This window comes from Neopsephotus bourkii, unplaced genomic scaffold (assembly GCF_033783945.1).
Source record: "Neopsephotus bourkii isolate Nb327-2 ecotype Australia unplaced genomic scaffold, CSIRO-AGI_Nbou_v1 NB_860, whole genome shotgun sequence".
NCBI classification, from domain to species: Eukaryota; Metazoa; Chordata; class Aves; order Psittaciformes; family Psittacidae; genus Neopsephotus; species Neopsephotus bourkii.
In genome coordinates this window covers 782286-1070643 of record NW_026901356.1, presented here as the reverse complement: position 1 = coordinate 1070643, position 288358 = coordinate 782286, and the positions used below count along the sequence as shown (strand labels likewise).

The 288358-nt window shown below is 37.7% G+C and overlaps 2 protein-coding genes and 1 long non-coding RNA gene across 6 annotated transcripts; 1 reads left to right on the top strand and 2 right to left on the bottom strand.

The window, feature by feature from the left end:
- Window positions 1-27288: 27288 nt before the first annotated feature.
- LOC133214003 (uncharacterized) lies at window positions 27289-34402 on the bottom strand. Of its 2 annotated transcripts, none has more exons than XR_009725954.1 (3): window positions 34314-34402; window positions 33306-33461; window positions 27289-27545 (listed from the first exon to the last, which is right to left on the bottom strand). It is a non-coding gene; the product is annotated as an uncharacterized LOC133214003 (long non-coding RNA). The 2 variants fall into 2 exon arrangements; XR_009725953.1 differs by lacking the exon at window positions 34314-34402 and adding an exon at window positions 34046-34137.
- A 71043-nt stretch (window positions 34403-105445) lies between these two features.
- Window positions 105446-197563, bottom strand: METTL15 (methyltransferase 15, mitochondrial 12S rRNA N4-cytidine). Of its 3 annotated transcripts, none has more exons than XM_061356572.1 (6): window positions 197526-197563; window positions 195176-195455; window positions 155373-155512; window positions 115985-116176; window positions 113757-113935; window positions 105446-106488 (listed from the first exon to the last, which is right to left on the bottom strand). In XM_061356572.1, the coding sequence occupies exons 2-6, from the start codon at window positions 195437-195439 to the stop codon at window positions 106046-106048; spliced, it is 1218 nt and encodes a 405-aa protein (XP_061212556.1). In that variant the 5' UTR covers window positions 195440-195455; window positions 197526-197563; the 3' UTR covers window positions 105446-106045. The 3 variants fall into 3 exon arrangements, with proteins under 3 accessions (XP_061212556.1, XP_061212557.1, XP_061212558.1); XM_061356573.1 differs by having other exon boundaries at window positions 155373-155509; XM_061356574.1 differs by lacking the exon at window positions 115985-116176.
- Window positions 197564-198645: 1082 nt separating this feature from the next.
- Window positions 198646-229582, top strand: KIF18A (kinesin family member 18A). The gene is made up of 14 exons (XM_061356571.1): window positions 198646-199039; window positions 199701-199858; window positions 200924-201028; window positions 202011-202121; window positions 207152-207349; window positions 208367-208543; window positions 209226-209300; window positions 209581-209690; window positions 214025-214187; window positions 215022-215186; window positions 216242-216363; window positions 217621-217859; window positions 228222-228702; window positions 229204-229582. Exons 1-14 carry the CDS (start codon window positions 198712-198714, stop codon window positions 229310-229312), a joined length of 2541 nt encoding a protein of 846 aa, XP_061212555.1. The 5' UTR covers window positions 198646-198711; the 3' UTR covers window positions 229313-229582.
- Window positions 229583-288358: the final 58776 nt, after the last annotated feature.

Here is a 288358-nt window from a genome sequence, read left to right as displayed (position 1 = left end):
AGACAGAAGTGAGGATATCTAAGAATTTAAGAGCATCCCAGGTGCTCATTCACAATGCTATCAATAAAACAAAGTTAGATTTATAGTTTTTTTCTTAAAGGGGAACACATTCTCTTTATTTACATATTAAAAGGCCTAAGAGATCTGAACAAATTATATCAAAAAGGCAACCTGTTGCTCACTGTCCATCTTTCCTCTCTATTCCTCTAAGCTATTAACATTAAACATTTCCAAGGTTGAGTAGAGTCCAGTTTCACGAGATTATTAAATTTTTACCTTAAAGAAATAACTGTACTACCTGCCAATCTTAATCTTCCTCATCAATGAGGGTTTGTATCTTTATCAAGAACAGTCCATCATACTCCTGATCCCCCACACAAATAAACACTGATAGTGTGTGGGGAAAAGACTTGCCTCTAAAAGTCTGCAACAGTGACTACTAGACAATCTGTGGATAGTTTTTACCAATAGGTACTAGATGCTAAACAAAAGTCTGAGCAAATTATGAGTGGCCTATCTCCCTATGCCTGTGTGTGCAGCAGCAGGAATCACATCCTCATCTACCCCATAGGTATACATTCACAGCAGCTCAAAACATAGCTTAAAAATGCTACCTTCAAAAGGGCAGAAAGTCTTCAAGGTCTTCAAAATTAATTTCTCATCCCAATATTGCAGCTAAAAGAGTGTTTGCTTAAAAGGATCTCAAAGCCACTGCATCATACTGCCTAAGGCTCTCCTCAACCCCTGCAACGTTGATACATTCCAGAAAAATCTACTATTAAAAAAGTTGCCATGATGAAAGGAGGTAAAATTTAACATAGACTCTCCAGGATAATGCATTTACCTAAAAAAAAGTTAATAATAAATAAATAAATAGATAAATAAAGTATCACTAGCCGAACGTATCTATCTGTGGTCCTAGAATGAACAGCTCATTCTTCAGGGAGAATTAATACAGAGCTCTTATGTAAGAAAGTACATTAGAACAATTCCTCTGGATTATGTGCATATCTAGAGGCTAAACTATCTCTGTATTTTTAGCCCTTCAACAGAACACCACAAACAGCAACCTGAACCTGAAAAAAATAACACAGCCGCTGCAACATCAGGCTGCGACCACAGCTTCAAAAATACTGCCGGAGGTAAAATCTCAGTTCCTTCAACTTTATGCCATCTTCAGACAAATCAGTTTTCATTCTGACCTCAGCATTTTTGTGCGTCAGCTCTTCCAGTCCTATTTTTGCTTCACTTCTCTCGTCTAACAATATCAATGTCCTAGAGAGTTCTGCCTGTTACATTTAAGTATGTTCCCATTAGTGCCTCAGCTTTTTGCAGTCAAGAATCCTCTACACTATATACAGATCCAGGGTGCAACCATGGGTGTCAAAGACAAGTTTTTAATTAAATGTCGGGCTTTAATATTGTTATTCACACCAATTAAAAATAAAATCACTATGGGATAAAAGGTTTATTGTCTCTATGTAGAGCGAAACAGACCATTGACCTGAAAGCCAGACCAGACATTAAGTACTTTTGAGAGCTTCAACCAGCTAGTTAAAACTAGCTAGTTTAAACCAAAGTAGACATTTGAAATTACAGCCCAATACAGGACAAGAGCACAAAAACTGGCAAGTGTTTAACTAAGTTAAAACAAGATACTAGTGGAAACTCATGCCCAGACTTAGAGTTATTGCCAAAATCTAAACAGTACTGCCCAAAAGGCCAGCCAGCTTTTACCCCAAAAAAGAAACAGGAGTAGGCTGCCTGCTGTCAAGCAATAAAATCTCCCTAGATCCCTAATTCATTAATACAGAAATCTTACTAGTGACTACAAGAACCCCTGTCCCTTATGTTTCCAGTGACTGTCAAGCCTCCTACACCCTCAGATCAGTGCTTGCACTAGGCAACAGAGCTTCCCAAAGGTCCCCTTCACAAGTTCACCCAGTTTCTCTACTAGAGACAGTAATTCTTCTACTGGTGAATACATACCCTCATTCCCTTCATAAGTCTTCTACTGCCAAAAAAAATATTTCTGCTATTTAAATAGAAATATGTTGGACAACAAAGTCTTAAGCAGAATGAGGACAGCAATATACTTTCTCTTAGCCACCATATTCATAGACCATTCCTACCTTTCAGGCTAGAGATTACTGCAGACTATTAGTGCCCTAAAAGGCCTCTACCTGCTTGCAAAATGCTACAGATCCAACTGAACCCTTTCCAATGAGGGAACAGGGGCAACTAGGTTTTACAAGATCCTAAGACGACACCTCATCATTCAGCTTCTGTATGACTGCAGATGGTACTCAAACTGAAGTCCGGCCACACAGACTTGGAGGCAAATGTTTTCCAGTCTGTTACCAGGCCAAATAGGTGAGGAGGCAGCTTGGAAATACTCTCCCATCACACATACAGGAAGAGCTCTTTCCAGCCCCCAAAAGGGACAGCTTTTCCTGCCCTAGAGTGAACATGTTGTTGCTGCAGCTGTGCTTTTAAGTACATTTCAGGGAAGAACATTGCCCTTTAAAGCTAAGCCTTTCTCACTTTTAATTTAGATTCCCTTTGGAAAAAAAGATAATGCAGACATTTTGTTTAAAATCAGAGAATATACAGGAATCTTAACTGGTCCTTTCAGCTTTTCAATGAAAGCTATATTCCTCAATAAAATAATACATACAAACATGAGGCACTATTTTCAACACTTTTCAACACTGTCATTAAGCTTTATGAATATCAGTATTTCACAACATCAGCTACCAATAGATTGTGTTGAAGAACAAAGTGAAATTTGCTAGTAATACTTTGCTGTAATTCTTTTGCTCTCTTCAACACATACAATAAACAATCAATACACACATGCAAGCAACCAAAATCATTCATAACAAATATTTCACTCAACAAAGAATTGAGCGATTTAACATAATTCAGCCCAGCAGTCACTGAGTTATCTTCAATTCTTGTCAAATGAATCACAGAATGTTTGGGTTGGAAGGGACCTTCAAGCTCATCCAGTTCCAACTCCCTGCCATGTGCAGCGAAACCTTCCACTAGACCAGGTTGTTTCAAGCCCCATCCAACCTGTCCTTGAGAACTACCAGGGATGTGGCAGCCGCAGCTTCTCTGGGCAACCTGTGCCAGGGTGTCACAACCCTTACAGGGAGGAACTTCTTTCTAGGATCTCATCTCAATCTCTCCTGTAGCAGGTTAAAGCCATTCCCAATTTTCCTGTCCCAACAGGCCCTTGTCAAGCATGCCCTTGGAGCATCTCTGTGTCCCTCCTCTGTACTGGCTATAACATGTCCATGAGAAATCCATTACAGAACAGTTAATGAAATATGGAGGAAGTTAACTTTTCCCACAGCATTAGGATCATGAACAAATGGCACTTACTGAACCTTGGAGTAATGAGCACATTTCTTCTGTGAGTAGCCCTGACTGAGCAGTCCAAGCCCAGCATAAGTGAGAACGGCCTTAAAACAACTAACACTGAATGCACGTTCCTGAAGCTCTGAAATAAAGCAGAACTAAATTCTGTAACATAATTTTCAGTACCCTTCAACAGAGCTGCTCCTTTTCTAAGGTAGTTCTATTCCTATTTAGCCATAAGCCAACTTTGTTCTTAAGAAACTTTTGTGTAGAAAAGTAAATCAGGCGATTTTCCACACATCAGTGTGGAATTAAACCTGCTTGGCAACACTGCATATAAATAACAGAATGCAAAACATTACGTAAAAATCTCAGACTAAATTAATCAAGTCTCTCCTTCCAACTGGAGTACACTCACAGGTCACAAAACATTTTAATCACCTACTATATGACATATATCAGGGTAAACATAAGCTCAGTTGCAAGTCAATTTTGGCTATATCAAGTCACAAATTCTCCAGAAACTCTCAACTTTCTAAGCTAGTAACTTCTGAAACCTGAAGTTTTACATCCTACTGAACTTCCATATGAAGCCCTAAGACAGTTTTCAAAAACTGCTGATTTTTCAGGAAATTATTTGAAAAGTATTATTATGGTATTATTAAAGTAGTACCAGAGTGATTATTCATGGTGACACCCATCCATGACTTTCATTATTAGCACATTAGGTGGAAATTTTTAACCACTACAAATAGCCCATTTGTCACAGTCCAATATTGTCTGACCAGGTCCTTTTAAATATTTCACACATGAAGGGTATAACTAGTCTAAAATTTAGTTTTTTGAAGATAGATGATATTACATGGGATTTCTGTTTTAGCAGTGATGCAGCATATACTGAAACAACAATACAAATGTAACTTACACTTAGCAAAATATAGCAATTGCAATATATGATTCAACCAGAATACCAGCCCGATTCCATCACCAGTCTCTATATTGTGCTTGCCATTGCAACACTGGACATCCCCAGTCACAAAGAAGGGGAAGGTATGCTGAAACCAGCTTAAGCCCATTTTTCCCTCCAAAATATTTCTGCTACTTGTTTAGATTTTGCACCCTAGTTGGGCTGAGCCACTTATTAACTCCCCTCACTTTGGCCTGGCTAACTAAGGGAGATGTTTAAACTTTTTTTAATGAATTTTAATAGGAGAAACACACCACCAGTTGACCCACTCAACTGTTGATAGCTGTTTGTCTAAACAAATGCCCACTCTCCAGTCCCCTTTGTGGTGAGCTAAAACCAACTTCCTTGCAACAACTATGTTCAGTCACACCCCTCATTAGGTCTGAGTTTCTGAGCCATCTTCCATTTTAGATGTTTATTTGGTCAGTTACACCACTTTGCAAGATACTGATAACAATCATTAAAACTACTTCAGTAATTCCTGAGCTACCAAGGACAACCCAAAGTGATACTGTTGTTTTAATACAAATACGATAAAGCTACAGAATTGGTATAACAAATGCAACAAAACATCTAAAATGGAAGATAAATAGTAAATTAAAATTTGACAAAGTGAAGCTTGCCATTTCAAACTGAAGATGTCTCCATTTATAATTAGAACATATGTATATATGACCTGTCCCAAATAAAAGCAACTGGGAAAGATTTTAGTGGCTCTATGCTAGCTCAACCCAACTGTCTTACCAAAGCGGAGTATCACTGTAAGATACTAAAATAGAATTTAACATATTTATGACCTTAGGACATAATAGCCTCGTCCCAGAAAGAACAGAAATCCTAATTTATCCATAACTATGCTTGGTTTAGGCAACACACAAAATGCTAGAATTATTCCTCACTAGGTAAACTCCATATTTGCACAATACAAAATTCATAATGCCACTTTGATAACTATAAGACTGTCAAAAGTAATAAAGAACAGGATAAATTCAGTATTTTTTCATCATTCCCAGTTTAACACCATTTCATAATTATTGTGAATTTCTGCTAAAATTATAACACACTGCAACACCTTTTTTTTTTCCTCATAAAAGTAGGGTGTTCTCAACAGCTTTTAGCAACATTAAAATAGCTCAAGTACGTCTATTTTTGTTTCATTTTTGTCTTCCATTCTCAACCCCATCAGTTTATTTTCCTTTTATTTCATTACATTTCATCTTTAATGGGATACATGAAAATTCTGATAGAACACTTTGATATATATGTGCCTGGAAATATAAAGGCTTGAAAAGTTGATCTTCCATCACACTTTCAGAATTTCCTTACACTGAGGAAATTACGAGGTAGACACTACAAACAATGCTGCCACTATTACAAACATGCATGAAGCAGGTAGGGAAATTGAATTTGAAAGCACACACGTACCAATCTCAAAGGTTGAGCACCATTTCAGCCGCCTATAAAATATTTTGATACACACAAGTTTATCTTAAGACAAAATTAATTTGCTAATAACAATAGCATCTCAGACTTTCCTCTTAAGGCAACACTTGGAAAAAGCGAAAGCGATAATGTCTTTGCCTGCAGGTGCACACAGGCTAGTGTGCTGAATCCAGCTCTTAATCCCTCTTTCAGCGCAGACAGATCACAAACACTGTGCCACGTCTGTTGTACACTGCTTGCTTCTCTGATTGATGACATCTATTGAGCTATCTGCAGCAACTCTATTGCCTCTCCGCACTTATTCAATTGTTCCTGCTCTGGCAGATCACATATTTAGCTCTTTCAGGACATCAACTATTTTGCTTTTATCTACATCTACTGCCAGACAACAAAAAATGGATTTCTCACTTAAATTCATCATTAAAACCATCATGCAAGGAAAGGCAGCACTTAAAATGATGCAAGCTTCCAGTGACTAGGATAGTTAAATTTCCTGCTTTTAAACAATGGTGTGCCTTTAGAAACACAGACCCTAAGAACACAGACTCTCCACTTGCAGTTGTTCCTACATAAATTTAAGTAAGAATGCCCCAGGAAGCTGAACCAGAATGAAAAGCAGTGACTTGATTGATACACAGAAATAAATCCTCTCCCTACCCTTAGCTCTTCAACTGCAGGTTGCGGCTTAGTCATTGCTAACAGACTAGAAGTTTCTTATTTTATACATTAAATACTTTAGCCACTTGCCTTTATTTTCCCAGGTACTCTACTCAGCATTGCAGCTCACATCTCCTTGCATTATGCTGACTAACTAGAGGAATTGTATGAATTGCTGCAAAGAGGTGACAAAACCTCTTGAAGTGCTAAGGCTTGGAACATTAAGATCACTTGATTTGATTATGGTAACCTTCATAACACAGTGCAAAAGAAAAGGTATTCTGAAAGATTTCCAAAGCTCAGACATAACTAATATTATGAGATATGGAACTTTCTGAAACAGAACTGAAGTAGAAAATCTTAAATTGGGAATTAAAATTCTCAATTTTCTAAATACTACTGGCAAGCAACTCTCCCTTTTCACAAAGGACTAAAGAAGCTCCAATAGCACACGGTGTTTCCTCCCTTGTAATTGCACAGGTAGCCATATACTTTTATTTAGTAATTAGACTGTGATGATTTTCATTACTTCAGAGCTACTCAAATGAAGATAACCATGCTTTTGTTATGCATAAATACTGCAGATGATTTTGTCCAAAGTAGTATATTTTGAAGAACGCTTTCTATATACAGAAATATACAGTAAAATGTATAGAACTAATTAGAACTTTAGCGATTTAATGGCCAAGAATTTTAAAAGGAACAATGATTGCTGATTATGCCTATCTATTTGATACTTGTTTTCTTACATGACTAGTTGCAAGTGCTAGAAATGCTAGGGGAAGGTAAGAACCCAGTGCTGGGTACATAGGAGATCCTTCTTTCTTCATTAACTAATTCTCATTGCTACCATAATTAATGCTTTTCTCCACAACTAACAGTTACCCAACCCCATTTTTAAGCTTACTTAGCATTTCAGTGCAGCACCCGTGACCACACTTCATATGTATAAATACAAGCACACACTGTTAAACTTCCTATTTTTCAGATGGTTTGAATGATAAGGCATTGGCACTTCCTGGGTAAAGGATAAACTGTACATTTAAGCAGTGTAGCTATGTGCTAGTTAAACCATGACAAGCTAGCCTCCCCCAAGTACTGACTGCAAGCTGGGTACTTGAACAACTAAAATCTTTTTTGTATCTTCACATCTTATAAGCAGTCTAATTTTCTGCCAGCATGTACTTAACACCAGTCCTGAAGCTATAGGTTCAAGCTCCAGTCACTGAAAATGAATCGAGTAGAGAATATACCAATTAAATTTCTACAGAAATGAGGGGTTACACATCAAGTATTGTCAGTCTTGTGGTGACCTTAAAGAGCACACTGTAAGCTCTACTATAATGACCTCTCGTACCTTAACGGTTAGCTGTTCTGGTCTTGGAGTTCACAAGCAGCTACTCTACACAGAATTTCAAGTAATAATTCTGTATTTTAGGAGCTTTTGTGAACTTCAGTATTATTGACTGCTACCGAGATCACTAAAGTCGGTTAAAAATAAATTATCTATATATACACATACGTTTCAACATTTCTTCTAAATTAAAAACTAAATTTAAGGAATATGTTTTGCTTCTTTTATTATTTTCCATCTTTAGTTTGCAAAAAAAGTATCCATTTCAGAAGCATTCACTTTGGAATTCTAACCTTCCAAAACAAAAAGGAGATCGTTCTTTTTAGAAAAGAAACACTATCAGCCAACATCCAAAAACTAGCCTTAGCCTTTTAAGCTTTAAGAACAATGAAATATCAACTGAACAAAGAGCGTTTAAACGTTTAAAAAGTAAAATGCCAAGAGAAAGTATACCAAAATTTCAAAGTTTCATAAATACATTTTTATACACCCACAAAAAAAAAAGATCAAGTCTGTTGAGTCATGCATCAATTTCACTCAGTGGCTGCACAGTTGTGCTTAATCTTGCTCTTATATTTTCGGGCACCTTAAATATTGAATTGTTTCCTAGAGGGTGTCATGGCTTGTAGATAAAACATACAACATGCTACTTGCTTGCAATATACATCCTGGACTCATCTTTCTTTGGTCCTTGTAGCAACAAAAAAGGGGAAGCTCTTTACATAGCATACAGCACCAAGCTAACAGCTGTTTTCTGCCTTTCATATACTACAGTGAAAAGCAGCTCAGTGCCCATGCACCTTCATCTTTGTTTCAGTTTGGAAACACACTGTTGCTGAAGGCCAACATTTAAAAGGACACTTCAACACTGGCCCTTACTATAACCAAAAAGCAAAGTCAGTCCCAGAAATCTGCTCAGTAAAGTAGAACCTCAACTAAGAAACCCTTCCTTTCACAAGGCACAATATCTTACCCTCTGATGTAGTGCAATGATTGTCATGACAGAGATTTCATTTTAACTGCTCTTTTTAAGAAGTCTCAGGGGGTTCTCTAGGTGAACCACTACTAAACTAAACTGCAGCTTTGCTAGAAAATCACTTTTCCAGCAGCTCATCATTACTTAACAAAAATCTACACCTTGCCTTATATTAAAACAGAGTTCTGATACACACAAAATATACCCTATTCACCAAAAAAAAAAAAGAAGAAAGAAGAAAAAAGAAAAAAGAAAAAAGAAAAAAGAAAAAAAAGAAAAAGGCTTACTGACTTATCTCCATTTTGCTGTTGTTCTTTTGCAGTAAACCACCATTGTGTGCAGACAGTGTGATTTTCCAGTGTCTGTTGTCTTCCACTGGCTATTCCAACCAGGTGCCAGGAATCAACAATGCTTCATGAAAAACATGTGTGCACTGGAGATCAGCAATTGGATTTGCAGCTGAATCTGTTGCAACACAGTAACAAGGTGAATCACGGGTGAAATTATTATATCTTAATTAATATAAGCTCTCTGCTTTAGAACAAAATTTTACTATCAAGATGAAATTGGTTTCAAAGTACTGCTCACAATCCATAGAGCTACCATTAAAACACTAGTAATTTTTAAGAGAAAATATTTCTTATGAAGTTGTCTAAATATACATATATACACATACAGAGTTCTAAAAGCATACATAAAAAAAAAAACCTAAAACAAAAAATGTGTTTGGAAAAAGGGATTTATAGTTTTTGATAGACATTTAACAGAGTTTGAAGCAAAGCTATTATTAACATTATCTGATTCTGCAAATAAAGGTTCTTTTGTGTTAGCATATTTTGCTAAACTTTAACATTTCAATGCAGACTAATTTGTGAATTAAGTTCTTGAAACGGATACTTTTCATGTCTAGGAATAGAACAAAATGAAGAACTGAAGTACTCAACTGCAAAAGATCTGTCAACAATCCTTTTATACGCCCCATTCTCAAGAGGTTACAGTTGTTTTTTTTTCAGGAAAATAACTTTGACCTAGATGATTTTCTGACTTATAGTTTTTTTGTTTTTTGGGTTTTTTTGTTTTTTTGTTTGTTTGTTTGTTTGTTTTTGTTTGTTTGTTTGGTTGGTTGGTTGGTTTTTTTTTATCTCTTTCTTTTAATGAATAACGACAATTCCCATAAGTGTAAGAGGAAAATTATACATTAACTTACCACTTGCACTTCTGTCAACAACCTGAAAATAGAGGACTTTAGACGAGGTCTAGATTTCACTCATTTCAGCTTCTCTGATATTTGAACTGAAATGCTTCACATTAACACACTATCATAAAATCTAATAATAAAATTTAGACTGATATCATTCTTTGCTGTGAAGATTTGTTTGCGGTTCAGATCACAAAAAAAAAAAAACAAACAACTAACCAAACCAAACAACAAAAAATGGCTTTAGAGTAACTCTTTCAAGCTAATTAAAAGAACCTTTTTCTTCCATGCATGCATATACTCCCTCAAAATATAAATGCCAATAATGCAAAACATACACTGTTTGGGAAAGGAAATAAATGCTGGTTCATCCTCTATTTCATGGTTTGAATCAAAATTCCCTCAAGACAAAGATAAGCCCTTTGCACATTAGCATTCTAACTCACCAGGGAAAGCATGGCAAGGCTTTCCTGTTGCATGTTGTGAAAACTAGTTTCATAGAATTCTGCAAAGGGCAGAAATAATAATAATTGATTTTATGTTGCTTGCTGTTCCTGGAAACTTGAAATGAACTGACATATTAATGGGGATATGCAACACTTTCCATTTTTCTGTAAGTTCTTATTTTGTACTATTACTTTATCCTGTTATACCTCAGAGTTTTGTCACATATTCTTTAGAAAAAGTAGAGTTTTGCAAGAGTGGCACCTAGCAAATCCTGGAAATGCTCTTATTTAGCTATGTTCTTCTTCACATCAGAAAGAAAAAAAGGATTCTGAATACTGTTTACACAGCTGAACTGTTGCACTTCTTTGCAAACACAACTCTTCAGACAATTTGGGGCTAGAGCACACAACAGATTTAAAGAACTGCCATTTCAAGTAACTTCCTTTACTCAGATCTTTTCTCACACTGCAGACAACCTAATTCTTCTCATACAAAATTCTCAAGGTCTTTTTTAATATGCAACAGCCATGAAGCCATTTTTTCTTGCTATTTTCTCCTGAATCATAAGTGCACTTGGCAAGGAGTCAAACCATACATGGATGCTGACGCTTCATGCTCTAGCAGAGAAGGTGAAGGTTGAATCACTCTAACACTTAGGAATTGATTTGGAATAGCTCTTACAGGTTTGGAAAAAGCTACTCACTCTCCCAGCTACAGAAATGTTACACTCCACTGTTATGGACTGAAAGAGATACAGATATACAATTTATGAAGAAAGCCATTGTACTCCAATGGCACACTCTATTCCCTGAGCCCTGGCAACAAAGCAGGGATTGAACTTCCTTTGTGGGAGAATGATTATTGAATTGTGCACCTGGTATGCACAAGGCCTTTCTGTCCTTCATTGATTGTTGTAGACACCAGAAATGAATGAAGTCAGGGAAGACATTGTGGTAATACTCTCTTTCCCAGCAGATAAGCACCAAGCTGGGGCATTCCTTTCTGGCTTCAGATAGACCTTCAGGTATTTTTGGAATCCTGGAGGCAGTTTATTTATGCTCAAAACCTTTAAAATAAATACTACCTCACTTTCAACTGCCTCAGAGTAACTACACCTCTTTCTGTAACAAAGCAGTAAACTCATTGTCTTGCCAAGGGCCATAAAGTCCCTCTAGCTCAGGGGTTTTACAGAGCTCCTGCTCTAAGTATTCTCTTGGATGACTGACTTCCTCCTCCCCTCTTCTCAGAGTTGCTGCAGTACCATCTACAATTCTCTGCTGAGCCCCCACCTTCCTCCCTCCTTTCACTGCTCCTACCTCTCCTCTTTTCCCAGGGGCCAAACACATGGGGCTTAGCCAACTGGAAGATCTCTGTGAGCCCCCTCCTTGGCCCTTCCAGTCACAGGCCTGGAAGAAACAAGAATGTTTCCCATTACCTGTGGCAATATTCATCAGCTGTATTTAAAGATTAAGCAGCTCAGAAACAAAAAAGCTCTGGGGAATCACAAGCACTCAGAATACTAAAAAAAAAGGACTACAGGCCCAGAGAAAAGAAGCTCAGAGAAAGCAAACAGAGACTTATAAATGACAGCAAAAATACTATTTAGCTCATAGTACCTATTGCAGGGAACTGGTTGGTAGATATTGAGTTTTTGGTTTATTACTGATTTTAAGATGGCCTTCATTCAGAAAAGAAGCTGTTGGCAAAATGTTATTGTAACTTTGAGGGTTTTCTCCTTTTTATACAAAATACATTTAAACATAGTTTCAAACAATGGTTTTCAGATTTCTTTTCACCAGGTAACCCATTTTTAATTTGATTTCTTTTACCTAGTTGTAGATCAGTAATTTTGTCCCTGAATATAATGTGAAAAAGAAGCACTTCTCAGGTGTTGCATCTTTCTCTTCTATAGATTTGGATATCAAATCCTGGGGAAAATTCCCCCCCCCCCCAAACCATATTGACTGTTCCACGTCAGCTTTACTAACTTATATCTAGCAACATGTATCTGACCCAAGCACCAAAAAAGACTCTTATCCAAAGCATCAAGTTCCACCACAAGATTCATTCAAGAGACAAATCCTCATTTGCCATTATTCTGTAATTTCAAAAGGGGGAGGTATAAACCCTCATTCCACACTTCCTAAGCTAAACTCAGTATTTTAACTGATTTGATTACTTCAGCTTTTTGCAGCTAGTGATGTTTTCCATAATAGAAAATGGAGATACAGGAAGGATATTAATTCACTTTCTTAATTAGATATGGACCATTTCATTGAAACTTTGCACTTTGCTCTTCATAGTTTAGAACTGGTCAGCTAAATGACAAAGTATTTAATCTGGCAGTTAACAGTAAACTCTAAGACAAAAATCTGAAGATACTCTTATCTTCACATGGCTCTTTTTATTCATATGGCTAACTAGCTATTGTCTGAAGCAAATCTATTCCTCATACTGTCCTGGGTTCAGCTGTAGCAGTCATTTTTCTCCTTAGAATCATAGAATAGTTAGGGTTGGAAAGGACCTTAAGATCACCAAGTTCCGACCCCCCTGCCATGGACAGGGACACCTCGCTCTAAACCATATTACCCAAGGCCTCATCCAACCTAGCCTTGAACACTGCCAGGGATGAAGCATTCACAACCTCCCTGGACAACCTATTCCAGTGCCTCACCGCCCTAACAGGAAAGAATTTCCTCCTTATATCCAATCTAAACTTTCCCTGTTTAAGTTTTAACCCATTACCCCTTGTCCTATCACTACAGTCCCTAATGAAGAGTCCCTCCCCCCCATCCCTATAGGCTTCCTTCAGATACTGGAAGGCTGCTATGAGTTCTCCACGCAGCCTTCTCTTCTCCAGGCTGAACAACCCCAACTTTCTCAGCCGATCTTCATATGGGAGGTGCTCCAGTCCCCTGATCATTCTCGTGGCTCTCCTCTGGACTTGTTCCAACAGATCCATGACCTTTTTATGTTGAGGACACCAAAACTGTACACAGTACTCCAAGTGAGGTCTCACGAGAGCAGAACAAAGGGGCAGGATCACCTCCTTCGACCTGCTGGTCACGCTCCTTTTGATGCAGCCTAGGATATGGTTGGCTTTCTGGGATGCAAGCGCACACTGCTGGCTCATGTTCATCTTCTCATCGACCACCACCCCCAAGTCCTTCTCCACAGGGCTGCTCTGAATCTCTTCTCTGCCCAACCTGTAGCTGTGCCTGGGATTGCTCCAACCCAGATGTAGGACCTTGCACTTGTCATGGTTAAACTTCATGAGGTTGGCATCAGCCCACCTCACAAGAAAGTCAAGGTCCCTCTGGATGGCATTCCTTCCCTCCAGCGCATCAACCGAACCACACAGCTGGGTGTCATCAGCAAACTCGCTAAGGGTGCACTCAATCCCACTGTCCATGTCAGTGACGAAGATGTTAAACAAGACCGGTCCCAACACTGATCCCTGAGGGACACCTCTCGTAACAGGTCTCCAGCCGGACATTGAGCCATTGACCACAACTCTTTGTGTGCGGCCATCCAGCCAGTTCTTTATCCACCAAGTGGTCCATTGATCAAATTGATGTCTCTCCAATTCAGAGACAAGAATGTCGTGTGGGACAGTGTCGAATGCTTTACACAAGTCCAGGTAGATGACATCAACTGCTTTACCGCTGTCCATCAGTTCTGTAGCCCCATCATAGAAGGCCACCAGATTGGTCAGGCAGGATTTCCCCTTGGTGAAGCCATCCTTAGTAGCTGGTCCAGTGCTGTATTTTCAGCTTTAGCTTGAGAACAATGCTGATAACACACTGATATTTTGAGTTGTTGCTAAGTAATGTTTACTCCAATCAAGGACTTTTCACTCTCACACTCTGCCAGTGAGGAGGGCACAAGAAGTCAGGAAGAAGCAGAGACAGGACACCTGAGCCAAACTAGCCAAAGGGGTATTCCATACCACAGCACATCATACTGAGTATACAAACTGGGGGGTGTTACCTGGAAGGCCCAGATCGCTGTTTGGGTGAGGATGGGTATCGGTCTGTGCGTGGTGAGCAATTGTATTATCTTCCTTTATGATTTCCTTTATTATTATTATTATTATTATTAGTGGTTTTGTATTATACCTTAGTTACTGGACTGTTCTTATCTCAACCTGTGGGATTTGCATTCTTTTGATTCTCCTCCCCATTCCTCCAGGAACTGGGGGAGGAAGAAGAGAAGGGTGAGCAAGCGGCTGGTTCTGAGTTACATGACACATACTTCAGTCCAAAAAAGCATTATTCAGATTGTGGGGAGAGATACATGCTATTAGTACATTGAGAATACCTCAACCATTCATGCACTGTCATTGTATTAACACCTCCATGAAAGGGCTGCCACAAGTCTACTTTATAACTAGAACCACAGTAATTTTGTTGTGGAGGGTGGTGATACTCAGCTACAATACAGGTTGACTCACTAACCAGAATTTGCTTCAATATTTCTCATTTTCTTTAAATATTATCTACCTTGGCTGTGAAAACCATGTCAAACCAGGCTTTTCACAAATTAGTTTTAAGCACACGGCTGCTAAGTTTTACTACCACTGTGGCTATGATGGCGGTAAAGAATACTTTCTAGGAAAAAATGTTCTGTAATGACTTACACTGAATTGCTAACAATATCAAGTCAAAATGAGGCCAAGCATCCTGTCACAATCAAGGTTATAATCCCTTTAAATTTCTTTTTATTTTTTCAATTACTTGCTTTAAAGGCATTTAACTTTCTTTCTGGTTTGGGGTGGTTTGTTTTAAATAAAAATGCAACTAGGATGCCATTTTATCAGGACATAATTTTGAACAACTTACACACTGGTCCTGGTACAATATTCCCTTCTGCCTCCCAGAAGGTAGGACAAATCTAGCACAACAAACAGAAGAATTTCATTTATACTGTTCTATTACATGCTTTTTCAAGTGCTCAGAGGATGGAACACAGCAAAAACAGATCTGTTCAGATCAAGGATATGAGTAACAGTAATATCTTTACCTGCTTTGTTGATTATGTCTCAATCATCCAGTGGCTATTATTTTTGTTTTGATTAGCTCTACAATGTCTGTAAGCTCTACAGAATCTTTTAAATAAAAATAAGAACAAGCCCATTTTGCAGGTGTGCTTTCTTCTCTAAGCTAGATCTTAGATGATGGCTGCATTGTTAAATAAAATCTCATTACCTGTCAAATATTTTCTCTATATCCACAAAAAAAACGGAGTGAAAAAAAAGAAAAGTAGTCTTTGTATCTAGCAGGTCCTGTACAGCATAATAGAACCAGAGAATTGATTAACTGCTTTGAGCTTAGCCACAAAAAAAGAGGTTGAATGTCTGGGCTACTGTCTGTGAGTCATGGTTCAATTCCTGCCCCTTTTATTTGGCCTACACTCTTAAGCCCTTTATGCTGACTCAGCAGCTTTGACCAAAGTATTCAAGAAATGGAAAGTACCTGTGTCAGGCTGACTTCCCATTCAACTACCACCTGCAATACAGACCAACAATGGGACTCTTTAGACTTAAATAATCTTCTAGGGATCAGGTATCTGGATGTGAAGTGCTGGCCCAGTAGGCACTAAGAATCGTCACTGTGTGACAGACTGCTCAGACCTCCAATGACTTCTATCCATACATGTGACAGACATAGAGTAACTTGTACTGGTGGGAAAGGACCTATGGACTGTGGTCACTAGCAGGGCTCTCTAAAGCTCCCCAAGTGACATGCCTTGATGCTGGAGGTGGCAGAACGCTGTCTCTACTGGGGCACAACGATGAGCATGGGATTAGAGACCAAAATAATTGAGAGAACCTTACTCTGAAAAAGTACATCATGGTATGTCATGCAAAGTGACCTATTCCTTGAAGTCCTTCCTTTTCCTTCTGGAAATCAAAGACATTCTCTTGCATGTCACTAAATTATCTGTGGCTTGCTGTTCATAAATGATATTTTGTCATAATTATAATAACATATTTTATCTTGAGATCTAATTAGTTTTCATTATTATAATATGCAAACATACCTGTTTATGCAGTATATATATTTTATTCAATTATACAAATTAAAAGATCTTAATAACTTCCTATTAATTGTGATTAATCATAATTTTACCATCTTACATAAAAATTATTCTGCATCAGAAAACGTGGAAAACAACCACTACATTTAGACAGCATAAGGAAAGTATACTGTGAAGGTCTTGAAACTATAATTTGTTAAAGAGAAAAAATATAGCTTTAACAAGTATACTGAGTGCTCCCTCCTCCCTGTACTCAAAGTGGGAGCCTTATCCAAACCTTTCAAAAACTTAACCTGTGATAATTTCCATCATTTTAGCTGATTTTTCTACAACAGCATATAAAATGAACCAGGCTAACAACAGGAGTGGAAAGAGTCTTCTAAGTATTCTTACAAGATTTCACTAATAATCTTCCCATATGGAAAGTGTCTCTGTACTTATTTGAAGATAAACATGGTCAGATAAACAGTACTTGAGAAAGGAATCCTGACATCTTCCACAGTACCCCACAGAAAAGTCCTGAAAAGCTCGTTCCTGAAAACTATTTCAACAGAGCACAAATGTGATACTGACGCCAGTTTAGCAAAGACAGCACAAAGAACAAAACCCTGGGCTACTGAAAGGGCTTTGTGAACCTGCATAACACTGCAAATTTAACAGAATTGTCTTGAAAAGGTGATGAATACCGAGTCTGCCACCATGCAAAATCTATGACATATGGCCAATAGATTGCTGGTAAATATTTAATACAATGAAACACTAAGTCTCTGGCATAAAACCTCTACTATTACAAAGAGGCAAAGTTACAGCAACAAAGCACGTGTTCTTTTTTAACAATGGTGCTGTGTTTCAGGTTGCCCATATCTACAGACCAAAATTATAACTCAGTCTGTTACCGCAGTGTAATACAACTCAGCAGAAGAGGCCTCTGTGGATTTTCTTTTTAGTTAAACCTGGCTTCTATGGTTCAACAGCTTGACAGCAGTATACAAGCGTATCAGTTTTGCTGGAACATGTGTCCTTCAAGTCATTACTATTCCTACTTTCAAATGTGTACTGTAAAAGCCAGTAGAATTTGGGTGTTGGGTTTCTTTGTTTTTTCCCCTTTGTTAATACCTTACACTTTGTGTCAGGTATAAGACGCACACACAGCACACGATTGCTGCTTCTAAATTAATAGAAAATTATAAACCACATTTCAATTTGCTTGTCACAACTGTTTGTGTGTGGCAGAAGACTGGATTTTATAGAACTAGCTTTTTTCCCTTGGAACTGCTTTTTAAAATCAGTAAAAATAGTCTGGTACCTTCAATTTCAGTGGAACTCCAAAAAATAACGTGTTTGGCAGCTCCATTTATGACTGGTATGAATTACTAGAATGCAAAATGTCTGCATTCAGATGTGCTATGCCAGAGTTATGTACAATATTGTCAATCCAACTCCTAAAATAACGGATGGTTTTAAATTACCTTTACTTTAAAGAATAATGACAATTGAGGTAGTTTCTTTTTCTCACATTTTCCTATTTTTGTACTCTCAGGGTAATCCTTATTTCAATGTAGTCTAATTTTGGACCAAAAGACTATAAATGTAATTTCTTCAGTGAAAACAAACCCACAAATGTCATTTCCTGATTTCTGCAGCTGAGTTTTTAAGGTATCAAGTTGCCTGACAAAAAGCAGTGCAAGATAAAAAGATCCACAATACAAGATCCATCATGAAGACTGACAATTGGCAACCTTGTACATGGGAAGTCTAAGCAGCACTTGACAAATTTCTGTGATGGAATTAACCAGCCATCAGAAATGTTTGTCTCAGCCCATTTGCTGCAACTACTTCACTTTCCTCTAGAAGCAGTAACTTGCTGCTATACCGAGCTACTACAGACAATCCAGCACTTGAATGGATAAAGATGTGAATGGATATGCTCGATAAATTGCAGGGGCACTATGTCTGTCTCAAAAGCTGTTATCCAGAAACATTTTATTTTTTTTTGACACATTAATCAAAGAACCTCGCATTTAGCTATCAACATTACAGCTTCAACATTCCTGAAATGTTGGAATTCTCCTTGTCCAGCACAGAAGAGGCAGAATTTTTTTTTCATTCACTTAAAAAAGCAACTGTATTTTAAAACATAAATTCATGCTGCAGGGCAACAGCACTTCTTCAAATCCCCAAACTGCAATTATCCCTCTTTGTATAACAGTATAACCCTTAAACACCCGCCACTGTGCTATCTTGCCATGAGTTATTTTTTGGCCAGCTCCCTTATTTCAGCACCTCATTATTCATAGTCAAAATTTCAGCCAAACTAAGAACAAACACATATGTGATACTGAAAAAAAACCCCAACATTCTGGCATCAGTTCAAATTAGTAATAACATTTTGAACATTTGTTATTGAAGTTTGTTTAATTCCTTCCATCTTAAAGTGTGTAACAGGGGAACTTGTCCTATGCAGCATCAGGAGATCTTCCCCTATCCAATCATATACCAAGAAAACATGACAAAGTCCTATTAGAGTAATATCTGTTTATGTGTTTAAAGTTCTGCAGTTACTAATGCTGATACTGAATGCAGAGTCCACTAGATGGCATAAAGCAATAAATATCATAATGACATGTAATCATATAAATATCATAATGCTATTTAAAGCAATAAAAACATAATGAAGCCCCTGGTTCCTGTCATGGTATTTACTGATTTCTTTTATGATAAAAATCGTGCAGTGAAAGAAGAAATTTCTGTTTCCTGAAATATTAGCAAGTACTAATACTTCTTTTCTTATACACACAAAGTATGATAGAGGAGAATGCTGAGGACACAAGCATATGTAAAGAAGTCAGGTATATTAATATGAGGGTTATAAATACAACCCTAACTATCCTTTAAGATTACATATCCTAGTACAACATTACTATATAATCACACACTACTTCAAAAATAATTCAAAACGCTAATTTAGTTTTTTTTTATATACCTTTTTCACAGAAAAGAAAGTAGCAATTTCCCAATTTTTTTTTTATTTTATTTTTTATATTCAAAGTGACCACGCTTCATTTTTGCTAACAACACTTAACAAGGTATCTTTAAGATCAAGACCTGGCCTGGAAGATTTCTCCAGCCCTCAAGAGCTGCTCCCAGTCACCACAACCTTTCAAAGATATCTAAGAATGGCCTTATAACACTCATGTGTGCATTGCATCAGGCTCCTTGGACTTGTGTAGGACCACTGTGCTTACATGTCCCTTGATTTGGTCCTTCTCTACCAAAGGCAAGTCTTCCCTGCTCAAGACTTTCTTGCTGGACTTTCGGGGCCTGGGATTTCTGAGGGCAAAACCCTAGCAGTAAAGACCAAGAAGAAGGCAGCACTGAATGCCTCAGCCATGTGTTTTGTCACCAGGTGTTCTGCCCCATTCCACAGAGGGCCCACATTTTCCCTAGTCTTCCTTTCACTGATAACATATCTAAAGAAGCCCCTCACATCCCTTACCAGTTTTAATTCCAAGTGAGGTTAGCTTTCCTAATTTTGTTACTGTACTCAAGGGAAATTAAGAAAATAAAAACATTTTTTATGTAAGTAAATGCTGGATAGTGTGTTGGATATTTTTCATATTATGTTTTCTTATAAACTTGTAACTTTGTTTATTCTGAATGTTATGAACAATGTTTTTGTTTGCATTTAACCTTACTCAGGCTAAGTCTAATGTGACTTAAGATGACCTTGTAACAGCATCCCTCACCTCAAGTCAGGATTTAGTCTATAAAGCCAGACCCTGGGGCGCTTCACCAGTACCCCCACTCCTCAGCTATTTCAAAAAGGAAGGTTTACAGCTGTGCTGTTCAGGCCAAGGAGAGAATAGTCGCTGCAGGGGTCAGGAGAAGCAAAATGTTTTAAAGCTGTTACACTAAAGTCTCTCTGGAACACAGGAAGATCACCTGACATCTGTGACCACAAGAGTCACACTCCTTGACTTCACTGAAATGTCTTTTTTCAATATTTATGGGCAGTTTTGGTTCAGTGCTTTTATGCCTACATACTGTTCTTTTGATTGATGCTGACTGTAACAGTGTTAAAGCCAACACAGAGTCTGCTCCAGAAAGAGGGACCACGATGCTCATGAAAATGTTTGTTAGCCAAACTGGTGCTAAGTGAAAACTTCATACATCAGACAATGCTTTTGCAAAGCATGCAGCTTCACTTCTACTTTTAAATGGTTTCTATGGCTGACCCTGACAGTTCTAAAGCCATGGACTTCCAAAGATGAATTTATTTACAGGAAGCTGGGACAGCTTTTTGACCAAAACTAGATTATCCTTTCCCCTGTACGTATATATATATATATGTGGGCCCAAATTGCTACATGACTTCAGACAGAAAGCAGAACAGTCTAACAAAATACCTTCTATGGCTTTTTCTTTTGCTGTCATGTTTCTAGCTGCGTAGATACACTGAGCTTTTAGATACTGTCTTTCACTGTTGTTTAATTGGATGGTCCATGCACCCCGTAAAGCCATTCTCTACATGGTTTCTCTGCATGCTTCCATGTATGCATTCCCTTCCCTGTATGCTTTCTCTGCATACCTTATGTTGTTGAAGTGTTCTTTTACACACTGCTTAAAACTTTTCAGCAGACACTGAACATGTGGCAACAGTATGACTTTCCTTGTGAAGACTGAGTCAGAGTTGGTACCTTTGTCTCAGTCATTCAGGTGCAGTTTTTAAAAATGCCCCAATCACCATGACAGATTTATTTCTTTTCATACTTTCTTGATCTCTAATTCCACAACTCCAAAATTCATAAAAGCTTCTGAGAAGTGTTGATCTCTTTAATTAATTAAATTAAATTGTATTTGAAATGGAATAGTTTAGGGTCATAAACTATTACAACAAAGACATGGTTGAACGGTCATCTTTCTGCCTCCAATGTGCTGACCTCAAAGGCGGTGCCAACATAAACAGAATATTATATAATGAAACATGGCTTTTCATGTGTATCCATACGCCTGTGCAGTTATAAGCAGCTGTGGGACATCCATTTATGAGACATAAAAATGTTAGTGTGTGAATAATTTTTTCCTTCTAATATAATTGTAAAACTAAAGCTGCCTCACAGCTAATTGAATGTAAAGAAAAAAGCAGATGTTACTTTATTTAATTACCTGGTTTAATCTTTACAGAGAAATATGTTATCTTATTACAATCTTATTGGAATACTAGATGATTCCCACCCTGCCTGTACTGATATCCCACAGTAGCTTCAAGTTGTTTCCCAGGTTTGTTTTAATTGGATTTTTATGTTTTAATGCTTAAGCAGTGGGTTCATTTGTTAGTACCAAAAACGTTTGGTACTTCATGCTTAAAATTGAAATTCGCTCTCATACAACTTGAATGCTGAGTTTGCAGCACAAAAAATGCTGAAAATAATTTTTAAGTGTTCCCATAAAACACAGAGTATGCAGGGAAACCAAAACTATACTCAGTTTAATCATTTGTATGCTACGCTAACTGGGAACATGTGCAATACAAAGACAAGAGAGTGCAAGAGAAAAACAGTCTTTCTGTATCTCTTCCTAAAAATAAGAATCAACACAACTAAATATCACCCTAGAAAAGTCATCTGTCCATTATGTACACATGGCTACCATTAAAGTGTTTTCTCTCTGCCAGAATGGAATAGTTGTAAACATGCTCCTGGGCTTTCAGAAATAAAACTGTAAAGTAGATAATAAAATAGAATTCCAATTCTATCGGGCATTCTGAGATCTTTCTAAAACCTCTTTAAAAGAATTGAAGTATTTTTAAAATTTCAATCTGAAAAGACTTTTAATAAATGTTCCTAAAGCTCGTGGAAGGAACAGGCGAGCTGTCACAGCACTCACGTATGTGGAAGCCTGAAGATCCTGGAAGTCTATAGGCTTCCTTGCTTCCTTGAAGTCTCATGATTACATGGCAGTTTTTGTGAGGTGTTTCATTTTAAGATCACCAGTGGGGTCAGAACGTACAGAGGCTACTAAAATACTTCAATTTTTTTAAAGTAAGCAGTACATCACCTACCCCTTTAAAGTACTCTAACAAATCCAACTAAAAGTAGCTCTAAATTCATTTAGATAATACAGAAAGAAGAGCAAGAGTTAACATTTCATTCAGAAAACATCCTCCCATACCTTCACTAATAAACCTGTATCTCTAGGCACCAATCAATATATTTTCACTTTATAGAGGTCTGCTCCTTCCCTGCCATAACAACTTTCACACAGAATTACCAGTGTCATCCACAGCTGTAGGACTGGCAATAGACACTGAGACCTTGCTTCTGTGAGGTTATGTTTGGAAAATGAAAGATAAAACTACCAAGTATATGAGATCTCCTCATTCTCCCTCTGTTCTGTCTGCTTCCTCTTTATTCTGTCTTTGCTGTACAGAGCTTGACAGCTCTGTGTGCTGTGGTTCATGTGTGGTCTCATGACACAAAAGGGTGAATGAGAAGCAAGTAGAAACATCTAGCAGCCCCTGGGGCTCCTCCTGAGATAGGTATTAAAGTCACTGAGAAAAAAAATGAAATTATTATAAATATGAAAAATCATAAGTTGACAGTACACAACTATCCTGAACTCTAACTTACCCATTTGCCTTCTGTAACACTTACATGTACAATTTATCTTTTTCTCTAATAAACTAACACTGCTTCACCAAATCCATCCAAGCCAAAACTTCTGATTTCCTTCAGTTGTGGGCCTGGGATTAATAATTAATATTGAAGAAAGGTAAAAAAAATTAAAAATTCTCAATAACAATTCCAACAAGAACAGCTTGGTGGGCAGCATATAGACCAGTACTATGGACTTGTATTCACTTTTCTGGTGCTTGAAGCACATTGATCATAATACAGTTTCTTAAAACTAAAATCAAACTCAAGACATGAAAATATACATGTTCTCTTTAGCTTTATTAGATTCACTTTTATCAGTAAAACTATAAATCCTGTAACAGCTTTGGGCAAAAGCTTTCTTTTCAGGATATTGATATTGGGTTTATAAAAGCTCAGATGCTCAGCCCTAGTTCTGTCTTTCAGGTACCTATCCCTTACAAGCATTGCTGGGGTCAAATACGCCATGTCTGCTCCTATAAATTAATCACATTAGTTTTAGATCTTGGCAAATTTCCTAAGCTGAAAACAGAAAGAATAGTGGGGAAGTACTCTATTTTTCGTATTTAAAATTTTGTAAACCTCTCTTCCTGCACAAAACCCAGAGCATCTTCATATGGCATATTAACACAACCTTATGCTGCTCATTAAAGTATTTTGAATATTGAAAAAGCAATAGTTAGAAAGACAAGCAGAATGTAACACAGACAAAATGTTATGAATATTTAACTCTATGGTGTTTAAAAAACTTTAAAACACATATCGTAGCTATTAGTATCATTGCTTCACATTTGTGTATTTACAAGGGCTGAAACTTTGACTTGTGTTCAAGTCACGAGATTCACCTGAAATAAATGGGCTCTTTGCCATCGCTTGCTTTCAACAGCAGAACATACTTGACATGTGTCAGAATGACATAATGGATGCTCTATGGTAATACACTGTAGGCACTGATCAATTAAGAAAGCCTGATTTACATCGCAAGGCACTTCTGTTCTGACACCACAACAAACATGGTGATTTCCTCGTACTAAACTGCTTTTTTTTTTGTAGAGCTCTTGGACAGCCCAGATGTAAGAGTGTAAAAATTATTCTTACAAAATAGGTAAGTTACTTGACCTTCCCTGTTACACTGTCCAAAGATAAAGCATTAAAAACAACTGATGGGAAGAAGATACATTACAGCTTTGCTATGCCCATTCATCTATATCCCCCAGAAGAACCACCTCCAATCACGGATTAAGTTAAACATTAAGTTGCTACGGAAGTTGAAGGTTCTAATGAAGTGCCAGGTCATCACAGTATCAAAACCCAGGGAATTCATTCATGTCTATGGCAAAAAATTCCTCTGTTCCAAATAACAATACACCATAGATTTCATTTTCAAGGGTGTCCCTATTGAAATCTCCCATCTTTTCAGTACCCATTAGGACTGTCTGAAATATCTCACTATGTAATTATTTACTAAATTCTTAGGATAGACAACTGCTACGAAAATGGGGAATTGTGCTGCGGAAACAGAGGCTAGCAGTATTTGTTTACACTTGCTACAAACCATTTTGTTAATCTTGAGCAAACATTGTTCCTAATGTGATCACAGGCTGCCAAATGAAGCACTACATCCAGCCTCATTAGGTAAAATCCAGTTTCTTCTTCAGGCAGTACAATGAGCAACCTCATTTGTTGCCAGGTTACTCCATCTCTAATTTCTTTTGCCAAAGGAAGTTGGAATTGGCATATATCTGAAGATGCCACAATGAAAATGGGTTGGCACAATTTTGTTGAGAAATTACTCCTTCTTTACGATGAATTTACAAGTCAATACAATGAGTAGTGGCTTGTAAGGGACATGTTTTTGATATGTTTCTGCCTGTAACTAATATGCGTCTTCTCAGGATACTCCAAGAAACATCCCAGCCCCATCAAAGTGCATCTTTTAAGAATGGAGGGCAATACAGACAATCTTCTGAGATTTTAATTAAATTCCTCCTACTGAATTGATAAGATTAATTAAGAGCACTATATCTGAATGGCCACAGTTCCCATCAGAACAGTATTTGGTAAAGTCATAAAAGTTCCAGTGGTACTAGTGGTACCAGAAAGCCACCTTTGAAAAGTGTTACTTTCAAAAACTCTTGTAACTCCAGAAAAGCATGTAAAACTTTGGATCAAGAGGCAATCTTCAGCAAAATTACATTTTATTCTGACTCTACTTTTCTATGGGCACTATTTTTGGTACAAAGAGTTCTTTCCCTTGCAGAAGATGTATCTCAGACCTTTTGACCTTGCCAGGCAGTAGGAGAGAAAGCAGCCCCCCACCTTTTTTTAAAAAACATACAGCAGGGATATGAGTAAGCATGTAACAAAGGTATGTTTTCAATCTCCTAAAGATACAGCAACTAAATCTACTTCATTAAAAGCGAGCTGTTCCCTTATATTCTTCCTCCCTATCCTGGCCAGTGGCAAAGTTGCATTATTATCCTATGAGTCATTCTTTCTTCAAAATATCTCTCTGGGTAGTACTTGTTAATTAAATTTTCTCATCCTCTCTTTCTTTCTCTCTCTTTCTCCCTTACAGTTGTTGGCAACAGTCTTGTATCCTCTCTTTTGAATAGACATCTATATGTAGTCTCCCATTATTAGAGTAGTAGGAAGGAACTGACTATCTTTTACCATGTGTGCCTGTCGAGCACACAATTACTAATTATATCAAGTATGCCTTGTGAGTGCTACTGGTGATTTAAATAGTACATTTTCTTCATCTCTTTAGGACAATGTCATCTATTGTACAATGTTTCTGTCTGATTCTTTGGTGGCATTTTAGCTACTGAACTTGAAAAGTTCTTCAGTTTCGTAAAGAAAAATGTGGAACATCTGTCCCTTTTCTGTGGATGTGACTCTGCAGCAGCTAAAACAGCCTGCTGTTCAGAAATGCAGAGTAGGGAATAAAATGTCATTTGAATATGTGGGGTAGTAATAGCCTGGTGGCAGTACCATAGCCAAAATCAATACTCATCAGAGTTGCATCTAGTAAAACCGTACATACTGATTTCTTAATTTCATTTTTTATGAAATGATAGGAAATTTTTTTAAAGAACACAGGTTTGACTCCTGACCATACAAACACAGATATATATTTCATGTTGAGTCTGTCCTACAAAATATATAGAGAAGTAACGGAGCATGAATGAATCACCTGAGTACAAATGAAAGGATAATAGAGCTGCTACTCATGCTTAGTGAAGCAAATTCACAGGGTGGCTCTGTAGATGGACAAGAAGTTACAGCTCATGTCTTTATCCTTAGTCATTTAGTCATAGCTCGGTACAGAGTAACAGCTCTAGCTTCAAGCATGTGGCAGGATAGGGAAGGTAAAATAGGAATGAAGAGTAGCTGATGTACTGGAAGACCAAGGTAAGCAGAGAGAAAGTCTGAGCAGAGTAACACCTAAAGCTGAAGCCAGACTTTCACTGTGGAGGCTGCTGTAGGAATTAATAATTAGAAAGAACAACAAGTCTACAATTAGGATTGAATGGGAAGGTGAGAATTCAGCAACTGATTTAATGTAGGCCAAGGAAATTCTGAAGCAAAACCAGTAAAATAGTCTATCCCTTGGAAAATCAACCCAGACATTATCCAGAAAACCCTTCTTTTTGTAAGAAGAGACAAAACAACACAGATTGCTGCACCATGGGTAGCCATGACTCTCTCAGAGCTGATCTGGTAAATCTCCCAAAGTCCCTTCAAGACCTGTATTTCTATGGATTCAACAGTAAGCTAAAGATAAGGAGAATGGGCCATTATGTGTGTGATGTTTGATCTTTTTATTTTCGTCACGTATGAACATCAAAAGCATTTGTTGGGACTGCAGTTGTCAAATTGTAAGCCAGCATGTGAAAACAGCTGTCTATCCTCAGCACCAACAAACACGAATAGATCTGTCATCGTAATTACAGCTCAGAGCTGGATTGTCTTCAAACATCAACAACAGTCTGCACTGTGAGCAATGTCAAATATGCCTGACTCAACTGGTTTAGGATCCATTTTTCTGGAGAGCATAATGACAGCCTTTCTCTTCTGTGAAAGGTTGCAAAAGTTTCTGTCTAATGAAGTCTGTTATCTCTCATGTTAAATATTTTATGACCTGCTAAAAGAAATCATTCTAGAAATAAAAAAATGATTTACACATTTAATAAAATGATTATGCCGTTTATTTATGTGCATGTAATTTTAACTTGATTACACTCCAACATTCTTGTTTCCTTATTACAGCAGTAACTGTTTTCTCATATTGCTTCATGGATCTCTCACAAATGTTTACTTAGATAAATACAGTAACTCAAGGGGGTTATATTGGAATATTGAGATTTTCATCCCAAAAGAGCTGTACATTGGTAAGAAGTGACTGAGAGATGTCTGGAAGTATCTCCTGATTTAGCAGTGGCCTAGACAAAACAGATTTGGGAATTTTATTTAAAATTAAATCCTCTAATGTACATATCACACTGTCAGTATAGCTGGTCAGCAAATTTAACATGAATATTACACTCCTTTGCATATCATTGACAATATGAAAAGGATACAGGTTTTTTTGAGGAAGAGAGCTAGAGACAGTAATTTCTCTTGGAGCACAGAAGCAACAGGAACCAAAAATATGATTTGGAATCAAGTCCCAGTCTCTCTTCTAAAGCAGACTTGTGGAAGTGACCTGTCTATTAACTTTCACCAGGAAAGCAGATTACAGTCTTCAGAAGCGTAGATGATAACCTGCCATTTTGAACTTATAACTTCTAATATTTGTTCCCTAAGCATATAGTTTCACTTGAGTCTGGCTATTTCTACATAGTCAAGGCTCAACAACAGGCAAACCAAGAATATTCTGCTTTTCCATCATGCATTGCTTCCACATTCCGTAATTATTTTAATTATCAGAACTGTCTAGCATACAATCAAAGTACAAAAACATTCCAGTAAAGTAAAACCATTAAGCAACTGGAATTGCAGGTCATCAATTTTGTTATCCGTAGAAATCAAACTGACTGGCTGGAGGCAAAGACTTCTGCTTCTCAAAATCTTCTAGTCCAAGGATGTGGCATGAGGCTTTGTTAAATGTGCACTTTCACGGCAAACGGTGGTATTTTCAATGGAGAAAGTATACTACTTCTGAATTACTATATGGAGTCATAACCTAAAAGAAGTAGCCATACCCATACTTCTAAAAGAAGCAAGCATAAGAGATGGATAAGAAAGCAAGAAAGGGAGAGGGAGGGAGGCTACATTTGGCTGGTAATTCAATAAAAGAATAAATAAAAAGAGGAATTTCAAGTCCATCATCCCAGGACCTACATACTAAATGCCTTGCTAGAGTTAAGTTTCTACTTGCAGTTAGTGACATAAAAAATGTGCAGTCACAGAAGAATCTTAGAATCATTCCAGTTAGAAGGGACCTCAGCAGCACTTCTGCCCTATCTTCCTACTGAAAGTCCAATGCGTATGCTCAGTTTGATTCTGTTTTTATGCACGTGCATGCTCCTGAAAACATAAAGTATGTTCTGTTTAAATTTTTAATTAGAAAATACATTATTGTGATATTCTGAATATTTTTCCACTTGAAACCATCTGAAGCAGCTTACCAAGAGAATTTGTAAAGGTCTTAAAAGTTGGACATTGTGCAGTAACACACTTAAAAGTACTGGTAACAGAGAATTACCAATGGAGTAAGTGAGGGACACTGAAATAAAATATGGTGATGATTCCTCTCTTAGCTTCAGGTTGCAGGGTATGAGTTCAAGCCTAAAGTTCAATATTATTGTAATTTTACTTTTCATCCCTCTGTCCCTGGTGAACTCAGCTGCACATGCACACTTAGTGCCTGGATATGGGAACCAAAGACAGACAGGAAAGCTGTCTGTTAAACATGAACCACAATATAATCTCAGCATGGGCTACACCCTTTCTTTTTCGAGGTTTCTCCATAATTTATAGGTTAGAAAGAGAGAATCAAGTTGTACCAATCCAGGATCTACTTCCAACTTATGATGCAAGTTGTGGGAAGAATGAAATATTAAGTACCTTGTGCACATTCAGGGTACTCCAGAACCACACTGATCAAGGGAAAGTGATTCTTTTTTAGGTTTGTTTTCCAGAACAAAGAACTTGCATTTCAAAGAGGCTTTCTGGTATAATACAGCATTGTTCCCCATGACTAAGGTTTGCAGAATCTCTTTCAAATTTCACACACGTATATGAGAGGACTGTGCAAAGAACAGAGGATGAAATACACTATCACAGATCGACCAGTGATTATTTTAAAATCAAAAAGAATCATGTTATTTCTAGGCCTAAAGCTGAGCTAAGGGAAGGCCTGTGAGAATCAAAATAGCTATTGTTTGAGATATAATACGCTACGATCTTCACTTATGCTTATGCAACCCAGCAAGAATAGACAGATATCCTCAAGAAAGAACTTCCAAAACTCACTCTTCTTTTGTGCCAGCTGTAGAAAGGAAGAGAGGAGACGTGTTTCGATTCCAACCTGACTAGATGGCGAACAGCAACTGTAAGAGCCACTAACATTTCTTATTCTCTTTAATCATATTTGCAATAATGTTGCAAAAGGTGCAAACCACCAAAAAATTAAAGGCTTGTCTAAAGAAGTTGTGATTCACAAAGAAATGAATACACAAAACCTGGTTTGAGTCTGAGTCATGTGGAGCTCAGTGTACTACTGAATTTTGCCAAAAGCAATTGTAATAACGTTGAAAAAGATTAAATTTTTAAATATGATTAAACTCATTAAGAACCTGTTTTGAAGCCTAAGTGATGTGGCAGTCAGGAAGAGGTTTGGATGCAACTGTGTGTCATACCAATTTCACTTGAAAAACTGCTCTCCAAACACTTGAGTTGCACTCTGTGGTTAGGAAAATGAGCTAAACTGGTTTCCCAGTGCAGTATGCCTCTAAAAGTGAGAAAGTTCACTGACCCGTAAATGCTTGCTGTAGCGCCTTTGCAAGTCCTATCTCCTGCCAACCAGACTATATTTGAGACTGATAGGGAATGAAACTGAGAAGGAGGATTAAACATGAAGCTTTCCAGTTTAAAAGTTGTCAGAAGCTTGTCAATAGGAAGTTAAATATGTGGGATGAGCCACATTCTGGAAACATCATTTTCTCATCACTTTCTATACAGCTTATTTAGATTATACAACAACTTCTATGGTTTATACATAGATGTGAGGATTCCCACTTCGAGAAAACAGAAGATAATTAGAAAACGAGAGAAACTCATCACTTCTTATTTGTAAGAAACACCACTGTGACTCTATTAGAGTTTCTACTTCCCCCAGTAGAGCTCATGAGCTCTGGTCTTCAACTAAACAATTCCGGTTTTCCTGCTTTTTGGTACAAAGCTTGTGAATTATTCAGAATTATTCTTTTCCCCACTGCTGCTGAAGAAGCAGACCCTACAAGTTATCCTTAACTAAAAGAGTCTGTACTTGCCTGTAATATTTACATCTGCATTTGAGGCTTTGGCTAATAAAGCTGGTCATTGTTGTTTATTTCCAACAAGATTTAAAGTAAGATATGGATTTCCTCTCACAGTTGACAAAGAAAACCTTTTTTAAACCAAGGTTAGAAATAACCAGTTACCTTCCTAAGCCATACGCGGTAAGAGAGGTATCACCGTAAAACAAGTCGACCATTTTTCCCCCATGCAAAGTAACATGCCTGTTAACTCGGAATTTGTTTTTTGAAAGGGTTTGGTTTTCAGTTTTTGGTTTTTGTTTTTTTTTTTTTTTCTAAGGGAACTAAAATGTCAATGTTTTCAACAGTTTCCCTGGAATGCTCATTATTTTTCATTCCCTAAAAATGAAGGAAAACTATACGGATCAGCAAGTTTGTTGCTTTAACAACATTCATCTAATTTCTTCTAGAAGCAAAATTGGGAGATGTGCAGTGGTCCTCAGGTTTCATACTTGGAATCCTCAATGTACCTGTCAAATTGTTAATCTGACCTTTGGAGTCTGACCTTAACATTCTGACCATAATTGTTATTTGGGGGTTACCTTTATTTTCCCTGAGTGTATTAGTGAATCTCTCAGGAGGTGAAATACCCCTTTGCAGAAGCCCAGCCCCAGTTATATTTAAATGTAAAATACTATACACATTCACAAGGTTGTTATTTGTTTAATGGACCCAAAATTAATAGAGCAACAGTTGACAACTTATTTATAGAGTCAAAAATCTGGGCTAGCGTCAAACTGACAGCCACCAAGTTCATACCACCCTTTCTTCAAGACAAAATTGATGTAAATTTCTAGCCTTGAGATTTTTCAAACTCTGAAGACTTTATACCTATACCTTCTTACTTTAGGGACTGCTATATCATTTCTAAAAACTTGTGACCTAACAAAGTGTGGTGAAAAAAGTGTGGTTAATATTTAACTGTTTCCTGTAACACTAGGGAAACTTTTGGGAAGTTCTGATCTAATCAATGGCTACCCTTCCATGGTTTTCATTGGAAATCAGATAAACACAAAGGCAGAAGAGCATATCCAGCAATCTTATATCCATATTTTAGTATTTTTTCTAGCTCAGTTCAGCTCTACTTGTAGTTACAGTATCCCATGAGTTTCAGTATGTTACAATGCACTTTCAGCGCACTGAAGGAATGAAATGTGATTAAGTGTGCATTGCTGAACTAGGGCCTAAAAATACAAATACAAATAAAAAATCAGTAGTTCTGTCCAGTTTTCTCTGGGACAGTACTTTCAAGGAAAATGTTCAAGCTAATGCACTCTAATTATTTAACCTCTAATAAACAAAAATTTGTTATATAGAATAGGCCTCCAAACAGAAGATCATACTGATGCCAAAAAATTGGACACACCTGTAAAGGAAATTTTCTACTTTCATACACAGTTCCATATAGTGTTAACATCTTAATGCTAACCTTGTGCAAATAACCATCTTTTACAGTGCTTAATTTAGCTCTACAATCAGCCCCAGGTTTCCTAAATATGTTAAGGACAAAATCCCACCATTTTACCAATTCAAAAGACATGTTTCTTTCTACTTAGAGTGAAATTATTCCTTAGCAGTTACATATAATTGCATAACAAATCCTGAACTGTGTCTGTGCACCTCCTGCCAAAATCTGATGTGTATTCAGAACAAGACATTTCTGTACCCCAGGCCTCTGAATAGCCAGAGACTGCTTGCTGGGGGTAGTTCTTCACTTTTGCTTTGTGTAACATCAAAACAGTAATAATCAAAGCCTACTGATTTAAGAGACACCATGATGTAACATATAGTGTGCATACACAGGTTTTCTATTTGTTGCTCCCAGGACTGGTTTTGTATTTTACACAAATTCTCTATTTCATGCCAGTAGAGGTTTCATCCAGAAAGCAGCTAAGGCACCCAGCCTCTTTTCTCAAAGTGAATGTTCCTAGCACTGCACTAAGCAGACAGTCTCCTTTTCGAATACTTACTCTCTCTCACTTTTGCTTATAACAAAAGAGATTTCCAGTTATAGTTATTAGCATGAGTGGGAGAGTGCTGTTGTTCAAAGCAGATAGCAGCCAGGTTGTGGCTGCCTGCTTTGCAGAAGCTGGATACCTACGCCTGATGTAAAAATTACACCTGCACAACTTTCTACCTGAATGAGTATACTAAACAGCAGACTTATAAATTGAGGACCATCAGGTAAAAAAAGGAAAGGCTGTGAAAAGAGCCCAGTTCTTTGAAAGAAAATAGCATTTTACCATTTGTGCAGTTTTACCCTGTATAATCCTCCTTGTAACCCTGACAGAAATGCCACTAAAATGAACGAAATTTCAGAGGCTACACTGTCCTTCACATTTCCTTTAGTAGCTGGAGCAGGTCCCACACTGTGATTCTGCCTAATCTCCTTCACTGTGCTATGATGCAAAACATAGCATTCTGCATTCCATGTATGGCTAAGGGTTGGGGCCTGCAGTCTTTAAATGTTTAAATACTTCTCGATATTGATTGCACTTCTGTAAATCACTTTCTTTTATTCTTTATCTTTTCAGATATAACAAATAATGAACAGATGTCAGTGAATGAATGATGTTCTTTAATGGTGCCAAAGCCTACCTGATCAGGCAAAAAGCCTGAATCATCTTCATATTAAACCTGACATTCTCTTGCACATTGTAGTGAAGGAAGCATTTTTCTTACCTGCCCTCCAGTTCAACAGAGAGCTTAGGAAGGGTATGCAGCACACAGTGCTGTGACAAAAGTAAGGTAGAATATATCAATGGAACGAGAAGCAAAAGCAACTCACGGTGCTGATTCCATCATAGATGCCAACTGAAAAGGCTGCAGTTCAGGAGACTGGAAAAAAAAGTTGTCTATTCCACAAGCTGTTTTGTCCCCTACCTCATGGCTGCATGACAGTAATTTAGGAATTCTTGATGTGAAAGTTTGTCAGATGCATATTCCAGGCAATACCTCCTCCCCCTCGTTGAATCATACAGGCTGTGTCCTAATCAAATTATATTTTTGAAGTGTTTCCTCACTGAATCCCACAAGATTGTTTCTCATATTTTCCCCCACACCTGCTTTTTAAACTAACTGTCCCAAGGCTGCCAGCAGAGCCTTCTTTCTTCTCTCTCTCCTTTTACCCCCACTTTCCTTTTTTGGAGGAGGGAGGCAGGGAGGAAGAGAGTCATTGAGTTACGTTCATCATTGTTCAGTCTTTCATAATCTGCCCTATAAGATTATAATACCTGAAAATATCAGAAGACCAATACCCGCCATTTCAGGCTTATGCCCACTTTGTTGTTTTGGTTTTTGGTGGTTTGTTTTTTGGTGTTTTTTTTTTTCCTTATATGGCTGAGAAGGAGAAGGTGTCATCTATTAATGGCAAGAAAACACTTGTGTTCAGATCTATTGTGTCCTGTTGGACTGGAGCTGACCTTCCCTGATATTTCTGAGGAGGCTCATTGACCTCTTCCAGCAAATACAATTGGATGCTCCCCCCTACAGCCCAGGGAGAGGCAGCTTGCTGGGGATCAGCACGGTAGTGACATGGAAACATTCACCTAAGCTGCTGCCGTTTGCTTCCTCATCATTACTCAGCGATTACACACAAGAACAAAACATTATGTCCGTGGCCCCCTGGCTACCCCTGCTTATCACAAGACAGTTACATCATACCCTGTTTTTTATTTACAAAGGACTCACTGTTGTCTTTTGAATTATTTCCAGTTGTATTCCAAGAGTTGTTCTCTATGCCATATAATAATGTACCACCTGTTTCCTCACAAACTGACTTGCAAGGGGACATTTATTTCACTTGTGCCCAACCATTTTCTAACTCAGGCCTCACTGCTGGGCCACAGCCTAGTGCTTTTTAGAACTTCTTCTTATGCTCTAACAGTATAAAGCAGCTGATAACAGTTGGTTGCCCAGATCTGCATCCTCAGTTCTCCCATAGTTCTGGCCTATAAGTTAAAGGGGAGGACATGATCATGGGAAGAGAGGATTAGGGAAGACTGAAATGCAGCTGTAGAGGCAACAGCCTAGTAGGATTCAGTACGCAAACAGCGTCATGTGTAATTTCAGCAGGACACATTCACCACATTGAACACAGCAGGGAGAAGGCATTACTTGGCCTCTGGGACCATGCAGCAGAGGGAACAGGTGACGTACAAGTTAAGGCAAAGTTAGGATTGCTTTTATTAATATGTGGGCTTGAACTACTATCTAGCAAGTTTCACTCCCTGGGAAAATCAGACTGAAGGAGGGGAAATTTACATTAGATATTAATCAAAAATTCAATATGAGAGTGGTGAGACACTGACAGGGAGGTTGGAATGAGATGATCTTTAAGGTCCCTTCCAACCCTACCCATTCTATGGATCTATGATTCCCTAGCAGAGCACTGATCACAGCCAGTCTTTCAGTAAACATGCTTAAACCCACCTATTACTACTGAGAGCTGGTTTGCAGCTGCCACTTCAGCTTCGGCTGGTGCCACCTCCTCCTCTTTCTCAGCACAAATCAGTATTATGTACCATACAGATGATAGATCATATTGTGCCAATGAATCATGAGGTCTTAGCTCTTGCACTTATACTCTTAGCAGCTACAGGATGTCAGAGATGAGCTGAAAAACATTTCTTTCCTAAGCACAAATACCAACAAGTTATCTGAAAACCTTAATTGTCACAGAACACGTGACAACAATCCCAGTATCTCTGTGTGACAAAACCAATGCAAATAAAGGAAGAAAGATACATATTGCACAGAGCACACTTAAGAGGAACTGGCAGCTTCATTGAAAACTTCTCATATTCTTTACCAGTTACTTAAAAACAAGCTGTGCACAAACTGAAGCAGCCTGGGGATTTAATTGCCGCATTTATTTTTAAAAGAATTTCCATCTAAGATGGCATATGAGACACAACAAAATGTCAATCATTATTTCAAGCCAAAGGAACTACATTTTAACAGCAATTGATCAGGCGAAGGTGGAAAGGGGTTTTGAACACATTCTGAAGTGGTTTTGTAATATATACATGGCAAAAGGCACATGATAAATCTGAAATAAGTAGGTATATACATTCCTAATGTGAATATTGGCTAGGAGTCAAAATCTGCAGTGACCTTCATTGGATGCCCTCTGTATCTCCACTGCACCTCCCTCACATTCTCCAGGTGCAGAGTCTGGGTGTAGGCCTCAGAAATGCAATTATACAGGGACTATACAACCTGTTTCACCATTGGGATGGGAAACATTTGGGTCATAGCCTGATATTAAACAGCTAGTTTCTTTGCTTAAGAAGTCTTTAGTAAGACAGATTCCTGGTAAGGATAATGCAAAAATGTGAAAGAAGCAAAATGTGTATGTTTCATATAAGGTTTTTTAGCCTTTGCACCTTCAGAGTTAGGCACGTTGCTAGAGCTCATTTGGTAGTTACACTGTGAAGACAACTTCTGTGCTTCCTGAGCATTGAAGCTGTGCTGTCAGAACTTGTAGAGACTCTTGTTGTCTGATCTAGTGGTCAGCACAGACCTTAGCAGGTATGCTGTCCTCACCACTGGTAAGAAACAAATTAAATAGGTCAGTGGAAATTTTCCCAAACAAACCTTTGTCTGGACATAATGGATGGTACTTGGGAAAGCTCAGCTAGATTTGTGGGCTTCTGCATAGCCTTGACAAGAAATTCAGTGTATCCAGAGCACCACCCGAATCTATCTGTATGAGAGTATAATGGCATTTTTCTCCTTCTCTGGAGCTTTTTAGAGATAAAATCCAGGAGTGGTACCAAGGTGTTTCTACAGCAAGGCAACAAAATACTATGCACATGACAGCAAAATATATGTATCAGCTGGACTTCTACCATAGTTCAGCAGCCTGAACTGAGCTTAAATGATTAATCATTTTTCCATTTAATTTACCTTATGCTCAGAATCTACCACGTATCTCAATTTAGTAAGCATTAAGAATCACAGTGCACAGCTTCCCAGCCTTCTACAGCCTGTTGCAGACATACATAGTTTATCCTCATCCCAGTAATGGTTCTGTGTCTCTTGATCTAGTTTAGTTTTGCCACACCTCCCTCCCAGTACATGTTTACATCATGCTTAAATCCTACCTGTACCCAGAGCAAGATGAGTCCTCCCAAAAATTCCAGACAAATTCTTAATTACCATTACTAATATCAGTAAAAGTGCAGATACACATACATTCATCCTGGTCTTTGGTTACCAAACTGAAAGTGAATAGAAGGGAAAGCTAGTGAGACTGGTCAGTTCACCAGCTGGATTATATTACAACTGTTTCTAAAGAGCTGAAATAGGGACAGGCAAGAAAGCAGTGTCAGGGATATTAAGTAGATGCTAAAGAACCAGTTAGGCATATCCAGGCTAGATATACAGAGACTGTGAGAAGAGGGGAATAGGAAGACTAGACAGAGATGGGAAACTAGCTGTTTAAATTACTGCTCATTGCCAGTAAGAGGAGACATGTCATCTGGCCTATTGAAACTGCACCTCAGTTAACAGCCAGCTAGATAACTTGAAGAGATATTGACTGTTCCTGGGCAGGTGGGCTTGGAGAAAAATCTGTGCATATCTTAAATGAAAATTAATAAAACTTATGATGAAAAGATTCACTGGTCTAGTTTCATTAATAAACAGTGAGAAAAAAAACAGAGTTATTTCGTGTGAGTGTACTGAATAACAGAACTAAGTGGAACAACAACTTGAACAAGAGAATATGAAAAAACCTAAGTAAAGACAAATGGCATAAAATCCTTATAGAGAGGGTTATTTCCTCCACTGCTACTGCCCACCTCCCTACATCACTAACCACTACAAATGCCATCATCAAGTTACATGTGCAATATACTACCTACCCCCAGTATGAGCATGTGTGTCCAGCCAAAGCTATTCTAGAACACATGAGGAGGGCAAATACTGAGGACTACTGTGTAGAAACCAGGATTAAAAACTGTGTGTTCCTGCCTCAGTTGCCATGCTCGGTCCACTCTACTATGCTGCCTCGCTCTGAGTTATTACATCACTCTATGCACCCTTGAGGCAAGCTATATCATAGAATTAACATTTGTATATTTATACCTCCTCTAAAAATACCTGTAAACATATGTGTATAAATACTGTATCCCACCTGCCCATCAGCCCAAGTCACCTCCCACCTCCTGCTCACTAATAGCACAGTCCTGCATCACCTCCCACTCAGCTAAGCAATCCTGTCCTAGCTGTTTTCGACATACCCACAGCTATATATATTTATGAGCACGATAAAACCCCTGTTCAAAGTAAAGATATCATCTTTTTTTGCAAGAGTTACAATGCATTTTAGAGTCACTGTGATGCTCTGGGTTTTTTACACTGTTTTGCCCTACATTTACATATACATGTAGGTCTTTGCAATTCATCTAGTTTGAAAAAGTATATACAACTCAGATTTAAAAAACCCCACAACCAGCCATGTTTATGTAGGCAAAAGTATTTTTTCTAGCATAATAATTAAATCTTGAGAGTGCTGAATTATCAACAGATATTAAAAAAAAAAGCAAACACAAGTATGTTTTATTGTATAAAGAGAGACTTTACAGACCAACTCTATTCTTCTGTAAAAGACAGTTTTTTTGATTACTTGTATTCTATGCATTCTGTATCAGTGGCTAAATGCTACCCTGGTTAGGAATTCCTAGTGTTACTATGCCATCTATCCATTCTTGGTACAGTGCAGATGATACATTCCAAAATCTATCATAGCATGTTTTCCACATGATGGAAATTTTTAGTTTTCTTGTGCTTTTCTTGTAAGGCTTTTCAGTTGTGCAGTATTTGATCTCACTGCAAAGAGTATTGCATAATTCAAGGTGATTTTCATTGCTCAATTTCATCCAACCATTCTAAAATAAAAATTTCCCTATCTTGGTATTTGCCCTTTTCAAATATGTTAACAAATATCATAACCTTTTTGCTCCATTCTTTCTATTTGGCCAAGTTATACATAGCAATTTCTTTTCATGGTCAGTCAATTGCCTTAATCTCTAACTTGTCTCTAGTGGGTTGAATTCAGGCTTAATATGGGGTCTGGGGTATTCCTTCAATTCAGGGATTTAAGCGCTCCTATTCTTGTGGATTTAAAAGCTGTTCATGGGGTATATCTGCAAATATGAGTTTATAACTCTCAATGTGGGTTAGACTTGAGATCCTCTTAGAAAAGTTTGCAAGTGTATGTGGGCTACAACATTTATTACATGGATTTACTTGTGCAAAATTGTGCTGTTTATAAGCAGTTTAATGAACTCCCTACGACTGACAGACTGGCAATTGCTGTTAGCCTGACTGTGACATGAACGCTCTGATCAAGAGGTCTTACTCCTGCTCAGTCTATAACACCTTTTTAGTGTCCTCACAGTACATGAGAAGTACCCAGAATATTTCTGAAGGGTCAAATTTCAAGCTGAGGGCTGAAACTTTCAGAGAATGAGACACTGATGTATACCTGCTAAGTGGTACTTTCTGGATTTTGACAGGGGCAGGGGAGAACTTCACCCTAAAGTTCCATGGCCTGAAGTGGCCATTCCCCTTTAGCAGTCTTACTGGCAGCGTATGGTGTGACATGCAGTATATTCTAGGCAATTACAAGAGCAACTTCTCTTGGCATGCAAACGAAAAGTATACCTCAACTTTTAACACTCTATACCTAATAACTTTAAAACATCAAAATGTTTCCTGAGAACAAGACTGGGGTTATACCAGTATCTCTCCACCCCAGAAAAGTCAGCAGTAGTGTTCAGCTGAAGTTTAGACAGCTAGATATTAAAACCAGCAACCAAATGTGTTATCACATTACTCACCAAAAACTTGTTTCCAAATCAGGAGTTACCAATAAATTTCCTGTTTCACTGTGATTTTTAGGTGTCAAGCTTCCAGGTGTCAGAAATTGACGAGAAAGCAAATGAAAATATTATCTGACTCAACCCCAACCATAACTATCTCCAGTAAAAGCAGGAAAAAAATATCCATTCAGGTCCTTATTTTAATCTTCTTCCCTGCTTCTCCTTATAGCTCAACTAATTAACTTCGGTAAGTAGGGGTCCAAGTGCAGACCTACAGGATACCACACCTGATAAAACCAACGTATTTTTGGAAGATCTGAGCCTGAATTTTAACACAGACTCTTATGAAGTGGCATGAAAACAAAGTACACATTCCAACGTAGGAGGCAAAAAAGTCTAGGAAAGCATTTTAATTATGTTTACGCTTTCAGTGAGCATAATAATAAGTACAGACAAGCAAGTAGGCAGCAACAAAACTCATGGGGATTATTTGTAAACTGCTGTAAAGTTAAACTAATTAATTAAGTGCAATTGATATTCGGTTGCATTATCCTCAGTAGGGTAGAAGCAAGTTTTATTTAACATGGACATTTTATGGAACTGTATTTCTGCATCACAGGAAGACCTGTCTGAAAAATTAAAAGAAGTAGTTTGTCCAAACAAAGGAATTATTGCAATGTGAAGAGTAAATAATGACCCTTTGGTAATTTTTAGGGAAGAAAAAAAAACAAACAAATTTATTCAGTTTTAGGCAGTATTCCTTCTGATTTAAACAGATTTCTGTATCTGGTTCTAACTGTCAAAGGCAGAAATGGTGGGTTTCACAAATTAGAGGTGAAGACAAAGCCAAGGAAGTCATTCTGTTACAGGGGAGACTTCTTTTTGCCACACTGAAAACCAGGCAATTTTCTGTTTACAGCCTTTTGCATTTTCTCTTGGCACTACAAAGTTCTCATATGCCCCAGAACATCTTCACTGCTTAGAAACAATCCCAGGAAATGACCAGAAATGCTGATTGCATTGCACAGCAGCCTGTCCCCTAAAACTATTACAGAACACTGCAGAACACAGTGTACCAGCCTACTATAAGAACATACATAACCTTTGTCCATGTTAACATTAACTAATTCCCCTAGCTCAGGAAGAGAACCATAATAACCACCTCACTTTGCAAGAGACAAAAGTGCCATACTTGTACTCAGAAGTCAGTCACTGGAAATTAATGGAAGCCTATGGGTACCAACTGACAAAAAATTTGTAGTCATCCTCATTTCTTTGTTATACCTGCTGCCTGAACGCCACACTATGCCCACTTTTGCATTTCTTGGTTGTCATCTTTTAAAAGATGCACTAAATGCCAAGCTTAAGCTTAGACATATCAAGAAGTTCTGTCCATAAAGGATAGTGGGAGTTCCATCTGTAAGCCTTCGCAAACTATTGCGGTAATCATTGCTAATCACCCATGTTTCCAATGTAGTCAATATAAATAATTCCACAAACAACATTTGCGAAGTTCTGACATGTGGCAAATGCTCAGTAGCTATGTTTAGCACATGCTGGATAATCCAAGCTCTTCGTACACACTAAATTAGCAAGTTTGACTCATGATAAAAGGGAAATTAAAAAAAAAAAAAAAAAGTAGAAGACTTTTACAATCTATTTCAACCATAAGAGGAAAAACGTGTGTCTTGCAAGAGTGATAAAAACTTACAGGAAGAGGTGCTTCCTTAATTTTGTACGACCAGTGGTATTACTAAAGGTTTTCTGTTGTTGAGCACAGATGAATCCTTGGGTAGAGTATCACTGCTACAGTTGTTCTTACATCATCCTCTCCTCAGCCAATATTCTGAGTACTGAAGCTGTTGATATCCAACTGTGAGAATAGTCCCTTGAGGAAAGAGCAGACCTGCTTAATTTTATTCTTTATGAAGACTTCCATACTTTCTCCAAACTTCTGCAGCCTTTATTAGAGAAATTCTGGTATTTACTCCCTTTGGGAGGAAATGCTTAGCTGTTTCTCTTAGAGAAAGTATCAAGGTCATATTTACCTTCTTTGGAGAAAGTAGAGTGACTAAAAAATGGAGTATCTTCCTACTAAAACCTTAGAGGTTTTGTTGCATAAGTTTGACTATTTAATTTGCTAATGCTACTACAGTGCCTTATGCTTCCCAGCTCAGATGTGCTCTCCTCTTACACAGTACAGACACTCCTAAACATTAGATGATCAGTGTATGAGGAGACTGTTCACCTGCCAAGGATCATGGGAACTGTAGTCCAAGGCAAACTCAGCCACAGGCAGCAGACTAATCTCCTTGGAGGCACTACAGCAGAAGACTCAAAAGAAATGTAGAAATAGAAGTATAGAAATCGCCACAACTAAAGTATTTGGCTGAAATGCTGAAGGTATTCAGTCATGATTTTCTTTTGCAAAAGAAATCTAAAAATCACAGATGAAAGTATGGAACTTTCTGTGAAAAACTAAGAGATGAAAACAGCTTTAGGATTTTAAGATCCAGGTGAATAATAGTTATGTTATTTGACAAAGGAAGAAACAGAGTCATTATGGAGAGGGTCAGGGTCAGGGTCAGCCACTAAAATGGTGGCTAAAAGGAAAGCTGAACCAAGAACTCAGAAGTGTTAGTGAGGGACAGAAGGTTGGGGAGAGGAAAGGACTGTATGAGCTGCAATTCTCATCAACCTTAACAGCTATGGAACCACATCATAAACTTTGTCTCTTGAAACAGCCACCTTAACTCTGCTCACCACGGCAACTTCTGTTGCTGTGTTGCCACTTCCTCACCCCTTCCCTAAATACTCTACTTCTACTCAATGAGGAAGAAGCACTACGCCAAAACGGTCTTTGCCTTTCTTCACCTGACAAACTTTTGGCTTGATCTTTCGTTTGCTGAGCTTCTAGGCAGCTATTTAGATGAACACAAATGCTCAGGAGAAATGCATACCACATGAGATTAGCATTCCTCATCAGTATACGCAGACATATTATCACTAGATTCTTACCAGATGGCAACAAGCAAGCAGAATCATGGCTAGATAACACTGTATCAAGGTAACTTTTTGTTCTGCAGTATGGAAACTTAATGTTCTATAAAAGATCTGCTTTCATTTGCATGTTTATTTGGACACCCTTTTAGCTCCTTCTGTCTACAAGAAAATGCAGATTCATTCCAGGGGTATTCAGCCATGGCAGAAATTCCACAGATTCCCCTCTCTTGCAGGATCTCAGAGTGTTAGTAAACATAACAGGCAACCAATCAGTCAGGCTACAGGAACACACACATCTCCAGAAGGCAGTGAGAAAGCCTTAAATAAAACATAGTACCAGCCTTCAGTAGAGTGCATTGAGACAAATGCCAGGGCTGTGAAAGGTGTCACTGGGATTACCAATGACGTGCTAATGGCTGTTCAAGCAATCTCTGTGCCTCCTTCTCTCTGACTCACTGCCTCCCTTTGGAGGCTCCTCTCACGTCATTGAGGGACAGAGGGTTATTCACAGATCACTGACTAAACGCAAGCTTTAACTTACCGCCTGCATTCCCCTGGTCTTATGAACAGGACTGAGGTCACTGCCAAGCAGCCTTTGAGCTTTTTATCAACAGACCAATGAAAAAACAAACAAAACAAACAACAAAAGCTTGAGCACCTTCTGCTCTCCTACTTCTATCTCCCATCACCCAGCACTTCCCCAAAATCAGGACTTGCCTTTTCGGTTTGTGCTGTTTTCTCCGAAGGGTTAAATATTCCCCTGATCACAGTAGAAGTTGCTTTATGGTTTCTGATTCTTTGCAGAGGCTTCTGACTAATAATGCAAGATGAAACATATACATATATATAAAGCTCCCAAGTTTCAGATGAGAATCCAGCTTCAGCACAATTACTAGAGAAACCTTTTGTTACTACTAGAAACAAAAGAGCCACAAGTCAACTTATACACCTGTTTCTAATTAGGTTTTACAGTGTGCTGTGATGGTCTCTCTCATGCTTTTTATACCAGCACTTTAGTAGGAAGCGCTGCAGGCACTACCAGTGCAGTCTTTGATTCAAGCGCCTTCCAAGTCGCTATTATCACTCACCCAAATGCTACACTGTTGTTGATCTTTTAAATTGTATTCCATGAGTTAGTCATTGTTTTTACTGTAACTGTTAGGTTAAGGCATTACATCCCCAAATAATACAGGCACACAAAACTACAGCCCCAGTGCAGATAATATTGTATTGCTTTCATGGTGCCTTTGACCAATCACAATGGGTTTTTTCCCCTTTCCATGTGGAAATAACCTGTACTGCAAAAAGTGTATTTGTACTAAGATAGCTGCAACAATACTATGGGAATATGAGAACAGTTAGGATCTACACAGCAAAGTAGTAGAATATTTTTCTGCAGAAAAAAAACAAACCCCAAATAACCTCAATAAGAGAAGGTTAGTTAATAAAGGATGACAAAAATAAAGGGCTCAAATCATATGTCTTCAAAGAACAACACATGCCATCAAACTGGCTTCAGCATATATGAGCAAACACACTGCAAGTGCATGAGTGTAACCCTTCCTTTTACACATCTCTTCCCCAACACCTCATGTGTAGTTGTTGTTCCTGTAGTGCCTTCTCCCCATCTTACTCATTCTCCTTATTGGTTTTATCCAGGTACCAGTTTTCACCTGTTTTTCATCCTCACTACTTGTTGCAATATTCCAACAATCAAGACAGCACTTTTTTCCACCTACAGCCCTCTTAAAGCAAAGCAGCAGATTCACTTCATCATCCCTAGTATTCCCAGATTGCTCAGCTAATTCATCACGAAAGCCTTTTCCATCACACTTAGTATAACAAAACAAGATTATTATTTTCCTCCAGAAACCACATTTTCTGTTGCTTGACAGGAACCTTTGCTTCAGGAGGCTCAAGCCTCTATTGTGCATAAGCACTTCGGGTAACAACAGTAAAAGGGGTTGTTATGACACTATATAGACTCAAAGATCAGGGAGAGCCTGGAAAATAGGAAAGGTAAGGACAGTAACAGACTTAATCTGCTTAAACCTTTTTGTCTCCTAACACTGACATGGAGATGGTAACCTAGAGATGAGAGAGTCAGCAGAAAAAACTCTCAGGACTTTAACATGTTAAACCACTACAGCAAAAATTTCCAGATTGTATTTCTTAGCACCTAAGCACAGCCCATTAAATGTAGCTGTGGCAATGAAGCAGACTGGGGAGGATTCTATTTTTCATCTCCTCCCAAGCACTCTGCAGAAGGAAAATACCATGCCAAGTTCTCAGTTTACATTTTGTGATAGGGTGATGCTCTTAAAAATTAGTTGTACCCTCCGCTGAAAGTATAGCTTTCTACTGTCATGACTAAATCTCCTGAAATAACAAGTCAGTTTATTTTCACACCCTACAGCTCTCTGTGGTAAAGAAATTCCAATTTATTTTTGTCTTTCTTCTTCCTATTTTCAACATTTGTGACACTTCTACTTTATAAGATAAACATTTGAGAAAGAAGACGTCTTAGCACTACAGAAACACACTTTTATCGCGCTGGCTTTTAAAAGAAAAGTTCAGTTCTGAAAGGGGGGAGAAATCACATCATCAGAAAATGACTTTGGATAGTCCTGTATATGCATTATTCATGTTCTATTTTATAGTCCCCTTTATTCTCCAAGAAATACCAAATGATTCAGCAAGCCTATGATTTTCTGTGTTAATCAGATGTCTGACACTATACTCAGGCCTGATGATGGGCCAAAACAGAAAGAACTCCTTTATGTGAGTTAACTGCAACGACTTCACAAATCCCACTCAGCTGCATGTCTTCATGTAATAAGATGTTCAAATGCAACTTAATTATGTTAGTAGGAATGGAAAATTCCATCTAATGATTTACAGCCCAACCACTAAGACATCAAGAAAGTAACCAGGCTGATATTTCCACCGGAACTATTACATATAAAATGAACTACAGCTTTCAATGCTTTTTGAAAAAAAATAGAAACTCTCCCTTTTTCTTTATTTCTTTCAAATCCAGTACTATGGTATCATAGCCTATGGTTTCTTTTCCCAACACATTTCACACATCACCACCCTCTGTAGTCAAGGACTACACGTAACAGATGCATATTTAAACATATGATGCCCAGGTTATCTTTCTAATAATTCAGAAAAACAATCCAAACAACTATTTTGTTTGATTAGTATCATCTCACTTGCTGAACATGTCATTATGTGATGTTTTACAAATTCATCAGGTACACAGAAAGACAGAAAAATACAGCATGTTTGTCCAGAGCAACACAGAAAGTCAGTAGTATGACCTATATAGATCTGTATATGGTCCGTATAGAATCCATGAATGGTTTTGGTTGGAAAGGACCTTAAAGCTCATCTAGTTCAAAATCCCCTGTCACAGGCAGGGACACCTTCCACTAGACCAGGTTGCCCTAAGTCCTGTCCGACCTGGCCTTGAACACTGCCAGCGATGGGGCAGCCCCAGCTTCTCTGGGCAACCTGTGCCAGGACCTCATCACCCACACAGTAAAAACCAACCAAATAGTCAACATGAGTCAGGTTCTTCCAAACCCCCTATCTTTGGATCATTCCTTCTCTCCCATTTTGCTGGTTACAAGAACCCTTATTACCACATCTGCCAGTACTTGGTACAAATTCTTTAGTTCTGTTAGCATAAGTTATAACTTAGTATAAGTTGTAAGAAATAGAAGGGTTTAACCATCTGAGGAAGAATTGTTATTCTTACCAGTGGAGGCATAAAATCAGCTATAAACTTTATTTTTTTTAATAGATTTTTTTTTCCAAGAGTTTTGAACAACAAAATAAAATAAAAACAGCAATCCCACACCAGAATAAGGAATTTCAAAGGTACAGCTCAATTAACCTAAAACTCACCCTAGTCAAGGAAGGACCTTCTTCTGCCCCAGCCCAGCTCACACTACACACTTCTGTCTGTATTCCGTGCACCGTATTAAGCAGCAGACAGTTGAACCCGATCACCAATTTGATAACAGCATGACTTTGCATTGGCTTAGCTACAAAACAATGCTGTAAACTCAAGCATGTCTACATAGCAAGTTAGGCTAGTAAACCTGTATAATCAGCTGAAACTTCATGGTCTAGGTGCTATGAAAAGAAATAGTAAATGCTCCATCCCTGACAGTGTTCAAGGCCAGTTTCAACAGAGCCTTGGGTAACATGGTCTAGGGTGAGGTGTCCCTGCCCATGGCAGGGGGTTGGAATTAGATGATCTTAATGTCCTTTCCAACACCAAACTTTCTATAATTCTATGAAAATAAAAATATGTCCTCAAGAAAGCAGCGTGCTTTTCAAATGCTAATGTTCAAATGAACATTTTGTTATGGTATAACTTCTGACATTGGTATGACAGACCATACATACTTTGAAATCTCATTGAAGAAAAACCCAAAAGCTATACCTGCCTTTGATCCTTTGATCTAACTTTAAGCCATGTTACAATATTTGTATTTCCTGTATCCTACGTAAGATAAAACAGTAACATAAGGTCCTACCTATATCTGAAAAATAATAAATATGACTACAATGACAGGTTACTGCAAGGAAAAAAGTGTCCAGTAAGATTCTCAACTAAGGTTTCACTGCTGCTGCAGTATCTTCTGCCTGCTGAAAATAACTGCTTTGATTAGGTAATTGTTTCACATTAGAATTAAAAAAAATAGGTTATAAAATACAAGATTAAAAAAGAAATAAGATTTTTTTACATTATTTTTAATAACACAGCGTACTCAGCAATTCAAGGCTCCAGTGCAGATTCAATTCCATTATGGCCTTTATGCATGAGCAATGTGCTTAGGAAAATAAAAAGAATCAAACTCAGTTAACACTGAATTTCTAACTAACCCTTAAAATTCAGCTAACCCACAAAGCAGGCAGGATCATGGAGGCAGCATATGATAGATATATGGACTGACTGAACTAAGCAGATCATACATACGCCCACCCACAAGGGCTACAAGAGGAAGACATGGAATGCAAAGTGGCAAGAGTAAGCTTTCATACACTAGACTCAACTGTGCATATCTCAACTGCAGCTTTCTTGTTTTGCATCTGAGGCACTACTCCAGGACTGAGAAGAGCGTAACACAGCACTCTAAGAAGAAAAGCCAACCCATACATATAATAAATACTGTATGTTCATTTTTTACTCTCTACCATTTTCCCTTTCAGTGGCTGAGCTGCACACAGCAGCTACTCTAGGACCATCCTAATTGTAAAGCCTTACTGCAGGCAGGGCAAAGTGTATAAAGAACTAGAATACAGTCTAAAGCAATCAATTCTTGCCTAACTTGCACAGCTGGTACAACAGTTGTGTTTCGTTAGTTACTGATTCATTGTTGGCTGGAGGGCATCATGGTCTTGGATAAAGCTGACTAAACAACAAACAAGTATGATGTAGGATAAAAGTTTGCATCAGCGGCTGGTAAGTGTGCCTGACAGCACTAATTGCCTTTCACTATCTTGTTATAGATTAAGAGGATGCACGGCATAGCATCATTACAGCATCATCAGTTTGGAGCAAAACAAACAAATGATTAAATGAGCTAGTACTGGCAATAATGAAGAACAATAATGAAAACTTAGCAGTGTATGAGAAAGAACACTAAATAAACATACAACATGTCTTTAATCTTTGAAAGCAGTCACTTCAGTACTAGATATATAATGTTAATTAATAATACTAGAGCTCACAGCTATGGCATTTCTTGGCAAATTGTACAAAACAGATGTCTGAGCCTGAAGACACTGGCTTCTATTTTTCCCCAAAATAGTGAGCTGTTAGCATTCTTTCGGCTGCTAACATATTGAAATCTGCTGCCATTTTCTCTCCTGTTGTCTCGGTGTTAAATCAGAAAATACATTGTTGGTCTGGTGAGAGGGGGAAGATGCATTAGGCCAAACTGAGAAAAGAAAAAAATTAATAGAGACAAGAAAAATCTCCCTTTCACAGCATCACTGCCCCCCCCCCGGGAATATTAGACTGGGGGAGACACTGCTGAAAGTATTTTCAGCAACAGAAGGAAAAGAATAGTACATGGAAGGAGCGTGTAATAGCATTATGAATACCTCAGAAGGGATGTTCTGTTCTGTGTTTTGTTAGTTTCTTTTGTTACTGCGAAAGCTACTTGGAAATTGAAAGCCTGTACTTCGAAATATTGATACAGCAAAGATTTCACTTGGGAATATTCTAAAGAAAACTTCTGACTTCCTTTCAATATAACCACAATATATTTTCCATATAACCAAATAATTCTGGTTTCCTCCTCACATTTTTATTTCTGAAAGTACGTAAGAAAATTGATTTTCTAGAAATTGATTCTGTTTATTGAGACTTGGTAAATGTGAAAAGGCAAAATATGACAGCTGTAATTTGCTTATCAGATCTAATAATGATAAAGCCTTGATTGTATTCTGAAGATTTAGTCCTGTGAGAAAGAAAATGCTTTGAAAGAAAAGGTAAGAGTAAGTATAGATGAGCTGAAAATTAAAAGATCTGGGTAGTATATAAGAAAACCATCAGTTACCACAAAAAGAGCATGCATAGCACAGCCTTTTTGTTACCGAAATGATATTTTAAATGTGTTTCAAGCGGAACTTTTCAGGTGTATCTCAAAACCCACTATTAGACAAATGAGATAGAAACACGATCTCCCAGAATACATCATCTGCTAGAAAAGCCTAATAAACAAAATACATCAGCAAAACAAGACTTGTCTGTGAGTACTGAAGAGATGCTCTCAAATATGTTGGCCAAAAAGAAACAAGTTTGTGTGCTGATTTTGGCTGGCATAGAGTTAATTTCCTTCATAGTAGCTGGTACAGGGCTGTGTTTTGGATTTGTGCAGGAAACAGTGTTGATAACTGAGGGATGTTTCAGTTCCTGCTGAGCAGTGCTTACACAGGGCCAAGGCCATTTTTGTTTCTCACCCACCCCCACCAGCGAGCAGGCTGGGCGTGCACAAGTGGTTGGGAGGGGGCACAGGCAGGACAGTTGATCCCAGCTGACCCCAAGGGATGTCCCAGACCATATGGTGTCATTCTCAGCATATAGTGCTGGGGAAAGAAGGAGGAAAGTGGGAACATGGGGAATGATGGCATTTGCCTTCCAAAGAAACAGTTACACATCATGGAGCCCTTCTCTCCTGGAAATGGCTGAAAACCTTCCTGCTCATGCAAAGCAGGGAATGACATCCTTGGTTGGCTTTTCTCATAGGTGTGGCCTTTGCCTTACCTATTAAACTGCCTTCATCTCAAGCCGTGAGTTTTCTCACTTTTACCCTAATGATTCTCAGCCTCACCCCATCAGGATGGAGTGAGTGAGAGACTGTGTGGGCTTAGTTGCCATACGGGGTTAAACTTTGTCTTTAAAAGTCTGCAAAGTTGACATGCCAGCTTTGTAACACTGAGCTGTTTAGAACCATGCTGTATTGTTTTAGCTTAGATTTGCCTTACTGATCTTTACAAGGCAGAGAAATATTTGCAAGGAGAAATATTTCCAGTTATAGAATATACCAGGAAGTGGTAATGTGGAAAAACTAATGCCAAATCCTGTTTTATAGAACTTTTGCAAAACCGTTTAGAGATACTGCAATTAATTCTGGGAATTTTGAATAAGAAAGCTAAAGAAAGATATAATGATCTCAGAGAAGAGTAAGAATGGAGCTGGCTGAGAAAGGGGAAAAAAATAAGGACCGCAACAAGATGTCTGGTGAACAATGGAGTGAGTTCTGAAAAAGCGGGGTGTTTGATAAGTTTCTTCAGATGTTTGAGTGGTATTTTTACTGAGCAGGACTATTTAACATTTGAAATTGCACAATTTTGAGTAATATGGTGAACTTTATAAATCCCAAAAGAGGCAGGAGATTACAGAATTAAAAAGCCATAATATCTAGTAGTCAAATCCTCTAAGAACAGCTGAGTTCAATCGCAAACCTGCTTCTAGGTAATGCACAAGGCCAGAGCGCAGCAGCTCTGGACTCGCTTATCAGGTCTGTTATTACATATCATCAGCAAGCCCAGGCGTAGCTCATTATTTTTACTGCAGTTATGCTTTGCTATGGGATGTTGGTATTGCCTCTTTCTCAACCTTTGTTTTATCTATTTAAACTGTAAACCCTTAAGGGGAAAAATTACTTCATGCTCTGTGTTCACAGAGTACCTTGCACAGTGGGATCCTAACTTCAGTTGAGTTCTCCAATTGCTGCCATAATACAAATAATAAATGATAATGTATTAAGACCACCAAAGAACAGCCCTCCAGTTTAATAAACGTAAATCCTCACTTGAGATAGTTAAATCTACTCTGGACTAAGAAATAGAAAACCTATTTCAGGGAATAATCCTGTACCAGTAGGGGCATAGCTGACCTATTTTTATCTCTAGTTCCATGAATCACAGAAGTTAAAATGGACACATTACAGTATCAAATGTCTATTTTGAATGATATAATAGAAAGAGAAACCTTTTGAAATCCCTTTTCTTTCAGGCACAGCACTCTACATATTAAGACCAATGTAAGGTGCTTATCTTTGAAATATGAAATAAAAGCTGTTGACCTTTTAAACACAAAAGCTTGGTGAGCTTTGGTATGGCTTGGTCTAATTATATTATAATGGATAGAAGGTAATGTCTTATGTATGCTGTCTAGGCACATCATCTCTTATCAGAAATCTCAGGGAAGGAATTGGCCCTACAGCAAATCAGTGATGTAGCAATCTTTGTTGAAAGACCAGGATACCATGGCTTCACAACAGACAACAAGAGATGCGTGACATTGCTAAGCAACGCTATGAGCTAGTGAGGTTTTCTCTGGCTTCATATGGTGTGGTAGTTAAGGAAGTAAGAGCAAGAAGAGAGAGACAAAAACAATCAAATGAACTGAAGAGTGCAAGAAAGAAAGCAAAAGAAGAAATGGAAAAGCAGGAAAAATAAGTGGGAATTAATAAAGCAACTGTAGCATATAAAACCCTCTCTTCTAGGAAAGCCACAATATTATTATTTTCTAAGCAGGAAGTAACAAAAATCAATGTTTACCAATGAATTTCTCCAGCTAAACTTTCATCATCTCATTTTCCTTTAAATTGCCTAATCACATATGGATTGGAAAATGCTTCTTAAAGTAAGCTATGCTTTAAAGGAAATCACCATTTGTTAAAGCTCTTCTGCAGGTAGCCTAGAGAACGTTTGAAATCTTAAAGAAGTAGGCTTAAAAGTGATTGACAGAAGTTTAAGCATTGAAAGCAGAGCTGTTAATTTGTCTCCATCTTTTCCCTTGATAAAGTTAATTCTCAGGTGATAACAGGTTTGTCTATGATTAGACACTCCCATGTTTTCTTTTCTTAATAGAAATTTTCACTACTGCTCATTTAATGACCATGCAGCCAGTGCTGTTAAAACTCTTCTCACCAAAAAAAACCCCAACAAAACAACCAAAGCCAGCCCAGCAGATAACTTTTGAAAGTATGGCTTGAATTGTTCCTCAGTATAACCAAATCCATGCTCATGTGCAAGAGAATCTAGTGTAGAACAAAGGTATCATAAAAGCATGCTTTCAATCTAGTCGTAAAAGGGTTGTAAAAGGATTGCACTTTCTAAACAAAGTCCTTTGATTCTTTTCCTCCACATAGGTTATTCTTCAGTTCTTTCTAAAGCCTCTAACTTTCTTGTGTTACTTCTGTATTCTGCCAGAGAAATTACAATTGGTGAAAGACTAATGAACAATCCCAATTCATTTCTCATTCAACCCTGAGGAGGTGTATTGTCACCTTGTCTAAGTATACCCCCTGCCAGGGAGATACCTTCTGACCTTATTTTTCCTGGAGTACTTCCCAGACAAAATAAAGCTATTGCACAGACTGCAACAGAATTGCTATCTCTTAACAATTTGAGGAGAGTACGAGAGATCCTTTGCAACAACTTTATTATATGATGCAGAAGCTGATATTTGGTATTTCTCATTGAGATCTAAAATAGTTAAAAGGACCATCCAAAATAAACCATTTGTCGTTATAACCCTTAGGTGTTCATAATCATTGCACTAGTCAAAACAGAACAAGTCTCACTATTGGTCTCCTGGATGACAAATATTTGTCTAAAAATAAACAACTCAGCTATTTAAAAACAGAAATAATTTAGTTTCTAATAATTTGATTAGAAAACAAAGTAGATTATTTGATACAGAATATGAGTCTCTGACTTGGTATGCTATTTTAATTCAAGTAAGTCCAAGTTTCTAGTTTCCTACTGTTTTGTAAACATACAGCAAGAACCACGTGACATCAACTCCCTCAAGAAAGAGCATCAATTACAAACAAAATAAGCCACAATTTCAGTACCATTACACTGTTTTCTGATTCATTAACAGAAGCAAAGTTATTCTTGGTGAACAAGCAACAATTACAAGCAGACCCTGAGCAGCAGAGCTGTAAAATAGTACTAGTGATGAAGTTGTCACTTCCTGAATATTATTTTTGTGTGGGAAGACTGTTTTTCTCCAGTTTTCTCAGAATTTTCAGTCTTAAGTGCCTACAATGAGAAGCTTATTTGCAGTGTCTGTCAACCCAGAAGTTGTTTAATGATTCTTTCCATCTTAATGAAAACATGCTTCTTATCTCTATGCTAATAGCTAAAAAATATGTTCTGTTAGACTAAGAACTCTCTAGTTGCATGGTTATTCAGGATTTTAAATACAATGTGTTTAGAAAAGCTTTTACTTTCTCATCTAGAATGACTCCTAGCCCTATCCTTCTTTATGCCATGCTTTTAAACTGAGGGACATCAGGGAGTTATCCTTTAATGAGGTCCAGGAATTACACAACAAACTGGAAATATTTCAGCCTCTTTGTTAAAGTCACTATTGATTCATTTTGGTGAATGAGAAGTAGTTTTCGACCACAAGAGGGAGCTCATATTGTTCTGTTACAACAGCAACATGTGGAGGCACACAGGGTACTTAAATCCGTTTGATATAGAAATGAGAAAGGTCATCAAATATATTTTAATAAGCAAGATAAGTAAGGATGAAAGTTTGAATTGAAATCAATCTTAATTAAAGACTTTTCAATTAAACCAAAATTGTTCCATATTTTGTTCATGAAAATAAAATGCCACATTTTTAACTATGCTTTTGATAGTAAGATATAAAATTTTTGCCTGCTACTGTTCTATGAGTAACTGCATAGTTTCAGTGAGAGCATTTATGGGATGACAGGTCTCTACCATGAGGATCGATGGCTGCAAATTTCAGCCATAATAACAATATACAAATGGTAAAGGTTCTAGAGCCAATCTCAGATTCCCCATTGAGCTCTGTCATGTATAAACTGCAGTAGCAGCAACAAAGTTATTTGAAGGCTTAGAATACTCTTGAGCTTGTTATCATCAAAATGGAATAATTAAAAAAAGACCAATGTGAAGAAAGAAAATGAGCTTGGTCTGAAGACAGAAAGCATCACTTGCTGTGTCTGCAGCCAGTGCAGACCTGCTCCAGTGCAGCCCAAAGAAGGATGTTCCAGAGAGCTGTGAAGGATGCTGGAAATACATGAGAAGTAAATTACATGAACATGGACATGCCCTCCTCTGTGGTTAGACTGTTTTCTGAAGACTGCTTTCTAATCTTTAGACCTGTAGAGTTCTAAATGTCCTAAACTATAAGGCTTTTATTAGTTTCCATGTTCTCCAAACTCTTTAGTTAATATTTTAGATATTTTCTGGCATCGAATCTTTTCTTTTTTGCTTCTGTTTTCATCTCACCACTTACAGGCCTACACATCTTGACAAACAATTCTGCTCCTTCCTTCTTGCTTACCTCTTTGAGATAGCCAGGTCTTGTTTGTTTATCCATAACAGTCACACACAAACACACACACACATTTGAATGGCCCTGGAGATGAGAATGATATAAGCTGGATATTGTAACTGTGAAGCACCAAGAAACTGATTCAAGCACAAAATTAAGTAGGGAGGGGTTGGGGATTTATTTTTTATTTTTTTTTTTTTAATAAAAGAAAGTATTTCATGGGCGGTTTGAGATGAAAACTTCAAAATTTTATCTGGGCTCTCAAGCACAGCTTATGCCTGACTAGCAGTATTTCCCCATGCATTCTAACCAACTGCATATATGTTCAGAACAAAAGTGCAAATGTGAATCTATTTAGATCAGTGTATTTTAGGTATTTGCCTGTAAGTGCTTGTTTTCATGGCACTTTCAATCATTACTAGAGTTTTCAAAAGGGATAATCTATAAAGAAGAAAAAAGTCTGAGCACTGTTTTCTGTGCAGATGTTTCAATGTTATTTAAGCATTTATATATTGGTGTATGCTCTGATTTGAAAATCAGAAAAATAACAAGACTGTGGTCTACTGTGCTGACAGACTTAGCCACAAGTTGTTTCAGTATCTCACTAAAACATAATAAACATGTAATTCCCCAAACATGTATGTAGATCATTAGTGGTTTAAACTAAGTGATGTTTATTGATTCTAAAAAAACACTCCTTTCTGCACGTAACATTTGGCATGTTGACCTACAATCCATTTTACCCTCAGTAACTACCCTGAAGTAAAGTGTACCACCTCCAAATTCATACTACTATCATTACTAAATTAAAAAAAATATATATTATAGGTTTGCATATTTTTCAGTGTTGTGTGCTAATTTATATTTCAATTCTATGCACATGTCTTCTCAGTAAATCAGATTTGCCTTTTATTAGAATGTAAAATACCATTTGTAGCTTAATAAAAGTGACACATACAATAAAAAAAAAAAATAAAACCCGAAGAATTAAAATAGCATAAAAGTCTCCACTCTCTCCTCACTGCAAATTAAAATAGCAGTTGAGGAGGAAGAAGAAAAGAGAAAAACTTTATTAAGGGTAACATTATACACATTTACGCAATAAAAGTACATCTGACCTTTTTGCATTCCCCAAATTGCCAGCTACTGTAAGGCTTTCCATGAACTGCCTGCCAAATTGACACAAAAACTGGCCACTTTCCTACACCTCACATCTGTGTTCAGTTTGCACACAGCGAGAAAGTAAGATGTCGGGAATATTTGTTTTGTGCCAATCTGTAGTGTTACTTCCAATGAGAAAGCCACTTTAGCATGGGAAAGCAATGAAACAGGTGACTGGCACTCTTGATAAGGAAAATAGTTTATTAATAATAGAAAACCTGAATACAGAACTCACTTCTCAATATTCAAGTCAGTTTAGTCACTTCACTATGTCTGACACAAACTTTTCCACTGTAGCAACATTATAGAGAAAGCACCATCTCTAGTTTTGTATTGTTCAGGGTTTTGAAACCCAGTCCAAATCTGGAAAACACTTGCAAGGCTTGATTTCACTATTAATGAGCACTTAATGACACCAGCAAACCACAACAGCAGCTGGCAAAAGAAGCAGCCTTTTCTAAGGAAAGGAACAATACTAGAGTAGTCTACTTTGGAGCCTGAACTTCACAATTTGTATACGTGTGAGATCTTCATTACAAGGCATGATCATGCAGAAATCCTGATTGTTTAATGAATGCAATGGTGGTAGCTCACCAGATCTTTTTCTCCAGCTGCATAGCAGGAAAGCAGCAGCTCAACTCATCCTCTGCAGCTACCATGATATTCCTTGATTTCTCTGGGACACAGCTGCTTAAAACAACTACCACCACAGCCTTCTGTGCCTTCTCAGAGTTCTCAGTTCAAATCTAACTATTTGAGCAGTCTCATGACTCCCTAATCCTCAGCACATCTAGCATTAAATGTGAGCTTATGATCTTGTGCAAGTAAAAATGCTTATTGAATTTAGGTAACTGCTGACTCAGAACTAAGAAGTCATGTCATGAGTGTTACAAAGATGTAAACTGTACACAGTTCAAAAACTTCCATATAGTCAAAACAGTCATTTAAAAATGTTTGAAACATTTCTTTAAAGTTTTACCTCATTACCTTAACCATTTCTATCTCTACAAACACCATATCTAGTCCAAAATCTTTCCCAAATCTAATGCATTGCTCAAAGCTTGACTGGTAATAAAAATTTACAGTGCAAAGCTGCACCACGAAGTCCTGGCTCTTGGCTGTTCTGCATAGCAAAATGCAACCTGGTATTTACTAAGGTCAAAGAACTGGCAATTACATTTAACATATAAAGAATAAATTAGGTAGAAAACCCCCTGGATGTGGACCCTTACCTTCCCTGTTCTAGAGATGCGCCACTCAACCCCCTGCGAGGTCAAGCCTCTACTTCGAGATCTCTTTGGCAAAGGCAAGAAAGTTGGATTCCTCCTCTTAGGTCTCTTCTGACACCAGCAGAGATGAATGTAAATTGAAAAACATGCTTGCGATTGTGGCTATTCCACTTGGGCATCCCAAACAAAACTTCTTATTACAATGTAGGAAATCACCACTTCCTGAAAAGTGAACATCTTGTCCCATTTACTAAAGGTTAGTATTTCAATACCAATACCAAACTTAAAGACTTATTGCAAGATTTGTTTCACATTTAGCAGCATGTTTGAAATATAGAAGCTGTAACTGTATTGAACACACAAACATGAAACTAAAAGTACACAAGTCTATCTTGAGACCAGCCTCAAAACCTGTAATCTTGTAAGATTTATTCCAATGATAATTCGTAGCCCTTTATTCACAAAACTAAAAGATAAAAAAATAACAAACACCAAAGCACAGAATTGCAAATAAAATACTGCCTTGAAAAATAATCATAAAAAATAAACTAAGGGTAGCTCTTTTCTATGGCAAGTATTTTTCCTAATTTTCACCAGAAAATAATGCAAACCTGAACATGACTATAAACAAAGGCTTTCATTAAATACTATTTTTTTTAAATCCTATTTCTGTCTATAATATTTTGAGTGTTCTCAAACTTTGGCAGAGAACAAAGGGAATGTCCACATCTATCCTTAATTCAAACAATACCTGTGTATTCTCTTTCTCATTTTATTGCTATTCCAGACTACTGCTTTATCAAGGATAGAGTATCTCATACATGAACGTAATCAGGATATTACTAAAAGATATGCAAGGTTTTCTGTGTGTCCTTAATGGAGAAAATATAAGAAACATAGTTAGAAGTTACGGTTGAAGGATTTTACTCTCAACAGGAACACTTGGCCACAAATGTTTTCATAACCATTTAAATATTCCAAGGTAGGATTAATTTCCATGCCTTGCTTATTTTCCATAGTTAGTCTCCAGTGTTACTATGTTGACAAAGATTTTTTTTTTTTGCCTTTCTCTTTGATAGAAGAAAAAAACAACAACCAACATCTCCAAAAGAGACACAGGAATATCCATTTGTCTTTGTGGACTCATAATTGGGCAGAGGACAGAACCAAAGCATGTTAGTGACAGCAAACTTACTGCCGCACACCAAGAAGCCAGACATGAAGAATCTGTCATACAGCTAAAGAAAAGGAAGTGAACAACTACAGATATCCCATCAGTAAAGCAAATAGAGATACTTTCCAACCTGTATTTCTTCAATAGAATGGTCTTGTTCCCCACAACAGACCTAATGAACTACCTAAGAAATATGAAACAGCTCACATTTTCTGTGAGCCTCAAAGAGATTGCAACATGAAACTGAACGTCAACTTTTTTCCTCTTGTGGCGAATATCTCTACATATCCTCATTGTATTCCAGTGCTGAAGTACAAGTGGTTGGAAAACAAACCAAATTGAGTTCAGTTCTGGCTCTGTAGTTTTAGTCTGCACTCGGGAAAAGTTGGAGGATTTTTGCTTTGTCTGGTTTAGGGAGCTTACCCTCTATAAAGAAAAAAGCTGTTGTCAATTAATAGCCAGGGCAAACTTAACAGAAGTCGATGGGTCAAAAATATTCTTTCATTTCATGTCAGTTATTCTCATCTCCTTCAGCTAACTCTATGATCTTATAGGGCACTCTAGACTCAAATATTTGTCATGGAAGGACAAAGAATTGAATTTGACCTACCAATGTTTTCCAAACTCATTCCTGTCCTCACTCTTGACCCATTTTTCTCCCTCTATCACAGTATTCTCATCTAGTTTTCACATAAACTGTTGCATATAACTGCACCTGCAAGGTGGTCAGAGAGGAATTTAGGAAGCCACAGAAAAGGAGACTACTGCCAACATTTGTGACGGTTTTTAAATGCCATAGTAATATGAGGCAAGAGGGGCAGATTGCCATCTTAGGCAAGAAAGGGAGTAAGTCTCAAGGGAACATTTGACAGAAATTGATCTTGGTGAATTGGGCTACTGAAATGTACTTTTGAAGATGCTATTAGTTGTTTCTTTCACCAGAGATTTGCATGTATAATATGGGTATTATACTTGACTTAGTCCATACCTATAACAGCAAAAAAAAATTAGCAAGATTATAACCAACAAATAAAAATACAAATTAGGATAAAAGTGACTCCCAGCATGTGAAACAAACAATGCAAAAAAGTAGGCTTCTTAGGCTGGTAGAGTAGAAACAGCAGCACTGGCTTCCCAGCCCAGCCAGCAAAGTGCTCTGGAGTTGTATGTTCTTAGTATGGGACAGGATCTGTCTCTGTTTTCGCCAATGCTGTGGTCCTGTCTAGTTACATAAACCTGCAAGGTGAATGTCAGTAGACATTCCTGAACTAAAGAAAAAAAGAATAAAGATGTTTTGAAAAGGTTTTCCTGCATGAAGTTGGCTCAGTGGCACACACTCAGATAGGGCTCTTCACAAAAGGACCACTTGCAAAAAGTTAATCTGAAATTTCTCTTTTAAATATCTGCCATGTCAGCTAAACTGTCCAAATTTAAGCTTATGAGAATAACAAGACTTTCTGGCTTAGGCTAATGAACACAGTGCAAACATAAATACTTTCAAAGTGGAAAGTCATCCTTAACTCTAAATAAAGAAAATACAGCCTTCCCCTCACACATATTCAATTGACAAACTTAGAAGCAATGTTGATTTATGTTCAAGATTACTTTATTAGTAATCACCATGCATACTTGTTAGGATCTGTTATTTTTTTGCTGTTTAGCAAACCTTAGCTGAACTTCACATTTCAGATGTTGCCTTGTCTGTCCCTTAAAATAACTTCTAAAGAATTAGAGACAGTTGCCATCAGCCTGTCTAGTCTGTTGTCCCTAAGCCTGTTTCAGGTCCATACTGGTACACATTACACTTATTTCTCCTGGTCCTCAATTGGTTTATTTTGATCTAATACAAATCAGAGAAAGCTTCACAAAATCCTCTTCATTTTCCAATTTTTCCATTTCCTTGTGTACACTATAGTACAGAAAATTTGGATTGCAAAGTCATCTGCTCAATGAATGGAATGCTTCTTTTATGATCACTTGAAGGATTGCTTGTAAAGCCTCCTCATTTCACCCTCTTCTGATAGGGATAACTTGATTCTTACATTGGGTAAAATACCTAGCTGCATAAAAATAGCAGTCATCTTGATTTTCTACCTCACATTTATTTCACATTTTGTATTCAACCTCGTTATGTGGGCATAGAATTTTTTTCTTAGCCATCATTAAAGATATACATATAAAAATACATACATATAAGAACATATGCAGATTAAAATAATCATGCAACAGGAGAACACAACTATGCCAGTAGTTACTTATCTCTGGTTCAATTTCTTCAAACACATACAAGAAACAGATCCTACTACGCATTAATTAGATCCAGTCTCTTCACCTTTTTTCACATGTTCACAGGCATGTAGCTCTTCAGATTTTTATCCCAAGAAAATGCACTGTACTCAACACGCTGAGATCAAAATACAATATTCAGAATTTGTATTAAGAGGTGCAACATGGGTATTTTTCCTGTGACCTGTGGTCACTCTAGTCAGCTACTCCTAATCCACATTCAGCCTACAGCAGGGCAAAATCTTAGTCTCAAAAGGTCATGACTTCAAGGGAAAAAGACTACTACTGACGACCTCTGTTCTGCCAAATTTGTACTGCTTAAGTAAACTAAGAAATTCTGTTTCTCTAGCACAGAAGAGTTTAATTCCAGAAAAGAGAAGAGGTCATACAGACAACAAAGAAAAAAAAAAAAAAAAAAAAAATCAGTCTGCAGAGTCTTGTTTGGTTTCTGTGTTTTGGTTTTTGGTTTTTGTTGTGGGGTTTGTTTTTTTTTTCCCTGAGAAGATCATTGTTGCCTGATAATAGAAAAGTCTTTGTGCTGGTGAGATTTAAAAGACATCTCCCAAACTCAGCTCACTCTAGATGTTATACCTGCAGATTCATGCAACATGAATGCTTCAGCTTCCCTGTGCCAGGTCTCTGCAACATTGATTATAGGGTGGAGCACTAGGCTCTGGAGTAAATTCACTGAGATCAATAGACCTATATAACATGAAAGTGGTGTGGAGGTAAGTGACAAAAGGAGCGAATCTCATGCTCTCACTAAGTCAACTTTTGTATTTATTTTAATCTAGGCACATATAAAATATAGCATTTGCTCTGTAAGTATATATGAGGTTTGATGTCAGCTGCCATATTTTTAAGGAAGATGTTTAAATATGATAATAGTGTCAGATGAAGACTAAGAAATCTCATATTCCCATGGTCTTCACCACACCAAACTTACATCAAATTACTTTACTGCAAAGCTTTCAAAGAGTACTGTGTTCTAATTCATAATTAGTAAAAACCCACACCCACATTTTCTCACCATAATCACCAGAGCAAGGTCCAGAAAAAGGACCAAAATAAAACAGAACAAAAAGTTTAAAAAATGTAAAATGAAGCCTTGTAGCATTAAAATCTTATGTCTCAATCATCTAAAATACATCTAATAAACTATCTAAACATACTGCTTTCAGTGTCTCTTGTGTTTTTCATATAATAGGTTGTTACATGAGACCTATAATAGCATTAGTTTAGGAAGAGGAATTATAGTTCAAATGTGTATGTTTGGGAGCAACTAGCTTTCATAGAAAAGCAGTGGGCAGACACTTTGTTTGGTCCTTTGGTAAATGGAGACAATTAGGTAGTTTCCATTAGGTTGCTTAGGAGGAAGCCACTGTTGTCATTGGAAGTGTGTATTAATGAAAGTTGTATCCATTCTGGAAACACTGTGTACCTTCACATAGCCCAAGACTAGACACTGAAAAGACTGCCAGGTAGACTGAGCTTCACTGATGGTGCGACAAATCCAAGAATGGGTATAAAATAAATTATTCCATTCACAACAACTCACTTTAAAAACCTGAATTCTGAATAATTAAGGTAGAAACAGAAGGTTAAAACTCTCAACACACTTTCTTTGTGCTTCTTTACCCTTCTTGCTAATAAGCTCAAGGAAGAGTACACAGGAGAATAAATATTACGTTAAAGTGAAGTGACTGAATGAAGATTCTGGAGACATTTCCCAGGTATGCCACAAAATGCTTGTGTGTCCCTAAGTCAGTCCCTTCATTTCCACTGACTTCAGATAAAAGCTTTTATCTCATTTTGGCTCACTACTTATATATAAAACTGAGGTACACCCCCTTTAATTTCTCTGTGTTTTTTCTCTGGTTTGCTTTATATATATCCATATAAAATTATGGATAGATCCAATACTGTCCTTTAGGATGCTCTCTAGTAATATAGTATTTTGTTCAATTCCTTAGTGGTATCACTGACTACGGGTGTCACATTATAACCCAAGACCTCAGCTGCCACAAAATCCTGTTACAGTAAGCTCTGTACACAACTGCAAATGGTGTTTAACACCCTGTAAAAGGTCAGCAATACGGCTATAAATAACTCAAAGGATTGACACAAGTTTCTCATAATAACCACCGATACATTCAAAAAAAGCATTATATGATGCATGTCTTACACAGGGAATGGCACATCAGCAAGTGACTGCTCATCTTTATCACTTTCAGAGATACTGCTGACAGATTTGGCACTAAGTTGACTAGAATTTTCTTTGGAAAACTAAATATGCATCCTTTCTGGATACATTCTAGAAAGTTTCCAAGGCTCTGGTTGTTTCAATCTGTGACTTTATTCCTGTCCATATTCCATAAGCAGGTTCATCAGCTGTAGACCATACTTGAAACAAGTCATGTTCTTATCATGACATCTCATGATCTTTACTCACCTGCATCACATTTATGTTCTTATCCTTATCCTAACACACTCATTTTGAATCAACTGCACTCTTTTCAAACTTAATGTTATTCACATGCATAATCATTTAAAGGATCAGGTGCCTGGAGTACTCAATATATTTCCCATCAACTTCCATAGAGTTTGGGTTGCTATTTTATAAATGATTATATTTTATGTGTATTTAAAAGCACAGAGAACATTTTGGAAGAAATCAAACTTTTAAAAATGAATATTCTTTACTCTTATTCTAAATAATGTCTCTTACTGGAGAAACTCTCACTTAGCCAAACCCACTGTATGCTAATTAAATTATTGTAAGAAAGTGCTTCATTTTCTGTGTTTACACACATATTGGTCAGAAAGCTTAGAGAAATGAACAGTTCTCTATCTATAAGACTAATACTTAACATATGATTAAATTGGCCTATTTACTATTAATCACCATAGAAGAAATACACGAACACATTTAGATGGACTGAAATCTGTAGTGCCACCAAAGTGGATGAATGAATGCTTAGGTCATTATTTTAACAAATATAATATATCATAAGCATTTATCAGAAGAAGTTCAACATGTCATTTCATTCTATGAAAGCTTAGTGTAATAGCTACTTACAGAAGGTAAGTGGAAGGTGGCTTAAGAGAAGTCATAGTAGGTCCAAGACTAACCTTAGACAAAAGCCTTTGCAAAAGTTATTCTCTATGACTAAATGTGAAGCACTATGAGGTTTCTAGGGGATTACAAACTCTTTCTGTTTGTGGGAATCACCAGCAATTTCAAGCCAGCTGAAACTGGATGTTGCCCAGGAGGTCTGGATTGCAACTACCTGATTTACTTCTCTGTACAAACGGTGTGCTACCTGACTTGTGATCCCCTGGTCACCTCGAAGCAATCTATCTCTTTTGGTCACTCTGAAGTTTTAGAAAACCTTTTGATGCAAATATCAATGGGAGGCAGGGGAAGTATTTTTGAAGTGTCATACATTTCAGCAGGCCTGTTGGCAATTTCAAAAGGTGTCTGCACTTAAAACAGTTTGCTATGTTAATGCCTGTATCAGAAGCATGCTTCTATTGACTCCACAAACAGTTCTGTCACAAAACCAGCAGAGCAAGAATTGCCTCCAGTCTATTAATCTACCCGTTACCGTAGCATTTTTGTGCAATACTGAGGTATAATTTACATATAGAGATGAGTCCGGTTTCTAGTTCCCTCATCATTTTAAGATTTAGCTTTACAGATACCTGTTGGGAGAGCTGTTGCTTAGACAGCAAGGTCTACCCATCCTGCAAAACTGTGCTATGTATTGCCCAGTGGGGTCTTTGCCAAGACTAATTCTTTTCTCTTAATTCAAATAGTTCTTATCACTAGATATGCAGGATGCACCCACACGAGTACAAACAGAAGCCAGACACAGAAGATTATTTTTGTGATAAACCACTGAATGTTTAGCTAGGTCCTTGGTTCCATGTAACCCTAGATGCAGAGCTTGAGTAACTCATGTAAAACAGAACAATGCATCCCTGTCTCAGCACGTAGTGCATGCACATTCACTTCAAAGAAGGAACTGTCTTCTGGTCAAAGCTCTCTTCTCCCTGCATTCATACTGAACTAACAGTCTTAAAGAAAGCATGTCAACAACACTCACTTGGCATATTGCATTACATGGCACCACAGTGAGGTTCAAACCTCAATCACTAACACTTGTATGGCTTTAATGAGCTTTTCTTCGGTAGGTCAGAATTATTATCCTCATGTCATAAATGGAAAACCAAGAAGAGGAAAAGGAATTTCACCTCCTTTGTAAGGTCACTCAATATGTCACTGACAAACTTGGGTGCAAACTCGGGAGCTTTGTGGGTAGCACTCGCTATTCTGTTGCGGGCAGCATTGATTCTCATCTCATGAAGAACAGCCTTAACAAAACTTACCAAAACCAAGACTCAGTGCTTCCCCAACACAGAATTCTAGCTAGGGCCACTTACGTCACAGGATAAGAGTGACTAATAATGAAAATACTGAAATGACAAAAATAGACTTTGTAGTAGTAGAGAAAGTCAATCTATATTTTAACATTTGTGCATTCTACTCGAGACATTTCTAAAAATAATCTCCTTACTGTTGTCATTCCTTTTCTTGACTCATGGGATGCCAAGATAAAGATAACTACTGAAGCATCAGCTATGATGGTGCCTTTAATTATTGACGCATGGTTGTTACTTCTCAAAGCTCACACCCAAAAGTAATAACAGGATACATCTTTAATGACAGATGAAAGTTCAGGAAGGCACTGGCACATTGATATTGCTTTACACCCAGTAGAGTCAAACTCAAAATGCTTAAAACTACGGACTTCACAGTCACAATATTTGTTTGTTTCCTGATATTCCTTTTACAAAAACACAAACAGATGATAACACTCATGATATCCCAATTCTAGCATCAAATGCTTTGCAGAGACCTTTGATTATAAGCTTGCGTGGGAGTAAACTGAAGAGTTACTTAAATAGCAATACTGAACTTAACAGCTCAGCAAAGTGTGAACATTCTTTAATCTTCATCCAATAGTCAAATCATGGCCAAGATAATAGAACCACAGGTTTATTTTGTATTCATTTAAGGTTTTACGCCAGTAGTGGAACAAAGTCACTTACAGTACTCCACCATTCTTTCTTTCTCCCTTAATCTTAATATCCATCTCTCCCAGCTCTCTAAATTTCCAGTCAGAAAGGCAGAAGCTTCATAGGATGCCAATAAAGGCCCCATGAATCTCTATCTTGTCCAATGTGAAAGACAGAATGATGCTGTCATTGTAAATAGCAATGCTAAAAGAGCTGATCCACAGAAAATGACGTATTGAGAAGAAAAGCAAGGAAAAAAGAAAAAAATAGAAGAAAAACAGAAAGCAAAGCTGTCATCTTTACTCAGGTTCAGGAGTGCCCACTAGATTGGTATGCAACAATAAACATGGCTTTCCTCTGAAGTCAAGGCTGCTGCTTCATGGTGGCAGTCTGTGAACTGTCATTTCATAGCAGGATGCCAGGGACATAGCCATTGAGCACATGCCATGCAGTAAACTAGAAATACATATGCAGGGATTTGGAGCACAACATCATTAAATAAATTCAGCTTAACACTGATAATCTACTTGGGGATGGCGGGGAATTAAAAAGGAAAAAAGGAAATTTTAGAGAAGTCCTGAGGAAAATATTTGCCAAACAGCCTTCATGTGAATCAATTATAACATTAGTATGAGAAAGCAAATCGCTTTTTCTCATTCTGCTACAGACCTACAGACCTGTTAACCAAGTTGACTACCTTTCTCATGAGAACATGGTGAAAACATTAAGCTCTAAAAAATTCAGAATTGTGTTAAGTGTTTTGCACTCATAACTCAGCAGATTCACTTACTTTTCTGGTACACAACAGTTTCTTTCAATAGCATCTGTGTGTCCAGACTTATGAAAAAGAAAATACCTTCTTTTATAGCACAATGGAATGCCAGTGATTAATTCACAGCATACCCAAAAACTCTATTGGAAAAAAGCATCTGTAATTATTTTTGTATTGCATATGCGCAAGAGCGCAACAGAAGTAAAAAAAAAAAAAAAAAAAGGCTTAATTTGTTAAGTGTACTATTCTAGCTGTATTTATTGAATTCAAAATTCTTAGCAAAAGTGTGTTATGTTCTACTGTTTCAGACTGATTAATCAATATTTCAGAGTAATATCACAATATTTCAAAATATTACAATGTTTCAGTGTAATTTTACAACACAAACATCTTGAACATATGTGAATATTAAGCAGGAAATACATATTCATGTCTACATTATTAGTTTCCATTCATTCACATGCTTGTCTCCACGTTTTGCAATAATATCCAATCAATGTTCAAGTTTTTCCTACACAGAAAATATTCATTTATGGGATCACAATTCTTTCCATGCCAACCAACCTTCATGTGGGAGATTCGGGATGTGTGAGCTTAATGACAGGTGAACAAGCAGAGAAAACATTAATGGTGCTGAGATGGAAAGGATGATATAAATCTGTGTAGTTCTTTAAGTGAAAACTATAGTGAAATTCTGTAAAATAGCAGCTTTGGTAAACAGAAATAAAAGATATTTCTCTCATGTTCATTATTCATATAATAGCAAGTCAAAGCACAAAAAATGAAAAAACAAAACATCTCCCAGTTTATATAAAGAATGAAAAGTAACCTGACATCTCATATACTTTTGTGTGGTGTCAGCATTAACAATCAGGCCCCTGTAAAACCACTTTGACACCAGTAGAAGCCACAGGAGTATTTGAGGTGAAGCCACCTCCAGCTGCGCAGCGCCCTGGGCAGCATACGACACCCCTCGTCTCGCACAGGGCACACCAACACAGGGAACACTGGGGTATTCCTGCTACTTCCAAAGTCCACGCTTCTCATCTGGTCACTTTCGTTTACCCAGAGCATGCCGGGGCATGTAAACACTAGAAGCCAGTGTACACCCTGGGCAGCACTGAGGACACTTCCAGTGCAATGAAGCTCCTCTGGAAAGAAAAGTTATGCTACAAACTAAAATAAACATGGAGAAAAGCTTCTAAACCAATACCTCTGATGAGACAGATGTGTAAGATCTATCAGTGCTAAAAGAGACAATCCACAGAAAATAATGTATTGAGGGAAAAAAATGAAAAAATCTATTTTGTTTTTTTCTGTTTTGTTAATGTTGATATTAATAGTAAATAAATATAAAGTTAGGTACGAAACTGTTAAATATCTAGAGGAATTCATTTCCCCTTAACACACCCATCATGGTGCAGGACTGTGGCTCCACACAGCAGTAAGCTTCTCCGAAGAAGAAAAACTAAACAAAACCAAACCAAGGAATTAAAATAAAATAACTAAAAATCGTACCTCAAAAGTCTTCTCATCATGCAGTGAAGTGCTGTAACTGCTCTTCACCAGGAGTCCTCCTCAGGGCCAGCGGCACTCTTTCACTGTGGGCAGCCCAGGACACACAAAATGGTGGCAGCCAGCTGCTCCCACAGCACTGAGCGTTGATCTAGCTACAGTCCCGGCAGCACCACTGCTCCTGGACACCCCCATCCCTGGCACCGTCCTCTGTCCTGCAGCTCCTAGGCATCTGGGTGTGTTCCATGCTGCCCCTTTTGACCCATCCCCTCATGCCTAACTAAACCTAACTCTAAGCCTGGAACATGGGAGCTAACACACAGGAAAGTCCCTAACCTCCACCCAGTGTCAACCACTGTGTTTGGGATGGAGTATTCCCCAGAATTCCAGAAAACAGGTGTTAAGTACACAAATAAGGCGAAACTAAAATCAGCTCAGAAGGTAAACAACTGTTGCCAACACCTTTGCCTTGGTTTTAGCATCAATAGAAGTACACACCCAGCATGGGTCAGTGTATCAGAGGAGGGGTGCAGCACCTCAGCAAACCAGCCTATCACAAAACACAACCAACAAGCAGTTAACAGCAGTTTTTAGGTGATACATGTGTCAAGGACCTCAAATCAGGAGATGAAGGAAGAAAAAGGTGCTGTCCAAAAACAATACATGCATTTAAAAAATGAGCAAAATGTTTTAGGGGTTTCTTAAGTTTTTGTATCAGTGAAGAGTGTATTTACCCGTAGAAGCCCGCAGCTGTTTAAGAGAAATACTATTTTAACCATTTTTTTATGTCTTCAAAACCAGAAGCCTGGGATAAGCACCACAAAACAGGAAACCTCCTTCAAGAGCTAAATGTTGAACTGAATGATTATACTGTCAACAATCTGTAATGGACTGAAAACCAAACAAGCTCAGAAACTAACAGCCTGAGTCTCAGTTCAGTTACTGGCAGCACCCTACTACAAGACTAGGTCCTATATACTGAACTGCCTTATGAGAAGCTGAGAGAAGTTGAGCTCAGTTTATAGCACCTTGGGTTAATACAGATTAAGTGTTCAAAAGCCTGGGTTGACATAACCCTAGCTTCAAGCTGAACAGTATCAACTGCTAAGGAAAGTGAAAGTTGTGCCACAGATCCGTTGCCAAATATTCATGTAAGTTTTTCAAGCATAAACACAATTTATATTCCAGTAGCACAGACCAAAAGCATTCAGTAATACACAAATGTGAAAGAAGTCCTTATAACCATTCCCTTTAAATAAGCAACTGAATTCTAAAACAGAACTGCTGTTTTCCCTCAGCATTTTCCATCCAGCCGTAAGCACAGCTACAAATGCATTTCATTAAACAGAAGATGAAGAGCATAATGAGGCAGACGACTCGTTTACAGTTAAAGAAATTTTGCTCATCTCATGCCCATAGAAGGTGAAAATAAAATGCAGGAAGAAAGAAGCAGTTCAGCATCCTCCCCAGCAATATGGGGAAATTGCATGTTTCTTCTGGAAGAGGTATTTTAGCACAGTAGGATGTTCTTATGTTGTGACAAGATAATGTGTGTGTAAAGCACTCCTATAATTTAGCTGTCACAGAGATGCGCCTACTCAAGTGCATGTGTGTCAATGGAGAATTAGCTTTGATCTGTAAAATACATCAGATGGTTTCCATTCCTTACACTGAATCAACTCAGTTTGATAAGAAATTAATCTGGCCATCTTTCTTATTGCCATTTTCAGAGTGCCTAATCTCTGAAAATGTTAGTTTTTTAGCACTTCCCCTTTAGAGGATACTAGGTATTTCAGGGTCATCAGGGTAACACACCACCCATCAAATTTTCCTGGGAAGTAAAAACAAAGCAGTATTTAATCCTGAATAGAACCTAAACTTTGGAACTCAGAAATACATATTCTCTACTTCTGTAATTTCAGCATTAGCGATCCAGATGTGAAAACACAATTGTTTTTACAACTCTCTCCGGCAACACTATAAAGACTGACTTAAACCTGCAATAGTTTAAGCAGTTTAATACACACCTGCTACTAAGTTTTTTTCACTATAATCATTCTTCCAAATAGAAGTTAACTTCAGTCTAGACTCTAAGTTCTTCAGCACATGCTTCTTTATACAAACAGTAAGCAAAAGTGAGACTGATTTTCAGAATTCAGGTCACAAAGAAAGGAAAATAGCATGTGCACACTGTAAATCTAGAGTGAAAATTTTCATCTATTTTGAGGAGTCAATATGCTTTGAGGCTGACTCTTGCTTAGAGGGACTAGGATCTGAAAGCGCTTTGCTCATTTACCTCCTGCACAAGTCACTGGGATGCACAAAATACTTGCAAGAAATTCCAGTGTCCTTTCTGGACACTGAGTATGATACAGTCTTAAGTTTAGCTGCTGCAATTCATCTTTTCATTTGGCATGTGCGGAAAAAAGGATAAACATCAGATGAGGAGAAAAAAAATCAGCTCAAATAAGGCCTTCATTTCAAGTATTCCTCTCTGCCCTATATGTCATAGTGCTCCAAAGTCTTACACCTAGGCACAGATAAGTTCTTAATTAGGAATCTATTGACAGAGATTTCCTACAGTCATTTAATGCAGCATAAAAAAGAGGACCTAGCATGATAAATGAAAATCATACCCATACTTGTTTTTAACTTAAGCACTTTATATGTTTGGCTCTTCCTGTCTCTGACCATTTTACTGTTTCTAAAGACTACTTTCACAGAGTGAAAACGTCTATTTTGAGGAATCTAGAAGTCTTTGCTGCCCAGTACTCCACTTCTGTAAATAAGCACGCCTATAAGTTAACATCATAGATATGGTAATACTTGTGATGGAAAAATAAACAAAAGGGAATATCTGCTCACAGATGGGCTATTTCAGCATCCAGTGAAACTCAGGTGATGGGGCAGAAACAGATGAAGTGGCAGTATTCTTTAAGCCTCGCAACTGATGGAGTAGGAGTGTAAAGAATGGGAGCTGTGGTGAATCAACCAGAAAAAAGTAATTTGGATAGGAGACAGGGAAGAGAACAACCGAGTCTTTTCTTGATCTCTCTGTGGCCTTATATCTATGTGTGCCTATTAGCTGTACTAAACAATAGGTCCATCTCTGAACAATAGTTATATCTTTGAACACTGAAATAAATCTAATTCCCATACTCACACAACCTTCCAAAAACTATTATTTGATGTAAAGAAAGCACAAATTAGTTACGGTTGTAGTTTCAGCCAGACCAGGTAAGTAGAGTGATATTTCAAAATCCAGCCTGTAAGAATTTTTTGCAAAGCCACAGGAATCAACAGCTTGTCACTCACCCTTCACCCGCAGATCAGCTCTTCTCTGGTGTTCCCAAGGCAGCTCATCTCTATTTTCCCAGTGATACCAGCTTCTGCTAACTGCTTATGTGCTTTCCCTCAAGCACCTCTGTATGGTTTTCCTCACTTTTGCAGTAGGAACACTCCCCCTTCCTGCAGAAAACAAACTACCACTCTTAGGCCTCTTTCAAAGTACCCCTTCACCACTGAGTCCTACTTTGAAGCCAGTAGTGTCAGCTCATGATGACCACAGCCTTTTCAAATTATTCTTCTGAGATCTTGAACTTCAGGCATACGCTGCGATTTTACTACAACAGTAGATGGACTTTTACCTTGAATCTGGATCAAATGGACTGCAAAAGATCTAGTAGTAACAGGTATACACAGAATTAAAGTTGAGTAGGATGATATTTCTTGTGAGAAAGTACCAAAGCAGAATGCAAACATGAACAAAAAAAGAAAAAAAGAAAAAGAAGAAAAAAAAAAAAAAAGGCAAAAAATGTGTGCATGCGCTTTTGAGTCCATTGAAAATGTAGCATTTATACCACAAAAATTTATCATATACAAGCTACAGGTCAGTTTCTGGCTTGAAAAATAGAAATTTCCAAAGCCAGAATCTGAGTAGGCAGAATAACTTAATAGATCTGTGCTCAGAATACATTCAGAAAGAAGCCTGTATACCTTGTTGTCTGAAGAGTTTAATGGCTTTCAGATACACAGTGCTGCCCAATAGTCAAACAGAATTAAAGAGCAATTAGTTACACAGTTTGAAATTAATATATTAGTTACTTGATGGTACCATTTTTCTCCCTCATTGACTTCAAGCTGTACCAAAATAGAAATTGTAACCACAGCACAGCACAACTTTTTAAAGGCACAGATGACAGTGGCCATTAACTTCCTTTAATAGTTTACACACCAAGAACTAAACAAGGGGTTACCACAAGTATCCAAATAATACATTATAGTGAAGGTGAAAACAGGCACTCCCTACTCCCTCATGGAAAGGTAACTGCAGCAGTTGAAAAAGTAACTCCTCATAGGGCAGGAAAACCTGAGCTAGCTACAGAATTACAGAAAATATCAAATAATCAGTGTTTATTTGATGAAGATTTGAAGTGTCCAGACAGAAAAGAGACAGTCTTTCTTTTTTTTTTTTTTGCTCCAGAATGCAAAGACTGTTAATTTATTTTTGTTAAGTAAAGTAATACACACACACGGTCATTTTAGAATCAGTAGTGACTAAAGAATTGTGTTGAAATTTGCAAATGTGTCACAGCATCTGAAGTGTAGAGAAATGATGCAGTGTCACCCTCCAGCTTCCTTCAAGTAACACATGCAGACTAAACAGAAAAGCTTTGCAGTACAAGTGAAAGGAATAAACTTTTGGCCATCACTTGAGAGCCTTTCAATAGGCCGCCACCTCTTCTGTGCAACCCGGAAGCAACATTCTGTTACTCATCAATCGATTTATTTATAACTGCCATAAACCAGGATTTGACAGGTTTAGAGTTTGATGGAGATATATACCAGAAATCTTTTACAAGAAGAAATGTGGTCTATAAATTTGCTTTTCTTCTACAGCTCTTCTAAAAATAACACAGAAACACCATTTCAATACAACTTTTCAAGCTTGCCACTTGTCTTTGCCTTCAAAACAAGGTTTTGCATACAGTAAGTGCACTAGAAATACTAATTCACTGTTTAGGAAAAGGGTATCCAATGAGCAAAATGTGAATCAATTACATCGATGTGTATTTCCAAAATTCACATAGTCAACAATATCACATGTAAATGAGTAACACAACCATCCCTCCCCAGATACCTGGAATGATACCTAGAAATGCACAAAAAAATCTTCCCTAATCTTCTAGGCAAATTATTGAGGAATCAGGCAGTCTGAAGCCATTCTTCATTAAGAATGATTAACTGCAAACTCTGTGGTACTCATAAGCAATATTAACTAGTAAGATAAAACTGATATGAAAGGAACTTCATTGTCTACTGTTATACTAGACATACCTACAGTGACCTTAATAATCATAACCTGACCTTAAGTCATCACATCGTTATACATGTTAGCTCTAAAAGCTAGAGGCTTCCTTCTGAGATTACCTTAATGAAATTAGTTACATATTCTTTCTATCCACTATATACAAACACTGTATCATACGCATGGCCTGTACTCATGGCTTTAGTTACGGCAGTTATCACTTGTTAAACCAGCTCTTAGATTAAAAAAAAACAAACAAGCAACAAATCAGTCAACAAAGTCAAGCTGACGGAAAGCACAAGGCAGAGACCCAAGGACTGCCATTCTTCCCACTAAGTCTTTGCCTGGCAGCAGTGTGCGCTGTCCTGTTGAAGCTACTGCTTGGAATTTATTATACAAGCAACAAAAATTGCAACCAATTTAGATTTAAGGTATATAATTTTAAGACAGGGGCCCACCTTGGTAAGATCTGCCATTTCTGTGTATGCTTCTCTGCGGCAAATGCAGCTGACTTGCCTCTCCCCCTCAGCATGAAAATAGAGGACTGACTCAGCAGGGTTGCTCTCTGGATAAAGAGCAATGCTGCTTGCTTTATTATGAAGGGAATTCCTAAATGACCTTTGTAGCAACCTTGGTTTGAAGGCAGACCTATGGAAAATAAAATGTTGAGGCACTTGAAGGCCCTCTGGTAACTCAACACAAAATACTTTCCATATGGACACAATAAGCTCTTCACACAGCACTTTAGATCTTCCCTAGCAGTCTTATCTAAAATTCAGTCATAAATTCAACACTGTTAGCATTGTTCATGCTTCAGCTTTGTATTAGCTATTGAGTTAAATGCTGAAGCAACAAAGTACTTTTGACACAAACTCTGAAACAACAAAACATGCTCAATTTCACTTGAAAGCAAATATTATAATTAGAGTGAAATGTATCTGAATGATCTGTATGCATCTAGAAGAAAACATATGCTTATAGAGGATTATTGAAAGACCCTCTCAGTATTACCACAGACTCATGGAAAGGTTTGTGTTGGAAGGGACCTTAAGGCTCATCCAGTTCCAATGCCCTGCCGTGGCCAGGGACACCTTCCACTAGACCGGGTTGCTCCGAGAACCAACTAACCTGGCCTTGAACACTTCCAGGGGTAAGCATATAGGTTTTAAATTTCTTAGACCTGAGAACTAAACTTTGTGTGCAGAATGGTGTGTTGTTGTAAAGTTCTAGTAAATCAACTGACACATCAATATAATAGTTTGAATTTACCACAATTATTCTCTCTAAGGCATAAAATCAGACTGAAAGAAAAAAAGATTCAGTTCAGCCATACACAAACAGGACAGACCTGAAGGGATAAATACAGATTCCAAAATATTAGTAGAATAGTGTTTTAGTAATTTATAGCTGAAGCCCTAAGAAAGAATGACTTTGAAGCAAAACAGAGGCATGAACAGTCAGTGTCCCCCTTACCACCTTAAGATCTACTGAAGTCAGCCACAGCATGTCCTTGGATTTCAGCTGGCATGAATAGGTTCTTCACAACTTCATGACTTTGTTCCCAGATGGTGACTCTGTTAATTTTTAATAAAACAGTAAAATACAATAAAATGAATCACAGTGACGGTGAGATGCAAGAAATAAGTAGCTCCCCAGTTCAAATGTATGATGAAAGCAATGAAATATAAATTTATAACGAATTCTATTACTGAACTTCAGTTGTCATCAGCAACAGGCTTTAATAGTTGGAAATAGTTCTTTTATTCATTGTCTTATTTTAAATTGTTCTTACCTTCCCTGGAGTACCTGGACTTCAGAAGGTTCATATTTTATCGTCTTTATTGTGAGTCAGTGAATAGCAAGATTCCCAGCTGGACTCTGGCTTCTGCTCTTCAGCTGGATTTGATCTGACTCTCATGAGCTCAGTCTTACGTCATCCAGAAAAATTATTCAAATAACTCTAGCCTTGAAGTTGTTCACTGGGAAGTTAATTTTTTCCTCCTCTTTACACCAAGAACAAGCTTTGATTTTATTAGCACGGTGTTCAGGCAGCTTCTCACCCCTCCCTTTTAGATTCTGGGCCAAGGTCATTTTTACATTATCTGCTACAGACAGACTTTAAATACACCAGGCAGATGTTATTTCCATTTTAAAAACATAGCTATGGAAAGTGTTTTGAGTCATAACAAAAGAAATCTGAGGATTCTGGAATAGTTTTAAAATAACTCAAACTAGGAAGGGAGTCCAAATGATGTTGCAAAGAAGCAGTAAACGATCGGTCATGTTGAAAGTAGAGAGCACTAGAGAGACCAGTAACCCTGAAAATTCTGCAAAAGCATATTAAAATCTTGGGAATAAAAGAAATACGATGACTCTTATATTAGCAGTGCTATTAATAACACTCTAAAATGCCTGTCCAAACAACTACTTCAGAAGCAGCACTTGCACTTCCTACTTCCAAGAAAAATTCTACCACAGGTTTGTAGTAAAACCTGTCTCAGGACAGCAAAATTATTCTATTGCTCAAAAAGGACAGCCTGTAGAATCACAGAATAGTTAGGGTTAGAAAGGAAATTAAGATCATCAACTACCAAACCCCCTGCCATGGGCAGGGACACCTCACACTAAACTATGTCACCCAAGGCTCTGTCCAACCTGGCCTCGAACACCACCAGGGATGGAACATTCACAACTTCCTTGGGCAAACCATTCCAGTACCTCACCACCCTCACAGTAAAGAACTTCCTCCTTATATCCAATCTGAACTTCCCCTGTTTAAGATTGAACTCATTGCCCTTTGTCCTATCACTACAGTCCCTAATGAAGAGTCCCTCCCCCCCATCCCTATAGGCTTCCTTCAGATACTGGAAGGCTGCTATGAGGTCTCCACATAGCTTTCTCTTCTCCAGGTTGAACAGCCCCAACTTTCTCAGCCTATCTTCATACAGGAGGTGCTCCAGTCCCCTGATCATCCTCGTGGCCCTCCTCTAGACTTGTTCCAACAGTTCCATGTCCTTTTTATGTTGAGGGTACCGCAACTGTACACAATACTCCAAGCGAGATCTCACAAGAGCAGAGGGGCAGGATCGCCTCCTTCGACCTGCTGGTTACACTCCTTTTGATGCAGCCCAGGATGCGGTTGGCTTTCTGGGCTGTAAGCGCACACTGAAGCTGGCTCATCTTCATTTTCTCATCGACCAGCACCCCCAAGTCCTTCTCTGCAGGGCTGCTCTGAATCTCTTCTCTGCCCAACCTGTAGCTGTGACTGGGATTGCTCCAACCCAGGTGTAGGACCTTGCACTTGGCATGGTTAAACTTCATGAGGTTGGCATCAGCCCACCTCACAAGCAAGTCAAGGTCCCTCTGGATGGCATTCCTTCCCTCCAGCGCATCAACCGAACCACACAGCTTGGTGTCATGGGCAAACTTGCTGAGGGCGCACTCAATCCCACTGTCCATGTCACTGACAAAGATGTAGAACAAGATCGGTCCCAACACTGATCCCTGAGGGACACCACTCGTTACTGGTTTCCAGCTGGACATTGAGCCATTGACCACAACTTGTTCCCCATGCTGCAGGCGTTTGTATAGAGGCATCTGAGCGTAGCTCCAAATGAAGCCGGCTCATTGGCTGGAGCGGCTGGAATATCTCTGCATTGCTGAGCATTTATTATAGGTGCTGGCAACTGACTGGGTGTGTTGGGATGGAATGATGCCCCCCTCCCCCAACACATCTAGGTTAAAGCATCCTTGACCAGTCTGGCAAGGCGCAAATCAGCTTCACCAGCCCTCAGTAGACCTGGCCTCCCAGATCGAGTCCTATGTTCTAGATACCTAAACCCCTGACTATGACACCACTCCTTTAACCATTTATTAACCTGGCTAATCCTCCTAGCCTTTTTAAGGTCCTCCCCTGTGTCCTAGAGAATTGACGAAAAGACAATCTGAGCTCCAGGGCCCCTAACCACCTCTCCCAGGGCTCTGTAGTCCTTCTTTATGTTATGCGGGCTACTGCTATCTGTATCACTAGCACCCCACATGGACGACGAGAAAGGGGTTATAGTCAGTGGGACTTACCAGAGTAGGCAGCCTCCCTGCAACATGCCTGATCCATGTCCCTGGTAGGCAACACACCTCCCTTGAGACTGGGTCAGGCTGACAGACGAGTGCTTCTGTGCCTTTCAGAGTCCCCTACTACTACTACCCGCCACTTTTTCCTGGCAGCACCAGTAGAGATCTTCTTTACCAGCACACCAGCCGGCTGTTCATGGTGTGTGTTTCCTCATCAGCCCCCTGCAGGACAGCAAAGTGGTTCTGGATGGGGACAACAGATTTAGGAGGAAGCCCCTTGCTTTTAATTGTCCTCTTCCTCCTTTTTTTATTGTGGTTTTTTTTTTGTTTTGTTTTGTTTTTTGGTTTTTTTGTTGTTGTTCTTGCCGTTTCCCAGCTTCCCGGGTTAGCAGCCTCCTTCTTTCCTCCATGAGCTACAGGGGACGCCTGAGGCCCCTGCACAGCTCGGGCCTGGAGCAAGCATTCCTGCTTCCTCTCAGCTTCCCTGACATCTTGTAGCCTATTGACAGCATCCCGCAGCTCAGCCCCTGCTGCAGGAGGACCTCCACCAGGGAGCACCCAGTGCAGCCCTGCCCACTGTGCACCTTTTCCTCACCAGAGCAGTGCAGGCACTCTCCGAGCTCTGCGCTGCAGCCTCCCCTCTCCTCGGCGCTGCCTGGGTGCCTACGCTGGCCACCGCCGGGGCAGCCAGAGCGGGGCAGCCAGACCAGGCCCCTGTCATACGGCGAGTGCTCACCATCCCGCTCGAACTGCTCGCGCCTACCGCCTCGAACCACCCCCGTTTGCCCGCTCTGTTCGCCACGCTCCCTGGGGTAGATTTTACCCACTCAGGGCTGGTGCCGCCCCTCCTGGCTCCGCCCCCTGTGAGTCCCTGCTCGCGGGAGCTGAGCTGCCGGCTGCGGGGCAGTTCTGTCGAGGACTTGAGGCTCCCTCGGTGGCTCTGCTCTGGCCGCTCTGAGTTGAGGCTCCTGGACATTGAGCTTCGCCCCGCTCAGGTGTTGAAGGCGTCCTCTCTCGAGCTGCTCACCTCAGCAATTGACCCACAGTTAATGCTCACTTGCAAGATCACTAATGAACATTATGTATTGACAACTTATTTGAACTATCCTAAGGAATTCTGGGAAGCTAATCACATATTCCATGCATCTCATACTTAATTAACTAACTACTTTGTAAGGAATGGAGTTCACTTTTTAATTTTCTGCCATAGGGCAGCCCATGTCAGTGGTGCCCTGGTGAAACCATCCGCATGTCAGGCCACTGAGTAGGAACATGCTTTCCCGTACCATGCAGATGCAGCCCCACATAAATCCTTTCTGAATCTCACATGTTTTGACTTTAAAAAGCCCACCCCTAAAGAATCATCAGGCTGTGGTGTGATCTGGTTATCCAAATTACAAAGGACCTAAGAATTTTTAATCCTTTTTCCTCTGGTGTTTTCAGAGGCTTCCAGAATGCTAATAGCTCAGCATCTTGGAAAGCTTTGTTTTCCTCACCAATCTAGAAGGACCAATTTTCTAATTTGTTTCCTTCCTACCACTTATCTTCCCTACCTTGTTGATAAAATCCTGTTGGTTTGGATTTATTTTTATTTTTATTTTTCATTTAATCTTAGCATCCTTTCCATGGTATAGTCAGGAAAACGTTGCACTTCAGCTCTTTGTAAATGGTGCTAATTCTAATACTCCCGCGTTTCCCATTTGACAGAATTGTCCAATCCTAGGAAGTGCTGAGGGCTTCTAACTCCACTTAAAAAGGGGATTTAAACAAGAGATTTCCATAGCTAAAAATATTATCAGGGCTTATCTGCCACATCACTGCTGAAAAGCTCTTTCTGCTTTTCTAAGATTAAATTATTTTTTTCTAAAAAATTGATTGCTTCCAACTGTTGGTTGGGAGAGATCCCTGGCCCATGCCAGCTACTTTGTGTCCAAGAAACTATCAGGGAAAACACTGTCTGACCAGGCCAAACAAAAGAGGCAAGGAGTCTTCTAACAGGAAACAGCGTAGACAATCAAGTTTCAGTGCTGGGAAATATTCTCTGTTGGACAGGATTTACATCTTGGCACTGCCTATAAACCATAAAACCCTACTCTGTGCAACGCTAGCTATACACTAAATATCTGAGGCCCAGATAAAAGCTCTTATAAAAAGGCTTCATGTAATGCTCTCTCCTTTCATAAACATGACAATAAACAAATATACAGGAAAAATATTATTACCTTCTTTTAAATTGACTTTTCTCCAGAGTCCCAAGCTCATAACAGATCTGAAATAACTGCAGTTCTGTTGGCAGCCTTACATGATTCTCTCAGATGATACAGCAGGGCAAGGTGTACCAGCTCATTCTTCAGTTCAAATTCTCTAAGAAGACATTGGATTTCACGATGAAGCCACTGGGGGCTAAATGGCAACTCTACCAGATCCTTCAGTACAGGAACAGAGTGTTAATTTTTTTCACTAAAGAAATAAGAGACATATATAAAAGATATAAATACACCATGCAAAGTCATATCTTAGCACTAGTAATTTTTTCTTAACACACTGAGCAGGCATGCACCTGGCTGTGGGGCCCACACTGCATGTTCAACATTTGGGATCTCCATTATTCCTGCATACAGCCTAACCCCTATTTCATCTATGAAAGCCCTAATAAAAAGTCAGGAGGCTGTTCTTCTGGGTCAGCTGTTCTACCTTTTATCCTTCCATTTTTCTTTTCACTGTAATCCAAAAAAAGAGCCATGATTTCATACGTGCCTACCCCTGGTGGGTTACCACCTGTTTTGCAGCTGGTGAGTCTCTTTCTTTGCATAAAACAGTTTTCGAAACAGACCTTCATTCTGACACCATGGAGCAAATTGGGGTCCCACTAAAACTTACTGTCCGATTGCCTTCACGTAATCATAGCCACAACCCCAAGCACTGCTGTCATGATTCCAAAACGACAAAAAATCTGTAGCAGTTTGAAAACATGCTTTCTTCATCAAAGATTTAATAGTCTGTTTGCTTCTTACAGGAGGCTACGTATTGTGACATTTTGCTCAGTCTAACAGATATTACAAACAACTCTACTTAAAGCTGTGACCCTTATTTTTGTTTGCTGGTTTCACATAATGTGAAAAGACATAGTAACAGTCTCTCCAGTAACAGTGAGAATTACTGCAATGGATTTATTCCTTGCTTAAGTATTGCTTCCACATACATGAATTTCCAATGAACCTCTGCTCTATTTTAATAAAAACTCAGACTTATGCCCTCATATTTCTCCTGATCAGGCTTTGATTTCACTTTTATTTTTACGCCTGTCCTCTAACAGCAAATGTATTTTATTGAAGAACCTGGGAAGGAAACTAGTGTCTTTTCAGGACAAAATGATAAGGGCATTTCAGAGATGATTTTTGTGGAATAACTGTTGTTACCATGATTTAACCTTCTTTTAACAATTAACTGGCATGCCAGCAGGCCAAATTGAGCTACAATGACATATACTGAGACATTCAATTTCGTTGTATTAAGGGAATGTGTGCAGAACAGGTTTGCAGGTCTGTTGTCCAGCTAAGTATGGAGGTCATATGTTTATGTTTTTATACATAATTTCTAAAGTTTGCTTTTAAGATTTTCTTCTTTGAAACCAAACACAGTATTAGTATCTTTTGGATTTCCCCACTAAAGGTATTTTTGCCTACGATAGCAAATATTGATCCTTGCATGGATGCAATATATTATTAAGTGCAAGTTGTACTTTTTTAAAGTGCTTTGTAACAATGATATATTCTGCCACCTTCACCATATTTCATACTTACCTGTTAAAGCACTTAAGTTGCCACTTCTTCAGAGTTCCATTGCTACAGCCTGTTGGTGAATGAAGAGATGCTCACACAATCTGTGACTGAATGTAGCTGGCCCTCTTCCTCTCCATTGCCATCCACATGCACCACATAGCAATCACACTAACTGCCTGCGTATTTCTGTGATGAGAAACAGGAGTCTGGAGAGATGCACTGAAATGAAAGAAGTTTTCATTCTACATTGAGGGAGCAGAGGAAACAGCAAAACCCAACATCAGTGCTCTTCCTAAAGATGTGTGTTCTCTCTACAACTATAAATGCACCTCTCCCCCTCTTTATCTATCAGTTTCTTTTTTCTGATGCTGCTATTTCTAAAAAGCATTGTTTTGGAGTACAGTCTGTATGAAAAGTCACATTGTGCTAAGAGGGACAGATCACTGACCCACAAAGGCTTTTGTACAGTTACCAAGCTGCCTCCTGCGCACACTTACGGATTCTCCAAAGTTATCTAGGCTGAGGAATTCTTATCAAAGTCTTTTGTACTATACCAACTGCAGAAGCTTCGAGGGGAATTTTATGCTAATGATTCTCTTTAATCTCCATATAATTCAGGCCAACTAAAAATAGATCTTTTACAAACAATGAATCATCATGACTTTAAGTGGATGCAGACTGCCACAATAAAGTTGCAATCTCTGTTCCACAGCACCTTTCTTTCCTCTCTCCGTGTAACAGCCACCCAATGAGCCACTAACAAAAAATTATTACAATTGGTTTTCTTCTCCCCTTTTACTTAGTTATCAGTAGTACAACCAGAGTCAAATAAAGAAACTATTCGATCTACCATTTTCATTTGAAGGACAATTCCAGAAGAGAATTAGAATTTAACAATTTTTAATTTTTAATTAAGAAAATTTGACACAAGACTGTTAAATCTCCTGACAGCAGCAAAAGCCAATGTAATTTCTCTTCTGAAAGAGAAGAAAAAAAAAAAAAAAAAGAGTGCCTGGTCCCAGAGCAGGCTGTAGTCCTACTTTTACTGCTGTTCCACCCTCCTGGAATGTGTGAGAAACCAGAGATACATGCAGTGACTGAGCCGATTTGTATGATTAATTAGCATCCATGTTACCTTGCAGATCAGATATGTTTCACAAGACTTCACACAGTGGTATTCTACATGTAAAGATTTCTCCTGGCATGTCACTACCAGGAGACAAATAGCTTTGCAAAAGTATCTCTATGATAAAGCAAGTCTGTGTGCAGCAAGGAGCTAGCTTTGTATCTCTCCTTAGCCCATTTTACTCAAAGCTACTGTCACTGAAGGAAAACAGAAACAGTCATGTTGAAAACCTAAACAGTAATTCATCTGGCAATTGAAAAACTGCTCATGTCTCAGTGACAGTCTTCCTGGTTTCCTAACACAATTCTTGTGGATTCCTTGAATTTTAGCAACACCCTTCTGGAATTCTCTTAAGACTGGTACATATGATACAGGTTTGTATGCATTTTTTTTAGACAGCAGGTGGAATAAATGAACAACTAGAGAGCAAAGGCCAACTATTAATACCATAGAGGTTTATGGGATAAGGGAGATCCAGGTGTTGGCTGATGAAAAGTAACAGTAAGACAAGCTGAAAGATTGTTTCCTGGACTTTTAAAAGCCTTCATGCTTGAACTTCTCTGACATTTGCTTTTGGATCTCATTACATTTTATTTTATCCTTTTTCAATGAAAGTTAGCAGTATGATCCCAGGGTTAAGTTATGCACCTTACAGACTGCGAGACATCTCTCTCAATTTACCCAACTTTCAACCCAAGGAACTTCATGGCTCTGATATGGTAGGGTCCTATAAGTGAACGTGGATGTCAGTACTGGGTAGCACGCTGGAAGCAAGTCCCCATAAGGAACAATACCCCAGCTGCTATGCAATGCTAGGAGAACTCTTTTACCCAGCACACAATCACCAATTACAGGCATTTTTAAGACTACTCCATTTTATAAAGCTCTGTTTAAAATCATTACAATATATGCACCAATAAAATCAATGGGTACAGAGGCAAAACGCCAACCAGGAGACAATGAAAAGCCATCATGATGTCTGCAACTAAACAGACAGCCCAGGCATAGACGCACACTCTGCAGGCCACCTGGAAGATGGACCCCCTGCCAAAACAGTGGGCTTTGCCAAGTTCTCCATGATTCTTATAGAATCACAGAATGGTTTGGGTTAGAAGGGACCTCAAAACTCATCCAGTTCCAAGCCTCTGCCATGGGCAGGGACACCTTCAACTAGACCATGTTGCTCCAAGACCCGTCCAACCTGGCCTTGAACACTGCCAGGGATGGGGAAGCCACAGCTTCTCTGAGCAACCCGTTCCAGTGCCTCACAACCCACACACTAAATAATTTCTTCCTTGCATCTAAGCTAAATTTCCCCTGTTTAAGTTTGAACCCATTAGCCCTTGTCCTATCACTGCAGTCCCTGATGAAGTTCCGCTCTGGCATCCATGTAGGCCCCCTTCAGATACAGGAAGGCTCCTGTGGGATCTCCACGCAGCCTTCTCTTCTCCAGGCTGAACAGCCCCAATGTTCTTAGCCTGGGCAGCAGGAGAGGCAGCTGTTTGAGAATAGCCATTCTCTGGTCTGCTGTCTTTTGCAGCACAAAGAGTTTAGTGAGATTGTCGCCACTTTGTAAGAGGGTGATAAGAATGTTTTTTTCAGAGAGCGGTATTTCTCTAGGACTCTGAATTAGACCTGAACAATGCTTAAATGTAACATTTTAATATGTACCACTCAAGTGAACGTCTAAATCTCTAGGACTTGGTGATTTTTACAACTATGACTAAGAAAATTGCTTTCTCCTCTAGAAACACAGTTCTCAGTTCACAGGTGCTCTGAATGTTTGAGGTGTAAGTTAAATTGGAATCGTGCATTTATTAGGATTCAGGTTTTTATATTTTCTGCAGGAAAGCATTGGATATTCCTTCTGGGCCAGGAGTAAAAAATCAGTACAGTGCTTTTAGTTCTGAAGGAACATCTCCTATGAAAGCAAATGTACAGAGACAGACATTTCCAGGAGAGAGAAATCAAGATATGAATAGTAATACACACTGATACAGTAATTCATTTTTGTGGTCACAGATGACAGTGATGAAAGTTGGAGAGAATTCTGCTGCAATGAGACTGTTAAATTCAAAGTTTCGTACCATCAATAAAAAGAAAGGATAACAAAGAGTTAAGCAAAGTCAGGACTCTGAGAAAGCATTAAATATAAGCCAAAATAACATTCACTGGTATTTGACAGACTGTGGTCAAAACAAGAGGTTGGCAATGAAGCTGAGAGAAATCATAATCTAAAACTGAAATACAAAAAGTCCTCCAAGAGGCAATAAGACCACACAAGCAGAGGTATGTGAAGACATAATACAGACCTAGGGCCATCTTTTCATGTCTTGAGTACTACCTTGCCCCATAAATAAGCAACTTAAGTTTTCTATTATTTCCACTGTACCTGGGGGGAACAGCAAACTCCTAAGAAAGTGTACTGGAATCTACTTTTTCTACAGGTTAGAAGACTGGTAACAAGATTTTCTTTAAGTATCTATGCTATTTTTCACCTAACTGCTGACTTTTTAATCTCTTCCAGACTATAATCTAAGCTTTGACCTATACTAGGGAAAAATAGGCTTCATGTTCCTTATGCATGCATACTGTTATTCCTTGGAGTTTTCTTTCTCAGCAATATAACAGACAAATGATCCCTTTAAGTTACTTAAACTTGCATACAAACTTAAATTTATGCCAGGAAAGTCTTTCCAAAGTCTGCTGAAAACTTTCCAGATTTGCATATTTCATCACATTCATACCACAATGTCCATTGTGAATGCACACAGAGTGTGTTTGTAAAGACAAGGGTTGCAAAACTTCAACATGTTATATTTACTGATCAGTTTCTAAGAAAATGAACACTATCTTCACCATAGCCCTTAAGCAAATGACGATCCATGTTTTTTTCAAATACTAAACACAAAAGCCATTGATTTGTTTTTCTTCTTGCTTCCCTTTTTTCTTCTTTCATAGCCTTTTTACTGTGCTTTAGAAAATAGGATGTATTTTTGGGATTAAAAACTGTTTTTCAAGTTCTGTTTTCACATAATGTCCCATTGTGCAATGAGCTACACACAATCTTACTGCTACCCAAGGAAAGAAAAGTGGGGGGGAAATCCTACAGTACCTTTGTCTCCTAACTTGATTATTTACAATCATGAAATCTGAACAAACTCCCTCTAGAAATATTAAAAATTGATCCGCTTTGGTAAATTACTGTTAATGCTTTCAACTAAACAACAGCCATACTTGTACGCTGCTTGTCTGATGGGCAAGTAATAACAACATCATTACCCTTACTTTGTTGTCCTCTTCATTTTGCAGTTGCTGTAACCTCTACACTCTGAATAGAAATACACACTGAAAAAAAGAAAAGAAAAAGAATTAGCCTGCCCCATAGTTCTCTGATTCTTCTCTGCTTTGCTTTATTGTTCTCTACCATTGCATATACTGGATAAACATGCTTACATTGAAGAAACAGCAGGTTCTTTTCACTCCCTCTACAGAGGGATAACACAATACCTGTGCAGAAGAAGGGACCATCTTATGTGTTCCAGCATTCCCGCACAAGTTGTATTTAACTTTCTTTGCATCAGCTCAAGTACACCCAAAAGTTTCTTGGGCTTTATGTTTTTAAGCAAAAGGCCCTAGCACATACTATTTTTGGAATTATTTATCAATACATTCCTCAATCCATACATTCTAAAAATGTTACTAAAAAGAAATCAGATTTCCCCATAGAATTTTTTTGCCAGACACTGGCACTGAATCCAAATTTTGTAGGATACCATGTTGCCAAAATAAATCATATCAGATCTGCTACTAAGGCATTTTCAGTATGAACGCTGTGAATCAGTCGGCCCATGGGCTTTAAAGAATATGCTGATTTCCTAGGCCTCACCAGAAATGAGGACATAATTTCTGTGACAACACAAGTCTTCTCCATCAGCACAATTGCACCAATACAACAGACACATGAAATTTGTGCTTCTACTGTTATCACCAGCATGCAAATATCAATATAGCTGGTATCCTTGTGAGGTTATCAAGTTTAGAGCTTTTTACTATTTCCCTCAAAAGCATATTCCCAATTTTTTGTTAGTGAGGAATAACGCGTTATTGAACAACCAGGTATTAATCTTTAAAACAGTAGGCTTTAGAAATCTGTAGTATAAAACCAGCTTACATGACTTTAATGGAGTTTTAAAGCACTTGACCAAACTGAGTAACTCCATTCTCCTTTGGAGATGTCCTTACTACGTCAACACAGTGCACAAACTAGTATCACCCTTCTGATTAAAAATCAGAATCACTTCTGAGCATTCTGATCTTAGGAACCCAGGGTGTGTAGCGCAGTGTATTCCTTGAGAAGCCAGTAAAAAAGCTACCTTCTTCCTTCTCTCCACCCCCCCCCCCCCCAGATAGTAAATGTATCTTGTCCATTGTCAGTTTATTTTAGTAACAATTATATCAGTGTGGGGATCAGAGGCACACCACTTACTGGTATTATTTCATATCAAGATGCTAACAAGGCCAGGTGTGACAGGGCTTGGAGCAACCTGGTACATTGGAAGGTGTCCCCGCCTGTGGCAGGGGGGTTGGAACCAGGTGATCTTAAGGTCCTTTCTAACTCAACCTATTCTAGGATTCTACGATTTTCTGTTTCAGATGTTCCCATTACAATGAGTTCTAGACATCTCACCGGCCTGCTAGAACAATGGGATTTTTGGGTACAAAAAAAAAGCAATCTATTTTTCAAGTAACAGATGGATAAACAGATGGATGGAAAAGTCCATTGAATAGTGTGTTGGCTGCCTGTCACTGCCTGTATGACAGCCAATAAATATCATATGGATTAAACCTGCAAACTAACTTGTCCCTATTTAATGAATTCTTTCAGAATGGTACATGTTTGCTTGCCAATACCCATATAAATGAAATGCCACTTTGGATAAGGTGAAGCAAGGAAACCAAACACCTAAGCACAGCTTGTGCTAGGATTAATAACCAAAAGCAAATAGGGAAGGAAGCCCCATGGTAAAGTGTGTTCATTTTTACAAATTGCTTATGAGAAAGCACCTCTTGAACACCTGAAACCAATTCCTGGAAAGGACTTAACCTTTAGTATGGTTACACTTTTAAGCAGTGTGAAAACGCTGTTTTCACCCTACTTACATCTCTTCTTGAAAGGCTTTAGTATTTCTGGTTTTCAGACTTGCATAAAGGAAAAGTGCTTAATCCAGTATCCAGTCATGAGATACCTACCCACATCACAGCAACAGTATTCATCCTCTTCTCAGAGATTCTATTTTGGGCTAAGGAAAAAAAAAAAAGCTACTGACATGACATGGAATTCCGTAATTGCTTAGGCATTTCCTTGTCACCTGCATCCTGCATTAGAAATAACCACAATGTGCCTGCCAAAGCCATCACGGTTGTGAAGAATGGAAGGCTTCTGCTCGCTTGAGGGTGTTCATCAGAACAGAGATCATCCTGTGTGAAAGGGTAGTTCATTTACTTTTCCTGCAGCTTACTGTCTCAATATTCACTGAGTAATTATTTCTAGTTCTTCTACCGAGACAGCGTAGTTAGATAGCTCTTCCCTTATTCAGCAAACTATTACTGTTTTTCCAGAGTTACAACTCTTACAGGCTTGGTTCCACAGGCTGCAAAGTAAGATGGAGAGAGATTAAACAATTTTCCCATGCTGCATTGAAAAAAATCCGCTTTGAAAAAGTAGTTCAGGTCTCCACAGCAATGCTCCAATGCCTTCACCACAAGGGAACCTCATTCCTGAATTTCTGAAGGAAATACCAGAGTAAATATTCAGGCTGAATAATGACACATGAATTAAACCATTACAAATATTTCACTTTGAATAATTTTTGGCAAGTAATAGGAATAGATTTGCTGACTTGAAAAAAAAATACCCTTAAAAACAGTATTCCTAAAAAGAAAATGCAGCACTTGATGATGCCATAAAGTGTAAAAAATTTAGTTGTGCCAAGATGGAACATAATGGAAAAAGAAAACATAAAATAATTTCATTACAAAATGATCATTTATTAGCTCAATATGAATAGAAGGGTTAATTTCTGAACATGTATAGACAGTTTCAAAACACTGAGAACATTATTTTCCAACACTGTTTTCAGACATATGAATAGGGGTGTATCCAGCAGATTGGTGTATGACAACAAGGAACTGATTATAATTTGAAAAAGAAATAAAGCTGCGTAGAAAAACCCTGAATTGGTTCAAAAAAAGGTCTGACCTATGGAAGACATGGCAAAGACTAACTATTAAAGTTAGTCTGGCTATGAAAAGTATTAGTATGAAGAGATTTTTGCCTTTACATAACACCTTTTCCCTGAGGAGCTCCAAGCCCTGCAAAGAAGTTAACAGCTTCATGACATTAATTAGTTTAATATTATTCCATTTATATCAAATGGGGCCAATGTAACATAATAGGAAGGAAAACTCTTTTAAGAGCATCACAAAAGCCTGTGAATATCCCTTTTATCTTCAGAGTTCCTCACAAGGCAGCAGTACAGCCAGCAAGACCATCCTGCCGAGCACCCATCAGTCCACGTCAGCGTACCCAAAACCAGGTAACTTCAGGTTTTTAAATAACAGCTGTCATTTTTTCAAGCCTCTTTGCACATATGAGGCATGTGTTTGTGAAGACATCACTTGGATCCAGTCTTGCCTAGGGATGGAGAGTTCCTGCATGGATGGTTCAATTTTCTTCTGCACTACAGCTGCCTCTTGAGTGACTGCACATCTCAAGATCTGACTCAAGGGGTTAATTAAAGGTGGAATATTCTCTTTTAGTGTAGTATTACATGTCTATGCATCTTGCTGTACGCTTAGTCATCCCTCCACATGTGAATAAGCCCTCCTGTGAAAGAGCTACTCTACTCTGGGCATATTACTATGGTAGACAGAATCTGTCAGAAACCATAGTGAGGTTTTTGCCCTCTTTTCCTTAACTTACTTATAGCAGAGAGTAAAATTTTTAAAGTGGTAGAAAATGTAATAAAACAACTACAAATATAATTGACATGAGGACCAGGCATTTTATTTTTATCCCTTCAAAACTGAAGTTTCAAGTTCTGCTGAGTGAAATCTTGTCCAAACTTTTTCTTTTTTTTTTTTTTTTTAAGCAGAGGAGCCTTACGTTCCCAAAATAACTAAATAATTCCGTGGAAGCTCAGATTAAAATTAAATGAGGCTCAGATGTGTATCGGAACTAATTTTTACTCCTTGGCTTGTTAGACTGTGGAGTCTTAGGAATGCCTGTGTCCCAGTTATTTAAGGCAATTCCAAGTCCCCAAAATCTGATAGGATCCAAGATTTCAAAATAACATCAGAGAGTACAAATTTACTCTACTGAATAAGAGCAATACAAAACAAGCAAGTGTTCTCAGCCTTCTGGATACATACAGATTGAAAGCTACTGATGACTTAGATATTTTCACATCCCAGCAGGGATGGGTTATTACATGGAACAACAGCCAAAGCAATGCATGAAGTACTTGTTCACAGAATAGCAAGTACAATCAGTGCAGATTATTGCTGGCTATTCCAAACCTTTCTCCTCCTACTCTCCTTTTTGGCTGATTTGTTCTCAACATCCCTCTTATAATCAGACTTGTTTTTTTCTAGCATCTAGAGGATTTTAGTCACTACATACTTGACTACTTCATCCTTGCTTTTTCAACATACAGTCCACACTTAGGTGCATCTGTTTTCTTCACCTCTTCAGCTTTCAGGCTTATGCCCCTAACTCCAGCAAATTAGACCCAGATTCCTAGGAACTCCAGACATATTTCAGTGACAGCTAATATTGGATTATTATACAGGTTGATGCCGCCCGCAGCTGACATGACCTTTGAAATGATTTAAGCAGCTACATAAGGAATTCCCCCTTACACACAGCCGTAGAAAACACAGTAAAGACACAGATCCCACCATTCTGCCAATAGAGGATCATCACCAGGAGTTCCATATACATTATGACTCCTCAGGTGGATGCTGTTCATACAAATCTATTGCCCCCAGACTACAGCTAACTAGTTCTGGAAGTAGTCTGGAGGACCCAGCTTGTTTGTGGAGACAAGTCCAGGCAGGTACAAAGCAGCAGCTAGGTGATATACAGCCTCATTACAGACATGCTGTCACCTCAAAAGTGTACTCTACTCATGTTTGACCCTGAAACATCAGAGCTGAGTTACTGCAGAGAAGGGCTTGATAATAAGCCAGGTGGCAAACCCTGGAAAACCAGGAAAATCTGGCTTTTAAGGTCTACTTTAAATACAATATAGTGCTAGCTATATAAGCTCCTTGCAAAGATGCAAGAGACTCTCATGATTTGAATAATCATGATAAACCCTTAGTACAAGCATGTTACCATCATTTTGAAATATTAAAACACCACAGACACAGAAGGATGAGGCTGTGTGCATTTTATTACTGAAGTTGCAACCCTAATGCTGGTTTTATAGACCCTGAAGCTTTGAGCTTTGTGAGGGAGCACCTCCCATATGAAGACAGGCTGAGAAAGTTGGGGCTGTTCAGCCTGGAGAAGGGAAGGCTGCGTGGAGACCTCATAGCAGCCTTCCAGTATCTGAAGGGAGCCTATAGGGATGCTGGGGAGGGACTCTTCATTAGGGACTGTAGTGATAGGATAAGGGGTAATGGGTTCAAACTTAAACAGTGAAGGTTTAGATTGGCTATAAGGAGGAAATTCTTTACTGTGAGGGTGGTGAGGCACTGGAATGGGTTGCCCAGGGAAGCTGTGAATGCTCCATCCCTGACAGCATTCAAGGCCAGGTTGGATAGAGCCTTGGGTGGCATGGTCTAGTGGGAGGTGTCCCTGCCCATGGCAGGTGGGCTGGAACTTGATGATCTTAAGGTCCTTTCCAACCCTAACTATTCTATGATTCTATGACTCTTTAAACAGCAATATTCACACTGAATACAAAAACCTGATCAATATACCTCTTTGTAAACCCCTAAAGGGTTCAGTGTCTAAAGTGACAGTAACCCCCAATACTGCTGGTTTTCTTTTCTTTATCTTTCTTTTCTTTCTCTCTCCTTATGTTAAGTCATTAAATCCATCTTTTTACGACAAGACAACAAAACCCTTAAGGGAAACAGTTTGTAATATATGAGCAATGTAGGCTTATACAAGTTTCTACCTCTTATTTAAAAGTCGTGGTGATCTACCTTAAATTATTTACTTCTTTTTTTTTTCTGATAGAAGAAAAACAGAAGAAATCCCAAACTCTGCTATTCCAGCACCTAAAAATTAAGAGCATGTGGGTATTATCAGGGTGCTTAATTCCTACTATTTTTAAAATTATGTAAGTAAATAAGTAAAGCAACATAAAAAATCCAGCTCCTCCTTTAGTTCTCTTCAACTTATCAGTTCTAATTAGAAATGCTGAAAAATCAGGAATGGAAGGCTTAATACATAGTATTTCTGGATTCATTCAAATTAACTAAGAAGGAAAAGGACCCATATAATTCTCAAACTTATTTTGGGGTTCCAAGAGGTTTAACGGAAAATTTGAATTTCGGTATGTTGAGCTGAATCTCTCAAAGTTTCCAGATTAACCTTTGCATGTATTAATAACAAAGCTGTTTAAACAAAACTGCCATTTTAAGAATTGAACCTAATATTATGAGTGCTGTGCAATCTGGTCTTCCCGAACACCTCCCTTAATAAATCCCCTCCAAGCCTCCAAGCTGTGATTCAGACAGAGAAGAATAGTTCAGGGGTAACAGCACGGTGAAGTCTTGAGTCATGCACACTTTGTAGAAAAAGTTGGTGTATCATTAAGTAATACAGGAGGAAAGAATAATTGATACGAGCCTAGTCAGCCAAGAGGGGACAAAGCCTGCATTTGTGATGTGTGACTCAGCGCAGTCTTCAGCAGCAGCCTTGCAGACAAACAGCTCTCTGCAGGTTCAAAGGAAGTGGGGTCTTGCAAGATGTGAATCTGGAACTTTTCTTTGTCAATTTGCTGCAGCCCAGAACGTTTCTCTGCAGTATCACTTACATGTAAATACGAGTTACGTGTTATGGGAGAGAATTCAAAATGAACTGGGGCCTCCTTGTTACTTCTGCTATGATATATGTACTACAAAGATGACAGACTGGTTTGGGTTGGAAGGGACCTTCAAGCTCATCCAGTTCCAACCCCCTGCCATGGGCAGGGATACCTTCCACTAGACCAGGTTTCTCCAAGCCCTGTCCAACCTGGCCTTAGCACTGTATAAACTAAAACAACCTCACAAAGATTAAAGAAATACATTTTAAGCATCACATATGAAGAAACTGGAGTTCAGTAACATTATTTGCCATCTCAATTGTCATTTTAATTGCAGAAGTCCACCTGTTTCTCTACATTCATGTTCATACATTGGCTTTTTCAACCAATGACCATGTCACACAGCAATAGAAAATACTGATATTAGGTAATGTTGTTTTTAGTTAAATATGAACATAGCTGGGAAACACTGTAAGTCCTTCAGCAGAAACAAATTCACAGCCTTCCAGAGTAATTTGTCATTGTAGCGCTCTTCATACAGTCATTAATACCTCTGTAAAATGGAAATTTAACCTAAACCCAGATTTTAAAGAAAAATAAAAATTAGATGAAAAGATGTCCAAAACCTCACTCCCTTGAATCTGTATCTTCATTTTGCGGTCAGAATTTTCTTTGCTTCTATTCTAAAGGAGGGGGGGGGAGGGGGGGAATGTTTGTTTTCAGAAACAAAAACTATTCAGCTTCCTTCAGCATTTTGACTGAAAATGCTTTGCATTTTCCAGTGGTCATCATTTTGAAGTGGTGTCATATTCTCACTAGGAGTAAGGTGGCTTTCAGGAAGCTGTACATTATTTCAGTAACATGAAGAGAAGAGAGGTATAGGATGCACAAAGGACAAAGAGAGAACTTGAGAAGAAATACTTCGGCTCTTGGTAAGCAGCAACTGAAAGGTACTACCATGTGAAAGCTGATCTGTGTAACATGAGGTGTTTATCCCTTCAGTCTACATCTAAAGACTTCAGCATCAATAAAGACCTTAACAGTGGCAATTAGCACTATTTCAAACAAATTACAGGAGTTTGCAATTCATTGCTTAATTGATACATCACTCAACAGAAGGTATTTAATACTCACATAAACCAGAGTTTTATTAGAAATGTGGTGGACTTTTTATTTTATAGGCAAAGCAGCATGCTAATAAAGACCGTTAGAACTATTATCCTATTCTGAGACTACACTGGTGTAATGACAATTTTATAGCAGGAACTATATTGGAATTGTACACCTGAAAACTTTCTTGTCAGTCACTTCTCTATATGCTTGCCATTTATAAATAACTACATAAATATGTAAACCTATACATATTTACGATCCACGTTTTTCCGATCAGAAATAACTCAAAACTATGACTATCATTTAATTAATAAGCTGAAGGGCAACAGAAGCCTTCTCTTCCCCCTAACAAACACTGGGAGGCAAGGGAATTTCAAAATACTGTATTTGCACTCTCAAATTAGTTGAAGCTTTGGTGTGCAGCATTTCCACAAACCAAGCAACTTCTGAAATATGGATGTAGGCATCTAACTTGTTCCATTTCTAGCCGAACATCCCGGCCTACCTGACTTGCTGCCAACCAGCCAGAGAACAGACCCTGAGCCCTGCCCTGACACTATCCTACCCTCCAACCCCTGCAGTCTGGTGAGCACCAACCTTCCTTTCATAGTAATCAATACACAATTTACTAACAATGTCATTATATTCTACAATACTGTATTCCCAATTCAGGTATGTTGTAATGCCAGATAACCAGTGAACTGAACAGCACAGAAAATCACTTCTCAAACTTCAGCTCCGTGGAATAAGCTACCACTCTGAGTAATGGTTTGCATTCCTCAATTTGGGAGCTGCACTTCCCTTTTGGCAAGAGGAAAAGCCTTGTTATAGCATATTCTAAACATCTACAGCAGATGGATTGCTATTAACGGGAAGACAAAAATATGTTTACCTAGGCAGGGGAACCACGACTCTGTTTTTAAATACAAACTTAATTCCTTTAAATAAGGATACCTGGAACTTTACAGAAAGCAGACTACTGAAACAGGTGATAACACTGATATTCTTAAGCCCTGGAAAAGCTTAAATAAAGAAAACAAGATATAATTGATGAAACTCTGCCAAGATTATAAAAGAAACCAACAATGTATTTCCGCAAGAACATATTAAACCCACTCATGAACTAATCTTCAAGGAAAGGAATCTTTCTCAAAACTACCACTTAGGTTAAATAGAAGGAAATAATGAAACTGAATCACAAAGCTGTAGGGCTTATGTTCATATTACGAAGAAAAATAATAGGAACCAATCACCCACTCCATCTTCTGTGGTTGCTACTGCTTCTTATTTGTTTATTTTTTAAGAAACAAAGCAGGCAAAATGACTCTTCTACTAATGAGTATGTGTTGACTCTTGTGAAAAATCAGTGACAACTTCTCCACAACTGTTCACATTAGCAATTTTAAATTCATTGCACAGGCTTAAACAGCCTGAATGACCAACGAAAACATTTAATAGGAAAGTATTGTAAATACGTTTAAGCTCTCTGGCATTTTTAATTATTCAGTGGGTGCCACTTGCTGAGAAATAAGCCTTCTTCCCTTTTCTAACTTACTGTTCACCAAATTCTGTGATTTGTGAGGATGGCTGCAGCCAGCTGTGTACTGACAGCAATTTGTTTGTTGCAAACAGTTTATTGCATTAAAGCCACCTACGTTTTGGGCTGCACTTGAACATGAGCCCCTACTGACTAACCCTCCTGGCTGTGAACAGTACCAAATGGAACAGAAACACACCTGGAGATACCAGTGAAGTGTTTGACTTCATTCTAGATGAGCTTCAAGGTCCCTTTCAATATAAAACCCAACACTGTACATGGTAAAATGCATTAGGAATTTGTTAAAATATTTAATAATAAGCTCATTTCTGCATGCAGACATACACTTCCTCCCACTTCATAATCTCCTGGTTGAACATCAGAAAGAATTTCCTATGTGCATTTAATTAGATGCTGAATATTTTTTCATACACGTCCTGATGATGTGGAACATTTCCAAAATATGAGGATTATCATTAAAAATATAGATGAAATTTTTGGCATTTTTGTAAATAAGATTTACATCTTACTTTTTCTGCACAGTGGGTCTTGTCGTGGCCTGCTACCCGAACAACTTCTGCTGTGGAGCCCTAGTGTTCACTTCCCGTGGCACCCATTGTGACCATAAACCTCCATGATCACCGAGGGCTTTCAGCCATCCATAACCCCCTGCATTTTTTTTAAGCCAGTGGCTAAATCTTTTACTGAGATTTTGATAGATCTTAAGGATCTATGCTTTGCCCCTTAGAAACAGCTTTTTAATTAGCTTATTTACTTATTGATGAGTGTAGCTGACAGGAAAGAAAAGAAGAAAGGAGAATAACAAAAGCATATGTTCCCAACCTATTAACCTCTGCTATTCAATAACGTTCCAAAACCCCCTTAACTTCAATTTTTTTCTCTCTGCAGATGGATAAAGCAACATGTTTTACATCCAGCATGGAGGAGAAATAAACATCTTTGCCTGCTACACTTCTGCAGAAGATGAGCTGTAGATCAATAGATTCGTGTATTTACATACTTCTGCCAGAGATGATGAATCCTCCAATAGATTAAACTCAGAAGAAATGACAAATAGTTGTTGCCACACTGCTGGAGATTGGCTACATTGCCATTTCCCGTGAAGGAGTATGGGCTTGTAACAGTTTTTAAATTCTTTGGGCAAAAACCCAAACCAACCCAAACTATACTATCTGCCAAAGCTGTCCTTGTCAACCTTTTTCTGAAGTGATTTAATATTGCTTTCCTGGTGTGCTCCACTGCTGCTCATCATATACTACTTTAAAGAAGTCTAGAAAGGACAGCTTAAAAACAATTGCTATAAAGACGATTGCATTGCAAAGAAAAGTGTTAAAGAAGCAGCATGAATCAGCATGCAATGATAATTTAGCATGCTTGCAAGTCAGCTGACATGCTGTTAAGTAGAATATCACCGATAAACCCCCACGCCGCTATGGTTAGTATGTTCAAGGCAAGGGTAGTGTGATAGACATGGTTGCTTTGTCCCAAATGCAGCAAAACCATTTTAACACACTGTCAAGCTAATGCATTTTGCTCAACAAGGATTAATAACTCTGGTTTAACTAAACTGCTTTCATTTCCAGGACTAACATGTCATCTGCACAGTTATTAAAACAAATTCATCTTGAGTAGTTACAGGTTGCATGCATTGAAGTTAATTCATCTTAAGTGAAACCACAGCAAAGTCACGATTCCCTTTTGATGCAAATTATGTGCTTTCCATGAAACATTCAGACACATAACGACTCCTCATGCTGTGCAGAACGTCCCCAGGCCCTTTGCCAAGATAAGGAAAATGACATTTTGATGCCCCTTCTTGCCGCTACAAGCTGTCAGGGCATGCACTGCCCAGGCAGGCAGGCAGCTACAACTCCTTCTCCTTGGATTCTGCAAAAAAAGCAGTGGCTGAGGTGAATGCAAATAGAGCTAATAACAACTGTTAAAGGGAGCAACTGGGTACTAGTCACACATTCTAATGCTTCTCAAGTTTTCTCACAATGACACTTTAAAGCCTTAGAGCATTTCAAGCTGCTGGATTTAACACTGGGTCAGACCCCATATAATTGCTAGCTGCCCACTAGTGTAGCATAATTTGTGCAAAAAATGGAAGCATGACTCAGGTGATCTGAATTCTTTCTCGACATTAACCACTGAAAGTGATACTCCCAAAGAACAATCTTTCAAATTAAACACTTCTCCCCATTGTAGAAGATACACCCCTCCAATTTAATCTGCCCAAGAAAAGTCATGTGCAGTATTCTTTTTGTGAATGGTAAAAATTATTCTCCTTCTCTGATAATAACTTTCAATTTTTAGCATTACCCAAGGCAACTTTGAATTACTCAATCACCAATTATACCCTGTACTGTCAAAGCTATCCCTCAGTCTCTTCACTGAGTAATCCTTGTAGACTTCAGACAATGGCCAGACCAAGCACATTCAAACATCCTACTACTTTGTCACACACGGTTGCTTTAGGACAGGATGAGGAGCTAACAAGCCATGAACCCCAAATCTCCTGCTTCCTAAAGCACTGGTGGTCTCCTTCCAGCAATGTACCCCCTGTTGCTCAGGAAGCTCTTTTGGAATTCTGTCTGTTGACTCTCACTATCAAGACTGGGGAGGGACTCTTCATTAGGGACTGTAGTGATAGGACAAGGGTCAGTGGGTTCAAACTGAAACAGGGGAAGTTTAGATTGGATATAAGGAGGAAATTCTTTCCTGTTAGGGTGGTGAGGCACTGGAATAGGTTGCCCAGGGAGGTTGTGAATGCTCCATCCCTGGCAGTGTTCAAGGCCAGGTTGGACGAGGCCTTGGGTGATATGGTTTAGAATGAGGTGTCCCTGCCCATGGCAGGGGGGTTGGAACTAGATGATCTTAAGGTCCTTTGCAACCCTAACTCTTCTATGATTCTATGAAATTGCCCACTGGGGAAGTCTGTATTTACAAACCTGTATCTATAAATATTTTCAGTCATTAATTTAATTCAGTAATCTATCACCTTATAGGGACATAAAGCATATGAAATACTTTTAAAGATACATTTGTAAATGTTCGATTTTGAGAGGCTTTTATGCTTCAGAGAGTAAAAATTAATGGGTTAAAGATGACCTGCTCAGCTAAGCAGGTAGCAGCAACAAGCTGGTAGCAGCAACAAGCCTCCTGTCCTTCCACTTCAAACCACTGCCATCTTAACTGTATCATGACTGGATCCATAAAGATACATGCCGACTAATACAAATGATTTGGCTTAGATTTCAGTTTGTAAGACACTTAGGAGAAGCCTTAAAATTATATTATGTTCTCAAATTCTAGGTATTAATTTAAAAACAAAGATATCTGATCCCTATCTATTGTACTCCTGAGACAGTAAATAGAATTGTAGCTTTTCAGCAGGCAGTGCTCAACAAGAGATAATTGTGCTAAGAAAATCAAAACCAAGAGCATCTCAAATGGATCAGAGGCAGTAATCTATGCAGGGAACGTGAATTCCCACAGCAGCGAGGTGTGCAATGGCATACCTGGATGTGTCCTGTGCATTTATCTCATTACATAACAATTCATTGTAAACTGCTAATTCATAGAATCACAGCATAGTTAGGGTTTGAAGGACAGTAATCGAGATGGCACATGTGGGTACCATGAAAGAACTACAGCACTCAAGCAAGGTGACAAGCACAGAGCCTGTCCTGGAGGCTCTGCCATGCTCTGCTGGGCACATACCTTCTAGAGTGGCAAACGGAAGGCAGCAGGACTAGCAAAAGGGCTGAAAACATTAAAAAATCAGAAGTAAGGTTCCAAAAATGATATGTATTTCCTTAAAAATACCCACAAACATTACATTTGGTTATCACACATACTTATGGAAAAGATAAGGGGCCCCAATTCGTTCTTGGAAGTTGGTTTTGTCTGCAGCCATGCAGGCTGGAAATCAACTTTGATATTTCAGGAAAGGTGAGACTCTCAAGCACATGGGAAAACATGGAACAACATTAATTACAAAGGTAATGAGTGTTGTCAGTGCTGAATCAGATGCAGCAACTTGAACATCGAAATACTTTTTATATGAAAAAACAAGTAAAATTACAAGTGTGGGTTTCACTTAGAGAAAAGAAACCCTTAAGCAAAGTTATTCTATAGCCTTGTTATTAAATTAACAAAAACAAAGGGTGAATGTCTGCTGAGAAACATTGCCTATTCTGTAGGATAGAAGAAGGGTTTGGGAGTAAGGTCAGTTCAGGTGACACTCTAAATATTCAGTAGCCAATGTTACTTCTGTACCCCTAATACATACAGTAAATTACTTCAATAGAGAAATGATGCAGAAGTGACTATATTTCCTCATCAAAGTTAAAAACAGCAATAAAAAAGGGCAAAAAAAATCACTTTTCTTTGCACAAGCATGTATTTGAAGACAGGAATCCATTGCCTTTTCTCAGAAAAACTTAGTGCTTCACTCTTTGTCATACAAAGGCTGCTGAAACAAAACAGGATCCTGAAAACTAAGATACGTCTTGAATAGGGTGAGTAAAATATTTGACAACTATAACTATGGAAGTGGCTGAACCACAAAAGAGTATTTTCAATATGTTGCTGAATTACTGAACTACTAGGAAATGTGCTATTTACAGGGGACTGTGCTCCCACTGGGATATAACTGGGGCAATGGTCACTGCAATTAAATTTAGTCATTACTTTTTGTCTCAAAGAAAAACATTAACTGCTGCTGCAGGATTCCAGGAACGTTTCCCTTCATTTTAAAAGAACAATAGTTAGCTTGCCCCAAGAGAAAACCAAAGTTCTCCAGATCAAGCAGCAACCAGAAAACACCCTCTGCACTCAGCTTGTAATATGTTTTCCAAACAATTAGAGCTCTATCAATAAAGCATTGACTAATAAATCTAAACCCCAAGATAGTGTAACATTCAGATTTTAATCTCCATGTCAGTCATCACACTATCAGGTACAGCCGTGCTCCCACCCAGGTATGCAGGGTGCAGCTCAGCACTGCACTGGTTACTTAAGACATGCACAAGCAAAATTGGCAGGCTCCCGGTGTGAAAGTTAGTGTGACACATCCCTAATCGTTCCTTAATTACCTTAGGTTTAGAATACTATTATGTGCAGTACAACTATATGGCAGGGTATTTGCCAAGCTCATTTAATTAATCCACTGTTTTTTAATTTCACATCACCGGCTCATTTTTAATAGGATAATTACAGCATGTGTGCGATTTAGGTCTTGAGTCCATGTTTTTTAAACCAATGGAAGCTTTTTATTACCTTTAATAGGGCAACAACATATAAAAATACGAATAATGCCCCATCCCTGGCAGTGTTCAAGGCCAGGCTGGATGGGGCTTGGAGCAACCTGGTCTAGTGGAAGGTGTCCCTGTCTGTGGCAAGGGATTAGAACTGGATGAGCTTGAAGGTCCCTTCCAGCCAAACCATTCTGGGATTCTATCTATTTATATTAAATATAAATAGCTTTTTCTGTCACCCTCGTGACACCCAAGAGAAGCAGTAAAAAAAACATATATAAGCTCCAATTCAAAGGATTTTTTAACTTACACTTCGGTATTCTGAAACCCACTGCCATCACGGTTAAGCCCCTGGGAAATGCAGTATAACATACACTGGTGGACTTGCCTCCACATCAAGATGTTTGTTAATTCAGCACCATTGTACATAGTCACTACTGTAGGAGCCTAGGCAGTGAGCCTGGACTGCCCAATCTCAGTGGAGCTTTTTCTGCAGAGTGTTAAGCCTTTTCTGTTTCCACCTACCAGCCTATGGGACTTGCCTCTGTTCCCTCAGCCCTCATTGCCCCTCAAGATTTCAGCTCCCAAGATTTTAGCTGCCATTTCTATGTCACAACTTTGAGACATATTGGAAGTAAAATGTGAGTGCAACAACACTGTACCTATAAGTAAAGGTTGCAAGATCAGGCTCTCAGGCTGCACATGTACTAACAGGAACACACACATCATTACTCTAGAGAACAGAAGTTTTGCACAAAACAGTTTTTCTGCTATTTTAATTTTCAGATACTTACCACTCAAGACCATCAACACTACTTATTTCAGTTCCTCACGAAGTCTATGAGAAATGTTCTTTAGCATGAAACTACTTCTGATTAAGAAAAAATAAATATACCATTTACAGGAAAGGTGTGTAGAAATGAGCTTAAAATACAGTTTGAATTTAAGATTTTCTAGCCTGAATTGCTGATGACTAAGTTATTACTAAGCTTCCACACATTTTAGTGTACAAGTTACACCACAATGCTTTGAGAGAGGGTTTTTTTTATGCTAACTTGTGATATAACCTTGCTCATGTTATGTTGCTATATTAATGTTATACGTGTAATAAGAGAAAATACTAAACGCTAATAACATCATTAGCCTAGTAGAGACTTTTTCTGAGCTCTAGTATACATTCAGTGCAAATATAAACCACGGCCAATCTCAAAGTGAAAAGCAGATTACATTCTACCAGGATCACATCCAGGCTCTAACCTGGCACATGAACAAATGACAATGGAGTACGTTAAACCCTAAGTTTAAGGTTTTTGTCAGGTATTCTGGCATGTATGAACTCTAAAATGTGACTTATGTAGCGTCATTTATTTTCACTGTGTATCTGTCGTATCCTGTCATGTTTTACTGTTTATCCAAATTTTTCCACCAACATAAACATTTCTTTTAATGAAGTAAACAAAACATGAAATACATTTGCCAATGTTATGCCTGTCAAAATTCCATATGCACTAAAGAATAACTAGAAGTTTTATACATATATATTTTATTCTAATAATAAATTACATGTGTGAGAAACGTACTGTGCAAGTTTGGGATTGTTGTTTGAATTAGCTATCTTGATTGAAGGGTTTTCAGATAAGAAGATGACTCACTCTTTATTCATCTAAAATTCCAGATAGCATAATTATAACAACTACTGACCTGTAAGTTACCCACCTGTTTTTATCTTGTATCTTCGTGTTGACAATAAACATGCTGTTAGTATAATCATTTGCAGGTGCACTCCAAATAGAACAAAGCAGAGGTATTCCCAGGACAGATAGAGGGAGCTGTATCTCCAGTTTTACTGTTTAAAGAGACAGCTATAACCTAGCTTTCACGTTTAAATTTGCAAACATACATTTCAGAAAACCCCAGCTTGTTTTTTCAGTGTTACAACCAATCGAAGTAGGTTTTAAAAGCATCAGGAAAAGTGTAATTTGCCTAAAGATCAAGGTACAATGAAAAGGTTTTAGTTTTTATAAACATAGCTATGTCAGCAAGACATTCAGGCAACTGATCACCTGCTCTTTTTAGCTCAGATTTCACATTAACAAATATTTGCTCCTTTCCCTGTCTTAGTGGTGTGAACAATATTGAAAACCATGGCAATTCATCACTAAAATATATGAAGACGACAAGTATTCAACAGCTTTAATTTTAATAAAGTTGGATGACACGTATTACAGCTTTCTGAGAAAGGAAAACCCTTCCCTCTCATTCACCCTGGGATAAGCTTACAGAGGACTCAGAAAGATAAACACAATCCTAACTGCAAAGGAGACAGAGGGAAAGAATATACAGAGCTGGATTTATAACTATATATAACTTCCCACTAGAAACCCTGCTCTGCATCCATGGATGGAGACTGAACTATTGTACTGCTGCTGCTTAAACCCAAACAGCCAATGAACAGAAAAGGAACAGAATACTGCATATATGAAAATGTGTTAAAATTGGATGACAACCTCATGACTTTTTTCCTAAGGTGTTCAAACGTTACTTCTTTTTTCTTTTTAATTAAACATGTTTTTCTCTTCTATCTTCTACAGTGGCTGGGAGAAAGGGGAGGGAAGAAGCTGTTCTACATTCATTGAAATTAGTTGCAAGATTTACTGTCGCACTGCAGTCTTAATTAATCCAGCTTTAATTTTAGCATACCTTAGGTGTAAAACGACCTCCACATTTGGGTATAGTTCAGAGAGACTTAGAAATAATAACATTGCATATTATTCTAAATTACAGATTAGTTTTAAGCAACTGCTACAGGAAAACATAAACGTATGGATATAGAGACCACCAGACAGTGCTTGCAATCCAGGTGTAAATGGTCCTAATACTACTGAAGAGCCCTTCCTGGAGAGATTTTGGAGCATAAGTGAAGCAGGCCTGAACCCCTTCATTACTCTTGCTAGAGGTAAAGATGTTAAATAAGATGGACAGCAACAAATTTGCTTATGAGTTTATTACTTCTGTATGCTCAAATTTGTCTAATTGTTCACCTGTACTTTTGTACAGTGATACTCCAAACAACGAGTCAAGACTGATATCTAAGTTATTCAAAATTTAAATTAGTCAAATAAAATCCCCAGCAATCTGTATCCAAGACTGCTTACTGCAATCATCCCAGCACTGCAAGTCACCTTTCCTCAGGGCACAGTTCCTCATGTTTTCCCTCATTGTGCTGTTACACTATTAAGCAGTATAAACTCTCCAATTAATACAGTGTCTTCTGCAATGCAAAGAGTAGTATTAGAGCAATTATATGAATCATTAGCAATCATAGAATTGCAACCCTGGAAAGCAGCATGCAAAAAGTCTTATCCAATACTTGCTACTAGAAGGCTCACTTGCCAACAGCATTTACTGAAGTACTTTCCGTGTTCACACTCCATTAGGAATCTCTCTCCTTCCAACTTCCATCCATCAAATACCAATTCATCTGTACAAAAGTTGATGTTTCAGACTGTGATTTTTCCAAGTCAAGTGGCAATCTCAGCAGGTGTGACTGTAAAATACTGAGAAATTAATCACCTGTAATATTAAAAAAAATAGATAAAAGAACCTGAAAAGATATTAAACCCCGGTATTACTTGAAAACAGCGTGATTAAGCCCTTGCATTCTGAAACAGTGAAACATCCTTTCTCTTTAGGAAGCAATAGGGAAGTAGTAGTTTTTGGTAGGTCCCCGTGGGCTATAAATGTGGCTAACTGTGCTTATACTTTAAAATTATATTTTTATAAAGTACTATGTATTTACTATAAAAACTTTCTTCACAGGTAACTGTGTCTAGTTGTTAATTACTCTGTGCAAATCCCTACAACAGGTAGGCACTTTCAACAGCATATCAAGTCTTTATGTTCAGTTGGATTAACTAATTAAATCATGTTTTCTAATCATTTTAATGGACAGTATGTTGACAACGCATATGAGCAGTCTCATAGCTGTTTTTTGATCCTTTTTAAAGTTTCCCCACACCCTTTGAAGTACTAACATGAGAAGATACACACTTTAGCAATATGCTCTGCATGCACGTATTGTCTGGCAACACTGTTGTCTCTCTACAACTACCACTTGATATTCTCTACAAATATTACCCATATTGTATGTCTCTACTCATTAGATGCTTCTATATTCCTCATAAACATGGTCTACAATATTTTTTCTTGTTGATAATCTTGCATTCCACTGTATGAAAATGTAAATTGCTCAGGTAGAATAGCAAATTTCAGGAATGATACACGATTTGTACCTTTACAGCATGACCCGGTGTTCAGTGAGACTAATTCTCCACCAGATACCATCTCATTCATAAATACCATATTTGATGGTGGTAAAAAGAAAAAAAAGTTTAGTTTTGCTAACATGTCACATGTACTATGCCAGGATAATTTAAGTTATGCAATGTACACATGTGTCCTGGTAAGAACATGAAGACCTAATAGCCTCCACATAACTTCACCTACTAAATTAAATGTTTAAAGATACAAGAATACTTTGACAGATTTTTTTCTGGCAAACCCAGAAAATTCTTTATTCAGGTAACCAGAAGTTACAATTCCAGGACTCTCCATACCATAGGTTTAAAGCTGAAAGCGAGATGACCCTGAGAATAACAGGTCCTCTAACAAGCTCAGTGACTGATGCCGTGCCATGACCACACAACTCCAACCCAGAGATAAAGAAAAATCTCTTACTGTCCTTAACTGAGGGAGTATATTTACAAAACCTGACCTACACTAGGTTCAACAATCATAAGAAACTGCACAGCATGGCACTACAATTTTTCCAGCTTACAACTGGAGTACATTTCAGTATCAAATTTTAACTAAAAATAATGTTAGCTGTATATACTTAATGTTTGCATGAAAAAATGTCTATTTAAGGTATAGTCTCTTGTCTCTTAAGATGTCAACAGTAAGTAATATTATTTGAAGTGGAATGTTTTATTTAATATTTAGCAGCAGGTAGAATGAAACTAGTTGAAAAATATTGAAATTTCAGAAAATAATGAAATGCCCATCACCACCCAACTTCATCTCAGTGACAGATATTATCATGTATACCTAAGAACACATTACATGACCAACTAATTAAACAATATTGAGTCTTTTATTCCTGAAGAGATGGATCAGAGGTCAAAGAAATTGAACTTTACGCTATTTTCCAATCCTTTTTAACATGCAAAGACAGCGACACAATGGTCTTTTATTAAAATATCCAATTCACATTGACTTACTAAAAAAATAAATTGTTACATGTCCCACTACCTAGTATAGCATCCAAATAGGAAAATGGGGCTACAATGGGCCTTTGATAAAATACTTCAATACTTACCTAAGTAGCACCTTTTCATAAATGATCACCAGCAAACAAGGACACTTCATAAGACTCACAACACCTTTTCTGGATGGGTTAATTAGAATTCCATACACACCTAAAGGTTGTACTGGGTCTATGCACAGATGTTAGGGTCACAGGAACAGGCCAAGTATAAATGTGACTGCTTGCTTGTAGTGTTCAAGTGCAAACAGTGCTCTTATAAGTATCCTTTTCCCCAATATACATTTATTATTTAGATTCCATAATCAATAAATAACCAAGTGATCACTCCAAAAAGCAAATATTTATTTAGAAGAAAACGTAAGAGTCAATTTACAAATTCCTGGATAGAACATAACATACAGATACCAGTTTATTTGTTTAAGAGCTAGCACTTGCCCCACAAGCATCCATGCAAAAAGTCAGTTGAGAAAAAGAGACTTGGGCATCATGAATTCTTAGGTTAGTTTAAACTTACCCTAGACTAAACCAGCCATCTGACTGACATGTGTGAAACCCCATAAAAATGGATCTGTCTCAATCAGCTACTGAGTTGATTGTTAATGTCAGGAATTTGAATTAAATCTGAAGAAAACACTACAAATACATCAAACCTGTAACTTCTATAAACTCTTTGTTTGATGCTCTTTTTAAAAAATTTCTTTTTTGCAAAATTAGTGACACCCACCTATCTGCATTTAATTTATTTATTTTACCTTCTGATGCTCTGCACTACATCCTAATTTGAAGGAAACACAAAGGTAAGAAAGAAATGTTTTCTAACAGCCTTAAATTTATTTTTTTCCAGTTTGATACTATCCCAGTTAGCCTTCTGGAAAACAAAATGTAAGGAAATGATACAATTATACAATCATCTGTTTCGTTTTAGAGTTTAACAGCAGCTCTTAGCTTGGCTGACCTTCCTCTTGGGTTTGTTTGAATATCCTTGGCCTGGGGTGTGAGAACTTTTTTCTGCATAAAAATCCACTTTGAATTGGATTTCCCAGGGGATATTTCTTCTGTATCTTCTTTGGAGCAACTTTTCAGAGCCTGTCTTATCTTCTGTTTTGCACCAAGATTGTACTTCTCTGTCATGTCTATTCCATGAAAAAAACGTTTGATAATACGATCTTCTAGTGAATGAAAGGAGAGGGCTACGAGGCGACCTCCAGGTTTTAGAAACTTCTCAGCTGTCTTCAGCCCTATAAGGAGTTCATGGAGTTCATTATTTACAAATATTCGCAGAGCTCGGAAAGTTTTGGTAGCAACATGTGTAGGTCTCTGCAGCAAATCCTTCCGTGCATACAGTGCTGATGCTGGAAAAGCACCTGTTGGACATTTTGAAAGGTATATGTTAGTATCTTGGTATTTCTACGTTGCTATCCTGACATAAGCCCACGCATATATGATGATTTTAAGGGAAAGCATACTTACAACTGAACCCTGAGTGGTGAGCTTCCTTCTTTATAATGTATTTTTATTTCCCGCTTTGAACTCACATTGCTGAAATTAAACTCTATTGAACTGAGCTGGCTGGAGGTTGAGTGTTGGGGCTTTTTCCTAGAATCTTTCATAGCAATTCCTTCCCCAAACATGTCAAAAAGTGAAAATACAAACTGATGGTTTGATGTTCGAAACCAAGATAGGGAAATATGAAGATAGGCTAGATAAGCTTCACTTTACAGCTCAGTGTAGTCAGTGTCAGTTCAGTACTGATGGTGGTTGGTTCTATGCTTTCAAGGAAAAAAAAGTAAAAAATAAAATATATGATGGGAACAATTTTAATTGTTGCCTTCTAAATATCTCTACCTGCCAAGAAAGCATAGTTAAGATGAAAACAGCATCTATCTGGTGATAAGTATATTTCAATAAATTAGTTAAAGTTTAAAAGAGACATCCTTGTTTGGCACTAAAAATTATTGACCTCTACACCTGTGTGTTATCAAATGTTCACAAAAATACCGTGAGAAATTCAGAAAACACTGCAGATGCTGTTTCTTTTTTAGCTTGAATATTCAATATCTGAGTATAGATCTGATGGACCAAAGGGACTGAAGTGCAAGAGTCTTACAACATCTCTGAAACCTGAGTAAACTTATAAACTATTGTGTGAGTGAGCAAAGGAGCCTGGTAAAGATAAACTGAATGAATAATGCTAGTGCATAACTGAAAAGAACTAATTTTTCAAACAAGAGGGCCCATTCAAGATAAGGCAATACAGCTGGTATGGATGCAGCAGAATGCTTTAATTAAATGCCAGTGCTAAACTAAAACAATGCAATGAGTTTAAAGTTAATGCAGTTAATAATCAAGTAATTGATATTCCACATAGTGGAGAACAAGAACTTGCTACCTCTTAAACAAGTTGACTGAATTTACATCTACACAGGTGATTGAAGATTTAATAGAGACATCATAATCCAGTACGTTGGCATAAAATATTTTATTAGTGGAACTCTCAAGAGTTCTAAAGGTAAGAAAACTTAAAAACTTTTAACTTTAAAAAAAACTTAAAAACTTAAACTTTTAAAGGTAAGAAAACAAATAGTTATGTCAGAAAGCCTAAGTATTTGGCATCACACAGAAGCAATCGCCAGTGTTCAGCTAAGGTAGAGGCCAATAATGGGATTTAAAAATCCAATAATTATTAACAACGCTATTACCATGTATGCAATGTATCTAATATGCATTTCTGCATCCTCAATTTTCTCAACTACATTCCCTACCTCTTCTGACTCTAATGCCAACAGTTCCTGAATTCAATGAAGAAACCAATCATAGCTCTATGGCTGTTTCCTAGTTCTACACACTTTCAATATAGAAAGTGGCAACAGGATCAACTTCTACCAGCACAAACTACCACACAGGAACTTTAAACTCTGTTTTACAAAATTTACAAATAAATACATAAGATAATGCTTTACAATAAATAAATAGATAAATAAATAAATACTGTTTTACAAATAAATTTAACATGCAGGAGCTACACTCCTCCATCACTTACAAACTCCAGAAACAGGTACACTAGGTAGCTAACAGAATTTCTGTCTTTGGGAACACCAACCTCTATGCTTTTCTATAAATCATGAAAAGCATCTATACCCTCATTTTAAGAGTCATGAAGCCTGCTTTGATTGAAGAGCTGAACTAAAAGCAGAACACAGAACCACAGAAGGCAAGATGCCCCAAGAAGCCAACTGACACTAAGCTTCTACTACCTGGGACAGTTATCTGTTTATGTAATTCTTTACATACCTAGACTTGATTATTTGGAAATGGAATCATTGAAACTGCCACTGATTGCTACTTGTGTGGGAAGAAAGCTGTCTCTTGAAGCCTAATATAACGGAATGTTTTGCTGAGAAAAATAAACAATTTTCTTTAAATGGTCAACTAACAGCTTACCCACACCAGCAGTATGCTCAGAACTTTTGAATAATTATTAAATGAAGCAGCAATGTTTAAAATCATCATGTAACGTATCCAAAACCACCAAAGGATATGCACTACGTGAATAAATAGCTTCATATTCTCCATGAGACCATAAGCATTTTGCTTCAATGGAATTTGAAGTTGAAACATCAGATACTCAGGTATCTTTTGAATTCAGTTACACAATCCTTGAATAAGAAAATACCTATAGAAGATCCCTCACCGATCTCTCTCTAACAAATCTCTTTTTCTAAGCCTATTTTAAAAAACATTAAAAGTACACCTCACTCTTCCACTCCTCCCTTCCAAATCCAAGTCCACTGTTATCATGCTCCCTTTAGGAAAACAGTTGAAATCGGAATGAAGAAGCACCTTTCCATTACAAAATATTAAGTATGATAAATTACATTACGGTTAGAAAACATGCTACATTTTTTCAGTTCAACCTCCAATGTTCCTGCCCCTTGCTGAACAATTTACAGCTGTGATGAGAAAAGCATCGGTTTTATATGTGATTTTGGGTTGTTACTACCTGCCCAGAGCTGGTGTTCACCCCTCAAAGTAGATCCAGAATTGTTAACTATCACATTTTAGCAGACTAAGGATTTCCTAAAAATACTGCCAGTTTCTGGGGAACGATCAATTTCTGATATTCTAAGAGTATGTCAGCTTCCCAAAGTATCACAGATAAAAATGAAGCCAACCTGCAAGAGTACAGAATGTAATTTAGGTACAAAACTGACTGTGCTACTTAACTGGAGCCTAACCATAAAACCAGAAGCCTAGGATGAGATCCTTGGTTTAAATTTCCACAGCCAATCTCACTGGAACTTTAGCAAAATATTGCAAGTTTCATCTCCTGCTATTTTCCAATTGCACTGCTGAATAGGTAAGTAAAAGAAAGGAAATACTCAGGCTAGCAGCATGAATTTGGCACTACCATGTCTTTGGAAGGACCTCCATTTGTCCTGCCAGGGTTGTTGGGTTCTTCCCACAACAATCCCCTCTGACGATTAATGATTACATGAAGAAAAATAAATTAAAACCCAGCTATATTCTGGATGTATAATAGAACTTTACTGGTCACAGATGAAGGTGTATAAACAGCACTGTGCATCATATATAATGGTACAGAACACTAATATGCAGGAAACTGGTAAAAAAAAATGCAGCCGATTTGCAGCATTCTTCAAATAACCCCTCCAAACTAAAGCCAAAATCTAACCATTTCCAAATTCAGAGGCTTACTGGTCTGTCTTCAGAGACTGGGATTAACTAATCAATCTGTAGTAGTGATTTCTGTCACACTGGCCTTCACCTTTTTAGTAAAGACAGTAGATTTTGATCTATGATCAAGAGGTGAAAAATTTTCCTACCCCACTCTTAGTCCTTTGGTATAGTTAAATAAAAACCTATTCGTGCTTTCTGCCAAGGCACAAAATCTCTCACCCAGCCCCCTCCAATTACCATGACACTAGAAGAAAATCCTTCCTGGTAACAGGCTGTACAATGTACAGAAATATAAAAAAACTGCATGGGAAGCTTGTAAAATGAATTTCATTCATAAAAACACCACGCTTCTGGCTAGATGACTGGTTTCAAATCCCAGGGAGAAAAATTATCATTCTTAGGTGTGGGATGCCATGATGTTACTCACACTTGTAAAAATCTAATAGATTCAAGTGTTGAAATGTATTGGAATTTTAAAGCTTGTGAATGAAATGAACAATGTGCTGTGCCTGTCAGTAGGAATTATTAAAGTCCCCAGAGTGTTTGAGAGTGGGAGAGTTTAAAAATTAATTCAGATCGTGCACCTGTTTGCAGGAATCTGTCTGTTGAATTAGCATTGCATTTAATAAGTTTCTATGACGCAAGGAATGTCCTTTTGTCTAGGCTCCCTCAGTACGGTGCTCATCCTCACCCATCTGAAATTCAGGCAACATTACAAATTCCAAACTGATAATTAAAGTCTATAAATGTGAAGCAGTCTGAGACCAACTTTACCCATTAAAGTTCCTTTTAAACTTTTCAAATGTCTTTAATACCTCTTCATCAATTCTTTTCAAGTCCAAGTGATTACATGACCCTAAAATGATCTGTTAATAGATTACATATGTAAACATCACTGAGAAAAAAATGAATTCTGTTAGATAATAAAGTATATTACCTACAAAAAAAGTAAAAATAGATCATAGGTTGTATAGAAAAAGCATTATTAAAATCACATTCTAAAAGATTCCCTAACTGGATTTCCAGTACAGTGAGTTAAACCCACTGCTTCAAAACAACTCCATGAGCTACAGCAAAAGCCATCAGACATGAGCTACAGCAAAAGCCATCAGAAGCACTTAATTGACTTCCGCACATCTATTCACAGACCTGCAGCTGAGAACTACTGATCTTTAGCATTTACAGAGCATTCACCACTGCAGATAGCTGTGTAAAAACTATAAACAGCAACAAAAAGTCCAGCTGTGATGCAGGAAGAGATGATGTTTGCATGACTGAACAAAAAACTCCTCCTTTTTCCCCATGTGAACTGTTGACTGCATGCTCACAGGCATCTCCTTAGATAAACAGGTCAAAAGCCTTTTTGATAATATGTAGAAAAAACCCCACACATACGCAAAAAAAAAAAGAGCACCAAACTTCCTGTAGGTTCCATTCTTGTAGAACCTTATTCATTGGCACAGTTTGCAGGGAGAGATCTTTCAGGCTCTATTTTAAGAAACGGAAGGAATTATTTTCTTGAATTGGAACAAAGGAGAGCAAGAAATCCCTTGGATATCTGAGTTAGCCTCAAGCTGTTGTTGGTGATCTTGACTTAAAATTCTATTTATATATTTTTCCATCTATACCTTAAAATTATAATTCTTGCTAATACATGCTTTAGACATAGCTGATTGTTCTGTATCTGGTTTGTTTGTTTGCTTTTTAAATACATTCTTCACTCCTACCTCCAAATCAGTTAGCAACAGCAGTACACATTCTAACCTACTGGTAAGAAAGACCAGAAGTCTAGGATTTTATATATAGAAATTAATTTTTCCAGTCCAGATCTAGCTGTCTAGCTGTCCAAATCTGTTATTGGCGGGACTGTAACACCAAACTTTTAAGTTCCAGAAAATCTATATAGTAATCTATAAAGAAATATGGACTATACATAAATTCTCAGATACTGACACCGGCAGAGAAAGAGACAAATACCCAGCCTCACTGGCTAGATTTTTTGCTTGTTTTCTTGATCCTATACTAGACAAAATAAAATCATGTTCTGGAAAGATCCTCATGCTTTTATAGAGTCTGCAAAATCTAAAGTGCAAGATTTGATTGTTCTAATTAATATTTTATTTTTTAAAGAACTTGACATTTAACTACAGGACATCACAGATTTTACTCTATGACCTGTTAGTGAGGAGCTTTCTTTGTGCTGTGCCACCAAGAGGATCCTGTAGCTGTGGTCTCTAGCACTCAAACTCTGGCTTACCTCAATAACTTCACAGGTCTTTTACATAAGAATACATGTTGATGAAAAACCGTAAGTTAAACAAATATAGTCACCAGAACTTTTCTTAAGGTATAATCAGTTCAAAAACTAGTATGTTCCATCACTGTACTCCTTTACTGGAGGAATGAAATTAAGATTGGAAGAAGTTCTACCCAAACAGAGATCAGTTTAACAGTCCTAAAATCATCCACTTCAAAAATTTGCATGTACTTAAAAAAAAAACCACCAAAACCAAACCATATGTATTTACTGTGTTGGCAGCTATGTGCTGGATTCATTGACTCTCGCATGTGCACTATCTGATGCATATCTGATTCATGTATCAAGGTGGTCTTCAAATATAGTGGTTTAAAGTGAGAACAAAAAAACCTTCTCATTGTCTCAGAAAGTAACCACTAAGTGATGACCCACATGCAACACATTAAACATGAAGGGATCTTCAATCCCTGTACTTGATGCACTAGTATTTTGCTTTTCTTAGTTTAAGCTAGTGTACACCATCTTTTCAGATTATTTGTTCATAATGTTGATGACAATGATTACATTGAAAATATAACTCTTCAAATTTCATAAAAGACTCACAATATTTAATCTCTTTGTTTCAGATTGTTCCTCACATTTCACATTCACTGTATTTACACCAGGAACTTATAACAGCAACCAATATCTTCAGGTCCTTTAACCATATCATCTAAAAATTGGGCCTTGCTTGACTGGACATTTTGCTAAAGCATCACGACTTACACAAATTCAAACCTTTTGATTTGTTTGTTGGTCATTAAACGTAAGTCCTGTGAACTTCCAGTTTAAGCAACACATTTTTTTTAAGAATAGAATCTATTTTTAAAAAGTCTTCAGGATAATGATACAACATTTAACACTGTTCTTCAGAAAATATTAAATCTGGACAGCCACTTTAAGTCTGTACTCAAAGGAATCAGCAGCTTGGACTTGTCTGTGACAAGACCCAGTAATTTTAATTTCTTGGTTATAAAAAGAAATTAACATTACATATTATAATGTTAATAAACAAGATTTGTGTCTTCAATTTTTTCCTTGAACGTTTTCACTTGAGAACACAAACAGGAAGGTTCTTGATGTGAACACAGTTCCCACATAACTGCATTTTGTTCAAGTTGTTTACAGTGAAGAGCAAGTAAGATGAAGTGTTTCAATAGTCGCTTCAGGCTGATCTAGTTGGCATTCACAAGATGAAGCAAGCTAGGTATTGCTTTACTTTTTGCTTCCTGGTTCTTTAAGCAGACAGAAAGGAACTGATTTCATTCATAATTGGAAACTTCCTTCAAAATATTAAAACGTAGAAATCTAAAACTGAGAGGTATATGATGCATTGATATTTGAAAGCTTATCAATAGTGGGGATAAAGGATTCCCTAGGCTCCTGTCAATCTGTGTTTCAACTTGGTTGGCAAAATGATAAATCGCTTCATGCAAAATCTATCATTAGGCTAATCATCAAACTATAATACAAAAAGTGGGAGCTGAAAAAAGAAAGACAGAGTGCATACTGACATCAGAGCAGAATAGGCAGGATTAGATCCTGTATGAATGATTTCAAGTACAAATAGATCCCTCTGGGAGTTTGGGGATTAATATCTTTTTCTTCTCAGCCACTGTGAAGAATTAATGAGGGTACCTGCAACAATGCTTGCAAGCTGCTGAGTCCTGGTGATGGGGTATATGCTGCGTGCCTGAACGATAGCTGAAGCGATTTTCTTGGCGTGTCTCTCCTCCCCATATGTTCTCAGGATGGACGCAAGCGCCTGTTGATCTAAAGCATTCACAACATCAGCAGCAGTGGGCATGTCAGGGTACCTACGCACAAGAAGAGCCAATTAGTTCACTGACGTCAGTTTTCATTGACAAGAGGTGAAGCTTCATAGCATTGAGACATAAAGTCAAACACACACACTGCATACAAGTGCCTTTGAGGTTTTCAAATAAGAGACAGCAACCCTATGAAAACAGAGATAGCTTCCACCTTTTCAATCTTTTATCTTGCCCCTTTAAATGGGTTTTGCTTCTTAACACCAATTAGAACACCCAAAACTTTCATATCATAAACTATGCTCAATGAGTTGACAAGAAAAAATACATTTCAGTACGATGGAAATGCTGTGTGACTTTTTATTTAGCCAGCTTCAAAATATAAACCTGACCCTTACTGGTTCCTTTTAGTCACCTTGCATTACGTGTTAGTTTCTAGTCAGAAATGATTTCAAGGACCTTTTCTTTCACATCTACTGCTACAAAAACAATTGCTCATGAAAATTATTTAACTTTACTTTTCAGTAAAAGCCACAAGCATTTATATTCAAATACTGTTTTGAGAGAATATAAATGACCTAATATTACAAATGACAGGAATTATTACAGTATCAACAGTATAAGCCACATATTTATTGTTTTTTTGTTCTCTGCCCCTTTGCTACTGAAATAGTTCAAGGTGTTTTATGACCATCATATGTTGGTTTACCAATCAGAAAAAAGCCTACAACCTACTTAATAAATTCTCCTCTACAAAGACATGAATGTGCAGAATATTTTTCAGGCATTTATTACCCTCCTGCAGTATCTTACAAAAGATAACAAAACTTGGAGGCAAGCAGTATCATAGCAACAACCATCAGGTAAGGCTTTTGTTATGCCACAGGTATCCTTTGTTCTGATGCTCCTGTTCCATGTACATATTCTCACAATGCAAATACAAGCCTGGAGTTAAGATTCTTGTAATCAGAGGGCTGAATCCCAGGAGGATCACATCAGCTTTTCACACAGAACCGGAGAAAGCAACTATCATGAAATTTGCTGTGTTAAGACTTAACATGAATGTGATAATTCCTTAGAAGATGAGGCTTCCCTTCGGCTCTGTGTGAGCAATGAAAGATCAAATGACATTTCTTGAGACTACAGGTTCATCAAAACACAATGCAAGAAATAATGCATTAGGCAATTACTGCATCATCTATACAGCAGAGGTCTCTGGTTGGTCACGTGAAAAGCAGAGGGCTACAGAAATATACTGGGTTGGCTAAAGATGAAAACTGCTACATAAAGAAGAAATTATCGTTCCATCATTGATTTTCATCCTAGACACCAATTGTAGCAATTTAAATAGAGGTAATTCATTTAGTAATTGTTAATTTGATAAGTAAGTAAGCATGATGTGCCTCCTCCATACAGAATGTGAAAGGAAGCTTATAATATTGCTAAAGAAAGCTTGCAATAAATAGGGGCATGGAAGACAACATTATACTAGTGTGTTAAAAGCAGTGTTGCTATTTGATTTCAGTTGGCAGATATCATGGATGGGATTGATTTTATTTATTTTCCATTACCTTCCTTTTAGAGAGCAGTAACTGGGTCAGATGGCCACTGCAGAAAAAGAGGAAGGCTGCTCCTTTCCTGAGGGAGCAACTGAACGTGCTCAAGTAAAGGTTCCACAAATAGTAAGTGTAGCAGGAAAGGAAAGGGACTGCACTAAGGAGCTGTGAGCCTACAGACCATGTGCAGTCTGAGAAACTGCAGGAATAACAGGGAGAAGACATGGCTCTGAAAGTGAGATCCCCTGTAACTCCAAACACACTGAAACTGTAAAATTTTAATGGCATCGTTAACAAAAATGTTACTGGTGTAACTACTCATCAACATTCCTCTTATTTCAAAGAAGGGAAAGATGATAACCAGTGTTCTAAGTATTGAGACTGAAAAAAGCTTTGTGGCAAAAGAAAGGCAGCATTCTCCTGTTAAATTAAATGTGTTTTGATGATGAAACTTCTTCATTTTAAGTAGAAATTAAATGAATGGGGGGTGCTAAGCATACAGTTTTTGAGTTTCAAGGAGAAATATTTTATTAACAGGTACCTGTCCCAATCCATCCTCATGTCCAAAGGTCCATCTTTCTGCAGGGAAAATCCTCTTTCAGGTGTATCAAATTGCATAGAAGAACAGCCAGCATCCAAGAGAACTCCATCTAGAGTCCCTGGCTCTAATCCAGCAGAGATTAACAAAGCCTCTGACTGGCTAAACTGTCCTAGAAGAGCTCGAATCTGTTTCCTGTGAGAAAGCAACAAATAAATAGGCTTAATTTTAACACTGCAGTGTCCTTTTGTACAGCAGGAATTAGTAGCACTTGCTTGTCTCAGAAGCAACAGGGCTATTCCCAAAGTAATGGTTTAAGTACTTTTCATCTGTCAACACTGAAAACTGGTCCAACCCACCCCTCAGCAGCTACTTAAGCTTCTTTAACTCTTTACTCCCTTCCTTCTTGATTTCAAGAAATGGAAACCTGACTAAAGCTTCATGTTTTCAGCACACAGGAACTCTAAAGGATGCCTTTCACATTCACTGGGAATGCCACGACCACCAAGGTGTCTGCTGTGCTGAGCAGGGCCCTCAGTCAAGTGAGGCCATAGTGCAAAAAAGAGTAACAGTTCTTGGACCTAGAGGAGGAGCAGACAAAACGGAACATGACTGCATAGCCTTGGGGCTAATACCACTTACCAGGAAAAAAAAGTCCTGGGCTCCTGCGATGGGACAAGCACCTTTGCTTTTAGTGGTATTTGCTGTTTCAAAAATCGTCGAGCAGATGAGGCACACTGGATCATAAATACTTTAGTGTAGTTTCAAGTCAGGCACCTAGTTACTGGAGTAAGCACTTTTAGATGCATTTTTTTGCTTAGCATTTTTCTTTCATAAATTTAAGGTGGTTCTTGCTTAATATTCTCATGCTGGCAGGGGAAGTGGCATGGCAAGGATGAAGATGGCATCTATGAGGTGCCAAATGCTTTCTTGGGTATCTAACCCTGGACTTTAGGTTCTTGCTTATATATGAAGTGACTTACAATTTAATAATTTACTTTATATACCTCTCAAACTGTCAATGAATTTCACAGATTTGAAGATTAACCATCATGTTGCCACATTTTTAAGCAGTATCTGTAAAATAATATATTTCTGCCCCTAACAAGCAGCCAAGTGCTGATTACAGTTTGGATGACTGCTCTTCAGGCCCACTGACTGGCTTCGAATTATTACAAGCTTCACTAAATTAACTCATAGGATTTTATCTAAGTTACATGGATAGCAGTGAATGGATGGGGAGCAACTCCTTTGTGTCTTGAATACAAAAGGACAACTGCCCATATATCCTTTCACACTTCAACACTGTAGCAATTTCAACACAATTTTGTCAGCTCCAGTGGTGCTATGGTTTTAAAATAGTGTATGAACCTATTTTGCACCCATCCAATTGGGAGTGAGAAAATGGTACCAAGATTTTATAGGGAACAGAGAGAGAGCACGCAAAAAAAAAAAGGAAGAAGTTATGAACACAAGCATACGGAAGAACATTTGAGCCGCACAACAGTATCCTCATTACAGCAGAATGAATCAACCTATTTAGCAGAGCACAAAACCCGGGAAATACTTTGGATGAACAGATTTCATGAGGGATATCACCATCACACATAACGCATTTTTGGATCAATTACTGTCCAGCACATAACTAAATACAACTATTCAGCTTAATGAGAACTGACAGTTCCTGAAAAGCACAACGATCCACTTAACATATTTAAACCAATTTAAGCTATTTAGTTATAGCTTTGAGACTATTTCTCCTTAACATAATCAGAGTTTTCTTGAGGATCTGTACCACTGTGTCCAACTGGGCAGTGCTTCTGACTTTAAAGTACATTCATTTGCACAAATTGTAAAATCCAGTATGTGGCAGATTGAAATAAATGAGATCTGGAAAAAAAAATTACTAATTGAAATTGTCCAGTTCCCCCAGCAGACAGTAATGCACGAACTAGTGCAGTATTATGCTACCAACCCAGCTGAAAAATTACTCCGAACTGTATTTGTAACTTGCTCGAATTTTTATTAGGTTCCTTTAAACAAGTCATAAGTAGATGGCTAAGATGTTTGGGACAGCGCCTTTGATTTGTGGTCTGCCAACACTTTGTGATTAGGAGAAGATAATTAGCAGAGAAACATATTTAAAGTAGAGTTGAAATTCACTCTTTGGTCAAGAGACACTTCAGCTAGAAAGTGTTTTGGAGTTTGCAACTAAAAAAAATATTGAAGAAGAACGAGACGGACGTTTTGATACCAGCCTTTCAGTGGTGAAATTCTAGCTTCTGTTTATAACCTGTTTGTTAGACACTGCATTTGTGCATCAGTAGCAAATGTAGGTGACTCAATGAACCGAGCTCTTTACTAAAACCAGATGCTGCTCATGAGATTATAATGACATTATATTAGAAGGTTCAGGACAGTTCTCTGAATTCCTGTTTCTTTGTGGACTAGAGGAAACAATTTTAACCATCTTTGGTATCTCATGCATTTGAATTAATCAAACCAAGCACACAGCTATGAAAGACTTATTACCTCATGAAAGGATAGAAATATCAGCCCCTTTTTGATAGGATAGTAATAAAGATTATAGTGATGGCAAGGACTAATCTATTAAATTATGGGCACTGCAGAGTTATCTATAGAAAAATATTTTACCAAGCAATCAGAAGAATTTATTAGAAAATCATAAAACACTTCCCTGTCTACTATTCTTTATGCCTACATTCAAATAATAACTGTCTGTTACACACAATTTTCTCTAAAAATACTTAATTTAGCCTCAATTCCTTTTGCCTTCAGGTTTTTAATTTCAACATCTGTAAATCCTGTTTCCAGAATAACCTAAAATAAATAATAAAACCTGTGTACCCTGTACTAAAAACGCTTATTTCCTACAGTCACACGCCTTCTGCGCTCACTAAGTACATACAAATGCTTCTTGCTCTCTTTTTCAGTGTTCCAACGTTTCCTTCCTTTGGTTATGACAGGATTTATATTCCATTACCCCACTTAACTAGTGGGAAAATCTGCCTATTACCCCTCTGTCTTAATATATTAGAGAACCAGTGCACAGTGGATAAAGCTGGAAAAGTAAACCAGGAAACACCTCTAAATACCAAATAAACCAGCCAAGCTTATAGTTCTAAAAGCCCTGAGAAGAGAGAGCACATCAAAACATGACAGACCAAGACTGGGGAGGGGTTTCAGAGGGGTCTATCAAAAGCTGTTAAGATGAAAAAGGGTCACATAGAGAATATTTTAGTTATTTTAGGTGATCTTTGAAGATTACAATCTAACTAAATCCAATTAACCTACTGAAGAGAAAATATGTAAACTTAACACTTGAACAGTTTCAGAATATTCTAGAAACAAAACAACTGTGAAGAGCTTTTAGCCCGTCATATATGAGGAAATAAGATTTGCAGGATTTAATACTGAATGACTTGAAGATTCCTGTGTAGAAAGCTAAGAATTTCAGAGATTATGGTCTGAGGCTGTAAAAAAAGCAGACAATACCTGTCATATGTTTAGCTCTCATTTGGCTTACGTTTGTGTGCACAGCAACAGCATGGTCATTTTTTATGAACTCCCAACTGCTACAGTCAAACAGACCCTAACTTCACAAACTGTTCAATGTACTTACTCCCTCTTTATTAATTGTGGCATTCTCCAAGAAAAAAAGATGTAAAAAACACTGGGAACATGGATTTTAAAAAATAATAAGTTATTTCAGTTGCTACATGTTGGGGCCTTAATAGATTTTACTCTGCTACAACCTCAAGAGCTTGCTGAGTTCTTGTACTGTTTGCTACTGTTGGAAAAATAACACAGAAACTTGGGTTCAGAACCCTTTGTTCAGGTCATAACACAGCATATTACATTATACTATGACACACTGCATAGTAATTCTGATAGATGGTATTGGATACACATTTCTCAATTATACGAAAGAATTGAATGAGAAAAAGTTTGAAGTCTCCTAATGCATTTCAGGCTCTTCTGCTTCCAGTTAACCTCTGGTATTCTACAATGCTTTATAAAAATATTTCTTTTTTATTTTACTTGGCTAAGAGGGATGAGCACAGGAACAAAGTAAAGCATGAACACAGCTTCTTCAAAATAAACAGAAAAAGTCTTTCCCCTCATCTAGTTTCTCTCTGTTGTCACAGAGGTTGCCGTGACACCAATCATCCAAATAATTCCCCAGACAAGTATGATTATGCTTTCATGGTTCAGCATTTCTTATGCGTATATACCCATACTCCATCTTTCACCACTGCTCCCCTTACAAAGTCTATGTATGAATACACAGAAAGTCAGAAAGCAACAATCTCTTGTCAACACCTTCCACTCAACCAGAACAAATAGTTTCTTTGAGAGAAATAGGAAAAAGAAGTTTTCCAGCTAACTCAGCCAATACACATCAAACAAGGAGACCAATCTGGTGCTTTGGTTGATTCAGTAAAGCCTCTGAGACTGCCACGAGGAGTGCCAATTAGCACCAGCCTTAATGGGGACACTGGTACAGACCTGGTTTGATGTCACTGCCTCATTTCACCTTGGTCAATCAGCTGCTGTCAGATAGCTGGGACTATCCCTCATGGCTGCACTGGGCCAGGCACACCTGGAAGCACACCACAAGGTATTTTAGTCATAAATCCCAGAGCTTTCAGCATCTTAACTGGAAATTGGTTGTGCTTATTACTCTGTAACACCTGTCATCTTACTCCGCCTCTAAGAAATGGTTAGGATGGCTCAAAACAGTTTGCTCATTATTTTAATGTTCATTTTTACTTTTATAAAGCATGCATTCCACGATTTCACCCACAAGCATAATTTCAGAAAAAAACTACTGTTCTAAATTGAAGGAACCATAAATACTCTTTCAATTAAAGGAAAATATCATTATTTAATCAAAAGCACAGATACTAACAATAATTTCCATAGAGTATATCATAAATCTGACCACATTAGACTGCTTTCATAGCACTTATGTCTAATCCCATAAAAAATATATACGAAAAATTCATTTGCTAATGAACAATGTTCTTTGGCTAAATTACACATTAAGGAGGCCATTTCTCATTGAGCAAATAAAAGAGTAACAGAATAAAACTTGTGATTATTAAGGCAAATTTCTAACTTATATGCCTCACCAAAATTCGAGAAAATGTATTTTTGAGCTTCGTAAGTAACACACAGTTTTGCTGAGTAATAAGAGCAAATTATATTATTTTATGCAATTTGCAGGTAGCAAGAGCTAAAATTTTTGTTATAAAGCACATAAAGTAGTTTTGCACCTTTATTACGTGATAATAATATACATAATATATATAAAAAATAAGATATATAATATTCTGTCATCATTCTGTGCCCATAAAAACAGGCCATTAGAATGTTTTGCTTGTCACCTTGAGGCCTGACAGCTCAAAGGGTAAGAATACCACCCATCAGAAGAACCATAAATATTTCTCTACATTTACATTGCCCCATCTGGGGATTTCGTTTGAGGGAAGTGTCAGTTGAGCCTTTGCAGCAATAGGACAGTATAGTTTGACAAGGTTCAGTGTACATAATGCAAGAACAGGTGAATACCTCTCAGGTCTACCAAACACTCATTGTGAGCTTTATTAGCAATGATTTTAACTTTCAAGCTGACCAGCTTTCTTTACACTCCTGGCTCTTCTACTGGTTTGCATTCCCTTCCATGTTCCCACACAATCTCCAAGGAACACAAAGTACTTTCCCATCTAAATAATTACAGAAATACATAAAAATCTATTCATAAACAAACAATTATAAAGATGCAAAATAATCTTGCAGTCAGCTTCCAAGATTAGAATATAGCTATCCAGCTGCCAAGGGTATTCATTCATTAGCTGAATAAAAGGTTTACTTTCTTGACATATTTATCTGCATATAAAACATGACATAGACAGAACGTACACTGATGATTTACAAAGCAGGATGCAATGAACTGCCAAAAGGCTACTCCTACCTACAGCACACACATTCCATTGTTTTAAAATTAATCCTATTACAATTTGATTTACACTTTGTAAGACTGGTATAAAACCCCAGACATACAGCATGTAAAAAAGCATCTCTCTTTCCTCCCTGCAGAAGAGTATAGCAAATGAAGCTATTGTTCAATTTTCTGATTTAGCTAACAAAGCAAATTTACACAATACTTTCCCACATCACAAATTCTGGCATTCTGAAGTGGTCTATTCATGGAGAGAGCTTGCTCAAGAGCACCCTAATTGTTGCTTGGACAGACCTGCTGCTACACATACTTGGAAATATATTAGCATAACCTCTGCCTGATTAACAAAATATGAGCCTGAACCTGAAGGCTTAGGGGCAATACGATGACATAAGAAATGGAAAATAATCTAACCCACAGAAGGTTTTTTTTCCTTCAGCAGCTGACAGTATTGGAGTGGCCTCATAAAGCCCTAGAGGATTTTTATTTCCTTTGACAAACTATTTCTTTGTTTGACATGGTAGTTAAACCTTAGGACATTAAGGATGAATACACCTGGCATCAGGAATTTATTACAAATGAAACAAGATTTTTTTGCCTCCTGTCATTCTTATCTAAGCTATCTCATAATTGACTCCCACCTTAAGCATTAAACTGTCTGCCCATCACTTGGACAGTGTCACATCTCCCACCTATATGCTCCTAATAGCTGGAAGGAGAAATGAGAAGCAGAACACAAGAGGAATGCAAATGAGGTCAGAAGTGAAAACAGGGGAATCACTCAGCTGGAAATTACAGAAGCCACAAAAATCTGCTCTTCAAGGCTCCTTTGCTTCTACTACCCATTCTTGACGCAGTATGGTTACTTTACCTTGTTAAATTGTACTTGTTACTTTGGAATTTACAAACTGAAAATTTGTTCCAAATTATAAAGCACTTGAAAATTAAATCAATATTTACCTCTCATAACATTGACAGAAATACACAGAAATTCCATTCATAGAAAGAAAATCATGTGCTCAAGTCTATAAAAGTTTCTAAGTTTTACATGCATATTTTGATAGAACTGTAGAATGGTTTGGGTTGGAAGAGACTTCAAAGCCACAGGCAGGGACACCTTCCACTAGCCCAGGTTGCTCCAAGCCCCGTTCAACACTGACAGGGATGGGTCAGCCACAGCTTCTCCGGGCAATCTCTGCCACTGCTTCACCAACCTCACAGGAAAGAACTTCTAGAAAAGGCGTATTTTACTACTTCATCAGATTGAAACCTTGAAGTCAGAATTTTCAAATACAGTATCTGAAAATACATTTACTAAAATAACAAATTCTTAGTTACACTGGAAAACATGAAGTTCTGAAAACCCACTAAAGTTAGACAAACAAATGGAATTTAAACAATTAAGAATACTTTTAATTTAAAAAGCTTTCTTAAAGCAATTCACTTTCCCAGCTACTTTGAACATTTTCTAGTTTCAATTTCAGAGTGCAATCATAAAATTGGTTTGTTTATGAACCATTAACATCTTGATGCTCTGTGGATACCACGTTGTTAGCACCCCTCTAGAGGCCTACAGGCAATTCAATACTAAATTCTGTTATCTCCTTGATAAAATATCTTGTAATAACATCTGGAAAATATAGCTGCATTTCACCTGTGACAGTCACAGTATCACAGTATCACAGTATGTTAGAGATTGGAAGGGACCTCAAAAGATCATCTAGTCCAATCCCCCCGCCGGAGCAGGAACACCTAGATAAGGTTACACAGGAACGTGTCCAGGCGGGTTTTGAATGTCTCCAGAGAAGGAGACTCCACAACCTCCCTGGGCAGCCTGTTCCAGTGTTCCGTCACCCTCACTGAGAAGAAGTTTTTTCTCAAGTTTAAGTGGAACCTCTTGTGTTCCAGTTTGTACCCATCGCCCCTTGTCCTATCATTGTTTGCCACTGAGAAGAGCCTGGCTCCATCCTCGTGACACTCCCCCTTTATATATTTATATACACTAATAAGGTCACACCTCAGTCTCCTCCAAACTATAGAGACCCAGCTCCCTCAGTCTTTCCTCATAAGGGAGATGCTCCACTCCCTTAATCATCTTAGTTGCCCTGCGCTGGACTCTCTCCAGCAGGTCCCTGTCCTTCTTAAACTGAGGGGCCCAGAACTGGACACAATATTCCAGATGAGGTCTCACCAGGGCTGAGTAGAGGGGAAGGAGGACCTCTCTCGACCTACTAACCACCCCCCTTCTAATACACCCCAGGATGCCATTGGCCTTCTTGGCCACAAGGGCACAGTGTCGGCTCATGGTCACCCTGTCGTCCACCAGGACCCCCAGGTCCCTCTCCCCTACACTGCTCTCTAACAGGTCGTTCCCCAATCTATACTGGAACCTGGGGTTGTTCCTGCCCAGATGCAGGACTCTACACTTTCCCTTGTTATATTTCATCAAGTTATTCCCCGCCCAACTCTCCAGCCTGTCCAGGTCTCGCTGGATGGCAGTCCTTCCTGACAATCCGTGTTTTGTCTATTGACGTTCTTACTTTATACAAGTCATGAGTTGCTTGGTTTTGCTTGGTTGCTTCGTTTTTATGTACATAGATCGCATGCATGGCCTAGTCACTTGCCCCTGCAGGTGACAACAAAGTCTCAAATTGTAAGTATCTGAAGTAAGAGAATATTTAACAGATTAATGTTTGGTCCTGAAAGTACACACACCATTTTAAATTACTGCTGTTTCTCTCTACTGGGAAAACACATATATCCAATTGAGATTAAAAAAATAAAGTCCCCCCACTTGTGCAACAAGACAACATCCAGAGGTAAAACAATAGCGAGTCATCTCTGCCAGGTGTAAAAGGCAACTGAGCAGTTACAGAATCAACACTGATTTTCTTTCAAGCAGCCAAAATGAACAGCTTAAGTTAAAAAGGCACCATATAGAAGAAATGACATGGAAGTATACAAATGTGACTGCCAGACTATCAGAACAGAAGCTGCTGCATAAGTCCATTTAAACTACCATGAAATATGATCCACAAAACCCAATAGTCAAAAAGCATTTGTAGTCAAGTTTCTATTAACTTAGAAGAGGCAATGTCACAATCTAGTTACATTCATTTTGAGTACCCCAATAAAGGACTACAAAGTTCATAAAGAAGGAGAAATGTGAGGAGCTGAACAGCATCACAAGTGAAACCACGAAGTGCCAGAAAAAAAAAATGTCGCACGAGCTGAAAGCTCATCATCTGGCCTTAGCTGTAAGGAAAAGGAACATGAAGTTTTATTTGGCCATAAAATGAACAGTAAACCATAGCATGAACACAGCCATAAAAAGGGAAACAAAATCCTCGGAAGTACAAGTCAGAAATCTTTTCATCAGGAATAGAAAAGCATTAGTGGTAAGACTTCATCCGGAGTATCATATGCCATTAAGGGAGCCTTACCTAAATAGAGCAACCCAAAGTAGAACTGGCACAGAGAAGCTCTAATAGAATCACAGAATCATAGAACAGTTAGGGTTGGAAAGGACCCTAAGATCATCAACTTCCAAGCCCCCTGCCATGGGCAGGGACACCTCACTCTAAACCATCTCACCCAAGGCCTCGTCCAACCTGGCCTTGAACACTGCCAGGGATGGAGCATCCACAACCTCCCTGGACAACCTATTCCAGGGCCTCACCACCCTAACAGGAAAGAATTTCCTCCTTATATCCAATCTAAACCTCCCCGTTTAAGTTTTAACCCATTACCCCTTGTCCTATCACTACAGTTCCTAACGAAGAGTCCCTCCCCAGCATCCCTATAGGCCCCCTTCAGATAACTAGAAGAAATGAGAGCTATTCTTATGAGATGAAAGTATACAAAAAAAAAAAAAAAAAGGCCTAGACTTGTTGTGCATACAAAAAGAAGTTCAAGAATAGATGTTCATATTCTCCACGAGTATTTTAAATGCCAGGGAGAAAAAAGGGCTAACAGACATTAATCAACTATTAGTTAATTTTATTCAACTAAAATTAAATTAGGTAACTACTTTACCCGGAAATTTAAAGAAAGTTTCATATAATGAAAAAGGAGACTCTGCAATAGCTGGAGTGCTGCATATAGAACTCCTAATTACTTTCAAGATAGAGCACAGTGAACAAGATTAAATTATGCAGTGGCTTCTAATACCAGGCAATTGGATTCAAAGATCTACAGGTCTCTTACAGGAGATTTATGTTTGAACAGCTATTGCAATTCTCCATTGTAGAGTTCACCCCTAAAATGTTTACTTAATTTATCACGACATACATATTATACTTGCTACACATGTATAACATGCTACACACGTATAAACATACTCCAACCTAAGAATAACACACACCTTAGCTATAAACAGGTCATTTTATTTTTAGAAAACCCTAAGCTGAATATATAACATTAGCAGTGAAAAGGCTTCTTGCTCTTCATTTTTGTCAAAGTGATAACCAGAGGTTTTTTAATCAAACAGAACACCAGTATTGACTGCAAACTGCTATTTTCTGGTACCAAACTCAAAAAAGACTGCGCTCAGATAAAATGATTTGTACCTTTTTGAAATTTAGAAGAGAAAGCAACTCCCAAACCCTTTGGCTGCTACAAAAGGATGATTATGATACCAAGGTCGACAACTTTTGATTACTACTGAAGAAGAAGTTCAGTATCTGTTCTTCTATAGGAAGTGACAAGATAGTCTAAAGGCATTAACTTAATGTGAGATAAAAGGAGAGTTCTGCAATATAAAAAAAAACAAACCAAATGCACACCAGAAAAAAAGAAAAAGGCAAAAAAAAAAAACCAACCCAAAACACCAAAACCACCAAAACAAACAAAAAAAAAAAAAACCCCAAAAAAAAACAAAAAAACCCCAAAAAACTAAACCACCCAAACAAACAACCAAAACCAAAAGAAACCACCCCACCATACTGGAACTGTGTTTCTTCCCAACCAGAACAAAGGAGAACTGGCTTACTTGAAAAGAACATTTTAACGTTCTGCTCCATGACTTGGGACTTTGTAGGCTCTATTTCTCTACATTTATGAGCAGTTTTCCATTGTTTTGTGTGTTTGTTTTTTTTTTGTTTTTTTTGGGTTTTTTTTTGGTTTTGTTGTGTTTGGTGTTTTGTTTGGTTGGGGTGTTTGTTTTTTAAACTGGTGGTTTCCAAAACAAGTTCTGCAAGAATCCATTTGATGCACAAATGCTCGGAGTGTTACCGAGATCTTTTTTCTGAGGTGTTACCTTTTACTGAACAACTGCATAATCAGAGCATAATTTATCAGGAGACTTCTGGAGGCCCTCTAGCCCAACCTCCTGCTCAGTGCAGGTCTAATTAGATGAGGTCACTCAAAGCCAGGTCCAGTTGAGCCTTCAACACCTCCAAAGATAAAGATTCAACAGGCTCTCCAGGCAGCTTCTCCCAGTACTACCACCCTTATGGCTACTTCCCCTCCCCTAATATCTAATCAAATTTCTTGCCTTTTAACTTGTGTCCCAGAAATTCCAAAGGACTCCAGCTATATGGCAGCCCTTCAGGCAGGTAAAAAGCTTTAGTGTAAATTGCTCATAAAGTTAGTAAAGGGTTTTAAACAAGTTAAGTCTTCCAGAACACTACAGATCACTCATCTTGTTTTGTATTTCACCCCCCACCCCTGCCAGAATTATAAAGGTATTTTTGACATTAAGATGAAGCAACTGTGTATTTAGTTCGATCACAGAACCACAGAATGGTTTAAGTTGGAAAGGACCTTAAGATCATGTAGTTCCAACCTCCCTGCCATGTACAGGGACACCTCACACTAGACCCGGGTGCTCAGAGTCCTGTTCAACCTGGCCATGAATGCTGACACGGATAGAGCATTTGCCACTTCTCTGGACAACCTGTTCCAGGGCCTCACCACCCTCACAGTAAACAATTTCTTCCTTATATCCAACCTAAATCTCCTTGTTTAATTCTGAACACATAAAGCCAGCACAGTTTAACACACCTCTGGAACACTGATCCTTGTTTGTGTTTTGTCACATAAAGAGAAACAACTAGTCCTGAACCATTTGCAGATTTACTTCATGCTTCATACAAATCACTCAATTTTTTCACATCAGAGTGCAAATATAAGACTCAAAGTTCTTAAGGTTGGATTCTTGGCAGGATATAAAGTAATCACTCATCATGAAGACTCGAAAAATTAAAGAAACTGGTTCACAGCTTGGTATTTTTGTACATTCTCAAAATAAATGATTTTTCAGTTCAGATTCAGGTTTCTCTTTGGAAGCGTCAGTAAATGACAGTTTCATTGCTCTCCATTTGCTACAATGCTTTTTTAGTAAAAAGAATTTGTTACGGAGTAAAATAACCTTCACTGGAAGAAAGTTTCATTTTTGTTCCTATACAAATACATTTGTGTTCCTTTTCACAAGCTCGACTACTGACATCAGTATAAATACCAAGCACTTCAAGCAAAAAAAATTACCCTTTTGTTGTTAACAGATTTCTCTTTGCTGTGGCAAAAATATGGAAAATCCTTAAATTCCTCAAAAGTCACTAGATGGCTCCACTGGTGTTCCTACAACTTGCACTGTTAACATTTCAAACCTTCCATAGGAAATACTAAATACCTTACTATTCCATTTCAACAATATAATGTATTAACTAGAGCATATTCTTTCCTGGCATACTGTAATATTAAGTGCAACTCCATCTGAAAGACTTCCGTAAAAGAAACTTAAATGACACAACATTTCCGATAAGGAAATATCAACTACAATCAAACAGAGCAGAACTCGCTATCATTAGGAGAAGCAAACCTCCAGTTTTACTCTGCAAAACACTGCCATGAACTTGGCACAGCATATTCCATGCCCACCACGTATCTCCTGCAATACCAATGACTGTTATATTCACAGTATGGTTATTAGACTTGTTACAAACTGTGTAGCTCGAGTTGAATTATAAAATTAATCCTCAAGCAATCCCAGAGCTATTGTTCTGTCTTACAAAATAATCCAGAAACTACTGTCCAGAGTAGTTCCTCTGTGAGTCCAGCATCCATCCATTTGGACAGACATCTCTCCATGTAAAGCAGTTCTGATATCATACTACTTTTGTCCATAAAACCAGTGAGTTACTTGATAAACAGATTAATGAATAAAGCATGATGGAAGATGCTGTATGCTCAAAAGATAATCAGAGTTCTGGTTTTATTAGATGCTAAGATAGGGAGAAAAGGCAATTTGTTACAGTTATTTTGCATCATTCTTTCTACAAAGAAGCAGCTAAGCAAAATCATTTCAGGCAAAGGCTTAAATCACGTAAAAAATGTTTTGGGGTCTTCTCAATATATGGTCCTAACCATTTATCTTTACTGCTTGTTTATCTGATCCCACTTATGTGTGCATCACTGACAAACACGAAGGTCCTGTCTAAAGTGTAGAGTGACATTCTGCACAATAAAGGCCTAGCACATCTTATACATACATATATATACATATGTATGTATAGAAGCTATGAGAAGCTTACATACATATATACGTATGAGAAGCTATGAGCTTCCCTCATAGCTATGAGGCTGGTCTTCCAAGACACAGTCAGAAGCATGTGTGTACACCAGTGATACGCAAGCATTTTAGATAAAAGTGGCCCCTCTGATCAGTCTTGCTTAGTGCACTTCAGTTTGCATCAGAGTGGCTTCAGCACACATGATCTGAATTCCTGTCCAAAGAATCTAAATATGAAGCGTTTAATGTATTCAGCGCGCTAAGGGGCACTAAGTCCTAGGGATGAGAGTACTCCATTCCAAAACAAAGTGTATATCTCAGGTCAAAAGCACAATCTCTCCCGTTGTCTTATACTCCATGTTAATGCAGGCACAGCTTATGACTGTGGATTTCAGAAATTCAGATGAAAGACTCCATTACAGAAAAGTTTGGGTTGGAAGGGACCTTAAAGCTCATCCAGTTCCAACCCCTTGCCAGGGGAAAGGATACCTCCCACTAGACCAGGTTGCTCCAAGACCCTTCCAACATGGTACTGAACACTGCCAGGGATGGGGCAGCCACAGCTTCTCTGGGCAACCTGTGCCAGGGCCTCAACACCCTCATAGCAAAGAATTTCTTCGTAATATCTGATCTAAATGTACCTTCATCATGTAGGCCCAAGTTTCCAGGCAGTACCTGGCTCACTTTACAAAACACCTTGAAAATCAAAGATTGGAAAACCGGAATAGAACAATCTGCAGTCTGAAGGGACCTACAATAACCTTCTAAATCGAACAGCCTGACAACTTCAGAATCGATCAAAAGCTAAAGCATGTTATTAAGGGCATTCTCCAAATGCCTCTTAAACACTGATAGGTTTGGGGCATCGACCACCTCTTTTTTGAGGCTACTGACAAACCACTACATAATGACAAAAAAACAAAAAAAAACCCCAAAAAAACCCAAAAAAACCAACCAAACCAAAAAACCACAAAAACATTTCATTTAAGAAAAATAAAAAATCCAAAGCATACATTAGAGGTAGTGAATATTGAGTGCAGACAGTTATAGATCATGAGTGTTCTACATAACATTGTAGCACCCTAGGAAGTCATAGTGTGTATTTATGTAGTTTAAAACACACCAAACCAGTAATTATAAACAATGTGAGCCAAGCTGGCAGGTAATCCAACAGGAGTTTTACTGGTACTAACCTGGGCCTGCTAAAAGTCATTCTTTTTATATGCTTATAGAACTGCAAAGCTTCAGAGAACTGGAGAATCACATCTTTCAACAAAATACCTTACATCAGAAGATGCAGGGAAAAAAGCAAGTATTTCACATTATAACTAGTAAAAGTCTGATAAACAAAATTCAGAGTCAAGTATTTTACACAACAGAACTAATCGGGTATCACCTGAAGTACTGGACCAAGTTTTACAGTCACTGCTTTAAAAATAACTCCAAAATCTGAAAGAGATCCAGAGTCCAACATAAGAATTGGTTAGAAAACATGACTCAGATGGAAACACTGCCGTGCTCTGTTTTGGTTTTCTTTCTGAATCAAAGAAAGCTGGAGGGGATCTGGATGGTTATCGCTACAAGAAGTTGCAAAAGACATCATTACTCAGTCATTCTGTATGTCAAGGAAAAGCAAGTCAAGGAATACTGGGCTAACGTGGAAGCAAAGCAGCTCTGCACTAGACATTAGGAAAATTCTTCATGTATAAAGCATACAAAATCACCAAGACAGATTATCTACACAATTCATGTTACTTAAGAAGGTTCTAAGAACAGGGAAGGAAAACACAATGTAGGAATTCAAGAAGCATATCTGATTTCATTTCAGATCAAGAAAAAAAATCATACCCAGTAATTCCTTGACATCATTTAAACCATCATTAAACATGCTTCTGACATCCATGATTATTTTTTTTTTATTATTTCTTTGGAAATTATTCGGGGTTGAAATTATTTCATTCCTATGTTTGATCTAGAATTCTGCAGTAAAATTTCAAGTTCATAACATCTGACCCATTTCTTAGAAAAAGTGACTGATCAGTATTTTGTCTCTGTCATTCCATTCTCTCTTCCATCTTATTTCCTGAAACTTCTAAGACTGCACCAGGAGGTTCTTTCTTTTACCACAGATTTCTTTGTGCTAGAAGTACAGGCAAAATAGCCCAGTTCATGCCTATATCTCCTATCCCTGCGGTCAACAGTCTCCCAGGTATAATTTCCGAAAGGCACAGAATATAGTACCTATTCTTGTCTACCTGTTCATTAGTAAGGTGACATTCTACATCGATAAACCAGATTTTGTATATACAGAAAACTTTCTATTTCAGTCTGCAGAAGTCATCTTTGACTCTCCTTCCTTCATATCATGAATGCCAAAGTATCTTTTGGCCCTCCAATAAACTTCAGTTTATCTAAAACCTATTAAAAAAAAACCCAGAAAAAATACAATATGTAGATAACTACTTGTTTTATCTTTCAAAGAAGTGTAACATATAGAACCCACATTTCTTTTTTTGCATGTTATACATGTTAGACTGCTTCCTGATAACCAGAAGGCATTACCCACAGGACTTAAATCATCCTTGCTTCCTTTCCTGCATGCACAAAATTGCATAGTTTTTCAGATTATCTTGGCTGGCCAAATATGACAAGAAACATTACACAAGTCCCTGTCAGTTAAAATCATGGTAAGAAAATACTAATGTAATTAGACATAGGCAAGTCTTGCCCATTTTAAATGAGGAATTGAAAATTTTATCTCCAAGCTGAACGCAAATGTCACAAGAAAAAGAAGAAAACAAAAATCAAATAGTGGGTAATTTCCAGGAGGGTCCATACTGTGCAGAAGAGCTGAGTGTGAAGGGACCAGCGCAGACTTAGAAGTGCTTTCAGTGATCGATTTCATGCTTAAGTGGACAGACAGGTGTAAAGCCACAGTACTTTCCATGGCAACTGTAAAAGATGGCATTATATGCTTTTGATGTAAAGCAAAAAATGAAGCAAGACAGAAATGCACAACCATGCATAGTCCAGGGTTTTTCCCTCTAAACAACAAAACCCAATGTGTCTTTTACCCAATACTTCCACCTAGAGCTAGATACCCTGAAGCATACCCTGAGGGCTCCTCTAAAGCTTCTTCTTGCCTTCTCCACAAATTTTAACTACTGCAGTTGAATGGTCAACCAATATTTAACTTCTGGTTTTTGCCATTTTGCCTGTCACATTCCACATTTACATTTTCTCCACTTATTTCACCTCCGAGTCATTATTCCTCTTTAAAATGTCCTACCCTGAATTATTCAATTCAAGTGGCCTTTGGTATTTTTCTGATGCTCCATTTTTCTCATCAAAAATTACATATAGTTCTTGTCTTCTACACTTGCTTTTTATCCTTCTATTGCTATATTTTTTCAATTGTCCTCATGCTCCTGGATTTCCTGCTTTCTTCCATATTCTTGCCCACTGTTTCTCCACAAAGGATCAGTGAAAGCCTACAGGTATTCTCAAGACTTATTTTCCATGCTCTCTGAACAATGAGTGGATATTCACCACAGCAAATACCCTTTAAAAAGCTTTTCCTATTTACTAGCAGAAAGAATTCTTGTCTGTTCTTAGGATGCTTATTTCTTGCTCTTATTTCTCATTTACCAAAGTATAACCAAAAAGTTATAAGGCATGTTTCTTTTTACAGTACATCAATACAGATAGAGATGAAATTAAATATAGCCATGTTCATTACAAACAAATCCCACACAAGTGATAGGAAATCACTGAATTTTCACAATTCTGAACAAATAAAGATCAACCTCTGAAGCTGTTTATGCTTATGTCATCATTTTCCTATACTGCAACTGAAGTTAGAGAGCTGGAACGCTGAGTTGTAGTTATGACTTGGGTCTGCACAACAAGTGTGCCATTACAATACCTCACCAATTCAAATAAGTACTCACTTGTGTACATTGCAATTCCTGTTAAATCTCGTTCCTGATAAAATAGTGGATGTTAATAAAGTCTGAAATTAATTTGTGGACCTTCACTATTCTTCTGCCATACACTGTCATTTCTGTGACAATGAGAAGAATATTCAGTGTCTGAATTACAGATATTCAGTTAGAAAGGTTAATGTAGCATATTAAAGGTGATAAAAATTCTTGAGCAGATTCTTCTAAAAGGCTAGCATTTGTGATAAACGTACCTGATTTGGAGGGAGGAAACGCTGAGGGGAAAAAAAGGAATTAAAACTACAGTGAAACTGTGCAACTATCACCTGTATTATTATTTCAACACATGAGCAAGGAAATCACTGGTTTAAGTCTTTCACAAATACATACTCCAGGGCAATTCCTACATTGGTAGTTCCTTCATTCAAGAACCTTATCTCAGGATTAACAAGCATTTATAGATATCAGAGATATAGACATTGTAGGTATCTAGATTTTGCAGGTTGCAACAGCCTAAAAATTAATTCATTTTGAGCATTCAGAACTTTTCAAAATGTAATTCCCTTTTTCACAGGAAGTCCACCAACAGATGATCTTTTCCCTGATTCTTGCAAGAGCTGTATGAAGAGAAAGCCTACAATCACTGTTCAGATTTCCAAAATGACTGTTCCAAGTACTGCTTAAATATCTGTAGATCATCAGCACTTAGAAAAGGGCAGGAAAAATACTTTGGTATCATTTTAAAGCTGGATTAACATTAGAGTATAATTATTACATTTAAGATTGCAAGTAGTCAGCCTTTTACTCACATTCAGTTAGGTGTATATACGGAAACAACAAGCTAATAACTTCAAAATGTGCACATTCCAATAAGCAGAAGACTGTTAATGACTTCTGTCACAAAGCACAAAAGCATAAACAAGCCATCTGTCCACTAGAAAACTTCTTTAAAAAGAATATTGGAAGGATCATGCAGGAAAACAACCATGGTTTTTGATGTTTCAGACTTCAAAGTGTGTATTTTCTTATGTGATGGCAGTGTGTACACAGTTCAGAGTGAACATTCAGACAGATGCAAACAAAATGTGTGCACAGGATAATCAACAAGGCCACTATGGCTTTCTGAAAAGCTTGATGTCACCTTCATACAGCTGCTTAAGCAATAAAATCCTTTCTCCCTCTCTAATTGCCTACTTGCCTTTCCCAGAATAACTGGAAATATCTCACGCAGTTTGCTGGCTCCTCCACATAAGTGTAACTATTCTGTCTGTTTTAATGGTCTCCAAATCCCGTCACCTCTTAGGCAGTCTTTCCATTCAGTCCCTTCAGTTCAGCTGCGCAAACCAACTCCTTCTTTGTCAGTCCTCACAACTACTTTTTCCATCCCATATGTTTCAATAACTTTCTCAGTCATTGCCCTGCAATAGTCACAGAATAGTATGGGTTGGAAGAGTCCTTCAAAGGTCTGCAATGAACAGGGACATCTTCTACTAGATCAGGTTGCTCAGAACCAAAAAATAAAATGTTAGCCTCTATTAACTGTTTTTCTCAAGGCCAAGCCCACCCCCACCACTCCATTTTCCTCTACACCTCTTACAACTCCCCAGTTCTCTCTACTTTAAGTCTTCCGCCCCTTTTGCAGCCTACTGAAGCTACTGGACAGACCTGTGAGCATGACTCAGCTGTAATGACATTAAATCCTAATAAAGGCTAATGCATTTGACAAGGCAGCCCAGGTTAAACCCTGCTGCTCTGATACATGTATACAGCAAACAGTCAACCTGCTTAAAGGTGTGTAGCTAAATAGCAGGTCTTGTGAACTCTGAGTGCAGTAATTCATATTTTTGTTCTGTTGCTTTTGGAAAGCTACATTTAGCAAGTTATAAAAAAGATCTCTTCCCTTACTTCTATATCGAGAAAGAATCCTAATTGGCCAAAACCAGTCATAAAAATTTAACCATGTTTCTGAAAACACGAGTGCCAAAGGGTAATGCATCGCTAATGGTTGCCAGTGGAATAAATAGCAGTCCTGACGTCAAAACTTTGTTACACTCCAATAACTGGCTCACTTGGGGTTTCAGGTACAGCAAGTTACATGTGAGTTTTAAATAAAGTTATAAAAATAGAATACATGGTGAACCATATTGTCACTATGCAACCTGAAACTACATGATTTATGTCTAATAAAATGTTAACAAAGGTGAAAGATGGTATAAAAATAGTATTTTCTACCTCCTAATATCCTTGTACTTGGATTTGAGAGGACAAAACAAGGCAGATATTACTGCTCTTTCATTTTTCAAAACACATGGCCAAAACCAGAGTAAGCAATTTCAGATGAAAGTGACATTTTTTAAATATTTCTAGTACCTTTACCCAAAAGACAGTCTAGTAAAACACAAGTAAAAATCTGCATTACAACAGATCTTTGATTCCCTCTCTCATGAACACATCAAATAGCAAGTTGCATTTCCTTGCCTTTCAATTCCCTCTAAAGAGCAACTATTTAGCAAAATACTCTCTTCACATTCGATTTTGTAAAAGATGCAAACCATGGGCCATGCTTGTTTAACAGCTCATAGGCTCAGTGATGCACACATCCAGACGATGGACAAAACTATGGTGCAAATATGGAGTGTGGAGCTTAACACTTGAATCCTTCCAGCTATGCCTATGCACAAATAGAAGTTTAGCTGCGCAAGCTGTGGCTGCACCCACAGGGAATGGGCAATGTTATTAAGGTAACATGCAAGGCTAGAAAGACTGAGAGCAGGTTCCCCAAACTGTTATGTGGGGTCCGACATAAATAAAACTACACTATCAAACACTAGCATTAGAAATTAATGGTGAGACACCAGCACAGGTTGCCTGAGAAGCTGTAGCTGCTCCATCCCTGAAAGTGTTCAAGATCAGGCTGAATGAGGCTTGGAGCAACCTGGTCTACTAGAAGCTGTCCCTGCCCATGACAGGGGGTTGGAACTGGATAAGCTTTAAGATTCTTCCAACCCAAACCATTTTATGATTCTATTATATGATTCTATGTTTAAGCATTAGTTATCTTTTCCTTCCTACATCTGATCATACAATCTTACCAAAACATAAATATAAATGACAACGTTTCCCATTTCTGGATAGCTGAAATCCTGAGGACTTGTATAAAAGAGGTCATATCACATCCAAAAATGAAGCTGAAGAAATACACAGTTTTACCAAAATTTTACGATCACTTAATTGAGCACATCCAGCAGCTCACTACTCTAGAGCTGGAACTTGACACGAGATGACAGTGTGAGATACAGTTATGATGATGACTTGGAAGGACATAAAAGCCATCCAGCAATTACACCTTCGACCCTGTCACTTGGGTATCAAATGTACATTATCCTGAAGATTGCTAAGGAGGATTCTGCAGGTCCCCTAAGCCTCACCCTGAGATTTATCTCTGGAGAGATGCTTTTCAAAGATTGCCATATGGGGTCATCATTTTTGGTCAGGTTGTAAGTCTTTGAAAACTGCTGTCTCCTCATTGCATAGACGGTTTAGTTGGGGCTTACAAAGGGCTTAAACGAGGAGAGGAAGAGAGAGGACTGATCCTCCTTGAGCATACTCTGAACTTGAAGTGGAAAGGATTTTTCCTGCCATTACTCCTCACAAAGGTCAGGGTCCATGGTGCCACCCACATGGAGAGAGAAGGCTGGTCCTTTTAAGAAGAAACTCCCCTGAGATGGTGGGTGCTCCTCCTCTTTCTTTCAGCTTGGGCAGAGCCTGTCAATTGTTCATGTAGTCACTAATAAATCTTTCACTTGAACAGCAAGTCTTGTTCATTTCAAATCATTTCTGTCTCAAGCACCTTTTTAAGTATTCCTGGGAGAACAGGCATTATTTCCATTTCAGGGATCAAAATGTGAGCTGATTTAAATATTTGTACCATGTTCTGCCTATCTGAAAATACTCACAAAAATTTCTGTTCACAATTATAAAATGCACAAGATGTTGCTCCAAGAAAGTATGCAGCCAAAATAAACCCAGTTTGTCTGTGGCCCCTGGTGGAACTGATGAGTATTTTGTTATCAAGTGTAAGAAACTGAGTTTTAGACGTAGAATGTATGATCAGTTAAACACCGGTGATACTAAATAATTAAAAACTGTAATGGTGGTAGTATCTAACATCTGTTCCTTTCAATAAGCAGCAGCATTAGGAAAGCACCAATCCAAAGGAAAAAAAAAAAAAGTAACTGGGGAAAAAACCTGCCAAAAGAAGTTCTTACCTGTTGATTACCATGAGTACCTAATGTGGGGCAAAAACAAAGCTTACTACATATACTTCACCCTTTTCACTGCTGAGTTGACTACTGCATTTTCTGTACTTGATCTTGAGTGCAAGAAAGGTAGCGGCAGCAAAACCTGTCTGCAAGTACCTTTTAAATAGGAAATTATACCCTATTATATACTACAAGCATTTTTTTTTCAGCCACAGAACAGCCCTAATTTTCCAGTAGGTTTTCCCCTCCAGTGAGAGGCAGCAAATATTAACAAGAAAAAAAGGATAAAAAACAAACTGCCCTTTCAAAATACAATTCACTGTGAACTGCAAATTTCTTCTCTCAAAATAGGGCAGCTGTTAATCCTTTCAATCAAGGTGTTTTGCTTGCCATATTCATTTAAATTACAGCACACAACCTCCTAATGAAATTTTGCTTCTGATATTGCAGAAGAAAATGTTACCTTTTAAGTACATCATTGTGTTTAAAAACACAGACTTAGTTTTGCTTGTTTTGCTTTGGTGTCAGATGCATTGTCTCCCCCCTTACTATGAGCTCGTGGGCTTGTCTAGGCTGGCAGAAATTCATCTCAAGAGGGAACAAGTGTTTCAGCCATAGGTTTTCATGAAGAACAAACAGCCAGAGCATTGACAGGATCATCTAAGACTGAGCTTCCCAGAAGCAATAGTGAAGCAATGCATATTTCCTGCCTTGACTATATCCGTTTTTATCTGCATCCCTAATCTTGTGCTGTATTGGGATTTCTATCTTTTGTCTTCCCACTGGGGAAATACAAGTTTAAATCCTTTCTTATATGACAGAAGCAGCAAAGTATCTCATCACTATGAGTAACACTCCAAAATCTTCCTTTGTTTATAAGCCATTAAACAATTACCATTAAGAGGGGAGAAGAAAGGGCTCTAGGGCAGAATGCGGGCAGGAACAGCACTGGTCCCTGCAGCATTGGTGGCACCCCTCCTTGCCAAGGACTGAGTGGGCAGGTCTACATGGTACACATCCTTCCACTGCCAAACTACTTGCATCTTCTATGCCATCGTGTGATGTCCTCTTGCCATCCCCTGATGTAGCCCAGCAAAGCACCTATACTTTCACTGCTTGCAAACAACATGTGGCTCCAGAGCCCAAGCTCGGCAAGTACATTTAATTCTTTCAACTCTGCCTAAGTAATTTCCAATAATACCCAACAGAAGTCTGTAACAACCTGGGACAATCCATAGAATCATAGAATAGTTAGGTTTGGAAAGGACCTTAAGGTCATTTAGTTCTAACCCCCCTGCCATGGGCAGGGATTCATTAGTGATCGGGCTGGGGGGGCAAGTTATCGGTCGCCTGGTGATGGGGTGTTGTATTCTCTTCCCGTTATTTCCTTTATCATTACTATTATTGGTGGCAGCAGTAGTGATTTGTGTTATACCTTAGTTACTAAACTGTTCTTATCTCCGGGGAGAGTTACATTCTTTGCGATTCTCCTCTCCGTCCCTCCAGGAGTTGGGGGAAGGCAAGAAGGGGGCGGGGGGGGGGGGTGAGTGAAAGCTGTCTGGCTGGGGTTAAACCACGACAAAGGCAAACACAGATCATCCAAAAAATGTATCTTAAAGCTCTAGGTGACTCCATGAATCACCCTATAAAACAAAATAAGCATTAGAAAAGTTGAGACAACACCAACTTTCCTCTCCCAGCTGCTCCACTTTGGTCCAAGTTCAAGCAAAGACCTTAGGCAATTAGTCCATTTTCAGGTCAACACATACACTTCTACAAAATAAGGCAGATTTATTTTAAATACATTAAATAAGAAAATCTTCCCAGTGCTGTCTGCAGGTGTGACAAAATTCTGCCTACAACCTCAAGACTTTTTCAACTTTTCCACATGATGCATGCTTAGCCTTCTACCACAACCATGAGAGTTCTTTCACTTAGGAGAGTGGGCCGTCCCACATCTATAACCTCTTTCACATGCAATTAGCAACTATGGTACCATTTGTATGGTTGGGAGACATTCTTCCTATCATTTCCTTTCTATTTAATGGAACTCAAAATTGAAGTGAACATCATAGGTGCCAATGAAATAAAAAATGCCATCTCTCAGTTCTGAGACCTTCATTTTGCTTTTGAAGTTCTTTACTTTTGTCAATCCTTCCAAGTATTAGGATTTTTTTAAATTATTTTATATCTAAGTGAATTTTCCCTAAATAAGGAAAAAAACATATATATATATAGCCTTTTTAATAAGGCACAGATACTTCACTATGCTATTTTATCCCATTATCTTTAAGACAAAAGTCCTTTTATCTTATCAGATACATCCTCCATCAAAAACTCTCTTCTTGGTTCCAATTTTTTTTTTTAAGGCAAAAGAAAATACCCTATAAAGAAAAGACTGACCAAGTTTTTGATACATCAACCCGTTCTTTCTATTAATGCAGACATTTAATTATCAATGTATTCTAACCTTGCAAGTGAAACAGAATGGATATGTACAAACCTTCAGATGTATTCTGGAGCCCCAACTTTCAGGATGGAACAAGAAAAACCACAGCTGTATACTCACAAATATCAGAGCTCTGACAATATATGAAGATAGCAATATACACCACAACTCTCTAATGCATCAGGACAGATGATGACTGTCATTAGCCCCTGGAAGCTTATATGCTTGATACCAGCAGCTTGCTTAAGTGGGCTTTTTTTCAAGGCAAAAAGTAAAAATAAAAATAGATCCTTTTTGTCTTTAACGACTTCTAATGCTATACAAAGAAAGTGAGAAAGAGGTATGACCCAATTATAAGTAGGATACAGGGAAGACAGTACCAAACCTGAAGGGTAATTTCACTGAACTCTTGCTTCCTCAACAGGAAGGAAACAGATTTAAGGAGATGAGATGTAAAAAGATAATATGAAAGGTTTTATAAAACTGCTTCCAAAATTAACCATCCAAGCCAATCCTTTGCTGTCCAGGCATCCTATTCCATGTTTTGATGCTTCAGTTTTTATCTCGATTGATCTTTATGTGATGCTCTGAGCAAAAAATATCATTATAATCTTATTTAAATGGTTATAAGGTAATTTTGGCACTGCATCTTCAGAAGACTTTAAAAAGAGGGAGGGGGAGAATGAAGACAGTATCTACTGAAAGCAATGTGCTCTTAAAATCAAGAAACTTTAGGGAAAACAGTTACTTTTTTCTGCTTTACCGCTTAATGCCAGTACCCAGGCACAAAGAATAATGAAAAATTTCTTATAATGTAAACTAGAGGAGAGATCAAATCAGAACTTGGTGAAGAAATGGAGATTCAGTAGCACCTTCTCTCTTTGCACTGTTTTCATGGCTTATACAAAAAGGACAGAAAATTTGGAGCAACAAACTGAAAGATCAAGTTTAAAGAAAACTGAGAAAGTTTAATTCAGATTTAGGTGAAGTAATGAAGTAGCCAGATTCAAAAGACAGAGATAAGTACTCAGGCAATGAAGGAAGATCTTGATTAGTAAACTTAATATAAAATTCATCAGTTTTCCACATCCTGCTTTTCTTCTGTAACTGCTTGTGTTGTTGGAAATCTTGATTATACCCTCATCTTCTAAGGGGTAATTTTCTGCTACAGGTGAAGCACTCTAGCTGTTCCACCTCCCAGTGGCAACCCTTGGGGTTATTGTCAAAGCAGCACACACTCCCCAGACAAGCCAAGCCGCTCAAGGTCTGAAAGTCTGATTCAAGTCTGCTAATTTGAGCACTGGGTTTGGATAGAATGCTTTCTTAGCAGGCAGGAGGAAAATAAGGAAGATGCTCTTGATTTGTTGAACTTAAGACTCTTCAACAAAATCCATGTTTGACAACAATATTTTTCTTTGGCAAAATAGCCTAAAAAAAGGTATGATTCTATTTGTGCTGAAAATCAGCTCCTGATCATACCATAAATTCACTCAGGTTCACTAAATCCATATAAATACACAATAATCACCCCACATTTAACACTCCTTTCCTAACCTTCAACAAACATGAAGCGCAAGAGTATATGACTACACAAGTTGATCTCTGAGGGATAAAAACACCACAGCAATGAAAGCTCCTAGAGCCAACTGTTGGAAAGCATTCATTTTGTAATTATGAGCCATAGCATAAGAAAAGGCTAGAACAAACCATATGATCAAAACCCCTGTTGACTTCCCTCAAACAGAAACAGGGAGAGCTCACACAGCCAAGAGAAACCCTTTTTACTTCTAGCAACATTTTGCATAACACTAGGAGAACATAGCTTTATTTTGATACACATTCATTACATAAAAATTATTAAATATACTGAAAATAGTATTTAAATGTAATTTTACCAATCACATCACGCATCATAATGATCATTCAGAAGATGGTGTGACATCATGATATAAACTGCATATTCTTAGCTCCTAACTGTAGCATGTAAACTTTAATAGACATTTCCAATTTATTTAGTAAACCTCATAACATGTCACGTTAACAATTTATTTACCTTCTGCCTGAGACACAAGAACAATTTCAGAACTGCAACCAGAGGATGTTTAACTGCTGTAGTTTCAGCTTCTTTCCTTCCTTAACTAAAAATAAAACCAAAATGCCTAGTGTTTTAACATTCAAACCATACAGTATTGCAGTAAATGTACAATCTTCAAAGTCCTTTAAAATTAAACAGGAAAAAACGTGAAGAAATCACACTAACTTCAGTTTAGTTTAGGGATAACAATAGCTGTCATTTTGACCCATAGATTCTCCAATGTTTAGTTCAAGAATATTAATACACACATATCATTACATTTATCTCCCAAAATTAAGGAAATGCAGCTAGCTTGCAGCAGTGTGGATCAAAGCTCACATACATGAAATCCCACCCTTGTTAAAGGCTGGTGACGGACTTACAAGTTACCTACACTAAGTCTGAACTTTCAGCAGAAAAGATTTAAAGCTTGTAAGAACCTGGAGAAGCAGGGAAGTGAACTCAGAACTGGTTTTGTTGCTTTTCTAGTTCTGTAATATTTGAAGACGTAACTTCCTGCTGCAATGACAACCTCCAAAGAAACTTAAGAATAACAGAAAAATAAATATATATATACACACATGTATTAAAACTGATATCCACTTGAGAGAACATACCTGAGAAAAAGCCATAGGGCAACATGTGATAAATTTAATAATCACTCCTTTAAAGAATAAAATGTAGGTTCTACATACAATTACAACAGAAAAAAAAAAACATTTGAATTGGTTCTTTGTATTCCTAACAAACCAAACTGTTATAGTATCAAGTGCAACCAATAAAATAATACTTATTTTGACTTCTATAATTTATTTTCTTTGTTCATCAGCATCAGTTGCACCACAGGCTCCTGCTGTTTATTGTCCTGGTCGATTTTAAGCCCTTAGGTGACTTGTTAGCAAATGACTTGGAAATAAATAGTGACGCAATAAGCTGCGTAAATCCTTATTAATCGTTAGCTCACCCTACCTCCAAGCCACCTGCAGTACCTCTTAAAGTTGATTATGGGACAGAAAGACGTCAGAAAGCTAAAGCACTGAGAACATTCTGGTTCTAGTTAAAGGGTGCATTTTTTTTTTCATATATAGCTTTATTGAGATTGTGATTCAAGCTTAGAACAGTCCAAGAGTTTGACTAAAGCAGTTTAGAGATGCGTTTAACCTATAACAGGTAGTGACTGGATTGAGCATTGCAGCAGGAAAGAAGAAACAAATTATCTTACAGGAGTTTTTTCTTTTTCATAAAAAAAATGAAGAAAACACCACAAGAACTGCCTTCCTGTTGACTTAGGATATGACCTAAACCGATCAAGATCTACTTCACTTTTTTCTCTCAGTCATGCAATTCTAAAATCAAGTGTCAATATCCAGTCGCTCTCTTATCTGGCACAGAAAACCTTTCAAGATCACATGCTGCTTGAGAGAGGGGCTTCACTTCTGAATACAGCAACACTTAATACGAAGCACTGAACCTTGAATCACAATTCTTTTTCTCCTAATTTTACCATAGGTAGTAAAGAAACAAAGAACCAAGCTGTCATTCACTTGCAATTTTATTTGTACACAGGAACCTTAACAAATTTGCCCCAAAACCCAACGCAAAACACCTCTCTGAATTTGCTGTATGAAAAAATAAGTCAGTCATAATGATTTGAGGATTTGCTGGCATTTAAGATCACAATACAGCTGATAGTTTTCGAAGAACTTGAAGAATGCGGCTCAGTGCAGCTCCACCTCTGACAAGTATAATGCTCTCTGCTGAGTTGAGCGAGGTAACCTAATCTTAAGAGTTCTTTTCAGTAACTGATGTGTTATGATGTGTTATGCATAGTGTTTATCCTCTGCAATGGCTTTTAAAGGTAAAAATATAAATGACAATTCGTATTTGTCAAAGGCAATTTAAACTTTTCAGTACTAAGAGTACTAGAAACCACATTCATTATATAAATAGAAAATGGAATTGAACTGTTCATGAAATTTAGCAAAAATGGCCTTCCAGATTTTTAGTATCATACAATCTCCATTCTCACATATTACTGCTTTATGGGAATCACTAAACTTTCCTGTAAGGAAATAAAAAAAAAATAGACTACAACAAACATGGAAGCACATGAAAACTGGACAAAGGCTGTATGCCTATGAAGGAAGTAGGTTCTAGGCCAGTTTCATACAGTGCCAAGGGGAATACTTGTAGTACACAATACCCATACTAACAAAGATATGGAACTGGTAAAAAGCTGTCAGGAAAGATTGCCCAGAGAACCACAGGATGGGAGAGCTCACCTTAATCAGTGTGGAAATCATACAGGAAGTCCTTGTGGAAACTACTACCCAGCACATGAAGAGCAAGAGAACAGCCAACACAGATGTACTGAAGGCAAAATACTCCTGACCAACCTAGTTCCTTTCTAAGACTAACTGGCTCTGTGGCTAACAGGTAAACAGATTTCATTTAATACAGCTTTGGATTATTTTTTTCTCCTCTATTACTCGGGTAACCAACATGAAAGGCACAAACTGAATGTATGGGCAAAAAGCTGGATTCAAAGGCTATCTGTACAATGGATCAATTTGGGACTTGTACCTGGAGGCCTAACAGGAGACAAGAGCTTTCTTCCAGAGCAAAACCCCTGCCAGACCTCCCAGGAGAAATGTAATTTTGAGTTGAAAGCTTAAGTAAAGTTCAGTAGTAAAGTGTGAACACTACCTATGTGGCTGCAGAATAAAGGAATAAATGCATGTTTGTATGCCATAACTTTATTACATATTAGTCTAGTTCTAGTAGTCTTGCTACACTGACTCACTGAAAAGCTTCCAGACTGGCACCCAAATGTTGACTTTTCTTTCTGTAGTAGTGGTTAGAGAGGAGAGGACAATAGATTTTTAGTTCTGCACACTTCTATACCTCCATAATCAATCTCTTATTAACTACGAGAATTAAAATGGAAACACATCCCTTTGAAAACAAGGGATTATATGAGATTGAGTTCTTTTTTCTAGCCTTGGTAACTTAAAGGTCTTTGAGCCATGAAACTATTCCACAGAAAAAGACTACAAAATATTAACGTTTTTAAAATTCAGCAGAATTTAATTTTATTGATATTTCTTACTGCAATATATCTGAATTTATAATAAACTACTGTCTCAAGAAAACAGCTATTAAAAAGGACATCAAAATAATATCAAAAGCCTACAGCAGCTCCCTTTTCAGTCCACTTGTTACCTGAAAAATATCCAGAGAAACAGAATTCAAGGTTTACTTCAGACACAGTTTTGATGCCCTGTCCATCAGGCATGGGACCATATAAAACAATGGAACAGATGAGACCAAGAATATCTGCATCTTCCCTGCCTGCTCCTTATTCTGATAAATTTCTCTCAAACATCAAATATTCCAAATATCTGGGACCAGCAATATGGAAAATCTCTATCATAAGAATGACGTAAGAGGTCTTATCTGGTTTAGAGTATGAAGCAAATATTAATAACAACTCAAAGACTTGTCAAAAGTTTCATGATTGCTCATATAATTTCTCATTATTGCCAGCCACTTTAGTTAATATTGTTAACCCATTTGAATGTTGATAAAAAGATTATTTTGAAAGCAAAAAAAAAATGGAATGATGCATTTGATTATCAGAAATCTAAGTTTTTCCACAGTACAGTGTGCCAAAAGGTTACATTTTAACATTGGGATCATCAAGCGCCAACATCCAATTCTTTTGACAAAGGCAGACTGTGGGAACAGTTGAATTTGGGCGAGTGCACTCTTCCGTTCCTCACTTGGGTACTCACACGTTGCTCCACCTTAACCTAGACTGTAATTGCAGGGAATCAAAATTATTCTGATGCTCCATCAACTGAATGACATTTTTGCCTTGTCTTTTGTGGTAACTCACTCTGTTCTTCAAGAACAGCCAGTAGTCATGAATGAGGTGAAAGAAGACGAAGTACTACCCTAAACTGATGGAAAATATGATGCAGCACATCTCTTTGGAAAGGGTGGGAAGAATCCAGAAGTGGATTGAACTGGTAATAGAAAAGCTAGTGGTTTTAACAGTTCTTTGCCCAGTTTCATGGGAAACAATTCCTAGAGTTTCTTTTGAGGGGCAAAGTTACAGGTTTTCAGGTCCCCATAAAATCACTGGCATAAAAAAAAATTAACGGTGGTTTCCCAGAGATAAAGATGCAATGGCTTGGGGGCAGTTGTTCGTGTCCTCCATTTTCCTTTCACCGCCTAGCTGGTGGCACAGATCTCCTAGAAGATGAATGGCCAATCTAGATATTATCAGGAAGAAATTGGTGCTGTTTTCCTGACTTACATTTAAAAATTTAAGTTTCAGCAGCAACCTCTAATTTCTCATGATCAGTGCCAGACTACAGTAAACAATACCAGCATTACAGATTGTTTCTGCTGTTGAGACATGGCATGCGTTATTATTTCTTATAACCTGTGTGTGTCAAGATACACACATTAAGACCACTTACTTTCAACATTTATCTCAAACACTTGTACCATTCTGTTGTGACAAGGCAACAGGTAACTTCCATTCCAAGTTAGAGGTTTTCTGCTGTGTCAAAGGTCTGACACAGAAGTTCTCTGAAATCTCCCTACCTAAGCCTTTGCTAATTGAGCAAACTAAGTTACTGTATTTTTCAGGCATCCAAATACAAAGCCAGCAATTAACTGCTTTTTACTTTCAGTTTTTTAAGTATCCTGCACAACACTTGGCACAGCTGAGTCACAAAGGCCAAAATAAAATTAAAATGCAAATAATGTTTATTATTATGACAAGAAAAAAAATAGAATTATGTAGTCAAACTCCAAATAATTAATTTTTATGGTCTATGTCAACCACATGCATAATCCTAATGCATCTAAGATAAGTATTTGAAGTACAATAACTCAATCAGAAAAATAACCTGAACTCCAGACAACTTGTATTTTACATTTGTGTCTTTCATACTTGAGTGTAAAGCTCAATACTGACATAAACGTGTTAACATATTTTTGTTTAGTTTCCTGTTTTCCTTTTTATCAAATTTGAAGAAATAAAGTTAAGAATCCAAAGCCATAAGGTTCTGGTTTAGTTACTTAGTAAGCAATATGCTTATAGTTTAAATACCAACAAGTCATATACCAAAACTTCTCCTAGTGACAAGCACCTTTTTGACCACATATTTGTATCACCTCCATCCCCCTATGAAACGCTGGAATCTTCTACTAAAAAATTATGACCCATGTACTGATAAAATGATTTTTTGCCTTCATGGTCTGAAACAAGGAGGAGTATTCAACACAGTTTATGTCCTCTGATTTTGTGCAGAGCTCCTCAATGCCTCCTGTTGTATATGTGAACAAAAATGAGCCAAATATACAGCTCTTGACAAATAGCAAGCTAAAATACTAATTGTTTGAGGAATACAGACATACTCTCTCCACAACAGGACAAAAAGATTTGTAGCCAACTAGCTACCAGGTTGAAAAAACCTTCAGATGATAATCTATGTTCACTTCCCCTTCTCTCTCTCATTGAAAAAGCAGAACCTTGAGTTTCACTGTCATGAAAAAATAGAACAAACAAAAAACTGAAAGGACTACTCCATCAGTCTGATAGAAAACAGTAACTAAATGGTTATAAAAGGAATAAAAAGTACCCAAGTTACCTAAACACCTATAAGAAAATTTCTCATCAGAACCGAGATTGAAACTGGCTGAAAAGTCAGTGTCTCCTCTCTGGATCATGTTAAGTTCAAAAATTATTTCAGCATCCTGATTATTTACTTTAAAAAATGACATTTGTCCCTTTTAGAAAAAACCTATAATCCAAATTAAGCTTCACAGAACTGTCCTCAGAAACACTGCATTTAAGAGCTAAAGCATTAAACTTTAAAATGTTCTGCTTATACCACACTGATACAGATGAATTAAAAAAATCCAAAACATGGACATGTCCGAAAATGCCAAATCACCCACATTCAGCTCCACATTCTCAATTAACACATAGAGGTTTTTTGTCCATTTTAAATTATTTCAGAGGCTTCTCATTCCTCTTCATCTACTTAAGAAATACAGATCCTCTCATTCTGCAAGGACAGTTAGCATTTTATAGTTTTCCTAGAAACAGTGATGAAAACCAGTGATGGAAGAAAACAGACATTCAACAGAATGTTTCTTTGTTTCTTGATCACTATCTGTGGCCTAAAATGTGTAGCTTCTCGAGCTAGAAATTAATTTAACTGCTTGGCCTACATTGCTGTTATCTAAAGTCGTCTGAGTCAGATACAGGTGTAGATGATCATACTGATTGCCCTGATCTAGGAGTATCTCAAACAGAAAGTAAGAAAAAATAGAGGGAAGCAGGAACAATTGAGAGAAGCAGAATCACTTCCTGCACGCTTTGCATGATGATCCACTCAACATAAAGTCTGAAGGAAATGACAACATGACACATGTCTCAATTTAAATTCTATGGACAATATAAACCAATCCAAAACACTATCACATGGCATATGACTCCAGGGGCCACCTTCAGATCCTCACTACCGCCTGCTAGAGACCAGCACTGCACAAATGTACCACTTACACACAGTAAGATCAGAAAGTAAATGTATTTTAGAATCCTACTGTGCCTTGGAAAAATCCAAGGCCACCCTCTCATAACAGGTTACTACCTATATCCTAAAACTGTTCATATTGAACCTGCCTGAAGTACAAGGCTGGAGTAAATGACATCTGAAGATCCCTTCCAATGGGAATGATTTTAATAGTGGGAGAAACTGCCTCAGCCAAAACTCCCATCCAAGTTGATAAATACCAACTATTCGCAAAACTCTAATTTTCACATAATACTGAAATGTAAAATGACTCTATAATGGTAACGAAAAAAAATGGAAGTAGAATGGTTCCTTGTTTTAAACCTAATGATTGCAAACCTTCCTTCAGAGCTTCAAATTGGCCAACACCTAAGATTTTCCTATTAAAATGACATTGCAGGTTCTCTCAAAACCACTCAGATAAAAATGACAGCAATTTTTTTTCCTAAACCATTAACATAAAACTGACTCACTTGATTGAAAATTACATTAAATCCAGCACGGGCACATGAGAAGTTATGTATGAAAACAGACAAAACCCCAGATTTATGACATGACATTGAAAATAATTTTAATAATTATTCTAACTATCAGATCATTTTGCCAAAATAAATATATATAGCATTAAAACAACTAACTGAACCTTGTAAACAGAATGAGTTGATAGACTGATTAGTATTTAATCAGTCTCCAAATGTTTCTATTACTAAATAAAAGCTTTATTGGGAATATCAACATAACCACACGCCTTGAAACTAGAGCCATTGTATATACAGAGGCAGTATTTAGGCATAGCTATGTTCTTAAGACACCTTATTTCTTTAATATGCAAATAAGGTGCAGATAAGGACTTATGTAAAGGGTATATTAAATTTAAAGTTGGAAATAGTCTGTAGCCATCCCACCTCAATGCAAGAGCCAGACATATCTCGCTAGTTAAGCAAGAGTCAGGTCAGGACAGCATTTGGCTGCAACTGAGGCAGAAAAAATTAGAGCTCTGAAGTGATTTGATAAATTTATGTATTTAAATTCAGCAGATAGAGTGTTTTTCCTTGTCATTCAGCCTTAAAATTCTGCTATGATACAGTGCTAAAAGAATCCTGTGATGGAGAGATAAGAGATGTTGATACTGCGTTCATCAGTTCATCAATCCTTAACGTCCTCTACCTTAAGCATAAAAAGCTCTGCTCCAGCCTTCCAAATACACCTATTAACATGCTCCAGTGAATATAAATGCAATCTTTCCTGCCCTTATTGACCACAATGTAAGTAAGAGCTGTATTCTGGCTTGCCAAGCATACAACAGTTAACATCTCCTGCCACTGGAAGTAAACACTAGTTTTAAGACCCACCGCATGGACAAAATTGGCACCGAGTTTAGGACCCCATTCAGCCTTTCCCATACATAAGGATGCGGTGGCAACTCACACTTTCACACACATGCCCACCCTGTGAGGTGCAGTGTATGAGCTTTTTCACATCTACCTCTGAGGAAAAGAATAAACATGCTGGAAACTGAATCTGATCAAAGGGACACAGTCAAATACCACAGTCAAAGGCCGGTTTAGTACAGCTTTCAGGACAACTTCTTCCAGAAACATTTCTCCCTTACTCCCAGTAACTCACAACTTGCTTTCCTGCAGACTTCCCCACCCCTCATTAAAAAGTAGCATAGGACTTTGTATCTGAAAGATATAAAGATAAATACACTTTCAGCTGAGTAACAGACGCTACTGAATTTGCAAGGGTAAAATCTTAAGATATTTAGACTAACTGTTGCGTTCAATCTCTTCCAAGTTTCAGGTTGACACCTGAAGACTGGTTGTCTGCTCAACCACAACAGCCAGATTTGTCATTTTTTTTTGGCTTTCTACTAGCAACGTCCTCCCAAACTTCTATTACTGAGCTACACACTGTTTTAAAGAAACATTTGGATTTGTGCACCATTTCTCTTCCATCTCCTATAATAACAAGGTACTGGTTTAGTCTACCTCATCTTAGATTATGCTACATTTTGAAGATGCTTAGGTGTTCATATATCTATGACTAGTTCCAAATGAAATGTGTTTAAGCCAAACAAAAGCATTCTGCCCATATGAGCAGACCTACAGGTTGAACAGATGTAAGGTACATGTTAGTCACTCCATTGCAGCTCCCTGATCTAAAATCCCTAATGAAAACAGTAACTGGTCTTTCCCAACTGCTTGGCAGAGATGTGTTATTGGTAACTGGGAGTATATAACTGAAACAACAACTCGGAGTACTAGCATAGGACTGTTAAGAAAATAAAGAAAACAGTCCAGAAACATTTAGTTAGGCTAATTAACATGGTCAGTTATTTAAGAATGATGCTGAGCTGTATTGGGATTGCATGGCAACGTTTTGGTAACAGGAAGGCTTCTGTGAGACAGGAGGGGTGAGGGGAAGGTGCCTTAAGATTTGGTTTTGTTTCTCACTATTCTACACTGATTTAGTTTGGTAATAAATTAAACTAATTTTCCAGAGTTGAGTCTTGTTTGCCCATGACAGTAACTGGTGAGTGATCTCTCTCAGTCCTTATCTTAATGTACAAACCTCTTGTTGAATCTTGGGTCCCCATCCTAGTGCAGATGAGAGTGATAGTGCAGCTTTGGTGGGCACCTGGCACACACAAACATACATGGTGAAGAACATTTTAAACAAAGAAACAAAAGCATCTACATATATAACACATGCAGCTAGAATTCACAAGCACTTCAAATAAGCTTACTGCAACTGAAAATAGTTCTGTTTCTCCTAGAACTGGACAAAATGCATTTATTATATTTTCCCTATAACATACAACACAGAGATGATGGTTCTATCCCACTTTTCTTTTAAACTTAGTGCAACACTAAAAGCTAAAGCCACAAGCACCATCACACCTCAAAATCACTTTAGAACTACAATAAAAAGGTAGTTAAATCACATGAGAAATTTTAGACTATTCATCTTTACTTTTAGGGCTCACTTTCTTATTCTGCTCAGAGAATTACAAAGAACATACTGTCTCCTCTGTGTAGGCTTTGCATAGGTTAAAAGCTTGTAGTGATATTGGTTAATTGCCATATTTCAGCCACATCTCTAACCTTTCCCTTACAGTGGAAGTGAAAAGGTTTACTTGTAATATATCTTGCTGCTGACTGAATTTTATTTTGTTCTCCTGGATTCTCAGCAGCAATTCCCAAGTTAGAGGCTTCCCCAGAAAGCACGTCAAAGGATTCCCACCCACACACTGAATATCTAACAAGCCCTGACCCATTTTCTCCTTATTAAAGCAGCACTACAGAGCTTAAAAAAAATAATAAACAGAGAGCCTAAATGAATGCAAGATTTGCAGTTGGAACTCTGCCCTCTTCAGATTTTAATTCTGACAAAATCACTACCGAGAAGCAGAGACATTTAAAATATAAACATCAAATGTATCTTCCCTCAGTATTCTCCTTCAGTGACTTATTACTCCAGCTGTCTTTCAGCTAAGCACAAGGAGGGCTTCATTTGTTAGTTCTGGATATAGAAAAATTCCCTAATTTAGCCATATTCATCTTACCTTCCAACCATATCTTTGGGCATATTTTTACAATTTGAGCTTTAATAATCTTGTAACTCAGTGCCTTGTGATACAAGAGTTAAAAAACGAAGCCTCACAGTGAGTAACAGTTGGAGCTATAAGATTTTACTACTATTAAAAATGTTACCTAACCTATTTTGAAGTTTTTCATGTAAGCTGGAGTACTTCAAATACTACTGCAAAACTCAAAACCTATCGTGAAGTTGATATGCTGGAATTTACTAAGATCCCCAATTAAATGGGTACAATATCCTGTTTTAAGTAGAAACAAAATGGGAACAGAAGATTCAGTTTATGCATGACTTCCAATTTGCCCACTGCATTCACAGTTTCAGACATAGAGGGAATCAGATTTTACTGGTTACAATTGCAGAACAGCCTTTCCCAGCTCTTGGGCCATCAGCTCCAAAGGAAGCGAAGCACTTCAGCCAGTCAAATAACCTCTCCCAAAACAGGAACGTTGAACAGAAGAGGCAAAAAAAAAAAATAAAAAAAATCAACCAGACGAATTCCCTGAGCTTTCAATGCCAATACAAATTTAAATTAAACTGATAAAATCATGATAAAAGATTTATTTCACACAGTGCAGAAAATAGACAATAAACCCCATAATATTAGATCAGCCATCTTTAATGAGTACTGAAAGAAAAAAATCCATTTAGGAAAGCTACATGTCTCTGAAGAAGTAAATCCTTTATGCTTAAAACTGATTTGTAAGCAAACCCCAGCTTCATGTGTCAAATGATACACCTTTTCTTCCCCCCTTTTAATTAAACCATGTTTTATACAACTGACTTTCCAGGTAAAGCAGATTGATAATAAGCACATATATCACATATGAACATTCTTTTACCTTAATTTTCAACAGAAGCTATTATGAAAAAGATACATTTTCCATCTGAAAAAAGGCCCACCTGTTCTTTTCAATAGGAAAGTTGGGAGATGAGGGAAACCACCAAAACAAGACTACTCTTTATCTTACAATAGTACTCAAGTGATACGTGTTCATCTTTCAGTGATGAAGACTTTTCACTAACAACACTGTTATCTAATAATTGGCTTCATTCTAATGATAACTTGTGACTGTAGAGGCAGACAACACAAAGTCTGGAGTCCAAGTAACCAGATTTATATGATTTTACAACCAAAACAAGGAACTAGGAGACCTCCTTTGTTTATAAAGCCATAGTAACTTACATCAACTGCAATACTATATTGATTAAAGCTCATCTTTTCCCAAACATATGCAGAGAATTAACAACGGCAATCACTGCAGAACAGTATCAAACATGTAAAATCTCTTAATCTACTTAGAAAACAAACTTGCTTAACACCCAGGTTTGCATAAGATACTTTACAGATAAATACATGTTGAGTTAGAGGACTTTTCATTGTCTTACACTGTGTGAATGGTTCTGAAAACTTCTGTTAAGATTAGCTTCAATTTGAACTACAGTTTTTTGGTTTGGTTTTTTGGTGGTGTTTTTTTTTTTGCTATGACACAAGAACAGAAGACTCTACAACTCCCATGACATCGAGTAGAATGCGTTTGCAGGCTTAGTTTAAAAGAAAATGGATTTTCCTTGACAATTATTCTCTCAACAAGATCATACTCTGGAGAAATAACAGTTGAGATTGGAATTCCAAAAATTTATAAGCATGTCACTTCAGCCCACAGAGAACTGGAAATTTTGAGAAATATATTTAAGTGGTCTTACTGAGTAGGATAACTAGCAACTGTGCCTGATTTCTTCTCACATGCTTACATTTTTCCCACTAGGCCTCTGACACTGGCACTTGAAGAAGGGAATGCACACTTTAGCGTTTTCTTTTAGGAAGGGTAAGAAATACCTTCTGCATTGCTTGCACAATATTGCTATCTTAGAATTTCTTTTTATGTGGGGGAAAAAAAAAAGATTTAAGAACCAGGTGTTTCTCTATCCACCTCTTCCAGTTTTATTCTTACTTGAAAGATTTGTTTTTCCTCAGGTAAAAGCTCTTTGAAATAAATAATCATAGAATCAGACACTGGTTTGGGTTGGAAGGGACCTTAAAGCTCATCCAGTTCCAACACCTTCCTCTAGGCCAGGTTGCGCCAAGCCCCGTCCAACCTGGCCTTGAGCAGTGCCAGGGATGAGGCAGCCACAGCTTCTCCGGGGAACAATGTTTTTCTGGGCAATGTTTTCAACCTGACAGTTTAAATTTCTTTTCTAAATTTTGTATCTATGTATTTCTACTTTCTGGTCAAATTTGAACAGCAGCAGTTTCTCAAAGTTCATATTTTATTTCACATATTGCACACTTCTACATGAATGCTCTCTGACTGGGCTGATTCTTGAATAAAGGAACTTGTATGACTAGAGAAAACTGAAAATTTGCATTTAGCAATTGTTCATTTGGCAACTCAGAACTCTATTTTAAAAGAAAGTTGAAGCATAAGCTTTACACAAGAACAGTAGCTTACTCAAATGTTTAGTAGTTTCTGAAGCCAGTGGTAAAATATTTAGAAAGCCTAAGACTGAATTAAAATTTGTTTTTAAAAAATTAAAATATTCATAAGCAATATTTAAATAACCTTATTATTTAAAAGTATATTATTTCATCCTTTGTGATGAAATATTTACCACAAAGTGTATCTTTTGTACAATGCTATCATCAGATTAATCTCAAAGCAAACACAACACATGCAACTTTCTTAAAACAAGTGTTAAATATGAAATTGGCGACTTGGCACATACTCAAAATTAACCATTTACAGAAAAAAAAAAATGCATATAACTCCAAAAACCTCAGACGAACTTGTATCCAAATACTCCTAAAATGAACTGGATGTCCTATTTAATGGGGTATATACAGCATATAGTACTATTCTACAATAAGCCATTAAAAACTATCAGAACTATAAAGATATATTCAATAGTGGATACAATAACACAGTACCAATCTTATCTTGACCGTATTTAAGACAGGAGAAGGCAACTTACGGGTACAATTCTGAAAGCTGCTGAGCTATGTTATAAGCTGTGGGGTCCCTGTCCAGTGCATATATCGTGATGTTGCTTGCTTTCTCCAGAAGAGCTTTAGTGTGACCACCGGCTCCAAACGTCATGTCAAGGAAATGCTGCTGAATGAAAGAGACAACACCTTTACCTTTCAACCACAACAATAATAAAAAATGTTTGTTGATTTAAAGCTTCTTTTGCTGATTTCCTCACATGGAGGAAAACATACCATTCAATACAGTCACGGTGTAGGAAGTCTCAACAGGAGGAAAGGAGAAGCAGAAGGGAAGCTGAGATAAAAACTCTGGAAAGGTGAACACTACTCTTCTGGCTATGTGCTTTCTGTAGGCTCATTCTAAGGGTTTCTGTGGTCAGAGTCCATATGACCAAGAAGCTTTGTTCCTGAAACTTTCCTAAGAAACAATGACTCAGGAAACAGTCATCCCCCTTGAACCAAGGCACTTTGACTCCATAAACAGGAGAAAAAAGAAAATTAGGTAGAACTTAATGCTGGTTTATGTCTTTACCTGCAAAATAGCAGGACTATTTCTAGAAGCTGTCCCATGCACCCTTCTCCTCTGGCCTTTAAGTATGACAACACTCAACAGCTTAAAAGGCAAGAACTATATTGTTAACACAAATAACTGGCTCTTCACTTAGCAATGAAGAGGTTGCATGAGTGCAGTTCCACTTATATTTCCTTTCAAATTACTAAAAAAGTATCTATAATCCTATACCATAGGGAAAACATACTGAAGTTTAGAAAGTGAGAGAATTTTATTGGTTTATAACTACATTTAAAACCAAAGTAGAAATGTGACTAAACAGCATTTTCTCTAGTTTCTGCATCTCTGAATTGCCATAAATCTTTCCTCTTGGCTCATTTAACTGACCTCCCTTGATTAGGGGAAACAGCAGACTCCACGCAAGCTAGACTGGATGAACAAAATTCTCCACACCCTTCAGTATGTGTTTCTCTTTGGGCTTTTTCTAAATCCTCAAATTACTTTTTGTGTGTGAAACAGTTTTTGAAGGCCACTTAACAAGTGCAATCACATTAGATAAAAATTCATGTGAACTAAACTTACTGACAAAGTCTACACACCCAAAGTTAAGCACCCACACACCTAAAGGTTAGCACCTTTTAAGGGAAATTTTGTTACTTATCTCTTAAAAGAATTAAGACTCAACCATAAAATCCCTTTGAATAAAAACAGAAATTCAAAGGCAATGAAGACAGACACAAACATTTTTGAAGAAACAGGTTTTAGAGAACACAAATAAAGGCTTTTTAATGGAAATCCTATCATAAAAAACCTGAATATTTGCGAAAAGAATAATAATACAGCTCTAATGTGGTTATGAGTGCAAGTTATGATCCTTTCAAATATTTAGGTTGTCACAATTTAATTTTTTTCTGCTATACCTTCATGTTTCCTAAACCTATGCTCTAAAAGCAGACCTTTCGTATAATATTTCACAAAGAAAAAAAAATTGACTTGGCTCATCATCCAATATTAAATTGCACCACTCATACAAAGAAATAAAGAATGACATAGATTTTTTTTAAGCAGAAGACAAAATTATATTACAGAGGATATGATATTCATATTATATAAATGCTCCCACTATTTAATTAAGGATTCTGATTTATCTTCTGCTATAAACCCAAAGTATATTCACTGAAACCAATTTATAAGCACAAAACTGAAACAGTCAAAAAAGTATGGGTATTTTTAAAAGACAACTAACCACAAGAATTTAACTAGGTTCTGAAAATACTCACATACATTACAAATTCAAAGTACTGATAACATACTTTGTCTATAAGCTCTGACATTATCACTGTTGATCAGATTCAGAGAACCTCCCTCATGACAGAGGCTCCATTCAGTACGGGCTTTTTTTGCACTGTACTGTTACTTCTGCTAACCTTGTAAAAATCCAGTACTGGCTATTAAGTGGGCTATTAAACTAATTACAAAAATTTGTATTCTCTCTCCTAAAAGAAAACTACTAACATAAAAGTGTAGTTGCTAACTCTGAATCTAGCCAAAACTAACATGAAATCTACAAAACATGCAAATCCTCTTAAATTACTCTTAAAATTTCCAAGAGATGTCTGATATTCTATGATTTCTACTCAAGTTATTTCCACTTAATCCTCACCAGAAGTAAGGTGTGCAATAAACAGACATTTCACTTTTATGTGCCATTTCTGTAGATAAAACCCTTCAGGAAAATGTGAAACAACAGTAGAAAATTAAAACCACCTTTTTGTTACTTGCATAGGATTTAAACCACTTGGAAACATGGTCACAACAGTCTCAAGTGTCAATTAGAATTGCACTTATTCTGCAACAACATAAAACAATCAAAACCAAAATTACGTGCGTTGAGTTCTGTCCGGGGACAGACGATGAGCGAGTTGAGAGTCTGTGGGTGAGAATTAAGGGGCAGGCTGGCAGGGGCGATACTGTTGTGGGGGTCTGTTACAGGCCACCGGATCAGGGTGAGGAAGTTGACGAGGCCTTCTACAGGCAGCTGACAGCGGCCTCACAGTCACAGGCCGTGGACATCGTGGGGGATTTTAACTTCCCTGATGTTTGCTGGAAGGACTACTCAGCAACCCAGCCGCAGTCCAGGAGGTTCCTCCAGTGTATAGATGATAACTTCCTCATGCAAATGGTGGACGAGCCAACCAGGAGAGGTGCGCTGCTGGATCTCATCCTCACTAACAAGGAGGGTCTGGTTGAAGGAGTGAAGGTTGAGGGCTGCCTTGGTTGCAGCGACCACGAGATGGTAGAATTCAGGATCTTGTGTGGTAGGGTCAGTAGAATAGCAAGTAGAATCGCAACCCTGGACTTTAGCAGGGCAAACTTTGGCCTCTTCAAGTAATTGCTAGGGGAAATCCCATGGGCTAGGCCGCTTGAAGGTAAAGGGGCCCAAGATAGTTGGTTGACGTTCAAGGACTGCTTTTTCCGAGCTCAAGATCGGAGCATCCCGACACGTAGGAAGTCAAGGAAGAGGGTCAGGAGACCTGCGTGGCTAAATAGGGAATTGCTCGGTATGCTCAAGTGGAAGAGGAGAGTTTACAGGTCATGGAAGGAAGGGCTGGCCACTTGGGAAGAATATAAGGCTGCTGCTAGAGGATGTAGGAAAGCTGCTAGGATGACTAAGGCCTCCTTGGAATTAAAGCTGGCGAGAGGGGTCAAGGACAGCAGAAAGAGCTTTTTCAAATACATGGCAGGTAAAACTAACACCAGAGGCAATGTAGGCCTGCTGATGAACGGGACGGGTGCCCTGGTGACAGAAGATACAGAGATGGCAGAGTTACTGAATGCCTTCTTTGTCTCTGTCTACTCTGCCGGAGGCAGTCCTGAAGAGCCCTGTACTGCTGAGACCTCAGATGAAGATAGGTCAACGGAGCGGTCTGCCTTAGTCGATGAGGAATGGGTTAGAGGCCAGTTGAGCAATCTGGATATCCATAAATCCATGGGTCCAGATGGGATGCACCCGCAGGTGCTGAGGGAACTGGCGGAGGTCATTGCTAGACCGCTCTCCATCATCTTTACCTAGTCTTGGGAAACGGGAGAGGTGCCTGAGGACTGGAGGAAAGCAAATGTCACTCCTGTCTTCAAAAAGGGCAAGAAGGAGGACCTGGGTAACTATAGACCGGTCAGCCTCACCTCCATTCCTGGGAAAGTGATGGAACACCTTATCCTTGGTGCCATCTTAAGGCATATCAAGGATAAGAGGGTTATGAGGGGCAGTCAACATGGCTTCACCAAGGGGAAGCCATGCTTGACCAATTTCGTAGCCTTTTATGAGGAAATAACACGGTGGATGGATGATGGCAGAGGGGTGGATGTGGTCTACCTTGACTTCAGCAAAGCGTTTGACACGGTCTTCCACAGCATCCTTGCGGCTAAATTGAGGAAGTGTGGTCTGGATGATCGGGTAGTGCGGTGGACTGTGAACTGACTGAAGGAGAGAAGCCAGAGAGTTGTAGTCTATGGGGCGGAGTCTAGTTGGAGGCCTGTATCTAGTGGAGTGCCTCAAGGGTCGGTTCTGGGACCAGTATTATTTAATATATTCATCAACGATTTAGATGAGGGAATTGAGTGTACTATCAGCAAGTTTGCTGATGACACTAAGCTGGGAGGGGTGGCCGACACGCCAGAAGGCTGTGCTGCCATTCAGCGAGACCTGGACAGGCTGGAGAGTTGGGCGGGGAATAACTTGATGAAATATAACAAGGGAAAGTGTTCCTGCATCTGGGCAGGAACAACCCCAGGTTCCAGTATAGACTGGGGAACGACCTGTTAGAGAGCAGTGTAGGGGAGAGGGACCTGGGGGTCCTGGTGGACGACAGGATGACCATGAGCCGACACTGTGCCCTTGTGGCCAAGAAGGCCAATGGCATCCTGGGTTGTATTAGAAGGGGGGTGGTTAGTAGGTCGAGAGAGGTTCTCCTTCCCCTCTACTCTGCCCTGGTGAGACCCCATCTGGAATATTGTGTCCAGTTCTGGGCCCCTCAGTTTAAGAAGGACAGGGACCTGCTGGAGAGAGTCCAGCGCAGGGCAACTAAGATGATTAAGGGAGTGGAGCATCTCCCTTATGAGGAAAGACTGAGGGAGCTGGGTCTCTATAGTTTGGAGAAGAGGAGATTGAGGGGTGACCTTATTAGTGTATATAAATATATAAAGGGGGAGTGTCACGAGGATGGAGCCAGGCTCTTCTCAGTGGCAAACAATGAAAGGACAAGGGGAAATGGGTACAAACTGGAACACAAGAGGTTCCACTTAAACCTGAGAAGAAACTTCTTCTCAGTGAGGGTGACAGAACACTGGAACAGGCTGCCCAGGGAGGTTGTAGAGTCTCCTTCTCTGGAGACATTCAAGACCCGCCTGGACACGTTCCTGTGTAACCTTATCTAGGTGTTCCTGCTCCAGCAGGGGGATTGGACTAGATGATCTTTTGAGGTCCCTTCCAATCTCTAACATACTGTGATACTGTGATACGTCATAATTCCTCTTGCAAAAAGTGAGTTTAATCAACATGAGCAACATGTTCGGTGCTGGGTTTGGTTGTCTCACCTGTCCTCACACACATCTATCTGCTGCTGCTTCCACTAATTTCAACTATGATAAATTTTAAGCTTGGTAAACCCCTTATACGTAATGAATATTAATGAAACATATAGCAGATCTTATAAATAAACTAAAAATAAATGTTAGTATGCAATAAGTGCTAGTAGAAAGAGGATGAGAAACGATAAAGCCCACTGTACCATGATACAGTTACAAGCTCTCAATATTGTGACAGCATCAAAATGTTTCAGTTAAGAATTAATGCAAGCATTCGCTGTGAATAAAGACATGCTCACCAAATTATTCTCTCCTTTCTGGAAGAACCAACACAAACCAACCAAACCTTTAAGCAACAGTAGAAAATTGTAACGCTATCTTTAAACTGGGAGCACTACACAGAAGAGGATACAGCTCTGATTTGAGCACAAGTGGCTGAAGGACCGAATACGTAGCACTGGACCAAACACTGTATCACCAGCATTAACAGAATAGGCTGAAGCAGTTTTGGCCTCCTAGCAAACCTAATTAAGGCTACATTAAGTATATTTTGATATATTCCTGTAAGGTAGTCCTTCTATGGAAAATCTCTGAACTGCACAGATATACACACCTGAACTAGCAATCAAGTACACATACAGATGCCTCACAATCTACCTGTTCCACTCAAAAGCAACATTTTGCACCGAGAACATAAACAAACAAACAAACAAGCAAATAAATAAAAACATCTTAAGCTATCAAATAATTTTATTATTAACAACTATTTTGGAGCATTGATCACATTTTCAGTAACCCACTTTACTGTTTCATAATATGGTTTTTATACATTCCATTTGTCTTTCATGCCTTAAAGATGCTTCAGTTTTTCTTCCTTTTTCTCTTTTGTCTAGTAGTTTTCAATCAAATAAAAATCAAATGACATTTTATCCTCCTGGTCCTATAAATACCGGAAAAGATTATTACATGAATTCCTCCTGCAGTGACTCACCGTTCCATTGTTAAGTTACGATAGCCCCAGCAGAGTTCCCCTTGAGAATTTTCTAATCAGTTTGTGACTCTGCGTTTTAGAAACCATTTCGCTCCTTCATGACATACAGATAGAAACAAACAAAAACTTTATAGTCTTCATTTTACAAATAGCTCTAAGATCAAGATACAAAAGTTCATCTTCCTCATTTTTGTATACAAGACTTTTCACTGACAAGCTACTGTCTAATAAATACCTTTTAGGTACTTCATTTTTCTATGACTTAAGTAATCTGTAATTCTGTCTGTGATTATGTTCCACAGCTAAAAAGGTTACTCCACCATACCTGGTAACCTTTGCAACTATTTTTCCTTTACTATGTAGCAAAAAGAGATTGCAGAACTTACACAAAATTGTAACTCAAACATGATGAAAATTGAAACTACAGGAGACTTACTTTAAAAACATGTAAATCACCAGTTTTGTCATTAGCTCCAGTAATTTTTAGTCTGTGATCGCTTTATTTATTAAATACAAGAACTTTGGCATGTTCTTAAAAGTAATTTGATCCTTTAATGTGCAACTTCATTTTCTGCTACTAACCATAAATCTTTCAAGCACTTGATGGTTACTAAACATTTTTTCTTTCTCTTGCAATCCTGACATAGGCTCAAACAGGTCTGTGACAAACTGTACAAATATCTCAATATTGAAGACGTAACTGAGTTGGAATACAGTAAATGAAGGAGCATGCATAACAGTCTTCTATCACAGGTCTTTTCCGCCATTGCCCATGGGACAGACTTCTGTTTACCTTTTGGTCTAGACAATCTTTGTCTCAGCTTCTTCATGCTTATACAACACCCAAAGATCATTATTATGCTGAGATTAACTAATACACATAAAGCATTCCCCATGGCTCTTTCCAACAGACAACATTAATTCCTTCTAAAAACCAAGAGCCTGTTATGCCCTAAAAGTGACCTTGGACTGCATTATTTTTTCTTCAACCTCCACTTCTTCTGTTAAAAAACCGCAAACTATATTGTTAATGACCATCCTCTTGGCCTTCAGCAAGTGCTATCACCTGAAACACCTTAACCCCAAATTCACTGAAGGGGAAAAAAAAAAAAAAAAAACACACCCAAAAAAACCACCAAAACTTATCAATCCCAAATCAATCTTCCTGGGAAAATGCAATTCCTTCCTCCAGCCTCTTTTCTCACTTCCTCCAAACACTTAACACACACTCACAGAAGGGACAACTGTACAGTTATTCCCCTCGGATGTTCTTGAATCACATTGTAGGTGGTTTGCTTTTATAAAGAAATCTTTCTTTAAGTGGCAATCATTCAAGTACAGTAGGATAAGGTACTGAGCTCAACATTTTGCAGTACCCTTCAGAGTACATTTTTGGAGTATCCTCTTCACAAATTAAACGTTCATCAGACCCATCAAACACACCATGAGTAAATCACTTAGAATGCAATGAAGACAGCTATCATACCAGTCAAACAGAATAGCAAGCGGCCATGGAAAGAAAAACCGGTACTACATATATTACAACGCATGATCTCTATACAATATAGAAGCAACTCACCTTGTAATTTGTAATATATGTGTCGAAAATTGTTCAAATTTACTTTTAAAAGGAAAATGTTACTGAGTAGTAACCCAAAATAAGGGAGAATCCTACTTAATCACCTCTTTCAGCTATCAGAAGGACATACTCCCTGACTTGTAAAAAAACAAGAGTCATACTGATCCTGGAACAGAAAACAATGTGAAGTTTAAAATATGAGCAGAATTAAAAATTAGCTTGGAAAAACTATAAACTTGGACAATACCTTACCAATTCCATACATGAATACTATTTTTAAGTGATACATTCCCAGTGGAGGGCTTCCCACCCAAAACTGAGCTTCACAAATGATAAACTAGAATCACAGAACTTTCCTGTGGGAGTTAAAGAAATACATCCAAAATCCCTGCTGCCATGGCAGAGAACACAACTTGTCCCAACAGATCCTCACCCTCCATGTTCAGTCTTCCAGAATAAAAGTCAGGAGTTAAGAGAGAATAACAATTATGAAATCAGCATCTTTTCAGTGCTATCGTAATATATTTGCTTTGAAAGTAAATGGTACTCTCTGCACTTTTTTACAGGCTTGAAAAAAAAAATAATAAATCACCAGAATGACAGTTTATTTCAAACAAACTTCGTAAATAAAAAAGGAAGAACAACTATCCAGCACTCAAACTATGCTTTCTATCTTTTCAACTCATTAGAAGAGCAGAAAATGCCTGGTATCTACTGATGAAGAAAGAAAAATCATACAGAGAAAGACTCATGCAATTGAGGCATCAAACATCAAAATAACAATCCTTCTTGACCTACTGTTATACTGGATATTCTAACAATAAGTTCACAAAAATAAATGGTTATGGAATTACAGCAATAGCGTATTTTGACATTACTAAAGCCACCATCCACAAGCGTATTCCAAGCCAATCACGACTAGGTCATGGCACCTCTCTCTTTGCTTTCACTGATCTTTCTTAGTGGGATGACAAGCCAGTATTTGTCACAATAATGTAGTTTCTATATTTGAAATATGTGTTAGTGTTTTCTTGTAAATGCAGAGAAGGTCAAACTACTAGTACGCTTGTATTTTGAACAGAGATGTTTGTTAAGGCTAACAATATTTCATTTATCACTGCATCACCAGGCACTGTTGGTAGGTATCAAAGTACTTTTATTTCTATCTATTCCATCACTTGGTGGGAAAAATAATCCCAGGAGAAAAAAAGTAGTATCATAAACAAAATAATCAACACATTGCTAGATGCTTTTTGTTTCTTCATCCTCCTGGTATTTCTATGATGATTCATGCTCTTTAAACTTGTCTGAATTTCCTTGTTATTCACAACAGAAATTGCTCATTGTCACAACACAACTTATCTTCCACCCTGCTGTATTTTTAAAATATCAGCTCTAACTGCACTGAAGTATAAATACACCTGACCTCTTGTTCAAACATCTTGACTTTGCCACAGCTTACCATTTGAATACACTATAATACAACTATTTCATATACATGTAAGGAGAATAACAAACTGAGTTTAAGTGGGGCACAGTGACAAGGAATTCTATAGGAATCATTTGCTAGCAATGGTTGGTTTTTTTTTTTAAGGAATAGTTTACCTGCTGTGTGCTTTTATTTCCATATTTTTCACAACTAAACACTGCAAAGGTAGGAATTAGTATATATATTTTAAAAATAACTACTGGAGTACATACAGGCTACTGTTTGGGTACATATTTTAAGGTCCACAATTCTTTAAACTTTTCCTTCCCTTCTGCAAAGCTCAAAACTCACCAGCTCAAAACTAAAAGTTAATGCTGACTGATGGCCTTTGTTAATATCACCCTCACTGAAGCTACAGTTTCAATAAACAAACAGAAAATTAATCAGAAGTACAGAAGAGATGCTAAGGAGGAAAACTATATACATACTTAAATGTATTTCCTTCCAGCTTCTAAAAGTAGGGACTCTGTTCTACCACAATACAACACAGAACTTACACTTCCTACAGAAGAGGATGGTGATTCGCCACAGAGACTACAAATCCTATTCCAGCCAATAGGCTTAAGCAGGAATGCCCAAGATCCTAAATGGACTTCTCGAGGAGACAGCAGGAAACACGAGGAAGCAACCTTCCCAAAACCACATCCACCCTCCACAGAGAATTGTAACACGTTAAGGTTGGTATGCATGGAATGAATGGAAACCTCAGGTGCAAATAGATCTATTCTGACCCTCATAGACTATCACTAAGAACACCGCCAGTAAATACTGATACATATATACATTTCTAGCTGCATGAAGAACTATGATTTGAAAATATTAGTATTTAACAAAACTTACTAATTTTATAACTGCTCTGCTTTGCAGTCTCCTTCCCAGATAGTAGTAGTAACTGATGAGAACAAATAAATATGGTTCATCATCTTCCAACTCATTTTCTGAATATCAATAAAAGACCAATTACTACTTCAGTGTATGAGCAAGTATTTTTCCTCCCAAAATACATCTGATCAATATGACACAAGACAGGAGAAAGGGTTCTGTTGCTCTCAAATCTATGATACTCACCAGGATTAAGTTACAAACATTTCATACAGGCCTTTCTAACAGCAGTTCTGACATTCTCTTGGTATACAGTAAAAAAGTATCAGCCCTTGTACATTGTTGAGGTTTTTCTTCAATTACACATTTTAATTCAACAAAATGTTTTACAGTAAGAGATTACTGTGATGGTCCTCATAAAAAACAGAAATTTATGGTCATATTCAAGTGCCTTAATTTTAATGTAATTGTAAAAGTGTCAAGAAACAGAAATCTATTCAAAAAAGAAAAAAACGATTCTATCCTACTTGAAATAAACTTCCCATGTTGCAACATGCAGCAACATAGTACATACTATTTTTCTGTTCCTAAAATTATAATTAATTTCTTTTTGAATACTCTTTTTAATGCACAGGAGAAACAGAGAACCTTTACAGATTACCCTTCCCATTGGTACATGCATACCAATGAACAGCAAAAAATACATATATAATCAGTAATTTTATATAATGCATAGTCCTAGCTTTCTAATCAATAAAGATTACATTAATCCATTTTGTCCAAATTAATTTAAAACTTAAGTTAAACCCCTTTTGTTCTGCAAATATTAAGCTATGTATGTACATGCATTCTATGCTGCATAACAAAAATTATCCCATACAGTTCTCAAAACACAATCATGTTAAAAATATTGGCTTGGTATGCCAAATATAGTAATGGAAAGGGCAAACTTACCATATTTTTTTATTTCTTTGGAATTTTTACATTATAGGGGAAAAACCCAAACAACCAAAACAAACCATTTCACCTGAACACTTACATATTTAACATTTTCACTTCTCATAGCACTTGCTTTAATCCACTAAATATATTCTGTCAATATTTTTTTATGCTAAAACAAACAACCATTGTGTCATCTTCCTTCACATATGGACTGTGACTCTTCCCAAAGAAATTTTAAGAAAAGCATCTGCAAAGAACAGCAAAACTTCTAACATGAGCCTACAAGATATTATTTGAGGTACACACAGAAAACTGTTCTGCAGCTCATCATGTTCAAAGCCACATGTCAACATCTACTGGAGTTGTTTTGACAGATCACGTTTATGACCAAGTATAACGAAAAAATTAAATTTAGGACCGTCTTTCCTAAAGACAAGTGCTGAACAACACAGTCCAAAAAATGGTAACAACCACCAGGAAGCAAAACTTTCATTTTGTAAGAATTTAGAAGGCACTGTTGAGGTACAACTTTGCCAGAGTCAAAAAGGAAGTAATTTCACATCATTTACATAGAGCTCATTTTAGGTATTACTTTGCATTTTAACCTATTCTTACAATTACTTATGCACAAATTACAATGATCACTGCGTGCAGCAGGAATATAGTTTAAAAGGAGCTTTGACCTGTTTGCCTTAGGCACTGTGAACATATTTACATAATTAAAAAAATGAAAAGTGTTTCTTTAAAAACTTATTTACAAACAAGGAAACAAAGTTATTAATTACAATGCCATTGTAAATTCGCACAAGGATAAAGTCAGTTACACCATCTCAGTTCCACAGAACAATCCAAAATGTCAGCACTGACTTTGGAACTTCTTATTATGGTAACAAACAATCTATTCAAAAGACACTAATGGAAGTGGGATCACTTTTCATCTGAAAGACATATGGAGTCTTTTTCCTGTCAACTGAAGTTCATGGCTGCACTCAATTTACAACTCTGATCAGACTAACATGCTTAAAGTCCTACAACGTGTAATAAACTCACAAATGCTCTCCCATCATTAGATAATAATTACGTCGCTTTGTAACATTACAAATAATAATCTCGTAACTGTTTTTCTGTAATTGTGTCATTATATGAAAATAACCTCATGCAAATATATTCTCACTTTTGTTTTGAGCTTAACACAGGAAAAAAAAATAAAAGAGAAAACATGCAAACAAACTGCAATAAAACCCCATGGCATTCTCCAGCAGAAAACAAAATCTTGAAAAATTATGTATTTTTATTATTCAGCTTTGGTTGAAGTGTAACCACAAGACTGTAAGTTACGTGTAGCTAGTAATTCAACTGCATTATGAATGGAAGATGTTGCTGTTATGAAGAGCTAACTTACCTTCAACATCAAAAAATATACTCATCCAAACTCTATCACTACTTTTCACAGTATTTTTCCATATAATATTCCCTACTGGTTAATTCATATTTCAAGAAAAGTTACATGTTATCCAATACATTATTATTATTCTAGAAAAGAAGATCAAAAGACAGTGATCTGAGAAGAATCTCCCATTTGGTTTTGACATTATTCATACAATAAGCTTATTTTTTCCAGTAACTAACTCAGCAAGTTCTCTCCTTCTCTGAGCTAGTCCTTAATTTCACTCTTCGTAACTCAGATCTGAACATATTAAAAAGAGGTTTCTGAAACTCACCATCCAGAGGTTAATGTTTTAATTATATATGCAGAAACCTGAGGTAACAGGGCATTTGTGATCTGTTAGGAAACATTAGCTCCCAAACATCATGAAGCACTACATTTTCTATGTAAAACTACACTACATTTTCATATGTAAACAGAAGTTCAATTTCATAAGAAAGGTATGAGAAAAGAAAAACAAAGCAAAAAAAACCCAAACATAATATTTTGCATGCTCCCTCCGAAGACAAATCCACACTACTATCTTACTGGAGAGAACTGGAAACACATGATGCTTATTTACATACTCTGAGCTATGTTACAGAATCATAAGAGTGGTTTGGGTAGGAAGGGACCCTTCCAACCAGACCACACTGCTCCAAGCCCCATCCAACCTGGCCTTGAACACTCACAGAAGTGAAGCCACAGTGTTGTCCTTTGGTCCCTTCATTTGTCATTATCAGTTATTTCAATTGTTCAAAACTGATGTGTGCTCTGGGGTGGTTTTTTTTTTTTTTTAAGCACTCCTCATGGAACTGGGCAGAAGCAAGTCAATATGATTAACAGAACTGATTTTGTTCTTTAGGATACTGAAGCTCATCTGACTTGCAAATTAAACATATACTCTACAGCTATTTCTCTTTTTTAAATAGAAAAAAGTTTATAAAGCAAAATCAGGCTATTTATATTTCCGTATTTCACCAGGATTAATAGACAACATTGTCCTCCACCTGCACTATGCTGTATGTTTTTTCTCAAAGACAGCAGTGCTTAAGAACTGTGGGCTCAGGGCACGTTCAGTAAAACATGACATATTACCAGCTTTCTTTCTAATATTAGTGAACCCAGGCTCTGTTACTTCAGCTCTAGGATCAGTATTTCTTTGAAAAGGTCATGCCTGCCAACTATCTGCTTCCTGCTCAGGATATGAACAGTTCAGGACAAAGCTGGAAAGGAATGCAATGCAAACTTGCCAAAGGCACCCTGTAATTTAGATTCTTTTCTATTGGCAGATTGTTGGGTTGATGAGCAGAATTGATCATTAGAAGCAGAGCCTGAGCAACTATGCAAAGGTATATACCCTTATCACACCAGTTCACCTTAACCTATGAAGCATCATTTGCTTCCATAACACAGGCAAGTCAAACACCATGTCTCATTTAAATACTGCAAGAATATAGGCTAACTGTTATCAAAAGGGATGTTCCACTTAAAGCACAGACCACTGCAGAGGATGCACTGTCAAGGGACTGTCTGTAGCAACAAAACACTGTGCTGTAGGCTAGCATACCCTAAAAGCCACATGAATCCAGGCATCTCCAGACCTTGGCTGATGCTACGTACCTTGCACCAGATGCTAATTAGGTCGGTTAATATTATGATGTATTAAAAGATTTTGCATGCCATGATAAAATACTATTTTTGCATATGTCATTTTTGTATTGTGTTGATCAACCAGACCTTGTTCCAGTCATTTCAAGATTTACTAGTATCCAGACAAATCACATAAATGGCTATATGAATAGAGACTCACCAGAAATCATGTTCACGGATTAGACCATCAGCCTTGTTTACAGTGCTTTTTAGAAAGAGAAATGTGCTGGCTCAAATTCCTACTTTATATTACAGCAGTATCTGCAGTATGGCAACACCAATATTAGTAAAGTTTATTCTTACAATTCATGAAAACAGTCATTGCTAAACAGGTAAGCTTCTGCTCGCTTAAGTCTTACAACTGACAGCCTAAAGCCAATAAAAATATTTTCGGTAAATCACTTGGTTCCAACACATTTCAGTGTCCTTTCTAGAAATATTACATTACTTTTTAGCAAAAATAATTTCTGCCTGAAGAGGGAAAAGGTCAAATGTGAAGTGGCAAGGGAAGATGAGACTGCTACTAAGAATGCAGGTTACATTAGTCATCTTTTCATGAAATTAGTACAGTATTTTGGGAACAGGGTAGAATTCAACCATGCTTTTATGAAATACTAAAAAATATTCACAAATAGTTGATTCAGTTTTTTATTTTACATTCAAATAACCAAGCAACAAACACCGAACGTTTTTAAGTAATTAGAAATGCAGTGCTACTAAACTTCATAGAGCAGAGAAGATTTAATGACCTCCAACACACCGTAACTGGAGATGCTCATATTCTCATTTAGTATGCAGGTACAATACACTAATACATAATTAAAGAACAGGCAGTTACTGATTTATATTTATGTGAGATCAGCTTTACAAAAAGGAACATCTGAAGTAGACTCACAGGCAATTAAAACCAGATTAATTTCCTACCACATATATGAGCGCAAATTCCTAGTGAGAATAGTAAAACTTACCATCTACTTTAATACTCTTTATTACATTAATCAAAGTAATCAAAACATAATACAAAAAAATCCTGTCACTCACCACCAGCAAAAATAATTAGCATAAAAACCTTGTAGAACTATGCAGTTTTCACATAATTCGTTTATTACAGAAGGCACCCACTCTCTGCCCTTCAGAGCATATAATCGAACACCAGGAACTTTCAACCACCTGTAGAAGCTCTTCATGCAACTGGTTCAATAGTAGTGTAAGAAATCTTAATCAGCAACATGTAATTATAGTAATAAAACATGTTTAAAGTGTTGACATAAGTGACTGAAAAAACATGTCTCCACAATGTAGTCTGAACAAGTGTCTCTTTACTTCCTTTTTAAGGCAAAAAACATTCTCAATTGTGTATTTTAATACAACATGCCATGCTGGAAATGACTGAATACAATGTCATGACTAAATAAAAAAAATTCTCTTTTGGGGGAAGTATTATTTTTAAAGATAAGATGTTCAGATGTCAATTCCAAAAAGAATAGAGGAGTGCTAAGAACATAATAAACTATATTTTATATTGAAGTTGTTAAATTAACTGCGTGCATTTCAACATAACAGTATAGCCAGACAAAACCTGGAAGATGCAGCATACCAAATTCTTCTGACAACACTGTTTACAAAATAGTACCTGTGGCAGCATGTTACAAAATGAGGAGCTAGTTTGGCTTGCCTCTCTTAGCTCTCATTGGCTAAAAAAATAGAATAGATAGATCACATCTAACTTTACCTAGATTATTGTATGTAACAGTAGCCACTTCTAATACAGCATTAGTATGAAACACAAATGGTAGCAATGCTACTCAAAATGGTACTCTCTATGTAAAAAAATGTTTTATAAATCCCTACAAATACACAGAAAATAAGAGCTTTTATCACAAGAAGACAGACTGTAAATACAGGAAGCTTTCTTGCTCCCCTTTGTCTATTATTTATTGCCTGCAAACAATTTGGTTTACTCAGTTTTGCTGTAATCACGCTTGTATGCCATGATCATTTATTAGGGGCCTAAGGAATTACCATTAGCACAGCTCATTTGCTTTATGAACTGTACACACATACAATACAGTTCCTTTGAAAAGAACTTCTTATCTAACAAGACAAGATCAAACGAGTGTGAGAACAGTAAGAAAGGCCATACAGATAACAGTAACAATTCCATGTAATTACATAGATTAGTAGTCATATCCCTCTGAGCAAAGCAATTAAACACATGTTTATCTTGAGACATAGTTTCATTTACCTCCAAAAGACTATTTATGGATTTAATGTTATGAGCATTGCCTAGAGTGCTTAGCTGGCTCCACATCAACATGCACAACTAGATGGGGCTGTTAGTTTCACAATTGCTAGCTTCATCCTGTATTTCCATTCAAAAGTTAGCTGCACAAGAAAAAAAAACACTTAAAAAGCAATTATAACTTTGAATCCTCTCTTCCCCAGGCAGAACCTGAGCCACCAAAATTCTCCTTGGATCTAGCTCTCTACACATTCCATCCTGTTGAGCTCCTCAAGACATCATCATCATCATCATGGCTTGACTTCGCGAACGAAGATCTGGGAAGGGCTTTACCCACGCTTACTACAAGCGCACTGATGACTAAAAAGGCCAATGTGGGAAAGGCAAATCCGGTTGCAAACACACAGCAGAAGGTCTCCTTGGGTGGTACAGGTGGGGCGCGCTTCTTTCTACAATGTCCTTTCTCCTCAAGACTAGTTCTGCGTGAGTTCTCAAAGGAGACAGTGGCATTATGTATGGTGTGTCTCCAAGACTCCCTATTGGAGGCCAAGGTGGACCACTGATGGTAGTCAATATGGCCAAGGCTAAGGTATTGTTTCAGGAAGTCCTTATATCTCTTCTTTGGGGCACTTCTCTTGCGGCAACCGGTGGCAAATTCACCATAAAACACGATCTTGGGGAGGCGGTGATCCTTCATTCTAGAGACGTGCCCTGCCCAGCGCAGCTGCAATTTCAGCAATGTGGCCTCGATGCTGGTGACCCCTGCCTGTTCGAGGACAGTAACATTAGACACATAGTCAGTCCATCGGATGTTTAGAATTGCACAGAGGCAGCGCTGATGAAAGCATTCGAGGAGTCGCAGGCGATGGCAGTACATAACCCATGATTCAGACCCATATAAAAGAGTAGACAGTACAATGGCTTTATAGACACTAATCTTTGTACTTTTCTTCAGGTGTTTATTGCACCAGACTCTTTTATGGAGTTTTCCAAAGGCTCTATATGCCTTTGCTATTCTGTTGTCCATCTCTTTGTCAATCATGGCATCCGAGGAAATAATGCTTCCCAGATAGCTGAACTGCTGAACGAACTTAAGCTCTGACTCACCAATGGTAATGTGGGGATGATGATAATCTTCTTGTGGTACAGGTTGGTAGAGAACTACTTGTCTTCTTCAAGCTGACTTCCAGCCCAAAAAGTTCAGCTGCCTCCACAAAGCAAGATGTTAAACGCTGCAGAGCTGCTTCTGTGTGAGCAACAAGGGCGGCATTGTCAGCAAAAAGCAGCTCACTGACAAGATGATTTTAGGGTCTTAGTGTGGGCCTTCAGTCGCCTTAGATTGAATAGGCTACCATCGGTACGGTATCGAATATAAATGCCGTCTTGTTTGTTGAGGTCTGCCGTAGCCCTTTGGAGCATCATGCTGAAGAAGATTGTGAATAAGGTTGGTGTGAGAACGCAACTTTGTTTCACGCCATTGGTTATTGTGAAGGGCTCAGAGAGTGCATCACCATACCTGACTTGGCCTTGCTGATCCTCATGTAACAGAATAATCATTTTGAGGAACTTGGGGGTACAACCTAATCGTTCCAAGATCAGCCACAGGCCTTTTCTGCTCACAGTGTCAAAAGCTTTGGTGAGGTCAACGAAAGTTACATAGAGCCCCTTATTCTGTTTTCTACACTTTTCTTGCAGTTGTCTGAGAACAAATACCATGTCTGTGGTACTTCTATTAGCCCTGAAACCACACTGACTTTCAGGTAGCAGCTCTTCTGCGATAGTGGGTACTAGCCTCTTCAATAGTATTCTTGCAAGAATTTTTCCATCAATGGAGAGCAGAGTTATACCTCAGTAGCTTGAGCAGTCTGACTTGACACCTGTTCTCTTATACGGAGCGATGATGACTGCATCATGAAAATCTGATGGTAATTTACCTTGTTCCCAACAGCACACAACTAGCGCGTGAAATTTAGCGTGAAGTGCTTGGCCTCCATGCTTCCAGATTTCAGGTGGGACTCCATCAACCCCAGCTGCCTTGCCAGTTTTCACCTGCTGTATAGCCTTAAGGGTCTCTCCCACAGTAAGGGCTAAATCCAATTCATTTTTCACCAGATGTTGCAGAATGTGCTGGATTCCTTCGCCTTGAATTACATGGTTAGCACTGAAGAGTGTTTGAAAATGTTCAGACCAACGATTCAGGATGGAGATTTTATCTGTAAGAAGCGTTTGGCCACCTGCACTAAGTAAGGGGCTTTGAACCCGAAATGTGGGTCCATACATTGTTTTCAGAGCCTCACAGAATCCTCTGCGGTCACCCAAATCTGCAAATAATTGAGTCTTTTCTGCTAGGTTGAGCCACCACTTGTTCTGGATGTCTCTAAGTTTCTGTTGGAGTTTGCTACATGCAAGACAAAAGGCTGCTTTTCTTACATGACAAAGTGGCTGAGCGTGTTCATCTGCTTGATGAACAGATCTCTTCTTTGTCAGTAATTCCTGGACCTCCTGGTTGTTATCGTCAAACCACTCTTTGTTTTTCTTTAAGGAGAACCCAATGGATTCTACAGAGGACTGCAGGATGCTATTTTTAATATGTTGCCAAAGCGCTCCAGGAGTAGAATCTATAAGTTTGTCTTCAAGCCTAGTTTGAAGGTTAGCCTGAAAGCTGTCGCTCACTGCAGCTGTTTGGAGATTATTAACATTGAGCCTCCTCCTCGGAATGCTGTCCCTCTTAGGTTTGGGCTTGAAGTGGAAGCTAAGTTTGCAATGCACAAGGCAGTGGTCTGTCTGACATTCTGCACTAGGCATCACTCGGGTGTGACAGACATCACGAACATTTCTCTGACACACTAAGACATAATCAATAAGGTGCCAATGTTTAGATCAAGGATGCATCCACGTTGTCTTCCGGCTGTCTTTCTGCTGGAAAATAGTGTTGGTGATGGTAAGCTGCTGCTCTGCACAAAACTCTAGCAAGAGGCGACCATTATCATTGCACCTACCAACACCGCGCTTGCCTAGTAACAATGCACAGTTAACTACCCTTTTCCTACTGCCTGCTGTTGCATACACAAGCTTGCACTGTCCTGTATATAGCCAATCTGATAATAAGGTGCCAATACACCAGAGCAGTAGGGTTACAGAGGAGGGTGGCAGCACAAATTGGAACTACCAACATCTCAGAAATTGTACCAAAGTTCACCAAAAAAAAAAAAAGGCAAATTCAAGTACTACTGGTAAAATAGGAATGGGTCACAAAAATCACATAGGTACAGTTGAACAACAGTAAAGGAAGATTAGAACTTTAATGAGGGTTTATTTATTGAACCCCATCCAACTCCTAATATCTCAGCTATTTGAGCTTTTCTAAGAGCAATGCAAAACACAGACGTGTTTGTCACTACAGCACATATCATGACTGCCAATTTATATATGAAACTGATTTCCATAAGAATGTATAGATCCACTTTTCCTAGCAGGATAGTATTTTATACCCATTTTGGGGAATAGCTCCTTTGAGGAAGCTGGAAAATAACCTAGTTCTGAAACACTGAGGAGCGAGAACCTGAAGTATACACTTCACTGAGTCCATCTTGACAAAGTCTTACATTTCTGACACTTCAGATAACCACATTAATCAGCATTTTCTGTTATAAGTAAAAATTTGGCAAAAATGTCTGTGCAGGATCTTAAAATACCACTAACCTATTTCAGTAGGTTAATTTTTAAAATACCCTATTTCAAAAAAGAAAGCATGGGGTTTTTTTCTATTCTCTAATCCCATTCTGCTTCCTACAAGAAAATCTGAAATATCCATTTCACAACAGAAAAGTTTGAAGGTCGATTTTAATATGATGCCTGCCTTATTGACATTTTCTGCAGAAAGCATTAAAATGTTTCATTTATAATGTGGAATAAAGACTGGAGGACCTACTTCCTGTTGCTATATTAAGGAGTCCTCAAGTTTCGAATGGCATCAACTAGTGAATAACAGGTAAGAAAAGTGGACCAAGTCTCACTATCAGCATTCTTTACAGGACACATCGTGGAAGGGAGGTAGTCAGTCAGTGTCACAGGTATGTCTACACTACAAAGAATTACTAATAATTCCACTCAAGAAGTCATGTCACACTACCAAAAAATTCATACCCCATATCACCCCAGACTCTTAAAGATACTTTCTACAGCAACAGTGATCACAAATTTTATTCTTAAGTAGCTGCACAATAGCTGCTCAAGTGAGAAAAGGACAGATTTCATCTTACTTTATCTACCTGCTGTACTCTATCTGCTTCTATTCTATTTGATAAAAAAAAGCATGCCACAACACAGGATAAGAAACTACAAATTTCCTCTAGAAAATCCAATCAATTTGGTACACCTTCTAGTGAAAAACAAACAAACAAAACAAAAAAAAAATCAGGGAAAATAACTAATTTTGAAACTTCTGTAAGAGCAAAGACTGTAAATCTCCACACTCCAGTAACACAGAAAATGTGCCTCGCTTAGATAAAGAGAAGGCACTTACAGACACTGCAAACTGAAGTATCCTGTGTGGGACACAGCAGTAAAGTCCGAGAAGTAACAGGTAAGCACAAATACATTCTCCCAGCTAAGAATATTAAAGATCTCCAGGGAGACCTTAGAGCAGCTTCCAGTGACTAAAGGGTCTATAAGAAACCTGGAGAGGGATTTTTACAAGGGCCTGTAGGGACAGGAAAAGGGGCAATGGCTTTAACCTGACAGAGGGGAGATTTAGATTAACACATTAGGAAGAAGTTCTTTACTGTGAGGGTTGGGAGGCCCTGGCACAGGCTGCACAGAGAAGCAGTGTTCAAGGCCAGGTTGGACGGGGCTTGGAGCAACTTGGTCTAGTGGAAGGTATCCCTGTCTGTGCCAGGCGGTTGGGACTAGATGAGCTTTTAGGTCCCTTCCAACCCAAATCATTCTATGCTTCTATGAACATTTGCTCCAATTTAACCACAGCCATGAAAATCTAGTAGGTTTCAAAACTGAGATTTAGTGACTGCTTCCAGAAAGAATAGAAAAGGACAACATGTTCCATGTTCCACATAGGCCAGCAGTACTGCAAACAAACAAACAAACAAAGTAACCCACTACACACAACAACATTTGCATGTTCACTGATGTAGACAGAAGAATATGAACCCATGACAGGTGATAGCAATTTTCTAGAACATACACTATAAGAATCCAGTTGCAACTGAAAAACAAGAGTGACGTTTATCCCCAGCTGCTCTGATTAAAGCAGAGGGAAACAAAAAACAGAACAGCTCATGAAAACTTATTCAGTATGAAAGTCAATGCACAACATAATTCTGCTTGTCACATCAACTGAGTGTATTCACTACTGTTATCCTTCAACCTCCTTATCCAGTATATGACTGTATATGCAACCATCTCTAGAATAAAACAGGTTGTGAAGCATGACAGGTACATAGACATGGCATGTTCTTACCAGTGTCTGCTGATAGGCACGGCTGGCCATTATGTTCAAGGCTCAGGAGCTTTACTGAGTACTAGTAATGCAAAATGCCTGACCAAAAATAATGGCATTACTATCATTTATAATTATTTACACCCTTTTACTCATAATGTATTTCATCAAAATTATCAGACATTTCTAAACATAGTTTGATAAGGTAACTAGCAACTGTGAGCTCCATCTCCTAAAACAACAGTATGGATACATTTTCTTGTGATTAAGAACCACTGTTTTACACAGCTTTTAGGACTTGCTTAGAATAACTGCATGGCTGATTCTGAATCTGCCCCTTGTATTCCACTCTTTTGATTTTAATATTTATGTATTTTCATATACAACTCAAGTGGATAAACCCTAATGTAAGCAACCTGACTTGCTGAGAAAAAATACTTATCCTAAACCACGCAAGAAAATTCTTTACAAAACCATAATAAAAAAAACCCGCACACGGCTGAGAGTAACTTTCCAAGTGTACTTCTTGCACTGTTTGTTTAATTATTATAGCCTCCAAAATTATTCTAAAATTTGGTATCTTAATTGTTTCATGCCCACTAGGTGTTAAAATTTATCTTCTGGATTTTTTAAATGCCAGCTCCATCAGGTTCTAAGCACTTACTCTTGCCCGCTCAGAGTCAGGTCAACAAGACATAATTTCTGCATAACTTTTGTTGAAATCAAGTCTTAAAACTCATTATGCTCTCTACCAGCAGCCAAGAGACTAACAAATGCTTCCAAGACTGGTGTTTCTGACACCACTGGCTTTGGGGGGGTTGTACATTTACAAACGTACAACATTTGTAAAAACAGTCCATGTACCAGAGGAAGGCAAAACTATTGGCTGTAACATGCAATATGTCAATGCTCACAGAAAACAAACTCTAAATGTTTTACTGAGATGTTCGATGAAATTAGAGGAAAAATAACAAATATCACCATTAATTGTTTGCTTGTTATAAAGAAAGCGTTGTCCCACACAACTAAGAAGGCATGACTTCTTAGTGTCATATTTCCTCTACCTAAGTATTTCCTCTACCTAATGCAAATGAAAATCCTCCTACTTGTGGGATATTCCAGACTTCTGTTCTGAGATTCAGAAATCCCATTAATAGGTCAGAAATCTCACTGCTGCTTCTTCAGTACTCCAACTTACAACAGACCACTTCTGCCCAGCAATAACCTAAGCAAAATAAGTTTGAAGTGCTAAAACCCAAAAACTGTAGGTACAAATGGTGTGTGGGAAACAGGATGAGAGCAAATAGGAATCTATCATCACTTCTAACTGTAACCAAGATTACATGAGCAACAATGTACTTGTTGGTCATGTGATCTTCCTCTTCCAAGGAAGAGCCATTAATATTTTACAAAGGAATCACTTCACACAACTTTATCATTGAAGATACTACTACTACTGTTACTGTACAAACCACAATATGACAATTTCCATATTACCGAGTTCAAAATCCAAGCTACAAGTCTCCACCACAGAAATCTTCACTTAAATTTTCTGCAAAGAACAAGAAATGTTTAGCTGAAACGGAAGATTTTTATCTGACTTCATTGTACCTAGAAATTAGATACCTCCGAGTATTTTTCTCCTCAGCAACTGTTTAGCAGGTGGAAGCTTTGCTTTAAATCTTTATTGCTTTTTTTCAAATGGAAAAGATGCTTTGAAATATGCTGCACTGATGATTTTATTGCTTGTTGCTAAGACAAATATTTTGGGGACCACAGTCAAAATTATCTAAGCATATCTAAATACGTTCACAAAGCGAAGTAATAGAATAAATACCTACATGAGGAAGTTAGAACCATAAGCCTATTTTAAAATGCAGGCTTTTAAAACACTTGACATTATATGCAAAACCAAATTAATAGGTATTTTGAGAGAGAGTAAGTACAATTTGAGAAAAAGGAAGAACAACCAGAAAAGGAACTGGATAAAATCAGGAAAAAGATGACAGGAAAAAATACATGTAGAAAATCCCACAGAAAGGAAGAAGGCTCAATAAGTTTTCCATCCTAAGAGAAAGTTGGTGTAAGCGAAACCAACAATCCAGAAAGAAAGTCACAGTCAAAGAACAAATTTCAGAGATAAGCAAATGACTGTTTCAGGAGCGAACAGGAGCCCGTCCGTCATTGCTGCTTTACATGAAACTAGGCCTAGGTGAAGGCAAGAACAGAGGAAATGAGGAAATGTGAAAAAGGAGTCCCTTAGGACACATCTTTCTGGTCCAATATAACATCTGAAGGCTCCAGCACTTTTCTGCAGAGGACTATTAACATTGCTTTTATACAGCTGTAACAGATGGTATGATTCACTTATCTCAAAATACAAGAGGTCAGGGAACTTGATGATATTATCAGGCATCAAGTTAGAACAAATAAAAAAAAGTCCCTTTCATGCATATTGAATCTATGGATATCACGTTGAAGGGAGAGGGGTAATATTTAACACCTTTCTTAGATTAAACTGGGAAAAAAGACTATGCTAGTGATATCACACAAATACAGCTCTGTTTTTTTCCTTACAAGTTGCTCCAAGCCCCATCTGACTCAGCCCTGAACACTGCCAAGGATGGGGCAGCCACAGCTTTCTCTGGCAACCTGTGCCAGTGTCTCACCACTATCATAATGAAGAATTATAAGGAGGAAATTCTTTCCTGTTAGGGTGGTGAAGCACTGGAATAGGTTGCCCAGGGAGGTTGCGAATGCTCCATCCCTGGCAGTGTTCAAGACCAGGTTGGACAAGGCCTTGGGTGAGATGGTTTAGTGTGAGGTGTCCCTGCCCATAGCAGGGGGTTGGAACTTGATGATCTTAAGTTCCTTTCCAACCCTAACTATACTATGATAATGTCTAATCTAAACTTCCCCTCTTTCAGTTTAAAGCCATTCCCCCTTGTTTTGCCACTACAGACCCTTGTCAAAAGTCCTTCCCCAGATTTTTTGTGGACTTCTGATGTGAACCAGACCTGTATTATGATGGTCTTGTGGTTTAGCAACATCTTTAGATGCTAAAGAGCTTACAACAGAAGAAAAACTGTTCCAGAGAAAAAGCATACATAATCAGAACATCTTCCCTCTCCTCAAGCTTCTCTTCCCTCTCCTCAAGCTTCTAGGAAGACATTTCTTCACCATCCCAGCTTCAGTACTTACCACATACAGAAGTAGCAGACACAAATTCTGAAAGTTCAAAAATATTGTCTCAAAGGTTTTAAAAATAAAAACCTGAGTTGACAAGAGAGCCATCATCCACCCAAGTTTTCCCTCCTCAATTCTCTGCTGTAGCAAAGTAAGAGTCCTACAAAAAGCCAGCAAGGGTTTTTTAACCAATGCAAATGATTTAAAAAATGAAAATTAAATAAAGCCCTGGAGGGTTTTTTTTTTCCCCTAATGAAAGGCAGATCACTTCAAGACATGTCCTGTTCCCTCCTCCCCCCATATAGCTCTTTGCCTCCTCAAGCTGCATCATGCAAACAAGCACACACACACAAAGGCACGGAAGAAGAGGAAGGAGAAAGGCTCCAATATTGGAAACCACTGCCATCATCTGGGGATGCTATGCAGGCGCTGGGACAAAGAAAAGCCGCTGTTATTATAAAACAGGGAACAACCCAAGATGAACACTAGAAATTAAAACTAACAAAACTGAAGATGTAATCTGTAAATCAACATACAAAATACCAATTCTTTAACTTTTAACACTGCATTATACTTTAGAAAGTTGAGGATAAGTGCAAAACTATTCATCAGTGCTAACAGGACAGTTCTTAATGAAGAAAATTTAAAAAAAAAAAAGAAAAAATCCTCAAAGGAATCTAAACATCTGTAAATCCACAGGCATGGTAAAGAGCATAATTACCGAATATGTAACCTAACATGGAAAAAAACCGATTCAAAGTACTATAAAAAAATATCACAAAGAGGATAGTAAAAGATAATGGCAATGGCAGGTCTACTCAACAGAAACAAGATCTTAAACCACACAAATTTTAACAGCAACGAACAATTAATGCAAGTTGCTAAAACAAAAATACTTGAGTTGGATGTCAATCAGCAACACTGAGCTGACAACTGTGCTTTAATTAAATTTGAGACTGTTACCAATTAGTTAGTCTAGAGCACTACAGGCTTCATGCTGCGTATGACTCAGTGCACTGACTCATCCAGTCAAACTTTTCTTACAGAAGAACTAGCCAGGCACCCACAAGGATGCAAGATCAAAAAGGAAAGTAGTTTCATTGACCTTCTTAGCAAAAAATCTTGTTTTAAATTTAGATGACCAAAAGTACATACTGACACAACTGCTCAAACAGTTTTATGAAGGACAGAATTTCAGGAGCGCTCTTTTTAACTCCATTTCAGGTAAACATCTCAAAAAATCAAAATACGAATAATGCTTTGTATAATTTGAAGCTGAAACAGTAGATTTTAAGTCTGCTTTTTTATAAGCTGCTCAAATAGCATTAACTGCTATTATTTATCTATCATATCTATCATACTATATATCTATCATACCTATCAATTTTCATTGAAAGATCCTGTCTTCTACCACTTGAAGGTCCTGAGTAATTTTAACAATTGGCAGCTGAAATTTTTTTATGCCAGAAGTCAGGTCTTCAGCTGACTGGGGGAGGACTGGAAAGAGTGACAGAAAGCCTTCAGCCATTTTCCTGTTCAGGTTAAAAAACATGTTTGCTTAGATTTTACAATCATCGTCATGCTAAGCATTAATAGCATTTTCAAGTTCTGAAAGACAAATAATGGGAGGATAATCCCGGGTGAAGAACTCTTCTACTGATATTCTCATGGACCTCCAGACCTCTCCCAGTTGTTTGTCATGGATGCTCAGGCTATGAAGCCTGAATGGGAAAGGAAAGCTGTCTCTCTTGCTCTCCCAGATTCTAGTGATAGTCCCAATACAGAGGGAACCATTAGAGCAGGTGAGAGGTGTCCAGACCCAAGACAAGCAACCTGTTGAGGAGAATCCCTACAGTCCCTATGTATAAACTGATGGAAACATCTCACTGTTTCTCCAAACAACTGGCTGCTCACTACCATCTTCAGCTCTAGACGCACACAGGCCCTGTTGTCACAGGTTGGATCAGCTTCCTTATTGATCTGAAGACAATTACAAGTAAACTGACATTGTGTGAGCTCACTCTATGTATGCACCATAAGCAGAGCAAGGGAGGAAGGAAAAATGTACATCCAAATAGCAGTATGGGCAATGCATCCAAGATATCTCGAACCCTATGGCAAGACAGCAACAAACTTGAAAAAGAACTTAGAATTGTATTTTTGGCTTAGAGCAAAGAGTGGAACAGGTAATGGTCCTGAGAGCTAAAATGAGCATGAATGTTGCAATTAAGAGAGATTCTTAAATTAAAGCATGTTTTGCCCAAAACCTACAATAGGATCTACAGATCTCAGTATTTAACATTAATTTTTACCCATTGAAAAAGCTGTAACTTCACTGGGAACAGGTATATTTCATCTCCTTCCCACAGCGAAGTTGGAGAATAACCTGCCACTGAACTAAAGCTATAGTTTCACAAGTACTGGGGGAGGATATGAACAGAAAGGGAGCAATTCTGAAGTATATTCTTATGTGAAAGTCTTCCTTCTAGTTAATTTCTCCAAGCACTGGTGCTTACTAGGTACTTAGAATCATAGAATCATATAATAGTTAGGGTTGGAAAGGACCTTAAGATCATCTAATTCCAACCCCCCTGCCATGGACAGGGAGATCACCCACTACGCTTCCAATTCAATTTAGCAGCATGGCACAGAAAACATAAAGAGAAGGAAAAAGCTGTATTGTTTTCTCCCATATTAGAATGTTTAGCTGATTTGCAGAATAGTCAGGGAGGGACAGGAGCATAAGGCACAGGTAACAGAGAGCCTGGGGCACAGGTAAACTGGACCTGTCCCTGTCAGTGGCAGTAAGACTTTTCCCTGGCTTAGCTGTTCAGCCTGGCTCTTCGAGCAAACCTTGCAGGAATGAATTAATCACTTAAATCCAAATTTTCTTTTGAAAAGAGAAGCAATATCAGAAATTAAAAAAAAATGCATTCAGCTGATAGATGAACACTGGGAACCTGCACCACACAGCTCTCGTGTGATTCTCAGGAGCTCACTAAACCAAGCAGGTAGGTCACATTACTGGTTCTCATTTTTCTGGCTGCTAAGCTCAGGAACTCAGGTCTGCTTCGCTGTGACCTCAGCAACTGCAAGTGGATGTCACTCCAGTGTGTGCTTTCAATCAAATATTTAACTCAAAACATTAACCTCTTAGGAAAAGGGGCATTTCCACTTGGGCACCTAAAGCATTATTTTGGTATACCTCTAAGTTCTCCAGAAGAGAGACCCTACATGCATGCCAGTGGGATTTAATTCATTTCTATTTTGATTCTTCAGGCTGAATATTTATGAATAGCTGGAGCTCAAGGTGCATTCTCAGAATGCATCTCCTGGGTCAGTCTGAAGAAATCCAGTTTGTGCACTGCAATGTGAACCACCTGCTTCAAGCAGGGACAATCAATACATTTTCTCAAAAGCAGATTCTTTACTCAAGAACAGAAATGCTAATGCAGATGAACCCTATATTGTGTTAAAAGCAAAGTGGTTTGGGTTTTTAAATGTATTTTTTAAAATATAACTTTAAAATGTAATCCTGCTGTAAAAAGTTTTTTTTTAAATGTTATCTAAAAGCATTTTCCAAAGTAAGCTCACAAAATACAGAAACAAATGATGCAATCTGGGAAACTTCAGTGCCAGAACTGTGACAATTAAACCGCTCAGCTGTCTTCTACTGCATTACTAACCCCCTACAAATACAACCAATACAAACTGGAAAACAGAGGATATCCAACCCAAACCATTCTATGATAAATGATGTCTGTCAAGCCAAGATGCATGTTTTGTGTGTTTAATTTAGTCTTTTGTAATAGTTTTATTACAAAATACTCCAGTCAACTTTCTTGTGGCAGAATTAAGACTGAATATAAAATACAGACCACTGTGATGGTTAGACTAGTAGTTGTGTAAATAGAGTCTGGAGTTGAACAGCAAAAAGAAAAGAAAAAAAAAAAATGTTCCTCAAGTGCTACTTTACATTCCATAGGCCAGGAAAGCTGTTAAATGTATTTGTTATAAAAATCTGTCTAAGTGCTTCTTCATGTTTTTACTGTACCAGATCAAAATTCTAAGCCATGCTCAGATCATCTGCAGAAATTCACATACCAGATTACTTGCAAAAATGAAGGTAAACTTTTTAATGCCTCATCAAGAATTCAAGAAGTACAGCAAATCTTATTACTCAACAGTGTCTGCAACATTCTTCACAAAGGAAACCCAACCAGATCATATCACCAAAATAAAACAATCAAGATAAGGCTGAAAATATTATATAACTCCTTAAAACACAACAATGAATCGTATCTTGGATATTGTCCCAAATGATGCAACTCGTAAGATTCCTATTAGAATTATAAAATCTGTGTATACTAGAAAGCTTTCTAAAGACAAAAGTACTACAATATTGCAGGAAAAAAAAACAACCCACACAATTAAGTGCTAGTTGTGGCTAAATAAGAGGTTACTACTACAGAAGTGCTTTACATTCTACCAAGAATAGCTTTTCAACAGGATATAATTTCCCAAGGGCATTTTGTCATTTTTATACCTCATAAATTCAAGGCCTTGATCAAAAGATTTACCAATCTGAGTCCTTGGTTCCTCCATGACATCCACACTTCAATCACCAAAACACTAGCACATAATTCTGCATGAGAAAACAAAGGTTTTGTCAATCTTTCTCCTCTTCTGCTCTGTCACAGGGCGCACCTACTGCTCTGCTACAAGTAAGAGCATATACCTCATTAAGGTGAAAGATGCTCAGCTTCTCAAAGCCATTTAACAAGGACTAATCTTGAAAAGCAAAGTCTAACTACCTTCTCTAGGTTATTTGCAAAGTATGTATCTGTAAGTTTTAATTATATTTCTCAGTTCTAAGCACTGCTTCCTTAGTTGACTCAAGATGTGGCTTACGATGGATAAGGCTCCTGCATCCTTTGCACTTATGCCAAATCCGTTTATTGCAGCTACCACTATGCCCCATCTAATGCACATGTAGATCAACCATGTACCATGTAGAGAAAAGGTATCTCTATTTTCACACTTACCTAAGAATTTGTCTTTGATCCCTGTTAAATATACAGGCATTAACAAGGCATACTTACTGTGTATGCCTGCCAAAAGGCAGGAGGTTTGAAATTATTTTAAATAAAACAGATTGTTAAACATTTTGGCACAGTGCGACACGCTATAAAAATTGGTTACTCACGGGACTGCAACAAAGATTTGTTAGTAGAGAAACCTACTTTTAGAGAAATGCTGGAAGGGTTTCAGTATTTATCTAAATAAATTATGACTGTACACTATCATAGCTGAAAAAAGAATACTAAAACATACATTTTGCTGTTATTCACATGCAAATAAGAAAAATTATCCTCAAACCAATAAAGATGATCCAAGATATTCTTGCATTTTTATCAGGATATATTAATACCATTGCAATTTAGCAAGAAGCAGTGTTTAGCCTTTAGCATACTAACAACCTTTCCTCCCTTTTACGATAAATTAAAATATTTTGCAAAGATGTTGTTTCATAAGGTAAGTCAGACATACCTGGTTTTAAACTAGAGAGATTTCTTAGTTTTTAGTAACTGTTTCAAAACTATTACCTTACAGAAGGAAAAATATTATTACAAATCTGGAGAATCACAAACCGTACACAGACACCTGGATACTCTGAAGCCCCTACCTCCTTTTCTGAAACAACTTGCAATTTGCATTTTCATTCTGTTTCCTCTCTAAGGACCTCAAAAAATGAAAGATAACTTAGTATTCCAGTATATGTTTCAATGTCATCTTGACTTCAATCAGCAAAAAAATAGTGCCATGTTATTAACAATGAAAAAGGAATTTAAAAAGGAACTTCTGGAAAGTTCCTTTTATGGAAAAATAAAAGCATTTGTGGCAAAAAAGCGGTCAAGGTTCCCCTGCAAAGCATTCATTCCAAGCTTTCTTGCAGCAAACTCCAAAGTGTTCAAAACATATTCATTTCCAAAACCTACCTATCTGCACCCACCACCAAGAAGGTGGTGGTGGTGATACTGCTATGAAGTGCATGAGCAGGTACATGGTACAGATTATATATTATATTAGTCACAATCCCAATCCAAACCTTTATCAAGCATACAAGAGCTGAACTTGACACTGAAAATAATATGAAGAATTAAAAGGTCTTATGCCTTATGTTATCACCTGCCAGAAAAGAAAGATGACCAAAAAACAATACAAATCTTAACACTTCTCTATTTTTGCCAATTGCAATATATTACACCATACAAACCATTTTTTCTGGTATCTACTAGAGAAGAGAAAGCAGCATATAAAGGACACAGTGAAAAAGAATTTTATTTGAAAGCAAAAAATATTTCCTACCAGCTCTGTAGAGTACGTGTCTTTCATCTACATGAAAGATTATAATTTAAGAAAACAAGAATTGATAAGTGGAACACAACTGTACTGTATTTTTTCCCAAAAGCACCTTTCAGAGAATATGAAACGATGAAATAGTTATTTACACTCCAAGTCTAACAATCTACGTTACAAAGACATCTAGATAAACATTTGGCATTTGGGAAACAACCTTCTCACATAATGCATTTAGTACAATATAAAATTATTTTCCAGTACTGGTCTACTCAACAATTCAACATAATACAACCATTATTACCCATTTTTCACATTCATGTCATCAGCACGCTAACAGAGGAAGCTACTAAATTATACTAGGATTCAGCTGAAACATCTGTAACATCACTGACTAGGTCTGCACATTCAAATATTTCAGTCACTTGCATCCGCTATCAACCACCTCTACATCATTCCACACAGAGGGGAAATAAGGTTATGAATATATTTTGTAGTGCCCATCAATCCTAATCACTCAACAGCCTCAAAATTAATTTCAAACGTATTTCTTCACAAGGTTTCTATTTTCTGATTACAGTTGAAGATGAAATAGGCAAGATACCCCCCTCTTCACTTCTGAACATCTTTTTCTATAAAGACATAAAAAAAAGGCATTTTATATCTTCTCTGTTACTGTTTTTCTGCCTTCACTTATTTTCTAATACTGCATACCTTAATGCTTAGTCCACCTGTAAGCGTGAGCAATTTATCTTTAAATACATGACAGCTTTCTCAGTCATCAAATGTAGATCCATTGTAGGTCCGAAAAGTCCATTTGCTGGTAAACAACATCAAGTCCATTTGCTGGTAAACAACGCCATTCCTCACACATCCAGAAGCAAAGCGAGCTGCATCCCAGACCCTCTAGTGTACACCCAAGTGGCATTCCTTTCCATAGTGTGAAACCTGCCAGCCAAACACTGCTTTTCAGGTGAGTGAAACATTCACAAATAGGACCAAGAGTAAATTACTTCAAAGCAGTGGAACACAGAAGCCCTTTCTTCCTTTCCTGTCAGATCAGGGGTAAGAGAAGCAAACAAAAACCACCACCACCTGCCTTTGTCACCTGCCTTCAGACAGCTCTGGCAGACCTCACTTCAGTATGCATTATTTACTTTACTCATTTCCCTACAAGTAATGTTGTCTGGAATTAGACTTAATGACATTATGACTCAAGAACGTCATTCGTAAGATCTCCATCGGAAATTAAAATTTCAATGTCTGAATGACTTCAGCTAATCACCAGACTTAGCAAGACAGAGCCAATTTCCTCAACTACCTCAGAAGAAACTTTGTTCCTCAATTATAACTGAGGAAATACTTAAGATGCAGTAAAAATTTTACAAAGGCTCAACTGAACATATAATCCAATCCTTAATATTTATGGCTAGCCAACCCCAAAAAAGCCATGCACATGTTTTTGGTAAGTCTTGGCTGCCAGGTGTCTGCAGCAATTTGACATTAGATAAAACAACTTTCTATAAAGTGGAGCCTGGAACAATATTAGTTCATTTCAGTGTTTAAAACCGAAACTATTATTAAAACAGTATTTTTCCAAGCTGCTGAGTATCAACACACACCACTGGAATGAAGATGTGCTCAGAAACTCTGGGAAGAAGTAAAAAATATTAAAATAAAATCAGATCACACATTTGGATGATTTTAGATACCTGTTAATTTTAAACATCAAATTTGGTAGTTTAACCTTTTAATTATCTTTATGCAGAACAAACCTGTTCAAAGCTACTCACTACATGATTACCTTAAACTGAAAGATAAAAAAGTAAGAAAAAACCCTGCAGATATTTCCATATTCCAATTGTGATCTTAAACTCCCACTAATATTTTGTGTGGTAGAAAAAGTCTGTATTCCTGTTTGCAAACTTGAATTCAAATATTTAATAAGAAAGCTTAGCCAAAAGGCTGACTAAATAAGACACACAGCACTAGATGGGGAGGAAATGAGTAGCTACATATATTAATTACCACCCTTTCTGCAATCACAGGCTCACTCAAGTTAAAATTTAAAGGGCTTAGATTACTTTCTGGTGAATTTTATTAGTTTTCCCCAAGAGGTGCAAAGACTAAAGCTGTCACAACAGAAGAGCATATACAGCGTCATTACACGCTGAGTCACCCAAAAGCACTGAATCTTGCTTTATTATAACACAGCATCTTAAATAGTCTCCTGAAGCACTATCATTTGTTATGTGATAGAGTGGTAACGGCGAGCTAACCCAGTATTACAATAAAGTGAAATTTGGCGCATCTGTGGAGCTGCTCTCAGTAGGCAGACCAAGTCCCTTGCTGATCTCTTTGGAGAGAGCAGCTGCAGGCTTCCCTTCCTTTTCTGCAATCAAGAAAGATGCAGAACAAACTTGGTTAGAGCCGTCTTCTTGTTGTTGCTGATGGTAATGTTTAGCTATGCCTGCTGAAAGACATGCTGCAGGTGGGAAGAAGAGGTGGTGGGGCACATGTCCAAGAATTACAACCAAAACAATTATTCCCTGTGCAGTTTTAGCTACCAACTTATTCTTCCTACTTGCACAGATTTTTTAGTTACTTTCTCTCTAAAGAACAAAATCTTGGAAGTATTAAAGAAGTAAAATTGGAATGGACTTCTTCACCACATTCGTATCTTACCACTATTCAGATCCAGTATGTCACAGTTTTCATTTCCTGATATTTCAATCTAATCACACAGCAGTATCAGGTTCAAAACAGAAAGCAATTGTGCAGTACTTTCAAATATATAGTGTATGTTTCACTTCATCTGTTATTAAAAAATTTGCAGTCCCTGTATTTTTGGGGAACCCCCTGCAGAAGACAGCAAAGCAAGAAACTTCTGACAAACAGCATGACTGGACTTAGGAAACCTAAGGTAGTGGAAGGTGTCCCTGCCCATAGCAAGGGGGTTGAAACTAAATAAGTTTTAAGGTCCCTTTTGAACCAAACCATTCTGTGATTCTATGACCTTCTACATCCCCTGAACTGACATTCATGAAAACCATCTCCTGTCTTGTGTTTTTTTCCTGTCCCCTCCTCTCCTATCTTGTAATGGAACTCACCTAGATACAGATACTGTAAAACTTGTGTGACATTTGCTGGCATTACACTGTCAAATAATACTCCTCCTCCTTTGTTACTTTTGATGAAACATCATGGCAAAGAGCCATTGGTTATACATCAAGGAATTCACACAAAACGGGTCTGGTTTTCCAAATCCCCATGGAGACACTACAATCATAAAACCAGGTTAATATTACTTGACAACTTAAAATTATTACTTTAAGTGATAACAGGTATTTGAGGGACTATTTTGTGCATATTAATCAAAAACTTTTTGAAAATGTTTTCCATTTCCATGCACTGCCTTCGAATGCTAACTTCACCCCAAAAAATCCCTTTTGAAATATGATTTTAGGCAAACAGTTTAAACAATGCTCCCTATCATGAAATTCAATTTAACAAGTTTCCTATTACACACTGCAGGAACTGAATACACTTTGCATACATATGCACGCTATGCAGATTTCATTACAGATCTCCATACAAAGCTGTGATCTGAAACCTGGCTGATCCCTTTCCCAGATTCACAATATATACAACCAGAAAACAAGGCAAGAGAAGAGTGACTAAAAGACTACACAGGAACTACATCATCAGCTGAAATAACTCTCAATACCTCCCAGAAACACTAAAGTATCATGAATAAAAGCGTGCTCTGTAAATCCCAGATTATCTTCAGAATTTCTCTACATTAATTTATTGCCTCTTGCACATTCCAGTATATTCTTTCTTCTAGTTTTACAACAGCTTATCTTTATCAATCACCACATAAATCACTGTGCTGCTGCCACAGAAAAACTGACCATACAATTTGCATAGGGAAAGACATTTTCAGCATGCTTCCCACAGAAAAAAACAAACAAGAGAGTTATCTATACAACAAAAATCACTACATAAACCATTTGCTTTATACCACCTACTTGAATTTTACAAGTCCAGTGGAAAACAGGCTAAAATGGTAAAACTGATTACTATGTCCATGGAATGCTGTGTTTTTCCAAAACAAGTATTTCAGCATTTATCTCATGATGTAATCAATATTCCATGGCAACCCTGACATTTCGGTTGCACCCTACAAAATACCTCGTACAACTTGGGAACTCAAGAATTAATTTTTCCAGGTCATTTTTCAATTCCTGTTTACCTTGGACACCCTGCAGAAAACTTCAATTCTGATAGCCTTTAGTGTAAATGGGCTGTTCCAATTACAAATTATTTGCAGATGGCTTTGGAAGTACTACAATAAGTACACTGGTCACCAGCATAGCCACGTAACTATTTATACACCATGATACTTGGAAACCCTTCTCATGAAACAGAAGTCCACTCTGAGGGGTGCTACACAGAAAAAGGTTATTTTTGTCCTTAAGACCTTACACTCAGTGTAAAGCAGAAAAAGAAAAGGAATACTGACATACAGACATGGGTACAAAGAAACTAACACCATTTCAAAACAACAGACTTGGCTTTCACACACCAGCGGTCTACCTCACCTTCCTCTGAGTGTCATATAACTAACATCCTGACATCTTGACTAACTAGCTCTGTGGAATAGGAAGGAGACAATTATGCTCCAGATCAACAACATCCAAGAGTGGCAACAGAATTTCAGAAGGTGAAAGGCTACTGTCTTCAAAATAATTGCAGAGCTCAAGCAGCACTTCAGTAACAAAAGACCAGTACCTGACTGTCAGCAATGTCTTATGCTTTCTCTTGTTATTTTGGAAGGCCACGCTCATAGTCTCCATCAGCTGAAAAAGAATCATTTGACATTTGGATGCATGAAAACAGTAGCTGTTCTGAGAACTACGAAATATGTACCTGGAAAATTGGAAAGCTCATAGCAAAGCTTGATGATTTTAAGAAATACATGTCTCTTTCTAGAAGATTATTTCCAAGACAAAGAGGATATCCCATTCAATGGAAGCTGGGTAGTAAAAATAATCTGAATAATTTTATACAGAATCTAAGACAATACTTCTGCAAGAAGTCCTTGCTAACTCAAGATGATGCCAGCCAAAATCTGGGGAAAATTAACTACCTTATTTTTCTAGACACAAGTTCACATAATGAGATTAAAAGATCATATGATATTAACTCGTTTCTGATGAATCGCTATAACACTGGAGAAAAGGGAATGGTTCCACTCCTCCTTTCTCACCTCAAGTTTGACCACCTGCCATTTAATTTACAGGTATTAAAAAATGCTTCCAGAACTACCATAAACCATATAGTACTCCAAGAGCTGAATGAATCTCCATTTTAGTCTATTCTAGATTATATTCAAAGCAAAACCACAGATGCATCAGATTACAGGCTTCCCCATACAATCTGAGTAGGGTATAACATTTATCATAGAATCATAGAATAGTTAGGGTTGGAAATGACCTTAAGATCATCTAGTTCCAACCCCCCTGCCATGGGCAGGGATACCTCACACTAAGCCATGTCACCCAAGGTTCTGTCCAAGCTGGCCTTGAACACCGCCAGGTAGGTTTCTTCTTGTTCTAGTTGGAATTTAAATAATATACCCAGAAGTGTCCTGTTTGTGCTTGAGCACTATCAAAATAGTTTCCTAGAGCTCTGCAACCTGTAAGAACCTTTGTTATTAGGCCCCCATGAGAATAATTAAAAACACAAAGTTTCATCCTCTCTTATTCGTACTAGAATACACAGTTAACAAGATTTTTTTTTCATATGACTATAGTCATATGAAGTGGGAGAGATCCACACCTCTAGTTAAAAAACAAGTGACTACTGCAAAGGAAAAAATAAGAAAAAGCAGGGTGAAAATTGGGATAACATGCTTCTGGTTGCACTAAGACATTCACTCTGAAAATATGCTCGGTTCTTTAAGAGAACAGAGAAAACTCAAGCTGCCCTGACAACTGCAGAAACACTGGCCAAGTACACATAAAGAACACTAGTGGACTGATAAGACTAAAGTGTTGTTTAGTCAATACAGTAAACTTACAGAGGAAATTACTTGTGTGTGGATTTATTGCAACAGACTTTCCATTGAGAAGTGAGGTATATTGGTAAAAAACAATTTGTACACACACTTCAAAGACAGGACTTCTACAGGGACTTTGTAGAAACAAGCTCTAAAGCAGTAAAAGATTCAAAGATAAGTGGAAATGCTATTGCTCAAATCCCTGACAAACAGATTCCACAAAGGAAAAGACAGTCAACAAGAATACTCATTAGGAGGGTATTAACATCTTCATCTCAGCTGTGTCTCATTCTTAACTAACATTTATTTTCTTAGGGCCCCCTATATGTAAAATTAAAACCCCATCGACTGACAAAAACCAAAGGGAGAATATTGTCCAATTTGATTTTCTTTATATTGGCAATTCTTTGTCTTAGGACACAAAAAAGAGAGGCCTAAATCAGCTTTTTTACAACAAAGAATATAACCGTGTTAAAACCAAGTAAAGGAAACCTTGGTGTGCATAGAAGAAAGCAGACAAAAATCCATGATCAGAATATTACCTTCCCTGCCCACAAAATAAAGTGCTCATGGACTTCCAAGTTATGACTGTAACTTCAACAATGTAAATCGATACGACAGTCCCTGCTGATATGCATTTTAACAGAAACTGGTATCACCGCTGTCAGTGAGAAACAGTCTTGTCTTTTGTTCTAAACTTCACTGGTGCTTACTCTATCAAAACTCAGTTAACACACTGCAATCTTTTGCAGACAACTTATTTTCAAAACTTGAAGCTTCAGAAAGTGCTGCAAATAGACAATTTACTCTGTCTTTAAAAAAACATGAAAGTGTTGCTTCAGTTAAGCAGAACAGGTTAGAGATATTATAAATGCTTCTGTTCGAGGTAACACACTTGTGCTGCCTTGTATGCATCATTAGTGTTTCACCACTGCCTCAGGAATCTGTAAAACTATGTATATAGAGACCTGAAAAAAACTTTACCCCAACAGTAAGCTATTTTACATTCATAAATACTTAAATTATCAAAAAGCCTTCAGGGACAACAACAGTTACTCTCCACAGTTTACAATCACAAATATGTTCTTTGCAAATTCTGTTGCCAAATAAGTTAGCTGGTTTTTATGTCAACAGTTTATTAAAAGAGTCAACTTCTTAATTCCTATTTAAGTAGAAACTTACAGAACTGGATAAATAGGATAAATAGCTTCAAATACAGGATCACAACTTGTATGTTCATTTAATGCGTGAAAATTTCATCATAGTTGTAAGATTTGTGAACTCAAAGTTCCTAGGATATTTCACTAGTTCAGGTATTTTCAGCAGGAGGACACATGCTAGAGCAATGTCTATGTGTCAATATTTACACTATTCTGATTCTCTTTCATTTTCAAAACACTTAAAATGATACAGTCTTCCAAACAAAAGTTCTCACAAAGCAACACACAAGATTTGACCACAATTTTTTGCTTACTGAATGCCATACCCCTTTGCCACTGTTAGACAATGCTGATTTTGAGTAAAAATAGACACATACTTTGAACTTTCTACTTCTTTATGGATCATTTCAGTCTTTAGAGTGAAACTATTTATTGATAAACCTAAATAAGATTTTATGAAGTTAACATATAAAATGATAAAATCAGAGGAAAGCATCTGAAATGTGAAAATTACTTAAGCATTTAAGTTGTGTAAGAAATCCTTTCTATTTACTGTTGTATTTAAGATACCTCAGATGATAATAACTGTTTCACTGTGTATCATTTTTGCAACAGCAATGTGTAACAGTATACTTATCTTATAACCAGTAGAACCTAGATACATCAAACCTGCAGTGTAGGGAGACCTAGGCTAACCCAAATACCAAAAGGAATTTAGTATCATAGTGAAATAAGATGACTTGTAGTACTCCCACATTACTGATGCTAAACTGTTTCTGGTACCATACACAGTCATTTTCTAACTATTGTACCTCTAGTGTGCACCAGTGTAAGCAGATGCTAAAGAAACGGAGTGCCTCAAACCAGGTAAAACCATAGAAGTAACTATCTCTGAACAAAGTATGATGATGATTATGATGATTTTAAAAACCTATGTAGTTATTACCTGTTATACAAAGGAGCACGTCACAAACTGAGGACACGACACAAGAGAACTCCCTGCTACTATTAGTAATTAACACAACCCTAGAAATACACAAGAGCAATACAGAAAGACAAGCACAAAAGCAAGAAATTATTCAAATACTTACTACAGCCTTAAGAAATACTGCTTATTTGGGGATTCAGGAATAGATACCAGATTTCTATTATTATGAATACAGAACCTTGATTTGAATTGCAAAAAAATTTAGAACCTTTAAAACATGCAACTGATTCTTAAAGAGAACCTCTTCATTCCTCTAAACAAAAGTTATCCCTATACTGTACTAATTTTTCTGCTGGACTCCTACTGAATCACAAATGTTAATTAATCATTTAACTCACCTGGCCTGGCTGGGGGGATAAACAATTAACAACCTCCTCCAGCATCACTGGTACGTGCAATCTTCCACCGTCATTGTTTTCCATACTTTGAGGCAACTCTTCAGTTTCACATTTCTGGATGGTTTGTTCCTTTAACTCACAGTCCGACAGCTCTTTTGCTGAAGAATGAATCCTCCTGGCCAAAACAGCCACATCTATTGAAGTCAGCTTTAAGCTGCGCAAAACCAAAGTTTTGTAAACTTGGCACAGACACCGAGATAACATTTTGGAGTTGATCAATCTAGAAAAACAGTAGATGTCAGGAATTACTCCAGAACAGATACTTAAAACAGTAGATTTATAAAACAAAGTGGAAATGCTGTAAGTAAAGCACTACAGAGTCCTAAATGGGCAGTTCTAAACCAGAATGTCTTACTTTAACTTATTTCATAATTTTCTATGTTATTCTACCAATAAATCATATTCAAGTAACAATGGTTTTCCTTTCATAAGAAACTTTTCCTTTACACTAGCAGGACTCTATCAATGTCCCAGAGACTTTAACATTAAATGACTAAGCATCTGAGCAAACCAGAATAGTAACTTCACTTTCAGGTTGCACCCCTCCATTTTGCCAAAATGAGACATTGCTCTGAGCAGCAGCACTCTGGTTGCTAAGTTCTCCGTACTTCTAGTTACAATGGGAATTACTACATCAAACACTACAACCAAATTTAAAACTGTCCTGTAATTTAGGGTTACACATATAGTAAATATGTGGGGTTTGTTATCATAGAATGGCTTGGGTTGGAAAGGACCTTAAGATCATCTAGTTCCAACCTCCCTGCCATGGGCAGGGACACCTCACAGTAGACCATGTCACCCAAGGGTCTGTTCAACCTGGCACTGAACACTGCCAGGGATGGAGCATTCACCACTTCTCTGGGCAACCTTTGCCAGGGCCTCACCACCCTCACTGTAAAGAACTTCTTCCTTACATCTAACCTGAACTTTCCCTGTTTAAGTTTGAATCCATTACCCCTTGTCTTACCGCTACAATCCCTGTATTACACCTCAATATTTTAAACACAGACAGAGCTAAGATGTTCCAGAGTAAAACTAACTGAAATAATACCCAAAACCCTGGGAAAACTCAAGTGTTTAGCTACAGTTTGTATAACTACGTGGACAACTGCAGATTTTTTTTCACTCTGTCTAAACCACCCCAGAACCAAGCCAGTAATCAACTAGCAGAAGGCTGCATAATTTTGTTTCCATTAAAAAAAAATAAAAATTAACACAGGTGATAACATGGCTTTATTTGTAAGATCTCTGAATTTCTTCATGGAGCTGAGACCTTCTGTAATACTGCATTGCATACCCTCTCCCACCAGACAGCAAACTTGCAAACTTTGACATAAAAGCATTTGAAGAAGCGCCACCCTACATTTATACTATTAGCCAAAGGGTAGTCTTATGTTAACTAACAGATGGTTATTACGTGCTTTGATTTACCAAACCAGAGGCCTCACATGTTATTTTGCCTGTGTAAGTAAGATCATGGAAAGTTATCTCACAACAATTTAAGTCCCAGCTTTTAGATTCAGGAGAAAATATTAAGGTGAGGAAAACACTGTTCTTTCACCTGAAATCTGAAAGCATGTGTCACTCTACATAACGTCTCACAGACATAATACTGGTCCAAGGTTCTGCAAAGAACTGCAATACCTCCCCAGAAAATACGAGCAGAGTGAACAACCACGCAACTCCCACTGCCCTACATTGCTGGTAGGAGCACCGAAGAAGTCGTGTTAACAAGAGGGGGACACTGCTTTCAATCAATCTAACACAACCGAGCGATTTGTTTCTCCTTACAAGCTAGGAAAACCGCGTTATTTTCTTAGAGCACTTTCAGTTACTTTCTTAAGGGGCATTCGGTCAGAGTTTGAGGCAGGACTTGCATCAAGCGTGACGGACAAAAACTGGACTCTGCAGGGATTCTTCCTCAGAGAAGACTGAGAAGCGGCAGCACGCCGGGTCTCCGGCACCACGTCAGGAAAAAGCCCGGTAACAAAAGGGACCTTGTGTACGGCACAAGAACTGCCCGCCCTACCAGGCCTGGAAAAACCCCCTCACAGCAGGCTAGGCCGCAGCCCTGTACATTCCTCACAGAGCTCTCGCTCTCCCTTAAGGCTCAAATAGGCGTGAAACTGAGCAATTTCCACTTCGCCTTCACGCCACTGCCAACCACAACAACCCGCAGCCCCTGCGGGATCCGCACACCCACGAGGGGAATTACAAACCCGCCCTCCCCGGGAACAACCCCGCCACGGACGACCAAGCTCCGACACAGAACAAGTAACACGCTTACCATCGACGCCGTCGCGCTGCGAGCGTCACGAGAGCGACGGCCAATGAGGAGACGGAGCGGGCGGGGCGCCTGTGTTTGAATTCGGCTGGAGGCGGCAGTGACGGTTGCTGCGCTGCGGCCTTGAGGTGAGTGTTGGTCCGGGGGTCGGGACCGTCCGCTCTGCCTTTGGCTGTGATGTGGGGTTGATCTGGTGGCGCGGACCGGGGGGGGGGGGGGGTGTTTGCGGTGGGTTGAGAGTGTCTGGCGGGCTATGTCGCGCTTGCCTGTTTCTGGGCGTTCTGTCCGTTTTATGGCTTTGCTTTGCCGCTGTGTTCCAGTTAACCCAGTGTTTGTGAGGTGACTCTTCTGAGAGGCGGGGCGGCTTGCCCTGAAGCTGCAAAAGCGTTACCAAGACTCTACTACAGAGTCGCTATATGGTGTTAGGCGTGACCAACTTTCAGCTGTCAGTTATGATGGCCATTAAAAGGAAGCTCTAATTTGGCTTACGTGGATAAGTGGTTTTGTACCCTTTGTGAATTATGTTAACATGAATCCCACTTTAACTGTTCCTTTAAACCCACGTCCAACGCGATTAAACCAGTAGCCGAGAGAAAGTAGATAGGCAGCTACTGACTTCTATTAAAGGACAAAAACAGACAAACAAAAAAAAAAAAAAACAACCACCACAACACTTCCTTTAGTATATGGAGACCTGGTGGCGTATCTGCAACTTTGCTCTCAAGTGAAGGAAAGCCAGTAGGTGTTTTATGAGTTCAGATTCTTGAAATAAGCTCAATAATTTGGACAGAGCCTTGGGTGACATGGTTTATTGTGAGGTGTCCCTGCCCATGGCAGAGAGGTTGGAATTAAATGGTCTTAAGGTTCTTTCCCATTCTAACCTAAAATGCTAATTCATTTTCTTAAAGCGGTGCTGAATTGGGTCATCTTTTCAGGCCATTTACAGTGCTTTCCAAAAGGCTAGCTAACAGAGGGAAGGGGAGACGTAGTACAAGCACAAGATGCTAGTCCTACTTAAAAGTATGAACTATTCAAAAGGCTATATTTGAAATGTGACATCTTTCAAGCTTTGTTTTGTTTGTTTGTTTGTTGGGGGGGTTGGCGGGTGTTTTTTTCTTGTTGCAGAAAAGATTCAGCTGCTTGATCTGAAAGAGTCCTGGAAGCAAAGAAGAGGGACGAAGGGGATGTTATGTCTGCTACTAAGGGAGATGTCTGTAATCATATCAAAGTGGTGGTCCGTGTCCGTCCAGAGTCTCAAAAGGAAAAAGACAGCACCTTTACCAAGGTTGTTCACGTTGTTGACCAGCATATATTGGTCTTTGATCCAAAGGAAGAAGAAGAAATTAGGTTTTGTCATGGAAAGAAAGTGAACCATAGGGATATTAGTAAAAGACAAAATAAAGACCTGAAATTTGTATTTGATACTGTTTTTGCTGAAAGCTCAACCCAGTTGGAAGTTTTTGAGCATACTACCAAAAGCATGATCGATGACTTCTTAAAAGGATATAATTGCACAGGTAACTTTACTATTTATCTTCTGCGGTTCAAAAACTTTACAGAATTCCTCCAAGTTTCTACTATTGTATCCGATGGCTGCAGGGGCCTTAAGAGAAGCTGAGATGTAAATAATAAAAAGTTTTTTATTTTAATTTATGGATATGAGAGGCTGACTTTTTTGCCTGTGGAAGCTCTATCTGGAAAATTACTTCATGTTAGGGATGTAATACACTTTAGAATTTTATTGAGTATACGCATGCTTATGAAGGGAGCTCTCTGGAAAGAGTTACTCAATCAGAACCAGCTGTGTCACTGCCTGCTTTCTTAATTCTCTTTAAGAGCTTGGTTCTTTTAATTGGCAAATAGAGTGTGGTGGGGAAAGGAAATAACCTACCTGCAATAAATTGATGACTTAGGATGCAGGGAGAAAGCAAAGTTTCACGGTAAATTGCCAGTGAATAAATTTTGAACTGAAAATTGAAAAGTAAATGCTTTTTTTTTTTTTTGATAGCTTTATAATTATAGCTGTGAAAGGTAAAGCCTAAGTAAGAAACTTGATCAGTTTATGCAGACAGCTCTGCAGAATAACAGAGGTCTGGGCGTGTCCATTTGGTTTGTGTTCCTGATTACCTTACTGATATAAAGTGTGTCTCTTTGTTGTATTGTTTTGTGAAACTTCAGTGCTTGCATATGGTGCAACGGGAGCTGGAAAGACTCATACAATGTTGGGTTCCCCTGAAGATCCTGGTGTGATGTATTTAACCATGGTGGCACTTTATAATTCCATCGACGAAATAAAAGAAGATAAAATATGCAACATTACTGTCTCGTATTTAGAGGTGAGTTCTTGTACTTGGTATGTTGCTTTTAAGAAGGCATATTTTAAGGGAAAAAGCTGGTTTTACCTTTTTTCAGCCCTTTCTAGGACTTTACAAAATGTGTCCCTGATAGGAATGAAGCTAAACTGTGCTCTACAAATTTGGTGTTATTCCTGGGCACCTGTTGCTGGTTTACAGAAGGCTGTCCAAAAAGGACTGTCTCTTCTGATGTCTTCACTGGGCATTCTAAAGACATTTGTTTTGCTGATCAGTTACATCCCTCTGAACTTCTGCTGATGTGTAAAAGAAAAATCTTTTCAGGGGTATATTTAACAATATAACTTAACAGTAAAATCCTATAAGCCTTGTGAGATCACACAACAAAGTATCTAATACCTTTTTGATAATATTTTTCAAAGCTTTTTGTTTATTCATCTGAGATACAGAGCAACTGCTTGAATTAGAGCTGATATGTCAATGGCTAGCTCTTTACAAATATTCTGTTTGTTCTTTGTCATCTCTCCTCTCGCCAACTTTTTTGCATCACCGTTCTGTTTTTACAAGTAGCTTTCTTGGCACTGTTGTCAGGTAGTAGTAGTAGTGAAATTGTCACCTTCTAGCCCCCTCAAAGGCTTCATGGAAGAGAAGTTAATAGGGCAGGTGGGGAGGTAGAGAAGGAGGAGGGAACAGTTTGATTTGCCATGTGCTATTCCAAGTGCTTCCGCAGACCAAGTAATAAAGTATTTAAGAAGTTTAACAGATTTATGTAGGTATTAGGTTTCTGCAGAAGTTGGGGGCGTTTGTAAATTAAAATTTATTTTATTTTTTTTAGTACAGAACAATCTTTTACTAGGAAAGAGTGGCTCCCACTTCAATGGCTAAAAAAAAAAATCATGCCATTTAAATTAATTGAATGTTTCAAGCTCAGTATAGGAGAACTCTTTGGCAAAATTGCTAGAGAATGAATTTGTTATTTTGCCTTAAAGAAGTGTTAAAAAGACTGTGTTGATTTCTGGTTAGTTAAATTTAATCCTTTCAAGTATGGCAGGACAGTTATATTAAAAGATTTTCAATTCCCTTTCAAAGGTCTACAATGAACAGATCCGTGATCTGCTGGTGAACTCGGGACCTCTGGCTGTTTGTGAAGACACCCAGAAAGGGGTGGTAGTTCAAGGGCTAACGCTACATCAGGTATGTAAATAGGTGTTGAAATTCAGGTTGCTTGACAGTGCATTTGAGAAAATGGGTAGGATCCCATTGCTCTGTGGAAGTTGTGTCTAAGTGATTTCCTAGTAGGCTTTTTTCCTAGCCATAATTGCTAATACCTTAGTAACTTGCAAACATACATAATGATTCAAAAGCCTGTTGTGGGGAAAAAAAGTGCTGATATTGAATACAGATAGATAAAAGTATTCATTACTCATTATCAAATGGGTACCACTGGTTGGATGCTTACTTTCAAGATATGGGTTTCTTGCTAAAACACCTTAGCATTTGTTCAATAAATTCATGGCCTTCAGTGCCATGTTCAAGTGATCTACACCCTTGCAACGTCTTAGTGTTGGTTTTGTTTTTAAGTAGCCTTGTTTGAGAAATTTCATGTCAAATTGCCTTTCCAGGCCAATGTAGCAATTCTTTGGCTAAGTCAGTGACAGAACCTGAAAATAACTCTGACAGACCTATTTTCCTGCAACCTTTTAGCGTGTGTTACATGCTATGTAGCTTCCAGCTTTTGTGTACAGGGAATAATGATTCAAGAGGAAATTGTTATTAGGTTGGCTCACTCTGTAAACACAGTCCTTCTCAAAACTTGAGTCTTCTGGAGAAAAAATGAGTATACTGTTTTTTAATGCATTAGTACAATAAAAATTAAGTCAAACATTCTTAAGTAAGGCTTCTTGTAACGATGGAGAACTTTAGCAGATTTGTTTAAAGTCTTCACTAAAAAAAATTTTCTGATTTTTAAAGTGCTTCCTTTTCTCAGTTAAATAGCAGTAAGATACAAATGGTAAAGTGTTTCAAATTCAAAACAGGAAATATTTCCTAGGTTTTAGATAGCCAAAATTTCAAGTGCTTCTGTTTTTCTGAAGGTGAATATTAATGTCTTTTAGATCAGTGTAGAATTTCCTACAGTTGACTAAAAGTGCATTTATCTTGTACTCTACCCATAAAGCCTAAATCGGCAGAGGAAATCCTTCAAATGCTGGATTATGGAAATAACAATAGAACACAGCACCCCACAGATGTAAATGCCTCCTCTTCCCGGTCCCATGCTGTCTTTCAGGTAAGATGAGACAGTAGATGTACAGTGGTCATTACTGTGAGTTGTAGCTTTTAATTAAAGCTGAATGCAGTGGAAGCATTTTGGTCTTTTTTTAAACTAACTGTTGAAACTTAGTGTTAGAGAATAAAGTTTTCCAGTTTCTTGTTCTTCTTGACTTATTCCTTGTAAATATGTAAAGATTTGTAGTGATTTCATTGAATTAGTCTATTCCAGTGTAAATATCTCTAGTTCCAATCATTTGAACTAATGTTGCTTGGAAGAAATAGCTTTTCTGAAAAGCTGTAATCTTGAACTTTGAATATACTTCCATATTGCAGTCTTATAAGCTGAAAGTTGATGGGGTTTTGGTTTTAGTTTTGTTTTTTTTTAATGCTTTCTGGTTAATGAAACCATGAATGCTTATTAGTTTCATTTCATTGCTCAGCATTTTTCTAGGAAAAATATTTTACAGACTGAAGTCATATGTCTGACTATGAACTGAGAATCTCAAGTAGCACTTTCTCATTCCACTTACTTTGGAGAATGTTGATTTTTTTTTTTAATTTTTTTTTTCTTTTTATACTAGAATAATTTCTTACTGCTCCTGTATGTACCAAATTTTAGGACAATTAAAGCAGTATATGTTCTCTGAAAATATCTCCATATGCATACTTGTGTCATCAAAATGAAATGCTGATTTTTTAGTTTCCATCTATAAGAGTTTTAAATCTGTTGCAGAAGTCTGCTAAAACTTAAGACTTCTCCAAAGATAATCACTATCTTATCCTTCTGACTCCTCTTACATGCAACCTGTGATGCTTTCCAAAAATAATATTTAAAAAGCAGTTTTGTTAATTAAAATTCCTTTGTTTCTGTTCCTAGTGCATACTGCAAAGCACATTATCTGAATAATTAAATGTTACCATTCTGGGTTGCAAAATAGTAAAAGAAATTTGTATTCCTTTAATTACAGGTAAACTGTTTCACTGTTAGGCAGTTCTTAACTGTACTTGCAGACTTAGACAGTGCTTAATAATTATAGGCAAAAGTTTGTATTTTGACATAGCTAATTGCACTGCCATCATCTATAAAGTTACTGTGCCAGAGCTCTACTGTCAAGATTAATGAGAAATGGTTAACGACAGGCAGTATATATCTTAAATTGATAGCATGGTAGATACAGCTACTTGCTAGCAAATGTTACACATGCACCAAAAACTGGAGCATAGAAGGTTCCACGTTAACATCAGGAAGAACTTCCTTACTGTGAGAGTGACAGAGCACTGGAACTGCTCAGGGGGGTTGTGGAGTCTCCCACATGGGAGATATTCAAGGCCCGCCTGGACAAGTTCCTGTGTGATGTACTCTAGGTTACTCTGCTCTTGCAGGGGGGTTGGACCAGATGATCTATTGAGGTCCCTTCCAACCCTTGGGATTCTGTGATTCTGTGAAAAAAACTGTACTGACAAAATTATCTATTCTCTTACTACAATTTTGTTTGAATGTTTGACAAAATAAAATGCATGGTACTTATGCTTTTTTTTTTTAATTAACATTTGAAACTATTCCCAGCTTGCAGACATGAAAATTAAACCAAATATGAATGCTTGCAGGTGAAAGGATTATTTTCTTTCTGGCAATATAAGTAAAAATGTAATGAAAAGAAACATCCTCTTGTATTTACATATTGTAGGAACAGCAAATACATAATCTCTGTGTGTGTATATATATATATATATATATATGAATATATTTGGGATGCAGCCTTGTTTGCCATGCACTGAAAGGAAGTTGTTACGCTCAATGGTTTTGTAAATGCTTTTCATTTTATGTTCTAAAATGAGCAAGCTTTTTTTTTTATTTGTGTGCATATTATATACATGCTGTGAACTGGTGTGTTGCATGACAATGTGCTAATAACAATCATTTGGTTATGAAATACTGTTACAGTAAGTATCTGACTTTAAAGAGCAAGAAGGATATGCTTTTGTAGATCATAATATTAAGTCCTGAATGATTTTTCTCTGGTTTCATTGTTGTTGATACTAGAATTTTTGAGATTATTTAAGCTAGTGTGAACACTTGTGTATTTGAGCTTGAGATGAGAGACACAGTTATTCTTGGACTAATCTCTTCACATTCTTTGTTCTTCTGTGCCCCTGTAAGAGTAGTGGCCAGCAAAGTACCCTTAGTGTGTAAAGAGCACTGGCTGTCTTTTAGGCAGTATCCATACACAGCTGCAGTCAGTTAAATGGCATGCTTGACTGAACTTGATTTTATGGACAAATATCTAATGTTTACAACTTGTTCATGAAGCAAAGGACCTTTCAATGTAAAGGACAGGCATTGCCATGTCATGGTTAGAAGCATGTTCTGCTCTGTACTCATCATTCAGTCTCAGTGCACAGCTCATTCACCAAAACTGTCAGATTGATTCTGTTGAAGGATACTGGATTGGCAAAACCTTTCTCTGGTGTGCTTTGCAGTATTCTTAACCCAGTTATTCCTGTTATGAGGTAATCCTGAATGTCCGTTGTGTTCATCTTTTGAGATGGTCTAGCTGTCATTCAAGATATTTAATTGCTTTTGCTTAAGTTGTATTTTCTGTCAAGTGCACAAAGTATTAGTAAAAGTAATGATTAGTTTTGTTAAACAACTGTATTTTGAATGTGTGATTTGTACAAATATCTACTAATATGTTGTGTTCTCAGATAAACAAGTGCAGCCTTCGAATAATGGCACACTTCAGAGGGAATGGGTTTTAAGCCTTTTTCACAAAAGTGACTGTGCTTCAGATCAGGAGAGGATTAAACATTTATCTAGAAAAACGTGTACATAAATGTTTAATAGAAATGCTGCATCTGCATGTGGCACTTGAGAGGAATATTACTTTTGCTAACTAGGTAGGTCCATTGAATGCACTGGAAGCTTAAGAGATGTTAATTAGTGTGTACTCATTGAAGCAAAGTCACAACCATACACTTTTAAAGTGGGTTCTTAAATACTCCATCTACTTGGTGCAATTAGTGGTGGCATCTGTAAGAAGTAATTACAAACTAATTAATTAGTGCTAAAAAAAACCACTTGTGTCAGTTTCTATTTCCACGAATTTGTGACATTTAGCAAAACATGTCTTACCTGCTTATTGTTTATTTTATTGCCTCTTTGCTTTCACAGGTACAAGTTATGAGAAATACCTATTGCTGTCTTGATTACTCTTCATTTTTAAGTTTTCTCTTATTTTCAGAGTTGCTTTTGTTTGTAGAGGTGTGTTCATTTGTTTTATGCTGGAGATGATTTTTGTTGTTCACTTTATTGGAGCAGGATTTTTTCTGGGACTGACTCAAAATAGTAAAAGTCTTGTCCCAGGACATTCTGAGCTGTTTTTTGCCTTACTGTCTTAAGTTTGCCATCTGTCTTAAGTTTGAAACATCTATCTAGGTCAGGCAATTACTGCATTTGAAAGTAAAATCCCAATTGCCACACTGTTTTATTGAAAATGTTTTGCTGACGGACAGAGAAGTAGGAAAGATCCTGCTTTGGGGCATCTCCTGTATCTTTTGAATTTTTATAAAAGATGTGCTGTACAGCATAGTTTGGCTGTCACTCCGCTTTTCCCTACTTCACTAATGGTAGCTACTGCGTCCTGGTAGAATGTTACTTAGCTAGAAATAGCTACTTTACCAAGGTAAGTACTGGGGAGTGGTGCATTTTTGTGTGTGTGTGTATTGTACTAGAAATAGAACCTACATGTACTGCTTGATAGAGAAACATATCTATTTGATATAGGTATTTAGTGGCAAGTTATGATAATTTTATTCCCAATATTTGCAAATTTTTTGGATGTTATGAATTGTGAAGATTTCACTGCTCATGTACAACACTTAAAACTGCAGAACTGATGAAACACTGTCTTTGTCAGTTCCCTTACATGTAAGGCAACTCTTTCCCAATTGAGTCTTAAAGCGCGTTCATGAAACTGTTCGTAACCATTAGCCTTGCAAATGGCAACGCAGTCAATACAAAAGAAGGGGGACTTTCTAGAGAATCCTGAACAAGTAAAAGCCATCTAAGGATAACAGTAATTCTTCTTATTGACTATGTTATCGTGCTTTGCCTACTTGTTCATAAATGTGACGAATATCTTCACTAGCAGAAGGAAGCAAAAGCATTTACTTCATATATGTCCTGTACTATGAAAATTTCAGGAAGGAAGGCATAAGGGGGAACAGCTTTCCAGAAGACCCTGGAGTAACATGTGTGTTCACAGCAGTAAATGAGTATTGTTTCCTTATTGGTGGTAGTTACAGTTAAGTCTAAATCACTGAAGGTCCAGCCTTTTTCCTGGTCTGTCCCTACATAAATGTTTACGTCATCCTCTTAAAGGTGCCTTGAAAAAATTAAGACCTTTTTCAGTTTGAAGTGAAATAGTGTGTTATACATCTTGAGTGCTGAGGAATTGAGGGCTATTTTAGCTGTGAAATTCATTTGAAGCCCTCCAGCCTTTGCCAGTCTGGTAAGACCTGGCCTAGTTGCTTGCTTAATCCTCTGCAGCAAAAGGGAGGAGAGGGAAATAACCTGTTTTACTTAAATGAAGGGGCTGGAGGGGGAAGCAATTACTTGCCACTGGCAGACTGATATCCAACCGTCCTCAAGCAATGGGTACTGTGGAGAAACCCAAAAAGCTAGAGCAAAAGCTAAACACTGGTGCGCTGCCAGCACTGTGGGGGTCACAAATACTAAAGCACTGTACAGGCTGCTATGCTGAAAATTAACCAACTCCAGTGCAGCCACAACCTTCTTCTTTTTCTTTGCTAATAGCTGAAGCTGACAAGTTTTATGGGGTCAGCGTCAGAAACAGATTCACTGTTTCCCATTAGGCCAAACTGCCTATTGGTGTTAGAGGTATACTAAAAGGTTTAACTTGGATTCTGAGAAGGATGCCAATAATTCTGAAAACAGTTATTACACTATGAAATAAAAGTTATTACTTAGAGTAACAAGACTCATTAGTTGTTACTTTTTAAATATGTTCTTTTTTTTTACTGTAGGTTTATCTAAGGCAGCAAGATGAACCAGCCAGTATCAATCAAAATGTTCGTTTTGCCAAAATGACTCTCGTTGACCTGGCAGGATCTGAACGTGCCAGTGTGACAAATGCCAAGGGGGCCCGTTTTAGAGAAGGAACAAATATTAACTGCTCCCTGCTAGCTCTGGGAAGTGTCATTAATGCCTTGGCAGATACAAAGGTATGTGCTTCTTTTCCATGCAGTTCTCACCTCCTAGTGTTCTGAAAATACTTTGAAAAATGGTAAGCTTTCATTGACTTTAGTTCACAGTCCCAATGGGATTGTTCTCAAAAATAGTGTGCAGCCACCTAAGGATAGTGTCAAAGGTAAACGTACCTCCTTTTCTTGACCACGTTTTTCAAAATCAAGCATGTGTAGAGAAGATATCATGACTGAATATATAGCCTTATTAAGACAAGGACTTTTCTGGAAGCTTATGCCCTTTAATCTTAGGTGAGGAAGCTCTTGTAAGAGAAAACACCTATCCAAACTTGGATAGGTGTTGCATGCATCCATACACCCACACTCACAGCCTTTCCCCCCCATTCTATTCACAGTAGTGAATTAGTCTTGTCAATTAGCTCACTAACTCAAGGGAAGGAGTGAGGACAGTTGTGTGGGAGAAGGACAAAACCTCCTGAACTTTAGCCAAGAACAAGTCCATTGCCTTACAGATACACTCTTTTTGTTATCATCATCTTGAAGTGGGAGGCAGAATTTGAAATCTGTACATGGACTAAAAGTGAAATTCTTGATGTTGACTTCCTTGGTGCAGGACTGGGGTAGTAGTGATCTAACTGGGCTACTGCGAGATGAAGATTCTGTATGCATGACTGGAGAAAAAAAAACAAAACAAAAAAAAAAAACCCAAACAAACAACAACCTTCACAAACCCTGCTTTGGGTTGCTTGGAAAGATTGCGTTATCTCCATCCTTTAAAATAGTCAAAACCTGAGCGGTCATAGACCTTGGCAGCTTACAGTAGGTAACCATGCTTTGAGCAGAGGGATTGGGCTAAATGGATCTTGAGAGGTCCTTCCCAACCTCCATTTTTCTGTGAACTCTAAGTGGTTTATGTAGTCTGCCATACCTGTTAGTTGCACACATCACAAAAATAATTATGTATCTGCGCATCAGAAAGAAACCTGGCTAACACAGCTGACTAACCCAGAAACTGCATATCAACTTTCTTTCTAGAGTAAGAAACGGCACATTCCTTATCGAAACAGCAAGCTCACTCGCTTATTGAAAGATTCTCTTGGAGGAAACTGCCAAACAGTAATGATAGCTGCCATTAGTCCATCATCTATGTTCTATGATGATACATATAATACTCTCAAGTATGCAAACAGAGCAAAGAATATCAAGTCTAAGGTGAGTATGTTGGTATTTATTGATCTGTCAAAGTATAACAAAAGAGTATTGAGGGAGTTATTTCTTTTAGAAGATTTTAATTACCTTCATTTCTGCCCTAAAATTTTGTTCACTTAGCTCGTGTTTCTTACACTTGACTTACTCAGGTAAGTGAAAAATGGAGGTACTAGTTCTGGCCTAAAAGCAATATAGCTTCATTAGTGGGATGATGCTACCAGTTTGGAAGTTTGTTTTGTGAGCATCTATTTTAGAAATAATTCTTAGCTGATAGAATTCACACCCAGTTTTAGTATCTTACTATTTTATCAGAGTGTTTCTCCTAATTTTTTCCATGTAATACAGGTTGACTGTACTTTCCACGTGTTGCAAATGTAAAGATAGTTTTTATAAGAAAAGCAGAAGATAGACATAAAATAGTAAAACTAATCTGAACAAGTGCAAAATGTGCATACACATATAAATAATTTTTTATTGTTTTGTTGAGGGAAATGGTCATGGGAGTGCAACAGGTGACTCCAGAAGTTGGGGGTCAGTTTTGTTGTGCAAGTCAGGATTTTATTCACCCCTTTCTTCATAATACAGTACAAGTATAGTTGCATAGTACTTATAGACAATGTATTTATTATGCAAGAAAACATGAAGGACTCTTCTTAAATTCTAACTTGTTCCTTTTCTTTAGCAGTTGAAGAGCAATGTTGTTAGTTTGGACAGTCACATAAGCCAGTATGTTAAAATTTGCAATGAACAAAAGAAAGAGGTATGTTTAAAAAAAAAAAACAACACCCTATTGTTAAAAGTGTAAGAGATTAATTGTTACAACTTTGAATAAAAAACATGAGTATGTATTTATGGGATTAAATCTATATGTCAGTATTGTCCTAATTCTGCCATATAGTCTGCAGAAGCAAGATATTTTGTCCTCTAAGAATATCGCTTACTGACATTTGTGAAGCTTTTCAAGACATAAGCTCAGAACAATAGGTTTTAAAAAAACATAACCATTATATTCCAACTAAAAGGTACCTTTTTTGGTTTAGATCCTAATGTTAAAAGAGAAACTGAGAGAATATGAAGAAAAGCAAGGAAGCATTCCTGGAAATCCTGATGCTGCAGTATTTTCAAACAACCAACAAGTCATGATACAAAGGTAAGTGAATCAGGTAACAATTTTGCTTCAAAATTGGGGTTTGCATAACTTGTAAAGCATTTGTAAAAGTATTCGTAAAACAACTATTTCTAAAAGAAGTTTCCTCATTTTTAGCATTGCTTTACTTGGGCAAGGTGTGGCTTTGCACAATGAATCACTTCTTTACAGAACAGCTTGGTGGTGGATTTAAAACAAAGCAAATAATATATACTTGAAATATCCTGATATTAACCTTCTAGGAAAATTCAGTAAAACACTGCAAGATAACTGTAATCCTCAAGAAACTGACATAACTCACTCTGATATCACAATTGAGATCAGTGATGAAGGGTCTTGTATGAATTAGGTACTTTCTTATGAAGTACTTCCTAGATTGATTTTTTTTTAATTTTTTTTTTAAGCTTATCAATAGCTTTGTTACTGTAATGAAGAAATTTCATGTCAGATTGGGGTATTTTTGTTTTAAGGCTACAGTTATTATTCTGTATTAACGTGCAGATGGAATTCTACCACTAGTAGCACAAAAGATTTTAGAAAAACTGTTTTCATAGGAAGCTCTAGAGCTCTGTAGGGCTAAGAAGTTCTTTCTTACCAGAAAAGCTAACAATTTTGAAGAAAAATGACATTCTTTAATCTTGGTTGTATTAAGTACTGTTTTGCAATGTAGATTTTCAGAATAACAACAAACATAAATTTTATCAATTTCTCATCCTATTTTGAGCCCAAAAATATAGTAAAGAACCCAAAGCAAACAAGCCAAACTGCTGAATAGCCATGCAACTGATCAGTATGTGTGGGCTGAGCCATAACCTAACAACAGAAATGGAATGATCAATGTAGCAAAAGTTGAGTTCTATGTAATACAGAAGTACAATGCATCTAAGAAAGGGGAAAATGAGTTGAACTTAATAGCAACAAAAGCTTCCTGATCTGTCTGTAGAGCAGTCTCAACTTATGGGATAATAAGTCCATCTCACAAGTTTTTTAAAACCAGGCAAAGTCCTTTAATAACAGGAAAAAATCCTTTTTCTGGTAAGAAGCTTATCTTCATGACACAAAAAATGTGCAAATGTCTCACAAGTAAGAGTAACTTACTATAGTTTTAAAGCTATTAATAAAGTGGTCAATCTAGACTTCTAAAATCAATGTAATAGGTTTTGAGGAGAGGCACAGTATTATTTACAAGGCTTCTTATCAATAACTCTAGGAACATGTTACCAAATGGAACTTAATTTGAAATTCCAAAACTATAGTTTAAGTTCCTAATGGTGGTGTTTCTCTTCACGGTCTACTTTAGTTTAAGTAATTGGGCAGACAACACATATAAGCATCAGGAAAGAGCATATGAATGCTAGCTTTCAGCAAAACTACTTAACAGGTCTTTTTTGTGGGTGGGCAGAATGTAGTTTGCATAAATGATAGCTGCTGCTGCCAGATAGTATTTTGGTAATAAGTTTCCTGCTAGGTTTAAGAGAGGCAAGAACTTAAAGCTCTTCTTTCCACAGAGTTTAATTTATGTTTGTGGGTTCCTCACTTTCTATTGCTTTTGTATTTCTTGATCTCTTTTTATTCTTGGTGATGTTCCTGTCTATCTTTTCTGATGTGACAGTCTCTCATGAGTGCACACAAAAAATAACAGATTAAGACATGATAGATGAATCTGTTGCAGAAGTCAATCTATTCCATAAGAAGGTTAGGTTTTTGTGTGAACGTCTTTCTGGATCTGTCTCTGCATATTTCACCACATATTTCTGAGAATTACTCACCTAGGTTTATTCAGTTAACTTCTTATTGGCCATTTGAATGTGGTATTTTTTAACCTGAGAAACTTTGGTAAAAGCCCATTCAAAGCAAAGTTGTATCTGAGCTTCATTTTACTGGCTGTCCAGAGGTTTCAATAAACCTCTCATTCAGGTTTATTTTTATTTAATTTTCAAAAGAAGTGTAGGCTTCCAAGCCGTATTGAGAGTTCTGACAGTTTTCCTGCATATTTTTGCACTGTAAGCCTTTAAGGTTAATTTAATTTCTTGTGATTTGCCCTTTATTTCATTCTGTGTGTGGGAAGAGTCAGTCAAAGGCAAGGTCTCCAAAATGTCTTTTCAAAATTCTGGACACATTCCATGCCAAGATTTCTTGGTCAGAGAATGTTAGGGTGTTAATGTTCTGGAATATCCATACACAGACATGTAAGCTTATCCAAATCCCTCTAGATACAGGCAATAAAGTGGAAGTTTCATTGTGTTCTTCCTCATGAGGATCCTGTCAGGTTCATCCTACTGATGGTATGGGTGATGAGTTGATTTCCCCCATGTTTGTTTACAGGTTTTGAAGATATTCTGCTGTCCTTTCCCTTCCATTTGGGACAGGGTAGAGAGCCTTATTCACAGTCTTAAGTTTCAGTCCAACTACGTATTATTTTTTGCTTTACTTTTACCTGGAAGAGACTTGCTGATTACACCACTTGCTTCTTCAAAACCATAGGTTATTCCTGCTCCCTCTATCTAAAGCATGGTCATACACTGTCTGCCAATCCGTAGTCTTGAGCCTGTTGAGGTAGCAGTGGACACTGGAGCTACCACTGCCAGGTCCGCAAGCTCTTTGAGACTAGGTACCAGAGTTCATAGCCTGGATATGCCTACAGGATCGCTGTCATTTTTAAGTGAAGAGAAGGTAGAGATAAGAATAGAAGTGTGCTTACTTAAGCAATGAACCCAGTTCAAGGCAAGAGCTTTGCAAAGGCTTCTTGATGCTATATTTGGGGGACATCATTGTATGCACACAGAGTTGTTTTACCTGTAATGGTTCCTCACAGTGACTGTACACAGAATCTCCAGCCTTTCTTACATTATGCCCAGGGTTTTACTGTGAAGTAAATTGAGAGAGAGGATTCACCTTCATTCCGTATTGCTATGCTTCCCAGACAGCTGGGAGGAACCATGTTTCTATGGATACTATAGTAGTGCAGACTGTATAGATAGTAACAGTGTAGGGTAAGAACTCTGATATTCTGCAGCTGACTATGTTATACCTTAAAGAAATATTATGTCTAAATTCTGTGTGGGCTGTAGTACATAATTTACCTAGATATGTGGACACTTAAGTAAAACCCTAAAACTGTAGAATTTCTAAAACTGTACATAAGAATTCATTTGTTAATTCTGTTCACTTTTAAAATGACAGTAATAAAACACTAAAATGAAAGACTTGCCATTATTCAGGGTTACACTATGTAATGGAATTGCTACTTCTGAAACAGTGGTAAGAAGTCAATTACATGGCAAGAATGTCTTTTCAACTTGCTCTCTGGCTGCATCTATGTGTTAATTTATAATATTTGTGTGGTATTTAATATTGTTACTGTTTATACTCAACACTGTATAATAACTTCAAATGTTGCATGTCTTTAGAAGGTTTCCATGCTACCAGCTCAGTTTAAACCACTACAGCATGTTAAACTGTTCCTTGATTCTTACGGCAAGTTCTAACATATCAGTAGGATGTTGTGACATGGCTTGTGTACAAAGTTGGTCATTATTGAAATATGCAGTATCTTTTTGGGCTCTTCTGTACTGCATTTTGAGTATTCGGGAGTGAAGTGAGAACGTACCACCACTGAAACTTACATTGCAAAATGGTAATGCTTCCAGGCTTTCTCCTTATTGTAATTCTCATTTACATTGCAGACTAGGAATAAGCAGATTTTAAGGCTACTTAAACATTGGTCTCCTTAGAATAAGTTTTAAGTACCTTCTATCATTAGTTTGTATTTTTCCCACCTATTAGTCTAGTACGTGTTAAAACATGATGCATATTCTGATTTGTCTTCCATTGGTGATTCAAATTCTACAGCAAAACTTCAGAGAAAGAGAGCAATTGAAGACTTCTGGTTTTAATTTTTTGAGAGATAGCAGGTTTTTGAAGGAGACCTTGTGTGTCTATGGCAGCAGTAGTCTGATATGTTTAATAAATTGGTATAAGGAGAGAACACGGGTATTCAGTTTGTTTTGGAGGTAGAGATAAGGCCTGTGTGAATAAGTTAGATATCTTTCCTTTGAATCCCAATGTCGTCTTCATAAATACAACAAGACTTATTTCTAGTGTCCACCTTTCAAAATTTCACATCCCATTTCTAGTTCAAGTACATAAAATCATTGACGTGCTGACGCTTTATTTAGTCCTCACCTAGAACAGGCTTTATACATTTTTCCTCTTAATTTTTGTATGTTTATTTCGTTAACATCAAATTAAAAGTTCCCCTTTCAAAGGAGATGGTCATTTAAAAAAAGTCTTCAATAAGTAATCCATTGTTTATTATTATCTTTTGGTTTTAATAGACACAAAGAAGTCCTTAAAAGTGTGTTTGCCAACCGTGAAGAAATCAGAAAAGAATACCTCAAGTTGGAAATGCAGTTAAAGGAAAATGCACTGAAGACACATTACCAGAAACAATGCCATGAACAAATTCAACTGATGTGCTCTGAAGAAAGAATAGAAAAGGTGAGTTTTCTGTAACGTAATACAAGGTATCATCTTAGTTTTGCTGTACTAATGTATGTTTTTGCTCAAGTAATTATATAATCACTTAAAGCTTAAAGATTAAAATGAGACCAATTGTCACTTCTCTGTGACAAACTGTGTTAGTCTCCTAATTTTTAGAACGTATTGCAAACTACATGTGCTCTGAAAAGGAGTCTCCTTTGCATTGTTAGGACACTGCCTCACTCATTCCACTTACTGGTGATGGTTTTGTGCCTTTTTCCTTGTCAAATTTCGGAGAATCATCAGAATTTTGAAGCTTGAGCATACAGGGTTTTCCTTTTGTGAGATATTTTATCCTTTAGTGAGTTCTATTTAGGACATATTGCTTTAGGAAAACAAAGCAGGTTAAATTCCTTCTTCATATTCATGCTTGAGTAGAAATCATTAGGTTATTTGTATCTAGAAGTGTGCTTGTCCATATGTGCACAAGTAGTTTTTCAGTCTTTCCAACTTAAAATAATTGTGTCCTGGAACAGAAATTGATCAAATCAAAGGTATTATTCTTCAAAGGAATAACCAGATGACACTGCTGTTTGTTATAAGGGTTTCCAGGGAAAGGATGGGGGGGGAGGGGGGGAAGGGAGGAATGAAAACATTTAAAGTAATGTCTGTGAAGAGACTGTGCTACTAACTTTTTATTAAACTGAAAAGAAATGCAGAAAGTTCATTATTCACAGTTAAGTATAACAGTATGGAAAAAATTTATATATATATAAATATATATATAAAAAAATAAATAAAAGTATTTGTGAACATCATTTGAAAGTTTTCACTTTAAATGCTGACTTTTAGGCCACTTGCAAGTGGGACCAAAGGCTTGCAATGCTTAGAACTCATCGTGTGCACATACAGCAGAAGAGAGGGGAGAAGTCTGAATGTTTTGAGGAAAATACCAGTTGGCTGCATCGTGTTGAGAATGAAATGCGTCTATTGGGTCAAGATGGGTGCATTCCAAAGGTAAAATGCCTTTCATTTCAAGTACAGGTTTCATGCATTATAGGCAACATCTGGCTATAGTTAAGAATAGATTTTAATTACTGCCCCCCCATCTCTGTCTCACTTCTGTTCATGGTTTCTGCCATTCTTTCAGTGTGCTTTCAAATTCCAGTGTTAGTTGTTCTGTTCTTTTGTCCTAAAATGTTTCCTTATTTGTGTAAGCGTTCCTTGGTCATGAAAGTAGATGGTGATGTGCAACAATGCATGCTAAAGGGGAGTAAGTATGCTATTGCTTGGCAGTTCAGATAGCTGCCAGTATTGGTGCTGCTCCTGGGCATTCACTTCTTGTCTTGCCTTTACAGTAGCTCCTGGTGCTTGTCAAACCATGTAGCAACCCAGTTCTTAGCCTGGCCAAAAACAACTTTGAGGGTGCTAGGAGAAGAGTGGGAAGGGGAAGAGAAGTGGAAAGTTAAGTTCTCTGCCAAGTTTTAGCAAGTAGAGTCAGCTCAGTTTGGCCTCAGGCAAGCACCAGAGCTGGGAGAAGAGATGAAGGTCTGTACAGGAACAAGAAGACAAGACAGCTGGGGTGTTGTTCCTCTGTGCCTTTCGGTTTCAGCCAGCAAGTGGAGTGGCTTAAATGGTACTGTAATGAGCACTGATCTGACTCATATATTGGAATATATTTCAATACCTGTATTCTTATTGGGATGACTAAAAATGTGTTGATACCTTAAAATAAATTAACTTTAGGATATTTCAAATGAGATACTGGTATCTCAGGAAACTGGCATCTCAGAAAGATGACTAAGTACAATAAGGATTTGTCCCAGATAACGTCACTGAAAAACTCAGATATGGAGCAAGAGCACAGGAAAAGACAAGCATATTGTTGGGCACGCATAGATAATCATAGATGTGTGCCTCTTGGATTCTTAATGCTAATGACAGCACATTCACTGTTGGTCAAATTAGGGTGAATTAATATTACTTTCAGTTTAAATTTTAGTTTCTATCAGTCTGATGTGTAATACTTTGGTTTTGGGTTATTTGGGGTTTTTTTCCTCCTTTTGCCTAAGGAACTCTGTGAAGATCTGCAGCATTGCCATTTAAACCTAGAAGTTAAGGACCTGAAATCCCAGATTGAGCATATGTTATCTCTGGTGTCCCTTCAAGATCAGCATTATAAGGAGACAGAAAAGTAAGTATGGTTTGCGTATCAGGTCTGGTAAGATTTATACGCTGGTATTTGTAACTTCAGAAGACATACCTATAGAACTTAGTTTTACTTGAAAGAAAAACAAAATGTTTATCAAACTTAATGTTAGAACTGTGTTTCAGGTAGGATGGAAAATAATAACTTTTTAAATCTTGGCCTGTATCCACAACTGTTTAACAGAAACTGCAGGTATACTCTACTGCTTCTTATTTCTATTTAATTTTCTTCTTTGCATAGATTTTCCAAATTGTTCAATAGATCCAGGTGTCTTTCTTCTGTGTTGAATAGCAATATTGATTTTTTTAAGTGTTTGTGTTCCTTTTAATTTCTTGCATTGTAGACATTAATAAATTTACCTGTATAAAATATAGTTACTATTGAACTGTAATATAGCTAGTCAGACTTGGGGGGGGTGAAGCTGAATTTGCAGGTAAGCACCAGCTCTTTATTAGCAGTCTCTTGAAAATGTTACTTTTCCTCCCTTGGAGAAGAGCCTGTTACCATAAACATGACAAAAAGTAATACATAAACAAGCTTTTTAAAGCTACATAGCTAAGAACTATGAAGTTGCCTCTTTGGCTGTTGGGTTTTTTTTATGCATATACATATATATATATATATATATACACACACTCCTTCCCATATTGCATGAGCCTACTGTTTAGTCTTGCAACTGACTCCACTGTTAATGAAATCCTGTGTTCAGAAGGGATTCCTAAGCTTTTGTCACTTCAATTTGACTTGCAGCTATATGTGGATCTTAATGTATTCCATTTTTTAATTAAAGATTGTAGTATCTTATTTTGAGCTAGGCTTCTAATAGGGTTCTATGCACATATAATGAAAATCTCCTTGGTTTAATCCACATTATTTGTTTTATACTCTTGTTCAGTTATCTGATACTTAATTTTAGAAAGTCATAATTCAATTGAGAGATACTGACTTTCTGTTGTGTATAAGGGACTGCAGATCTTAGGCACACTTGGTAAATGCTTAGAGTGTAATACAAGGCTTTTTCCAAAGAGAAAAATCACTACTTAGTAATGAATATTTCCTATTAGTGTCATGGTATTCCCTTAAAACAAAAATTAAAATACATAGCAGAACCTGCAGGGAGGGAGGGGAGTAAGTGTGTGGAGAAGGGCAAAACCTTGTTGCGTTCGTAATAGTAGCAGTGCTAGTAAGGAACAGATTAGTTATGATGTATTTATATTTGTCTTGCCTCTTATTTTTTTACAGAATACTAAATACTTTGCTTCCAATTCTTCGCAAGCAGTACCTGACTTTGAAAGAAGCTGGCTTAACAGATAATGTATCTGAGACTGAATTTGGTGAGGTTGAGCAGCTGATACAAAGACAAAAATCAGTAGTTTGGGCTGACCAGGCTGAAGAGAAGGAACAAAATCCAAACCATGAACTAGCGTTGTCTGCTATCTTTACATTCCCACAGCTTGTGAACAGACCAGACACCCCATGCTGTAAGTATATCATTTATTTATTCTGTCTTAGGTTATGTCTCCTGCAAAAGCTATGTCACCCACGAACACAGTGAATGCACACTTCTAGAAATACTGAAGCCAAAGGTAAAACTGAGCCTTGGACCCACCTTTTATAAATTATGTGCCATTTTCAATTACATATAGAAAAGTTTACTTCTTCAGTGGCTAGACCCTCTGCCGACAGATAACTCCCTCTTTATTTTGTTGTAACGTATCACATGTATCAATATTCCTAGATTCTGTGAACGTTTTTAATTTCATTTGAATCTTTCGTGTGACATTGATGGAAAAAGAATCTTAATGACAATAAGTATAATAATTCTGTTATTGATTTGAAATCTTAAGCAGCTAGTACAGTTTGCACAGTTTCAAGTAACAGACTTGAGGGAGATGAGCTCTCCTATTAATTACAGGATGAATTGGAATCAATTTGGAACAATATTTTATAGGCTTATATTTCCAAAAATCGAAGGATTCACCATTTCTACCATGGAATCGACTGCTTTACTGTATTACAATGGCCCCATTTTTTTCACTGTAACTCTATGTAGGTGGCTTTCCTTCAGCTGTAAAGTGAGTTGCTCTAGAGTGTAGCCTGGGTAAAAAGGGATGAAGAATTCTTGCAGAAGGTGCTGTTACAAGAGATGACAAGCAAAAATCTCTGCCTGATAGTGCAGCTGCTGGGGGCCAGTGCTTGTATCTTGTGCTCATAGCCAATGCTCAATATACAGTGGCTTTGAAAGACATCTGTAGGTAACAGGGGAGCATCAACAGTAGCAGCTCTGCTCAGAAAAAAATATTCAGAGAGTATTTGTAGAGTATAATTTTAATCATGTATCTTTACCTAAAATATTACTGGTGTTGACATGGTCATTTCCATACAATGACATTTCCATACATCTTGGGTGATGAGGTGGGAAAAAGTAATCATTTACCAGTGTTTTAGAAAATTTTTTGTTGAGCACAAAATAAATAAAATAACTCCTGAGTTGTCTGAAATAACATTTAAAATATTCTGAATGATTGGCTGACACTATGTTGTGGAAATATACAGAATGCACATAAAAAACTAATCAGGGGTAAAAAAAAAATGAAAATAAAAAAGAAAACACCCACCAAACAAATGAATTTTAAAAAACCACGCAGAAACTGGGGAAAAAAACCTTGGCATGAGAATGAGATCATGTGAAATAGTACAAGACCAACACTCTGATCAGAAATAAGAAGGTTATAGTACTTTCTTTTTTCATTTAAAGATGAAGAAAGTTTATTCAGGAATCCAATTCCTTCTCCCTGAAGTCATCTTTGAAGTATGCTTGGCAAATGTTAGCAGGAGCTGACCTAAGAACTTAGTGAACAAGTACAAAGGAAGATTTATACAGATTTCCTCACGTGTTGTGGGGTTTTGATATTTTATTAATTATAATTTGTCCAAGATGTTGGTAAGTAAATAGTGTTTGAAGAAAGAAAAAAATGAAATTAATTAATGTTCTACACAGTGATCATTATTGCTTATATAGAAATCCATATTTTGCCTATAACATAATTATGTCGACTTCAACTTGACAGCAGGAAAGAGAAATTCACTTCATTTCTTGTGATTTGATTCTTACTTCTCGTGCTACCAGTTAAAAGCAGTAATTTTTTTTTAAATCTCATTTAATAGAAATATATGTAGCTTTGTATTAGTGTCTCAGAAGTTTCTTTCAGAAATTATCTGGAGAAAATGATAGGAAAGTTAACTGGTGGCGATGTAATGTTTCATATGAAACCTGAGTCTGGAGCATCTTTGAGGAGGAGTACTGAATCTGCTGGTATCAAATGTGATGTATTGCTTTTGAACCTATGTTAACACATACTGGAAAGAATTATTTTTTTTTAATACAAATCCCTCTGTAAAAACAAGATGCTGCTCATTTAGAGCACAGTAAGACCTAGGAGGAAATATAAATTCCTCTTCAGTGTAAGCTTATGAAGTTAATAATTCTGTATGTTTTGTTTAACTCAAAAGTATCTAAGTATGTATGGAGTATCCATGCATTATCTATATTTGGAAATTCCAAATTAATGAACAAACAACTCACTGTGTTTAAAATGGTAGCGATGCAGAGAAACATCTATATTTAAAGAAACCGTTGATTTCTGCATGTCATAAAACATGAGACGCTAGTCATTGCAGAAACTTTCTTTCATGACTTGCCAGCAGTCTTTTTGGAGAGACTCGTGACATGGTTCCGTTGCAAATGAATTGTTAGTGTGTGTGTGTATATAATTCTATGATCTTACAAAAATGAAAATATGTTAAGCCACTTTTCTGATTATAAGCACTGTTCCCAAAAGGCCAAAGCAGCTAGATCATTTCTGTAGAACAGGAAAACCTGTGAAAGCACGACCTTGACTTCTCATGGGTTTCTTTGGAATTAACTACATTCTACTAGCTGATCCTGAAGAGGGAAGTCAAACTAGTAATTGCTGTGGGGGGAAAAAAAAGAACTTTAAAAGTGTGAAGGGAAGGATAGCAAAGGTGGAAGGGTAGGGGTTTTTATCCCAGGTTTTGTTAAAAGTCTCTCACAGAAAGTAGCTTTCAAATACATATTCCCAATGGCCTTTACTTTATTGTATGAAGTGGTTTTGGTATTTCCTTGTTTTAAGGTGTCTATCAGGAGTTTCAAAATGCTCTGGTTGCCCAGAGAAGCGGTGGCTGCCCCATCCCTGGCAGTGTTCCAGGACAAGTTGGATGGGGCTTGGAGCAATCTGGTCTAGTGGGAGGTGTCTCTGCCCATAGCAGGGGGTTAGAAGTGGTTGAGCTTTGAGGTTTCTTCCAACCCAAACCATTTTATGATACTCCGGCTGTGTACTCAACATGTGTTTCTGTGGTCAAGGTAGCAAGTTAGTTCTTGTGCTTAAAAACTGATCTTTAGCAAAAGTTGATTAAAGCTCATTAGTTTTGCCAGAGCATATGTAGCACTTAACTACAGTAATCAACATATTTCTATCTTGTTTTTTTCTTTAACCTTTGAAACTTTTAAACATCTTCTGTAAAGTATCTTTCTCTGACAATCAGATATATGCTACTAGCTGACTAGTATTGTTATTCAGCAATTTTTCCAACCAACTAATGTTGCGTAGTCATCTGTATCCACATGCTGTAGCACTACCATAGGTAACAGAAATAACTCTCAGAAAATTTACGATTTGTTTTAAGCAAATGCTCTTTGCTCTCTTGGTTTGTTTGCACTGTGCCATACAAGTAACTTCCTCTAACAAATTGGCTTGCAGTGTATACTAACACACTCTACACGTAGTGATTAAAGGAGTGTTTAGTAAGGAGCTTAACAGAGTGTTTGAATCTTAAATTTCTGATTGCATTTAGTTGAGGTGGGCTTTCTTCTTCCACCAGTTAAGTGATTTCTAAAATGAAGCTAAATACCCTCAAATATCTCTCCTGTGAGGAAAAGTTGAGAAAGCTGGGATTTCTCATCCTGGAGAAGAGAAGGCTCTGGGGTGACCTTATTGTGGCCTTTAAGTCCTTAAAAGGGGCCTATAAGAAAGATGGGGAGATACTTTTTGGCGGGGCCTGTTGTGATAGGACAAGGGGTGATTGTTTTAAACTAAAAGAGGGAGATGCAAGTGGGGGGGAAAAATCTTTACAGTGAGGGTGGTAAAACACTGGCACAAGTTGCTCAGAGAGGTGGTGAATGCATCATCCCTGGAGACATTCAAGTCCAGGCTGGATGTGGTTCTGGGCAATCTGGTCTAGTTGAAGATGTCCCTACTTATTGCAGGGGGGTTGGACTAGGTATCTTTAGAAGGTCCCTTCCAACCCAAACTATTCTATCATTCCATGAAATTTAAAATGCAGTATTTGAATTATAATTTCAAGTTAAAATAATTCTACAGTATCTGCACAACATTAGTTTATCCCACTGTGTTTATATCATACTTTACTAAATACTGATTTTTCTTGGTAATTTAATTTTGATTACTTAAAACAAGGCTGAAAACACGTTTTCAGAACTTCTACTCTCGCTGTCTTCTACTATGAAGCCTTAAGGTGGGGTTTCTGTAACATGTCTTAACCATACTTTCTACTCTATCTTGATATGGCTGATTTTTATTTTTTAAAACAATTTTCATCTGTGTATACTCTTACTTTTAAATGTTCACACATACTATTCATTCTGACCTTAATCATAAGTTCAAGTTGTTGTTTTGTATAGGACATGCTGATTTTTCCACTACCATTTTTGTTTACAAATACACAAAAGGTTGATTGTGTTTGTTTCATGAAACTATAAATGTGATCTCTCTGTATCAAGGTATTGCACAAGCAATGAAAACAATGTTAAATTCACTTTAAAATATATTTGGACCCCCACTCTTGAGTGCTGGTTAATGGAGGCCATACAGTATTCATAGACTATGGACTGATGGGTGGAGAGCTCTGACTGGTATTTGCAAGTATTTCTGTGAATGGGAAAGTTGTTGGCATTGTTTCAGGCATCCCATTTCCGGAAGCCTTACTGTACATTACCACTGAGAGAATGGAATTGATTTACAGGAAAAAAAAAAAAGGGCAGGCATCCATTACCTCCCCTTGTCACAAACATCCAAAAGGAAAGTCAATTTATTGTATTGCATGGCAGGAAAAATTGGGGTGTAGTTGTATGCAGTAGAAAATTGATTAAAAGTAGGAAAAGCGTGTCTTGTGTATAGGAAAGATTTGTCTTACGTTGACCAGCTTTTTCTCGTTATCCTATGACTTTATTTTTTTTTTCTCATGCTGTGTAAAATAGTTCACCTGAACACCAGGACTCACAAGGATGCAGCCAGGATTTTAGCTTTTTACAGTTCCCAGCTGTTGTTTTCAAAGCAGTTTGTGACCAAACAAACTGTTGGTAGTCACAAAGGTGCATTTGGGTCACATGAATGCTCTAGAATTAAAATGCATTCACTAGATCTCGCTTGTAATTTGGAGTTCTGTGAGTCAGTTGTTAAAAGGATGAAAATGAATGATTAGTATTGTAATTGAATCAATCATTGGTAGCCAAGAAATATTTATTGAAATGAATACATTAATATTTTATTTCAATTTAACAGAACTACCTGGTAGACTTGATTTAGCACAATTTCCAGAAATAATCCTCATGCATGTATTAACATGAGTTCCAGAAGAGAAGTTAAGGTCATTATTCTGTCTCAAATGTCAATTAGAAATAACCCAATTCATGAGAGTTGTTTGTCATGAACTCTATTCACTTTTACTGTGACTCATGTTTCACAAATACTGTCTTCTGCTTTTCATTTTAACTCACAGGGCTGTAAATATCTACTATCACTATGTTTCTCTCCTGGTAAATCAGTTCTTAATAGTCTTTTGGGACAGATAATGCAACAAGCTTTATGAGCAAAACCACCTTGTACTGTTTGGAGGATGGTTAGTCAGTGGAGGGTGACTTTGGTTTTTAATTTGTGAGACTCAAGAAAAATAATATTTAGAAACTCTGACAATTACGTTTCATAATCCTCAGCCTGAAGCAAAAGATCAGCAAATATATGATCTATTCTTTGAAATACATTTGGAATAATACTTATTTTTAGAAAGAAGTGTTGCAGCTGAAAGCACTAGCTAAGGAAATATACCTTCTGAACTTTTCTTTCAAGTACTCCGTCAGGCTGTAGGTTAACTACAGATGTTTTAGTAAAGTAAAAAGTGATTGATTTTTGTATATAAAATAAAAAGTAAACTTAGCATCACTGAATCATGGTGGTCATTCTGATGCAAAAGATTGAACTGGCCACAAAACATGAAGCAAATACAAACTGTAAACACTAATTTCACTGCCTTTTTATGGAACAGGTTTGGACATTATTTTTTTTTCTGAGTTGGAAAGTGTTTTGTCTTTCAGTACAAAAGTAATGACGTTTAATGGTGAGCATTAAACATCCATTCTAGAACTATTTACAGTTGTTCAAGGAAATAGGTTGTCTTCAGTGCGCTGTCTTCACTTCTTGCGAGTAACACTCCTAAGACAGTGATAACAGATTGGATCTAGATTCAGCTGACTTGCAGTTTCCAGTTCCAATACAAGGGAAAATCACATTGAACCAATCACATGTAATACTTGCCAGTAGTCACCTTTAAGTTTCTGGAATCCTGTATTTTTGTAACCCATTTGTGGGATTTGACATAGCATGCTGCATTGAGTTCAGCGTAATTGTTCTGTGGGAGGTAGGTATTGCTCTTTGTGTTAAACTGAGGATGTGATATGTATGGGGCATCTACTATTAATGCAAGAAATCTTTATCAATCTTATCTATAGTATTTTATTACTGGTTTATATATTTATTCCATTCATAATTAAGAACGTATTGTTATCCTAATTTACTGTGTTTAGGCAATAAGATAAAGCATGTGTTAAAACATATATACATACATCCCACCTGCAAGCATTCAACAATACCACATTAAAATGGAGTATCCTGGGAGAAAGCATGGCCTAAGATTGTCATGTAAATAGTTTGGTTTTAGTAGACACGACCTGCTATGAAATGAATGTCTCTTCTGTGTTGCCTGTCTTCAGTATGTTGCTTCCTTACTAAGACAGAAATAAAATCACTTTTAGGGGTTTAAATGCCTTTTTTGGTGTACTTGTTTACTTTTAGATCATGACTCTTTGGAGCTGTATGCTATATAACAGCAACATGGAATAACTGAGATGGAATTGGGGTGTTGAGGTTGCTAATGTGGTTTATGCTGTTTAGTGAAACCAAGTTAATGATGTTGCTAGTGGTGGTTTTGGTTACTTTGTTGTTTACTGTGTTAGGGTGACTTGATGCTTTCACAAAAAGTTATGAGAAGCGACACTTCTTGAATATTTAATATTATTTCCAATACTTAACTGGCAAGAAAAGATAGTTTTGTTTTAGCTTTGTTTTAAAGTGAGTTTAATTCCATAAATAAATAGATTTTAAAAATGGATCAGGGTTTTTACTAGCAGCCTATATTTGCCCTATATAGAATTGCTGCATCTGTCTTTTTATTAATGTACTTATACTGCAGTATGAAATACTGTTCATTATGATGAAATTCAACAAATTATTAATGTTGGCAATAATTTTGTGTTCTCTACCTATTTAGTTCATGGTTTCAATGCTGCATTTACAGTTAATTTAAAAATGCTTCCAGTATTTAGTCCTGGAGAAGCTTCTAAAACTTGGCACTCACCAAAATGTTTCTCCATCAGACTTCCTTCCTAGTAACTTTAGGGCACTAGCAAAACCTCAGTGTCTTACAGTAAACAAAGTTTTCTGCAACTGGAACCTCCCTGTCCTAATGTAACAACAGACAATTAGAACTCTAACCATTATTTTTTCCCGAAACACACACTTTCAGGTGCATATAAGCAGGAGAAAACCTAATAAATGAATATTTTAAAATTTGTCACAAGATGTTTAATGGCTAGTTACTTCAAATGCTAGCCTGGAATCCTTAGATAAAGCTTATTCTTGTATTTAAGGATGTTCAAAAATCTTTAAAAGCAAGTTTTGGCCTTAATTTTCATTGTAATAACTAAAAAATATGGGTGGGTGGGTTGTTTGGGTTTTTTTTGGGTGGGGGGGTTCTTGGGGGATTTTTGGTTTAAGCAGGTTTGTGGGGGTTTTTTGTTTTTTTTTTTTTTTTTTGTTGTTGTTGTTGTTGTTGTTGTTGTTGTTGTTGTTTTGTTGTTGTTGTTGTTGTTTTTTTTGGTTTGGAGGTTTTTTTGTTTTTTTTTTAAAGAAAGGAATGTTAGTCTTCTACATAGAACAATCATAATCATAGAACCAGAATTAAAGAGCAAGCACATTAAGTCTTAGCTTTGGTGTTGGTGTCACAAAGTTCATATTGAAAATGGTTCATAAATAACTTTCTTGCTTGTCAGTGGCCAAATTCTACCAAGTCTCGGAGAAAAATGTCTTCATCAGAGTAGGCCTGTATTATTTCTAAGGGAGGTAAAAATTACTTGGGGAACACACAGGACCTGTTCTACTACCCTTGCAATTTCACTGATCATGGAGAATATTCGGAATTAGCTTAATGTTTAGATTACAATCAAGTTACTGGATCTCAATAACCTACTGCACTTCACCTGGTGAATGGTGACCATGAATAAGACTAAGATTAGGTATGGGAATATAATGTATTTTGCTTTTTATTAACAACAAAAAAAATCTTATTTGTAGTGAACTGTGCATGGGCACATACACAAACTCACAATTTCATGTCAAGTAGTCCTTTCAGGCCTGAGTTTGCCATGCTTGTGGTTCTTCAAATCTGAAAAGAGCATAACGGAACTGTAGTTGTTCATGTCCAAGCATCTTTTTCCATAAGCACTTAAGCTAAAATTAACTTGCTTTTACTGTTTTTGCATCGCTGGGTATTTGCTGAACCATAGTAGTTTAAATATTCTGCTTTCTGAAACAGCTGTTGAGTGAGGTATAAATGTTTGGTTTGTTTTTTTCAATGGTTTCATGATTTGAATTAAGGTCTATCAAAAAAGAATAGATTTGTGGCCTATTTATTATTACCTACTTTACTTGACAGCTGTGCACATTTTGATACTATCCATAACATCCTCCCAGAACAGGCCATGGTCTTTAAATCCTTTCTTGTCTCCTCACAGCTCTAACTTGTATCTTGTAATTGGGTATCATCTTGTGTTACCTGGGCATGAGGAATCCATCATATGGTATGTCTAGTTCCGACGTGTGAACAAAAAAAACCATGATGCTGAGACCATCCTTCATCCTTTGACAGCTTTTTTTCCAAGGAGGCTCTTATTTGAGCCTTTTCCCCGAGACGTGATTTCTTGAGGGCACTTGAGGAATTGTTGTTCTTAAAGCTTTGCACCTATGGCAAATTGGAATACAACTGGGCAATGAGACCAAAATTAAATGGGGCTGAGAAGAGGCAAACAGACAGAAGACTTGTAATAATTTAAGCTTTGCTTTTTGTAAAAAATCAAACTCAGGGTGGAATAATGTAATACATACGTGTTTCTAATCAATTTTTCTCCTAAGAATTTTTATGGAACAGCTAAAATGGCTAAAGTTTTAACACACGAGAGCAAAGTAAAGAAACATTCAGACTGAAAAGTTCAAACTAACTTTCTTAGTCTTAGGCAAAAGTAGAATGGAATTTTAGAAGAAATAAATATTTATCAGCACTGTTATATGAATACCACAGTTAATTCTTGAGTAACTTACAGCAATTTAAAAAGCAGGAGTTGTTTTTTTTTTTTACAGTGTAGTTGCTTTCAGGAATGCGGTAGTCAATGCAGAAAGAGCATGTATGATGCTGTGGCTACCAGCTCAAGTGGGACCAATTCATATACTTTTTTAGGATAGTAGCTTTAGTTTTTGAAGTTTGCACTAGAAGTGAAATCTAGAAGCACTTGGGGTTTTGACAGCCCTCTCCCACTCTTGGTTTGTTGATTTAAAAAAAATGAACAGTTACATCTTATTTAACTACTGAAGTCACCATTATCCTAGCCAAATTTGAGTAGTGGTCTGTTTAAATGATTCTCCTTTACTGAAAGCTTCAAGAGAGCAAAGGTCTTTTCTCTCTTTGGAGATTGCTCTCATAACTGCCTGCTTGCACACGACATTATTATGCTACTTCAAGAAAAAATGTATCAATGGTCATGGTCAATTACTGCTATATTGCCTGCTTTGTTAATTTTAAGGGTGGGGGTTTTAGTAAAGAGCTTTTATTTTATTTTATTTTATTATATTGAGATGTCAGGATCTAAGTAACTTCATTCTCCTTTTCTAAAAACACTGCTTTAGCATTTGCAATGTCCAAGAATTTTGTCTCCAAGTGATTCTATATCCTTCCTTTTACAGCAGTCTCATTCTACTGCATGGTACTTGCTAGGGAAAAAAAAGGCTGTGACCACAAGGCAGCTGTAAATGGCTGTGATAGTACCATCTTAATATTTTAAGATGGTTGTCATGATAATGTGATGATTTATTTTTTTTCATTGCTCTTACTCTCCCATTCCCTGTTGTCATGTGTCATATCTTACTTGTGATTACTTGTAATATCTCTGAGATTAACTATATCAGCCTATGCATATTTATAATACCTTGAGTTCCACAGAACAAATGCTACCATCTGGACTATGCTGCAATAAAAACAGAATTCAGCTAAATGATGAAATTAATATGTAAATGAAATAAATAGGTTTTGTCATAATTTCTGTTAATAAATGTATTTCAGCAGGGAAGGGGAGAAAACAGGCAGGACTTCTGGTAGCAAATGCAGGTATATGTGCTAACTACTTTGCCTGTGTTGCACAGGTACAACATTTGGTACACCGTCACAAGAAATGAGTAAAAATACACAGCAAACAGTAGAATTTGCAGTACCACCACAGAAAAGAACCAGACAGAACCTAACGGCCTCTCCGATCACAGCTCAAGGTCCTGCTGCATCCAAGCAATCCAGCCTGTGTCATCTGGAGAATTCCCTTACCAAGGAGGTCCTCCCTATTGTGTATACACCAGAATTTTGCAGGAAGCCAGTAGATGGCTTGTCTACAGAGACTGTGGTAAAGAAAACTTTATACCTTGCTGGCCTTCAGGAAGCCAAAGTGTGTGATATAGATACGCCAGTGAAAAACGAGAGTGTTTTGAATACTACATGTGACATAATTCCAGACTGCACCATAGACATGAACTCAACAGTAATTCTCTATGAAGGGACATGTGAAACAACAGAAATGTCTACTGAATCACCTGTGAAGGAGTCACAGCCATGCATCAATAGCATTCTGCACAGGTATTTTCCATTTATAAAGGCAAGGAATATTACCCAAACAATTTAATTCTGTTTGTCTTTACAACTGTATTTTTCCATTTAAGTCAATTTTATTTGTAAACCCAATATTTTGAAAATCAAACCCTCAATTTTAATTGGCATCAGAATAAATTCTACCATTTATTTGAAGTGAGTGGTATGTCTGTGACAACAGATGAAGCTAAAGGCTTATTCTCTCTTACAAGATAGGTACCAAAAAGAAAATACAGTACTTGTGATACGGTTTGTGATGCCTCAGGCAAATTTCTTTCTCTAAGCTTTACTTTTCCTGTCTGTAAAATGGATGCTTTAGCCTCTTTGACATTGAGAAATGCCATTGTTAAAGTTGCCATATATGTGCAAGGTTCTGTAAATCTGCCTCAAGTAATGTTGATATGAATTTCCCATATTGTTTTTCAACTTAACATATGCTTACTTACAGCTGAGAACAGATTTTACAAAAATATAATTCTTTGATTTCAGACTTGAACTCTCTTCCTTAAAAAAAAGAAATCCTACGTCAGTTCTTGAGAAGCCCTCTTATATGGCAATGACTTCTGCTGCTGAGAGAAAAAGAAAAATACCAAGGTAAAATTAAACTCAGTCTTCTATACAAATGAATTTACATTACTTTCTTATGTTCTCACATAAGTTTTGATGTTATATTTCAAATCTGAAAACCTCTTATACCGGTCATATGGACCTACTAAGGAGATGTTCTGGCTCAAATACTTTAAATGATTCAATTTATGGATTTTTACCTGTCATATTTTGAGGAATCACCTTTTTTCTTTTTATCTTTTTCCTAAAGCCAAAATTGAGGCAACCTTTTTTAAATCATGTTATTAGTTGCTTGTTGCTAGACAGTGAGTGGAGCTGCCACCTCATGAGTATTCTAAAGAATATTTCAAGACCCTTGGAACTTGATGATCTTAAGGTCCTTTCCAACCCTAACTCTTCTATGATTCTATGATTCTAAGTTCTATAGATAGATCACAGGGCATGGAAGAAACTTCTTTGGTTTATTAGCATCTTCGAGATAGCAAATCTTCCTAGTATATTATCAGATTTGCCTTATCTAATTTCATGTTCTTGTTCTAGTTGTTACTAATTCTTGTTGTAAACTATTTTCTAGGATTGCTCCTATGATGAGAAAACAGGCAAATCTCATGTTTTAATTTCTTCAAATAAATGATTATTAATTTAGCAAAGTAAATCACCTGATCCCTGAAACTGAGCTGGTTTTCTAGATTCTCTTTAGGCACAGGTATGGGAACTGTTAGAGCCTGATTTACCTGAAGGTAAATGTTCTAAGATAGACTTAAGAAGTACTTTTTTCTAATAGCTGTGGAATGATTTTCAAATTTATGTATGCTTAGATCTTCCTTAGAGATAAAAATACTATCTCTTTCTGCTGTTTTATCTCATTCCTACTGTATCTCAAACACGTATTTCCCTGTTTCCAAGTTAGAATAACACTACAGGAAAATCCCCCAACTTTTATTCTTTTTGTGGAGATTATTTCCTGTGCCTCAGAGTATAAACTGTAAAGCAAAGTTCTTTGGTTTTGGCTAGCAGCTTATGATGAAGAGAACGAATGAAAGCTTCTTGCTCATGAGGGAGGAAAGGAATATGCTTTTCAGATATTGCCTTTCCTTTCTCTTCTTTTCTCCCTCTTTTCTCTCATTCTTTCAATATTCATTCCAGTCATTAATCTCCTACTAGCATTAGAAAAAAATATAAATTCGGCATATTCTCTAAATCACAAGTGTAATTTGAAAAAGTCTGTTGCTAGGACAAGGGATAAGAAGCAAGTCAGTCATAATACAGAGGCTGCTTTTACTAAACAGCATTACGTTCTTATTGGCATATAGTTCTCTTCCAAGAACCATGCATGATTAGAACTTAGGCCTGGGACAAAGCAAGTCTTTGTATTTACCGCTTGCTATATATTTGGGCAGAAAATCATTATAAAGAAAAACAGTGTAAGATAGAGGACTATAAAGTCAGAATAATACAATATTATTAGGGGAATAGGAAAAGCATAGAAACTTGGGACGTAAGTATAATTAGCTTGCTTATGAGGCTGTCTTACAGAGTGGATCTGGGGAAGCTAGCGAGGCAAGTGTGAAATAGTGAGATTAGATATGTTCATAATTTTCACTGTAAATCTGAAGTTCATCACATAAAAGGCTATAAAATATAGATGTTTTGTCTTAATGAATTTGAAGCTTTAGCAACTTTCTCTAGTTTAGCTAAAAAGTATTGGCTGCTATGAAGCCACCCCCTCTAACTGTGTTGGAGGACATAGAGAAGCTATTGTAGCAATGAAAAGTGTTATTTGTTCAATAAACACAGCTTGACCATTTCATGTATTTCATACATGTGTTAAGATTATTTCTTAGTATAATCTGCATGCAGTGACCATCAAACTGGCTTCTGGGGTTTCCAAAAACCTGTAGCATATTGGTCTTCATTTTAAGTAGTAACATTAGTTCTTATGTTAACGGATGAAATGGTCTTGTAGGTTTTTAAAAAGGAAAAAAGGGGATAATATAGGCATCATAAATTAGTATATTTTTTGCATTCTGTTACATCACTTAATATACTTCTAAATTGCAAAGCCTAAACTACTGGAACTGTAGCTTAATCCTTTTGCTGAAAGCAAGCTCTTTTCTGTCTTCTCTTTCCACTTCTACATCAAACGGTGACCTAGGCAGCCTGTGAGATACTGCTTCTGCAAAACACATTCAACGGGAGGTCTTGTTAAGCCACACAGCTTTGCGAGTACCCAAAATGGCAGATAAGTGTCAAAACTCAAATATATGATGCTGTCCTGTAACTGTGTTGGTACAGGAGATCCAGAGTTAAGGTGGATACTCAAGGTTTTGTCAATTTAACAGCATAGGTTGCTGTCATCTATACACTAAGCTGTCAGCTTGAATAGTACATCTGTTCATTAAAAACAAATCTGAATGTCTAACCAGTTATCTAGATCATATCTAATCAAAAGTCAGTGTTACTATAAGCATGTTGGGAAAACCCTTTCTGAAGAGTTAAGGTCTTCCACCAAAAATTATTTGTGTACTTGCTGAGAAATTAGTGAACCCATTTTATCTTTTGCCAAGAGTGGTTTACAGCAAAATAATATCCTCTAATCATTTCCATACCTGTTTTTAACAGCTTGCTTTGTTTTATAGTACTGCACTAATTTGTTTTTACAGATACAGGGTGAGGATATTTTCCCCCAGAGTTTTATTACTTTAATTTTTGAGCTATTTTGGGCTAACCCAATAACAGAGGAAAAATCATTTTAAAGCAATATTTAGGAATTATTTTGCTTCTAACAGATTGCTGATAATGCTATCAGGTGACATTCTGTCCAAGTCTGCTACAATTCCATGGCTTCTCACTGAGGTATATCTTTATTATAACAAAACCAGTTGCAAATAATTTTTTTTCAGTCAATGTGCACAGAGGTCTTCTGTTTACAGCTATCCAAAACCTTCTGTCTTTCCTAGTGCATGGCACACTACATTGCTTGGCACCTGCAGTACATTTTAATGCACTAAATCCTTACAATTTTCCTTTTCTCTCTCCCCATTTGTGTCCTTTTCTATCTTCAGAAATACACTTAATGATCTTCATTAGTGCAGTTTAGAGGAGATCGAAGATTGTTTAAAGTTTTAATCTGCTTCTGTTGTGAAACAATCCAATTGTGTAGCTTTGCACAACAGCATAGGCAATATGCACTTTTACAGCACATAGGTGTTTTTCTGTAAGAACTGATGTGAAGGAGTAAGTACGTATGAATGTGTTGGTTTTCCATTCATGAGAAATGTTGAGTATCTATTAAAATAAACTTCCTAAACAGTGTAAACCTGAAGTGAAGTATTATCTAACCAATAATTACTTGGCAAAGTGCATGCGTAGTTACATCAATTTCTACTACTCAAGACTGGGTTATGAAGTTGCCAAAATCAATTGCTACTCTGGTATTATTGAGAAACCCTGTAATGAAGGACCACATTGTGAGATAGAGAATAATTTTTTTGATTCTTCAAAGTTTAACTGAATGTAAAATACATCTTGCTTTCAATAGCATGCATTTCACTAGAAGAATGAAATATGATCAAATCCCTTAAAGGAAGAGCTGCTTTTTTATTAAATAGCCAAACATTTTCTAATGATTGTACATTTTTCAATACTGCTCTATAATAATATGGATTAATAAAACTTACACCTATTTCTACACTTTATATAGACCACTATGCCCTTTTAATAACATCTCATGCCAGTTAAGGATTAATTATAGGACTTTCTAGGCAGTTAGCAAACTGGATTGCTGAGCCGAGTTATTACATTTTTGCATGTTGAAATTAGGCTCTCAAGGACAAGAAATAGCTATAAAAATTCTCAACATGCTCTGGAAACAACATATTTAGGTAGGCCAGATTCTGCTTATGTTTATTGAATGAGTGTCTCCTATTTGTAATAAATGTTCTTTCTTCACTAGGAATGAAAACAAGGGGCTGGAAGCAAGAACAGGATGTGCCAAGAAAAGGATGTGCAAATAAACCTAGTTAGAAGCTTTTCTCAAGGAAATGTAGCATTTGGTGTTAAATCAAGGACATCAAAAAATCTTTTACTTCATGTTTGTAAGAAAAAAAAAAAATAAGGTTTACTTCTGAGTTCACCCGTATTTCAAGCAGACTGGATGGACAACAAAGAGGACAGGCAGACTTTTACTTCTGTGAATTCTGAAGATGTCTCAGTAATCCACTATTTTTGTAAGAACCACTTCTTGGAAATAAAAGGATTTTGTTAAATTCTAAATTAAAGTGAATTACTTTTTTGTCTCCTGTTAGCTCACGAATGTCTTCAGCATATTAACAAATGAAGAATTTAATTTCAGTATACCTTTTGGCATAATATTTCTGAGCCTTTCCCTGTGTTTGACTAGCAGTTTAATACTTCAGATGATGCAAGTCTGTAAGGGGATCAGTCATACCGTAATTTTTAGATGCTACCTTAAATTGCTACCTACGGTCATTCTTAATTTTCAATGGGAATTTTGTGATACAAGAGTTAAATTCATTTTGTCCTGCTAAATCGCTTTGACTGCGACTTCTTAATGTCAAAATTGTTTTTTCATTTGGAAGCAAGTCAAACAGATGCTAATACTAAAACGCATTCCTGCTTAGCATTAGGATGCCAGTTTATTCTTAGATATGTTCTGATAGATACTACCAGTGTAATACCAAGAGACACAATACTTAAAGTTTTTTTAATTATTATATGTAGATGTTTTTAGCCTTTTTTTAGTCTGTTGGTTGTAAATGTTCCTGTTTTGTTGTTAACTTTTTTTAATTCAGTTGCAAATAGGGTAATTGCCAATTACTTTAAATAAATGTTTAATTTCAATAAGGGATATAATGTCAATTAAACTTCTAGGAAAAAAATTACCTTTTTGCTGCTTCTATCATGAAAAATGCCTACATTAATCTTGACAGGTATCACTAGAAGTATACATAGTTTATATTTTATCTTGTGATCAATGATACTATTCAGAGACAAGGTAGTTATATATAGCTGTATTGAAGCCTTGACAGCCTGCCGATCCTGAGGAGTGTGGTTCTAATGTGTTTGGTCTGTGCAAATGAAAGTGCAGATGCAAATTGCCCCAGACTAAGGAGAACTAGCGGAAGAAGTCCAGTTACTAGTACAGAGGTTTTAATTGCCTGCCTGAAGCAATGAGCTTTCAACCTGTCAGTTAAGCAGCACCAAGTATGCTGCAGAAAAATTTTCTGGCTTGCAGCAATAGTAATGGGTTTAAAAGAGTTTCACAGGTGTTGGTGTTTGTTCATCACAAGCTCTCACGTGACAGAAAACTAAACTCTCTGATCTAACAGCTTTTATAAAATTAATTCTTAAAATTGTTTCAGTATTCCAAGTGTTTATAGTTTTATTTTTGCTGTCTGTAGTCTGTGATTTTTAGACAAACTAATATAAACCTTCTTCCCAGTTACATCTCTCCCTAGCTATTGAATGTTGACATGTTGATTCTCGACACATTGGAGGGCATTTTTCAGAAGGCTTCTGAAGGAAATGGTCACTGTCTGTATAAAATTTCAGGACCACTTGTTGGGACAAGCAGACAGTGTTGCAGAGGTTGACTTCATCAGGGAAGTTCAAAGAGAAAGGAATGATTCCTTGAGAAGTAGGCATTACTAGTAAAAAACGAGATCAGGAAAAATTTAATCCTATTAGCATTCTAAATAGAATATAGGTAATATAGTTGTGGTAAGCGTGGGGACATGCTGATAGCATAATGAGGACTGAGAAATTATTGGCTGTGGAAAAGACTTTCATGAATAAAGTTCTAAACCTCAGAAAAGCCTGAAAGCTATAATTTGGGACTTGACCACATTTCAGTAGAAAGGGTGGGGGAGTCATTTAATATTTCTCTGTCATGATGAAAATCAAGAAGATTTAGTACTTAATTATTAATTTTAAATTAGGATTTTGGCAGCTAGCACATCTAAAATTGTAGAGGCCACACATTTTTTTTATTTATGTGATGTCTTCCAAATTCTGTATTTAATATAAAATGTACACAGGGAGCTGGTTTTGTTCATACCACTACATGTCTTCAAGAGGCATGTTGAGCTTTGCTTATGAGGATATTTGTAATGTGCATTGCTTCTGTGGCATGTAAGACTAACACATAAATGTTCTTAGCAATTTTGACAGGTTTTCATACGAACTTGTGCATGCAACATTTTGGTCGAAACAGAACTGATAAGATCTTATCCTTTCCTAATGTGTTTGGCATAGCCCTGAGTAGAACTGGATTGATTGGCTTGCAACAATTTCAGGGGCTAAAAGAAAAAAAGATAAATAAAAAAGAAAAAGATATGTTGAGAAAATTAGCACACTGAACTGAGAAGTGACTCCTGTTCCTAACTGCTAACCAGATGCTGATCACAAGTTTGTTAGCTAGGTATGTATTTAACATTTATAACTTGCATAAATGCTTCCAGAAATTATAACAAATTAAAGCAGGATTTCCATACTTTAGATTGCTCTATTGTACATTTATTTATGTACATTGTGACATACTATGAACACATCTAGACTTCATAAGCAGAAGAGTACATGCATACTGCTTCAGAGTACATTCCACAGATGGTGCTGGTACAGATCTTGTTAGTGTCTAGTAAGTTTTTTGTCAGGTTGCCAGTTTCTTCTTAGAAAACAATATTTGGGAAGCAGAGGAGGTAGGATATAACTGCATTTGCCAATTTGCATTGCCTATTACCTGTTGGCCTGCGTTTACAAGCTAATTTAAGTGATAGCATTTATCAGAAGTATACATTTAATTGATTTCACTCTTCTGTGCCATGCAGCATTCAGTCATGCCAGATGGGATGTAACGGAGTATTGCACAGCATAACATGACTCAGGCTAAATCAAGAATCCAAGTGACTTGGGTCAGTTTAATTTTCTTTACTGTAAAAAAACAAAAACAAAAACAAAAAAAAAACCACAAACCACAAACTGGTAGCTTAAAAATAAGTTTTCTTGAAGAAAATGTTGTGCTCCTTAACTATCCTAGACATCCCTGATAGCGAATACTTTATAGTTACTAAGTGAATCATATTTGCTATGTGATACACATGACAGCTGTTGTATGTTTGAGCATAAACATAGGAATAGAAGTACCAATCTTGGCATACTTAGCTTTCTTACTCAATGCAGAAAACTAATATCTTTAAAACAAATGCTAGCCTGAGTCAAAAATGTAGGTCTAATATTTGTCTCTAATTGAACATTCATGAGTTCAGTGCTGCATATCAGCATTGTGCAAAGCAGTCCTTCATATGCAGATGTCTTATTTTAGTGTTTTGGGAAGTTCATATGCTAAATTATTGGAGTATAAAACTCTCATAAAATCTGCAGATAGGTAAACTGCAATGATGTGCGATGTAGTGTATTTTGGAGAAGGGCAAGAAGGAAAATATTTTGTAAGAATTAATTTTTTGTAAAGTTACTTTCTTTGGAATATTTCTGAGTATGTTTTGCAATATAAATCTTAAGCACCTTTTTAAACTAAGATACGTTGTTGCCATAATAGCTTGTGTAGCTGGATGTGAAAAGTAGTATTTGCTTTAATAAGGTAGTCTTCATGTTGGAGTAGTAAAAGCCCTTGCATAGCTGAAAAGGGCTTGTGAAGTATTCAGTATTAAAATTATCATTGATCTTCCATCAAACAAAAGCAGTCATGTAAACTTCAAAATCTAAAAATATTAGCATCATAGAAGGATGCTAGTCTAGGCTTGCTTTAGCCAGAATAAGGTTTCCTTGTTCTATGGTCTGTATCAGAAATATGTCATGTTCCAGTATGTCTTACTTTTCCTTCTGAAAGTGACTGCTATCAACAGGAACTCCTATGGCTTATGTCTACCTGCTGCATTTATTTGGCTGAAACCCTTTTAGTACAAGTTTGGAGCTCTAGTAACCTGTTCCTGGCCAGGCTTGAGGACAGCTTACTGTTACCAAAGCTAATAAGCTATTATTAGCATACTGTTACCAGCTTTTCAAAGCAGCTTACTGCAGACCAATTTTACCAAGAGGTCAGCATTTCACAGGACCAAATAGGAAGAAACTTGTTTCTGAAAATCAATTTTTTGCAAGTGTGCAAAAGATGGTAAAGGTTATGCCCCATTGGGAAATTCTTAGCAAAGCATTATAAAAGTTGTAGGGTATAGTTTGTACTATGATTAATTTACTTACTTATTTTCATTGCAGGAAGTGAATTTGTAGGAGTTATCTGAAGCATAGGCTTGGGAAGCAATGAATATTTGTTGCTAGGGATAGAGTTGGAGAGCAATATTGTTATTAGTGAAGCTATAGATAACTGAAGCATTTATAATGGACAGCTTCATACCCATTTTGCAAAACACTTTCCATTACTAAGTCCACACAAGTAGCAGATATTTCAGTCATTTCTTTGGAGCAACAGCTTTTCACCACACACATGGGCTTGCATGGCTGTGCTCCAGCATATTTTTGCCAAGTGCCTCGGTGTGTTCAAAGCCTGTTGTGTCCATTGATTTTGGCAGAATTGTAGAAAGCTTTGTTTCCCCGATAGTAAACAAAGACCTGTGCAAACTTATATTCAGACACACCTGTAAATTTCTGTAGGTTATATGAAACTTTAAGATAGCGGGCCCAAGAAATCGTATCTGCTGTCCTGTCTGTCTGGTAAAGCACAAGAACTTGATTGTGTTACTAGGAAAAGTCGTTTTTAGTGCTGGGAGAAGTTTTCATAGCAGACAAATATTTTTTGATATCCTCTACTGAGGCAGCTGAGCCTTTTGCACCTGCAAGTTTGGGTACTCTGCTGCAGAAGATATCAGGTATGATTTGGAAGCCTGACAACACAATGCAAAAATGAAGATGTATTAGCTAAGTGGTCCACCTTGAAAATAATTTGGACTCCTGAGTAATTTGTTTCATTTTGGCTTCTTTACAGTTTGTCTCTGTAAATAAGCATAAAGAAACTAGAGAGAGTAAATGTTCTTAGAAAATTCATCCACTACAAGTGTGAAAATATGTAGTCTTTCCTGTAGGAAATTCTAAGAGCTGTGTTAATAGACAGTAGATGTGTAATGGTAAATGGCCTGTTTTATTTCTCTACTATGTAGTGCTCTTGGGAAAATTATTTTGGATTTCCCTGTTGCTTTAGGTTTAATTGTGCTATACACACTAGGGCTTTAGGGTTTATGTAGCATGACTGTTGTACATCTAAATTCTGCAGGGGATTGATTGAATCTAACATTTATTAGAAGCTACAGTAGAGTAAATCAAGCTTTAAAAGTGTTTAACAAAAACAGTTTTCCTTTTATAGTTTGAACACTAGCCTTCTTGATTATTGGCATTTTTTTTTTTAACTGAATACCTGTAATTATATTTCATAGGGTTACAGGAAGATGATGAAAACAGTTTTCACAGTTGGCTCTTTTACTTTAATGTCTTTAAAAAGAAAAGGTATGTAAATAAACTAACTTTGGATACTGTAGTGTTTTTTTATTCTGAAGGAGACTGGAAACAGGTGAATTAGTTAACCATGTAATTAATATGGAACACGTTTGCATTGAAAGTCAATAGCTAAATTCCTGTTGCTCATCCCAACCTACATGGCTGGAAGAATACAGTGATCCTAAATTGAACTAGAGGTGTTTTTAATGGGGAGCATAGCAAGATGCTAGAATGTGTGGCTATGGAATCTCTGTCCTTGGAGGTTTCAAGAAAGAATTGGACAAAGCCCTGAGTTACTTGGTCTGAAATCAGTATTGACCCTGTACTGAGTAGGAGGCTGAATTTGATGACCTTTCAAGCTGTCTTCCAATCTGAATGATCCTACGATTCAAAGGAATGGGATGAATTGTCTCAAACTGAAGAGCCAATATAAACGACTTTATAACAGGGTATTTAAAGGAGTACTTGTAGATCTCTCACTAGTCAAAAATACTAAAGGTCAAATATAGAACACCTAAATAAGTGTGATGAGATCTATTGCTTCAGTTGTCCCTAATATTAGCAACTTGCAAAGAGGCAAAATTGACAGGTTTTGTTGGTTGGTTTGTTTAAACTAGGGTTCTATAGTAAAACTTGATTCAATAAGCAATCTGGTAGGAAATATTGACAAGATGTGATAAATAAACCTTAGGGCAGATGCAGTTGTCCAGTAGAAGGAATCCGTGTTTCACAAATCTGTTATATTACAGTCTCTGAGATTATAGTTAAAATTAGGACTGCTTAGTGTAGTCCACTTAAATTTCCAGAAAGCTGTCAGAAGTTGCCTCTGGGCAAAGGTGGTGGTGTAGGAATCTGTAAGAGTTAATTAGTGCTTCCAAGGTCAAAACCAAAAGGTGGGAATAAATGGTGAGTTTTGAGAATAGAAGAAAAGGTTATCAGTGTAGCACAAGTTTGCTAGATCCATAGGGTTTAATATATCACAGATTATTTCAAAAAGGGGTCCTAAAGTAAGCTGATGAAATTATTGATCCAGAATTACTCAGGTAGTTGAAACAAAAGCCAACTCTGAAGAGCTGTAGGAGCATCTCCGCTACTGAGTGAGTGGACAATAAAATAACAGATGAAACTGAATGTCAGTGAAGGCAAAATAATGCACAATAAGGAAAACAACCCAAACTGTATATGCATGATGAGGGGTTCTCAAATAGATATTATGACTCAGGAAAGAGACCTTGGAGTTATTGTAAAAATACCATGAAAACATCAGCTGTGGTCAAAATAGCAAGAAAATGAATAGAGAACAAATTATTGTGTAAATCCTTGGCATGTCTGCATCTTAGTGTTGTCCTACACATTTCAAACAAATGTAGTGAAACTACAAAAGGCATAAAGAAGGATGAGAGGAGTGATTAAAGTACTGAACAGCCTGAATAGAAGGCATGATTAAATAGATTGGTACACTTCAGCCTGGAAAGTAGGTGATTGAGGAGTTATCACAAAGGCGTATGAAATAATGAGTCATGGAAAAGGGACTAGGCAATAATTATTCAGTTTCTTACTGTACAAGAGCTAAAGGGCAGGTTCAAAACACATGAAAGTTCTTCCCTGCACAGCATATTTTATGACAGTGAGCTCTGTAATTTAAAATGTGAGGAGTGCCAAAAAGCTTTGAGTTCAAAAGAGATTAGGCAAATCTGTGGAAGAAATGGTTACGGGGAGCTGCTGAACACAGATAGGTTCAGCCTCGGCTCAGAGCAATGAGCAAATAGGAAGGAGGGAAAGTTCAGTGTCATTAATATGTTTGGCTCTGGTATTTCCATTAGTACCTGCTGAGGGGTGCAACAGAGATAGTCTAGAAGAGGCTCCTTTCTAGAAAGCAGTTCAGAATAGCAACCTGGCTTGAATTCCTTTGGCAACATGCTTGCCTGGCAGGTTCTTTGAGGAGCTTCAAGTTTGGCCCTATAGATATCTCCTCCCAATCAAAGTTTATATTTACTTTCCAGATACTATGTAAAATTATAAGATTGCACACTAATCAAGAGCAGATTAACATTTCTGAACTTTTACCTTAGATTTTAGCGTATCTCTTGAGACTTGAAATCCCACATGAAAGTATACCTTAATTGAGGTAAAGGGGTCCAGAAACCGTAAGTGGGGGGCACCAAGTGAGCTAGTTTCTAATCTCAGTACTGTAATGACTTCATGTAAAAAAAAAAAAATCCCCTTTTAGAGAGAATTAAAGCAGACAAAAAAATCTAAATGCCAAATGCTAAACAAAAAACACTACCTACAAATATCCTGATGTTGCTGCAAAACTTGAAAGTAGTGATTTTTGCATACTCTGGCTCTGCTTTTTCGTCTGGTTCAAGGAGTTCTTATTCCTTCCTGGTGACCTTTAAAACATGCATTTCTTAGCCTTCCTAACATTCTGTGACACTCTTCTGCTCTTATTCACATATTAGAGAAAATGAGAAGTAAATGTGTGTGTTGGACATTCTGAAAGATACAGGAAGATTAATTCTGTGATTGCTTTAGGATATTTAATCTGAGACTCACTGAGTCATTAAAGAACAAGAAATTAAGAATGAGTTGCACAATAAATATTTTTAAGCACTGAAGATTTCACGGGATAGCTCTAAGAGCTACATTGCCTTGACACAGTTCTTAAATCCATAAAACGGGTGCTATGGAAATTCACTGAAATATATACTGAATATGCCACAATACAATGAAATGATAAAACATTTCCTAAATAAACAGACTCCCATGTGCCAGGAAAGAAAGTGGTTCATAGGTTGGGGAAATTTTTGTCTTTGAAATTAGTCTGAAATATGTTAAAGAATACTTTATCTGAATACTCTCTCACAACTTCATATGGTTTATACTTTTTTCTTCCTTCTCCAAAGGGATAATTTCTATCAGCTATCATATTTGCCTGCAAATCTATCTAAAGACATTGCAGTCACCTTGGCTCAGTTCAGGTTAATGAGCTGGTTTTTTTTTGTTTTCTGCTATTTCATTAATTTTCTTTTTCTCTCCCATTCCTCTCCTAATAACAGCCCCACACCACCCTGCCTGTTCAGTTCTTCATTTGGAATCGCAAAAGCTTGAGAAAGCCGCACAGGATGCAAGGTTTTAACTTTTCAAATCAATACAGTGTTGGTACTAAATTTTGCAATAAGCAAAATGCTTTGTCATAATCAATAGAAACTAGACAAGCTGAGTTTGTCAGTGTAACGTGGTATTGTGACAGTTTAAAAGGTTTTCAGTGGCTTCCTACTTTACTGAATGCTGTACGTTAATTTCTCTTAAAGTACAGAATATTCTCACTTTGTACTTTTAATTTCCCTGTTGTGTGTTTACCTATCTTACAAACTGTTACCCCGTGTATTCTAAGATGGCTCTGAAAAGAAGATCATAATAGTTTCTAATTTTTCATACTAAGATAGCTTTGGGGGAAAAAATGTTCTTTTTAAAATAAAGCCATATTCGTATCAGCATTGATAGTTTCTGTTCTCGACATAGTGGTCACAGGACTTTATATAAAGCAGAAAATAAACTTTGATGGGTAGATAAGATGGTGTACAAAAGAAATGGTCATTGTGAAAGTTACTCACCCAATCATTGGTTTGACCTCAGATTCCCCAGTTCATCTTTTCCGATAGTAGCAACTGGGATAGTTTAACGTACCATTAGTTTTTTCTTTTTGTTAGGAACTGTATAAAAATAAAGAACATCCAAGAATTAAAGTATCTAGTCTAACTGTTACTACTGCACACAGCACAACTCCTCTTATCTATTATGTTAACACTTTGCATGCGCATTGTGTTGCTTAGATGGTTCTTGTTGGTTCCTTGTATTTAGACATAATACACCTATGTGGAATGCTTTGCTGCCTTATCAGATTTCCTTTTCTTCCCTCACCATGTTCCAGAGGTGTAAGGTGGGGGCATGGCTGTCAGTGTGAGTCCTCTTGATGATATGGTTTGTTACTGTGATGAAATTGCAGCACGATATTTCTTGCAGTATTAAGTTTATTGGAAAATACACTTTAGGGCCTTTTGAGACAACTAATCGTGGGCTTGGATTTGATAGTGACAGCAAGAGTACAGAGAGTAACAACTTTTTCCGTGACTGAATGAATGTGTCTATTGCTTGTTGCTGATTGCTATGATCAGCCTTAGGGAGTTATGCCAAAATAGTGTTTTCAGTTGTGCCTGGCAGAGGTGTTTTGCTCTGCATGTTATCTATGCATGTGGCATGAGCCCCAAGAGAGTAGTGTCATTTTTCGCTTCCCCTTCTTTTCTCTCTTAACATCAGAGTTTAGTTTCTTCCAGTGAGGTCTCTGTAGGCATTGGTGGCAAAAGGCTGAAATAGCAGCTGAAACCAGACCTTGAAAGTTAGCTTGTAGAAAGATGAGCTTCACTTTACGTATTTTCAAATACATGTTGTTTAGCAATTGAGCTGTAATAGATTGTCTAAAAATGTAGCCTCATTTTCTGAGGTTCCCCTTTATGAAATCAGTTATTTACAATTAAATCTGATTCTGTCTCACAGCATCTCTTTGCCACTGACCTCTCTGTATCTTTTCCTCAGTTCTTGGTCTAAGACTTCAGTGATGATCAGGACACTCATGCTTGATAATTTGTGTCCCTGTAACTTTTACCCTTTGCACACAAGCATCTTCTATAGTCTTTAGTGTTAATAAATGATATGTATAACTTTCTTCAATATGTATATCCTTTTTTCAATTTTATTCTTCGGTGCACAGGCTGGAGTTATTTTAGTCATGGCTGGAGTAATCCAGTGAAGAGGGTAGAAAGCTACAGGAAATCTCATTTGACTTGTAAGATGGAAGTGGTCTTGTGAATGACACAAGAGAAAGGGCATATTATTTTACTTTTAGCCCAAGTTAAAAGTTTAAGAAGTTTAAAAGTTTATAAAGTAAAAAGTTTGTAAGTTTAGCTTATCTCTAAGCTTCAGTCTAAGGCAATGGGCAGGTCTTTCAAATCAAACTTTTTCAAGTCTCCTAATTTTCTGAGTGCTCATTTTGAGACAACTGAGGCTTAATCTTGAAAAATGTTGAGCATGTGCAGTATTTTGCATTCACAGCAGTAACTGATGTAATCAAGTTCTTTGCTCTCAACATTTAAAAAGGCTTTAAAAAACCTTAGCTTTTGGAAAACTCAGGTCCTTAGACTTTCAAAATTGGCAAACAAAATTAGCTGATGCTTCTGAATGCTTTGGCTTTTATCTTAAATATTCCATTCCCCTTGTGTAAAATAGTGGTAAAAATATCCTCTTACTTCAAAAGGGTGTTGAGAGGATCAGCTCATTAATGTTTTCAAAGCATTCAGATGCTGTAGTGAAAGCACCATACAAAATCCCATGAGGAAGTTGTTAATTCTGTATTCGTTGTAGGCTATAGGTGACAGTAAGTCAATAAGACATAAGATTATATACTATATGTGAAGGGTATTGCAGGACTTTGCAGCAGTCTTGACTTCAAGGAATGCTGTCCACCCAAGGCACTAGATGTGCCAGGAGCTGTGCAGAAAGCCATGTTGAAGCTGTGGGGAAAAGGCATCTGAACTGTGGGGAATGGGTGCTCTGAGGCAAATTCATGTTGCATGGGCAGCCTTAAAAATGTAATTTTGAGTTGGCCTTCAAACAGTCAGTCATTCTTTAGTCAATGCTGTTAATGCATGTTTGCCAAGCAGTTGAAATAAAAACGTATCTTGAATGACTGACACAGCATCCTGTTGACCTGGTCTTAAGAGCAGACCTACGCTTTCTGAACCTAACACACTGCATTTCAATTATCTGGCAGAGAGCTTTGCACAACAACTGTGCAGAAAAATTAAGTAAAAGTCAACATGGCAAATCCATTCTAATTGCCATTCTCAACCTGAGGATCCTATTAAATCAGGTAATCCGGGGATTTAGTGACCTGGAAAAAAACAAGCTTGGCCTTGTGGAGTTAAAAAAAAAATAAAAAAAAATGAGGCTTCTGAGAATTATTCAAACTATATGAAACTTTAAGAGCTTTAGGCATTTAAGCAGGAACTCTAGTTAACAGTTGTACTGAAATCAGTTCTTAAAATGGAAAGTGAAATCAGAAGGTAAATAGAAATCTAGAGATGGATGTAACAAAGCTACACAGTTTCTGTAACCTTATTGAACATTTCTGAAGGTGTAAATTTAAGTAGTGAAGAATGAAAGAAGATACTAAAGTGAGTGGAATGGTAGATGTTATCATCCAGTATGTTCCCCAGCTAAAGGAGCAGAGGTGCAGGAGCTGATGTCATAGGAGCTCAGTGTGGCACACAGTAGAGGCAGGACGAGTCTGTGGGTGACCACAACCTTCTGAGGGAAACAGTGACAACCAATACAACAACCAACAGCCAACGGTGACAACTACACAGCAAGATAGGAGTGATTAAGAAAGTACACGTTCTAGTTTCAGGTCAGATGGTATGTGTACCACAATAACTGGCACTTCAGGGTGACCTTCTGGAATATGGGTGGATAAAGACAGAATAAGACAGTACAGGGATTGAAAACAAATCTCAAAAAAATAAAGAAAAAGGGGGAGCAAAACAAAAAACCCCACCACCCCTCATTTGGCAGTGAAATGAAGATGCCAGAACATCATTCATGCAGAAATTTAAGGTTACTTTTTGAACTATTACATTTCAGTGATCCAGCAAAATAGATGTTCAAAATTGCCTTTAAAATTTAGGAAATATGCATTTACTTGGCACGTTCTGAAAGGATCAAGTACTACTGTGTGTTCATTCGCACTGGGAGCCATCAGAAGAAAGAAGAGATGATCTTGGGTGACCAGTGCTATGCTGTGGGCAGAGCAAACGGATTTTTTTTATGTGTAGGGCAGGCACTAATGACTCTGAAGAATATTTGTATCTGCCAATTTCCAGATGTCAGGAAAAAAAAAAGGAGAAACTCAAAACCAAGGGAAGCTTTTTGTTGTGATATGCATTTTTAACAGATTCAAGCTTTCTCTTGTAAAGACAAAGCGTGTGTTCTTGTGAAGAAAGTATATGTTTTTCTAAATTGTACACTCAACAACAGCTATGTAGTGCGTCCCAGCCAAAAATCAGCACCATGTAAAGGATTAAATGATTAAAATTGAGAGTCAAAGTGAGTTCTTCATTTAAAGTCCTCATTGAGTGCTAATATTTTTATTTAGTTTTTACTAAACTGTTTTATAAAAAACCTAGCCAAGAGTAAAGCTCTTAACTTTTTTATTACTGAGCGGAACCTGGAGCAGGAAGGGAACATGCTTTCTAGATGCTGTCCGCTTTTACAAAGACAGTTAGAGCATGTGAGACTCTGCCCCTGTAGACTCACACGCAAGTAGTATTTTTGTTATCATCATCATTATTTCGAAAATTTTTTAGTGTTTGTTTCCATATCAGGCAATCATAGTTACCCAGAGACTATTTTTAAGATAACCTTTACATAATTCACATTATGTCCCATTAACTAACAGATAAACACCAAAATATAACATCCAATAAATTTATTAGAAAGATTAATGAAATTGGTAGTAAAAGATAAAAATTAGAGAATGAAATTATCATAGAATCACAGAATAGTTAGGGTTGGAAAGGACCTTAAGATCATCAAGTTCCAACCCCCCTGCCATGGGCAGAGACACCTCACACTAAACCATATCACCCAAGGCCTCGTCCAACCTGGCCTTGAACACTTCCAGGGATGGAGCATTCACAACCTCCGTGGGCAACCTATTCCAGTGCCTCACCACCCTAACAGGAAAGAATTTCCTCATATCCAATCTAAACTTCCCCTGTTTAAGTGTGAACCCATTACCCCTTGTCCTATCACTACAGTCCCTAATAAAGAGTCCCTCCCCAGCATCCCTATAGGCCCCCTTCAGGTACTGGAAGGCTGCTATGAGGTCTCCATGCAGCCTTCTCCAGGCTGAACAGCCCCAACTTTCTCAGCCTGTCTTCATATGGGAGGTGCTCCAGTCCCCTGATCAAAGCTATGTGTGCTAAATTAGTGGTTATCCGTACCTAGGCATGACTGAATATGTTTGGGTATAACATTAAGAGTAGACCTGAAACAATGACAATCTGCTTTTGAAATTTCTAGGGTGAAAAGTGAAGGTATCATTACTTGATTCAGTTCTATCCACAAGGTAACAAAGCAAGAGATTCAAAAAGACTGCCAGAGTATCACTGTAGGGGTTTTTTTTCAACACATAATTTTTAAAAGGCATGGGTGATAAAACAAATAAATAATGCAAACAGTTGGATGGGGCATCTGGGAAGAATGGAGGTGATAAACTGGACAACTGTTCCTACAGCTGCACAGTGTACCCTGGCACTAACAATGTTACTGCTATTGACAGATATCACTCTGAGAAGGTGTTAATGCTTTCGGGCATATGCTAAGTTATTAACCCATGTTTCTTCGTCTTTATCCTTTAGAAATTCAGAAGAAACTCTGACTTATTATGGCAGTAGAATCTGCTTTCTTTAATGTTTCTTTTGGGGGGGGAGGAGCGGTGGTTTTTTGTGGTTTTGGTTTTTGTTTGTTTGAAACATATTAACTGTTACTGGGAGAAAATGTCTTAAATTCCAGTTCTTGTTTAATAAATCCAAGGCATACAGTTAAATCTTCATTTCAGTCCCTAGAAGGAAGCTTCTTCATACAAGTAGGAATCCTCTGCTGCTTGCTTGGTTTTCTCTGTAGACACAAGCTGACAAAGGTTAGTTAAGGCCACTGTGTGGCTTTTTGCTTGCTGCTGTCACAGTGTGTGTTTGACTGTGAGCGATGCTGTATTCCGATCTCTCTTACGTCTAGACAGATATTCATAATGAAATAGATGTCTGGATACTGAAGTAGACTTTCACAGTCCTAATGGGATTGAAGCCTACAGAGGCTGGAAAAAAAGCAACTTGCGTTGCACCTTCCAGGGCTGCTGAATTTCACAAGTAAGATGAGCACAAGCAGTCAGACTGGTTTTGTGTTATAACCTCAGCTCCACACACTCAAGCCCTGCTTGACCTGAATTGCCTTCCAAGATTCAGCTTTATGGAGGACTGCACAAGCATGTTGACTGAGACAGCTGAAAAGAGCTTATCTAATATTTAATCTCATCAAAATTTCCCAAAACACAGGGCTTTTTTTCAGAATCAAATTTAAGTCTTTAAATTTGCGCACAGCCATGCTCTTCTAATGAATGATGGAACATATGACTACTTACATGTTTTTATGCTGTTTGGCATGTGGAAATCCTTCCTAATTAAAATAAGAGTAACTGTAGATCCCAAAGGCATCCTCTTGCCCTTCAAAGGTTCTTGAAATAGTAAATCACATTTGGAAGATGCTCATGTGAGTGCTAGCAGTGGCAAGAAGCAGTGGAGAGATCAAGGGCGTAGGCAATCACTTTTTGTTCTTAACAAAGTTGGACCAACTAAAGAGACCATTAATGTCAGAAACAAGCTATAAGGTATCTTCTGTCTTTTGAGCTTCTTGTAGCCAGAGTATGATAAAATCGCTGCAGAAGTCCTGTGCTTTCATCCTCATTTATATGCAAAATTGTTGGGGTTTTTTTCTCTGTATTTTAAGAAAACTTGAAATCTTTAGGAGTTGAGAAATGGGTATTTTTCTAGCAGTCTTTTAGGATCTGGTGTCACAGGGGCCAGGGTTTATTTTCATCAGGTGTTCTTAAGCAGATCCCAGATACACACTGTGGCTAACCCTGCTTGTGCTGAATACACCCTTCAAGTCAACAGACTTCCAAGTAACTCAAAGTTAACTAATGCTTGTAGGTCGCTTATGTTTGATGTTTCACTGCTCAGTGTTGCCCAAGTACCTACTCTGTATGAGTGTAGAAAACTTGCAAATGTATTCAGCGAACATACATTATGCATTTTCTCTTGTAACTGATGACCTTTCATAACATACCTGTGTGTTGGGCATTCATCAGTTGTAATGTGATCTATAACTCTTGTAAATGTATCTCTACAAAACCCATTAAATAATATATGGACCTACTGAAAAAAAAAGTACAACAAAAGCAGGGGTACAGATTAATAGCTGCCTTTCCCTTCCTTTTATAGGAAGGTAAAATTCTAATCTCTCAATATTTCAAATTTTCATTTCTGAAATTCTTTTTCAAATGAAAAACATTTTAAAAATAAATTTGCTAGAAAGTACATTTTCAAAATGTCAAAGTTTATGAAAACATTTAATATTCACAAATAGAGATATAGCTTTAAAATAAAATGTAAAATTAAGGCAATGATGACATAGAATACAAACATTTCAGATGCTTTGAATTTAAAACATTTTCAGAACTTGCTTTTAGGGGTTCTTTGATCAGCAGGTAACGTATGTATAGAAAAGTATATACATCGTACACTGCCTATAGCTTTTACCATAAGCATGTGTATTAAGACAAGGAACCTTTTGAAATCCTCAGCTTTACTAATAGCATTTCAGTCAATAGAACTATTTACACTAGCTGAATTATTCCCTATGATTAATAGGGCATACAGTGACATTTTCTGATAAGACATCATAAAAAAAATGAAATATTTATATTTTGGGCTACTTTGAGAGAGAAGAATATATTTCATCTTGGGCAGGTAGGTATGAATGGCATGCATTCAGCTTTAGGAAATAACGTATCAGCGAAACTTAGGTGTCTGTATTAACAGCAGCTTAACCCTGTACTCTGAATTGTCCTACTCTTCAGTACACACAGAGTAACTGTTACGGGCTTTTATGGTCTGATTTCTCTGAAATTGTACATTTGTTGTTAGGGTATACTTGTACAGTAAACTGAATTTCTGTATTTAGGCTTTAGCAGTGTGTAATTAGTTTGCAGATATCACACACCTGCAGAAAAATATACTAACATTCTTGGCAGAACATTAATTCATAAGACTTACTAAAAGCCAGAATGCATTTTGTTCATTTTATAGAATCATAGAATAGTTAGGGTTGGAAAGGACCTTAAGATCATTGTTCCAACCCCCCTGCCATGGGCAGGGACACCTCACACTAAACCATGTCACCCAAGGCTCTGTCCAACCTGGCCTTGAACACTTCCAGGGATGGAGCATTCACAACCTCCCTGGGCAACCTATTCCAGTGCCTCACCACCCTAACAGGAAAGAATTTCCTCATATCCAATCTAAACTTCCCCTGTTTAGGTTTTAACCCATTACCCCTTGTCCTACCATTACAGTCCCTAATGAAGAGTCCCTCCCCAGCATCCCTATAGGCCCCCTTCAGATACTGGAAGGCTGCTATGAGGTCTCCATGCAGCCTTCCCTTCTCCAGGCTGAACAGCCCCAACTTTCTCAGCCTATCTTCATATGGAAGGTGCTCCAGTCCCCTGATCATCCTCGTGGCCCTCCTCTGGACTTGTTCCAACAGTTCAATGTCCTTTTTATGTTGAGGACACCAGAACTGCACACAATACTCCAGGTGAGGCCTCACGAGAGCAGAGTAGGGGGGCAGCATCACCTCCTTCGAGAGGTCACCTCCTTCTCTCTTTGTGGAGAATAAAAGAACCACAAAGGAAGTCTATAACTTAAAACTTGCCATTCTTTTTAAAGTCAGAACTGTGCTTTGTATGTGCAGCAGGAGGACGATGATAATCCAAGCAGAAATCATAACCTCTGGAAAAACAGCAAATGCTAACTGCTGCACAGTGGTACAGATGGAAACCATGGCAAAACAAATGCGGGTAAGCTCAGCTGCAGCTGGACTGATGTTCCCAGGTACCACAATGGTAAAAGTGATTGTGTTAGTGTGCTAACAATATCTGTACATCTACTACAGCGTGCACAGGCTTAACTTCTTGTAAATTAACTGTGTTTAATAGCATTAATTTGTGACTCTGTAGTTTGTCTTACTCCACAGAAACTTCCATGGCCCTATTTGTTATATTGTTTTAACTGGAGAAAATAATATTCAGACGCAACTGGGATGGTTATTTTAATTGTGTGTAGTAGCTTCCATGAGCAGAGTTGAAAGGAACATGGAAAGATTTTCTCAAGTGCAACAAGTGAATGGTCCCCTCTTGTGTTTTTTTTACCTCCTGGATTTCTTTTAAAGATAGCATTTCTCATCGTCATTAAACAAAGCCATTGTAAAACAGCGAGTAAAAATAGGTCTATTTTCCCAAGTCTTCAGTGTCAAAATCTAATTTTGCATTAGTATCTCTTTATTTGACCGTAATGAGAAGGTAAAAACTAATAAATAAAGTAATAAAGAAAAACACAAGACAGCTAAATATTCACTGATTTTTTGATGAATCTTTTTTGTGAGGACTGCTTAACCTCTGCTTTGTAGTCTTGTCTGGTACTGGGAGGTTTTTCACAGAGTGCCACAGTTTTCTAATCTGTGTGCCTACCAGTCACCTGTCTCCCAGCAGCAGAAAAAGGTCTGTAGGAAGGAGCTCTTCACAAGTGCAAAGTATATGTTGGTCTTTTTATTACCTTTTATAAGGCCAAGGTAGGAACATGCAATATATTAGAGGGGAAAAAATACTTAGACACACCAAAATGTGCAGCAAGGATTCCTGTTGTTTCAAAATGTGTAATGGATCCCAGCAGGGAGGTAAAGGCTTTCTAGACAATATATTTATTATGCCTTTTATCACCATAATCTTTTCACTTTTACTCAACTTCAGGACACATTCCAGATTAGCAAATGTATAAATCTGGTGTTTTAAACAATCTTTCATCTGTAAATAGTGCCAATGGTAGTGGACAGATACCTGAACTAGCTTAAAATCAACTGTAATGGTCTTCTTTGCAATTTGGTGCTTATCAGAATTCAATTTACTCTGCTTAGCTATTATAGGCTTATTTTTCTTTTTCTTAATTAGTCCAATGTTCCACCTAAGTATTAATTGCCCATATCACTTTTCAGGGTAAAAGCAAAATTAGGGCAATTGTCTCCTAATTGAGAAACGTCTCAGTGGAGGAAAACTTGCTTATTTCTCCTTACAATGCCTTCTTAAGGCTGGGAAACGTAGCTTGGCCTGTTGCAGCATCTGAAGTTCTTTAGTTGCCAGCAGAATAGCCAACAGAGATTAAAAAACTAATTCACATTGTGCCAATTGAAACCATGCAAAAGTAATTAACATAGTCTATCAAACAAAGAACAACAAATATCTAATGACTAGTAAAATAAATTCTTGTGGCTTCCAATTACTGTATACATTCCAAATAAAATTTAATCAATGCAAACCATCCCAGTTAACATTCCTATCAGTAAGTGGCATCTTACTTTCTTGCTTTCTTTGCATAAGATGATGTTGTTCTGTAATAAATAGCCACATCTAAAGTTTATTATTATTAGCATTACTAAAAATTAGTGGTCATGGTGTTGTTAATTTGCATTTTAAATTCTTAGAATGGCCATGTGCTATTGCACGAACAGCTGCTACTTTTCTAGAATCTGGCATTTCATATAGCCTGAGGACATCTATTTCTCATAGCTGGAGTGCAGGTTGTCGTAGTTTCTCTGGGTGATGTCTTCCACATTTTATTATTCAAGCTGCCTCACAATTTCAGACTTTTAATGTTACATGAACGATGTATCAGGTCACTCTTTATACCTCAATGTCTGGCCATAATGACTTTAGTTGGCATTAACAATTTCAGTGCCTTTTCAGTATGTCTTAAGATGGAAATCTAATCCTTCCACAAGTCACAACTTGATACTGTTAGATGACATAATATTATGAGTAAATGATGACAGTGATATGGTATATGCAAAAATACTTTCCGGTCTTTATCTAACATCCTCCAGGGACTCAGCGGCTACCTTGACTTGCTCCTTCTTCCCCTGCCAGGATAGTGATGGCTGACACATTCTGCTGTTATCTAGAGAAGGACAGTGAAGAAAAAATTTGTGATTGCTGATTTGGCAGACATCTGCATAGCTCTGAATCAAAACTTTCACCTAAACTAAAACCATTTTATGATGGTTGCAAGTGAATTTGCTAACACTTCATCTGTGAACAGGAGTTCTGGCTTGTAGGGACATTCTTTTCAGAAAGCTATGAAGATGGGAGAGGGGCACATGATTTCCACCAAGGGCCTGACAGCTAGACGTCTGGGGACAGCTTAGGACATTTAAGATAGAGTAAGATTTAGTGGGTTTTGTTGTGTACAGAAAGCCTCCTTCTCAGTTTGGCTTTGGAAGTTTTGGGTTTTCTATTACGGTTTTGTTTGTTTGGTTGTTTGGGTTTTTTTTTGCCAGCGAAGACTGGGGTATGTGTAGATTATGAAGTTTTTCTCTTTGATTGAAAGTGTTCTTGTGTCTCTCAGCTTGAATCAGTTTCGGACCTCAAAGGAACCTCTTCTTCATACATTTCCCCAAAGTATGAAGAAGAACACTGTATCATTCTCATGTATTGTTAGTATTTTAAAGATGCAAAAAATGATGCACAGTGAGAAGCTTAAGTATCAGATGCCTTGGTTAAAATTTCAAAGTGAATCTGGCAACAGCTAAAATATAACTAAAATATTTCACATTGAAAACACATTTCCTTGTTTCTAACACTAAATCATCTTTTTTCTAGTGCTCTGGCATAGATAATGAAAGCATGCTCCTTGAAGATGGCGCTTGTTTGTACAGACTTGCTAGAATTAATTAAGAGAATGTGTATATATATGGGATCCAAACTTTTGCCTTACTTTATAAATAGAACTATTTTACAAAACCATTATTCTGAGAGCAATTGTTGTTTAGCTGTTGTTCAAACCTTTTAAAGTTGCCTTTTTGTTAATTCATCCTGAAAAATAATTGATCAGATTCAGGCTAGTGGATTTAGTTTCACTCTCATCAAATGACAGGTATTGGTTGCTAGTTACAGCACCTTAGCATCTGATAATCTCAAGGCAGCTAAAGAGGCACTATCTCATTTCTTTTACGATTAGTATTCAACAGCAAATTCACTTTCTATTTTAATGCAGACAAGGGGAAGATATGCTACCTACCAATATTTAATAAGATACTAGAGCCAGAACTGAATCTTTGAAAAGTGATGGCTAAAATAATATTTAAATTATGCTCTTGTGAAGATTGTGCACTAAATCTCTCAGATAAACACTGGGTGATTACTCTTACCCATTGTAGACACCCTTAACCTGTGAAGACCAGTTTTGCGGTGTGAACAGACTGGATCTCTGCTGATGTTGGACCACTGTCTGATGGTACCAATTGCATGGTTGGTTGGCCTCAGGAAAATTATCTTCCTGGTGGCCTGGGGGAAGGTATCTCCTCCTAATTTTCATGAAGCGCAAGTGCTTCTGCCCAAGTTATCCTTGTTCCCATGAAGGAAGACCATGAAGAGCAGCACTGGGGGAGTCTTGATTCGGTATGAGGGGTGAGGGACAGTGTGAGCTTCTTGTAGCTTGAAGCATGGATATGGTCCTACCCCTGCAGACTGGAGAGCTCCCACAGAGACAAGAGAAATATCAGGGAACTTTAGCCATTGACACTAAACTCCAGTGCAACAATGTGTTTTAAAAATGTGTTTGTCTCGTTTTCATGGTGACATACCTGAGTTTCTGACAAGGATTCTGCTTTCAACACTGATCCAAGATAGCACAGCATCACTGTATAGGAGTCTGATGGTAAAACGTTTTCTTACAAAAGTAGAGAACAGAAATATTTCTCAACATTAGACTCATGTTTATATGAGATGTTCAGTTCATGAAATACTTTCATGTGACCTATAACCTGTCTGTCTGCTCCACGCTTTGAAAATCCCCTTCTCCCCTCTGCCTCCCGTTTCTGAGCTCAGATGTGTCTGTAACTGGAGCCTGGAGTCACCAGGACACAAGTGTTTCCAGGCTGTGTTGACCTTGGCGGTGGGTGGAAGCTGCATGTTTGGTTGTGCGATACCTTTGCTTACCAGCTTTCAGATGTCACCCTTGTGCACTATGGGGAACGTGAGCCAAGATCCCCATTATTGGGAAGAGGCTCCAGCCATCTGTACAATGGCAGGCATGCCCACTTCTTGGTGTACTGTTTCCAAACAGCAAATGCTCTTTTGCTGCTCTCAGGCACAGTGCAGCTCAGCGATCGGAGTGCTCCAAATGCTCCCATGATCCTTTTTCTTTGCACAATATCCTAAGACAATAAATCTGTCAGACAGGAGGTATGTGTTTATACTGCACCTGCTGCTATCCCTGCTGGACTGATACTGAGACAGCATACCACTGTATTAACGTATCTGCGCTACCCTTTCCTGTGTTACCAAGAAAAATCCTGCCTAGAGTGTAATGGGCTGGAGTTCTGCTGTTGGACCATTTGCCATGGTATACTTAATTACAGAACATCAAAGGAATAATGAAATGTTATCTATGTTCTGCTAGGATCTCTCTGGCTGTCTCCTAGAGTACTTACTTTGTCTATGAGTCTGAAGGGACACTGAGATGAGGTGGGCCTCAGAGTATGTGCTGCTGTTAATGCCCTCTTTCATATTCAGGCCTTGGATTCCTCAAACAAATGTTATAGGTTTTTTTCCCTGTAGGTTGCACCTTTGTAAATAATGAAAATGTGAGAAACACAATCTGGTAAACTAATAATTTAATAAGTTAGGTAATACAACATGAAAGAAGCAGTACAGAACAAGATTCCTTGTGTACTACTCAGTTGTCTAGGGTTTGTCTAGGGCAAATTGTGCGTATGCAAATGTGTTTCAAAGTAGGTTTCTGCTTTTGAAACTGTCTTAACAGGCTGTTGGGATGGTCTTGAGCCATGATTTGACATGTTGCCAGTGACCTAAGGCACTAAATAACTTGTTTGCAAATTATTTCATCCTCTGATGAATCTCTAAACCCATGATATGGTAAATGAGGAAATACGATGGCACTAAAGTTTATTCTAGGAAAATATAGTGTCTTGTACGTCGTGTGTGTGGAGGAAAAGGTCTCTGTGCAAGCAGAACTAAGGCTTTTGGGAGGAAAGAATATTTGACAGAGGAGAAAAGAAACAGTTGTGGTTGAATGCCTTTAACAGTGCCAATGGAGTATCTCTGGAAATTGAGATAAGACGTGGTTTGATTAAAATAGCCTGCTCTTGCTTTTTAGAGGTGTGATACTATAGATAGGAGTAGGAACATAATTGCGCGTAAATGTAGGGGCTGAGTATCTGCATATGTGCACACAGGGTGTTCTGGGTTCAGCAGTAACAGTCATTTTTTCTCCTTCTTAGTAGCTGGTGCAGTGCTGTATTTTTGCCTTTTGGCCTGGGAACAGCACTGATAACACCGATGTTTTTAGTTACTGCTCAAATGTTTACTCTGACCAAGGACTTTCTGAGCCTCATGCTCTGCCAGGGAGGAGGGGAAGCCAGGAGGAAGCAGAGACAGGACACCTGACCCAAACTAACCAAAGAGGTATTCCATACCACAGTGTGTCATGCCCAGGGTGTAGAACCGGGGGCAGTTACCCAGAAGGGCTAGTTCACTGTGGGGTTGGATTAGGTATCGGTCGGTGCTCGGTCGGGCTGGGTATTATCGGTCAGTGGGTGGTATTGTATTCTCTTCCCTTGTTGTTTCCCCTATCATTATTATCATTGGTGGTAGCAGTAGTGATTTGTGTTATACGTTAGTTACTGGACTGTTCTTATCTCAACCTGTGGGAGTTACATTCTTTCGATCCTCCTCCCCATCCCTCTGGGAGCAGGGGAAAGAAAAGGTGGGGGGAGTGAGAGAGAGACTGCGCGGCTGATTTATGGCTGACTGGGTTTAAACCACAACACAGGGAAAGAGGGGAATATAAAGAAAGAACACAAGGAACTAAATTGATTGCTGGTCATTTTTTTTATTTCTGCTAAGTTACTTAATGCACTGTTTTACATAGAGTATTAATTTTAAGAAACACACTTAGTTAATGACAATTGTAGACCCAGGAGTTGTGGTTATGGTCTGCTATATGTCTTTTGTTCTATGATTTATAAATTTGATGTTCTTTTAGTGATAAAATTCTGTAGTTTATTTCCTGGCATGGGATTAATTTTTGTTCCTCAGCTGTAGGGGAGCGTGGCTACATGTTGGCTGCCTCTGTCTGAAACACTTTTGACTCTTGTTCATCAGGAGCTGTGGTCTTCCTCTGGCTTTCTGCCTAGAGTGTGCCTGATAGAGCTTGAAGCTGCCAATCAGGATTGTGTTTTTATGCTGCATAACAGGCAAGCAGTGATAGTGCAGAACTCACACAGTGTCTCCCTGTGATATCTGCATCTTCTCCATCTCAAGCAGCCAGGATTTCCACAATACCCTATACTTCATGTTTTTGTTGCCTTGCAGAGAAGGTAAAGACTCCAAGCTCTCCTATCTTATACACAGAGATTTCCAACATCTTTTCTGACATGGGCTCTAATGACTAGGAGAAAATGCTTTACTACAGACAAGTATGTGCAGTGACAATAATTCTGCTCCATGAAATGAGTAAAAGCTATAGTTTTCACACGCTTAGCACAGCATGCTGCTTTACCTGAGAATGCTTTACCAGTGGGGAAGGTAATGGCCCATCCATGAAGACCAATCGAAGATTAGCACACACCCTTTTTTTACAGGTGCTTCATTTAGTTGCTCAGTGCCTTAAGCAAATTACTTGGCTCAGCACCCTACAGCTCTCTCCTTTCAGATTTAATTTGCTGTAACTGGATTTAAGTAAAGCATCGTCACCACGGCACTGCTTCAGTTCTGCTTACACAGACATTTTTACCTCCACACACATGACTTGCAAGACACTATATTTTGGCATGGCTGAAGAAAGCAGCTCAAAAAAAAGTCCTGTCCTAGGAGAAATTACACTCCAAGGTAAATGTGATTCAAAAGCAAATCATTGTCATCCTTAGACCCTGCAGGTTCTTAATTTATGCTATAATCCCAGAGTTCAAATATCTGGCAAATATGGTAAATGCTTAAAACCTAAATGTAAGCTAAAAAGCTGAAGATGAGCTTGAGTGCTTAGAATTTTAGGAACTTCATAACTTTAGCCTCTGCTATCTGTAACTTTGTGCTGTGTGTTTTCTTTTTCCTTGTGTTTTTGTTTCAGTTTTAATTCAAATGAACACTCAAAGTAGTGGGGTCAACTTTGTAAGTATCAGAGTATCAAAAAAAGGTAACGTGTTAAAGCAATATAAGCTTATTTTCATCTCCTAGAAAGAAAAGTAAATTCAAGACGAAAGGGTTTTGCTGCAATTAAAACATTTAAAGCTTTGATGCCAATAGCTTTGTTTTAGTCACAAAAACATGCACTTCTCTACCAATGTGATTTTTTTCTTTCCTTTTTTATTTTTTTTCTTAATAATGCTTCTGAAAAATCCTGTGAGGAAGAAGTATCAGGCATGACAGGCGTACTTTAGGCATGAGAGGATAAGGACTAAATACACACTTTGAAAATAATCGCTGTCAAAACCTCCTTATGGATTTGTAGGCACCATTGTGATTTTTGAAGTACCGTGTTTATTCATTTTGGCAAATTAGTACCTGCTGGACAGAAACTACAGCTGTGCAGAGTTTGACTATGTTTCAGGTGCTTGCATTTCTCAGAGAGAATGCAGTCCAGTATATCCTGATCTGGCATTCTGAATGAGTGGGTATTTCTAGACATAAAACAAAAGGCACAAAGCTAGTAACTTCCAGCTGCTACCTCTTCTAATAAGCACCAGTTTTGTGTTCTTAGAGAACACTCTACAAGGATTTTAAAGATTTAAAAGCATTACTGCATAAAGTTGTTTATACTTGCTCTGTGTTAGAGTGATGGTATCAGAGTTGCATTCTGCTCTAGTCTCCAGTAAATGATAGAGCATTACCTATTATCACATTACTGCATCAATTTGTATTATGGAAGTCCCCAGTTACCTAACAATAGACTCCCTTAAATTATTTATTATTATTACATATATTTTCTACGATTGTAGTACCTAGAAGCTTTAAACGTGGAACAGGACCCAAAACCAGAAAAAATATACAATGGAGAGAAAGCCCATGCCCCTAAATGCTTGCACAGTTGCACGGCATGATAACATATACCAAGAAAAAAGACGGTACTGGCCAGCATAGCAGGCAGGGGTTAAGCACATCAGCAGTCTGCCTTTTGGTTTTGTAGGCATTGTGAAAAAGAATATACCTAGTAGTAAATGGCAGCAGATATATCTTCTGTGAATGAAAGCTGGTAGACAAATAGAGGATCCTTAGAAGTGTAGAAGTGAGTAGTTTAGGTTTGCAGTGGCTGGAGGTAAGAGGACTAGCCAGCACAACCAATGCAAAGGTGAAGTTACATGGGCAGACGGGTCAGAAAATATACATTGGTAGAGCATTCAGGGTAGAGATCAGTGGGGCAAAGCTGCATTTTGTCAGGGTAGGATGTTGCAATATGTAAGGTGGTAAAAGTTTGCATAAAAGCTCTGTGTGTGTGAATAAAGCTCCAATTTCAGAGGTCTTAGGCAAGAATTAGGATATAATCTAGGCATCAGAAGTTAGAATAAGGCTGCCTTTCCCATGTCGGGGGGAACCATCAACTTTGTCTTCCCCTATGCTGCCAAGCTAAGGTTTTTCTTTTCCAGCCTCAGGCTATAAAAGCAGAAGTCCACAGTGTTAACATACATCAGCTGGGCTGACAAGAGTCAGTTTCATAGCAAGTCTCAGAAAAGTTTTGTCTAAATTTTCAAATGAGGTGCCAGAATCATGGAACTCCATCAGAATGTCAGGAATGTCAGTGTTTGGTTTGGTTTTTTGGTTTGGTGTTGTTTTTTTTTTTTTGGTTGGTTGGTTGGGGCTTTTGTGGGATTTTTTCATTTTTTTCGTTTGTTTAAGTTCTGGTATTCAGGGTTTCAGTAAATGTTAAAAAAAATACTAAAATGTGTAGCAAATTAGAAGTGAATTCGATGGAATTGGACATTTATTACTTCACAAAACTTACACATTTTTACATGACTTCTGTAATTTCTTTTGCTGTCTTATTAGAGATTTCTGAATACTTGAGACTAGCAGTGTATCATATTGCACATACCTACTTACATAGCTCTGCTGGTTGCATTTCTGCAGATAATACACCTTGTTGTGATGACACAGTTCTTAGTTTTACACAGCTCAGCATAGCAGTAACAGTGCTTTCTAGGAAAGAATTTCACCATTACTTTATACTTCTTCTTGTAGATACAAATTCCCAACAGAATTTTTGGCATCCTCATGGTTGTGCTAGATGGCTACAGATGGTAATAAGAACATCTTCTGCTTCTATGCTTACTAAATGCAGTCTGTTCCCCATTTTAGCTACTTTACATCTGAAGAAATTACTAGAAGTCAGGGCACCTAAATCTCTAATGAAAAGTCAAGCTGTAAATGGTTTGACAATCTCACGATGACTTGACAACCAAAACTAAAGCCTAGGTCTTTCCAGAGCTAGCTTTATTCAAAACTCATGCACTTATGCGGGCATTTGCATCTGGTTAAGAGTATCTGGTTCAATCTCCAGAATTTAAAAATGAGAATGATTAATACTCATACAGATCCTTGCAGAAGCTACTTCCTTGTCTTCTGCATGAGCATTGCCTTCACTTTGGGAAAAGCTGTGGTTTTTAACTTTAGGTAGGCAATGTACTGACAATGAAGCATGATGTTAATTTTTGTGTGATTTACCAAGTCAAGTCAAAAACCTCACAGCATGAGAAACTTTACTGTAGCCAGATGATTCACAGGGAAACTATGGACTGCTTTGTCTTTGTCAGGATATTTACTCAACTAACTCCAGTTAAGAGGTCACCTTTGTTGGATAGCGTAGACATGGCTTGAGCTCCATAAGCTAACTTCTTGACCTCTGGAAGCTGATTGTGATTGTTTCATACCTTCAGAGTTTACAAGTTTACTTTATTAAACCTTAGCCACTTTTATACATTTCACATCTTTTGTTTAAACTTCCTTCTAAACAAACTTAGCACACTCTTGAGTACCATTTCTACCTTTGATACTGTGTCTCCATCTGACTCTGGATTTAGCATGTGTTCCCTAACCTCCATGACAGGGACTGAAATTGCAGTCTGTTGGTATAACTTTTAAATTGCATTGTTGAACAACGTGACCCCATTATGCTCATGGCATTTGACACTTCAGAGTGCCCGTAATTATGGAGATCCTCCTGCTGCACTGTCTTAACTGTGTTGTGTGCCAAAAGCTGTGAACACAACCTTCCACTCTATAACAAATACACCTTTTCGCCCTGAGAAAGGGCCTGTAGAGACCATTTTATTTGGCATGGTTAGCAAATGAAGGGGTAGCAGAGGTACAGGAATTTTCTGCTTCCAGCAGGGCTGAATAAGGACAACCTAGTTCTCTTTCTCATAGGGTTTGCTTTGGCTTTTATTGGCCATGCTCATGTTTAATTATGTGTGCTCTTGTAATTCAAAATCAAATAAGAAAATTGCCTGTGTATAAGCTAAAACCTGCGGAAGAGAGATCAGTTTAGTTGTTCAGACAGTTCTCACACATAAACAGTGGTGATTTATCTCTTGAACTAGTGGGAACTAATTTAGCATTTCACTCTAACGCCCAACAGAGAATGCCTGTGTGCTGAGCCTCATTCAGCACGTAAGCAGTAAAGCTGTTGTGCTTGTCCAGCACTGCTCAGCAGTAGAGCTGTCAAGTTTTACAGCCATTAAACTGAGAGGTTAATCAGGTTCTTATCCATAAAGCAGAAATAAACTTGATCTGCTCACCCTGCTTCAGGTAACTGACAGAGAAGAAGCTAATTAAGAGGTGACACACACATCAACTCATAGAATCAACTGGGTTGGAAAAGACCTGTATCATCAACTCCAACCATTCCCCCAGCACTGGTTACAAGAGCACCAGTAAACAGTGTCACCAAGGACCTCATCCACATGGATTTTGAACGCTTCCAAGAATGCTCATTACACCACTTCCCTGGACAGCCTGTTCCAGTAACGTGATCACTGTCTTTGTGATGAAATTTTTCCTAATATCCAATCTAAACCTCCCCTGGCGCAGCTTGAGGCCATTTCCTCTTGTATTATCAAGAGCTAGCAGGTATGTAATGGGCTAAACTCTGATGCTTGAAGACCACAGGTGAACTTCAGTGTCCTACTAATGTTGAGAGTGAGGCAAATTATGCCCGGGCAAGAAATATGTTTGTCATCAAGTTGAAACTGGACTAGTGATTCTCACTACACCCTTTTTGGAAGATGCTTCACCAGAATTATTCTGAATGGTCTGATTAGGCCAAAAGTATTGGCCAATTAATGGGAGACTTGTATTTCTCTGTACTCCCAAACCACCAAGGACTTTGGAAGAGGATGGAGTCCAGCAATCTGTGTTTGGGAAGGGTTTTCTGCTGGTGCTGGGGGTTGGCTCTTTGTTGGTGCTGGGGGTGAACATGTGGATTTGAAACCCAATTTGTTGGTTACATCCAGGAGCTCTTATACAAATAAAAGCCTTACTGGGTGCTTATGCAAAGGAGGGGCTGGGCTAAGTGTAGACGAACAAAAGAGGAGATGCAGAATCAAAATGGCCAAACATGGAATTTGTTTTCCTGGTTTATCCTCATAGATCAATAGCAGTTACTTTTTTCCTCACAAGAGAGTTTGGGCCTATTGCTATAAAAGCTTATTGTTTGCTTTTGAGCATGTAGGCAGTAAGAGAAAACTACCTGCATAGATTGTCCCTCCCAACACAAACTATTCTATGATTCTACATAGATGTCCATTTTATTCATCTGTGTTGAGTGTTGAGCAGTAACCTGTTGGTAAAATGGGGAGAAAGGGCTCCCCAGCTGCAGGTGGAGTTACCAGTGGAAGTCACTACTCTATGCTAACCCCTGCCTGGGCATTTTCTGGAAGGGTGACACCTTCTTCCAGGTCAAAACACTGCTAACCACTATGGTTTGGTAACAATTTGACAATATCAAGCCCAGGGCTATCCTGTGTTTGCTAGTATGCATAGTCTAAATTAATACTAACAGCAATAACATACACTTCAAAGCTCATCAAAAGTGATGAAAAAGGTTCCTTTTTGATTACGGCATGAATAGGTAATTAGTCTCCTAATGGTAATCTGTTGCAGTGTATCAATTTTATGCTGTAGTCCATTACTAGTAGATTTCTTTTTTTAACAATACCTCTAGGTAAACATTTTTCAGGCAAGTCTCTGTCAGTGCAAATGGGGTGACAGCATTCCATACCCAGTCAGGGAAGGGAAGCATCTCTTCTGTAAGTGCTACTGCACCTGAAATAATTAATGTGTTAGAAATGACACACAGATGGAAGAAGCTGAATATGTCTTTTATGGTTTCTTTAGGCTCAGAAAACTGATTACTTGTGCTGTTGCCCAACCCCATGTAACACATAACTGTCAGGAAACCTCTCTCATGCAGAGTTGCAGAATACCAGCATTTTGTTTGGAAGAAGGAGTTACAGATGGAGTAACATTAAGCAAATGCACTGTATTTGAAGTAAAATGTTTAATGTTTAGGTTAGTTTTGCATTAAGACAAATATAACGTTCCAATGTAAACATCCATTTTCTCTCTTTAACAAGAAAGATCCTGCTAACTATAACATCAAGAGCTCCTCCTAGGAGGATTTCAAAAGATGTTTCGTTGTTATAAAAAATTTTAGTCTTGCTCTGTGGTTCAGCCATGCAGTGGGAGAAAACAAAATGCAAACAGTGTAGAAAGTGAACACAAGATCTGAAAGGCAAAGGAAACCAGTCATTTAATATATTATCTTTATTTTTCAAATTGTTGCTTTTGTGTTTCCTGAATCTTAATTTAAGGATTCTCTCATATTATTTTGGTTGTAAATTATTTATATGTTTCCTCATCTTTCATGGTACTTTGTTTCTGAGCTTCCTGCGAGACCTCATCAGCTTCTAGCAACATGCTGAGACAGTGTTGTAATCTGACAAAAAGGAGGGGAGATGGGGCTAACAAAGTGATGCTCTGGGACTTGTACTTGGATGAATTGTCAAAAATGAATAAATAATGGTATGTTTTCTCATTTCTGAGAAGCTGTAGGAAATCCCTGTAATTTTGTTAGAATAATTCATTAACCAGCATTTTTATCCTTCATTGTTAAATCTTATGTACCTCTCTTGTTTTCATCAATCTTAGGGAAGAACTTTAGCATTTGTACACCTTCCTTTTCAAAGAAGGCTTTTTCCCAGAGCATCTTTGCTGGTATTTTGTTCCATTTGATTTAAATTAGCTCAAGAAGGAGAGATGCTTCTGTATCCTTAAGAGATGAGGATACAGTCCAGGACATCTCACAGTCAGGTGCATTTATTCTGTGAAATTAGCCAAGATAGTCCTGTCTTCCTTGCATCCTATTACTGTCAGGGCTCTGTGCATCTCAATTCTTCTTCCTGCCTGTATTTCTTTTTTTTTCAGACACTTCGAAACTGTTATTTGGCACCTGTAATTTTGTCGAACTGTGGCCAAGATGAGATAGTGCAGCAGCATTGTCAGTGAGCACAGGCTGACCAAACCTTCACAGGTTTTTGTGCCTCAAAACTGTGTGGAGCCTGCAGTCCTCTCCAGGATGCCTTGACAGTGGCAAGTATAAGCATATCATTCTCCTAGCCGTGTTTGGTAGAGTCCCATTTCATTAGCTCTCCATGTTTCCCTCTGGTTTGGACCCATTCATAGTCATAAAATCTACTTAGATTCTCCTTTAGTTTCTGGAGACTGTAATTTTTAAATTGAGATAACTGAGGCACAAAACCACTTTTTCATTTACAACCAAGATTATATAAAATATCACTGATGGAGCTGGAAAGCCTGTTGCAGACTTTAGGACAGTTAGGATTTGTTCTCCTGTGCAAGATATTTCTAGAACCACGAGGAAGTGAACAACCTTATGTAACTACTTGAGTGTGGCTACCTATTAGATGGAAGTTGTTCTTCTCATGGACTTCTTCAGGCCCACGGCTGCGTTCTTCATTGCGGTGGGAGATCTCAAGCTCTCAGATTTTCTGTGGCTGACATGCAATCAGATTTATTGACAAGGGTAGGCTGACTTGCAGAAAGTGTGAAAGACAAAACAGTAACTGTGGGAATAAAAAAAAAGACTAACCTTTTCTTTTCTTCATTGCTGGCAACTTCCTTGATCTGACTTTTTGACCTCATCCCAAGGTCAGTTAAATGCCTCAAAGGAGCTGGAATGATTGCAAATGAACTTTGCCATCATCCAGTAGGTGGATGGAGAACACTTCATAAAAAAAAAAAAAGAAAAAAAAGTTTCCAGGGAGGCTCTCTTAATAAGTGACTTCTTCATGAATTGAGGATGAGACCTTTTCACGAGGCAATTTACTGGTTGGTTCAAGTGTTCTCAAACAGACTTGGTGCCCCTAGACAATGTTGTCCTAGCACAGTAGTGTCAACACGCTCAGCTGGAGTCCTTCTCCTCCTTCTTTGGTTTCCCATCCTCTGGTCCAGTACATTATCTGTTAAGTGTCTTGCTCACTCCAGACTGAAGAGATAAGTCATTATGGAGGAATAATACTTTCTGACTGTGGTTGATAGGGAAAGGAAAAAGCAACAAAAAATGAGCACTAAATGAAGATGATCCCGTTGACTGCAAGAACTATCTTTGAAGACTTCCAAACAATCAGAAACTTCAGCTTGTTTTCAGCATATGCTCCCAGGGGAAGGTCATCTGATTCATATCCGTCAAATGTTGAAGGGATGAGTCACAGTCAAACAAATCACACTTTCCTAACTTGTCTTTACACATACGGGAAGGAATAATCTCTCTCCATTTAAAAGAACTTTTCTTTTTTTTTTAGTAGACAACACTCAATAACTTAGGCCCATGTTATCTCTTTTTCTTGAATTATGAATATTTATTCCTCTCCATATCCATAAATAATACATAATCTACAGTTGCCTCATTTTTTCTTATGACCTTTATACATATCTTGTACTTTAAATCAAACTCATAGTTACAAAAAGCTCTAATTTCCTGTTGAAACTTAATTCAACAATCACAAAGAAGAAAGTCTTCGAATAATAACTAATATCAGATCTTATATTCTTGACTGCCAGTCAGCCAGCATTGGACATGAGCAAAAATATACTACTCCAGAATTCATCAGTTTACGCCACAGTATTTAAGATAAGATAAAATGTGTATGGTCCTGTGCCCTGTAATACTAATCCTGTGGCTGCACTATTACTGTGGAGGTGTGAAAAGTTACTCCTGTATGCAGTACTCCTATAAAGCTGATGGGATGCTGTGCAGATGCACCAGATGCCTTTCTGCTCCAGAGAAATCTCAGGAGGAGTTGTGATTAGGCTTTTGGCAATTCCACAGGGGCCTTCTCCTTGTGTGCCACCCACTCCAGGCTGCACAGCCCCCTGGGCAAATTTTTAGTTGAGCATTTGTGTTTGCTTTGCAAGTTCTAAGGGTTGAATATATTTCAAGAATGGCATTTGCTATAGCTGCTCATTTTCTGACAGTAATCGTATGTTTCAACGCACAAAAGTGTTCATTCTTATTCTGTGCTACCTTCCAAAATGTGTTGGCACAAGAGCTGGGATCATGGGATCATGGAATCATAGAATCATAGAACGGTTAGGATTGGAAAGGACCTTAAGATCATCTAGTTCTAACCCCTCGCCATGGTCAGGGACAACTTCCACTAGACCAGGTTTCTCCAAGCCCCATCCAACCTGGCCTTGAACACTGCCAGGGGTGGGGCAGCCACAGCTTCTCTGGGCAACCTGTGCCAGCGCCTCAGCACCCTCACAGTGGGGAATTTCTTCTTAATATCTAACCTGAACTTCCTCTATTCAAGCTTTAATCCATTACCCTTTGTCCTATTGCTACAGTCCCTAAAGAAGAGTCTCTCTCCGGCATCCAAATACTTCCTTTTGGATCAGACTGCTCTGTGAAATGGAACCCAGCAAATACCTATCTTCATCCAAATCCAATTCTACCCGGAGTTCAGTTTGCAGCCACCTGCACCTGCATGCTTTGCACCTCCACAGGAGAGGGTGCAGCTTACCCCAGGGTACCTGTGTGAAAGCAGAGGTCCAGAGGTGCCTGTTATGCAGTGACAGCTTGAGCCAGATGAAAAGCTATTAAAGGAAAGCTCTCAGAAAGGTGTGCTCTGAACTGTGACCTGAATGTAAAATAAATGTGTTTGCAAGACATGTTCAGCAAATTAACAACTTTCTTTGCAGGGAACCAAAACTCCCTGATTTTCGCCCAGTGTATACTAAAACATCTAAGGAGTAAATCTGAATGCGACAACTATTTTAACCACAACCACCTGACCCTATTTAACAAGATGCATTAATTCAGACTGAGCACCCAAACAGTGCTTAGCAAACATGTACAGGTTTTGTTTCAGCTACTACATTGTAAGAATCTGAACCGCTGATGAAGCTGGGGCCAGAGCCGGATCTCCTGACTCACACCACTTCCTTTTTGTTAAGAAAAAACCCCCACTTATTTTTCATAATTAGGTCATATAATTAATGTTTAAAAGACAATTTGAAAAATGATGCAAACTTTAATCCTGTTTATTAGTTCCATTATGATGAGCATGGTTTTTTAAATACTAATTTTACTATCAGCTCTTTGTGCATAAAACAAATACATATCTCTAATCTTTTACCTTGGACACCTATATGAAATATTCCTAAATTCTCCTTAAAAGAACTTTGAAACCTAACTGATAGGAAATACCAAAATTTCAGATTTTATGCTGAATTCTAAGCTTTGATGTTTCTAGAAGATTGGACCTGCCTGTGAAGGGATGCCAATCTCTTTCCAGCTCCTCTGATTTCAAACGGCCATTTGTCGAGGCAAAGTAGTTAGGAGAATGTTGAAATGTAACTTATAGTGATATAAAATACAAAGGGAAAAAAGGAACTCTCTCAAAGCTGTATTTGACTATGAGGTTAATTTTTCAGGTAAGTAAAAACTTTGAGGCCCTTTAATGCAAATAGACAGACTGTATTTTTTCCAGGTAATTATAGAGCAGTTTTTCTGACTGCTGTCATTTAGATCCTTTGGTCAATTCATGTGAAATAAATGATACCACTTAGATACATAAATGATATTGAAATGTCCTTTTTTCCTAGAGAAAAAAATAAAAATCTTTGTATACCTTAACTCACTCTGTTTTATCTTGTACCTCATATATCCCCAAACAGCTTCAATTTTGTGTTTTCTGTCATAAAAATCTCTGTACTTGTAGGTCTCAGACTTTATTTTGTTTCTTATCCCATGTTTACGTCTTTAACCTCAGAACTGAGATGTGTATGATTTCCTACTTACAAATAATTAGCTAAACACAGCTTTATTCAACTCAGCCATCAGCCCAACATGATCTTTTTTCACAATACTTGGATTCAAAAGTGTTTGTTAGTGGGCATCATGCTCCTGAGTATTCAGTATCCAAGATACATACCAAAAGCTCAGTTCCAAGGGCCAGGATTTTAAAACCTGCCTGCAAAAGGAGGGGCGGTAAAAAAGAAAGTTTGATCTATGCCTCCAAAGGGAGAACAGAGTTATTCTGAGAATTCAACCCCAGCTGTAGATGCTGTGTTCTTGACAATATAACTTTGTTGGTTATATGATGTATAATATCATAGTATCATAAAACCATAAAACCTTCTTTGGTTGTGAGAAACCACGTGAATATAAATTTCTCTGAACCAATTCTATTTACATTTTAGGCTTAAACAAATGAGACTTCATCCAAAAACGTTATTAAACTCCACCCCAGGATCACTGTAAAACTGGAGTGTAATATAATAACATACAGAGGACCTTTAAGATGCAGTATATTCAATCCAAATTGCTGGAACAGTAGACACCATTCAGAGAACAGTAGACATTCAGAGAACAGTAGAATGGTGGACAACTTTCAGAGAATAGGATCTTGTCCTAAGTTTTCTATCTGACTGCAAAAGTGGTCTTGGTGCAGTGAATCAATATCTCATTATGTGCAAAAGATCTTCAAGAAAAATTCTAGAATATAGAGAAATTCGTGTTAAAAATAATATTTCTTCTTTTTTCTTTTATTAAATTTCATTTAGAGTTAGGTGTTGAAACAAGGTGGTATAATAAGCAGACTGAATAGGATGTCACATTGCTTTAAAACAGTGGACGACTTGCTTTAGTGTCTTGTTACTGCTGTATCTGTAATGCACACTTCTGGAGCCCCACTTGAGAGCTGATTTAATATCAAGTTAATTCATGTTGATGGCTACTGCCTATTAGTCACCACTTCCAAAAGGAATGACAACAACTGGATACTTGAAAAGAAATACTGCGGTTAATGATTTGTATTATGAAAAATGCCAGTATTGGGTCTATTTTGGTGTCCTTGAGATGTTGAGCTTTGAGAAAATGACGTGGAATTCAGCACTGTGGGGTCACGCCTGGGCACAGTGGCTCCAGGGTCTACTTGAGGGTCCCATCAACATTCTATTTCATAGTAGAAAACCGTTGACTGATAAAAGCCCTGTTTGGTATGAAAGCTGTGAACTACTCCCTCTGACATGACTGAAGTTACAACATCATGTAGGATTTTGCTTCATGCTGTTTCTGTGCCCCTTATTTCCCAGGTAATCTTTGTTACTTAAGAGAAAGCTTCAGTGAAAGGGCTGGAGGGCAGATGTCTGTTTCAGGAGGAGGCTGTGGGCTAATGCAAGGTGCCCAGCGGATTGAATTCACAGGGTGAAACCTCTTATACGCATTCCATTCTACCCGGTGATTCCTCTGGGAATCAGGACTCATAGGAAAGGATGGCAGGTCTCCCACCCATCTCGTTCTCAACTGGTGCTGCTAAGCTCCAGACAGAAGAGGGTCTGGGGGAAAGGCAGAAGCACAGCTGTGGATCACATAGAGTTTGAAAAGACAAAAGCTTAATCGGCAAAGATTGGCAGGATAAAATGAGACCTTTGAGAATTGTCATCTTGGGTTTAGCAACTGCAACAATATTAAATAGGAGTAAGATCATAGAGTCCAACCCCCCTGCAATGAGCAGGGACATCTTCAACTAGATCAGGTTGCCTGCAACTACATCCAGCCTCACCTTGAATGTCTCTAAGGATGGTGAATCCACTACCTCTCTGGGCAACCTGTGCCATTATTTTACCCCCCTCATTGTAAAGAATTTCTTCCTCACATCCAGGCCTGAATCTCCCCTCTTTTAGTTTAAAGCCATCACCCCATATCCTATAGCAACCGTCCCTGCTAAAAAGTCTCTCCCCATCTTTCTTATGGTTCCCTTTTAAGTACAGAAAGGCCACAGTAAAGTCTCACCTGAGTCTTCTGAAGGCTGAACAACCCCATCTCTCTTAGATTTTCCTCATAGGAGAGGTGCTCCAGCCCTCTGATCATTTTTGTGGCCCTTCTCTGGACTCTCTCCAACAGGTCCATATCTTTCCTGTACTGAGAACTCTACAGCTGGACACAGGATTCCAGGTGGAGTCTTAACAGAGTAGAGTAAAGGGACAAAATCCCTTCCCTTGACCTGCTGTCCATGATCCTTTGGATGCAGGCCAAGGTATGACTGGCCTTCTGGGCTGCAAACACGCATTGCTAACTCATGTCCAGTCTTTCATCCACCAGTACTCCCAAGTCCTTCTCCTCAGATGTCCAAGTCAAGATATTTTCTTCTTTATTTTGATTGTCACCCCATGGCACTATTACTGACCTTACTCTGCGTAGATGTTAGGCATAGGGCATGAATTATCCTAGGCAACTATTTTTTTTTGGGTACTTACTTGAGCTTACTAAAACCCATAGACTACCAGTTCTTCTAATGCATATGCATATGTAAAATATTTCAAGACAGAAAATATCTAGCGATGTCTGAATGTTAAAATATTATTTTCTTTCATCCTTTGGTCTTTAGATAAGGTTTCTACTTAATTTTATTGAAACCTTTTCATATGGCTTATTAGCAGCAATGTATTGAAATAATCTGTTTAAGAACTCTTTTATGGTGGTTGAATACATATTGTAGTGGAATGGGGTGTAAGGATGACTGACAGCCTATGCATGTGAGTACCACCTGATTAGGAGGTGACATTTCATCAGAGAAGTTGAATGAAGAGATCTCAAGCACTATAGAGGGGTTAATTTAGGAAGTTCCCCTGGAGCTGAATCAAAAAAAAAAAAAAGTTTTAAGTACATGTTTAAGTATCTAAAAGTCCAGAACACTTTGTAGACTCCACAGTTTGCTAGATTTAAAATTAGTTCAAACTTATACTCGTGGTATGATTCTACTAAAGTCTGAGAAGATCAATAAGGGAGGCAAATATCTTCCAGGAGATAAGTGCTCTTTCATGGAATTTTGGACATTAAAAAGTTCTGTACATTCCAAAGACATCTCTTAAAACATGTCACAGAAGGAAATGAGTCATCCTTCTGTCTCAGGTGAATAGACTTATGGGAAAGTTAAGTGCAGGAACAAGGTTTGTGGAGGAAGACGTTTGAATTAACCCTGAAAATAGTAAGCAAAACCTTTTCCTCCTCCCCTCTCACCGCCCTCTTTTCACACAGGTGACGGTTGTAGAAATGTGGTTTCAGTATGCAAAATTCATTTTGATTAGAGAAATGACAGTATTTTAGAAAGTGACTTTGGTATTAGTGCTCAGATATGAGCATCACACTATTTTAAATATGGCACTTTCAGGTAAATAACTTGAGCTGATCTTGGAAGATGCTGAGTGCTGCTGTGGAGGTCTCCTTCTTCCTTTCCTCCCCACAGACACACAAAGCATTGTGTCTGCACAGTGCCACGCACATTGTGGATGTGTGTTGATAAGGAATTCTATAGGCCTTTGTAACATAAACAATGATAGCAAGATAATTGTTTCCCTTCTGGCTTTCACACTGATAATGAGATGTGGTTACTACTTTGCTGCTATTGTAGTTTATCTGACACTTTCTTAGAGAACTCCCTTTAGAGAATTTCCCCCGGGCAAAAAAAATAGTCTTTTGTTTCTGCCCTCTGTGCATCAGTTGTCAAATTCAAGGATGCCTGCCAACGCAGCTCAGCCTTTTGTAGTCAGAAATTCATTTCAAACAATGCTGCCCAATTCCAAGATAATCTGTTGTATGTTATTCAAACCTTCAATGTATGTTATTTCGCAAGGATCGACATAGCCAAGTACACAGAAGCCTTGAGCTGGCATGTCAAACAGAATGTTCTCTGTTGGAAGTGATTTCATAGTCATTAAATAATTAGTGTTTTGAGTGTTTGTGTCTGAGGTTTTGCAGTGTATTCCAAAGCCTAATTTTACAAATGTGTCCTAATGCTTCCCGATTATGACCATAGAACAGCTGTTTTGTGTAAATTAACTGCAAGTGGAAAAACCTAGCCCTGGTTTAACTCAGCTGCATAAATCTCTTCAGTTTCGTTGGTTTGGGAATTTCTTGCCTCTCCTCCAGTATACATGACTTTTATTCCCACCAATTCCAATCACAAATTAGGTTTTAAACTTGCAGTGAGGTTGGTGGCTATGCAGTACCTCTTGACGTTTCCTTCTTTGCTAAACCTGGGCCAAGGTCACCCAGACATTTTCTGGTTTGCCTGTGTCCTGTAACAACAGTGCAATCCAGCAGTCTTTCAAGAAAATCTCTGACAAAAGCCCATGACAGAGTTGGCTGGGGAGGCAGTAGCCTTCCTCTTTCAGTAGCTGGTGAGTCAAAAGAAGATCAGGGAAGTTAGAGTGTTACTCATTACCTGCTCTTGGAGCTTAAATTCAGAACTGCCTACTCATCACACAGACATTTTGTTTCAGGATGCTTAGCTGCTCCTGGGACAAGGCTAACAACTAAATCTATTATGTGCTAGACAGACAAAACTCTCACAGGCAAAGAAAGGGTAAAACTGAGTAAGAGCATGCTGTTGTCCCAAACTCTGCTTCCTTTGCTCAGTAAAGAATTACTATGCGATCTGCTATAAGGCCTGTTTTCTACACAAATCCTTCTCAGACCAGACACCCTTACATGAAGAAGTAAACGAATGCTGCGTCTCTCCCCTTCTGTCTTGGCGAAAGGCAGGCAGGAGGGAAATAGAAAAGGACTCCTTTAATGACCTCTACTATTACTATTTTATCCTCTCTGCATTTCAGTCAGTAACTTGCAAAAGCAACATTCCCTCATCAAGCTTAGCTGGTAACGTGTCATGCCCAGGTTCATCTCATTTCAGATGGTGGGGCTTCTCAGGTGATGCAGGGAAGCAGGATTTGGAAGTTTATGATCATTATAAATAGACTATGCATCTTGGGCTAGTCTGAAAATTCAATCAAAAAAATGATTTAGAAGCTCCTGTTATATACCAACCGCTTCTGTTCCTTTACCTCTTTAAAGAAATTATTTTGTTAATAGAATCATAGAATCACAGAATAGTTAGGGTTGGAAAGGACCTTAAGATCATCAAGTTCCAACTCCCCTGCCACGGGCAGGGACACCTCGCTCTAAACCATATTATCCAAGGCCTCGTCCAACCTAGCTTGAACACTGCCAGGGATGAAGCATTCACAACCTCCCTCGGCAACCTATTCCAGTGCCTCACCACCCTAACAGGAAAGAATTTCCTCCTTATATCCAATCTAAACTTCCCCCGTTTAAGTTTTAACCCATTACCCCTTGTCCTACCACTACAGTCCCTAATGAAGAATCCAGTCCCTAATGAAGAGGCCAATAATAATACATAGATTAATAAATGGGTTGGTGTCAAAAGTTAACGTTTCTTCCACTGATAAGGCAAATTTCTAGGGGAACAAGTGAATTATTTGTACCGTGAAAAGGCTTGAAAGAAAAAACTTGAAAGAAACTTTCCAGACCTTTCTTCAGCTATATGATATTTTAATAAATACTCACTAAATACTGCAATTCATGCAATCAAGTTTCAACATTTCAAAGCTTGCACAATACATCGAAGTTGATAATGTTGGGCATTTCATAGAGAGAAAAACCTACACATCAAACTCAGTAGGTCCTATATCCCAGCATGGATCTTCCTTGGCTAGAGTGCGCTGAGGTTTGGTCCCTGGTGCTCCATGCTGATACTGCAATCATCAACACTACTGTGATCGAGGCAGCACAAAGCCCTGTTTGTGCCCAGACACATCCCTTCAAGGGCTGCTGTGAGACAAAGGTCCCTGCTTCTCTCCAGATGCATCCTCAGTGTGACAGCACATGGGCATAACTCAATTTCTCTTTTTGTTATGAAAGCCCTCTCCTTTGATAATTTGCGTTATAGTGGCACGTAGAGGAATTGGGCATGGAGGTGCCCCATTAGCCAACTTTGAGCTTCCTACGGCTAAGCTGTAATGCAACGCAATCCCTAGGGCGTGAGAACCATTTTTAATTAAGTTGTTAGAATACTGCGTTACTTGAGGATCATTCAGCTTCTTATAATCCTTATTTGATTTAGATTTATTTCTCTAATGTACATTTCACTGCTTGTTGTTATCTTTCTCTTTGAATCTGCTTAGAAATCCATTTAGTCTGGGTAATTGCTCCTTCACAAGACACTTCTCAGTAATATTCAGCTCAACAATTTCATGTCAAAAGATGATGTTAAAATAAAGTGACTGTCATAGCAAAGTTAGGGGGGTTTCTTTATGGGGGAAAAAAAAAAAAGAGAAAAGAATTAAAACATGCTGTTTCTTCCTGGTTCTGATTATCCTCCATTACAGGTAATGAAATAATGTGAATAAAAGTTGTAGGTATCATATACTAAAGGGAACTCAGACAGTCGTCAATAATACCAGGAATGACAAACATAATCTTACGTAGTTGCACATACTGCTGCAGTTGGAACTCAGTTGTCTGATTACAAGAATGAAACAGAAGCATCAATATTTCTACTGAAGTCTTAAAGTCATTCCCAAATTGCTGATGCACCTGCATATAGAGTGTACACTTTCTTTATCAAAAGAATCCTCTGCAGTGAATAGAAGGAATTTGAACGTACTGCCTCAGACTTTTTGTCTCTGAATGGCTTTTATGTTCTTGAAAAATAAATACTAAAGTTAAAAATCCTCAAACAAAGAAAGAAAAAAACTCTTATTAGACTGATAGTTTCTCCACTTCTCATTTGTGTCCAAAAAACAGAGCCTTGATTTGCAGACTTACATGCCAATAGCTCGCAAAAGCAGTGGCAGGTACTGCAGGATTGTTCCTGCTCATGGTAAATGAATGGGCAGCTCCTGACTCAAGCTGGACTCTGAGATTTAGGGCTGAGAATGCCAGCCTGAGCCACGCTTTCATCAGCATGTTAACTTCTGATTTTAGAGGGGAGATGCTGGTCTCGAACAAAGGTGTGCAGGAAAAGGGACCACAATGTGGTTTATACAGCTTGTGTTCACTGGCATTCATTTCAACCTGTTTCTGCACAGTTCTGTAGAAGCTTATGTTAGAGGGAAAATAACTAAAGCCATTAACAGTATCATTTGCTTTACAAGATTTTGTAAACTAGTAGCTTAAGCGATGTTTTAACAAAACATGTTAGTCCTAATTTAGCAAATAATTATTTCTTTAAGCTCATTCACAGATCCAGGTTTCTGTGATTGAAATAGGAAAGTCTTACTGTTATTTTAAAGTAATCAGTATAGATTGTGACTAGCAGATTAATTTATTATGTCATTTGCTGAGTTACCCTAGTTTGAAGATGTTTGTGATATCTTTACAGTAAACATGACAATGCAGTGAGTCATTGGTAACCTCCGGGAATGACAGCAAGGATGAATACTAGAGATGGGTGCCTGTACCAAAGGTGGCCGCTCCCTGAGCTCAACTCCTATCAGTTGCGTCTGTGATACTGTATGTATTTGTTGCTTTTAAAAATCTTTTAGCTGCCACTATGGGTCAATAAAGATTCACAGTATTTCAGATGGATCATAAAGACCTGACTGGTTGACTGCACAGGGATTGCTCAGGAGGGGAGTAATGGCATGTCCAACATGGAAAACTTTTCTTTTTGCTGCCCTCCAGATATAACTGTGTCTCTGCTCTTGTATGCAAAGGGTAAATAAAACCAAAATTAATGGTCTCCAAAAATTTAACTTCATAAACAGTACTGGCATAAATTTTTGGCCTTTGCATGTGACAATATAACATGGGGTGGTCAGATTTTTTTTTCTGTTTCTCCTTTTTTGTTTGTTTTTGCTTCTTTGCTTGTTTGCGGTTTTTGCTATGCTATTCCTCATGCCTTGCTCTGGAAGGAGTAGCAGCCAGCTACCCTTAAATAAGAGAGATTTGTTAATGTAGCCATCATCTGATGCTAACAAGCCTGACAGGAACCTGTTTTTTATGTGTTCCTAGCTAGGAAAAATGATGGTGAAGGTGGTGTGATTCAGACCTTGGTTGAATTTCGTAGGTCGTTATCAGCTTAGCTTCAGGACATTTTACAATCAGAGCAAGGTAGATATTAATGTTTGTGGTCAGTGATCTGCTTGTAATAGACAAAGTGCTACATGATAGTTTCATGGGAAGATTGATGCTGCTGTCTCTGAGATGTTGCTGACTCATCCATGGCATCTAATGGATGCACTTCCCTGAATTAATTCCTGCTTCCAGTTCCATAAATATGGCTAAACTAAAAGATACCTCTTAGGAAACATCCTGTCTTCATCTTAATGTCACTTACTCTGGTGGTTAATTACTCTTACTGTTAAACATTTGCATCTTACTTCTAACTGAAATGTGTCTAGCATCAGATTCCAGTTACAGCTTATTATGCTTGTGCTGTTTTTTAAAAAAGGGTGTTTTTACATTAGAAGTTTTGAAATTAAACAAGCTTTCAGTTTGTGGTTTGTTTTTTTTTTTCCAGTAAGATTTTCAAGATAACACCCCGGTCTTTTCACCAAAACATTTTTTCCCACTTTTTTTTTTTTTTCTTCCAGTAACGAAGCACTTTGGAATCGATACAGCTTGTTTTAAATTATAGTACTTTTAAAAATAGTGTCAATGCTTTAGCTTTGACATTACAAAGCTATAAGGGAGACAAGGACTGCAGGGTATGGTCATAAGTTTTGTTAGACTGATACAGACTTGGGAGGGGGATATATAAAAAATTGGACACATAAACATTCCCTGAGATGTTGAGAGCTTTTTGTGACCAAATATGTACCTGTGTTTCAGTCAGTTTAATAGAGATTACATCTTATAATTCTTCCTTTTCTGTAATATTTTACAAAAGCAGGGAAGGAAATGTTGTATAAAGATCCTTTAGGTATCTGCTATTAAAAATAAGATTTTTGAGAAAAATAATCTGCACAAAAGTTATGAGCAGTTTTTCAGTTCAGAAATAAATAAATAAATCAAAAATGTGTTATATTTTCTGTCAGGCTAAAAGTGTCAAGCCAGAGAAACTTCTGTTGCAGTTGTCTCTCTTGTCTTTCATCACCTCAAGGTTTATTAAAGGAAATAAGTACCACTAAATGTATTCAGCAATAAAGTATTATATAAAGGCATATAAAAATTCAATGACGGGAAAAAAAAATGTGTAGCAAATCATTATAGTTTCCTCTAACCGTTTTGACAAGCACTTCGCCCCCCTCCCCTGTCACCACCTCTGTCAATGTTGGAGGAGGCAGGAAATTGCACTGGGGGATCAAATAACGCAATTACTCCAAAAAAAAAAAACTAACTGTTTTTGTTTAAAAGAAGGCAAAGAGGTGTTGATTCTTCCTCATTCACAACATTTACTACGTATTTGACATTTGAGCTGCTATAACTGGGAAGAGATGATTCCATCCTGAGGGGAAGGATATAATTTCTGCAGTTAATTGGCTGGCTGATACCTTAATTCATAAATCTGTGTGCCTGTTCTCATTTACCGTGGCTGAAGATCCCAGCCATTTATAGCTGGTGGTGAGGACAAGAATACTTAATTTTCCTGCTTTCCTTGAAGTCCATTCTTAAAAATCGCAGAGAAGTAAAATTCCTTTTCAACAGGTCTTCCTTTCTAAACCTAAGTACCATTAAAAATATATAGAATGTCAAACCTTCCCTACGAAATCTGTCAGTGACTGAGAACAACTTCAATTAAATCTTCTTATTAAGTGAAGAAGTAATTTACACTCAGATTTCACCAGATGAGGTTAATGTAATTATACTAGAGATGTTCCAACAATTGACAGCTCCCAGTAGCCTTATGATCACCTGCAAATTAGAAGTGAAAAAGCTTCACATTACTCCCATGTGTGATGCATATGGAAAGCTAGATAGGGACTTTTCCAGAGGAGGCCACACCTTCTTTCTGAATGTTTTTTTTTCTTTCAATTTTTTTTGTGGTAATAGATGTCCTAATTTTTATTTTTTCAAATGTACTTTCTCTGCTCAGTTTGACCTCATTGAGTGTTAACTTTTAATGTTAGATTTAAAAGGAGATTTAAATAATAATAATAAAAAAATCCAGATGGATGGTACTGAAACTACAAATTGCAAAATAATAGATGATTACATTACCAATGCACTGTAAGATTTACCTCGGAGTGCATATTTCTTCTAGATAAAAGAGCCTCTAATTTCTTTTAATTAGAAGATCCCTTCAGGATTGGTCCCCCCACATCTAATTCAGTAACTTTATGTTTCAAACTTCTACAGGTTTCCTAAGATCTACATATAAGAAGCCACATGAAACTTCAAAAAAAAATACTGGCTTATGATAATTGAAAAAAACTTTCCCTAGCGGGGGAAAAGAAGTTTGACAAGAGCAATTCACAGTTTAGATATCTAAAATGAGCAAATTGTTGTACCCTTTCATGTTTAGAGCAATTCTGTTGTATCCAAGACTGTCTCAAGGAGTAAGCTATATGGAAAATTTAAGTCTGGTGTATTCAAGGCCTTTAAGATTTTGCACACTGCACTGTCTAAAATGTTCTGGGACTAACGATGCTCATACAGATCAGATAATGAGCTGTGTGTTAAAATAGGCAGGCAAGTGTACAACCCACCAAATATTCTCTCCAGTCAATCAGCTGGCAATGCTGCATGAACATTTTAATATTACATATTCCATTCATGAAAGTGGAGGAGAGAGGGGAAATGCACGAAGGTATTTTGAAGTCTTCAGGTATGAATCTTAGAATAATTAAATATTGCTATTATATTTACATTTTATACTAAAAGTCATTTACTACTAATCTGCAGGTTACTTGATATGTATTTGCATAAGGAAAAATCTAGGCTAAAAAAGAGGTCTTTGAGGTACTGGTCTTCCCCTTGATTTCCCTGATGCACCACAGCAGGAATTTTCTTAGTGATATTTTATTAATTTCTCCCCTTCTAATTATCTTTGATTTTTCTTTTCCCATCCTTCCTTCTATGCTGTATCACAGAAAGTGCCTTTGTGGTGAGCAGGGGGGAATTCCTTCCACATATTTCAGGGAGCATGAAATTCAACCTGGGATTTTGCTGCAAAGGCTGGAGATGAAAAGTGCTAACTAACAAAATCTGCTCGAGGGGAAAGCGCATTCTCACTTTCATAATGAAATATTCATAGCGTAACGCTTTCCCCCTCTGTGACAACCACAGGTGAATCCCAGACTGAACCTCTGCGGTCTCTAGAAGTGGGACCTTGGCAATACCCCTTCTGTCAGGCTTATCTCAGTGCTGGATGCAAAATGTACTCAACCAGCTGTGTGGCTACAAACCCCTACATGTACACTTCCTGTATTGCATGACTCAGAGTGACATGCTAAAATCCTTCTCCCACAGGCCTAATCGTCTAAAAAAATCACCTGGAAGAGATCCGAACCTCAGCTCTTCAGTCTGTGCATGCCTTTGTTCTGCTGAGACCATGGGCTGCGCTTCTCAGGGCATCACTGAGCAGTGCAGACAGCTATGCGCTGAGCGCTGCGCTTCCTTTGCTGCTATAGTCACCAGTGAGGCCTGCTTTAAAAGACAGACTCCCTGCAAAGGTAGATGCTGGGAAGTTTCCAGTGGCTTTTTATTTCTTTTTCCGTTTGGTTTTTTTTTTTTTTTTTGGTTTTGCTTTGTAAAGGCAACTGTGGGAGAAAAACAGCTTTTCTTTTGAACTGGTGTCAGCACAAAACCAAACAACCAAAAATGAATCTCACCTTTTCATACCATGATGCTGCAACAAAAAGTGGTTTTGTTTTGTTTGAGCGTTTTCAGTTATGGTTTGGGTATATGGTGTTTTTTTTGTAAAGCCTGAATTTTTCTGTCACATGCATTGACCATTTTATTAACTTCATATATCCAATATGTAGGCTGTACAGAGGTCCCACACAACGTCCCTTCAAGGTGCTTCAGCCCAGCAGAGCAGAAGGTAAGCCTACAGTACTGTAAGACCGGCCGTAATCTAATTTTCTCCAACTGAGAGACACTGAAATAAAGCTACAGGGTTTGAAATCAGACACATAAGCAAAAACAGACAAATCGTATTCTGAAGGTTAAAAAATTATTTGTCTCATGCAGTAGTAAGGTTTATTGGATTACTATGCAGTATATAATGTGTGACACATATTTCATAAAATTAACAAATGGTCAGAATTTCAAAGCTATCCCAAAGGGGGAACATGAATATATTCATTAGCAACCATCAAATACATAATAAATACATTCATCATAAAAAATAATTTGTTCCATTTGTAAATTACATTTTATATGTATTTGTGTATACATATAGAATAAAGCCGAACACACAAAATTATTTCAATTTCCTAGGTGATACAAGACAGTCCTGTATTTCTGAGTAGAATATTATCCTATGTGCATAATCTCAGGCTTTGAACAAGAAATGGGAAAATATAAACTAAATTCTTCATCTGATCAATAGTTCATTGAATTCCACTTAAGCAATGAAAATTAAATGCTCCACACTACACTATCTGACCTCAAGGAACAAGTTAACTAATTTTTTGTGGCTTAATTCACATGAATGAAATTCCGCCTCTGTTGATACCAATGAAAAAGCCCCTGTTCTTTCAGTGGGGCTATAGTTCCACATCCACGGGTACACCATGACTGATGATGTCTGCCACATGTAGCCCCAGGAAATGCCATTTATGTATATTTGTGCAGTGCCCATTGCAGTAAAGGTTGGACTTGGTTGAAGTGAGCCGATGAGCTGGGAATGTAATATAAATAATAAATGATACCTGCTACACAACTTTGTATAGAGAATTGTGATTGTGTGGAAAGGATATTCATACAGTATGAAAAAATATTATTGAATGACTTTCCTGTCCATTTTTTATTCACCTGCCTGCAGGTTAAAAAGAAAATTTTAACATACAACATCACTAATTTTCTTGATAGCTCAGCGACCTTACAAGAGCAAAGCATAAATGTTTTTGGTTTGGGTGCTATCAGCTTAACTGACAAAAAAAAATTGACTTAAACCTCCCAGATTGTTGGGATTTCTTTTCCAGAAAACACTGCTGTAGCCTTGGGTTGTATTTGCTTCTTGTAGATGTATCACTATTCATCTTTCCTGGAAGTGGCAGGTAAACTGTCTTTAGAAAACTTAACCTGGCTAAAGGAGGGGGTGAAATGTCTTAGTCTCATCTCTCAACCTTCTGACCCATCAGTGAAACAAAAATCCCAACACAGTTGTGGTGACCACCAAAGGAAACATTTTTATTGGGTAACTGTCACACTAGTATGGCATAGGAAGAAAGAGCTTCCTGTTCTCAGCTTTGCTTTTTGGATCAAACTGCTAAGCTCAAAAGCAAATTGTAGAAATAAGAAAATCAATGTATAAACATTAAAAAAATGAAAAAAAAGAAAAAACCACAAAAACCAAACCAAACAAACAAAAAACCAAAACAAAAATGCACCAAACCGAAAAAAATCAACCCAACCAAAGCAAAGAAACACCCAGCCAAAACAAAAAGTCTAGAGCTGTCTCTTTGTTTTCTCTTGGCAAGGTGATTTCAGTCAGGTGATAGGAATCTTGAAACTTTTTTGTACAGATGAGAGGCTGCATATGCAAAACCCACATAATAATCGTGATTATAATGAATACTGTAAAAAATTACTGGTTTGAGAGCTTTTGCTCATATATTTGTATAAACTATACTGAGAAAATGCAAAATTTCTCTTTGGTACTGTAAGCTGCATGTCTGCCTGGATAGTTGGCACTATAGGTGCCATAATGAACATTTCCCACAGTAGGTGAAGTCCATACATCAATAGTACCCTTCAAATGTATTGCATTACCTTAAAATTTTCAAGTAGAAATCTGAAACTACTTTTGTGTAGGTAAAAAAAGTTCCAGTGCCTTTCTCCTCTGCAGACTGAAGATCTGACATTTGCAAAAGAATGTTAAGGACTCAGGAGCATGACTTGGAAATTAGATGAGAACATAAGGAGCTGGGGGGAGAACTTTAGACACCTGAAAAAAAAATGTACTGGCAGTATACTAATGTCCTTCCTCAAGGTACGCTGTTGTTTTACCAAGCACCCCCATTAGCTGCTTCTAGCCTCTTGTTGTCATCTGTGGCAGCTTTAACCTTATTCTCTAAAATGATAATGTGCTAAAATCAAGCTGCCTATTAATGCGCCTAAAAACTTACGCTGCGTTCCTTCTATCCAATTTAGTCACGCTTCAAGATTTGTCAGTTAAAACAACATCTCAAAAAGATAGTATTTGCTTCCGGAAATTTAATATTGTAACCACGTGGAGAGCTATTAGTGGCTAACTTGTGGCACCCTTCATCTCTCATTCCCGTCAGAACTGTGTTTTCCATCTGCACTTCCCCTTGGTGTCTGCCTAGGAATATTATTATTACCAGAAAAGCAGATTGCAGCTGCTCTATCCCCCCAGTCGAGAGCATCCTTCAGACTGCTCTAACCAGACTATAATGAAGAATAAATACCTCATGCCCCAATTTGGGAAATTAGATTAAACAATTGAACATATCCAAAGAAATTAAATGTAGCCCAATAACTCTGAATGGCTTGGAAAACTCTGTGTGTGGGGGGAACTATAAGTCCTAGGGTACAAATGTGGTATACTCATTCAGAAATGAGTACTACCTTAACCCACTTACCTTCAGAGAAATCTTAAGAAATCAGAATGTCAGAATCTGCTTAACAGAGCATCATCTACCCGTGCATTGTAATGAGTGTTGTCTGTGTGGATATCAGTCACCTCAATTGTTCCCGAGATATTTATCCCCACCTTCCTTGATATTCATAGCAAAACCAGCTCAGAAGAAAAAGAAGACCTGAGTGCAGGTCACTGACAGAGGGTCACCACCAGGTTTTGGCTCAGCTTCTAACTCAAGCCTCATAAATGCAATCTGAGCCCCAATACGCTGCCATGGGCTCAGGCCACCCCCCATGGTATACCATGGCTTTGTTAGGAAAGGGAAGGAGAAGGGGTGGTTGCTGGCTCAGTGTACATGAGTGTGTACTGGGTGGGAGGTCACTATGTTTCTCTTCAAAATCATTAAGCCTCCTCATGCTTGAGCTTACAGGAAGATATTTGGAGCTGAAAAGTGCCCTCCTCCTTAACTTCCTTCTTTCCATGCTTACTGGAGGCTTTTGGATGGTGTTTGCATATCTTTCATCCCCTCTGCTCCTGAGAGGTTATTTAGTCCTAACTGCATGACATTTACTTGGCTTCAGGTCTTTGAATGAACGTGAAGCCAAGCAGGGAAATATCTTCTGGCACAATTTCATCATAGACATGGTGGTGTTATAGATTATCCTATTTATTTTCTTTTTCTTGTGAGTAACAGAGCAGCAAGAATTTAGAAAAACAGTCCTGGCAAGAAAAAATTATTTATTTTAAATAATTTTAAAAATTCAAATAAACAAAGCAAAACAGAAGAAAAAAAAAAAAAAAACAAACCTCCCCCCAAAAAAACCCAAAACCAGAAAATCCCACTACCAAAGAACCCCAATAGCTTTGGGAACAGGGTTGTTATTCATTTACCACTTGTCACACCTCCTAGACCAGCTGCTAAGAAATGAAGTAAGAATTAGAAATAGCCCCTCCTCAGGAGTGGAAGCAGCTAGCAAAAACCCCATGGGTCCTTCACCATTTTGACAATGAAAAGAAATAATAATTGCAATTCTGTAACACTACAATTTTTCTTTTACTTCCTCACAGCCACCCGGGTGCATCACATTTTTCCATTCACAGCTAAGCCACCAGACTTATAAGAATTTATTACAACGATGCAACATAAAGCTGTTCCTCAACCTGATATGTTAGAGGGGACCTGTAGTGAAGACAGTAGGATCTGAGCTGATTCAATGGTATGTTTTCCATAGCCATGACTGTATATGCACATTAGAAAATGCTTATTATACTAGGGTCTGGGCTCTCCTGGGGAGCATCTATTTGGCCCAATATGGCTAAGTGTAGAAGCTCCCCAAATTAGCTCCAAGTGCCTATAAAGTCTCGTTCATATCCTGGACACTAAGTGCATAGAGTATTAAGTACTTTGCCCAGACTGATTCTCATTCCATTGTTAGTTTATGGATCTGTATTCTGATTTCAATTGGCTGAAGCAGATATGTAGTTGACTTCTGCCCAGAAATAGAAGGTACCGGAAATTTCAGAACAGTCTTGTTTTCTTTGGGGAAAATAAAAATAAAAACGTAGCCTACATTTGCAGGTGTAAATCCTTGCACCTACTTTTCAGCTGATGATTTGAATATTAAACCTTATTTGCTCAATTTATTTGCTTTTAAAAGTTTGTCCCTTTGACTGTGATGAGAACAAATAAGACATGTGCAAAGAACTCTTATGAATGTACTTTACTGCTAAAAATGTTGCAATAGCGGTTTTACCTGCAACCAGATAACCCAGAACTGTCTTACCAGCACATCTGCCTCTGTTTCTTTTGTGCAAATCTAATAGCTACATATGAGCTTCAGTAGGTTTCTTTGACATAGCACTAATGAAATGAAGAATGTGATGATCGTAATTACCTTTTTTGGCAACAAATATATCATAAATACTGATGGATCCAAGTTTGATTAATTACAGAATCTTCCTTTTTAAAAATTTTTCTTGATCTCTTGGCTGACCTAAGAAGGTAGAAATCTTTAGAGCCACTGTATTGATGTTCTGTCTAAACCAGGTATCCCCTAGGAAGTTATACTAATTGATGATATAATCAGCATTTTAAAGTTCATAGTGGGCTACCATGCCTGAAACTTCTTTATTTTGTTAGTGTTTCCAACGAATTGTTTTAGGTATGAAGCTAAAAGTTTGCTAATGTTAAGATTCTGTAAGTTTTCTTTCTTCAGAAACACTAGGAGTCTATTACTTGGAGAACTCAGCTGCTCACCCAATTGCTCTGTTTCAGAGTAATTCTCTTTAGCTAGCACTCACAGTTTACAGGCTTTGTTCACCTCTGGAAGTATGAAAGGGTGTTGTTTGGGACCACACGGCAAAAGAACAGGGTCCTCAGAGCCTGGAGTAAGTTAAATCCTCCAATAGGTCAGAGGCATTTATGGCTTATTATATAAACAGTGACAAGGATCAAATAATTTGCACTGTGGGCTTTCACACGCTCTAGGGAAATTGCTGAAATTATTAAAAAAGAGGAGAAATCCTAGCAAGTAATCCGTCACCTTCACAAATATTTTTCTCTTTGCATCTAATTCCATGCAGATGTGGGAGAAACGTGGCAAAGATCATTTGTCTGAATCTCTGCTAAAAGGGATTTCAATTTTTTTATCTTTTTTTTAATATTCTGCCACCTATTGGTAGCTGTAGGTGCTTTAGGTGCTGTACACAGTGCTACAGACTGCAGCCAACATAATTCATGTCCCTGTCTCTCTTATTAACACATTCATTTACTCTTCTTCCTATCTAATTTACTTTGCAAAAGTTCCTATGGATCCAATTATGTCAGGGGAAACCACCAAAGCTTTTAAATGATCCCAGTGTTTTTTGGCTGGCCTGATGACAATACAAACTTGCAGGTTTTGGACTGTCTTTAGCCCTAGCAATGCATCTTAAATTCTGGGGCTTCTCTTACAAGGTCTAATATGAACACTTCTGTAAATCCTGTGTGCTAAAAACATGTACGAAATCGACAGCATTTCTGCCTACGTGTAAGGAGAAACATTAATTTATTTTGTTTACAATGCACATTGAATAGAATTGGATATTAATTGTACCTGGAATGTATTTTGAGAACTCTCTAATTCTTTGGAAATCATATCAGTCTTGATTATCTATTTATGTTCAGTAGCAGAGCAACGTTTACTTCATCTTGAGGGAGCTCTGGATGAGTTTAGCATTTGCTTGTGTTTTTTGAAGATGAATGGGAAAATATGTGATTTTGGGTTTTGTGTAACATACTGCATATATCTACTCTTTGTTCAGTAAGCCACTCAGTGAAGACATACACAATGTTATCTTTATCTCATTTTTTAACTCCTAATGGTTAGCATCACTTCAAAGATTCCATTACTATGGAGTGGGGAGGGATCAAAGGCCAGGACTGCTCAGTCCCTCAGAGTTTGTTATTTGGGATTAATCTCCCTTTAAAGATTCTTATCTGTGGATGTGAAACTTGAACCTCTAACACAGCAGATGTGCAAGGGATTGATCTATCTATTATATGTTGGCTATTGAGTATCACTAGTATCACTTGAAAACAGGAAGGGAAGAATCAGTGTGAGAAGAAACAGAATATTTGGGCAAGTAAAAATGGGTCAAATTTTCCATTTTTGGGTGTGAACCAGAACTTCCAGTCCAGGATTGAGTTGAAGAGATCAGAAATAGAGTCACAAAGAATGGAAAACATGAAAATAGTCAGAAAACTTTGGAGAGTAAACCAGAGTGGCCAACACGAAGGTTTACTCACTAACTGACCCTCAAATGTATTTGGGTACATAAAACAGAAACGCAGAAAATCTTCCCATTGGTGCTTTGCTTACGCAAAGGTGCTTTAGCCAGACTGTGGAGCCAAAAAAATGAGTCGAAACTCTGACTAATAAGGGCAAATGTGGAAAGCAGAAGGCCAAAGTGTGAAAAAAAACAAGAAACTCTTTAAGTATCTTGGAGAGAAAAAAAAAAAAAAAAAGAGTTATAGTGTGACAAGTGAGTTACTGGAAAATAAAGGCGAGAGATAAAGAATACTGCTGAAGAGCTCATGGATGTACTTTTGTCAGTCTTCTCTGAGAGGCTGCTGGGAGGCACAGGTTTTCCTCCGGCAACAGAGATGACACCATCTGGGACTGAGGTGCTGCTTTAATACACTTTGTAAGAAATAGATCAGCTGAGGCATAACAGGACACCAAAGCAAGGTGATGAAATAGCTCAGGGCTTGGGCTTTGACTCTATAGGAGCTTAAGTATAAAGCTTTAAAACATTCCCATGTAAGTAGCCAATATGTATTAGACACAGTGCCTATAGCAGACACATTTATAAAGTAAATTAAGGTGGTGTTTTTCAGTATCCTCTAAAAGGAATGATGACCCCAAAGAAGTACAAGTTTGTGTTCATTACTTCTAGGAAAACCTGTAAAGACAATCATAAGTGATGCTTGTTCAAAATGCTTGGCAGCAGACATGAACCGAAAGAGGAAATCCAGCCTCTCTGAAGGAACAGTACCTCTTTAATCTCTTGATTTTTATTTTGTATTTGCAAGTGACTGTTAAGAAGCAGAGAAAGCATAAAATGAGAGGTAAAATGCTATTAGGTTTAAAGAGATTAGTAAACAGAAAATAGAAGCTGCTCTAAATCTAAAACTGGCAAAGCATCAGTAGTGGAATGACCCTTGAAGTGGTTGATGGGGAGATTTGGTGGGCTCCTGCCTATGTCCAGCCTTTCTGAGTGAGCCAGTGAGCCAGCATGGGCACAGCCTTCCTGGGAGGGCAAGTTCTGTGGCATCTTTAGCTCCCAGACTACATTCCCTACTGACCTTTCCAGCTAGCTGCACTCACAAGGAGGACTTGATTTCCATGGGGAGGTTCTATTTCCATAGTATGTGATGGTCTTTGGTGCATGTGGCCAAGAGAGACTGCACAGAAACAGCAAATTTCACTGTACATAGAATCACATAATCACAGAATAGTTAGGGTTGGAAAGGACCTAAAGATCATCTAGTTCCAACCTCCCTTGAACACCACTGGGAACACAGCATTCACAACTTCCTCGGCCAACCCATTCCAGTACCTCACCACCCTCACAGTAAAGAACTTCCTCCTTATAGCCAATCTGAACTTCCTCTGTTTAAGTTTAAACTCGTTACCCCTTGTCCTATCACTACAGTCCCTAATGAAGAGTCCCTCCCCAGCATCCCTATAACCCCCCTTCAGCTACTGGAAGGCTGCTATGAGGTCTCCATGCAGCCTTCTCCAGGCTGAACAGCCCCAACTTTCTCAGCCTGTCTTCATATGGGAGGTGCTCCAGTCCCCTGATCATCCTCATGGCCCTCCTCTGGACTTGTTCCAACAGATCCGTGTCCTTTTTATGTTGAGGACACCAGAACTGCACACAATACTCCAAGTGAGGTCTCACAAGAGCAGAGAGGCAAGATCACTTCCTTTGACCTGCTGGTCACACTCCTTTTGATGCAGCCTAGGATACGGTTGGCTTTCTGGGCTGTGAGCACACA

Coding starts and splice junctions, on each gene's coding strand:
- KIF18A (XM_061356571.1), top strand. CDS start 198,712: ATGTCTGCTACTAAGGGAGATGTCTGTAATCATATCAAAGTGGTGGTC. Junction 199,040..199,700: donor AAAAGGATATAATTGCACAG/GTAACTTTACTA, acceptor GTGAAACTTCAG/TGCTTGCATATGGTGCAACG. Junction 208,544..209,225: donor CAAAGAATATCAAGTCTAAG/GTGAGTATGTTG, acceptor TTTCTTTAGCAG/TTGAAGAGCAATGTTGTTAG.
- METTL15 (XM_061356572.1), bottom strand. CDS start 195,439: ATGTTATCTCGGTGTCTGTGCCAAGTTTACAAAACTTTGGTTTTGCGC. Junction 113,936..115,984: donor ATGAGGATGGATTGGGACAG/GTACCTGTTAAT, acceptor TCTTGTGCGTAG/GTACCCTGACATGCCCACTG. Junction 106,489..113,756: donor GCTTGCAAGCATTGTTGCAG/GTACCCTCATTA, acceptor AATGTCCAACAG/GTGCTTTTCCAGCATCAGCA.